This window comes from Anastrepha ludens, chromosome 3 (genome assembly GCF_028408465.1).
Source record: "Anastrepha ludens isolate Willacy chromosome 3, idAnaLude1.1, whole genome shotgun sequence".
NCBI lineage: Eukaryota > Metazoa > Arthropoda > Insecta > Diptera > Tephritidae > Anastrepha > Anastrepha ludens.
In genome coordinates, this window is record NC_071499.1 from 97169241 (window position 1) to 97457598 (window position 288358).

The 288358-nt window shown below is 37.0% G+C and overlaps 11 protein-coding genes and 1 long non-coding RNA gene across 17 annotated transcripts; 6 read left to right on the plus strand and 6 right to left on the minus strand.

The window, feature by feature from the left end:
• Nucleotides 1–23379: 23379 nt before the first annotated feature.
• On the minus strand, nucleotides 23380–109587 carry LOC128858526 (uncharacterized). Its single transcript, XM_054094891.1, has 7 exons — nucleotides 109150–109587; nucleotides 42165–42278; nucleotides 26830–26983; nucleotides 26304–26745; nucleotides 25789–26248; nucleotides 25214–25613; nucleotides 23380–25146 (listed from the first exon to the last, which is right to left on the minus strand). Exons 2-7 carry the CDS (start codon nucleotides 42229–42231, stop codon nucleotides 23799–23801), a joined length of 2871 nt encoding a protein of 956 aa, XP_053950866.1. The 5' UTR covers nucleotides 42232–42278; nucleotides 109150–109587; the 3' UTR covers nucleotides 23380–23798.
• A 10458-nt stretch (nucleotides 109588–120045) lies between these two features.
• On the plus strand, nucleotides 120046–144931 carry LOC128858529 (EP300-interacting inhibitor of differentiation 3). Its single transcript, XM_054094895.1, has 5 exons — nucleotides 120046–120272; nucleotides 143777–144009; nucleotides 144064–144231; nucleotides 144326–144658; nucleotides 144722–144931. Exons 1-5 carry the CDS (start codon nucleotides 120182–120184, stop codon nucleotides 144785–144787), a joined length of 891 nt encoding a protein of 296 aa, XP_053950870.1. The 5' UTR covers nucleotides 120046–120181; the 3' UTR covers nucleotides 144788–144931.
• Nucleotides 126348–128806, minus strand: LOC128858528 (odorant receptor 7a-like). The gene is made up of 3 exons (XM_054094893.1): nucleotides 127681–128806; nucleotides 127243–127600; nucleotides 126348–127174 (listed from the first exon to the last, which is right to left on the minus strand). The coding sequence occupies exons 1-3, from the start codon at nucleotides 128439–128441 to the stop codon at nucleotides 127103–127105; spliced, it is 1191 nt and encodes a 396-aa protein (XP_053950868.1). The 5' UTR covers nucleotides 128442–128806; the 3' UTR covers nucleotides 126348–127102.
• A 205-nt stretch (nucleotides 144932–145136) lies between the features above and the next one.
• Nucleotides 145137–147989, minus strand: LOC128858527 (vacuolar protein sorting-associated protein 4). The gene is made up of 7 exons (XM_054094892.1): nucleotides 147847–147989; nucleotides 147249–147397; nucleotides 147061–147196; nucleotides 146282–147001; nucleotides 145691–145775; nucleotides 145479–145622; nucleotides 145137–145411 (listed from the first exon to the last, which is right to left on the minus strand). The coding sequence occupies exons 2-7, from the start codon at nucleotides 147382–147384 to the stop codon at nucleotides 145310–145312; spliced, it is 1323 nt and encodes a 440-aa protein (XP_053950867.1). The 5' UTR covers nucleotides 147385–147397; nucleotides 147847–147989; the 3' UTR covers nucleotides 145137–145309.
• Nucleotides 147990–151211: 3222 nt separating this feature from the next.
• On the plus strand, nucleotides 151212–154074 carry LOC128858532 (mitochondrial fission process protein 1). Of its 2 annotated transcripts, XM_054094902.1 has the most exons (4): nucleotides 151212–151447; nucleotides 151601–151887; nucleotides 152022–152247; nucleotides 152315–154074. In XM_054094902.1, exons 2-4 carry the CDS (start codon nucleotides 151839–151841, stop codon nucleotides 152481–152483), a joined length of 444 nt encoding a protein of 147 aa, XP_053950877.1. In that variant the 5' UTR covers nucleotides 151212–151447; nucleotides 151601–151838; the 3' UTR covers nucleotides 152484–154074. The 2 variants fall into 2 exon arrangements, with proteins under 2 accessions (XP_053950877.1, XP_053950876.1); XM_054094901.1 differs by lacking the exon at nucleotides 151212–151447 and having other exon boundaries at nucleotides 151501–151887.
• A 160-nt stretch (nucleotides 154075–154234) lies between these two features.
• On the plus strand, nucleotides 154235–157026 carry LOC128858530 (cytosol aminopeptidase-like). Its single transcript, XM_054094896.1, has 8 exons — nucleotides 154235–154433; nucleotides 154528–154643; nucleotides 154722–154857; nucleotides 155225–155730; nucleotides 155894–156113; nucleotides 156179–156428; nucleotides 156495–156568; nucleotides 156649–157026. The coding sequence occupies exons 1-8, from the start codon at nucleotides 154320–154322 to the stop codon at nucleotides 156814–156816; spliced, it is 1584 nt and encodes a 527-aa protein (XP_053950871.1). The 5' UTR covers nucleotides 154235–154319; the 3' UTR covers nucleotides 156817–157026.
• Nucleotides 157027–157043: 17 nt separating this feature from the next.
• Nucleotides 157044–170079, minus strand: LOC128858531 (glutathione synthetase-like). 5 transcript variants are annotated; one of them, XM_054094897.1, is made up of 10 exons: nucleotides 169855–170068; nucleotides 169409–169585; nucleotides 169037–169249; nucleotides 165991–166157; nucleotides 160104–160146; nucleotides 159908–160033; nucleotides 159728–159840; nucleotides 157958–158171; nucleotides 157691–157861; nucleotides 157044–157425 (listed from the first exon to the last, which is right to left on the minus strand). In XM_054094897.1, exons 2-10 carry the CDS (start codon nucleotides 169556–169558, stop codon nucleotides 157147–157149), a joined length of 1476 nt encoding a protein of 491 aa, XP_053950872.1. In that variant the 5' UTR covers nucleotides 169559–169585; nucleotides 169855–170068; the 3' UTR covers nucleotides 157044–157146. The 5 variants fall into 5 exon arrangements, 4 of the variants coding, with proteins under 4 accessions (XP_053950872.1, XP_053950873.1, XP_053950874.1 ...); XM_054094898.1 differs by lacking the exon at nucleotides 165991–166157 and adding an exon at nucleotides 160721–160854 and having other exon boundaries at nucleotides 169855–170067; XM_054094899.1 differs by lacking the exon at nucleotides 169409–169585.
• Nucleotides 170080–194929: 24850 nt separating this feature from the next.
• Nucleotides 194930–215033, minus strand: LOC128858534 (vesicle-associated membrane protein/synaptobrevin-binding protein). The gene is made up of 7 exons (XM_054094903.1): nucleotides 214478–215033; nucleotides 202280–202432; nucleotides 202109–202215; nucleotides 201893–201992; nucleotides 201748–201824; nucleotides 201582–201686; nucleotides 194930–196790 (listed from the first exon to the last, which is right to left on the minus strand). Exons 1-7 carry the CDS (start codon nucleotides 214530–214532, stop codon nucleotides 196638–196640), a joined length of 750 nt encoding a protein of 249 aa, XP_053950878.1. The 5' UTR covers nucleotides 214533–215033; the 3' UTR covers nucleotides 194930–196637.
• Nucleotides 215034–220930: 5897 nt separating this feature from the next.
• Nucleotides 220931–222158, minus strand: LOC128856637 (uncharacterized). Its single transcript, XR_008453848.1, has 5 exons — nucleotides 221802–222158; nucleotides 221699–221742; nucleotides 221603–221649; nucleotides 221202–221542; nucleotides 220931–221146 (listed from the first exon to the last, which is right to left on the minus strand). It is a non-coding gene; the product is annotated as an uncharacterized LOC128856637 (long non-coding RNA).
• A 3949-nt stretch (nucleotides 222159–226107) lies between these two features.
• LOC128858535 (uncharacterized) lies at nucleotides 226108–229305 on the plus strand. The gene is made up of 4 exons (XM_054094904.1): nucleotides 226108–226351; nucleotides 226429–228423; nucleotides 228495–228661; nucleotides 228719–229305. The coding sequence occupies exons 1-4, from the start codon at nucleotides 226210–226212 to the stop codon at nucleotides 229175–229177; spliced, it is 2763 nt and encodes a 920-aa protein (XP_053950879.1). The 5' UTR covers nucleotides 226108–226209; the 3' UTR covers nucleotides 229178–229305.
• Nucleotides 229306–239189: 9884 nt separating this feature from the next.
• On the plus strand, nucleotides 239190–242649 carry LOC128858536 (N-acetylneuraminate 9-O-acetyltransferase). The gene is made up of 4 exons (XM_054094905.1): nucleotides 239190–239549; nucleotides 239607–239703; nucleotides 239844–240602; nucleotides 240664–242649. Exons 1-4 carry the CDS (start codon nucleotides 239378–239380, stop codon nucleotides 242123–242125), a joined length of 2490 nt encoding a protein of 829 aa, XP_053950880.1. The 5' UTR covers nucleotides 239190–239377; the 3' UTR covers nucleotides 242126–242649.
• Nucleotides 242650–269659: 27010 nt separating this feature from the next.
• Nucleotides 269660–270877, plus strand: LOC128856639 (odorant receptor 7a-like). Its single transcript, XM_054091951.1, has 2 exons — nucleotides 269660–270441; nucleotides 270499–270877. The coding sequence occupies exons 1-2, from the start codon at nucleotides 269690–269692 to the stop codon at nucleotides 270875–270877; spliced, it is 1131 nt and encodes a 376-aa protein (XP_053947926.1). The 5' UTR covers nucleotides 269660–269689.
• The last annotated feature ends 17481 nt before the right edge of the window (nucleotides 270878–288358 follow it).

Below are 288358 nucleotides of genomic sequence, written 5' to 3' on the forward strand. Positions count from 1 at the left end.
ATGAAAAAGCTCCTCATAAAAATATCTGCCGTTCGGAGTCGGCTTGAAACTGTAGGTCCCTCCATTTGTGGAACAACATCAAGACGCACACCACAAATAGGAGGAGGAGCTCGGCCAAACACCTAACAGAAGTGTACGCGCCAATTATTTATTTTTTTTTTTTGTGTACAACTTTCACTATTCATCGACAGTAATACGATGCTCAAACGAAGGCCACGTTGCGACTGAAAATACAGAGGATACTTAGGGTACAGGACGTTGCTATGAACGGTTTTCAAGGCATTACTGTAGCCAACCCAAAGACAAAAAAACTCTATCTAGAAACTTTTTTTTTTTCGACTTTTGGCCAGCTTTTTGGGAATCGGCCGCACTGTGCATCGGCGTCAGTGACCTGAAAACAAAAAACCAACATTTTTTTTATTTATTAATGTCATAGTTTCTATATGAATTAAAAAAAATTCGGAATAAAATGCTTAAAAAAATGAGTGAATTTTCCTACTATTTTTACCTCGAAAAAATTTTTTTTTCGAAAAAATTTCTTAAACTTCTAAATTCACATAGAAAGTAATATCATAAAAAAGATGTGTGCAAAATTTCAGGGAGATCGTTTATACCTCTCCCAGCGCTCGAACACAAAGCAGAGAGACGTCACGGTTGACGCTCTATAATATAAGAAATACTTAAATTTACGTTCTCAAATTTTGTTTACATATTCTTAAACCATTATATTAACATTTTATGAAAAAAAGATTTTTTTCGAAATTTTACACGCATCTGTACCCTTAAATATAATTTCTATTACCTTATTTTTCGTTTTACAAATTTTTTAATAAAAATTCCAATTTTTTCAAAGAATTCCTGAAATTTCCAAAAAGTTGCAACTGTTCTAATATTTTTATTAGAAAGTGTAAGTCCGAAAATTTTTTCAAAAGCTTTTAAACTCTTTTAAAATTTGTATAAAAAATGTCTTCTTTTTAAAACTATTTGCAATAACTTAATTTTGCGTCAATGAATTCAAATAATTCAAAATAAATATAAATGGAAAAGCTTTGGAAGGTATACATATTTTCAGCTTACCCTAGAGAGCTTCCATGAAGCTTAATAATTCTAAGTACTTGTGGGAGCACAAAAAAGCTTGAAAAAGCTCGTTTTCATAAAAAATTAGTAACCCATATGTTTGAATGGGTTTTTCACACCCGTGAGATTTCAATCAAGCAGGTGATTCAGTCATCGCTAAATAAAAGGTATTTTTACAGCTTTAAAGAGATGTTCCTCCCAAATACTTGCACTGGAACTTACCTCTTTATTTTGCGGCAGAAAGAAAGCAATCTTTAAGGCTTCATCATTTTCAGTAGAAGTTTTAAAACCATGTTTATAATTCACTAACTTTGAATAAAAGGGTCTGATGGTTGAGAAGCATAGGTATAGCAAAATGATTAAAAAAGCCTTAAAATTTCTTAAAGTAGGGTAACAAATTTGAACCGAATAAGTTTTTCGCCTGAGAGTAGCATTTTCAGCACTTTATTAAATTTTCTTTGTGAAGTGGAAACTCAAAACAAAAATAAAAAAGATTTTGAAGATCGCACATTGAACCAATACATAGAGTAAATTTGTTATAAACCTACCCAAAGACATCTCCACACAAGCATTGAAACAACTGTAAACAAAAAACACAAAAAACATATGGCATAATATACAATTTTCCGTTTAGAATCAAAAGTAATACTAAAAGTTATAATATTGAACTCGAATTTACTAAGGAACGGGAAGCAAATGAATTTTTTTAGAAACTAAAAACTTAAAAGATGTGCAGAAAATACCAAAACACATAAAAAACTTGGGAAGCAGATAGCTAAATGTATAACTTAGAGGTTATAAATAGTTTGAGAAATAAACAAAATATCACAATTTTAAATAATTTGTAAAAAAATAATAAATACAAAGTATTTTAAGAACAAGTAATAGTAAATATAAGAACATTGTAAAATAACAAAGTAATCAAACATACAAAAAAGTGTGAAATATGAGTAGCAAAAATATTAACATTTAAAGAAAACAATTCTAGGAAAAAAGAAAAAATAATTGATTGCGCACGAATGGGTTGAAATTGTAGTGCAAGCAGACAACCACGTGAGACCAAATAAAAATTAACTGGTGGCTACATATTTTACAGGCGCATATCTCTAAAAGCCACTTCAATTTCGATGTATTCGTTACGCAAACAAAAATGTGAAACCACCCACCTGCTGGGCGGTGTGTTGAATTTGTAGCTTCCACACTTCCTTTTCACCACAAATAAGTCTTCGGATATTTTTAAGTTGAGAGGCGATTATGTGCAACTGTATATGTATGTAGATGTAATAAGCAAAGCAAGTACACTAAAAGTAATTTAATATGAGAAACTAAAAGAAGTTTTGAAATATCAGTTATAAATGAAACTTGTTTATTTATGTATAAACCAAGGCATTCTGAACATTAAATATTACTAGGTCAGCTAGTTTGACCTTGTGACCGGATATAAGTCCGGGCCGTTCCGGTATCGTAGATTCGACTATCAAGGGAACGTAGTTTTTCGTTGTTTTGGTCTCTTAATTACCAAATTTTGTTCATACAATTCGTGTTTGCTGGAGAATGGGCTTTCTACATTTAGCTTTCGTGATCGCTTTGCTAACTAAGTCGCTTACATAGCAAACGTTGAGTAACGCTATTGTCAAAGCAAAGTGTGAAGTTGGGAAGTATGCATTGACCATTAGTGGATGTAACCAAACAAAATTATTCTGAAAATTGTGAACAGAAATGAAATTAAAATAATTATATTTTTAGTAATTACAGTTGTAATTGGAACATTTTACTAGTTTCATCTTGCGTAATTTACCCACTTCCCCTAAGTGAAATTAAAAGCCTATTTTCTACTATTGAGATACTGTTACTCGTAGTAGATGCCGTTACGAATTTTTAGGGCAACTGAAAAAAAAGCATATGAGTCATTTGAGATAGTATGCAAATATTTACCTTCAAATTTCTATGGCTTATGACAGTAAAAGAACTATTTTGTGCGTAATTGTTGTTTTTGCTTTTTGGTGCTACTGCCTGTTCGATACGGTGTAAGCCGAAAAAATATAATATAATAGGGGTACTCACACCACTTTCGTTTCTTTGGCGGCTTGTTCATTGGCAGTTCGGCAAATGTGTTTTGCTATGAACAACTTTCTTGCCTTATTTCTGTTATTTTGGTAATGTTCTTTCGCATCAGCAAAATCATTTGCGAAAGAGCTTTGTTTCATCCACTGGAAGAAAATATCGACAAAATATTCAATTTTTCAATGTAAAAATAACTTACTTTTTTCTTCACTTTTTGATATTTTACACTTACCAACTACCGATCAAATTGCCAACCGTGCCATCGCGATGATTCGTTGTTGTTGTTGTAGCAGTATTCTTATCCCTGTCAGTGTTATGTAGATCACCGTTCGTCTTCGTCTAGCTCAACTAACAATAGGCCCAGGAGACTTGCTGTTTCGACAGGTTGGGTCCAGAGAGAAAGGTGGTTAGTGTCTGGCGGAGTGCATTCACGTGCTGGACATATGTTTAGTATGTCGGAGTCGATTCTAGATAAGTAGGAGTTTAATCTGCTACAATATCCAGAACGTAATTGTGTCAAGGTTACGCGGCACTCTCGGGCTAACTGGAGCTCTTCGTCTACTATGGGTGCTTAAGAAGGTGGTAAGTGTCTCCCAATGAATATCGTTTATAGTCCGTGTATACACTGTTCGGTCCAGTAATTGTCGATCTGTTTTGTCCTTAATCTCGTCGGCGTAATTGAAAAGATGCCTCCTGATGTGCCTGGGAGGCAACTCAGGCTCAAGCAGGTGTCTGCATGGATAGGACCTAGTAGCACCCTATCAGAAACATTTTTCTGAGCAGTTTGTTGTGCACCTTCACAGGGAGCATCTGTGCTTCGTCATGTGGGTATTGTAGAGGGACCATGAGGAGGCAACCCGTCGCTGTCCAAATGGCCGAGTTTGGCAAATCTGAAGCTTCGATCACTGCGTATCATTAGTTCCAGGCGACCAGACAGGCGCAGCGTAATTTAGCAATATTTCTTTGTTTTTGCCCCAAGTGCTGCCAGCAAGCGATTTGAGGACCTTGTGTGATTTTGAACTTTAGTGGCAGTAAACTGTCGAAGGTAACTCCCAAAATTTTGGAGTTGTTAATGGTCGGTATTGGTGTGCCGTCGACCTTAAGTTGTAGTTTGACCTCCTTTGTCCAGGTGCTAAAGGGGGTCGCCCTATATTTCGTGAGGAAAGTTGTAGATTCATCGCAGTGAAGAAGCGAGAAAGGCAGGTGAGGTATTTGTTCACTTTGGTCGCACAGGCCATCAATGTCATTGCCCGACGCCATTATCATGCAGTCATCGGTGTAGGGGACCACGTAGACTCCCTCTGGTAGCTTGGGGAGCTTCAAGATATAGAAGTTGAGAAGCAAGGGGGAAAGGACATCACCCTGCGGAACTCCTTGCTTTATCTTCCCTGCGATGATTCATTACTTGACGCTTATACACTTTCGTTGGATTCACAAACAAACAACCTCTCGCAACTTGTAAGCTTCTCATTAAGGACGCATTAATCAAGTCTGCAAATCAAAGATGGATTAGCGTTAACACCTTTGAAATTGCTAGGCAAACATGGCCAAGGCTAAATTTACGTATGTCCAAGAGTATTATAAACTGAATAGACTTCAAATCAGGAGCTTAGTAGGGGCACTCACAGGACATTGTCTCATGGGAAAGCATGCAAAGAGATTAGGCGTTTACACGCTTGATTTCTGTCGTAGCTGCAGAAATGAGGAGGAGATGGAAACAATTTAACACCTTTTTTGCACATGCCCAGCTCTAGCCAGAAGCAGGAACCGATTTTTAAAATCCTACTTCTTAACGAATATAGATAATCTATACATTTTAGGTATCAACAACCTTTTACGCTTTGTCAAAAGCTCAGGATGGTTTAATATGGAGAGGGAAATGTAGTTCAGCCCCCGCGGTTCACAACGGACCCATTTCGTGGTCTAAGTGGCATCGTTGTCTCTATCTGCGATGCGGCTGCCAAACCTAACCTAACCTACAAACAAACAAAAACAAAATAAGAAAAAACTGCCAAGTAGCAAAGTAAAGAGCTCGGTGTGAAGACCCCTAATATAAAAAAGTATGATATAACTGAATTTAGTTGCATACTCAAATACCAGTGTTTTTGCAGAAAGGCATTTTTCTTAATGCTTAATAGACACAAGTAGATGACCAAAATGCGACAAAATGAATTTATTAAGACCAACAACACACATGTGTACATATGTATTATTGGACAGCCAGCTGTGCTTTCAAAAAAATATTTGTACGATATCCGGCAAACCACTGAAGAATGCAGTTAAATCGAAAAACAAAATCTATAATGCTAAGCCAGAGCTGCGAAAAAATGAAGCCTGCGCAAACGACGTAACATTGACGTACTTGAAAGCTCTACGCAAAAGGCTTGTTACAAGCTAATTCGTTATTATTTTTGTCCTTAAAAATTGTATGCGATGATTAGCATAAATAAGCATATTTATTAAATACTTAGCACATCATTTTAATTTAAGGCTTTTAATTTAATTTTTTGTTGACAGGGCAGGATCCCGCTCTTTTCATAGATACCTACATTAATACATGTAGAATATAAATAATATTGTTTACTTGGTCATTATTGTTTTATAGAAGTTGCTTTTTATTAAAAACGATGTTTTAAACATTTAAAATTAATTGCATATAAAGTTAGCAAAAGTTAAAAATAATATAACTCTGTTGTTAATAAATGAGTGCTGTTTACAGCAAAATGCAACAATAATAACAAAAACATAAGAAAAGGGCAAGAAATGTAAAACAAATAAACAACAAAACTGTAAGCACCTTGATGGTCCAAAAATATAATTTAAATAATTAAACACAAACCAATTTAAGAAATACCTTTTAATTTTAGTTAAGAAAGAAGTTGGATGAAAATTTCAAAATTGTGTTATATACACGCAATACATACATATAACGACTAAGCACTAATTAATGAAATTTAATTAATATGAATTGAATAAAAAAATGTAAGACAAAAAATGTGTATATCATTTTTGGCAAAATTAGCAAAAGGGCCTGGATACGCACACATAAATGGTTAATTTTGAAATTTGGGTTTATTAAGAAGGAAAAGGCGATTGACGTAGCTGCTTAACTTTGTGCTAGGCTAACGTTTAGTTGGCCCCGCATTCGATGTCCACTGTAGTCATGAGTCGTCAGTTATTAAAAACATAGGCTGTGTTCGTAAATGCGACAGGACTTGCAGCATAAGCATCAGTGGCAACACTGCAAGTTTGACATTTGATACTTCTTATACAATTTTTGACAATTTGCAAATACGTTTGTTTGCATTTTTGAACGCGTATAATACTAAAATGGAAATTTTGCTGAATCTAACACTAGACGAAATTTGTGAGCAAAGAAAAGATAGATTTTCTTTAAATTTAAGAAAAAGAAGGCTATTGAAGTCAAAGAGAAAAATGTTTATGTACAAATGTTTGTCTTTAAAAAGAAAAATACCTAAAACAAATCGTTTATTAAAACAATAAAGGCGTTTCCCGAGGACATTTTCTATTCCCATTTCCGAATGATTTGGGCCACTTTTAAAGTAAGGTTTTATAAGTTTTATGAAAATAAATAATTTATAGTTTCACTTTAATTAGGCTTTGGAGAAGGCTTTGACTCCACACTGGGTAACTGCAAGGCTTGGCCGTGATGGTTAGATTGAGAACTGTCTGTACATGACATTATGGAAGCTATGCAATAGCAGGGTGACGTTCCGACAGCTTTCGGATCGCTTCAACATTGCAAAAGGAACATCACACCGTGTATTTAACAAAACAATCCAAGCCATTTGTAATCTTAAAAGCGAAATAGAATGGCCGTCTGTTGACCGTCAGCAAGAGGTCATGACAAATTTTGAAAATAGCAGAGAAAGTCCCTTTCCTTTTGTTATAGGATGTTTGGATGGAACGCATTTTAACATACCTACCTCAAGTGTAGATGTGATTAGTTATTATGATCACAACTTTCTTCCACAATACATTTTTTTTTTCCTTCTACCCGATTTAAACTCGTTCTCCATATTCAACCGTACTCTCAGCAATAACTGTGTCTCCGAATTACTGAGATTTTCACTAAAAATTTAAAAATAATAATTTATACAATTATTATTAACATAATTTAACTAAATTTTAATACAAAAATTAAAATAAAACAGTTTTGCACTTACTTTTCAACAGACATCGTAGTTAAATGCAGTAAACAATTTTTTGATAGAAATTATGAGTGACAACTGATAGAATTGTTGTCTTTTTGAACGCTTGATTATTGCAGTGCTGCCATATTGGCATTTCTGAACGTTCTGTTTGTTATGCAATTGTAGTTTGTAGTTTCATGTTGCATTTACGAACACAGCCATATTTTCCCGAATAATTTCTAGGAACTTTCATTTATAGGGCAATATAAAGGCGTATATCGAAATTAGCGAAGTAACTCAGCAAAAAACCGAACAAATGATATAAGGGTAATTAATAATCTACCTTTGCTTTACACTCCCAGGAATGTCATGCATTAATACAATTTTCATGCAGAAATATTCTACTTCATGTGCACACATTCAGAAAAAAGCACCATAGATGCAAACATTTCTTGCCACACACCTAGAAATCGCTAGCAGGCATTAAGCCGCTCCTCTGTTTTTTCACATTTGCCCTCCATCTGTCGAAAAACAAATGACCTAATTGGAAGACGTGGCTTACTTTTCACCGTTCAATCGTGCAAAGCTTAACGTTTATAAGGCCGCACTACAGAATGCTGCACAACAGTTGTTTAAAAAAACGCCGGAAAACGTATTCCAAAAAATTAACTGGAAGAAAATTAGCAATAAAATTAATGCTTTTATGCATACACACACTGCATACAAATATTATTACGGATACGTATCAAAAGTCAGCTATACCTTCTGCTCAAATATGAACGAGACGTTATCAATAAAACGGTCCGCGGATGACATGTGGCAAAAATAAATTTTTTGTTTTTTGGTAGGACTGTTATAAGCTTACATGGCAAATTTCAGCGTGATATGTCACATAGTTTGTTTTCTGTGCTACTGTAAACAAGTCAAGCTCGAGTGTGTTCTTCGAATTTAACGACGGAAGTTCAAGTTGAACAAAGAATTTGTTTGAAATTTTGTTATTCCAACAAAATTGCGACTTCAGACGCCTTAAAAATGTTGCAGACAACCTATGGGGACTCTGCTCTATAGCGAGCACGTGTTTTCCAGTGGTACAAATCGTTCAAAGAGGGCCGTACATCGGTTGAAAACTTGCCTCATGAACGTCGTCAAGCAACATCAGTAAACGACGAAAACATCGGAAAAGTAAAGGAAATTGTGTTTGAAAATCGTACAAATCACAAAATCGGTTAACGCTGAATATTATTTAGACGTTTTAAAGCGTTTGCGCGAGAACATTCGTGTTAAAAGGAAGGAATTGTGGGGCAACAATTCATGGTTCTTGCATCACGATAATGGACCAGCTCACACATCACGTCTTGTTCGCGATTATTTGAACGAAAATAATGTTAATATCGTTCCGCAAGGACCGTATTCGCCTGATATGGCTCCATGTGACTTTTTCCTGTTTCCCAAGCTCAAGTTGCCGCTCCGTGGAAAACATTTTGAGACAATTGAAGTCATAAAAGAGAATTCGAAGAACACACTCGAGCTTGACTTGTTTACAGTAGCACAGAAAACAAACTATGTGACATATCACGCTGAAATTTGCCATGTAAGCTTATAACAGTCCTACCAAAAAACAAAAAAATTATTTTTGCCACATGTCATCAGCGGACCGTTTTATTGATAACGTCTCGTTCATATTTGAGCAGAAGGTACTTAGTACCAGGCGCGCCAAAATTATCACCAAGGGGAAGTGAAAATAGTCGTTCCCACATCCGAGTATTTTACTTTACATCGCCGCATTTTTTATTTTTTCTAGATTTCGTTTTCCTATCCGTTAACCTGTCCACCTGGAAAAATCATAAATTCCGAATATTTAGTGCAAAATTCGAGTGAAATGCGGATTTTTTCCAATACTACATCTAACACAATAGTTTCTTGATATTATAGGTGTGTTCGCCGCACTCAATACTCGTAATTACAGCAATATTGCGACCCCGTTACTTCTTTGATGACCTGTTGCTGATGATCCGCTGATTAGCTGCTGCAATATTGCGGTGTTATTTCACACCGATCGTGTTGTTTGAAAATGTGAAAACTAGTACCGTTAACTTCATGTAATTTTACGCCAAAACCCATAAATGAACAATACTTGAACATAAACTTCAAAGTAGTATTTATTAAATAAGAACTAATTTTTCCTCTCCCACTTCAACTCCGAAGTGAAAACTTTTATATTGAGCTTGATTAGCTAGTGTGAGCATTAGATTACAACATTTTACTGACAGAAATTCATGACAAAGCGTGACGCAATTATTACAGCTCGAACACACCCTATATTTTTCTTCACATACAGTGAGCGTATGTAAGCCAAAGCATACAAGTTGGTATTTAATATTAACTGTAATTTCTGCAAATCTGCACTCAAATAATTAAAACCAAAGAAATTTACAAAAACAAATTAATACATACCTATACATATACATAATATTTAAAAGAACGTCTCTCTACTTATACGAGTATACCTACATGCATATGTAGCATAGTATTACGGGGTAAATCAACTTTATGAATTAATATTAATAAATACATACATTCACATACTTGCATACATACTTATACTACCAAATAAACTTACTGAAATTTCATGTTAGTGACAAATAGACGTATAATTACTGAATAATAGACGCTAATTAACTTAAGTAATGTGAAGGTGGCAAATGTTAAATATTATTAGTAACATAATGACACACAAACGTACTAAAGGTAATATACATATACTCGTATACATATATGGAAGAAACTAACATTTCTAACTATAAAATTATTCAACTATTCGTAAATAATATCGTTGTGTGTGAAAGAACGAAGAGACATTAGCGTTGGTAAGTCATAGGTAGAAGAGTGAAAACTACATATTTCTAGCGGTTAGTCATTTAAATTATAAATAAAATAAAAGGAGAAATTTCAGAACTCATAGGATATATCGAGAATCAGAGCCCATGTTAGTTATTACTTCTTTATTTATTCATAAAGAGATATTTATTTTAAACTGCTTCCAATTTGAAGGGAATAAAGTAAGATATTCACTTTACGTATGTCATTTAGGTAAATATTGTGCATGGGTATGTGTATTTTTCAAATATTTGCTCAAAGCAGTACTGTTGAATAATAATCATCGTTTGGATTAAGTTTCGGTTTAACCACCGTTTAGTTTAATGATTGATTACCATTATTTCTACTTTTTAGTGATTAGCCACCGATTAAAATTAAAAAAAAAATCAAAAAGTGTTCATGATTATTAACCACTGAAAAATAATAATCGGACCTAATCAGAAATAATCAAAAACAATAATGCAATTATTTTTCCAAAAAAATTGATTTTTTTATTATAAAGAGTGGTAAAGTTTCAAGGGCCGGTGTTGATTTTGAATGAAATACAATTTTTTAGGAAATTATTTTCATTTCTCCTTATTATGATAATATTGGTATGGTTCAATTACGTATGGAACAAAATATCGGCCAAATGGCGACACACCTCCATCCGATGGTCCAAATTTTCGATGACGCTGAGGCATAATTGCGGTTCTATGCCGTTAATGTGCCAAATCAGCTCATCCTTTAGCTCTTGAATTGTTGCTGGCTTATCGACGTATACCTTTTCTTTCAAATAACCCCAAAGAAAGAAGTCCAACGGTGTCGTTGACGTTTAGGTGTGGTTCACATTCAACATCGGCCCTTGAAATTTAACCAACTTTATTTAATTTCAGTAAATATAACAAAATAAATAAAATGTAATATATTAATATAATCAAATATTACTTTAGTTTGAGTGAAAATAAGAGTTTTATCACAACTTAATAGACAAACTACATAAAATGACAAAATAATAACAGAAAAAAATTACGTCAAGAATGCAATAACGTCTTCATAAAACCTACATAAATTAAGGGTTTACATGACATCCACACTTATTACGTTAACTTTTTGCAACTCATACCAATTTTATATTCTTAAAAAGTTTCGTAAATCAGGCTAACAAAAAAGTAAAATTTAAATAATCAATCGTAATCGAATGTTATAAAAAAATTACCAAATTACATTTATTGATCATTTTTGTTTATATCTGATTATTTGTGCTAATAATAAAACATTATTATTGTTTTCTGATTATTTCCAATTATAATCGATTACTATTTCCTGCCTCATGAAAATAAATTAATTTGGCCATTGTCATCAAGTCAAAAAAATTATTTAATCGTTTCGAAAATTTAACAGCACTGAGAGAGAGTTCTGGATCCTATTTAGATAGAGTCGAAAAGCTTTTTCAGTGACGAATTCTGAGAGCTCCAGAAATGGCCCATACTCTTCTCTTCTGCCTCCAAGTGGGTTGGCTGTAACTGGTTTAGTAAGCATTCAATAATGAAACCCCGCACCGCACATTATATCTCAGTTTATCCACTTTTTAGTTAATCTGGAGTATTTGATGCTAATCGCCTCGGCATCACTTACATATATTAATTCATTCGCACCTGACTATAGGTGAGGTACTATTCATTTCATATATACATAAAGTTATTGTAAAAAACTCACATAATTGAACCAGTAATGATTACATCCAACATTATGAAAAATCTTAGGAAATACAGATTTACACCGATAGTTTAGGAGCAAAGAAAAATAGGAGCTCCAAAACTGCAACATAGTCGAAAACATGTCCCACGGATGCATTGGGTGTGCTCCTGAACATACCACCGCTTCCAATTCTAATTGAGAGGGAAGCTCGCTCGAGTGCCTTAAGATTAAAAGGTATATCTGAACTTAAAAGTTGGGATATGAAAGCACATTTAAAGATCTTGGAAGACTTCCTACATAGTCCCATTCTTCATAGGGATGATATACTATCACCCAAACCAATACTCTTCAGGAACTTCCAAGTTATAATTAATGAACGAACAGACTGGAGAACTAACTCTATCACTTTCAAACCTGGCTCCCAGCTATGGTTTACTGATGGGTCCAAATTGGAAAATGGTAGAACAGGGGCAGGAATCAATGGGCCCAAATTCAAAAAATCGATTCCGATGGGATTCTACCCAACAATTTCCAGGAGGAAATACATGCCATTGAAATATGTGTGAGAGAATGCCTTCGAAGGAAAATGAGAGGTACTCACATCTTCATACTTTCAGATAGCCAAGCGGCTCTAAGAGCCCTTCTATCAACAACTATCACCTCTAAATTGGTAAATGATTGCCTAAACCTTCTAAACACGTTAGGAAACCTCAACATAGTAACACTACGCTGGATTCCGGGACATGAAGGACATGAGGGAAATGAAATGGCTGATGACCTTGCAAAACAAGGAGCAAATTTGCAACTTACTGGTCCTGAGCCTTTCTGTGGACTGACAAAAGACCACATTAATGAATTCCTTAGGAAATGGGAAGAAAGAAAACTTGCCGCACACTGGCTAAACTGTGCCGGTCAGCGTCAAGCCAAACTATTCCTAAGTCCCAACAAAGGAATATCTGACAAACTTCTCTCACTAAACAGAGTAGATCTGCGTCTTTTAACAGGATACCTTACAGGTCACTGCAGCCTGAGGTACCATCTAAATAATATTGGTCTATCTGAGACCAATGTCTGCCGCTTTTGCGAAACGGACATAGAAAGCTCAGAACATGTGCTTTATGAATGTCCTGCGTTGGGCAGACAGAGACTTCACCACCTTGGTGGTATCGTAGTATCTCCATGCAATCTTTGGAACAACAAACCCAAAACTGTGCTAAAATTTTTAAAAAGCCTAAAACTCTAGGGTTACAAAATAGGCCTTTCCCAATAGATCAGCTCTGGTCGCAGTGCGTAATGGCCTTCTAATAATAATAATAATAATAGTCTTCTTGTATAGTATAGTATTATCAAAGGCCAGTATCTGCCTAAAAAATCCATACCACTGGCGTGATAATCGATCAAGCGGAGCTTGTTGGCATTATCTAATACTTTGTGCTTTCAAAATATGATTATAAATTATCATTCGAGTACAAAATGGATCAATAATAAAGGCAAAATCCTTTACAACATCGTCGCCAACCATACTGTGCTTGTCTTAATACCTCTTAGTAACTGACTTTGCATCAATATTAATGATCCGTTTCATATTATTAAAACTCTCATGTATTCATATTACATATTACTCAACACAAGGAAACATTTTCTGTCCCTTCCTTTGCGCTAACTTGTAAATGGCTCAATTATTTACAACTTGCAAATAAGTGATGAATGAATGGATTTGAAAAAACAATGTTAGAATAATATTCATATTTGTCTCCAATGACGCCTTTCAATTTAAATTTTTTGTTAGTTTGATTTTTTTTTTTTTGTTAATTTGAATTATTTTAATCATCTATTCTTAGTTTCGCAACAACACATGAGACGCGTGATATATGAGTGTAGAACCTTTTCGCAAAGCCAGTAAGCCAGATGTTTCTTCTATACAAAATATTGAATTACTTAGAACAAAAGTTTAAAATCGAATGACCTTGGTATGAAAATGTTGAGCAATTTTGCATGACATTTAATAAATGTTATAACAATTGAAGCAATTTGGGGAGAACAGGGTGCCTGTTGTAGGAAAGGCTCTGCAAAAGTGAATTAATTTGAACTTTACAGTATGCTTGCAGTCAACCGTAAGGTTTATTTGTTGGTAAAATCTTTTTGGATATGCACATACTAATACAAGGTGGCGCAAAAGTAATCTTGCGATGTTGTTTGGCTGTCATTTAAAAAAAAATGAAAAACTTTGATTTTTCTTTTGGATTATTTTTATTTGGTCTTTTAATTTTTTTTTACATCAAGTCGAGAATATGATGTCATGTAAATGGCCGCCGCCACAGTTGATTGCCATTTGAGCCCTTTTTATGGCATTTTCCATCACTTTGGCCAAAACTTCCGGCGATAGGTCCTCACATTCTTGACGGATATTGTCTTTAAGAGCTGCAAGAGTCTGAGGCTTGTTGACATAAACCCGCGACTTCAAAAAGCCCCACAAAAAGAAGTCCGGAGCGGTCGAATCAGGCGATCTTGCTGGCCAGTGCAAATCGCCAAAACGGGAGATTAGGCGCCCGGGAAATGCATCCTTCAGCATATCGGTTGTGGCACGTGCAGTGTGTGCCGTTGCACCGTCCTGTTAGAACCACATGTTTTCCAATCCCAATTCATCAAGTTGCGCCAAAAAAAACTCGTTGATCATTGCTCTGTAGCGCTCCCCCTTCACAGTAACCGTTTGGCCCGCGACGTCTTCGAAGAAAAAAGGTCCGATGACTCCTCCAGCGAAAACAGCACACCATACAGTGACTTTGAGCGGGTATAATGGCTCTTCGTGGGTTACACGCGGATTTTCAGTGCCCCAGAACCGTAAATTTTGCTCATTTACGTACCCGCTAAGATGGATATGGGCCTCATCACTCATGATTATTTTTGATGAAAAATCATCTTCCTCTTGGTGGTGATTAAGGATGGCTTGAGCGTAGGTATGTTAGACGCGATTGGCGGTCAGCAGCTAACAGCTGATGCACCGTCTGGACTTTGTACGGAAACATCTTCAAATCTTGTACCAAAATTCGCTGTAAAGACCGTCGACTGATACCCATTTACGTGGCACGTCGCACAGTGGTGCCACAGCGGCCAAAAATACAAGGAGTCATTCTAGAACTTTGAAAATTTGCAGAAATCACTTTTAAGTCGTTTTAAACTTCTAGTTAAAAAATCAAAAAAATCCGCCCTCTTTTACGCCTACCTCCCACACAACCTTAACAATAAAGTAGCCATAACTTCCATAAAATTAAAAAAAAAATAACAAAATTTTGTATACTTGTATTTTGTGTAATTCCTAATATTGGGTAATAATTTTGTAAAAATCTGCCCCCTCTTACGACCACCTCCCATACAATACTAACTTAAAAAATGCTCTAACTGGCATACAATTTTAGGTCAAACTTTAAAATTTGGTACATTTACGTTTTAAAAAGTTTTCAATATTTGGTGTGAATTTCAAATTATTCCTACTATTTTTACGCCTACTTTTCATAGTACTGCAATAAAATTTTTTTTTTTTTTTCAATCTTTTAATAAATTTTTTACATCATCATGGTATTCCAATTTCTTTAACTGCAATTTTGTTCTAAATGAATTAATATATAGACAGATGATATTTGAAGATGATGCATCACATCTTCATTCGTAGAAATGCAGGAACTTTTACGCGAATGAAATTGCCGACAGTTTCTGTAATTCTTATTCATGGCTTCTTGAGCTTCTTCAGATAACATTCCTGTAAAACAAAATATTAATAGTTGTGATTAAATATAAACATTTATCAAACAATAATATAGCAAGAAAACATACCTATTGGCAATATAGCCTCAGATACAATTTTACTGCCATGAATCAAAACTTTATGTACAGTAATGGGCATATAATACCACGCATAAAGTTCTACATATAATTTTGCAGTGTCCATGCAATAGACGTGGACCTTGTTGGTATTTATAGGTTTCCTACTATTTATGGTATTTAAAATAATTTTAAATCGGTGAATTAAATTTTTATTAACACCAGTTATGTCAGCCGTTGTTTCTGGATTTTCAAAAAATCTTCGAGAAACATTTCCATCATTGGTTGTACCCATACCCTGCTTAACAATATCAACTTTTAATCCCAGTACTGATCTAAAATTTCTTTGAATTTCTTTTTTAGTTTCTTCCTTCTGTTCTTTTGTAAGTTCATTTGTCCTCCATGCTGCAAAATTTTTATTATATGCGATGTGCAAAATACACTCCATAAATTTAATTCTCGCATGAAGCGGAGAAATTCCAAATTTCAAAGATTCAGCTGAATTTTCTCTTAAAATCACAGCATTTAAATCGTTCATTTCAGTGGGCTATGCTCCACATATAAAACAAACTGCCATAGAGGAACTTTTACTAACAGTTGTAGCAACTTTCCCATCTATCATCGTCATCGCTAAAGTATGTGATATTGTAAATTTCCTATTAAACACCTCAATTTCAGAATTTTTCAAATTTTGAATTTCATTATTCATTCTATTTACTTCGCTATTTATAACGTTTGCGGTTTCTTTTACAAATTCAAAATTGATAGGCCTGCAAAGTCTAGTTGAAGATGGATCTGAATTACTCCAACACGTATATAAATCATTTTGACAATCAATTAATGTCAATGGCACAAGAGACGTTAAAAACATATTTTTATCTGATAAATTTTCATCAGAGAATCGTTGATGGTATTCGCTGTGCCCAGATGACCCATCACAGCCCCATTTGCTTAATAAACGCAACTGATGTGGAAACTCTTCAACCTCACATTGCGATTTAGATTTAAAAATTCTTGAAACTGTGTGGTCAAGTAATTGTTGTAATCCAACACTACTACAATTTTCCTCAACCGTAATATTAGCAGGATAACATTGCTTTTTAACTGCCAAAATTTGTTTATAATTTGGAAAAATATCACAACCGATTTCTTTGGCTGAGCTTCTTAAAATTTCATACTGGTGCTTTGATAATGCAGCATCGATTATGAGGCTAAGTGCTTTTTCAGGTGTAAACGATTTAAAATTTTCTTCTTTATTATATCTTTTAGCTGCAGACACTATCAGCTCTTCAGAATAATTTTCACAAATTTGTTTTATTTTAGTCCTCTTAGTTCTATCATGACTTTCTTCAAATGAAATACAAGGTCTTCCACGTTTGGCTGAAAGCGAAGTACTTGGCTGCTCAATATTCAAAACGTTTTTATTTATCGTATAAAGCCGAGAAAACCATTGTTTATTATCAATTAAAAACCTGGATTTAATGCGCGCACTTTTGTTCCACTTTAATTTAAATTTTGGATAGAAATATTAAATATTAAAAATTTGCGAAAATTAATTATATTTGTCTCAGACAAATTATAATTTGCTGTTACCAACAACAACGTCAATATCTTTATCCCTATCGAACAATAGTTCAACAATCGCATTATAACGAATATTAGATTTATCCATAACTTTAATAAATTTCTAAACACTTTATATTAAACTTGTATTAACTGTCACTGTCAGAAAGATAATAATGCAAGCATATTTATATTTTAATCCATAACGGACAATTGACGATTCACAGCCAACTCATTAAGAACTCACTTCTGTGTACTCTCCCAATTTCGCGCATGGTTGTTTGTGGTTTTTGTTGTGTATAAATCGCTGTGCTAAGCTGTGCTATGTCTTGTTTTCTTTAACTTTTAGCTGAATTTTCAAGCTTTAATTTGATATAAGTCTTAATGCGGTGCTCAGCGGTGCAATATATTTTTTAGTCCTTTGAAAATGATAAATGTTTATTTTTTTGGGCTGTATATATGCTACATGCAACTTTTTTCCATTTTTTAGGAATTTATTTTTTTTTTGTCATTTTTAATAAAGAAAAATGGTTCTTACGAATTGCATTTTTAGAAATGTTGTTTGATGTTTCATATGTAAATAACAAGCATTCAAATATAGCACTTTGAACTCCCATATTTCAAGTACGTTGTCATACCTTAACTTTGACATACTGTGTACAGAAAAATAATAAAGATTATGGTCTAACATTTTAAAACAACAATTCTTAATTAGTTGTTAATAAATTTTGAAAATTTCATGCAAATCGAAAGATGTGAAAAAAATTGATTTATGGCCGCAGTCTGCATGAAAAGTTCCCACTGTGCGTCGTCTGGTCGATGTTGACGGCGCTTCCGTGACATCCTCGGCTATAGCAGCAATATTCTCTGCAGAATGGCTACTCCGGGGTCTGCCATGCCTGGCAGCATCTCATGTTGTGCCAGTCTCTTCGAGGCGAGCGGCTAAACGTCGCAGTGTTTCACCAGTAGGCGTTGGACGGCGAGGAAATCTGCGACGAAGTTCACGTTGTGCCAAAGTCACCGACCGATTATTGGTCAAATAAATAGTCAGCAATATTCCGCGTTCTGGAGCAGTGTAGCGTAACATTGTTTATTAACGTGTATTTCGCATGTGTTTACTACACAAATGTCAAAACAGAGCTGACATTAGGGGCCAATCGCAAAATTTATAGCATTTTCTGATAGGAGGATTACTTTAGCGCCACCTGTTATATACTATGTATATATTTTTTTCTTGCTTTTGCACAAGTTCAAGTCCATAACGATTAAATACACAAAATTAAAAAATTCAGCTACAGAAATTGAAAAACTTATTCATCCGAAACCAGAAAAGCATTACAGACGAGAAGAAGAAAATTAATTTTATTTTTTCACCATCCAATTATTGTAAAAGTATTATAATATTGTTCCTATATTGTCTTCACAATTATTTTACTCGCTTTGATTTAGATTTTCTTTTGCTTTTGTTATTTGAAAGAGTTTAAAAATACTACTATTCATACCACCCACAGAAGAGTACCACCTAAATATATTTTTAATTCCAATAAAAGTCAAATTCAAACATTTCACTCAGAGCATAATGACTACATACTTTCCAAAACGCGAGGCCCTTACATCGAAAATTACATCATTGAGTAGTAAGCTATAAAAGTAAGTATGTTTTTGCATTTTACACTCCAAAACCTCATTACAACTTACAAATATCTCGTGCTAAAAAATTTTATTTGATGTGTTAATTGCATAGATATACAAAGATTCGATATTATAATCTCATATTTACGCATGCAAGACTACAGAACATACTCCTTCATGTATACATACAGACATACGCACGCAAAGGCTTACATAATAAACAATAACTAAATAATAGTTAAGCAATTCTTGACAGTTAGTGACGTACACACATGCATACATATTTACATAAATATATATAATTGCTTTAGATAATAAATGATATTAAAGTATCTATGTATGTATAGATATGTATATATACATACATATATTATTATGAACGTACATATATTACATAGTTTGAAAACTGAAACGTCAAAACATAAAACAGCAGACGATATGTATGGCAAATGCCTATAAAAAATCCGTGAAAGAAATTGGCAAATAATTTTTGGTATGCATTTGCAACAATGTATAGGTACATGCATACACAAGTATATACTCTATAAAGTCATTAAATATTAAACCCAATCAAAACGAGATTATTTTTGTAAATCTGTAGAAGTGGCTGCAACAACATGAATGAAGGCAAAAAAAAAACAAAAACCTTGACAGCTAAACATACACACATACATGAATATATAGATAAGCACAAACAACTCTTACCAATATTAAGGAATTTACAATATAAAATAAATTTAAATTGAAACGAAAAATGTATTGTAAAAATTAAATGTTAAATTAAAAATATGACTGTGACGCTGGCGTTACTTATTGAAAGAATCTGACTTTTTTGTTTTGTTAATTATATTCATATCTACGTTGCAATGATTTGAAAAAGGCTTGTGAGCAGAACAATTAATAATACAACAATTTCGAGAATATTTTGTTTTTGCACTTACATCAATGAGTCTGTGAAGCGCATAGGCGCTCGCGAAAAGGAAGCGTATATTAAATTTCACGTATAAAGCACTCGAAAATCATAAATTATATTTTTGAAACCTTTCACCGTCACGGAAAAAAGAACAAGCCATAACTTGAAATAGTAGATACATATAATTATTAGAGTGAAATAAAAGGAAAGATAAATTTTTTAATACAGTTGTAAATTATTTAATAAAATATTTGTTTGTAAAGAAAAGATATATACATACAATATATAAAAAGCGTAACGTAACTTGAAATTTATTAAGTGTATACAGAAATAATTATTGTAAACGTACTAGAAAAGTGAAAGAAGACAGACAAGCTTAACAAACCAAAATGGAAATTTGGTATAAGTCTTAATAAAAGAAGAAATAATTAAAAAAAAGATATTGGTTATGTGTGCGTTTATTTAATTAAAGTGGTTTTTACTTTGTGCTATCAACAACTGCATATATTAACAAAAAAATAAATAAATACTCCTATACCTTCTGCTCAAATATGAACGAGACGTTATCAATAAAACGGTCCGCGGATGACATATGGCAAAAATAAATTTTTTGTTTTTTGGTAGGATTGTTATAAGCTTACATGGCTAATTTCAGCGTGATATGTCACATAGTTTGTTTTCTGTGCTACTGTAAACAAGTCAAGCTCGAGTGTGTTCTTCGAATTTAACGATGGAAATTCAAGTTGAACAAAGAATTTGTTTGAAATTTTGTTATTCCAACAAAATTTCGGCTTCAGACGCCTTAAAAATGTTGCAGACAACCTATAGGAACTCTGCTCTATCGCGTGCACGTTCATATTTGTGCGGAAGGTAAGTAGCACTCAAAGTATTTTACAAAAAAGCATTCATTGGTATCAATCGAAAAAGTTCTAAGACACTTTCACCTGGCTAATACTCGATTTCAAAGCTAAATTTAATTGCTACTTTATACACCTGGCTGGCCCCCATAGCCGAATAAGTTGGTGCGGGGCTACCGGAAGTATAACAACAACAAGCGGAAGTACACATGAAATACCAAATGGTTAAAAATACTATATTTTCTTATAGCGGTCGCCCGTCGGCCTCCGAGTCTATTTCTGCCATGAAAACGCTCCTCATAAAATGGAATCATTAGCTGTTCAGAGTCGGCTGAAAACTACAGATCCTTCCAATTGTGGGACAACATCAGGACGCACACCACAAATAGGAGGAAGAGATCGGCCAAACACCCAATAAATGGTGTAAGCGTCAATTATAGATATATATGTATATATACATAAGTATATATAAATAATTAATATATATACATATATATATAATTGGCGCCTACACCCTTTTTGGGTGTTTGGCCGAGCTTCTTCTCCTATTTGTGGCGTGCGTCTTAATGTTGTTCCACAAATAGAGGAACCTACAGTTTCAAGCCGACTCCGAACGGCAGATATTTTTATGAGGAGGTTTTTCATGGCAGAAATACACTCGGAGGTTTGACATTGCCTGCCGAGGGGCGGCCGCTATTAGAAAAATGTTTTTTTTTTTTCTTAATTTTGGTGTTTCACCGAGATTCGAACCTACGTTCTCTCTGTGAATTCCGAATGGTAGTTATGCACCATCCCATTCGGCTACGACGGCCACCATTAATATATTAAATAATTAATATATATACATATATACTAAATACCTGCAAGGCGTTGGTTTGTATGTTAAAATTTCAATTCATCTGTAAACAAACAAATGAAACAACAACTGAAACGCATATCACTTTGACATTGCGACCATCACATACAACAAAACATGTCAAGCTAGTCTACTGCTATCACCTAGTACGGATGCACCTGGTTTTATCCAGCAGTTTGACGTTAAGCTGGAATTTCCCAAGTATTTTCCAGGAGCTCATTCACAATAGTCTCTTTTTTACTTTACACCATTAATAAGGTCGCGTGTAGTTATGCACTTTCAACTCAATCTGGTTTTATCAACTCAAATAGGGTATTCTGAGTTGTTGCTGTCTATGTAATTCCCTAAATTTTCTAGAGTTCTTTTAAAGGTCGAACGTAAACGGAATAAAACTTTTACTCCATTTAGGATTCGAAATTTAATTTGGGGCGGATATTTAAAGATGCATTTGGTTGTTCTTTTTTATGTACAGATAGTAAAAATTTAACAAACTTACATTTCTAGGATGGGCACAAGCATTGCGGAAAATTTTAATAAAAATGCGTTTGGCGAGAAGGCAAGATTTTAGGAGTGTTTGCGAGAAGAGTTGAACCTGTTAGGACCGTAATCCCAAAGCATTGCAAAATGAAAGAAGGGTTGGAAAAAATTGAAAATTTATGCAAAATATATTTTATAATGTTTGATACGTTCGTTGCCCAAAATAATATTGTGCTTACGTCTCCATTTTCATACAACACTTGGAAATAATAGGAGAAATCGTGGGTTGATTCTGCGTGCCTGCTGTTCACATACTTTATTCGCTAAATTAAATTATTAAATTAAAAATTAATTTGTGCCGATTTCTTTAAACTATCTTACATCACCTTATGACTTAATCCCAAATCACATTCTTTAAATAATTGTAAAGAACGGTCGTCGTACACATTATTGAATAAAACAAATAATTGCTTATTGCCCAAACGTCATTTTCCTCTTCGGCCTTAATCAAGTAAATCAAAAATTATCACTTGTCCAAACAATGTAGCTTGTAATGTTCATCTACCATCGAGAAAGGGGGCCTTTTAGCAATCACTGGAAAATAATTCAATTATTGGCGAAAACAATTTTTTTGACAACTGAAATTTTACACAAAAACTAATAGAATATTTTTGAATTTTAGAACAATTTCTTGAAAATAAGCGACAAGTCGAAATCAAATGTATTTTACTTGTTTATTACTTGTGTATCTACTTATTATTTTCATGCACTATATGCCTTTATTTGCTTCGTTGTGATTTGGATTTATTCGTTTTCATTAACAAATGTTCTTTTTTGGTTTTTGCGCCTTGACGCTTATATACATATCTAATTTCCTCCAATTTTTTTTTATAAATAATTCATTCAATGCGGCCGTCTTAGCCGAATGAGGGACTACCATTCGTAATTCAGAGAGAAAGTAGGTTCGAATCTCGGTGAAACACCAAAATGAAGAAAAAAAGTGTTTCTAATAGCGGCCGCCCCTCGGCAGGCAATGGCAAACCTCCGAGTGTATTTCTGCCATGAAAAAGCTCCTCATAAAAAATATCTTCTGTTCGGAGTCGGCTTGAAACTGTAGGTCCCTCCATTTGTGGAACAACATCAAGACGCACACCACAAATAGGAAAAGGAGCTCGGGCAAACACCCAAAACGGGTGTACGGGCCAATTATATATATAGGTATATATGCTAGCAAACCCGGCGAACTCCGTTTCGCCACCAGCTGGCTTCGCCTTTCATTTTTCTACCTCCCAAAGTGCCCCCGAGGAATTCATTTGTATATTTTCCATTCCTGTAAAAGGCCTAATTAGTTAAAAAAAACCTCGGTCACATTTCGATTCTTTTCTTTAAAATTAAATAATTTATTTCGCCTAAAATATGCATTCCTAATTTAATTTTACTTATACATTACACATTTTTTCAATATTATTATTTCCTTATTTCAATTAATTATTACGTATTACATACAAATTAAAAGGAAAACAGTGAGAGATTTGAAAATATTTACAGAAAATTTCTTAGGTTGAAATTAAATTAAATATTGTCTTACAAATGCGTGGAGGGGAAACGGAGAGCCATGTTTTTCCATCATAGCTTTAGTTGGATGTAAAAACAGATTAAAATGATTGGTGGCTTGATGATAGTATTGACAATAATATTTTTGTTTTTTATACAATTAATATAATCTATTGTTAAATTTTTTAGTTAAACCAACGCCAATGAACTAAGAAATTCCAAAGCTTTGTGATGAAGTCTAAGAGCTTTTATTTGATTTTAAATGACACAAATTTTCAAGGCTTTCGTTCAGCTAACGTTGTTTGGATTCCTCGGCTATTTCGCGCTGCCTTCCCCGGCTTATATGTGGGTAATTCTATAAATACGGGCTCATAGCTGGGATCTTCGGGTCGCAATGCTCGCGACTCAGTGAGCATCACATTCGTGTAATAGGTAACATCGCTGAGTGCGCGCTTTTGACCGAATCGATCCACGCTACTCCTACTGTCACTATTGCTCCCAGCCTTCCCCGTTTTATCCACCCTCATAAGCTTAAAAATGTTACGTTGCGTCTTCGATTCAGCTGTTGTGAGGTCTGTTATCGGTTTGAATGAAGTTCGATTTTGCTCCACGCGTTTATCGCGCAAAAACAAAGTTTCTTCAAAGCGTGGAATATATCGTGGTTTACGTGGTTCTTCCTTCAGAGGTGCTGGTTCCTCGCTATCACCAACCTTACTGCCGCCCACATTGAAGCCGAAGAATTTCGGTGCTTGCACGGATATCAATGGTAATAGTGTTTCTCTAGCATAACGTTCCGCGCGTTGTAGCAGATCGCCAAGACGGAACGGAAGCAATTGGACAGTGATAGCTTCCTCCTGTAAAACGGACTCTGGTCCGTTACGTACGACAGGTGCGGCTATTTTTATGATTTCAGGCGCTTTTGTGACCAACGTTGGATCAGTGAAGACCATTTCTTTCGCTTTCTTTACCCTTGGTGTTGTCGCTTTTAAAACTGGCTCAACAATCTCTTCTGTTGTTGCACCATATTCCTGAAGATTACGTGCATTCTTGAGTCCAAGTCGGGCTTCATTTAAAACTGGTTCAAAAATTTCAGTCGGTTCGATGGAGAGACTACGACTCGACTCGCCAACGTCTTTGTCTAATGAGTTTGACCCTTCTAAAATGGGTTGCCAAGGTAAATCATGGTCAGCATATGAGCTATTCTCGTCCAACCGGAAGGTAGTACCAAAGTTAAAATAAACTTTGCTCTGCTTGGCGGCATCTATGCTATCAGTTTCCGCATTATGCGCGCTCTCTTGTCCGCTAGAGTCCGGTACCGAAGTAGTGGGCACATTATAAGCACCATACTCTTCTTGGTTTTCCAACTCACAATTCCCCGATAGCAGTTTTAGACGCACTGGTGTGCCGGACGACAGTTTTGTTGATGGCTTGCAAAGTGAATGACAGCGACCAAAGCTATCAGTTAATACAACCTTATCAATATCCCAATGCGGCAGGCCCTTGGACAACCAACCGCTATAGGATTTGTAATGCAAACTGAGGGTGGTTGGAAATCCCAAAGCTGGGTGTGGAACTATAATTTTCGAAACAATATCACCAGCGAAGAATTCTGAGTCGTCTTTTCTGTTAAATTAGTTATCGATTAGAAAGAGTTGGTTTTTAGAATAAGAGAGTATATTAAGAAACTCACTCTGATATCTTGAATGTTTCGTTTAACCCACCCTCACCTTCGAGTGTGGCTTCTAAGCGGCCGATCGTCCTTAGAGGCAGGTCATTGAACGAGTTAAATATCTCCAGCTTAAATTGATGCGCACAAAATGGCTCTTCTTCTCGTGTTACTAGATATAGTTGTCCACGACCTGTGGATCGATTAGCATAATAACCCATATTACCGCAACGTGGCACCCCTTCAGCGATGTCTTCATCATTCTGGGCGCATGGGAAACAGTCGCCTTTAATAAAATCATCATAACTGTTACATGGATAAGCGGGAAACATACATCGCGGAGCGACAGAGTCGATGAAGAACTTGTATGCACGCCGATGGTTGCAGAGAGAACGACCCTCCTCCTCGTCGGCCGTTTGGGCAGCTGTAAATAAGAGAGATAACAGTGGAGTATATGTAGGATGCCGAACATTAATCTTACGTAAACTTAAAAAATATACTTATGCTAACTTTCAAACTGGTTGTTGGGGATTTATGTATATCTCAAAATTAAATCATAACTATCGAAAAAGTTTTCATTAATCTCTCTTTCCACTTACACCAAATGAAGTCCGTTACTGCGCCTACGAATAAATTCGAACAACCCGTCTGCACGCGCCCTCCATTCGGATAAAAATCCACATGTCCCATTGGCTGCCATGAACCCAACCCTCCTAGTATTAAGTTCTCCCCATTCGAATGTATAACATCCACAAACTCCGCATCTGTACTATCCAGACGGACCTTAGGATGTTGAGCTTCAAAAAGCGGGCCTGCAGGATCCAAACCAGTGATACGAGCTAAGCCCGGTAATTGAGAGCCAGCAAAACCAGACACATGTGCTCCCAAACTAAAACCAATTAGATGTGTCCTGGAGAAGTTCAGACCTTTATACTCTTTCAAGTTATGTAAAAGCATGGCCAATTGTTTGCCAACTAGACGAGTATTGGAGGCAGCGCGCACGTAATTCGGAAAAGTGGCACCGTTCTCCCAATCCACGCATATAACAATGCAGTCTTCCTACAATGAACAAAAGTACAAATTTGGAATTTAAAATATCTAATTTATAACCTACCACCGCCATCAACGCCGTCTTCATTTCATAAATCCATACATGCGGGCAAGCAGAGCCGAAACCATGCACGATCACACGCACCGATAGCTCATCGAAACCATGTAGCTCATCAAGCGACAGTGGAGTGCTTTTAAAGACGCTTCGCTTTGTTGTTGTCGTTGTAGTTGTCGTAGCTGTGGGTTCATCGAGTGTATCATTTGTCGAACCTGCCCTGCGTCGTATTGAATGCGAAGCCCTTGCGATACTGTCAAAAGCGTTGGTCATGTTAAGAAAAGGCAACTCCATGAGTGGTCTCTCTGAACGATTCTTTGTGGAGTAAAAATAAAATTTCGTGTTGATATCCTCAGGCGACGAGGGTAACATTTCCAGGTACGCAAAAGGACCAGAGTCCTCAAAACAACCGAGTTCTCCATAACAAACGCGCTTCACGGCACGTTTTGATCTTAAATATAGGAATAAACAACTTATAAAGTGAAATCGCATATTTTGTAAGTAGCATCCAACACATATGTATCTATTTTCATACCTGCGATTTTTATTGCGTTGCTGCAACAGTTCATGTTGTCGAATTGATTCTCGTACAGCTCGTACAATATCGTTATTTTTGGTAAATCTTTTAGCTGAAGCATCTTTGAGAATGTCTTTCGTAGGAAGATGATTTTCCTGTGCCTCTGAACAAGCTAAAAATGATGGGATTTGAATTATTCTTATTTACATAGATATTATATTTAGGAAGAGTTTCAAGCAAATATCTATACAATTTAAATAGTCACAAAAAATAAAATCTAATAAAAGCACAGTAAAATACCTAACCTGAGAGAGAGAAGAGAGTCGAAATATATCTACAATACCAAAGGAGTCCCCATTTGGAGTTATGAGAGTACGAGGATCGACTATTGAATAACAAGAATAAAGTCCGAGACGTAAAACAATAAAAACATGATCCAAATTGTGGAGGAATCAGTCGTGGGCTCTCCACGATTGCAATGAACCACTATTATATGTAAATCTTATCAAAATGGTGTTAGATTAGTAGGTTGGATCTTATTAGACTTATATCTCTTTTCTAAGATGAAATCTGCATTAAAAGGATCGAGATTTAAGTCCATTGAAGTTGTTAAAGAGAAAGAGACACATGTCCTGAAGGAGTTGACAGCAGAATGCAGAAGTGTTGTGAGTCTTGTGAGTGCTGGGGAGATAGTGAGCTTTTGGGGCGGGTCGATTTAAAAATCGCTCATTACTCTGTGAAAATCGTATTCTAGGGATCAAAATAAGATACTTTGCCGAAGAAACCATGCCTCTAAAACGAATTCTGATGTCCCCCAATTTGGGTCGAACGAAAAATCCCACTTTGACCCATTTAGAGTGCTCCAATCGAGTCCAAATGTATGACCGACCCCCACTAACTTTGGACGGCCGATCCACCCATGCCAGTGACACTCCCCCTGGAACTCCCCTTGGGGGTTCCCCATACAATCATTTCAAAATATCACCATTTTTTGGCCTTTACATAAGAAAAGAAACTAAAAAGTTCGACCCAAATTGGGGGACATCAGAATTCGTTTTAGAGGTATGGTTCCTTCGGCAAAGTTTCTTATTTTGATCCCTAGAATATGATTTTCACAGAGCAATGGGCGACTTTTTTGCCTCCCCACAAATCGACCCGACCTAGTGAGCTTGTATACCATACCATATATCGAAGGTAAGTAAATAAGCATAAAGTCAAAAATTTGTATGCGCATTCTTACTCTAAGTAATTTCAAACTCAATTTTTACAAATTTCCTATGAAAGCTTAGCCATTAGGAAGCTCTCCAATTTACATTTTTCAGCGCAGTGAATTTGAATTAAAGATTCAACAATTCTAGGGCTGAGGTATGTACTCGTACGTATTCGAAGACTCTTTTTATATTTTGAAAAGTAGAGGGGATACAAATTTTAATATGTTTTTTTTTGTTTTTTTTTTTTGCTTGCTTGGAGACTCATATTCCAAAGTCGTAACTTGTTTTTGGTTTCATTTTGAAGTTAAAAGAATGCATTTTTTAACGTAGCGAGTTTTTAATATAACCGTCGAATTACTTTTAACCATAAACGTATTTATAAGGAACGGAAAAACTATTGTATCAACTGCTACCTATTGTAATTACTAAGTAAAAGAGTTGCTAATTAAGCTTGAAATGTGTCCAGTATGATTATGCCGTATAAAATTTAACATTTTCTATAATATTCAAACTCCCAACATGCTGTCATATGAGTTTTATTTGTGTTGTTTACAGGAACGTGAAATATTCTCTACATTACAACTCGAATTAAACATTTCAATTAGTTATAATAATAAAAATTTGCTTGTATTAAAATTAGTTTTATTTACAAAATGCATTCTCTTAACTTCAGAAAGAAGTTTTCAGCTCCAATGGAACTAGAGGTATGAGTTTTGAAAAATTACAATACTTTTTACACAACGTTGTAATTATGGTTTTCACCTTTATTATTTTCATCTTTCAATTTTTGATAATTTCATTTCAATTTTAATTTTTAAATTTGTTTCGGGATCTCCGGGGCTCTGGTTAAGTTCATCAAAAACATGCTCATGAGCAGATTTGAGATCGCAACCCTAGGGAATTCAAAGATAAGAATCCCCTCCTCTGGGTGCTGGCAATAAACTGTTTGCTAATGAGCCTAGAGTAGTGGGGACAACACGTCATAGCCTATGCGGTTGATGTTACAATGGTAGTAAGACGGAAATTTCCCAACACTTTGTAAAATCATGCAGGATTTACTAAACATTGTTGAAAACTGGCCAAAAGCAAATGGCTTAGCTTCAACGCAAACAAAACTGAACTCATTTTATTTACTAGAAAACATAGGATTCCAGGAATAACTCCTCCGACTCTAGGTGGTACGGCACTGTCATTTAGTAATGAAACGCGCTACTTAAGTCTACAGGAAACTCAGATTTACGTCAAATGTCGAAGATGGAGTAAAAAGAGCGACAATAGCACTCTACTCTTGGAAAAAGTTAAAAGGACTAAGTTGGGATCTTCCCCCTCTATCGTATATTGGCTTTACACAGCGATAGTAAGACCAATCCTAACATGCGGTATACTAGTATGGTGGCCGGCTTTAGATAAGAAATATATCAAAAGACCATGGTAGATGTATAAAGAATGGCCACACTTTGCATCTGCGGGACCTTTAGAACTACATCTACATTATGCTCAACATATTACCAATAGAGCAATTCGGCAAGCAAAAAGCTGCCAAGTCAGCTCTTAGATTAAGCTTATTATTAAAGAAAATGATATAAACATCTATGCAGATGTCTCAAAGCTAGACAACAGAGTAGGTGGAGCGGTTTACTCCGATAAACTTGGAGTTAGCCAATCATTTCGTCTACCTGATCATTGCAGGGTATTTCAGGCGCAAGTCACTGCCATAAAAGAGGGACTTATGGTAATAAAAACGAGAGTATTATGCACAAATGAGGACACTTCACTGTCTTAACACAGGCGAAGAGGAAACAGTCAGACACCTTTTATGTAAGTGTGAGGCTAAGCCAGAAGGAGGCTCCGCACTCTTGGTATGACATGTAGCGGATATAGCGGGCGCATCTAAAACTAACGAAGCTTTACTCGCTTATTAAAGCTACCGGATGGTTTAAAAAGAACGTTCAACTTTAAACTAATTAAAAAAACTACCTAATATTTAAAAAGGTTTTCTGGATTCGCAACTGCATACGCAAATTCAGTTCATAAATTAAATTTATATGGCCTTTTTTTTTATTTAAATATCATTAAATCTCATGAGTAACTAAAACAGATGTACTTGTATTTGGAACTCTATAAGTAGTTGAAGTAAACTGTACGTATTCATAGTCATTAAATATTTTTATTTCTTTAGTCAAATAATTTAAATTATTTTAGAGAAGTTATGAAGTGCAAATATAATAATCATCGTAAAATAGGTATGTGAGTACATAAGTAAGGAACAAAATAACTTTTAACTGTTGTTGTAGTATGACAAAGTGAACTTTGTAAGACATTTAGCAAAACAACCTCAAACCCATTTGAATATTTGTTAGGCAACGACCACAAATAAAGTTACCTTTTTATATCTTTGGGACTTTGAGATACATTTATATTTGTTGATATTTATTTTAAAATTGTTGAGCACAAATACATAGCTTTCAAATGAAAGACGGGAAAGGGAAAAATGCAAACTAAACATTGTATGAGAAAGATCAAGGCCTTATGATAGACTTAAATTTAAATTATGTAGCGAACACTGCTTTATACTTTTTAATGGTAATGGCGAAGGCAAGAGAGCTGAAAAAAAGTTCTGATATGAGTCCATAATACAAGGTAATAACAAGTAAGGAAGTGATAAATATGGTTAGCGGTTAAAGCAATTTGGTTTACAACTTCTTTAAGCCACCTTAAATCACTTGATGACTATTACAAATCGAATTTTTGAAGTAACTGTAAAGAGTGATAATCATACACATTACTCAATAAAAGAAATACAGCCAAATACAAATTTACAGCCAAGGTGTCTTTATATCACATCCTCTGTGACCTTAAGCAAAGTATAATAGCTTTTAATTTTCAACTACAATCGATTATTTAGCAATCACTTTTCTTAGAACATAATTATATTATTGACATAAAAAACTTTTTTTTACGGTTCTGCAAAATAATTGGACACAAATCAAAAGGAAAATATTTGGACTTAATGAGAGAGACGTATTTAAGACGTAAGATATCACAAGGCTGTACATCTTTATATCTGTAGAGGCTCGAACTCCCAGGGTGAAAGGAATTTAAAAAAAAATTGGTGCAGCAATGTTTCGTGCTGCTATTCATAATAATTCATGTGACTAAATGTATTTATTTGTTCCATTGAGATTTGGATACACTAGGGAATGCTTATAAGTTTATTTGGGCCCGCTAGGTGGCCGTAATAATCGTATTATATGAAAATAATTATATATGTACATTCTGTCCAAAAAAATCCCGAGAATTGTTCATTTAAAAAGCGCGTGTTGCACATACAGGGTTGGCCATATTAAACTGACCCATGTGATTATTAAAAAAATATGGAAAAAGAAACATTTTTTTGTGTTTCATTGTGAAAAACTTTTAATTTAGTTCAAGGAGATTCGTTTACATCACTTTTTGAATATGATATCGCGCAAGTGGTCGCCCTTAGCTCGTATAGCGTAATGTGCCCGTTTTTCGGCGTTTTCCATAGTTTTGGCCAGCGTCTCGGCCGATATGGCGGCTATTTCCCGTCGGATATTGGCCTTAAGTGCGCCTAGTGTCTTTGGCTTGTTGACGTAAACCTTAGATTTCAAATAGCCCCAAAGAAAAAAGTCCGGTGGCGTCAAATCCGGTGATCGTGGCGGCCAGTCAAAATCGCCGCTTTTTGATATCAAACGGCCAGGGAACAAAGTCTTCAATAAGTTGACGGTGGCTCGTGCTGAGTGTGGTGGTGCGCCATCTTGCTGAAACCAGAAGTGCTCCATACCATTTTCACGAACAATCGGCATCACAAAATCGGTTATCATGGCCCGATAACGCTCTTGATTGACGGTCAATGGTTGGTGTTGACCATTTTCAAAGAAGAACGGCCCAATGACCATATCAGCGCAAATGCCACACCAGACTGTAACTTTTTGGTCGTGGAGAGGTACCTCTTCAATAATTTGAGGGTTTTCAGTGGCGTAGAAACGGCAATTTTGCTTATTTACGGTTCCGTTCAAGGAGAAATGGGCCTCATCACTCATAATGATTTGATGCCAAAAATCCTCATCAGTTTGGGCCATTCGGACGACAAAATTGGCATATTCCAAGCGACGAGGCTTATCGGCCGGCAACAGTTGTTGATTTAGTTGTATTTTGTACGGGAATATCCCCAAATCCAAACGAATGATACGTCGTAGAGTGGTCCGAGGGATGTCCAACTGAGCAGAACGACGATTACCTGACGTTCGCGGCGATGACTCGATACTGGCTCGTACGGCCGCGATATTTTCGTTAGATCGTCTTGGCCGCTTTTTATTTGGACGTCGGGTATTAGCCACAGTGCCGGAAGACAAAAATCTTTTGTGTATTTGCTTGATTGCGTTCTTTGACGGCGCACTTTTCACTTTATTTTTTTTTCTCCACGCACGTTGCGTTTTTACAATCGAGAAGGAATTTTGAATGTACAGCTGAACAATTTCAGCGCGTTCTATTGGGGTGTACTGTTTCATGGTATAAATCTCCTTCGACTGACGCTTCCAACGCGGTATGTCATTAGCTGATCTGAAATTACAGTAAAAAGTTATAGGGTTACTCAATGGGTCAGTTTAATATGGCCAACCCTGTATAAGCGTGATCTGTCAATTAGCTTGTGCTGGAAAACCATCATTTAAATTTGAGGGAGGTAGCTCGTGACCTTAGCGTGTCTCACGGATCGATTTGCAATATTTTTCAAAATCAATTGGGCATGAGACGCGTGGCTGCTCGACTCGTTCCAAGAGAGTTGAGTTTCTTTCAAAAAATTCATCGGAAGAAGGTGGCTGAAGGGGGGAGCCTGGTTTATAGGGTCAAAAAAATCAATTTTTTTTTTCGTTTTAAGCGATTCCTAATATATTTCAGAATATTCACACAAAGTTACAGAGCCTAATTCTCAATATTTCCGTAGATACAAAGCCAAAGGTAGGCGAGCGTTAGGTAGTTACGCTGTGACCGGACAGCTATAGTATAAACTTTATCTTCTTTTCTCGACTTTTCATTTTTATGATTTCTTTGAATTGGCGTACATGAATGAAAAAAAACTAATAAACCTTTTGAAATGAATCATAGCTTGTTCCCTTCAGTATTAAATTATCTTCTATTTGAACTAACAAAATAGATGAAAAAAAAAATTTTTCGAGATTTTTTTGCCAAGTTGAAGTGAATTTTTTTTTATAGAAAGGCATTTTTTTCTTTAAAACCTCCAAAAAGTTGAAATTTTGGAATTTCTCTCACTTTTCTTAGTTCATCTAAAATCATAAAAAATCATGATAATTAGAAATCCATTTGAATTTTTTGCTTTAGATAATAAATACGAGCTGTATCTTGTACGCCAGTTGGAAACTCCAGCGTTGCAGCGCTCTACTAATTTCTATGTTAAACATTTTTTTCAACTTATTTTAACCAATACAAAAATTGTTTATACTTTTTAAATGTTCATTAAAAGATAGAAAAAACTTCGCAGTGCTAAATTAATTTTTTCCTTAAAAAAAAATCGCAAAGAGATGCAATTTTTTGACCTCATAAACCAGGCTCCCCCCTGAATACATGCTTGAGCAAGTGAATTCGGACTCAACGTTTATCCAGCATATCATAACAGGTGATGAGACGTGGGTATATTTGTTTGACATGCAAACCAGTCAACAGGCGGCGGAATGGCGTTATCCACATGAGCCGAAACCCAACGTGCCGAAACCATGTAAAAGTCAATCAAAAGGGAAAGTCATGCTACTCGTTTTCTTTGATTATCACGGTGTTGTGCACTCCAAATTCGTTCCAAATCGTTCTACGGTAAATAAAGAATATTATTTGGAAGTTATGCGACGTTTGAGAGAGAATGTGCGTAGGAAACAGCGCAATTTGTGGAAAGAAAACTCATGGATCATGCACCATGATAACGCACCGTCTCACAAGGCTCATATTGTGAACACTTTTTTGGCCAAAAACTCTACAAATATCATCGAACCACCACCGTATTCACCGGATTTAGCCCCCTGTGACTTTTTCCTTTTCCCAAAACTTAAATTGCCAAATTCCCAGTCCGCGGACGCCGCTTTGAGTCGATAGAGCTGAAGAAAACCTCTTTAAACTCTTCTAAAAGGTAATTTGATGACTAGACTAATGGTTGGCATATATGTATTGCTTCGAAAGAAGCCTATTTTGAAGGCGACAAAATGAATTTTGATGATTAAACAACTATTTTGCGTTTTGAACAATTCCCGGTACTTCTTTGGCAGACTGTATGTAAAAAAATATACTCGTAGAATCGATAATACAACCTTGTTAAGTGAACGGAAAACGAAGCGTCATGGCAAGAAAAGGTTATAAGAAGAATAGAAAGTAAGAAGTAGCATGTTATACGAGTATGAGAGCCTCAAGCTGACAATAGCATGAAAGATGTGGATGAAATAAATATACAGAATTCCCAAGAAAGAAGTAGCCGTAGTGTTGTTTTCCTACATACATATATATGCTCTTGAGTCGGGAAACCCCCACTGAAGATGGAAAAACGAGGCATTAGAATAAAATGCTTTGACTTAGCGACAATGCAAGAATGTATGATGTTCTCATTGAAAAGCTATGAACCTGTGTAAAAAAATTCTTCTGCTCAAAACTAGAACGCAAAAAGAAAGCCAAACAAAAACAGGTGAGATTTGTGGGAAATTAAATAAGCGGACACACATTTTCTTTTCACTAGAGACAATGGGACTCGCAAATTCTTGGGCTTTAGAATTGCATGCAATGATGCTAACTTTTGAGTTTTAAAAAGCACTAAAACTTAAAAAAAAGCGTTTACACCACTAAAATCATAATTTTTTTTAAATCCGAAAAGTACATTTTTTTCATAACAGCTTAAATTCAACAAAAGTGAACATATATCTTCTGCTCAAATATGCACGAGACGTTATCAATAAAACGGTCCGCGGATGACATATGGCAAAAATAAATTTTTTGTTTTTTGGTAGGACTGTTATAAGCTTACATGGCAAATTTCAGCGTGATATGTCACACAGTTTGTTTTCTGTGCTACTGTAAACAAGTCAAGCTCGAGTGTGTTCTTCGAATTCTCTTTTATGACTTCAATTGTCTCAAAATGTTTTCCGTTTTATTGATAACGTCTCGTTCATATTTCAGCACAAAATCTGTTCATTCATAACGATTCTGTAAACCAATTAATTTCAAAGCCTATTTCCTCTTCATTTTCAGCTTGTGGTCCTAAAATTGACATCAAGGTACGATTAACGTATGTATTTACTATCAATGTTATAATTTAGACTATCTGGTATATTCAGGGCACATTAAACATGTATATAATAAAAATAAAACAGCTCATTTGATTTGCTTATATTTATTTGGTCGGTAAATTGTCAAAATGAATTGTTTAAATTAATCTAAACTGTCTCTAAATAGACTAGAAAAATTTTGACAATATAGTGACCATAAGTAAAAACAAAATAAATTACTAATCTGTTTTTTATGTGGAGCGACGTAGTTGCTGACAGAAAGGACAAACGGTTACGTCTTTTGCTTTTAAAAGTATTCATTGTGCTGAAAACGCGCTCAACTTCTGAATTTGAGTTTAGAAAAAAGACACTTTTTTTCGTTTAGATACATGTATACGAGTATGCTGAAATTACCGCCCGCCTTTGCTTCAAATATGTCTTTGCTTTTACCAGAGGAGCAAAAATAATTCGAAAAATTACAAATTTCAACGTTGGCTTTCTTGGTATTTTGGTTTTCAACATACATTCGATATGTTTGCAGAATAAAATTAAGAGACCCGACTAGAAATTTTGGTAAGGCGGTGATTAGGCGCAAAAGAGGCAGACCGCATTCCAAATTTGCGCCTCATAAGGCAGCCAAACTAGGCCCAAGTCCCGAAAGGGATCGCCACAGATCTGCCTCATTAGGCGCAGGTTCGAAAAACCGAACTTCGGTTATACTCCGGAAGCCCTTCTACAAATCAGTTAGGGATTCCAATTTGTACCTAAGTGAGACACTGCCACAGATTTTCGTGACCACAACCAAATTTGGTATTGTTCTGGCATGCTAATCTTTGCCTTGTCTAACGTGGGCCTGGTAAGGTAATAGTGAGGCGTGCCTCAGTAAAGCCTGCCTAATTCGGGTCTAACCTGTTCTTCGGCATGCCTCACTGTAATTCTAGTCGGGGATGTGCTTTTTAAATGACCATTTACACATATATATGATTTACCCGCCAATCACTCTATGTTTTGGCATTTTTTTATGCATTCATAAAGTTTTCGCATGACACGAGAAATCTTTTATTATTTTTTTATTGTGCCATTGTTTTCCAAAAAACTTAAAAATTTGTTTAACAAAAATCTCATCATAGAAAAAAGTCTGTTTAGCAATATTGATTTTCCACATCTTGAAAATATTTTTTGTTTCCTTGTTCACTCCACTCGGAAGCATAGAGCCTCGACAAGACTCAGTCTTGCATTAGTTTTATTAATCTATTTGCTTAAAGATAACATCGTTTCATAGCTGGAGCGTTTGTATTCATTACGATCCCTGCACTATATGTCTATATCGCTGTAAAGCTCATATAGTTCATTGTTTCATCATCTGTGATATTCGACCTCGCTAATGTGCAAAGATCCAAAAGTCTAGAAGTCCAGAGTCTTTCTCTCAAGCACTTGAATGTCGTCTCATCCATCACCCACCATACTAATTAAGGATATTCAATTAGGTACCTATATGGACCAAAGTAGAACTTGTTAGCAAAAGACATTGTCCATTGGATTCTATTCTATTAGCCTTGGGAAAGCTCAAAAAGAGGATTTTGGGTTGCCCCGCCCAACTTTAAATTTTTTCGTACACTTTATTTAAGTTGAAATTCGCCACATTTAACATAACTTGTCAGAAATTGAGGACATAAGCCATTACACTTCGTCTTCAAATAAAAACAAGTATGAAGAAATTTGCCTCAAAATCTTATGGTATTTGGTTCAATGATATATTTTAATACAGCACATATATTTTAGTTATATATTATATTATTACATACTTCTCATTACTCACATTAAAACGGATTTCGGAAATGTAAGCATTCACATTTCGAAAATAGCATATCTTTCATTTCAGTTGAAATCTACTCCAATTATTGGCATAAATAAATTATATTTACATTCAACATTTTTATACAAGAAAATAAAAATAAACAAACCTATAGAAGTCATGGCCAAACGAATAATCGTAAAAGATGTAATATCATTAAAATATACATCTTGGCAGCGATTCGTATTACGAGAATTTTTTTTTTTATCAAACAATCAATCACTGAACAATCCCTCTCAAACATTCTTTATTATATTGAAATCAAGCGTTTGAGCGGTTGTTTGGTGTATTCTAGACCAGTTGCAGATGACTCACATCTTGGCAACCATGGAGGTGTGCTTCCCTAAGGACAAACTGAGATAGGTCAGTGCCAATACTGGTTGAGGGCACAAAAGATCGTGAAGTGGAAATAGAAAACTCATCTTCGTTCATTCATTCAGTGCCTGGGATCGAAACTCGCTGTACGCAAGAAACACCAAATTGAAAGAAAATCTGGTAAATGGTAAATCTCCAATTGGATTTAGGTACCTCCATTTGTCGAACAACATCAAGTCAACACCATAAATCGGAGGGGGAGCTTATCAAAGATCCAACTAAGGATGTGTGCACTAATTATATATATGTATTATATATGTATGCAGTTAAGACATAAATGTTAATTGAATGTCCAAGAGCTCTCAACTTATCGATTTTCCTAACTCTATCGCTTGGCGCTCTTACTCCGCCCAACTTGCCAATTAGCCCGTTTTCCAAATTTTTTTTTACATGAACAAATATGTACCATCTATTTATTTAATTTGAAGTCACGATTATGTGAATTACTTCGTGGTTTATTTTTATTTTATTTTTTTTCTTATATCGTCCGTCACGCAAATATTTTTTTCTTGTCCAGTAACGTACGTTACGAACAGTGCTACACGACAGCACTCAATTGTAGGCGACAAATGGATAAGTACAAATCGTTATGTAATACTAACTATATGGGGATATGTAGGTACCATTTCTTTCTTTATTTTTAAAATTTTAATTGCTCGCGTGTAGTTATTATAAAAATGTATGTGCTGCTAAATTCAACAGTGCGTATTAATTGCAACACTCGCTGACGGCCAGCATATCCGAATGAATTTGTACGTGACTATCATCCCGTTAGTCCCGGGTTCGATGCCTACTGTGAACTTTAAATATAAAATTTAGGACAAAAGGTTTTTTTTAATATTTACTTATTTGTGCATATCTGAGAAAAAAAACTTCAAAAAGCTGCTTTACTTGTAAAACTGTATCCTAATACACAACCAAAATTGGAGAATAAGCCAGAACTTTTCAAAATTATATATGTAACTCATGGGTTGAAAAGTTCCGGATCTAAGAAAACACATTTTTTTGACGCGATAACGTCTTATAATTCGATGTAGCTGGCTGCACGCACCAAAAAATGGCAATATAAAGCCAAAACGTTCTTTTGTTAACTTTACAAACCTAACTCACGCAACTTCATTCTTCGATCATTCAAAACGATTTTGTGGATTTTTTCGATGCTTTCTGGTGTTACGGCCTCATTTGAACATCCATTTTAAAGTCGGCAAACTATCGTTTTATTGTTGTTTCTGATGGAGCGGAATCCACTTAAAACTTTTCACTGGAATGGTATTCGCTTGAATGGTATTTTTCCCCATCAAGAAGCAGTGTAAAATTAAAACACGTTCCAGCTTTTTTAATTTACGTACATATACATGATACCTCTACTATTGTATAAACCAAGGAAAATTATTCCAATTTGGTACAAATAATCAAACCAGAAAACTAAGTATGCCGCAATTAAAATTTTGAAATATGGGTGAAGGCGCGGCTACTTTTGTGTAAATGTGTGTACATCGGTATCATCTTAATAAAAGTCCCTCAAACTTGGACCACTACTCATTTAGTTACAAAATAAATATTATTGAGATCGGATAAAAGCCACGTAGACTTTTTATATATTAATATCGAATTTCCGTCAATCCGTCTGTGTTACAAGCTATAACTCACGTTATCTATGACTTTATAGATAATAATTCTAAGCATTAACAGCCGACCCAAATTAAATTTTACTAAAATAGAGCGATATCAGCCTTCCTTACATCGTTTAGTTAAAAAAAAAGATCCCGTGAGGTGACCCTGTGTGGAATGGCAATAGTTTGATCCAACATAATGGCCTTGAACCCATTTTGTAGAATTTAATAACTTTCAAATAATTAGGTTCTAGTCCCAAAGTGGAAAATTAATTTATATATACATATCTGATATATCATGTCAAACATTATTGTGGTACATTTAAGACCACTATCATGTCATGATCCTTTTCAGGGCCTCAATCAGCCTGTCTCCTCCTTGTTAAGCATTGCTGGATATATTCCGTGAGGTCCGTTCTCAAAGGAAGACAAGGAAAACCTTATAGATTATTTTGTCACTACATATATATATATATACTATATAATTGGCGCGTACACCCTTTTTGGCTGTTTGGACGAGCTCCTCCTTCTATTTGTGGTGTGCGTCTAGATGCTGGTCCACAAATGGAGGGACCTAAAGCTTTAAGCCGACTCCGAACGGCAGATATTTTTTATGGGAAGTTTTTTCATGGCAGAAATACACTCGGAGGTTTGCCATTGCCTGCCGAGAGGCGACCGCTATTAGAAAAATATTTTTCGAGATTCGAACCACATTCTCTCTGTGAATTCCGAATGGTAATCACGCACCAACCCATCCGGCTACGGCGGCCGCCCCTCTGTCACTATCCGACTAGCAATATACCAGCTGTACCTAGAGGTTCCACCGTTGCTACCGTTATTGTTCATGCCACTCTCTTCTTCAGAGAGAGTTCTACTACCCGGAAAATGAGTTTCGAGTAGAGCATTAAACGTTTCCGATTTGGAAATGGTTTTCGAATCGAATCCAGCCTTACTGAGCGGTCTAGATGATGGACCTTACAAAGTCTCGCTGTTTCGCACTAACCGATTTCCACGGTTTTGCATTCGTTGGAAAGATCTCGGGCTCCGTGAGGTTTAAAGCATGTACTCTGCTCAGTTAATTTCGTGTGGCATTTATTATGCGCACGTTCTTTCAAACGCTAACTTAAAACCGGTATTGTGTTCACTGCGAAATTGTGAAATTGAGGTTAAAATTATTCGTTTCCTAATAGTTCAATTGGAAACCATCAAATCAATCACGCGTATTGTGCAAATTTTTATTCAACTTTAACAGCAGGCATTTGTCCTTAAGGTGGTAAGTTGAACTGTGTAAATTATGTGAATCGTGCATTTGAGGTTAAATTCACCAGTCATCACCACATGTTTCCCTTCACAACCAACTGAGTTATGGAACAAATAAAAAGACGACATATGTGAAGATATCATGCCTCGCTGGACCCGAAGTATCACAAGGCAGCATACTCGGCCCAGTACTGTACCTACTCTATACCGCAGACCTGCCAGTACCGAAAATGTGCAAAGTAGCTACATTCGCTGACGATACATTCATCTTAGCTGTTGGATCAACTGAAAACGAATCCATCCAGAAACTGCAGAAGTCCATTGACGAAGTTGTCACATGGACTGAAAATTGGAACATAAAGCTAAATGAAACCAAATCAGTTCAGTGGATTTTACTAATAAAAAAATTATCTACAAACCAGTTTATATTTTGTCAGCAATAGTGCCAAATGCTAATAGCGCAAAGTATCTAGGCATGACTTTAGATGTAAAGCTCAAGTGGAAAGAGCACGTGAAAATCAAAGCTGCTGAGCTGAATCTAAAGACGCAAAAACTCCAATGGCTAATTGGCAGAAACTCTGAGCTATCAACTCAAAATAAACTCCTCATTTACAACCAAGTGCTAAAGCCGGTGTGGACCTATGGTCTTCAATTATGGAGATGTACTGCAAAGACCAACAGCGACATTATACAGCGCCTCCAAAATAGAGTAATCAGGGGCATCGTTAAAGCTCCCTGGTACGTGCGTAATGAAGATCTGCACAAGGATTAAAATTGAAAAACCGTCTCAGACACAGCCAATCTCTGTGCAGTTAAGCATGCTGAAAAGTTAAAAAAACACATTAACGCAGAAGCTTCCGTACTAAGCGATGAAGCAACTGTAAAAAGAAGATTAAAAAGAAAGAAACCTCAAGACTTAGTTGTCAATATTGTTTAAGTTACTTCAAATTGTGAAATGAAAATTACTTATAAGTTTTATCCTAGGTGTAATCTTTATGGAATGTAAATAAAAAATTTATAACATTTCAATAAAAAAAAAAAAAACATGCATCGCTTGCGCATTCGAACGAATAATCCCGACATGCAAATAACCGATGAAATCTAGAAATCTAGAATTATCATAATTATGCTTGGTTAAGTCAACGAACAATTCTCGCCGCAAAGAATAATGATGTACACGCACTGAATTTCACCATTCAATCAAAAATCGATGGCGATTTGGTGACATACAAATCCCAATGATGTAGTAAATTATTCAACGGAGTTTTTGAAATCTCTGGAGTTACCAGGATTTCCACCACATAACTTGCAACTCAAAATTGGTTCAGCTATTATGATATCGCGTAATTTGAATTTGTTTGTGTTAACGTCAGACCAAAGAACAAAAAATGTGGTTTACCAAAGAGTACTTCAATGAAACGGATAATTTGTGGACACGTATAACGCTCCGATTCAGTATTTACACCGTATTCACATTCATGTTTTACTTAGAGAAGTTCAACTAAATTACACTTCATTTTTGTAATCGAAATGAATTCTTTACTATTGTGAAATGAAATAAAATTTTTCCATTTGAAATATAAAACAAAAAAAATAATTTTTCTCCATCTTTTAATCCCCAAACGAAATGTTACAAAAAACGAAGCCATCTGGTGGCGAAACGGAGTTCGCCGGGTTTGCTAGTTAGTAATAAATATAAATTTTGAATAATCCTTTAAATAATTTATTAGTGCATATTATCATTTATAAATTCACAAACCTGTCACATGCCACGATAGTGTTGCCAGCAGTATGAAAAACTTGAACAGTAGATTCCTCTTCTTCATGTTACGTTGCTCCACTGGCACTTGCAAAATGTTGCACTATACTTTTTCTGGTAACAAAGTAAAAGTATGTTAAACAGGAAATCACTACAAAGTAATAGGGGTAATGTGACAGGGAAAGCAATCTAATACAATGAAAATTATTAAGCGAACAACCGTAATATATCTCCGCCTTATCTGCATACATACATATGTATTTGCATTTAATATTTTGCTCATATTTTGGCTCAAACTAACAGCTGCTAGCTTTATTGCTTCCGAGGTTTTATTTTTGTCTTTTTGCCGCGTAAAATTGTTTAGCAAAATATAAACTTCCACACTTCTCAGTTTAAAAGTGCGCTGTTGCACTTGCGCTTTAGGTTATTTTACTTTTGTTTTATTTCTCTTTTTATTTGTATTTCAGTTGATTTCGCTTTGCAAACAATTTCAGAGTTTTGTATTGTGGTCTTTTTATATGGCTTTAAATTCACTTTCACTTGCTGTGGCGCTGATGTGAATAGAGGAGTGTTGCCACCAGTTGTTAGCGTTTATGATTAGCACAATTATTATTGTTAGGGAAGGAGTACAAAACATGGAAGGAAAACATGGAAATATGTATTCACGTAGGCATACCTTCGTATGTTTCATTACATTAAAGAGTGCACGTTTTCAATTTGGCCATTTAAGTGTATACCTATATAAATTAACGTTAAATGATGTAACTTAATCCATTTCGTTGGCTGCTTTGGAATTGAATCACTTATCGACAATTATGTTATGATTTCAGTGTACTAATTTATTCAATCATTGATTTCGGTTTCGATTTCAATCGAGTTGATAACGTTTATATTTGTTTAAGTTTATGTTTTTTTTAAACGCCAAAACTAATTTCATTCGTGGTATACACATGTAGTTAGTATCATTTAAATTAACGAAATTAATAAACTGTGCACATATTCAGGAGGACAGTAATAAGCAATCATCCTTAATCTGGAGTTGTAGAAGTAACAGATATTAACGATTTTTTTCAATTTGATTACATACGAGTATGTTATAAAATATTAGTGCAAAATTTCAAATTAAATAACTTTGTTCTGTACGGATTTAGTGTGAATATATTTAAAATGTAGAAGAATTTTATTATTTTTTTTTTTGGTTTTTTTTTTACCTTTAGAGTGAATATTTTCGATCTAAACAGTAGAGACCTTATCTTCACAAAAGTAGCACAAATATAAATATAACTTATTTATATACATACATATATATATACATATATATAAATGGCGCTTACACCTCTTTTGAGTGTATGGCAAGGAGGGTATTAGGCATGTACGTCCTCATGTTTTTCCCCAGGTGTGGGGTCTACAGTTTTCTGCTGCGTCCGAACGGCATATAGTTCTTTTGTTTTAGTTTTTTGAAGAGCTTTTTCTTGCCAGAAATTTATTCGAAGATTTGACGTGCCGTTCAGGGACGACCGCTAGTAGAAAAACCCTGTTTTTATCATTTGGTGCTTCATACCCACTTCACTTATGCTAATAGTTATATGTAAAGTATTTTACCTACACATACCTTAGCCCTACTATGCATGTAATACCTGTATGCATATAATACATGCAAGTGGATTTGATAATAAAAGATAGATAAGACAAAGTATCTCCTGTTATCAACGATTCTGCTACCGCACAACCTTCATTGTTGATAGTTTGTCTTTCGAAGTGGAGTAGAACTTGGCTTAGTTGTCAAGTAGTGCTAAAATGATACGTAATATCACTAATAAGCCATAACTGAAGAGCATTGAAAAACTTAGTTAAATCACACTTTACAAATCACTTTATAGATATTCACATGCATAGATATGTACTCAGTTTCATTCCTGAAAATTTTCAGTAGAGTATTTGTTGCTTGCATTCGGCACTTGTAGGAGGGCAGCGAGAGAGCAAAGATGTTCTAATAAAATGTAACGAATTTCCGGTCTCTGGCAAACAAAATTATAGGGTCGTACAGAAGAAGAAGAATATATTTCAGCAATACACGTAAAATGGATTCCTCTGTGTCGAAATAATTTGTCTTTCTTTTGTACACAGCCAGAAAGACGGCAATTTGCCGAACTCAAGATAAAAAGTTTACATGCGACTATGAAAAGAGGTGAACAGAAACAAATCTTAATGACTGGTGATTTTTTAGCTAATATCTTTTTAAACAGTTGGTTTAAACAGCTGACGCACGTTTCGTGTTTTGTTTCACGGTCAAGCATCTTCAGTTTGGTCTATAATTTAACCATGAATCGTCTTACAAACGAAAAACGCTCGCAAATCATTGAATTTTATTATAAAAATGCGTGTTCTGGTAAGAAAGTTTATCGCGCGCTTCTTCCATTTTATGATCAGTTTAATCGACCCACTGAACCGGCCGAAATATTGGAAAGAGTATGCCAAAATTGGGCTAAGCGGATGGACCATTTGAAGCGCAGTCGCGGCCAACATTTGAATGAAATAATCTTCAAACATTAAATTATATGGACTATCGATTTAAATAAAATTTGCATGCATTTTTCTGAATTTTACGTGTGTTTTTTTGAAAAACTTTCCTATAGCTCATAAAAAATCACCCTTTATATCCTATAATATGTATATAATTTGGCCTAACCTAATAACTCAAACAAAATTATTTTACCATGGGCCTCTTTTTCATTTCACTTTTCTTCATTGCGGTGTAATTTCATTGCTCCCAATGTTATTTATTTAATATAATATTAATTTATTCACACTTATCTTTTTATTTTATTTCATTCTTCTTCTTTTCAACTAATTACACCAGTCAACATTATTTTAGCGTCTAAATTTTCAATGTGAAATTTTGTTTTCTTTTACATCATTAATAGACGGAAAAAAACATTTTTTTTTTTATAAATTTTGCTTTTGTTTTGAATTGAATATGGATTTGAATTTGTCGAGTTTTAAGAGTACTGGCTATTTTTTTCATAATCTTATTATAAATTTCAATCACAAAAATGTTTGCTGAACATCGCAGTTTTTTAATTCAAGAGTAATGATTAATAATGGCATAAAATAATAAAAAGTCAAGTTCAAAAATTAATATTCTTAGTAATTTTCTTTTGTTTGTATGGATTTTCTCATATTAACGTAAACATATAAAAGCTAACTTTAAAATCTAAGATTAGATAATTTGACACTTTCCGACTTTTTATTAATTTTAACTTATGCTTTATTTTACGGTCGATAATACTTTTCGGTTTCACGTTTTTGTTTTTTCATTTTTCTGATGTGGTACTATTTTATAAAGCGCATCAAGCAGTAGTTACTTTATTTATTCACTTGAAATTTTTTTCGCTTGCGTCTTCAAGTTTTTTGTTTTTTTTTTTTTAATGCGTGAACATAAAAGTTATTTCCGATTTTCTATTGTACGCGCTCACACTTGGCAATCCAAACATCGAATGAACTGTAAACACAACCGACCCGGTTTTCAGTTACTTTAGCGTTCGATTTTGCGTTGTGGTGAGACATGACTTTCACAAAGCTCAGGCGATCGGTGTTGGCCGCTTCTTTATTAAGTATCTAGTTGATCAAGTGCTCACAAAGCCGCCGCTCACTGAGTTGTCGACGCTCTTGAAACGCGGTTTATCACCAAGTCGCCAAGCTTATACAAAAGTACATATTTTTTTACTTTTTTGTCTGTGCATCTATTCGCACTGCTTTCACTGGCAGCAACAGCACCCACTTACATGCGCGCACACTCATTTCATTCAAAAATTGGACTCACAAACATTTGGTGTTTCGATTGTGGCAGCCACGAAGGCGTAGCTATATTATAAGTGCGGTCAAAAACATAGCACTCCTACCTGCATATTTAAAATAAGCTCCTTTTTCAGAATTATATTTTTAGGACATTTGAGATTTGAAGATTTTGGCATGTTTCGACTGGAATAGCGTGGCATGCACTTTGAATCTGCGCCCAGAAATAGTTAATGTTTTCAAGTTTAACTTACCAAACCTTCAATTCGATTTAGGGCTGTAAGTCCGGCTGAAATTTCCCTGCCTTTTTCCTGACTGACCATAGTAATCTGAAGTCACCCTTTAATGCTTCTTCTCTTCTTGAACTCTTTTCTACATTCAGCTCCTTTTTAATTTTGTGAGAGTCAACAATAGCATGAAAACAAGCCTGGCTACATCGTAGTCATATCACAATGGACAAAATTAGGTGTTTTTGCCCAAGAAGGCAACTGTCTTACGTAACAAATATCGTACTGAACTGGGTTACGGTTTGGGAAGATATAACAGCTTTGTGTCTGAGAGATTATATTTTAACACTTCTAGTATCAGATTGACCAAATGACCGAAACTATTTCCAAAAACTTTGAATGTTTTACGGTTCTCCTCCGTACTGTGATTTCAACTCCTCTCTATTTAAAAATACCTATAAATTTTAATAGTTGCGTTAACTAATTTTTTTCTTTTGATAATATTTCTCCTTACCAGAATTAGTGCTACTATTATTAAACTTTCTAGGTTGCTGAACAGAAAATATTACAAACCGCAATTATGGTTTAAAAAATTGACACGCATTTAATGAGAGTATTCTTTAATTCACTACTATTATTTTGATCGCAGTTGTATATCAAAGTGACCGCCAACCAAATCGAATAATGGCAGATAACAAGTTTCCTGATATTTTCAATTGGATTTAGTTAGGTGTAGTTTAAAATTTTAAAGGCATCCACTTTTTCCAATCACAACTGTCACGGCGATGGTGGTAATAGTTTCATACTAAAAATATGAAGTTGTATATGCATATGGGCAAACGGGAAAACTTAAATAAAAGTTTAGTTGATCCGCTTTTACCAAATGGTTTTCATTTTTGAGATTATGAGCGCTGAAAGGAAAGAGAAAAGGAAGGAAAATAATATAATTAATTTGATAAAAGCAAATATTATTTTATCGACTAACTACTCTTAAAATGTTCTTTTCAATACGTTATATATCTGTTATTTAAGAATTAATTCTATTCGGACACATTTAAAGAAAATCCAAAACCAATAATCAAGTTCGCTCTGTTGTATCGCATAGAATATATCCATTCAGAAAATAAAACAACGCTTCCCAGACTTCCACGAACCGAGGAGATGGACTAAGAGCTGTCGCCCTGGGCTGTCGAAAAGAGCTTCTGGGTAAAAAAAGTATCAAAAAGATCAGACAAAAAAGTTGTACTTCTTTAAGAAGTCTGATAGTTATTTTACAAAAACAAATTCTTTTTAAGCCAAATTTCTTTTTACATTCAGGTGATGGTTATATTTAATAGCATTTGCTTTACACTTAAGTATATGTATATATATAACCGCTTACGCGATTTTGGCCGAGTTTAACAAAGCGCGACAGTCGTTTCTTTCTCGTGCTAACCGGCGCTAGTTGGACACACCAAGTGAAGACAAATCCTTCTCCACCTGATCTTTCCAACGCAGAGGAGGCCTTCCTCTTCCTCTACTACCACCAGCTGGTACCGCATCGAATACTTTCAAAGCCGGAGCGTTTGTATCCATTCGGACGACATGACCCACCCAACGTAGCCGCTGGATTTTTTTCGCTGCGCTATGTCTATGTCGTCCTAAAGCTCATACAGCTCATCGTTCCATTGTCTGCGATATTCGCCGTTGCCAACGTGCAAAGGTCCAAAAATCTTGGGCAGAATCTTTCTCTCAAACATTCCAAGAGTCGCTTCATCGGATGTTGTCATCGTCCAAGCTTCTGCGCCATACGTTAGGACGGGCATGATGAGAGTCTTGTAGAGTGTTAGTTTCGTTCGTTGAGAGAGGACTTTACTACTCAGTTGCCTACTTAGTCCAAAGTAGCACTTGTTGGCAAGAGAGATTCTACGTTGGATTTCAAGGCTGACATTGTTATCGGTGTTCATGCTGGTTCCTAAATAAACGAAGTTTTTTACAACCTCGAAATTATAACTGTCAACAGCACGGCACCCGCGCCGATACGCTAGCACACCGACTGTTTGTTTGATGACAGGAGGTACTTCGTTTTGCCCTCGTTCACCACCAGACCCATTCGCTTTGCCTCCTTAACCAGTTTAGAGAAGGCAGAACTAACAGCGCGGTTGTTAAGGCCGATGATGTCAATATTATCGACATACGCCAGCAATTGTACGATCTTATAAAATATTGTGCCTGAGCGATTAAGTTCTGCGGCTCGTACGATGCTCTCCAACATCAGATTAAAGAAGTCACACGACAGCGAGTCACCCTGTCTGAAACCTCGTTTGGTATCAAACGGCTCGGAGAGGTCCTTCCCAATTCTGACGGCGCTGCTGGTGTTGTGCAACGTCATCTTGCAAAGCCGTATTAGTTTTGTGGGGATACCAAATTCAGACATCGCGGCATACAGATAACTCCTCTTCGTACTGTTGAATGCAGCTTTGAAATCGACGAAAAGATGGCGTGTGTCGATTCTCCTTTCGTGGGTATTTTCCAAGATTTGGCGTATTGTAAATATTTGGTCGATGGTAGACTTTCCAGGTCTAAAGCCCCACTGATAAGGTCCAACCAGTTGGTTGACGGTGGGCTTCAGCCTTTCAAACAATACGCTCGCTAGAACCTTATAGGCGATATTTAGAAGACTAATCCCGAAGTAATTGGCAGATTGACAGATGGTTGGCTCGCCCTTCTTATGGATTGGGCAGAGCACACTTAAATTCCAATCGGCAGGCATGCTTTCATCCGACCATATTTTGCATAGAAGCTGATGCATGCACCTTACCAGCTCCTTGCCGCCATGTTTGAATAGCTCAGCCGGCAGTCCGTCGGCGCCCGCGGCTTTGTTGTTCTTAAGCCGCGTTATCGCTATTCTCACCTCGTCATGGTCGGGTAGCGGAACGTCAACTCCGTCGTCGTCGATTGGAGTGTCAGGATCTTCACATTCTCTGTGACATGCGCAGCTATCTCTGTTTAACAGATTCGAGAAGTGTTCCCTCCATAATTTAAGATTGCTCTGGATGTCAGTCACCAGTTCGCCGTCTTTGTTCTTACAGAAAAACCGCGACCGTTATTAGAAAAAACTTTTTCTTCATTTTGGTGTTTCACCTAGATTCGAACCTACGTTCTTTCTGAATTCCGAATGGTAGTCACGCACTAACCCATTCGGCTACGACGGCCGCCTAAAGTAGGCAATGACAATATGAGAAGCACAGATTCTAGGTACAACTGGTTTGGTGCTCGAACTGGGGTGAATGAAGCCAGTACTTAATCTTTTAATAACCTCAAGACGAACTACGTATATATTTACTGTACTTGAAAATAACAAGTTCAAAAACTGTTCACGGCTTTGCTTACACTTGCAGATACCGCAATTATACAGACTAGTGGCACTGCTTTTATCCCTAAAGTTAGTAGGTTAGGTTACGTTTTTGTGGCAGCCGGCTTAGAGTAAGTAACTCACTTTGACCATGTAAGTCCGTTGCGGTGGCACTGTGTAACACGGGAACCTTACTGTTTATTTAGGTAGGATAGGCTTTGTAACAACACCGGATAGTTGCGTAAGAGAATCTAAATGGTATTTTCCTAATAACCTTGACCAACTCCTAACTAAGGCCGGATAATGCAGAGGAAGTGTTCTACTGTTTCTACCTCTTCCTCGCCTCTACAACTTCTGCACTATTCATAAGAAAATACTCCCATCCTAGAAGAGTACCTTCGACCTTCGAGATGCTCTCTCTTGAGCGGTTAAGCAATTCTCCTGATATTTTCTTATCTATTTGCGGCCAAATTAGCCTTGTTGTAACACAAGTATTTTTTTCTCTCCATACATTATTGGCATCCTGGAGAATATTGTTAGTTACAAGTTGCCAGAGGAATTCCAATATTCCCTCTATTTTCAAGCAGTGGAAAATTAGTACCCTTTCTGGCTAGCTCATCAGCCTTACAATTTCCTTCAAGTCTCTATGTCCCGGAACCCATATAAGACTGACCTTGAAGCTGCCAGGCATTCCGGAGCAACCTTTGATCTTAATATAACTACCTCCATTGCTTTGACAGCCGCCTGGCTGTCCAGGAAAATATATATCGTAGTTTTTGGTACGGCGTGTGTATTAAGGTACACAGTTATCTCCTTTATGACTAAGACTTCTGCCTGGTAGACGCTACAGTAGTCCGGAAGTCGGACAGATAATTCTAATCCTAATTCTTTTGAAAAAACTCTCCTGCTCAGTTACTACGGTTGTTTAGTTGAGCAACCAAGTGTCTCCCACTGTGACGAATCTCATTTATTTCAAACTTTCCGATGCCGTTTCGTTTTTACCACTTTGGTTCCAATATTTTGGTGTTGGCACATTAATTAAGAGTTCTATTGAGACTGAACGATCGGTCGTTGCATGGATACCAAACAAAGGAAGTTTTTTTCTTACCAGTGGCCGTTCTTTGTATGTATTTATAAGTAAACTTTCAAAATATGCAGGAGTTTCATAAATATTATATATGTCTGAGCATGAATCTCACTATTATACGACTGGTGTTCGATTTACTATTAGACAAAAACATAAATGTTGGGGCGGAATAATATTTAATCAAACAAACCTTAATGCGAATGATGAATACATCAGGAGGCATACCGCACAATACTCTTGGACGCTGGAAATGTTACGTTTACAAGTTGTTTGTGAGCAAATGAAATTGTTCTGTCATATTTTTATAGATTCATCTGAATCATTGCTTTTCATTTAAAAAAGATGTACTATACTATTTGCAACAGCAGTTAAAACACATCATTTTATTTATCCTCGCTTACTCCAACCAAAGATGCAGTTCATCAACATGCAATGAGAGTTTATCACCAAATTCAAGCATGGTGCGGACTTTTAATGAACTCGAAATCTTCGGGTTGGAAAGAAACATTTCGGGTATTTATGCCGATACAGTGCACAAAGTCTGCTTCAACTCCAGAGTTTTTAAAATTAATGACGCATTTACTGAAATACAAATGGAAATAAAATCTGCTATTCTATTCAACCAAAAACAAAAATTTTAAATAAAATCTCCTAATTTTGATACCAAAACGACAACACTGGCCACAAATGCTTCCACCCGAACAGCCGAAAAATGGGCTGAAATGCTTAAAAGTTGACAAATAAATAAAAAAAATTCTTTATAAAATTCAATTCCTTGATTTAATTCTACTCTCAGGACCCGTCATTTTTAATCGCATCAGCTTCTTTTCCTTTTTATAGTAAACAAACGAAACGACTATGGTTCATATCTTGCAGACAATTATGTCAGCGCTTTAATTGCAGAAGTCAATGCCTACGGCATGCTGTTTGATGCAAATCAAGTTATTTCTGCATGTATGTAAGCATATTTGTGTTAACAGCATGCAACAGCAACTCTTGTTGACAAAAGTTATGTTTGAAGAAAGGCGTATAGAAATATACAAGCATATGTACGAGCAGGTATACTAAAGGAATGCATAAAAATTCAAGTTTACTGCTTGTAATCGCATGTCCTCCATATTGCAGCATAAGTATATATGAGCTTTTGTGCGTGTGCATTTTTCCCCTGTTAGACAACTGCATCCACATATAATTGCTCAAGTTCATTCGCTTCTACGTGGCAGCCGCTTTATTATTTTAGACTCTCCCTGCTGCCGCTTTTCCTTCACTATCTGCGCGTTAGTTTCGATTGCGAATTCAGTTTCATTCACCAGCCGGAAATATTCGATTACGCTTCATTTGAGACCAGAGCGTGCGGCATTGTTATGCTGGTGCGCGCCAGACAAATTGGCACATCCATACACGTTTTTACCTATATTTATACTTAGGTGTTTATTAACTACAAATATAACGGGTGATTTTTAGCTATTATATTTTTAAACATTTGGTTTGAACAGCTGACGCACGTTTCGTGTTTTGTTACACTGTCTAACACCTTCAGTTTGGTCTATAATTTAAACATGAATCGACTTACAAACGAACAACGCTTGCAAATCATTGAATTTTATTATAAAAATGCGTGTTCTGTTAAGAAAGTTTATCGCGCGCTTCTTCCATTTTATGGTCAGTTTAATCGACCCACTGAAGCGGCTATTCGAGCTATTGTGACTAACTTTAGAACCAAATTTACATTATTGGACATCAAACCACCAACACGCTTACGTAGAGTGCGAACTGAAGAAAATATCGCAGCTGTATCGGCCAGTGTTAATGATGACCATCAATTATCGATTCGTCGCCGTTCGCAACAATTGGGCCTCTGTTACTCAACAACGTGGAAAATTTTGCGAAAGGATTTAGGTGTGAAGCCTTTCAAAATACAGCTGGTGCAAGAATTGAAGCCGAACGCGCTACAGCAACGCAGAATTTTTGGTGAATGGGCTCTTGGAAAGTTGGCCGAAGATCCACTTTTTATGGGTACGTAAATAAGCAGAATTGTCGATTTTGGAGTGAAGATCAGCCAGAAGAATTGCAAGAGCGACCAATGTATCTAGAAAAGGTCACTGTTTGGTGCGGTTTATGGGCTGGAGGTATCATTGGACCGTACTTCTTCAAAGATGCTGCGAATCGTAACGTAACTGTGAATGGTAAGCGCTACCGTGAAATGATATCCAACTTTTTTTTGTGGTTTTAGCAAGACGGTGCCACATGCCACACATCACGCGTGACAATGGATTTGTTGAGAGGCGAGTTCGGTGAACATTTTATTTCACGTTGGGGACCTGCCAATTGACCACCCAGATCGTGCGATATAACGCCTTTAGATTATTTTTTGTGGGGCTATGTTAAAGCTCATGTCTATTCAGACAAGCCTGCTTCAATTAACGCATTGGAAGACAAAGCATTTATATGTGAGATACCGACCGCAGCATTGGAAAAAGTATGCCAAAATTGGACTAAGCGGATGGACCATTTGAAGCACAGTCGCCGTCAACATTTGCATGAAATAATCTTCAAACATTAAACTTTATGGACTGTACTATCGATTTAAATAAAAAATTCTTGAATTTTTCTGAATTTTACGTGTGTTTTTTTGAAAAACTTGTCTATAGCTCTTAAAAAATCACCCTTTATATGTATACATTACATATCGTCCCCTTAGTATAACAATAGCCTATGTGCTCATAGGCTATTATTTTTTTATTGAATTTTTGGATTCTCCATCGTCGATTTTATATGTGGTCAAAATTTTGTCAAATTCTAGTTCCACAAAGTGGGTCAAAACGTCAGTCAAAAAATAATAAATATTTACAGACATAACGAGATTTGAGTGAGAGCTACTTTCGACAAAAAGTTTGAAATTCATTTTCTCAAAACATCAAAAAATTTATAGGCTATTTTAATACTAAGGGGACGATATACGAGTATAGTATCGCTTTAACCTATATTTATTTGTATGTGCGCATACACACTGACCTGCTTCAAATAAAACAGATACTGTGAAATTGTACTATTAGCAGTGTGTGTGGCTGCTAGTACTCTGTCAATCGATAGTATACAATTTTGAAATTTACTCTATGACAACCGCCGTTAATTATTATGTGGTGTATTGACAAATAATTGCTTTGGAATAGATGGAATGATAGAAACCTTACATAGATAATCTATGGCTTCCATAATTGCAAAATAGCAAGAAATCTAAACATCCACAACTAAAATGTGCAAAAGTACGAGAGCATCCCGGCTGCAGAATTGTAGAAATAAACTTGCCTTAACAACTAAAAATTCGCATATATAACACATCGGTCAATAAGTCCTGGGTCTGGATAAAAAATAACATTTTTTTTCAAAAATTCTTCTTTATTCATCAATGTAGTCCCATTTGGCGATGATACACTCATTCCAACGAGTTCGAAGCTTTTCTATGCCTGTTTTGTAGAACATTTATCTTTGGCCTCAAAATACGCTTCAGTTTTAGCGATAACTTCTTTATTTGATTGAAATTTCATTCCCTGGAGTATTTGGAGTCAGGAATCTGAAAACAGGCAGTAGTCGCTGAGGGCTAGATCTGAACTATACAGTGAGTGGGGAAGCAATTCGAAATGTCATTCGTTCAATTTGACCATCGTTTTCATCGATTTGTGACACGGCGCATTGTCTTGGTGAAAGAGGATTTTTTTCTTCTTTATATGGGGCCGTTTGTCTGCGATTTTCTCCACCAATTGTTCCAATAATTCACAGTAATAATCAGAATTAATTGTTTCGCCTTTTTCCAAATAATTAATGAAAATTCGCATGGCATCCCAAAATACCGACGTTATAACCTTTTCAGCTGACTGTTGCGTCTTTGGTCGCTTTGGACGGCTTTCACCGGGTCCAGCCCACTCAGATGACTGCCGCTTTGACTCTGGTATGTAGTGGTAGATCAATGTTTCATCCATTGTCACATATCCACGAAAAAACTGAGACTTATCCTCCTTAATATTGTCCAAACAGCGATTTGAATCATCAATTCGTTGTTGTTTTTGTGAGCAAACGCGGCACCCATTTCGACAACAGCTTTTTCATACCCAAATGTTCCTGCACAACAGTGAACGCACTGCCTAGGCTATCTTTCGGCAGCTTTAGACTCTTGTTTGTAAAAACTTTAAATAAAAAGTTAAGGAAGTGATAATTTGATCTGTATCGAGCTTCATATTTCCGCACCTATTTTAGTAAGACTTAATTTGGGATTATTGTTAATTCATCAAACAAACCCACAGACTTTGAGAACTATAGCTGGTAACAACCGATGGTCGGAGGAAAATGTAGTCGTAAAAAGTTGACACGATTTTCACCGATCTTAATAATTTTTAATTTAGATCCAAAGGAGATGGCGAGCAACAGGTGTGTCAAGTTTGGGTGAGTTTTATTAAGTCATTATCGCGATAAACGCATTTACCCAAAATGCTTTGCTAACTCAACTTCTCTCATCATTGTGATCATTTTAATATAAATATATCCATATATCTTCTTATATATCTTTCAATACTTCTTTATGTCATTACAAACAGACGTTATGTGAAGAAAATTATAGCACCCTTGTGTGCATCCAGCTATCTTCCTACAGATTAATTAAGCAAGTGTCTCGATGTCTTTTCTTCATTTAGTCATTTAACATGAACTGTATCTTATTCAAATAGGAAGCTTAAGGGGGAGAAGGCAGAAACAATGCGAATTTTCCAGAATTTTTTCTAAGAAAACTTTTAAATTTATTAATCTTAAAATTTGTACACATACTACATATGTTGTCTTTTAACTGTATTTTAAGACTTAGTATTATTAAAAATATTTATTTAGAGTGGAGCTACAGCTGATCTCCGGGAGCTCGTCTCAAAAAAGACGTTTTGCGGTGAACACTATATCTCTGAACTGGTTTCTCTGAAATTAAAAAACCAAACAGATTACTTTAAAGTAATGTTAAATCTAGTAATTGATGGAAGGAATAAGCAAAATAAATTCCGTTGACAAAATGGCGTTTTCTCGAAAAAACAATCTATTTTTGGCCAAAATTTCGGCCTTAAATCTATAATATAAAAATAAGCCGGGTTTTCCTTCCTGATGCTATAACTCCAGAAAGCACTAACTGATTTCCACCGTTTTACATTCTGGTGGACGCACCTGGAGGAACAGGGAAAACATTTGTAATTTCATCGATTTTGGCCACTATTCGGTCAAGATGTGACATAGCTTTGGCGTTAGCATCATCAGGAATTGCGGCGACTCTTCTAGATGGCGGTCGAATTGCACATTCTGCGCTTAAGTTGGCACTCAATTTAATCACAATTGATACTCCTGTAATATTTCCCGATCCAGTGCAATGGGAAAATTGTTGATCCAATCCAAGCTCATTGTTTGGGATGAGTGCACAATGGCACATAAGAAATCACTTGAAGCACGTAACATCACACTGAAGGATCTTCGACGAAATAACAACATCTTTGGCGGCTTGATGATATTGTTGGCAGGCGATTTCAGGCAGACGTTGCCAGTAATTCCCCGTAGAACGCCTGCAGATGAATTGAATGCTTGCCTGAAGGCATCACCTTTGTGGAATAACGTAAAAACATTATCGCTAACCACTAATATGAGAGTTCAACTTCAAAATGATCAAAGTGCTGCACAATTTTCCAAACAATTGTTAGCTCTTGGAAATGGAAAAGTCCCAGTTGATGCGACAGCTGGATTAATTAGTACTTCAATGAAACGGATAATTTGTGGACACGTATAACGCTTCGATTCAGTATTTACTTTGGATTCACTTTCATTTTTTACTTAGAGAAGTTCAACTATTTACACTTCATTTTTGTAATGGAAATGAATTCATTACTGTTGTGAAATGAAATAAAATTTTTCCTTTTGAAATATATAACCAAAAAATCATTTTTCTCCATCTTTTAATCCCCAAACGAAATGTTACAAAAACGAAGCCATCTGGTGGCGAAACGGAGTTCGCCGGGTTTGCTCGTTGTTTATAAAAAAATATTATGAGTGAGAAAAAATCTTCAATTAATTACTAAAAAATATATTTAACAAGCTTGTGTTTAAATTTTAGACTAATCGGTTTAGCCGTTTTCGATTAATGTTGGTCACCGACTTTGAAAACATCATTGACAAAAACGCGTTTAAAGTTTGAAAAGCACTTTCAAGCACTTTGAAACGCCTTTTCAAATTTGCGTGTAACTTCGGAAATATTCACCGGAACTATATTAAATGTTCTGTGTGCATTCTTAAATATATGTAGATTAAGAAAATAAATTAACAAAAAATTAATTTTTTGAAAATTCTAACTGTATATGTATAACCCCGTAAAGTGTTAGCAAACATTAATACATTCAGAGGATTCACAAGAAATATTAAGTATCATAATGTCTTGAAGTCTTAACAATTTTCCATATACGCCTTCATACAACTAGAATCGTTTTTCATTCTTATACTCAATTTTTATATAAATTTTTGCCCTTTGATTTATTTATTAGAATCATAATTGAACTATATTTTTAGAAAGTTTCTAAATTTAGAGCCTTTGCCTGATAAAAGTAATAAAAAATAATAAAAATAAAAGACTGAACATGCATATCTTTGAAAGTTTCTTGCATTAAGCTTCTCTCCAGTTCACGGGGCTTCTTGATCTTGTCCCACATGTTCACACATACTGTTTTATTTTGATGATGATTTTTATGAGAAGTTGTTCAAGTCAGAAATCCACTCGCAGATTTTTTATTGCTAACCGATGCACCATCGCAGTTAGAAAAAACTTGTTGTTGTTGTAAGTATGTCCGTAGTGCATTCCAACACGGGACCCACTAAAGCCATATCACGTATAAACATACTCGACTACGATGGCCGCCTACTACATTGGTCTCATCAAATAAAATTACGGAGCAATAGCAGTAGTGACTTCGTCTCTTCAAGGCTAAATAATTTTTGTCAAGTCACTACTCAAAGTTATTGGGTGCCAAATAAAGTCTCAATATAATTTAAGTGGGAATAAACATATGCAGTGCGCATACAGACGGTAGCGCGCGACAAAAGTTACACACGAAGAAAATCAAAAATAAATCAATGAAATATAGTATAACTAAATATTAAATAAGAGTAAAATGTCATCGTATGATATTTCGTAGTATGAAGGTAACGCAATTCAATTCGCTTTTTTTTTTGTTTTAAACATGAAAAAAGTGATAGAAAACTAAAAGATGAGTAAAGCATCAAAACAAAATATCGAAAATAAAAACGAGTAAAATTCATCAAATTGGTGCTGACAGCTTTTGAAGTTCGTTGTTTAAGGCTGTGTGTTTGAATATTCATATATTTCTGTGCGTTTTTTCACTTTGTTATTGCTTGATGGTCCGTGGTGGATTGAAGCACGACAACTTCACATTTCAACCTCAAAGCAATGAGGTCAACACTAGCGTATCAGCATAAGTAGTCTTACAACAACAAGTCTAAAAGTAATCACGTTTGGAACACTAGCGCTGAAACGCCTTGAATGCAGCTAGTGTTGTTGCTATTGTTGCAAGACACGACGGCCGTTGAGCACGAGCACCTAGCCCTATTATACCTATATAATACATACCTTCGTATGCATTCATTTTCTATACATGTACATATGTATATACTGCATTGCGTTGTAAAAATTCAGCACCGAAGGCGTTGTAACCCTTTACACGCGGTTTATACTAGCAATGATCAGCTGTCTTCAACTTTGGTGAGATTTTTGCGCAAATGCTGAATCGGTGCTGCCTATTTGGATGTGCTGCCTTTTCCGTTTGCTTTTGGCAAAGTTTTTTGCTATGAACAGCGCTAGATATTTCCTTTATGCCTTAGTGGAGTAGGTCAGTGAGCGTTATTTTTTGTACCAGCTAAGTAAAGATTATAATATATATCCCACAAAAAAGCAAAGTAATCAAGTCCCTCAAAGGCTGACTTCTCTGCTATAATTTTAATGTAGTCAAAGCGAAAGATAATCGAACTACAATTTATAGTTAAGAGGAAACAATTTTAACTTGACCTAACTGTTCATAGTCAACTATAGTCAACTATATATAATAGTTTATTGATTGACTTTTACAATATTCCTTCATTGGTAAACTATCAAGCATAGTAGCACGTTGATAAATATTTGAGTGTATACATAAATAAGCAAGTGAATGCAATGCAATTGAGTAACAGCAATGAGCAACTTTCTTTTTCTGGGAAGAAAAGTTGATGAGGCCTGCGAAGAAAATGTGACCACAACAAGGTTGCAATGCAATATTAGAAAATGCCAAATAAAAATATGCTAACCAATTCTCTCAAAACTATCAATAATATTTACAGGGACCAGTGTAACCAATTAAAAAGTCCATACATTTAGTTTGGAAAATTATTTTTTTCAATTTAAAGTAAAAAATTCATGAAAATAATATATTACAAAATTAAGAATCAATTTACTTTTGCCCGATGTGACCACCTTTGGCTTAACTATGGCCTTGAGACGGTCCAGAAACGAATCACAAGCTGCTCGAATGTGACTTGCAGGTATTTTGGCCCACTCGTGGACTATGGCTTTTTTCAGCGCCTCGAGACTGGTGAATCTTTGAGTTCGGACCTTGCTCTCCCAAATGGCCCAAATAAAATAATCCATCGGATTCACGTCTGGTGAACTTGAGAGCCATGGTGTGGGCGTTATGAAGTTCGGAACGTTGTTTTTTAGCCATTCTTGGTTCACTCGAGCCTTGTGAGACGATGCCGAGTCCTGTTGAAACTTCTATGGTCTGCCATCGAAATGTTTGTCTGCCCACGACTTCAAAGCAACCTCTAGAATACTTTCTCGATAATATTTCGTATTTCCTTGACGGCCCAAACCATTACCTGTGGCGGGTGCCTCCTCCTGGTGTCCAATCGATTACTCAAGTTCTCGGGTGAACGGTTGGTCAAATAAACCCTATCATTTTGGGAGTTTACGAATTGCCCAATTTCAAAAATTTTCTTGTCAGAAAACATAATTTTCGGAAATTGACTGCTTTCAGCCAAGCGAAGCAACTCCTTCGCTCTCTCAAGTCTGACTTGTTGCTGCTTTGGTGTAAGATAAGCGCCTTTTGGATATTGTAAGGCTTACTCCGATGAGATATTTTCAGTTATTTCGCCATTTGATTGGGATTTCGCCCAAGTCGCTTCTTTACTCTTTTAACCATTTCACTTTTGATGACCACCTTCATGACGTTTCGCGATGCTACCAGTAACATTGTAACAAGTATTGGTGCGATAAATAAAAACCTTATTTACTTTAACGTACTCGAGCTCACGATCAATCGCTGGTTGTGATTTTCCAACCAAATTTAACGCAATCACGCTATTACATTTGAAATTCATTACTGATTTTCTTTTTTCGCATTTGCTCTAGGCAAAATGCTTCCGCGCGCTTGTAAACAATACTCTCGACTGTCATTTAGCCAACTAACAGACAGCTGATGCCCGTACATCAGCTGCGCGAGCGGTCCGAAGTTGGTTACACTTCGAGTGCTGGATCCTGTACAAATTATACAAGACTTTCCACAGATTCTACTTTTCCACTTTTGATTTCAAAATATATATTTTTAGTCAACGGCCACTTATTATAGCTGAAGTAATTATTATAGTCGGAGAAGTATTCCAACTTGGATATATGTATAGTTGCTCATTGGGGAAACGATCAATAGGCAAAAGCTGAAAAAACTCATCGCTGTTACGATGCCCGATGAAATTTTCGTCAACGTTCATAAGTCCAGCCACTTTTATTCATACTAATTAATGATCCGAGGGAAATTTTATTTTGAAATACCCTCAATTTTTGCACCAATGCAACGTATGTATAAAGCTTCACACTTAAGGATATGGTACATGTAATATCATAAAACTTCTTGTTTTTGTGTCGACTCTCTTTGACGTTTTTCGAAAAGATAGGGGTCCGCCGTAGCCGAATGGGTTGGTGCGTGATTACCATTCGGAATTCACAGAGAGGTAGTTGGTTCGAATCTCGGTGACAGCAAAATTAATAAAAACATTTTTCTAATAGCGGTCGCCCCTTGGCAGGCAATGGCAAACCTCCGAGTGTATTTCTGCCATGAAAAAGCACCTCATAAAAATATCTGCCGTTCGGAGTCGGCTTGAAACTGTAGGTCCCTCCATTTGTGGAACAACATCAAGACGCACACCACAAATAGTAGGAGGAGCTCGGCCAAACACCTAACAGAAGTGTACGCGCCAATTATTTTTTTTTTTAGGGGTGGTACAACATTGTACCATCAGTCCTCTATCGACAAGTAGTAAAACTAAGTATAGAATTAAATTTTTATATCATTTAATGGTGAAAAGTTCAAGTTATACAAAAATAGTATTCTTATTCAAACAGATTTGTATTCGAAATCAACGTAAAGTGTCTTAGCTTCATAAAAAATGTACGGAATCTACTGATTTTCAGTATGATAAGTGGCAAAGCAATTCATGCAAAGTAGTATATTACATTGCTGACTAATTTGTTTTGTTCTGGTTTGCTTTTTTTCTAGCGCACATTTGGAGCAACATCTGCGAGTTTGAATTGGCACCGGCAAATGCAAAGATACGTTTCCCAGCTGTCTCTGACGTTTAGATAAACGACCTGATGATTGGGATCTGCGGAAGGCTGCAGTTTTCTTACCTTCTGCTATTAATGACTCAATTAATGTTATTAGAAATTCGATGGAAGGAAGTTTTTCTCTTCTAAGGTCGCAGTAAATTATCCAGGAATTTACTCACATCAATTTTTGCTCGTTTGTATGGCAACTGCTTTTACTGTGATTCCCAAATTCTGTTATTATGTTGAGAAAAATTCATCTGGAATTAAATTTCTTTTGCCGACATCTTAACAAGGTCTTACGTTCAAATAAATACATTATTATTCTCACAATCATTAGCAGCAGCTTAACAACAATCATTTCCAAAGCAATGTCTTTTCAACAGTAGCTGTAAAAGTGAAAACTTCTCTTTAATTCAACGCTTGAAGCACCAATCCGCTTACTATTCATAATTCTAAAACTATAGAAATGGGTGATGGCATGTCATTAGTGATGAGTTCTTTACGTTGAACATCGGACACAAGAACACTCAGCCAAACACATGCGGAGAAAGTATTGTATTAAAATCGGAGGTGCTTGAGGTTTAGAAAGTATGAAGAGCGGAAACAATATAAAGTATATTAAACAAAAAGATATGTAGAAAAAGTAAAACTAAAATATCATTTCTAAATCAAAGTTGTAGTTTGAAGTTAAAGATCGTATGCCTATGGCGAGGTGATTCATGTAGCATTTCTGTAGGCATTTATAATCGCATTTTACCTTTTCTTTCGGTTTACATATTTTTTATTCATGTAACATTCCGCTGTTCTACATTTACCCTTTTTTTCATTTCATATGAACCTGATGAGCGCAATCACTTCACGCTGGCCAATGCTGTGATGGTCATGTTTGGCGCAAATTAACCCAAATAGTTGTTACTGCTTCACTTTTCAGCGCCTAATCGATATACTCGTATAATACATATTATTATTATGTTAGGTATACCAATCCCGGAATTTTTCTTGGGACCAGTTTGTAGGTCCCGGGATAAATAATTATTTTTTCAAATTAAAGTTCATTAAATATTTATTTGGAATGAAATACTATTTCATTCACATTTAGCCAAATTCAAGATTTTCTTTTTTGATTTTTGTATGTACCAAGACGAATCTATTCAAGGTGATAGCAGCAGCACAAAAACAAATTTTACATGTATTTTGTTTTTACTATTGGCTTTCAGATTATCAAAGCAGGCTGATTATTTCCAAAGCAAATGAATTCGCTTCGACTGCAGTAATTTATTTTCATTGATTTGGATTGAAAAACATACATAATAAAAACAAAATGCTGATTCGACTTTATTTACTGGATGCAAAGGTAAAAAGGATGGTCTACCAATCTACATAGTAAGCCCCCGTTCGCAATATGACGATGAATTCGATGAGTTATGGGAATACATTACCAGTTGCATACATATGTATTGTATATGAATAATTTGAATGGCTGAATGGAAAACTATCCACAAAATTACTTACAAATGATTCTTCATTGCGAAAAAATTGCCAATAGCTCATGTTTAAACGATATATATTTTTTATTTAAAATTAATTTTCACGAAAATTTGCCGGCATAATTGTGCGAATTGTGTAGCAAATTTAAATGTAGACAAAGCAAAGTTTAAATAAACGTCTCATTTTGACAATCCCGAAACCAAGTAAAAAATTTAAAAAATAAAATTAGCTGTTCCATTAATATAGCTTTGAATAGATTCGCTTTGGTATTTGGTGGAGTGGAGTAGATAACAGAGCTCCAGATACCAGGGTATAGAGCAATGCGAGCTTTTGAACAATTTGAGCAGCTAAAAAAAAATTGGTAATTTTATTTAGCAGCCTCTCTTTAGGTTTCTAATGAAGTTAAATAAATTTGTGTAAATAACTCTGTAACACCAAATAATAGAACACGTTTTTTCTAGAAGCGGTCGCCCTCGGCAGCTAATGTCAAACCTCCGAGGGCATTTCTGCCATGAAAGAGATCCTCATAAAAAAGACACTAGGCGGAGTCGGCTTAAAACTGTAGGTGCCGAATAGGAAGAGGAAATCGGCCAAACACCCAATAAGTGGTGTAAGAGTCAATTATATCTATATTATATCCATTATTTTTGCGCAAATTGTTTAAAACTGTTTTATGACCGATCTTTAGCTACTGGGATATGCTATGACTACTAATATGCCGGTCAACTTCGATTATGCTTGTGATTTTATCGACATTATCAACTTTTTCTCTAACATCAAAAATGTCTGAACGGAATCAACGAAACCGAAATTGCACATAATTTGCTTTGACAGTATCGGCACCATAAACACCATTCACAATATCAGAGGCCTGGCTTGTATTTTCGTCTTTATCAAAGAAAAACTGTAAAATGTACCAAATTTTCTCTTTGTTGACTTCCTTTGTTAACACCCTGTAACTCACAAAAAAAAACAGCAAAAGAATATTTTTAGTATGAAATGTCACCCTGACAACGAGCATAAATTGTCGGATCGATGCTTTACGAGATATCGATCACTACCACCATCTACCGAGAAAATATTGCTTTTCTTTTTCCCCAAACCAATTTATATATATTATATATAAGGACATTTATGAATACCTTCTACTCAAATATGAACGAGACGGTATCAGTAAAACGGTCCGCGGATGACATATGGTGATATGTCACATAGTTTGTTTTCTGTGCTACTGTAAACAAGTCAAGCTCGAGTGTGTTCTTCGAATTCTCTTTTATGACTTCAATAGTCTCAAAATGTTTTCCACGGAGCGGCAACTTGAGCTTGGGAAACAGGAAAAAGTCACATGGAGCCATATCAGGCGAATACGGTGCTTGCGGAACGATATTAACATTATTTTTGTTCAAATAATCGCGAACAAGACGTGATGTGTGAGCTGGTGCATTATCGTGATGCAAGAACCATGACTTGTTGTCCCACAATTCCTTCCTTTTAAGACGAATGTTCTCGCGCAAACGCTTTAAAACGTCTAAATAATATTCATATAAATATTAACCGATTTTGCGATTTGTGCGATTTTCAAGCACAATTTCCTTTACTTTTCCGATGTTTTCGTCGGTTACTGATGTTGCTGGACGACGTTCATGAGGCAAGTTTCTAACCGATGTACGGCCCTCTTTGAACGATTTGTACCACTGGAAAACACGTGCACGCGATAGAGCAGAGGCCTCATAGGTTATCTGCAACATTTTTAAGGCGTCTGAAGCCGTTAGAATAACAAAATTTCAAACAAATTCTTTGAATTTCCATCGTTAAATTCGAAGAACACACTCGAGCTTGACTTGTTTACAGTAGCACAGAAAACAAACTATGTGACATATCACGCTGAAATTTGCCATGTAAGTTTATAATAATCCTACCAAAAAAAAAAAAATTTATTTTTGCCATATATCATCCGCGGACCGTTTACGAATTACTCGAAGTACTCTCATTTTGTTTTCCCATTTTTTTCTTAATGACTTTACAAATTTTGTAGAATTTTTATCGAACGTAATTTAAATAATTACTTTCAAAAGTATATTCTTATGGCATATACCTACTCTGACCAATATTTCTAATCCTAAAACATTAGGCTTTAATTTATTAATGTTTTTTTATTCCGGGACAACTTCCGTCCTTTCATGGGTCTCTTCAATCTTGGGAACAGGAAAAAGTCGCAGGAGGCCAAATCAGGTAAATACGGTGGCTGAGGCCTGATAACGGTATTGCTTTGGTCAAATAATCTGTCACAAGCAAAGATGAGTAACCAGGTACATAATCATGATGCAAAAGCCATGCATTTTTTTCCACAACTCCGGGCGTAATTTTCCTACTGCTTCACGCAAACGGCGCATAACTTCAATGTAATACTTCTTATTTTCATACGGTACTTCTTATTTTCATTGTGGTAAGAACTCCTAATGCACTACGCAATGGTAATCGAAGAAAACAGTCAGCACAACCTTGACATTTGATCGAACTTGGCGTGCTTCTTTTGGTCTTGGCTCTCCTGGACTCTTCCATTGGGACGATTAAGCTTTGGATTCGATGTTACAACCATATACCCATGATTTCTAGTCATGACCATTTTAAGCAAATCTGGATCATCGTTGACGCCATTCAACAATTCCTAAGCGATGCTTATGCGACGTTGTTTTTGGTAAAAAATCAGCAATAATATTTATTTATTTATTTAATCAGCAAACTTCGCTGCCACACGCTTCATACCCCAAATTTCCGAAAAGATTGCATGACAGGAGCCAACCGATATGTCGACATCCTTAGCAACTTCTCTAATTGTGATTCGACGATTCTCCATAACAATTTTCTTCACTATCTCAACATTTCTCTTGATGCTGGGGCGTGCAGAGCGTGCCACGTCATTCACATCTTCTCAACCTTTTGTGAAAAGCTTTTACCCCTTGTAAAAATTTGTTTGACTCAGAGTACTCTCACCGTAGGCCACTGTAAACATTTGAAGTATTTTTGAGGACTTAATTCCATATTTTACACAAAATTTGATGCAACTGCTTTAATTTACTTTTTTCGATAGCAGAAAATCGGCCAACACGCAAAACACTTGTCTTATTTATGCCTCTCACAAGCAAACTAAACATGCTATATTCCTAAAACCGTGAACATATCCTCAAGACGAGTGTACCAACATAAAAAAATAATAATCGAAAGTCAAATGTACGTAGCCCGCGAGATTTAAAAATTCACCTTAGTTTTTGAACTGACCTCGTATGTATTTTGTGTTTATTGTCTGAGGCAGTTCGTCGATTGAGATGCCACATTTTCATAATGATTTCACCAATACGAAATACATACATCTATGCTTATATATACTATGTATCATAAATACAGATAATCGCATACGAGTGCGTTAAAAGTAAGAAAACAATCCAATTGACTGTAGGCAATTCCAAAGAAAACCAAATAAAAAGTATAGCAATTATTAAGAAGAATGTCATTATTCAGTTGATGCTGAGCAAAATTAACGAAAAAGTTTCGTATGCCTGTCTATGGCACACTGAAATTCATTCCTTGAAACAGAAAATTAAAATTGCTGCACTACTGACATTTCGCCAGTTCTGTCATAGTTTCTGCTCCAGCGGCGGTATTGCGATATCAATCGCGGCAGACAATAACAATTGCAGTTTCGTGTTAAATGCTATGGGCATCAAACTCGGAGATGGCGAATGATCGTAAAAGCAAATGGCATACATACTACACCTATGAGTAACAAACTTTAGATTTTTTTTACGTTCACTGCATCGAATACGTGTTTGGTTTTGTTGTTGGTATTTATTTTTTTATTGTATTAAACGTATTCCCCTGCTTCGGTTTATCATTTGGTATTGCCTGAAGTTTTCATGCCTAGAATATTTAATTGACAGAAGTTTTTGCGAATTATAAAAATGTGCCTGCGTAAACATGGATATGGGCATAGCAGCAAATGCAAGCGAAGGCAGACAATAAAGACGGTCAGTGTATACTTGTTTTGTGTATGAAAACATATAAATTAATAAGTAGTTGTATATAAATAAATTCATTCAGAAATGTATAAAACATTTATAGAAATCAGTTAATTTAGTATAAGAAACATAGCGCAATAATAAAAAAGAATATTATAATAGATTTTTTTTTTTTTAACCTTTTAATTAAAAGTATCTGAAATTCTTGGAAATTGGATTGCCACTTGGCAGCTGATTATATAGAATACTTTCTATCGGTTTCTTATACTTTCGAACGGCGCTAAGTATTAGGGTGAGGACAAACTAGGTTGGCAAACCCTGTTACTACTTCTTCGCTTAAGATTGAGAACGCTAGCTTGAGCGCGCGGCATACCTTTCTCTTGCCCTATGCTTTACATCATTCACCCAATTTGAGAATAAGTAAAGTATTGCGACAATTCAAATGACTTTGCATTATCGCGAATTTGTCTTCTTAAAGCTTTTTGTGCCTGTGTCTGACGCTCCTACTTAGTAATTTCTTCATCTGTTACTATTTGGAAACCAATACATAATATTGTTTACTTTTTTTGTCAACTTTATTTGAAATATCTTAAATTTTCGTACAATTCATACCACTGGGAGCTGACAAAAATGCAGAATTCAGCCGTTTCAAAATTCGAATTTAGTCTTACCAAATTTTGGCGACAAATCTTCTCCCCGGGAGTTTAGAATTGGACAGTTTTTTCTCGAATTAAAATAAATATATATATCCGAGTATATTTGTGTTTGGAGTGGTTATGTATTAATGGGGAACATTGTTCGTAGAAGGCAATACAATAGAACTTATTTATTATTTATTACATTCGACACAACTATCTATACGTATGTACAGTCGGCTGCTGGTTTACCACCCAACGTGTTGCTCTTTCCCATTTAGGTGCTAGATAGATAGATTCTTTCTACACTATATATATTTGCCAAACAAGACAATCCCATCCAAATGAACCTATTCCATTTATAGTATTGAACATTTCATCATGAATAAAACTTTTTCAAATATACATACACATCGGATTCTTTTCGAAATTGGACACCTTCCTAAAAAATTACTTATGTTTTCTAATGCATTCCAGTTACAAAGTGTGATATTAAAATTTCTGTGGCCTCCAAGATTTGTAAGGTGACACCTGGCTTTCAAAATCACATTGTGATCTAATTCTTCATATATACGTAAACTTTAGACTTCTTTGCCATAATGTCTATTTATTTGTCTTATCAAAATTTTCTAAAAGTAAATCAATGTTTTCGTTCCACTTTCCTTTATTTTGAGATTGAAAGCTCGACTAAAAAATCAGCTTTCTCCTTAAGCTTTGAGCTTTGTGTAGCAATCTTGTAGGGTCAATATAACATAACGTTTTAAAATTGTATACAAGGTGAAGTTACAATGTGTATAAAAGACGATTCAAGCTTTTACTTTTTAAGAAAATACAATGAGATGACGTATTTATTTATTTATTTATTTATTTATTTATTATTAAAGTCAAAACATACAACCATAGGTTATTTTTTACAATGATTGACCTTAAGAATAGTTGACATAAAAGGATTAACAGTAAAATCAAAATTAAAATTAAAATTACAGATAGTAGTAAAGAAGTATAAGTTGGAGAAAGTATTAAAAGGAAAGTAAGGTAAAAAATAGTGGTAGCAGGAGTAGGGATTAATGGGAAGAGATTTAAAGTACATTCAGCAATTTTCGGCAAGATAGCGAAGCAATTTATTTTTGAAACACGAGCTTTCTTTTATACGTTTAATTTTGTAAGGTAAGGTATTCCAAAGACGGACAGAGAACACAAAGTATTGACGTTCAGTCATCAAACAACTGTATTTCATCGGGACTATGTTTAACGAGCGGCAGGACTTTGAAGGCATAAGTCGATCTTTGAGGTATCTGGGTTTTTGAGTGTTTATGATCTTGTGGAGTAAAACTAAACATTTAAACCTAAGCAAGTCGTTAAAGGGTACGGAAGCAATTTTTTTCGCAAATACTGAAATATGGTCATAACGTTTTTTACAGTACATGTACCTAGCAATGTTGTTATACAAAACATTAAGCTTACTACGACACACACTATCACAAGGAGTATATAACTCGCAACCATACAGTAACGTTGGTAACAAATACGTTTTAGCTAGTAGCAGTCGAGTGTTTACTGGTGTAAAATATTGAGTTGTCCATAAATTTCGGAGCATACCATAAACTTTGCCTATGACAGTAAAAATGTGGTTGCTCCATGTCAAAGTTATATTAAATGTAACCCCTAGATTTTTAACATTGTCCACATATTTAATCTCAGCGCCATTTAGTTTGACTTGTGTATAGCCATCGAGCTTGATATATTTTTTGTAAATAACGATGCATTGGGACTTATCAGGATTAAGAATTAACCCATTTTCAGAAGCCCACTTGCTTGTGAGGCTCAGGTCAGAATTCATATTGCTTATGCAAATATCAATGCAGCTAATGGGACAACTAACATATAATTGAACGTCATCAGCATACACATGGACATCACTATATTTAATCACACCGAACAAATCGTTCATATGGTTCAAGCAGCTCACAACGGCCGGGATTAGCCCACGTATCCTCTGGGTAGCTCCCGAACACCCGTTCGGGAGTGAGCTAACGTGAGAAGGCGAAGCATTCCAGGATAGCTGGTTGTGCGCTGGGTTTGGGACCCGCCACTTAAAAATCCCCCCCAATGAAAAGAATTACAAAGCCTCGGATGAGAACTGCCTTTACTGATGACGACCCCTGCAAACGAAATAAGGAATATGATTTGAGGGCATGCACCTGGAATGTCCGGTCCCTTAATGGGGAAGGTGCCTCTGCCCGGCTGGTTGATGTCCTCGTGAGAGTAAAGGCTGACATCACTGCCATCCAAGAGATGCGATGGACGGGGCAAGGTAAGAAAACCATAGGACCTTGCGACGTCTACTACAGCTGCCATGTAAAGGAGCGCAAGTTCGGTGTCGGATTTGTTGTGGGAGAGAGACTTCGTCGCCAAGTACTGTCGTTCACTCCGGTGGACGAGCGTCTCGCAATAATCCGCATCAAAGCGCGATTTTTTAACATCTCGCTAATTTGCGCCCACGCCCCGACGGAAGAGAAGGACGATGCGACCAAAGATTCCTTCTATGAGCGCTTGGAACGTTCCTATGAGCGCTGCCCCCGCCACGACATAAAAATCGTGCTTGGCGACTTCAACGCCAGGGTGGGCAAGGAGGGAATTTTTGGTCCCACAGTCGGAAAATTCAGCCTGCACAACGAAACATCCGGTAACGGACAGAGGCTGATCGACTTCGCCGGGGCCCGAAACATGGTAGTCTGCAGCACCAGATTCCAGCATAAAAAGATACACCAAGCTACCTGGCTGTCTCCTGATCGAAAAACGCGAAACCAGATCGATCATGTTGTGATAGATGGAAGACACGCTTCTAGTGTATTAGATGTACGTACGATCCGAGGGCCCAACATCGACTCGGATCATTACCTTGTTGCAGCCAAGCTGCGCACCCGCCTCTGTGCAGCAAAAAACGTACATCTACCTATGCAAAGAATGTTCGACATCGAAAAGCTGCAATCACAACAGACAGCCAGAAGATTCGCCACTCGACTCTCACTCCTGCTCTCGGAGAGCACTGCCCAACAAACCGGCATGCGCGAGCAATGGAGCAACATTTCTCGTTCACTACGTACCGCCGCCGAAGAAGAAATCGGATTCCGGCGAGCCCGAAAAAACAATTGGTACGACGAGGAATGTCATGCTGCCGCAGAAAGAAAGGATGCCGCCTATAGAGCCACGCTGCGATCGGGCGCAACGCGAGCCATGTGGGATCGCTACAGAGAGCTGAAAAAGGAAGAGAGACGTATTATCCGACAGAAGAAACGAGAGGCCGAAATACGTGAGTGCGAGGAGCTTGAGATGCTGGCCAACAGGAACAACGCCCGAAAATTTTACCAGAAAGTTCGGCGGCTTACAGAAGGTTTCAAGACCGGGGCGTTTTCCTGTAAGAACAAAGACGGCGATCTGGTGACTGACGTACAGAGCAATCTTAAATTATGGAGGAAACACTTCTCGAACCTGTTAAACGGTGACAGCTGCGCATGTCATAGAGAATGTGAAGATCCCGATACCCCAATCGTTGACGACGGAATTGTCGTTCCGTTACCCGACCATGACGAGGTGAGAATAGCAATATCACGGCTAAAAAACAACAAAGCCGCGGGCGCCGACGGACTGCCGGCTGAGCTATTCAAACATGGCGGCGAGGAGCTGGTAAGGTGCATGCATCAGCTCCTATGCAAAATATGGTCGGATGAAAGCATGCCTGCCGATTGGAATTTAAGTGTGCTCTGCCCAATCCATAAGAAGGGCGATCCTGCAATTTGTGCCAATTACCGCGGGATTAGTCTTCTAAATATCGCCTATAAGGTTCTAGCGAGCGTATTGTGTGAAAGGCTGAAGCCCACCGTCAACCAACTGATTGGACCTTATCAGTGTGGCTTCAGACCTGGAAAGTCCACCATTGACCAAATATTCTCAATACGCCAAATCTTGGAAAAGACCCATGAAAGGAGAATCGACACACACCACCTTTTCGTCGACTTCAAAGCTGCATTCGACAGTACGGAAAGGAGTTATCTGTATGCCGCGATGTCTGAATTTGGTATCCCCGCAAAACTAATACGGCTATGTAAGATGACGTTGCTCAACACCAGCAGCGCCGTCAGAATTGGGAAGGACCTCTCCGAGCCGTTTGATACCAAACGAGGTTTCAGACAGGGTGACTCGCTGTCGTGTGACTTCTTTAACCTGATGTTGGAGAGCATCGTACGAGCCGCAGAACTTAATCGCTCAGGCACAATTTTTTATAAGAGCGTACAATTGCTGGCGTATGCCGATGATATTGACATCATCGGCCTTAACAACCGCGCTGTTAGTTCTGCCTTCTCCAAACTGGATAAAGAGGCAAAGCGAATGGGTTTGGTGGTGAACGAGGACAAAACGAAGTACCTCCTGTCTTCAAACAAACAGTCGGCGCACTCGGGTATCGGCACCCACGTCACTGTTGACAGTTATAATTCTGAGGTCGTAAAAGACTTCGTGTATTTAGGAACCAGCATTAACACCGATAACAATGTCAGCCTTGAAATCCAACGTAGAATCTCTCTTGCCAACAAGTGCTACTTTGGACTAAGTAGGCAATTGAGCAGTAAAGTCCTCTCTCGACGAACAAAACTAACACTCTACAAGACTCTCATCATGCCCGTCCTAACGTATGGCGCAGAAGCTTGGACGATGACAACATCCGATGAAGCGACGCTTGGAGTGTTCGAGAGAAAGATTCTGCGTAAGATTTTTGGACCTTTGCCCGTTGGCAATGGCGAATATCGTAGAGGATGGAACGATGAGCTGTATGAGCTTTACGACGACATAGACATAGCGCAGCGAATAAAGATCCAGCGGCTTCGTTGGCTGGGTCATGTCGTCCGAATGGATACAAACGCTCCGGCTTTGAAAGTATTCGATGCGGTACCAGCTGGTGGTAGCAGAGGAAGAGGAAGGCCTCCTCTGCGTTGGAAAGATCAGGTGGAGAAGGACTTGGCTTCACTTGGTGTGTCCAATTGGCGCCGGTTAGCACGAGAGAGAAACGACTGGCGCGCTTTGTTAATCTTGGCCAAAATCGCGTAAGCGGTTATCGCGCCAATTAAGAAGAAGAAGAACAAATCGTTAATGTACAAGACAAATAAAAGAGGGCCAAGGATAGAGCCTTGAGGTACACCTCTGGTTACAGGGAGAAAGTTTGACATGGTATTATCACTACATTCGGCTTGTAATCGGTCACTAAGATACGTTTCTATAAGAGTCAAGGCCGACGTTGAAAAGCTAAATAAGTTTTTAAGCTTCAGAATTAAGAGCTTATGGTCTACGGAGTCAAATGCCTTTGAATGGTCAAGTAGAGTTAGAAAGGTCACATGCCTTTTGTCAATGTTGAGCCTTATATCATCAGACACTTTTAGGAGTGTTGGGGTGCAGCTCCTACTACATCTAAACCCCGACTGCAATGTGTTCACCAAGGCGTTGCTATTCAAAAACGTGTTTATTTGGCGATGCATAATACGCTCAAGAACTTTGGATAAGAACGGCAGTATTGCAATCGGGCGGTAGTCTCCATTCGCTTTCTTAATAGGTATGATTTTGGCTTTCTTCCAAGAGTTGGGAAAGATTGACGTGGTTAAGACGGTATTCAGAGCATAGGTAAGATATTTTAAGATCTTTGGTAACAGGCATTTTATAAATTTTGGATGAATTCCATCCAGACCGGCCGCATTCGACTTGACACTAAGTATGGACTGTACTACCTCACAATCATCGACACATTCGAAACAAAAACTGGACATCACAGCGTTAAGATTAGAATTGTAATTTTCGTAACATATATTATTAACAGAGCCGGGCAAGCGCACAAAGTTCTCATTTAGTACATTTACATTAACATCACCTAGATCTAGCATAGGTTGATTTCTGTTCCCAATCCCGATCGCACGTATTTTGTTCCACGTCTGCTTCGAACCCACTGCAGTACTAAACTGCTGCTCATAGTATTTTAGTTTACTCAATCTAATTGCTTTGTTAACATCTCGTCTGCAAGCCTTAAAGATGTTATAAGTTTCCGAGGTTCTGAAGCTCTTCCATTTGCGGTACGCTTTGTTGCGTTTGCAAATCAAGTGTTGAATATGGTTGCTGAACCATGGCCGGTTTTTATCAATTACTGGTTTGTGTACAAGTGGTACGAAGCGGTGAAAGAGCGAGCTAATGTTTTCTTCAATGAAGCTAATTTGCTCATTACTAGATATTAAGTTATGAATACATTCCCAGTCAATTTCCTCCACAGCCCCTTCAAGAAGCTCATAATCTATGCGTGGAAAATCACGGTATGAATAGTATTTAGTGTCATGCGTCAGTTGGAAGTTAAATGTCATGAAAATAAGATCGTGCTTAGAAAAACCTGGCACAGAAAGCTGGTCAAATAGGAGAATTTTAGCGGTATCGTTAACAAAAAATATGTCTAGCAAAGAGCTGCTAGTTTGCGTGAAATGTGTAGGCATAGAGCCGTTAACGGGGAACAAACCCAAGCTCCGCATGGCTAACACGAACTCATTTTCACATAGCAGGTCGCTGTTAAAATCTCCTGCTACAACGATATTATTATAATTAAGAGACAAGTTTTCGATGAAATCAACAAACGATGCGTAGGCGATGTATTTGTTAGGTCTATATACACAGCCAATGAGGAGTTTGTCATACTTAGTTTTAATTTCAAGGAAAATATATTCTATTAGGTTCGTATTTTCCGAGATGCACTTGAGGGAGCAAGACAGACTATTTTTAACAAACACTGCAACACCGCCACCACGCTTGGCTCTATCTAAACGGAAAGTTTTATAGCCATTAACACAAAACGAATCGTCATTATGCCACGTACAGAACCATGTTTCAGATACACACACAACATCTACATCAGATGTCTCAAAGATATATCGAAATTCATCAATTTTAGATGGCAAACTCTGAGCGTTGAGATGACATATTTTCAGTCCAGACTTTAGCCTACTTAGTACGCGAATCATATTAAAAGTGGTATCTCTGCCCGTGTGAAACTGTTTATCCTTACCTATCATTGGTGAGGGAAGTAAAGAAGAGGACATTGCATATAATACCCTTTGAAACCCGAATATTACCGAATATGACAGGAAGTATAGTTAAAACAGGAGTTAAGACAAAGTTTAAGTAGCGGAAATAGAGAATATGAATGGAAGAGATAAATAAAAGGAGAAGGACACAATTTATTTTTATTGAACTAGGTAGTAAGATGTTATTATAAGAACTGCACAGTATTTTTCTTTCAAAAAATTCTGTATAAGTATCAATACTATCATTTTTAGTTACTAATTCTTCGATTTCCACAAAATTATTTAGTAGTCCTTGTATACTCAAGTATTTGCACCGGATGAAGGGGGCTGGTTGCTAACATAATTTCTCTTTTTCAATATTGATCTTTCGTTTGAAGAGTTCACAACTATGGTCAAAAGCGCTATGATTTTCACTTAAATTTAAGCCGTATTTTTGGTTGGCCGAGGAACAGTTGATGCATTTCGGTATATCATTTAATTTCGAACACCCGCTGGATTTATGCTCCTCACCACAATGCGAGCATGCTTGAGTACGCTTACATTCCGTAGACTTATGGTTGAAGCCCAAGCAATTGTAGCATCTTCTTACAAAGAATGATTCTAGTACTTTATATTTTCCCCAATCAACTCTTAATGTACCCAATTCCAAAATTTTTTTATATGCGTTTACTTGCACTTCAAAAATTGCATTGTATTTCACTATCTTATTTTTATCTTTAGTTTCGTATATCACCTTAAAAGAAATTTCCTCATTTTCTAAAAAGCTATTCTTATCTTTTATTTTTTGCATTAAGCTTTCGCCACTGAGTTTTTTTGGTAGACCAAAAAATTTATAGCCAGATAAAAAATTCCCTTTCAAAATTATAACTGAATTTTATCAACTCATTCGAGCATCTCAAATCCCCATTACTTGCGCCCTATAGCACTGTTATCTTTATTTTACTTTTGGTTAGAAAAGTTCTCCAATTTGCTTTTTCACTATTTTTTGCTTGACAATTCCTATTCTCAACGAATTTTTTAAACTAAGCTTTGGTGCCAATTTTACACCAGCTATATTACTTCGTTATTGGAAAATTCTCCCCTCTAAACATACTTTTTTCACTTTCTGCTAACCTGCCACCTTGTCGAAAACCCATTGCAATTGACTTAGCGAGGTTAACTTGCATGCTCCAAACATTACAATAAGCTTCTAAATCATCAATGATTTGTTGTAATTTTTTTAGGTCATCAGATAACACAACTATGTCATACAAAGTAACTACTACTGTCGAACTGTTCTGGAGGCAGGGAGCTAGATGCAGCTCAGAGGTGAAACGGAAAGAAGACCCAATGACACACTCACTACAAACATTCACAGCAGCGATGAAATAAGAGCGTATATGTCGAATACCACCGTTACGTAATGCCCTAGCCATTACCGCTCAATAAAGGATGGTGAAATTACTGATAATTATCATTTTGCATTCACATTCACATTCCCAAGATGTAAAACCAATCAAAAAAATGTTCTAAGTGCGAAAAGTTTATTTGTAAAGCCCATTTTAAAGCACAAATAATCTACACCGGCTGTGGTAAATGAGATAATGTTCTTCTTTATATAATTTTGCTTTATTACTTTTTCAAACTGAATGAGTAATAAATCCTTCTATATAAATATTTTATTTACTTTTATTTTATTCATTGATCACTTAAAATTAATCGTTAACTAAAAGCTTTATACGAGTAAAAAGTAATATAATTAAAAAAAAAATTTCATTAATGGAAAAAAATTCGCTCTGTTTTGCACCATGCTCCAGGTTTTATTTATACATATAAATAAAAAATAAATAATTGGCGCGTACACTTCTGTTAGGTGTTTGGCCGAGCTCCTCCTCTTATTTGTGGTGTGCGTCTTGATGTTGTTCCACAAATGGAGGGACCTACAGTTTCAAGCCGACTCCGAACGGCAGATATTTTTATGAGGAGCTTTTTCATGGCAGAAATACACTCGGAGGTTTGCCATTGCCTGCCGAGGGGCGACCGCTATTAGAAAAATGTTTTTATTAGTTTTGCTTTCACCGAGATTCGAACCAACGACCTCTCAGTGAATTCCGAATGGTGATCACGCACCAACCCATTCGGCTACGGCGGCTGAAACTTTTTTAAAGAAAAAGGCATTTTAGCACACTTTTCAAATGCGACAATTTTTCATTGGGGCAAAAAATTAACCGAAGAGTGTAGTTATGTTAATAAAATTAACGGATGTAGTTCAGGATTAAGGGAAGCCGACTGTTGGCACATAATTAGAATTTAGGAGTTGAGATAGGAGTTCCAGGGTAGCAGTATTCCAAAGTCAAAATAAAAATTTCCTTCTGACAGAAAACCGGTACATATTAAGTGTAAGCTGCAAAGAGTTAAAACCTGCCTAAAAAATTTTCCCAAGCTTTCGAAACTTTTTTTATAAAATTTCTTTACACCATGTATTCTATTCCGGTTACATGCGCCTAACTGAAATATCCAGGACTCCTGGGCAAGACATAGTTGTTACTCATCTGGTCGCTTACTTTAGCTTTATATGGAAGAATTCTTAACAACGCATGAGAAAAAAAATTGTTGAGTGACTTCAAACTTACCCTTCATTATACTGCATACTCAGAAGTTTTCTACAAATTCTGATTAAAAGGTTGAAACTTTTATTGGCAATATTTTAAGGTTGTTAAATTTAAATGAATTTCGTGTAAAGTTTAGGGGTTTGATTTATAAGATTTTTGCATGCAAAGGCAATATTTTTATAAAAAACTACAAACAAAATGTCGGCTGAGAAATAATGCGAATAATGTAAATAGAAAAAGTGGCTTAATTATGTGAGCACAAATGTACATATGCATGTATATACAACCAACGGTTTCAGTAACTTACAAAGTCTAGCGAAATATAAGTTAAAATATAATAAATGCTTTTAAGCGTTACCAATTTGATGCCTCGGAATCTTCATAGTTTCCATTATAGGCTGAACAAAACTGACGTACATTGTTACCACGTCTATTTCTCTTTGTTGCTGATATTCCGTTATACTTGACTGCCAGCCCGTAATTTGTTTCCTTCACAACGGAAAGTGTAGACAAGTTGAATTATATTTTTTTTTGTTTTGTTTTGCGGAAACTTTCCACACCTCCCCCTCTCCAAACAATCATCCACTTTGCGTTGGTGAGGCTACCTCTTCGTGCACCGTGTGTGAAATTCACACGAAACGGAAAGAGCTCAGAAATTTGAGCTACACGGAAACCCACGAATGTACGTTTCGACTGAATTTCATGATCAAGACTAGTTAAAATTTGTATACTATATTTTCCATATAAGCAACTGATATGTTTTCCATGGAGATCCAATGAATGTAACAAATAATATTTAGTTTAACATTAGCAGAAATTCGCTAGATTAGTTTTAAATTATAAAAAGAAAAAAAAAAACTTTTAATTGTACTAAATTATTTCACACAAATATTTTTACGTTACTCTAAATATTTGGAATGTGGTGAAAATTCTATTTATTAATTATTATAATCAATCGAACCTTGTCTGAGTCAAGAAGATGAGTTTAAAAATAATATTATAAACATATTCCTTTAATTTATTTATTCAACAATATCTATTCTATCCACTCCAAAGTTATTTCCCCAAGATATGAAACCCCTGCGCCAGCGCTTTTTCTAATCCACGAAAAACTTCTAATATGCGCTTTTTGGTATAATGTTTATCTCCTCAATAGTGGCAAAATTTTAATTTGTGGGACAGGAAAAGGCAGGTGCTAACGCTTTCGTGGAATTATCAAGGTGTAGCATACATTCTAATGGAAGCGCGACCGTCATAACTTGGAAATTATTTGACCAATTCGATTTTAACAAACTGGATTGTATAGAATTGTAATATTTATTATACGCAATACACCCAATATCATATAGTTATAATGGTTTCACATCTTCGAGTCATACGTTGTGCTAATTTCAGCGCAATTTGTGAGGGAATCGACTCCTAATGCCCAAACACTTTCAATACACTTCACATCAGGCGACTGTGAAGGCCAATCGAATATTTCAATCCCATTTTGCTGTTTCCACACTGCACTCTACACACATCGTTGCCTTCTGGTAAAATCCAATGTTGAGTAGTTCTTCCAAACATCTCGCAGCTGATGATAATAATGCTATAATGGTAAGTCAAAAGTGCATGAAAATTTCCGATAAACCCAACTAAACGGCCAAATCCTTTTTCAGAGAAGCAGCCCCAAATTCGGCAAGTCGTTTTTCAATGTGTGATAATGTGAGTGGAGGGTTTTTTAATGTGCTCCGTAATTCGAGATCTTCTACACGTAAACGTCTTCGAATCATGCCTTTAGATACTTTAGCAACACTTATTCTCAAAACTACTTCAGTTTCACGCAACGATAAGTTCGACTTCGTCACAAAAAAATCCATGATCTTCTGATCTTGTATTGAACAGGTATTTTTTTGTGCCTCCGGGGAAGTTGTCAACGTTTTTAACTTCAGTAAATGGTTGCACCTATTTATTTATTCACGGGACATTTTTGGTCCTTTGGAGTGTGTACTAGTACATAGGAACTTCAAGTCAATAACTCACAAATGTAACATATTGTGAAAAGCATACATCTATTTAACAGCAGTTAATTTTGTTCACGCTCACACCACTTCATGGTCACGCTTCGATTAGACAGACTGTATGTACATAAATTGTGATTGTGTTTAATATTATTCTTTATTTACCGTACGACTTTACTATTGTTTTCACGTCATAATTACATAACGAACTACATTCTAACTACCAAAACTCAATCAATGCTTCTGAGGTATGGTCTAGAGATAGTTCTTTTGAGTCAAAATAAAGCAATCACTATGCACAGCAATAAAGGTTTTGTCAAAAGAAAACTAAACATTAAAAATTACTAATAATTTCTTAGAGAGAGTAATAAAAAGTGAAATTATTTACAGGACGAAGTCACTAATTATTTACTACCAGATTTCCTTATTCTTTCCTCGTTTGAGAATGGGATTCATAACTTTTAATGCTGTACTCTCACAAAGAAAATCTGTATAAACACAGGAGCTACAAATTATATATCTATACATCATGAAGCCATAATTAAAGATAATGTAAGATATCTAATTTCACCCTGTGTCGGCCATCACGAGCTACTTAGTAAATCCGCGATATTCTCTTGGAGAAGCTACTTTTTATCTTAGAGCGAATTCTAAAGAAAAAGTACTCAAAATCATAGAAATGAAAATATTTGCTAACAAAGTTAGCTGGCAAAAGTCAAAATGAAGAGCAGAGGGGGTACAATCGTGCTGCGCTTCATTGAAACCTGGCGAGAAGTTTGCGTGTATAAGTTTTCGGCAACGGATTTCGAGATGGGCCAGATTGGAAGAACGCGAAGTCTGGTGATGGTTTTCTGATGCCTATTGAAATTTTGCATTGCTGGCATTAGCCCGATTCGGTTTATATCATACATATACTGATTGTCGTGTATTTCGCCTGAAAAAAGAATTGGTTCATCTTAAAGAACAGCTTGTGAAATTGGATAAATTCAAGTCCAACGTCAGTAAGACATTTTCTGAGAGGCAGGTTGAAAAGTTGAAAGACCCAACCAAAATAACTCATTGGATTTGAGGCGATATTGTACAGGCAATATCCAAAATTCGTACATGGATTAACATAGGCCTTCTGAAAACGGAGAACATAATTATTTTTGTGAGAAAGTTATAGTTTTTAATATAAGGTTGTCAAAGATTTTGTGGAACGTACCGAAAATTACGGAAATTAAGACTACGTGTTTTGGATTTAGGATACTCATCTTTCTAAAACTTGAAAAAAAATCATAGCAAATTTGTGAAGTATTACTAAATTAATATTTTGTAAACAAAAATACCATGAAATCTTTATATATAAAAATAAATGTTTGTCTGTATGTCCTCGATGAACTCAAAAACTACTGCACCGATTATTATAAGAATTTGTATATATGTATATGTTCTTTCCACGGAGAAGGTTTGTAGAATATGCTCATTGCTGACACTCGCCACCAGGTGGCGCTGCAGAGTAACAACTTCTGCCCCGTTCTACCGATTTTTTCGAAATAAACAAAATCAATAAAATGGTTTAGAATGAATTGAATATTTGTGTACTGATTTTTCTTTAAAGTTATTTTTCTTAAATTTATTTTAGTTGTTGGCGTAGCAACGCGCTAGCTAGTATAGTATATAAAGGACTCGGTAACTAGGAACATACAGTGTCTATACACATTTGACAAATTCACGAGAATGGTTAAGTTAAAAATATAAATAAATAAGTGCAATTCATAAAATAACATTGAATCGATATTTTTTAAATTGTTTACTATCTTTTCAGAGAGGAGATAAACGTACGCCCCCTTTTCCCATACTTGCAAATTCCATCAATGGACACAACCGTGTGTATCATCATGTGTTGTGTGTTTATTCATTCAGTGCCAGTCAATCAGCGCAAACAGTTTAGAGCCACTCTCAAATTATACAAAAATATACAAAGTTGCATTTCGGGGTCACGGTGCTTCAAAAGATGTAGACAAACAAGATATTTCATTGACGGAGCATTTACTTTACATTTCTTGATATTATATATCTGTTTTATGTAGTAACTAGTAGCACTGAAAGGTGTATGTAATTGATTTCATTTACCTAAATTCGCATTAATATAAGATTAGAAACGCTTCTGTGGCATTTAGATTTTCAATTGAATACTTTGATTTTATTCAGTAATATACCAAAGATTTTTAAATTTAAGTTTTGCAATTTTCTCGATAGGTGTCTACATATATACATACATATTCACAATCAAGCAACCGAATTTTTGAAATTAATTGTGCATGTACAAGGCAGTGCAACAGTTGTCAACCGCTTTTATTTGTCTGGAATTTAATGCTGTAATTAAGTACTTAATGAAATAATAAAAGTCTGAAACTGTTAAATCGGACCATGATTCAATTATTAAAGGTTTGCTCACTAGTGACATTCAAGAACAAGAAATTATTTCACATAATCCAAGATTTCATTTTGTGAATTAATTTTTAAATTTAAAACCAATCGAGAAGTTTCGCCAATATGTAACTATTTTGTTAAAAATAAATAAATAATTGACACGTACAATTCTGTTGGGTGTTTCGCCGAGATCCTCCTTCTATTTGTAGCGCGCGTTCCACAATTGGAAGGCCCTACAGTTTTAAGCCGGTTCCGGTAGATGGTTTTTTATGAGAAGCTCTTTCATACTGGTACTGTGCTTTTCTAAGCCTCCTCTGAACACTTCATCCATCCATAGGAAGGTGGGCTCATTGGAAAGAAGTTCTGCCAACTTTTTTATAATGAGGTCTGCAATGTAATCGATTGCGTCGCGACTATTCAATAATTCTCCCTGCTGTATCTCTTAAGCAAACGTTAGTTCTTTGCAAAACATGAGTTCCGTTTAAATCACCACATCATAAGAAATAAAACTTTGTAAATTCTCCATCTCGATCTCGTATGTATTCCATGTCATACTAAAATAGTCCTGAACATACCGATGAAAACTCTTGAGCGAGTTGCAGACCATTTTGAAAATTTTATTTTACTTTTTTTCGTTTTTTTAACACACTTTTATTAGGTCGGGTTGTATGTATGTATGTATGTATGTATGCATGTAACGGAATCTTTAAGCTTAATTTTCACTGGCTTCTAAAAATCTGATCGACTTGAAATTTTGCACACCTATCAAGGACCGATGGCAATGCAATAATTTGATAAAAGTTTTCCATTATCCTTATTAGGGTTGCCAGGATTAATATTTTCTTTTTTTACCTGTGGGCAAAAAGTAAGGTGAATTTGGTTGTAAAATGAAAAATCTTTTTTAACACACTTTTATTAGGTCGGGTTGTACGTATGTATGTATGTATGTATGTATGAATGTATGTATGTATGCATGTAACGGAATCTTTGAGCTTAATTTTCACTGGCTTCTAAAAATCTGATCGACTTGAAATTTTGCACACCTATCAAGGACCGATGACAATGCAATAATTTGATACAAGTTTTCCATTATCCTTATTAGGATTGCCAGGATTAATATTTTCTTTTTTTTACCTGTGGGCAAAAAGTAAGGTGAATTTGGTTGTAAAATGAAAAATCTTTTTTTATTCTTGTAAATCAGTTTCTCAGGCTCCCTCCACGAAATAAGTTCTTCATCCCGATTACTTCTTTATCACGGCCGATAACTGCATAGTTTTAGACTCACAGTCGATAAGAAAGAAATTAAATATAACACGAATATATCGAATCATTTATTCACTGACTGCAATTATAATAATAATTTTCATTCATAATAACAAATAGTTAAAAAAAAACTAAAAAATACGCTTTTTTGCTAATCGAACTAAAAAGTATATTAAAAAATAAAAAATAGTTAAAAAAAATAAAAAACACGCTTTTATTGCTAATCGAACTAAAAAGTAGAAAATAAATTTTAATGACAAAGAGACCTATAATGAAGTAATATAATAGCAAATCGAACGATCAGTCATAGTCAACTACCTCTGAACAGAATTATAACAAAAATTAAGATACAAATAGAGTAATTCAAATTAGAGTTAAAAGCGTGGGATGCATTTTGCTTCACTTTCATAACCCTCTGTACATAGGTAGTTGCCAATAGAATGATTGTAATATTTACTATATCAAGCATCCCACGCTTTTAACTCTAATTTGAATTACTCTATTTGTATCTTAATTTTTGTTATAATTCTGTTCTGAGGTAGTTGACTATGACTGATCGTTCGATTTGCTATTACTTCATTATCGGTCTCTTTGTCATTAAAATTTATTTTCTAATTTTTAGTTCGATTAGCAATAAAAGCGTGTTTTTTAGTTTTTTTAAACTATTTTTTATTTTACTTTTCCTCCACTTTTAAATGGGAATGAGAAACCTGCTTACTGAGCAAACCTTTTATTATTGAATCATGAAATCGGACGATGTTGCAAGTCAATGCAAATTACCAAAACGGGAGATTCGGCAATTAAGCGACTCTGAAATGCAGCCTTGAGAATTGCAATTACAACATGCAGCATGCGGCAATTCTCCAACCTATTAAAACCACATGTTCTCCAGTTCCATTTCATCCAATTGAGAAAGGACAAGTCCTTGAGCATGACTCTTTAATAACAGCTATCCCGAATTTAAAAATTAAAAACCGTGCCCGAATTCTAAAATTTAATGGCAAGGCTTTTTCATAACAGTTATTAAAAGATAAATAGTTTTTTCTTTGTTATAAGAATTATTGCGCAACGTTTATTTTTTACGTTGTCTCATGTATATCTAACGTCTTTCCTTCTTTGTTATAGATATTTCGGTTGCAATTACCTTAAATTAAATTTGGCTTTTAAGCAGGTGGCAGCACTCCCACATGTTGAAATTAAGCCTTTTCAAAATAATTTAGATGGATACCCATATTGTAGCAATTGATTTAACTTATTAGGTATTAGGTATTATTAGGTATGCATTAAATTTTGTAACACCAGGTAATCCTTTTCAAAAAATTGAATCTTTTGGCACATTGAAAAATTATTCCCAGACAATGGAAAAAAATATTTCTCATCTAATAACTTTTTCATTTAATTTCAGAATTGGTATCAACACAAATATTTCTATATCAGAAAACCATTTTCTGATAGGAGTCTATAAAAGAGGCGTGGCAACATGCAAAATGGCGGCAGAATGGCGTTATCCACATGAGCCGAAACCCAAAAAACCACGTCAACGTCGGTCAAAAGCGAAACTCATCCTATTCGTTTTATTGTATTTGATTATCATAATGTTGTGCACTCAGAATTCGTTTAAAATGGTTCTACGATAAATGAAGAATATTATTTGCAAGTTATGCGAAGTTTGAGATGTAATGTGCGTAGGAAACGGACCAATTTGTGGAAAGAAAACTCATGGATCTTGCACCAGAACTTAAATTTCCAATCCGCAGATGCTGCTGTGAGTCGATATAGGCCATTCAGGAGAATTCGTTGAAGGAGCTGAAGAAGATCTCTTCAAACGCGTTTAAAAGATGCTTTGATGACTGTACTAATCGTTGGCATATATGTATTGCTTCAAATGGAGCCTATTTTGAAGGTGACAAAATAAATTTTGTTGATTAAACAATTATTTTGCGTTTTACTGAACAATTCCCGATACTTTTTTTACAGAATATATCTATGCTCGCGGCCTGCCAAATGTGCCGAGCTGCATTCAGCGGGAATAAGTGGCAAAACAATAATGAGAAAATGTGTGCTCGCGTATATGTTTTTTCGTTTTTTGTGTTTGGGAATGCTACGGAATACGGCGATGATTTCGCACTTCTATTTTTTTATTATGTTTTGCTGTTTAGTATTATTAGAGCAACATTTTTTCAAAAAATTGTGTGTACTGATCTATGGTTTGCAAACAAACACATTTTAATACATTAAAAAGCAGTAAAGTTGAATTAAATAAACTTTAAAAAAAATCTTTTTAGAAAAACGAAACGAAACTTGCACACAATACGCTATCCGAAGCAGCTTTACGTTCTTCAACAAGATGATAATTGTACTTATATCTGTGATGGAGCAACCTTTGGAAAATTACAGAAAGAACATAGATTAGGACATAGGCTCAAGACAACTATGATGACGTAATAGTTGAACTAGACAATATTGTTCTATAACAGACTTTGGGATGACTTTAACAAGCAATACGAGTATAAGCTTGAATGAGAACAAAACAACTACTGTAATTAAAGACGTGAAGCGATTGAATTCTGATCAAACAACCGTTTATAATCATCCAATATTATCAGGTTTTCTCTTCGATAGACACAGTAGTAGATGTTAATAATGCGAAAAGGATTTTCAAATTCTCTCAGCCCTCGCAGAATGCCTCCACATAAATTAATTATCAAAGTAGCAGCTTCTGTAATCTAAATCCGCCAACAACATATTATGTAATAAAACTTAGAATGCACTCGATTGAGTATTCGATACAGCCGAGCAACTCAATCGTATGCTTGATTATTTAATGGAAGTCCCGGGTCAAGCAGGATCTAGGTTCCAGAAGCAACATGGGAAAATCGAACGCGAGCTGACCACAGTTTGGGTGGAGCAGTGAAGGCCGTCGATCAATGGCACACGGTATGAAAAGATTGTGTTAATATTTATATAATTCTATTGAGATGTTAATCATTTCCCAAAAAAGGTACGTCGGGGCTTAAAAGCCGCACCAGCATCAAGGCACGGAACTGCAAACAGGCGAAAAAGTCTCTCAACCGGCGTCACTTTTGAAAGGCCCTTTGGAATTCATTTAATTGTGTATTCTGCTCATTCAAAATCTTCCAAAAAAGATTTTTTTTATAATTCATTAATTACAAGTATTTATTAAATTATATTGCTTATTCTACGATAAATCTTTGAGAAACAAGGTGCGAGTCGCTGGTAACATATTGGTATAACATATTTCTATGTACAGGTAAACATTGTTTTCTTCCAATCATATTTGTTAATGGTGTTGCCATCTAAGTTCAAAGGAAAACGGAAACGAATAGCTTCATTTCATTAGAGGTTAGGATATGGCATCAAACAAACAGTTCGGGGACTTTTTACCCCGGGCCCGGAGTTCTCAGAGGGCTCCGGACTCGAGAATAGTTCGAATTATATGAATTAGACATAATTGGAAAGGGCCCGCATTTTCAATTTACCCCGGGGCCCGGATATGCTCTCTACGACCCTGTGTGTAAAAGCTAGGCTACTATGGCCGCAAATAAAGAAGAAAAGGACAAAGGAATTGCTTAGTATCTCAAGAGATAATATCTCGAAGGTCGTGGCTTGTTTAACCGGTCATTGGCTATTTGGCAGGCATTCCTCGAGACTACGAGTTTTCTCCCAAGTTGCAGAGATGAGGAAGGGAAAGAAACATTTGAGCACTTCCCTTGCAATTGTCCAGCCCTAGCTAAAATCAGAGCAGGTTGTCTAGGTAAATATTTTTTTAATTATCTTACAGAGCTGTCTGGCGTGGAGCTGGGATCAATTCTACGTTTCATAAGAGCCACAAAATGGTTCAATGAAGGAAAGTAAATGGGGTTGCCGTGCAGCACAGTTGTATTACAACGGACCTGTAAGGTCTAACTGAGTTGGTCGTGCAGACCGACCACCACCATAACCTAACCTAACCTAAAATCAGAAATCATTTTCCTTTCTATTTCAAAAATTTAATGTTGGTATTTGCTTTACAAGTGTCATACATTAAGTAATTCAAAGCTGGGAGCGAATAAGACACACATTTCAATGTAACCCTATGTAATTGCATAAATTTTTCTTTAATGAAGATGGGCAAGATGTTAATAGACGCTTTTATGTGTACATGGTGGCGCAAAATTAATCCCCCTGTCGGAAGATCTATAATTTTTGCAAATTGCGTCGTACGTCAACCATATTTGGCATTTGTGAACTAGGCAATTCCAGTATACAAACAGACAAGTAGTGGAGGTCAAAACAAAGATTTCACTGAAAATTATTTATTTTTGCTTAGTCGTTTTAGTTTTATGGTTAGGTGCAGCTGATTTTCTATTTATATTTGTACATTTATCGGCGCTATTTATCTTTTTCCCCTTCCTTTTTAATTATTCAGCTGTCCTTTGCTTTGCTATGCATTTTCCTACCTATATCTTCACACTTACAATGATCATTCACATTTCTGTGTGGCGTAATACCAAAACACGTTAGTCATATTTGCTAACATATTTTCGTATCTGCTTACTCATATTCCGATTTCCTAATTTACCTATTATACGCTAACAACGATGTAGGCGCGGAAATATAAATGGAAATAAAACACATATAAATAATTTCCTGCGTCAAGTAGAAATATTTTATGGGGCGTGTGTGTGAATATGAGTATTACTTATGTATATATTATACATATCTAAGTATATTTTACGGTATGTACTTTTCATTGACCACTTGACAAATTTACGCGCCCGTTCTACTGCACGAATTGGTACTCATTTTAATTCTAGCAACTTTTCACTCTTATTAAAAATATCTGCAAGTGCCTGAGAAATGCAATTACTGAAATTCCTCCTGGGTTCACATCATAAGAAGTTGTATACATACATTTCTGGTGAAATTGCCGTTATTCAGCCAAATATTCTGAAACTCTTGTCACACTTTCATTATGCATACGTACAAACAATAGAGTACTGTCAATTGTGCTGCATTTAGATACATTTTTAAAACCTAGGCACGATTTTCCTACTCTACTTTAAGTTAAAAATGAACATACATGGAGATACCTTCTCAGTTGCATATCCAGAAAGTTCTTTGCTCTGCACATATACATATATAGGAATATACTGGTGACATCAAAAAACGTAAACAGATATATTACTTTACTAGCGAACCCGACAGACTTCGTTGACCCAGTAAAAGTAAATTCTGTGTCCCTGGCGAAGAAGGTGCAGGTGCTGATGAATTAATGCAATTAAGGGATTAGGATTGCTCCGATTTTGGATAGCTTCCAAACAAGAGCGACTGTCGCTACATATGACTAGTTTTTCCGTTTTCAATTCTTTCGGAGCCCACTTCAGTGCAGCGTCAATTGCTAGAGCTTCACCCTGGAAGACAGTGCATGTATCATGCAATTTAAATTTACGCCACGTTCAGTCGTCATCTTGTTTATGAACGACAAAAGCTGATCCACAAGCGCCTGTTTCAAACTTGCTTTCTTTTATCTTCAGATGCAGCGGCGTGAACCCTGCAAGCGCCAGAACCGAATTGGCCGAAACTGTGTGAAAGCCTCTGATTGCTCGTATAGCGAAATTTCTTTGGAACGAGCAGAGAAGACGGCGAATATAATTAAACTGTATGGCTTTGCCCCATATACTTGCAGCGTAAGTTATATATAGTTGGCTCCACAACTTGTTTATAAATTGTGATAACGTTCTCCGCATGTACACCCCATGTGGGTCTAACATATCGGACTCGTTGAACTTTTTCGACAACGTACTTAGCATGGTTGGTGAATCTCAGTCGATCGTCTATTACTACACCCAGGTACTTTATTTCTTTGACGAAGATTAGTAAAGTGCCATTTAAAAACAGTTCAGCTTGTTGGTTAGATTAGGTTAGGTTAAGCTGAAGCGGTTGCTCACTATGGGGCACACTCATTGTAATGCCGCATGGGGAACTTGTACTTATCTCTCCTAAAACCAGTGGGTACTAAATTTTATAAGATCCTTGATTCCGACAGAACTGTGATCTTCCAATTCATTAAAGCATTGTCTACTCAAAATAGTGAGTCTACGTGAGACAGTGACACAAAAGTTGCGGGATCTTCTCTTCCTCATATCTAGACAACTTCTGCAGAAGTCATGTGTTTGCACACCAATTCTCTGAGTGTGCCTACTGAGCAAGCAAAGCACCGTCATAACTGAAATCAGTGTGCCAAGACAGTGCTTATCTCGTCTTAGCAGAAGTTCCGTGCGTTTAGCACTGAGAGTCGGCCACAGCTGTCGGACGATTTTGCAAATGGTTTCATTACGCCATCTTTCATTCGCTGCTCTTACAATTTCCTCAAAGATAATCAGTATACATGTTTGCAAGGGTAGGCATACCCTATTGTACTATGTACTCATCGTTCAAATTGGTGCCGATTTTCGCTAGTTAATCGGCACTGCAGTTATCCTCAATGTCACAATAGTCAGGAACTCATGTTAACATTAGGTGAAATCACTCAGCCATCTCGTTAAGAGACGCCTTTCTCAAGGGCATTCCACCATATTGCAATAACGTAGTAGAGAATTGGTCTGAATACTACTGTGTATAACCAGTGTATCATTCTGGGTTTCAACCCCCATTTTTCCCCAATTTGCCTTCCGCAGAAGCACAACGCCGTTGGAGCTTTGCGTATTCTATCTGCGACTGTGAGCTGCCCCATTTACCTTCCTATCCAGTACAAGTCCTAATATTTAGATCTTTCTGTTACTCTAAGGGTTTCCCCCTAGGAATATTTGTTTAAAAGCAGGTGTTTTATGTTTCTTGCTGAACAGTGTCAGTTCCGTTTTTTCTGGATTTACTTCTAGTCCTTGACTTTGTTAAAGTAATGTGACTACCAGGAAACTGAATCTTCCAGCAGTACAACTATGCCAAGCAAACGTTGATGATTTATATACCAAACGCTTGAGACTCGTGATAGTGCAGCGCAATCCCCAGACCTTAATCGTAGCGAGCATTTGTAGAACCAATCTGATAGTAAAATCAGACAGAGAACTATTTCCAATAAGACGAACTTTGCAGTGCAAAGTCTCTCAAGGCATTAGAACTATCTTGCGGATACAATGCCTTGAAGATTCGGTAAAACACCAACGCTAAATGGAATACAATCGAACTGTTTACTTCATGTTAATGGTTTTTGAATGTTATGCATTCCACATACTTTTTTATAACTATTTTTATTTTTTGTTGTTTTTCTTTTTTTGTACTGTGTTTTCATTACGTGTTTCTAAACTTTTGATCAATAACAGACTGAAATAAAAACTTTAATACTACATAATATAAATAACTACTCACTTCTTGTGACGCTCACAGTAGTGACATACATACATATGTATATTCTGTTGCATTTGCAACGCTTGTGAGAGCTGTTTGCAATTTTTTATTATTTATTTATGTCAAGGAGTACAACAAAATTAAGCCTAACTCAAGAATTGTCAAACATAGATACAAAAAGGAAATTAGCAATATTTATAAAAAAACACTAAGAAAATGTCCCTTTCAAATCCCAAAATATAAGCAATAATACGAGAACAAAAATCGCCATTAGAAAATTTGGAAAGAATAATAGTTTAATGCCGAAATCCATGCCTGCTTACTTACTTTAACGTGACCCGAAATGATTTATTCATGAAAGCTGAATCTTTAACTAATTCACCTGAAAACGAAAATTCAAACCAAAACCTTGAGTAACTCAACTAAGCATTGCTTAATAAATCAATTAACGACCTGTTATTAAAGCATGTACATTATAAACGTATGCTTTTAAAAGTGTTTCAAGGTGGTATAGAAGTCTCCAGACAATGATCATTAAAACAACAAGCAAAATAAGTAAACATAATAGGCGGTGGTGTTTGATTCACTCACTTATCTGTTGAAGGTAGCAGGTGTTCAGTAGCAGCGTAGATCACTTGTACGAACACATCCTACCTATCTTAGTTGTATTATTTACACACACATGCTCACATGTGAATAGCAGTATCTCAGGAATTCTTTCGAACTACTTTTGCACTCACGCATTAGCGAATTGAGTGCAGTAAATGAGCGCTAAAATAAATGTAGTACTACAAATAAATGAAACTAAATTTAGTTCGAAGAAGTAAAAATTAACTGCTACGAGTTGTAAAGCAACTGGTGCAAGATATGTATGTGATGCTTCATGGTCAAGTGTGTTGAACAGATGCATGAACGGAACGGATGGTCAACTGGTTTGGCGGATGGATGGCTTACTTGTAAATAGGTATATACTTACGAATTTAATATTTTTTTTTTTTGGAAGTATGTGCTTATGGAGTAAATTAAAAGTCGACTTACGTGTTTAGATATATAAACTATGGATATTTACGAATGGTCCGCTTGCATTTCGAGGTCGAATACTGTTCGTGTGAAATGGAAAATTAAATGGACTAATCAGAAGGAATTTAATGGCATTATCAGATATCACCGGATCACTGCAACAACACAAAATTTTACAATTTGCATTCTGGAATTTATCATAAAATGATTGAAAATTATCGATATATATTGACAGAATATTAATTTCAGTATATTTTTTCGATACTTGATATTCGAGGCTGCTGTACATACATGGCAATGAACCTCACATATTACAAACTCTTTCTTCAATAAATCTACGGTTTCACTTGTGGTAGTCGTACGGCAAGGGAGTCCTGTTGAAATCAGAGACATTCCAAATCCATGCTCATGCACCAGAAAGTGAGAGCTTCGGGACACATCGCTTCGATGTGCTTCAAATATTGCATTCTGTTTGTTCAGGAAGTCACTAATGAGCTCACTAAATGAGCCTCATCACTAAACACGATTTTATTAGACATTGGTTTTGGAAATTCATTTCCAAAAGTTGTATAAAACCGTTACGTTAGGAAATATAAAAGAATGTAAAGGAAAAAGAAGAGAAGCGATTTGTCAATTGGCATTTCTCTATTTAATGATCCAATAATTATGCTCAAAACCTAGACACGTCATAAATTTTTTCAAAAACCTTGTCAGATATTTGTATGTGCAGAGACTGAGAATTTGTTGACTCAGACGAGGTCTGCCACTCAAGTTGCATTCCTCAAAACTTTATTGGGATGCTTTCGGTGGTTTCTATTTACATTTCTGATTGTGGGCACTTCTCTTGTTGTCAAGCGCCATCTACCGTTTTCACTGAAAAATGTAACATATTATATTTTACCATATACGACGCGGAACCAGAGAAAGAGATAGGAAAGAATAGAGACATAGATAGAGATAGTTAGTCCTGTGAGAATTTTCCAGATTCTTTGGCAAATCTGTAAATATCCTCCAGTTTTAGAGAACGAATATTAGTCATTCTCACGAAATCGGAACCTAAAACTCGTAGCCGTGCTCTAGCAAAGGCAGGACACTCACAGAGAGAGTGATCAATGCTATCCGTCTCCTCCAAGCACGACAGGTACATTGGGTCCTCAATTATTCCAATGGTGGTCATATGCTGACCCCGTGGGTTGTGTCATGTAATGATACCGACCATCAACCGAACGTCTTTCCTTCTAAGTTTTAGTAGAAAGTTTCACAGTTTTCTGTTCGGACTTGTCACGAAACACTTTACAGTTCTGCACCGTTCTAGACCGGACCATCGCTCTTTATGTAGATTGCCTTCATAATCGCTGATCCAATTCATGATTCCTGCGGAACTGATTCCGATTATTGGCTCTGGCCTTGTGGGGGAACCGCTGATCCACGGCTAGTCAATTCATCAGCAATTTCGTTTCCTTGAACACCGGAGTGTTCTGGAACCCATATAAGTACAAGCCTGTTTTGTCTTGTGACAGAATTAAGCTTCTTCTTACATTCTTGAACAATCTTTGAGGTTTGCTTCGCGTTCTCCAGGACCTTCAGTGCAGCCTGACTGTCACTGAAAACTTCAATCTGTTTCTCCTCGCGATTATCCATTCGGCTACTTTCAGGGTGACAAAAACATCTGTTTCGAAAACAGTTACCATTTCCCCCATAGCATAATGATACTTATTACTATCGTTTAATTACCATGCGGCTCCAGACCCTATTTCATTCTTGGACCCATCGGTAAAGAAAATATCCGTCAAACCTCCCTGCATGCATTCTGGATTGCTCTATTGCTCACGCAATGGAAATCTGACATCGAATTTCCTTCCAAATGAAACTGTGGGTATCAGGTCACCTTTACTTGCCAAAAACAGTGGATACTGCTCAGATAGCATCTTATTATCTTACTACAGAAGAAATATCAAGAGGCCAGTGAGAGGGGGAAAGGCATCACACACAATAGTTAGCTGTCAAATAACTCTTTACTACCTTTTACGCTGCATGCATATTTCTTTTAAATAATAATTGGAATATTAAATAAAAATTCTCAGATAATTCTACAGCTCCCATTCACTATAACATAAAGTAATAGAAATATAATATTTTCAATAACCAATTACGATCGATATTTAGAAGTACTCGTACATTAATTAGGCTTGCATTCACTTTTTCGTAAGTAAGCTTTCAAGCTTGGCTAATTTAGTTCGCAATACTATTGAAATAAAATGCCAACCTCGTAACCTCATTATTATTCATTCATCCAATTCGTCAAAATATAGATATATGTATGTAGGCTCTGCACGAGTGCTTCAGCATAATCGAAAAAGGGTTGGAAACAAGAGAGTACGCTCTTGGTGTGTTTGTGGATATTGAAGGAGCTTTTGACAATGCTACCTTTGACTCTATGTGCTCTTCTATCAAAATTTATAGAGTAGAAGAAATCATTGTCAGATGGAATCACTCCATGCTATCCAAAAGACTGCTTATCATGGATTGAGAAAGGGTGAAGGAGTCATATTTGATACTTATGATCTAGCGCTATGCTCCGCAAGAGGGTGGAATAATTGTGTGCATTTTTTTAGCCATGAACTCGAGTTCCTAATCTTGTCTTGCCAACTTGGCAAACACTCCGGCGCTTAGCTACTCGATATCGAAGATGCTGAGAGCAAAGAAGCATCAACCAGACGATTGGCTACGCAATTGGTTATCACATGTCCCTAAATAAAGTGCAAACAATGCATCAGTGAATGTCTTCTCAATCTTAACAAAGAAGAGAACCATTTTGTGTGATTTATGTCATCATTACGAACGAGCAGGCGCATTTCCACTTCAGCAGAATTCTAATAAGCAAACTCTTCAGTTTTAGTACACTGAAAATCCGCGTGCAATACACGAAGAGACATTGTATCCACTCAAAGCATACTGATACAGCCTTTTTTTTTTTAAAATGTCATTGGGAATATAGTCACCGCTTTATCACTGGCATTAAAAACGCTTTCTTGCTGCCGGAATTGGATAAGCGGGGATTGATTAATGAATATATGGTTTTAACAAGACGGTGAGATCACCCCCACAGCACAGCCACAATGGATATTGTAAAGGAAGGACATCAGAATTCGTTTTAGAGGTACGGTTCCCTCGGCAAAGTTTCTTATTTTGATCCCTAGAATACCTATGATTTTCACAGAGCAATGGGCGATTTTTTTGCCTCCCCACAAATCGACCCGGCCTAGTATATATGTATAAGTTAACACATCCGGTCAGACAAAGTCAACGACTGCAGTTCTGCACGATCAGCAAAGCTGCAACAATGTTTAATGCCAATTATGCCAAACTCCACAATACGTTGCCGTCAACATTCCATGCGCCGTCGCGACGTTGAAACATAATCCATTCAGCATAATCGCTGACACAGCGATTATAGGTCAGGGCTAGCTTATGTTAAGAATATTTTGTCATTTATATTGCAGTACGGATTTGACCAATAAATAATTTGACCAAGTAATAATTCTATTTCGCTGATTTAACTTCGTGCTAGAGATCACAAGTGAACAGCCCGAGTATACTAATTATTGACTAGCGCCCAACTGGCAGAACCTGCTCATCAAAGAAATCTCAAGCAAGGAGGCAACATCGTTGGATCGACATCGTTGGACTTGCAGACGGGATAAACAGACGAAAAAGGAGAGCTACAATAACATATAAAAACCATAGTTTTAAAGAAATGTGAGTAGAGTGCTTATTTAAAGTAAATAAATACAAAAATTTAAACAAAAAGTGTTTGTAAAGTGTCTTTGCGACGGAAAATTTTTGAATTAAATTGAAAATCTTATGAGTAAAGAAGAGGTATATGACCTAGAACTAGAGGAACTAATAAAAGATATAAAAAACAAACTAGTGCCGGAACAAACAAAAAATAAAATGGCAGTGAGTGAAGAAAATCTGAAAGCGCTGCTCGAGTATGCAGTAAACAGTGCATTAGAAAATCAAGCGCAATTATTTGAAAGAAAAATGGAGGAAATGAGAAACGAGTTTAGAAACGCAACAGTGTCCGTACCCGAGGTTGAAGTGTTTAAAGATGCAGAAATTATTGTAGGTATTAAATGTGACGAAACACTGGACATAATAAAATCAGTACCAGACTTTGAGGGAAAAATCGAGACTTATGTTTCGTGGCGGAAAGCCGCACACACTGCATATAAAATCTTTGAAAATTATGTAGGAAGCTCAAAGCATTATCAGGCGCTGGGTATAATTAGGAATAAAATCAAAGGCCCTGCTGATATGGTATTGTCGTCATACGACACTCCACTAAATTTTAAAGCAATTATCAATAGACTTGACTTTACATACGCCGATAAACGCCCCATCTATATAATCGAGCAAGAGTTGTCCGTTCTACGTCAGGGAACCCTGACAATAACCCAATATTATGAGGAAATTGAAAAGAAATTAACATTACTCATAAACAAAACAATTATGACTTACGATTCTACTTTGGCTGCTTCTCTAAACGAAAAATACAGAGCAGATGCATTGAGAGTCTTCATTTCAGGCTCAAAGAAATCTCTCAGTGACATTCTATTTTCAGCAAGGCCAAAAGACTTGCCATCAGCACTGGCACTTGCACAGGAAGTTGAATCTAATCATGAACGCTTCCAATTCGCTAGTAGTTTTGCTAGGAATAATGAAGAAAGAGCTCAGCGTCAGGAACAGAGACAGCAAAGGCAGCCCACTGTAGAAAGTACCCCAAACCAAGTAAAAACTCCATTTTACAAACAAAAAACCCAAAACAATAGCCCGAATATAAAACAAGAACCACCACAACCTATGGACGTTGACACTTCATCTCGGTTTAGGCAAACAACTCAATACCCAAACCAAGGTGGTTCCTACCAAAATCAGGTGCCAAAAAGAGCAAGTAGTGGAACAGCTAGAACTACTGGTCCCAAACAACAGAGAATTAACCATCTCTCACAAGATGAAAATTCTGAAGATCAATCGGAACAAGAGTACCAAGCAGTAGCGGAGGCTGAGGTATCAGATTTGGAAGATGAGGATCAGATTCAAGAGGTAAATTTTTTAGAAATTGCTCCCTGTTACCGTTTGTAGAGCGAACGATAACAGGTAGACAGATTAAATTACTTATAGACACAGGCGCTTCAAAAAACTATATAAAACCAATCCCGGAACTTAAAAATGTAACTAAAGTTAAAGAAAAATTTTTAGTTAAGTCACTTCATGGCTTTAACGCCGTTCAAGAGAAATGTCTTATGCACCTTTTTAATACAACAACCACATTTTTTTTACTTCCCAGCTTATCAAGCTTTGATGGAATAATAGGACTTGATTTTTTAAAAAAAAATTAACGCAAATCTAGATTTGAAAAATAACGTCTTAAAAACAAAAAATGGATCTGAAATAATTCAATATAAAAAAAGCCCAAATGTTAACTTTACCGAAGTAGAAAATATAAAAGTTCCGCAAGAAATTGAAAAAGAATTTAAGAAAATGTTACAAGAAAAAATAAATGTTTTCGCTGACCCTAACGAATCTCTTCCTTACAACACAAATATTATCGCTACAATTCGAACAGAAGACGAAAAAGCAGTGTTCTCTAGACTTTACCCATACCCATTAGGAGTATCAGAGTTTGTCAATAACGAAACTAATGACATGCTGAGAAACAATATTATCAGACCATCTAATTCACCGTATAATAATCCGGTGTGGGTAGTAGATAAAAAGGGTCTAGACGAACAAGGAAATAGGAAAAAACGCCTTGTAATTGACTTTAGGAAACTTAATTCAAAAACTGTTGATGACAAATACCCTATACCGAACATTGTAGCTATTCTCTCAAACCTTGGTAAAGCCAAATATTTCACGACACTCGATCTGAAATCAGGATTTCATCAAATACTTCTTGCAGAAAAAGATAGAGAAAAAACTGCATTTTCTGTAGGAAATGGGAAGTATGAATTTTGCAGACTTCCCTTTGGTTTGAAGAATGCCCCCGGAATTTTCCAACGAGCAATTGACGACGTACTTAGAGAACAGATTGGGAAGTCATGCTACGTCTACGTGGATGACGTGATCATATTCTCTGAAAATATGCAAAATCATGTTCACCACATCGCCTGGGTACTAGATAAATTGTATAACGCTAACATGAGGGTATCACGGGAAAAATCTCACTTTTTTAAAGAAAAGGTCGAGTATCTTGGATTTGTGGTCTCCCGTGGCGGTATAACAACTAATCCCAGCAAAGTTGAAGCACTTAGCAAATTTCAACAGCCTACCAACCTGTTCCAAGTTAGATCATTCCCTGGTCTAGCGAGCTATTACAGATGCTTTATAAAAAATTTTGCATCTATAGCCAAACCATTGACAGACATGCTAAAGGGTGATAATGGTAAAACAAGTGCAGGACAATCGAAAAAAATTCCTGTTAACCTTGATGAAAAGCAGATAGCCACCTTCGAGAAATTAAAGAATATCTTAAGCTCCGAAGATGTAATGCTCCTATACCCTGATTACCAGAAGCCATTCGATTTGACGACAGATGCTTCGTCCTCTGGCTTAGGCGCCGTTTTGTCACAAAACAAGAAGCCGATAACCATCACTGAATTCAGGAACAATAAGGTCTCTTTTAAAAAACCGGTTTAATGTTGATATTGTAAATTCGCCACCACTACATAGTACTTCAAATGGACAGGTAGAAAGATTTCACAGTACTCTTGCAGAAATTGCCAGATGCTTGAAATTAGAAAAACAATTAAATGACACTACTGATATTATACTTCAGGCAACAATAGAATACAATAAATCAATTCACTCAGTCGTTAATAAAAAACCAATCGACATAATTCATGCATCCCCACCAGAATTCGAAGCAGAAATAAGAGAAAAAATATCTAAAGCGCAAGATCTGCTACTGAAAAGACAAAACGCGGACAGAAGAAATAGAACTTTTCAAATAGGCGACAAGGTACTTATGAAATTAAATAAAAGACTTGGTAACAAGCTAACTCCTTTGTTTGAGGAAGTCATTGTGGAAGCCGATTTGGGGTCAACGGTTCTTATAAAGGGGAGGGAGGTACACAAGGATAACATAAGATAAAAAAAATAATTATCCTTCCAGTACTTATTCTGCTCTGTATCCTATCTTTACTAGGGTTTGGATTCTTCGCCTTCTACTTCTAGTAGCAGCAGCAGCTGGAAAGATTATCAATTACTCGAACTCGGACTATATTCCCATCATGGACGGAAACGTAGTTATTTGGGAAAATTTTAAAATTTTAAGACATTCTTCTAATCTCACAATGTACTCGGAAATTGCCGAGGAAACTAATTCACTTATGAAACATTTCCCACAGTCTCATATGAGACAAATTCTTGAATCAGATTTAGGTCATATTAGGACACTGCTATAAACGGTTAATATTCACCATAGGCAAGCTAGGAGTATAAATATTTTAGGAACAGCTTTAAAGATAGTAGCGGGAACTCCTGACTTTGATGACTTCGAAAATCTGAAATTTCACCAGCAAAAACTAACTGACTCAATTGAACAACAGGCAGTTATAAATACAAAAGTACAAGAAAAAATTAATAACTTAACAGAATCCGTAAATAAAATAATTAGATTTGCAAAAGAGAAACAGATCGATACAGGAAACCTCTATCAAGCATTACTCACAAGAAATAGAATTATAATCTCTGAACTCGAAACATTAATGTTGTCTATTACACTCGCAAAGATTCAAATTATAAACCCAACAATTCTTGACTCTAATGACCTAAGTCAAATTTTAAATGAGCACTCTACAAATTTAACTATAACAGATTTAATTGAAATAGCTTATGTAAAAGTCTTTTTAGATCATAATTTTGTACACTTTCTTATCAAGTACCCAAATCCTAGCGTAATATGTAAGAAAATAACCATATTCCCCGTTCAACATAATGGAACGATACTTGACCTCGAAGAAAATAACAACGTCGCAGATTGTAGTAACAATATCTTAGCAATTGGAAACTGCACCGCTACTCTCACCTCTACATTCTGCAAACAGCTGAAATCAACAACTTGTGCGCAGCAACTACATTCTGGAGGTATAGCACACTGTAAGACTCGTCCCAGCCACCTGCAGCCGCTGATGGTAATTGACGATGGTATCATCATTATCAACGAAGCTACAGCTACAATACAGATGAATAACAACACGGATAGAGTCATCCACGGCACACACTTGCTGACGTTTGATGAGGAAATCTACGTGAATGGGTCTCTCTTTGAAAATACCAAAAACATACTCAGGCATCATCCAGGCCCAGCAATATCGGCAACCCTAAACATAACTGGCCACCGAGAGATTTTAAGCATGCCCTATCTTCAGAGGCTGAACTTTGAGAATCTTCAATATATTGGAAACATCGAAAAAAAACTGTCAATATGGCCTATGATGTTTGCAGCATCTCTTGTCACTCTGATCATCGGTCTCGTCGTCTTCAAGGTTCATCAAAAATGCAAAGAGAATAAACAACAAATCTCGATACGAGCTGTCATCGACACTTTGAGGAAAACCGAGGACGGCCTTCAAACTAGTGAGGGAGGAGTTAACACATCCGGTCAGACAAAGTCAACGACTGCAGTTCTGCACGATCAGCAAAGCTGCAACAATGTTTAATGCCAATTATGCCAAACTCCACAATACGTTGCCGTCAACATTCCATGCGCCGTCGCGACGTTGAAACATAATCCATTCAGCATAATCGCTGACACAGCGATTATAGGTCAGGGCTAGCTTATGTTAAGAATATTTTGTCATTTATATTGCAGTACGGATTTGACCAATAAAGGAACAAGTAATAATTCTATTTCGCTGATTTAACTTCGTGCTAGAGATCACAAGTGAACAGCCCGAGTATATTAATTATTAACTTATATGCCTATTATAGGTGATAGAGTACCTACATAAGTAATAAACCAGTAGCGAATGAATTTGGCCGGGAATGAGGTTAATATGAATTATCTCTTATCCATGGCATGAAACCTTGGATTTCTATTGCCCATAAAAAAACAAATATTTTCATTTATAATTTTGCAAAGCTTAGACGATGACAACACTCGTTGAGACGGGTCTTGTTGTGTTTGGAAGAAAGTTTATTGACAAAATATCGAGTTCAATGAATAAAGACCCATAAAAAACCTGGTGGAGACAGAAAGTTAAAATATGTTCTGTTTAAAATGGACGCATACAGCATTTGTTAGGTGATGGTCGAGCTTCTTTTTCGAATTGCTGTGTGTGACTCGACTTTATCCTACAAAATGATAGTCCAACAATTTTATACCCTATTTAAAAAGCATCCAGGATCAATTAATGGTAGTCTCCCACAAACACACTCAGCATTAACGATGAATTGGAAAAAAGCGGAGCACACTTTACTTAACTCGGCCAATATCGAGCACCTTAGATTTCACCCATTTTTAGCTATTTAGTAGACATTACTAGGGTCCACCCTGAGTAACTCCAAGTGGTCTACGGCCTTGACGGCTTTCAAACATAAACGTTGACGACCCTTGCAATTTTTACTTCGGATCTCTAAGCTGGTGGTTGCAGTAGTCTGTCACCAGAGTATATTTGGGTCAAATTCAGCAGAAATTGCTAGTTACTTAATAACTACACTTTGCGGGTCTTTGCTACGCCTGCTAATAAAGCAGGCTTAGATATTAGCTCCTTTAGCAATCATTTAACCTAACCTACCCTATTGAGTCGCGTGTAAAGTATAAATAAACGACAACGAAGAATCTGTTTCTCTCGCAGTTGTCAGCTGTTTGAATTGTTTATGACCACTTCAAAGCGAATAACAGTAAAGAACTTTCCCCACATGCGTTAACAACTATCCACGGAATAATGATCGGTACTATTTATGTGTGATGGATTTATATATGTACATACATACATACATCTAAGTGATGCAAACTCCACTTGAAATCTTTTCAAGACAAACATTAGAAGTAAAATGGTAGGATTTATCTCTCATTTGCTAAATGTCTATAATGTAAAATCAAACAAATTAAACATAAACTGGCAAAGAAAACAAATAGCAAATACAAATGATGGCAAAATTTGTAATTTAAAAGTAGCTACTAAATAACTAAATAAAGTCCATAATTATTGCAGCAAAGCAAAAATTCCACACACGGCCGAAATGTGTTTTGGTTTAAATAAATATTGCATAATTATGATAAACATACATAGACATACATATATGTGTATGTATTTATATACAATAAAAGCAGGTTTAATAAAAAGAGTCTGGAAATACTTCGAAGGTTTTCCTTTTTAATGCCATTACTTGTATGATAGTTAGTTAGTATATTATATATATTTTTTTTTCATTTTTGAGCTGCATGTCACCTTCAAATGTCAACACGTTTTTATTGTTTACTAATTTAATTTTTTTTTAACATAGCAAAGGTGCGGAAAATCTTTTCAACTGAATACCTCTTGTTTGTATCAAAAATGTTACTTTACTTAGCGGGCGCAGAGTTTCCATAGTCATTATTGTCAATGAGTGTATAAATACTATATAACAATCTCACATTTAAAGCCCAATTAGTGGTTTCATAAATATAAAATTCCAAAATTTGTAAAGCCATCATTACATAATGTAAGGCTGGAAGTAGGAGATAGTGTTAAATATTTTGGTGTAATTATCGACAAGAAATTTCAATTGGAACATGAATGTAGAGGTCAGCGTAAGGAAAACTACTGTAGCAGTAATTTCATGCAAAAGACCATAGGCCGCAAGAGGGTCCGAAAAACACTCACCGTGAAAGGACGACGACTCGCGGCAAGACTACTATTAAAAACAGGTTTTAGACAGTTTAACGTATGTTTGTTCAACGTCTCTTGGTGAGGTTGCCACTAATTCCGTCTTTGCTTGCAAAATCCGGGCATCTCTTAACAAGACGGTGGAATATTTCCGCATCCACATGACATGGTTGCCAGGGCATAGTGGCATGACAAGGAATTGTAAGCAGACAAATCAGGGAGAGGGTTCTCTATGTTAGTTGCTTTGATCACAGATCACTGTGTTGAACATACATTATTGCGACTATTGCAGGAGCTGTAAGAATGAAGAGAGAGAAGGGTATGTCACTATCCTGCGTGGCACGCCACTTGGTTTAGGATCAAACTGCCACTTCTACAGGGTGGGCCAAATAAGACCTACTAATGTTAAACACAAATAACTTTTGCAATAATCATTTATTTTGGTTAATTGTTTTTATACATTGAATATATTTTATGAAAATTATGTATGAAATATTACATCAGACAAATGTCCACCATTTTTCTCGATACAAAGATTGGCTCTTTTTAACGCGTGTTTGTCTAGCAGTATGCGCAGTTGCTCCATCTTGTTGAAACCACAAATTAGGATACTGCTCCGCCACTGGCCGCAAAAAGTTTTCAATCAATGTTCTGTAAGAAGCTCCTGAAATCGATTCCGGCGTTTGATCCTCATTTTCGAAGAAATGTGGACCGATAACTCTAATGGCCATAACACCGCACCAAACAGTACATTTAGATGGGTGCAACTGATGTTGGTGTGTTGCCCTTGGATTTTCAGAGCCCCACAATCCACAGTTTTGTTTTTTGACTTAACCATTTAAATGGAAATGCGCTTCATCCGACATACGCCGATATTTACGCTGCGTTAAAACAATTGATCGTTGACAAGAATAGAAAAACCCGATAATTTTCACGCGTTGTGTTGTACTGTAGGGTTCCATAATAAATTTCCAACAATTCAATTATAACCTACGAAAAATAAATATGTAGATATGTCAAAAAATAAAAAAGTTATTCGTGCTTAACGTTAGTAGGTCTTATTTGGCCCACCCTGTACCTACAAATCACTTTCAAAGCTTCCTTTTTTTTAATATCCGATCGCTAGTGCAACGAACTATAGTAAATAATCGTAAGTATGTTTTATGCTTTATACATTCACGTCGATAGTTTCAGAAACAGCAACAATTTTATTTGTCGTCTGCTTTTCACTTTGGTGGTTGTGACCGAAGATTTTATCAAATATTTTCTTATTTTTAATTTTTGCGAGCGCCGTAGGACTACACTATCAAACAATTTTTGTTGAAGCATAGTTCCACCATTATTAACCATATACTATACGATGGTAAGGTGCATGCATCAGGTTTTATGCAAAATATGGTCGGATGAAAGCATGCCTGCCGATTGGAATTTAAGTGTGCTCTGCCCAATCCATAAGTAGGGTGATCTTGCAATCTGTGCCAATTACCGCGGTCTTCTAAATATCACCTATGAGGTTCTAGCGTATTGTGTGAAAGGCTGAAGCCCACCTTCAACGAACTGATTAGACCTTATCAGTGTGGCTTTAAAGCTGGAAAGTCTGCCATCGACCAAATATTTACAATACGTCAAGTCTTTGAAAAGACCCATGAAAGGAGAATCAACACACACCATCTTTTCGTTGACTTCAAAGCTGCCTTCGACAGTACGAAAAGGAGTTATCTGTATGCCGCGATATCTGAATTTGGTATCCCCATAAATTTAAACTAAAACGGCTTTGCAAGATGACGTTGCTCAACACCAGCAGCGCCGTCAGAATTGGGAAGGACCTGCCTTCTCCAAACTGGATAAAGGGACAAAGCGAATGGCTCTGGTTGTGAACGAGGGCAAAACGAAGTACCTCCTGTCATCAAAAAACAGACGGCATATTCGCATATCGGCACCCACGTCACTGTTGACCGTTATGATTAAAGGTTTTAAAAGACTTCGTTTATTTAGGAACCACCATTAACACCGATAACAATGCCAGCCTTGAAATCCAACATAGAATCTCTCTTACCAATAAGTGCTACTTTGGACTAAGTGGGCAACTGAGCAGCAAAGTCCTCTCTCGACGAACAAAACTAACAGTATACAAGGCTCTCATCATGTCCGTCCTAACGCATGGCGCAGAAGCGTGGACGATGACAACAACCGATGAAGCGACACTTGGAGTGTTTGAGAGGAAGATTTTGCGCAAGATTTTTGGACCTTTGCTCGTTGGCAACGGCGAATATCGCAGGCGATGGAACGATGTATGAGCTGTATGAGCTTTACGACGACATAGCGCAGCGAATAAAGATCCAGCGGCTCAAACTACCAAGTACAGCACTCAGACACAATTAATTCCATTGTACTGCACTCGGGTTACCTTTTTAATTTTCTTTAAATTTACTCAACCTTCGAAGAAATCCGAGATGCCAAGGAGCCAAGGTGGTCGCTTCTTAACACATCAGTAACAAAGACTTCAAGCCTGATTCGAGCGAAGGCCGGACAGATGCACAAAAAGTGGTCCGCCGTCTCATCTTCCTCTGCACTTGCTGGGCAGAGTGCACTGTCTGAGATGCCCACCTTTTCCATGTGCTTTGCTCATAAAAAGTGGCCCGTCATCAGTCCAACCAGCTACCTACAGTTTCTTCTGCTTAGTTACAGAAGGAAATGCGACAGTCGATCGGAAATGACAGGTAACATCAGTTTTGTCCATCTGCAGCCTCTCTCAGCCTGCCAAGCTCTCTTGTGGGTTAGAGTAACCCCTTTGTTAACCGTGGCTTTGATGACTGCAGAAGTGAGTGGAAGAAAGGGGTCCAGGTCAAGGAAGTTGGCCTCAGAGCCAATTCTAGCTAAGGAGTTAGAGATATCGTTACCCGCGATACCCACGTGTCCCGGCACCCATGCTATCATCAACTACCCTTGAAGTGGTTGAAGAGCTGTCTAAGGCCATGAACGCAGCTTTGCAGTCGTTACAGACACATAGAGATCTGCCTCTCCATCTATTTTCCACAACAAAGTTCATCGCTTCTTGAACAGCATACACCTCCGCTTGAAACACAGATGTGTGCATTCCAAAAGCGAAGTGCAGTTTTGTTCCGCTTGATTCCACGTAGACACCAGAGTCGGAACGTGCTCGGTCGTGGAGCCATTGGTGAAAAGGCGAGAACAGTGTTGACCGGTCTCATTTTCTGAGTTTAACCACAGTTGAGACTCTGGCAGCACCACACTGTACCTCTTGACAAGTAGGACTCCGGATGCCATGCTGTCAAGATGTATGGCGAGGATCGTCGGATCGAAGTCCATGCCTGCTCTCGCATGAAAACATCAAGTGATGGTAGACTAACCAGAACATCCAATGTTGGGCCTGAAGTAGTCGGAAAAGCTCCAATGCAACAGATGGCCACAGTGCGTTGTTGTCTCGATAAGGCCAGCAGGCTGTCAGTGCTTTGGATGTCTTTGCTTCAACGTGTGATTTCCAAAGGAGTTTACTATCGAGGATTACTCCAAGATATTTGATTTCTTTGAATAGCTGGAATGTGCCTCCTTTTAGCTTAGGCAGAACGAGCCCATCAAGCATCCTCCTTCTGGTGAAGAATACAATACCAGCCTTGGTAGGGTTTGCCGATAGCCCATTCGCACGGCACCAAGTGACAATCATATCCAGAGTTTTCTCCACTTTCCTACAGATGTTCATAAGCAAAGGGCCTGTTACCAAACAGACTACCTCGTCCGCATATACTTGTGCGTAGATTCGCGCATCGTATAAAGTGAAGCAATGGAGACAGCACACCGCCTTGGGTGCAGCCTCTATTAACTCCCCCTCCTTCGAGGGGGGACAAGAGGTGAGACAAGAGGTGATTCATTTAACACTTACCAATAGGTCAATTTTAAATCAAATCAACCGATGGCGAGTTTTGGAAGAGGACTCTCTTTCTGATCATCATCTTATCGAATTCCGACTGGGAATTGATGCAATATCAATACCTTTCGGTACGAATCCTCGAAATGTGGAATGAGACAGGTATGGTGAGCTTATAACAGAGCCATTTCCAAACGTGAAAAAACTCAAATCAATAGAAATGATTGAAGGTGCTACTGAGAAATTAGAAGGTACTTTAATCAATTGCTTTGAGGAACTGTGCCCACTCAAGCAAAGTAGACAGGAGAAAGCGGTTCCTTGGTGGAACCCTGAACTGTCGAAGCTTCGTGTACATTCCAGAAAACTTCTAAATAACACCATAAAACCCCCAGCAGAAGAGGACTGGACCAATCATCGACTTACACAGAGAAAATATAAGAAAAAAATATGAAAAGCCAAACTTCAATCCTATAGAAATTTCTGCAGTAACGTCGAAGAAATAAGGGAAATAATGAGACTTTGTAAGGTCCTTCATCTAGACCGCTCAGTAAGGCTGGGTTCCATTCGAAAACCTGATGGTTCGTAGACCATTTCCAAATCGGAAACGTTTAATGCTCTACTCGAAACCCATTTTCCGGGTAGTAGAACACTCTCTGAAGTAGAGAGTGGTATGAACAGTAACGGTAGCGATGGTGGAATGAGCCAAGGTGTGACTGGTGCATGAGCCAAAGTCTTTTCCTTAATCCGAACAAAACCACCATAGTCGTGTTTACGAGAAAGGGAGATCGGATGGACTTAGTCTTGCAACACTGAAAGGTGTGACACTTGGTCTTTCCCATGAAGTTAAATATCTAGGTGTAATCTTGGGTAAGAAGCTAACTTGGTAGACACACGTTTCACTGAAGGTGAATCGCGAATTAAGGATTTTTCAGCAATGCCGCACAGCCTTTGGTAAACTCTGGGGTCTGAAACCGGCTGTGGTCCGATGGATATACACAGCACTTATCAGAACAATCATTACTTACGCCTCTGTGGTCTGGTGGGGACGGAAGATGGTTAAGTCCACACTCCGGGAACTATACGGGCTGGATCTTAAGATACAACCGGAAGCAATAAAAGAAGGAAACAGATTGAAGTTTTCAGTAACAGTCAGGCTGCACTGAAGGCCCTGGAGAACGCGAAACAAACCTCAAAGATATTTCAAGAATGTAAGAAGAAGCTTAATTCTGTCGCAAGATAGAAGAGGCTTGCACTTATATGGATTCCAAATTGCCGATGAATTGGCCAACCGTGGATCAGTGATTCTCCCACAAGGGCCAGAGCCAACAATCGGAGTCAGTTTCGCAGAATCATGAATTGGATCAGCAATTATGTATGCAATTTACATAAAGAGCGATGGTCCGGTCTAGAACGGTGCAGAACTGCAAAGTGTTTCATGACAAGTCCGAACAGCAAACTGTGAAACTTTCTACTAAAACTTAGAAGGAAAGACGTTCGATTTATGGTCGGTATTATTACATGACACAACCCATGGGGTAAGCATATGACCACCATTGGAATCATTGAGGCCCCAGTGTGCCTGTCTAGCACTGAGCACTTTCTCTGTGAGTATCCTGCCTTTGCTAGAGCAAGGCTACGAGTTTTGGGTTCCGATGTCGTGAGAATGACTAATATTCGTTCTCTAAAACTAGAGGATATTTACAGATTTGCCAAACAAACTGGAAAACTCTCACAGGACTAACCTTTATCTCTCTCTCTAATCTTTCCTATCTCTTTCTCTGATACTTTTCTCCTACCCTCCTTGACTATCTACCCTCTTTTAAGAGCTCTAAAAACAAAGGACTTTTTAGCCTGAGTGTTTATGAGCCACCAAATCTCTTGGTGATCCTTGGCTCGACCTATTCAAATTTTAATTTCAACCCCGAATGACACCAGCAGATCTTCCTCTGCTCGCACCGTGACGATTCCTTGGGCCAGCTTCGAACGAATCCAAATCATTAGCACCCGGTCTACGCCGTGTCCACTAGCAGAGGCAATACATATAAGTAAATTAAATATTCTTAACTTTTTTCCAAATCTGTATTTATTACTCATTAGACTTAAAGTAATCGGAGAAAGTCTTGTAACTCTAACATTTCTAATCATCTGTTCTGAAATACCCTTACAATTACCCTGCATACTTAATTTTATAAAAAATGTCTATGCTGTCGAGTGTATATTTTGCAATAGCACATTAAACAACAATCGTATGCCCAATTTCTACTCACCTTATAATTGGCGATGTAAGCCACCAGCTGCTGCATCTAGTGCTCATACACTACCTTGAACATGCTCACAATCTTATATATGTAATACATGCACATGCTTTCCCTGCAGGAAAATCCACTGCGACATTTTAGCAAATGTAGCATCAGAACAAGTTTACGTTCCTTCTTGTCCATATAAAACACCATAACCAAATTTTATACGACGACGTCATAGGAGGTATTATTGCCTCCCGTTTTCGATAGTTTAGAAACAGTTTCAAATACATAACTGCAACACAGCTCGCGATTTCCACTATCACAGTAGTCACGGGATTAGAGCTTTGGTTTACTATTCAGAGGTTCCTAGACTCGGTTTTTATTTACTTATATAAACATTCTTAATTTTTCCAAACTGATTTTACTTTAATACACAAATTTAGATATTCATATAAATAGTTTTATAAATGTAATACAACTTTTGAAGTCAAAAAATACAATATTTTTCAAGCCCACTTGAACCAACCACTTCTTGCATCAAAAACTGCGCCCGATGACGAGAAGGCCGTTTGTTTTCGTAGACTTTTCTCCTTTGAAACTGTCGCACTCTCTAAACACATGCCGCTGCTCGAGTATACATAGTAATGGAGTGATTTTATTACCACTTCAAAATTTACCTGCAGGGCTTACACAACTTGCTTGCAAAAAACAAACCATGTAAAATACAACATGTATGGAACAAAACGTGAACATTGTCTCCAGCTTTTTATTTTATTTTTATTTTTTCACCCACATAATTTTACTTCATCAAAATAAATATTCTCTCAGTATCTCCTACTACACGAATTTTGATAAATTTTTGTTTTGATAAATATTTTTTCCTAACTTCTTCTATTCACTTCGAAATTTACTAGCAATCGCAATGAATTTAAAAATTAAAACAAAATAAATATGTGAAAATTTTGCAACACATTTTTATCGCTACCCTTTTTCACCTTTACATTCGTTGTTGAATTTCCGTTGGCTCACCGCTTGCCACTCCGGTTAAACACTCGCGCTTTAGACAACACGTAAAGAAACTCCTGTATATAACATGCAAACCTGAGCATGAAACGTTGAAGTAGACGAACCGAACGCTTTAAATTTGGTTTAGCAACTGTATGTTAGAAGCACATATTATCCAAGAAAAAGTGTTTAGCTTTAGTTGCAGTTTACTGAGACTGCTTTACTGCTCTTTCAAACTCTTATACTGTTCCAACTGCACTTTGCCTCTCTATTTCACTCTTGGCCATCTTTCTGTTATTTGTTTTGTTGTTTGCGGCTTTAGAAGAAATGAAGTTCGTCGCTGAAATCTTCCATATGTTTGAAGTGGTATTAGTGCCTACGTTCCGATTAATGTTGTCCATTCGGTACAAACTTTACATTCGATTTTAAACTAACTTCTCGATCAGCTCTAATAGCGGTCGCCTCCTTGTGCATTTCTGATATGAAAAAAGCTTTTAATAAAAAACAAACCATTAACAGCCATCATTCGAAGGTGACATAAAACTGTTGGCGTGCTCAAATACCCAATTTGTACATAGGTATAACTCAGCAGAGTGTTAGAATCTAGAAAGTGGAAGGTTTTGTAATTCGTATTGAAGAAAACTTGTACATATCGAAATACATGGTATCTTGTTTAACTAGCACAGACTTCACAAGATAAAATAAGCTCCAAAAATATTAACTAAACGTAAATATAATAAATTTTATTTTCTTTACCCTAAACACCCCATCCTGGAATTAAGTATAGTAAAGTATTAGATTAGATTAGATTTGTGGTAGGGTTGGACAAGTCCAAGCACTCATTCAGTAGACCATTGTCCTACACCCGGATAGATATCAGTAGAAAGAATTGATATAGGGAAGATAAAAGGTGGATGATAAAAACGGATAAATTAGTTTGAGGTCACTCTTCCACAAATCTCTTCGATTCATTGATGAGTTTTAAGAGATCCGGAAGAGGAAGAGTATGGACAAAGTGTATCGCAACCCAATATCCTAAGTCTGATTCTGGGAAATGCAGGACAGCTACAGAGAAAATGCTCTGCAGTGTCGTCATTCTCAAGACAGGATAGGCATATCGGCATATCTACGACGCCCATGGTAGCCATATGCTGCATTGTGATTACACCCACCAGTATTCCCAGGTCCTTCCTGCTGAGTTTTAGGAGAAAGGTCGCTGTTTTCCTGTTTGGTTCTTTCACAAAGCACTTGGGTACTCTGCACGAGTTCAACTCAGACCAACAACCTCTGTGGGTAGATCTCATGAAGTCGTCAATCCATAGTTAAATCGATGCGGAATTGACACCTAGAAAGGGTTCAGGTCCTAGTGGCATACTTGCAGAGCCTTCATTTGCCTATTTATCAGCTAACTCATTTATCAGCTTGACTGTCACTGCAAATTCCAATAGGGTTGCCCCGCCACTTTTTCTCAATTAGCCAGTACGCCACATTCAAGATGGCATAGACTTCCGTAAGGAATATCGTGACCATCTGTCCTGTGGCATAGGAGTACTTAGTGTCTTCGTCTAAGTACCATCCAGATCCGCTTCCATCACTGGTTTTGGATCCGTCGGTGTAGAAAGAGTGCTGATATCCCGTTAATAGGTTCTCTGCACTTAACCATTGATCTCTATCTGAGATCAAAACGTCATACTTCCTACCGAAGCTAACGACAGGCACCCGATTGTCCACCGGCATCGAGTTCTCAGAGGGGCCCGGACTCGAGAGTAATTCAAATTATATGAATTAGACATAATTGGAAAGGGCCCGCATGTGCAACTTTCCCCCGGGGCCCGGATATGCTCTCTACGGCCTTGCTTGTCAAAGACTCTCTTACACTGCCAGAAGACTCTTAGTGTTCGAGAGACCTTCTGCTCGACATGCTTCTTCCAGGTAAGTTTACTATCTAGGATTACTCCTAAATATTTAACCTCAGAAGACAGTTGCGGTGCTACCTCTTTCAATGTGGGTAGTAACAGACCTTCCATATTGCGTTTCCTAGTGAAAAGCACTAAGGTACTTTTTGTAGGATTCACCGAAAGACCATGCAATTCGCACCAATACTCAACTTTATTTAGAGCTACCTGCATTTTATTGCATATAACTTCAAGTGATCATCCTGAGATTAATACGCACACATCGTCTGCGTAGGCTTGGATGTGATCAATTTCCTGCAGATCATTAAGAAGAGAGTCCACCACGAAGCACCAAAGTAGAGGAGAGAGTACACCGCCTTCTGGGCAACCCTTCTTAACCTCAACCCTGACTCCTTCATCGCTTTCTCTATCCATGGTAAGCAGTCTTTTGGGTAGCATAGAGTGGATCCATCTGACAATGATTTCTTTTACTTCATGACTTCTGACTACTTTCTTATTTGCAGCCCTTTTTCGATTATGCTACCGCTCTTGTGCAGAGCCGATTCGCAAGATTTCCCACTTTGATAAGCATGTTATCTGACATTGAGAGGGTTTTGACTTAGAACCCTCGTCCTAATGTGCTTCTCCACCATACGTTCCGGACTCTTAAACATAAACGATGTCAGGCTTATAGGTCTGAAACTTTTTGGTAAACCGTAGCTGTCCTTGCCTGGCTTTGGGGCAAATACAACTTTCCCCAAACGCCACAATTTTGGAGCATAAGCGTGCGCAAGACGTGCCGTAAAGATTCTTTTCAAAGCCTTTATTAGTTGTTATTCGCCTCGCTTGAGCATGATTGGGTAAATACCATCGGGTCCTGGAGACTTAAAGTTTTCGAATGACGAGAAGGTGAACCATATCGTTTCCTCGTTAACTATGCTGGATGCAATAAACCAATCACGTCTGCTGGTAATTATATTGACAGGATCAGATTGATCGATAGAGCTTTGACCAACAACATTCCTGGAGCCAGGGAAATGTGTTGAAAAGAGCACACTTCTGATTTTGAGTCCATATAAGTACCATCTGGTTTAAGCAGTGAGTCCAGCCTAGCCGTCCGATCTCTTTGGAGGGCTTTGAATAACCTCGCTGAACTCTTCCGTTCCTCCAGTACACTGCAGAAGGTTCAATAAGAGTCCAATTTAGATGATCTAATTTTCTTTTTATATTCCTTCCTCAGCTTTCGGTAGGCAGTCCAATCTTCTTCCAACTGAGTTTTAAAAGCTCTGTTAAGAAGTTTCCTGGAAGTTTTCCGGAGTTTCGAGAGTTCGGCATTCCTCCAAGGGATTGTCTTACGCTCTCTTCTACGTATTGGGCACACCTTGTTACAACACTCGATCAAAGTTCGCCCCAATGAGTTTGTGGCTTCTTCAATCGCAGTTATTGTCCGAAGTTTGGGAACATCACGGATTCCCTCTTTAGTGAGATCCTCATATCGTATCCAATCCGCTTTTCGAGGATTCCGGTCTGCTGGGGTCGAGGTTGTCTCGGCCGCAAGCCTGAACTCTATATAACTATGGTCCGACAGGGAATCTTTATCGAGTACTTTCCAACCAGTGATATGATCTGATATTTTACCGTTAAATAATGTCCTATCAATCACTTCTTGCCTTCTGCCGAGACGACCATTGTCTCTACTTCTTTCCCCTCTAATCGATACTTTATTTTGACTGCAACTAAGCCTTGACAGCAGAATTGTCTAACAAAGTGCAACCAACCGCTTTCGGCATAATAATACACGTACGCGGACGGACCTCTCCCTCTTTATAAAGGATAACCCCCCACTTTATACGAGTATCTCCCAAGCCCTGTATTTGTCCTTTAGACACCCACGGTTCTTGAATTAATATTAGTATATTAAAGCCCTTAAATTGTTTCGTTGCTAAAAAATTTATTATCGGCATTAATTCAAACATCAAGGAACTAATGCTTGATTATACAAAAAAGACAAACAGAGATTTTGTCATTTGCCACGATATAAACTTTTGCCATAATGTTACTTTTTGGAATGTATGGGTGCGGAAAGTTTATTTTTTTGTGGCTGACGGTGCTACATACCTCTGCCTTTAAACCTTTTGTTTCTGCACATGATTTTACTGACTAGGTGTGAAACATTTTGGCATTCCAAGTAAACATCTATCTTGTTTTTAATTTATGAAACGATAATGTTCTTAAAAATGTACTTTTTAGTGTCAATTTTAAGTAAGGTGTGTCTACTGGATATTACAGGGAGCTCTTAGATGAAATGATATGGCCAATAGGAATCAAAATCCGTTTATTTTCGCACAAAGTTTATCCTTTGTGAAGTCTAACTCCGAAATAAAATTAATTTCTTTAATTCCTTTAAATTAAATGTTTATTATCAAAAAATTTAAGACATGCGTAGTAAAACCAAAGACGTATTTTTAGCCACGTCACGCTGTCATTATGTCTTACGTCTTTGTTGAGTCCTGGTTTAATAGGAATTTTTTGATCCAAATTTATTCGAAACCTATCGCAAAGATCAGGGTTCAAATAAGACGGGCTTGTGCAGTAAGAGCGTTGTTTTGCTAGCTGTAAAACGCACCCAGTTTTCCTCGTTAATATTTTGGTTTATTGCGTCGATATGCAGCATTCTCATGTGACTTTAAATCGTTTTTCGTTGATGGGGTACTAGTTGTTATTGTTGATTAACACATCGTGCATGCTTCGCAAAATATAGTTTCAGTAGTTTCCCGGCGATCCCCTTTCATGCTGAAACAATCCAATGGATTGAGTGGGCTACTCTTCCTACCATCTGTAACATGGCCTAGATAGAATTGCAGCACAGCCCGCACAACTTCTCTTTTGATATCGGGCCGCGTTGATCCACGCAATTTCTTCAACGCTGCGTTGAAGTAGGTGACTGCTTGGACTAAACTGAACGGTCCCTTTAGGGTCTAGGAAGCGTCACGTGCTGGGAGTCGTAGTTTTCTACATTGTCTTATAAAGATTCAGTAAAAATATTTGGTAAAAATATTTTAAATTACACTGTGCGACAATTTTGGGGTCATCAAAATCAAACCACACCGGACCTTTTTTTCTGAAAATATACCTATTCAATAGCAAAACCCTCGCTGGGTTTTTAAAAGTTAGCTCGATTTTTTTTTTTATAGCGTTTTGAAGTTTTCTATTTTCATGAGATTTTGGAGTTTTACCTGTACGCTAAATTTGACTTATAAATCGACCTTTGTTTGATTTAATCGATTTATTTTGTCATAGCTTGATGCAGAAATTTCGTACATGTACAAATAAACTTATTTTGAGAAGAACCTATATCTCAATACGCAATTTTGAATACCAAAATTTCGAAAAATTGTATGTTTTTACCATTTCTCACTATTTCTTCTAGCAAAAATGTTGCAAAATGTACTAAAAAAGTCATTTATAAGATAAAAACATAAAACTAAACTTTAAGTTTGTTATTTTCTAAAAAAAATAAATTTTTAACAAGATTTTTCTTCATAAAAATAATTTTTTTATACTCTGCTTTAAATTTTTTTTAAATATCTAAAAACTCTGTAGGTAAAAATATTAAATAGATTAAGTAAAAAGAATATAGACTTGAATTCTTATAATTTTTTTTTTTTTTTAATAAAATAAAGAATTTTTACGTACTAAAACCTTAGAGACGAGCTCTTTTCGACAATGATTGAATTTCAACATCATCATTATCAGAGTAATCAGATTCATCAGTAAAGAATTCCATGCCTGTCTCTTCTTCTTCTACCTCATATTCTTTTTCCTCCTGGTTACTCCATTTTCCTTCATTTTCTTCCTGGTCGTATTGAAAAATATGTTTACTCCACCAACATATTTCGGCTAGTATGGCACCTGGAGCTCGTTTTCCTCGGTATCTTGACTCAAATGGCATCGCAGTTTGATGGTAGCGCTCTCCTTGCTCATCTGATTCTGTCGACAATTGTTGACTAAAATAGTCCAAATGTTGGTGAAGAAAGTGAATTTTTAGCGACATATGGACCCCAATTTTGGAAAAAGCATCTAGCATTCGTCGCACAGATTCTTTGTAATTTGGAGAACGATGTTTGCCTAAAAGTCCAACTATTATTTCTTTTTACGATTCCCACGCAACGATTTCATTGTTTATTAGGACCCTGTTAAAGTCTTCAGGCTTTACCAATTTGCGAATGTCAGGACCATTTAAAACGCCTGAAAGAAATTTAAAAAAATATGAAAAAATATATATACAAATAAATAATATATATGTGTGCATCTGGAAATAAATGTATCTCAGAATCTCACCATTTTTCAATTTTGCATCACTGATCTTCGGAAAAATGTCACGTAGGCAGGAAAACCCCTCATCCCTTTTAGCAACAACCATCAGGAAATTTTTCACAATTCCTAGCTTGATGTGAAGTGATGGCAAAATTATTTTTTTAGATGATACAAGTTCCTTGTGAATTCTATTGGCGTCTTTCTTTTCACTTTCATCTCTCATTTTCCAATCGTTTTTTTGGTATTGATCCCCTTTGTAACGACTATCCCAATCACACAAAAAACACATGTGTTTAATGTAGCCAACTTGAAGACCGGTAAGCATAGCAAGCACCTTCAAGTCACAACATACACGCCAATTGTAAAATGCGATCCATTTTTTCAAATGTTTCTTTGGTATCGGTTCCGTACGCAATTGGTACCGACGGCTTTGAGTTGGTTTTGTCAAGTAAAACAGCTTTTAAACTAAATTTCGAACTGTCAATAAATAGCCTCCAGTCGTCTGGACTGTATTTAATTCCCATTTCACTCATCAACTTTACAATATTGGTATCGGTTCCGTACGCAATTGGTACCGACGGCTTTGAGTTGGTTTTGTCAAGTAAAACAGCTTTTAAACTAAATTTCGAACTGTCAATAAATAGCCTCCAGTCGTCTGGACTGTATTTAATTCCCATTTCACTCATCAACTTTACAATATTGTGACAATTAGCAAACGTATTTTCCTCATTAACCGTAAAACAATGATTGAATTGTTCTTTCCTATTTCGATACGCCGTAACTTTCGTACCTCTTTCTAACAAGTTATTTGATTTTAACATTGATGCTAATATTTCTGATTTCCGCTGTGTTAGTTCCAATTTAGCAACAATTTCATCTAATTTACTTTGCGTAATTAGAATCGGCTGGTCTGACGTTGATGGTTCGGGAACATACTCGGAAAGTATATCAAATAATGATGGCTGTGTCATAACAGAAAAAGATTCACTTAAAGCATCAAAATTGGGACATTTTGGCACTGGAATATTTTCATTATGATCAAGCGGTAATTGTACACACCGGACTGAAACGTATTTTTTGTTTTTCGCTTTCTTTTTGTTCAATCCGATCACAGTATTTGCACAACTATAACAATTTTTTGGATCATGTTCTTCTGGATTGTGCCATAGCATTGGCATTCCAAAAGGCATTCTGCTTTGTTTTTTGTGCAACCAATTAACTAAACCAACATAACAAGCTCTACACACTATGTTTGGCGCCCAAGGTACATTCAAAATAACTTCACGATCAAAATAATGTCTGTATGCCACAGTAAAATCATCACTGATTGATCCATGCTTTTCACTCGCTGGTGTGAAACGTCCACAACAATAGCAGAAAACGTTAATATTTGCAGGACAATTGTACATTTTTTATTTTCTTAATTCATAAAAAATTCACGTAAATGAAATTAATAAATTCAAATCTGTTAACAAAAACCGTATTGTTCACAAAAAAATATTTCACATCAAATTAATTTAACCCTCGCGTGTATTTTTATAGAAATAAGTGGTATTTTTAAAAGTGTAACTTATAAGTATATTTTTTATTTTCGGTTTTTTATTATTTTTACTGATAGTATAAAATATTTAAAAGAATTTAACTATGGAAAATATTTAGCGCGTCAAATGTGTTTTAGGAGTTGTTATGCACGAACCTGATCTCGCAAGACTGCTGCTATTTCTAAATTTCTAAAACAAACATTTCCTGATAAGACAGACTACAACCTTCTTAATACTTTTTATTTTGGAATGTGTGCTAGCCACTTTTCTATGTACTTAACAGGCTAAAAGTCTTGTGAGACCAATCTTGCTTATCACTACTCACGATCACATTTTGTTACATCCAATATTCATTGGAAAACCGTATCTGGAAAAAATACTAGCAAAAATAGAAAAATCTGAAAATGTGTATAACGGGTGGTTACGTATAAAATTATTTTCATAATTACAGTAAAAAATGGTAAAAACATACAATTTTTCGAAATTTTGGTATTCAAAATTGCGTATTGAGATATAGGTTCCTCTCAAAATAAGTTTATTTGTACATGTACGAAATTTCTGCATCAAGCTATGACAAAATAAATCGATTAAATCAAACAAAGGTCGATTTATAAGTCAAATTTAGCGTACAGGTAAAACTCCAAAATCTCATGAAAATAGAAAACTTCAAAACGCTATAAAAAAAAAAATCGAGCTAACTTTTAAAAACCCAGCGAGGGTTTTGCTACTGAATAGGTATATTTTCAGAAAAAAAAGGTCCGGTGCGGTTTGATTTTTGATGTCGCAGTGTGTTAGTTTTGATTAATTAAAAGTTTAATCCGCAAGGTTTATTAAACGTTCTATTATTTTATTTATTTTTGCGGACGGAAATCTAATTTTCCTTAACTATGTGCTTTTTTCGTTATAGAATTTACTCTATTTAATTAATATTTAATTTTCAATTTGAAAAAGTAAAAAAGGGTTAAGTCAAATAAGCATACAAATAAAAAAAAAATATATGTATATAATATGTGTGTGTGTTTGTTTACTTTTAATCCCAGAAATCACAATATTACCAAGCCATTTACTGAATTTTCACAAACAGGCAATTTCTCCTACCATTGTTTTTTTTTGTATTATAAAGGGAGCTAACGTCAGAGTAAAGTAATTGTGTTTTAATGGAGCCACCTTCAGGACTCAATTCGCCTTGTTGAGAACAGAGAAACCAAGGCGAATTTATTACAGGTGACAGCAAACACATATAAGTAAAACCCTACATGTATTTGTTGTTGCGTTTGGTGCAAGCATCATGTCAAAATCAGCAAGCAAATGTAAACATACGAATGTAGACATACCAATACATACAAACAAAGCATATCATTTTGACATAAGCCATACCTACGGCGAAAAATTCAGCTGGGTGAATGCTGTCACCTTATTAAATCCACCTTGAGAGAAACTTCGCGAACTGACTGGCAACCATGGCGAATTGAGTACTGAAGGTGGCGTTTTCCCAAATCAGTTACTTTTATTTTTCGCGATTTTGACAAGTCAGGTCCCTTACCAATACAAAACAGATGAACAAAACGAACTAAAGAAGGAGAAATTTATGTTTGTGAAAATTAAGTGAATAGCTTGGTAATATTGTGATTTGTGGAGTGTAAACTAAGTGTCGAGTGTTAAATTAAGAAAGCATCAATTAATATAATGCCTCCAAATGCAGGTTTCTTGCGTTTTTATGCGAAAGACGCCATAGCAAAAAAGTGTGTATATGCGTATAATTTCTTGTGTTTAGTTATTTCTATTGCTTTCACCTACTCTTCCTCTTCACAAGCAGCCATGTACTATACCATCCTTGCTGAATACCATTTTCTTGCCATGGTGCCTTCCGCCTGAAAACGCAAAAAGCAGCATTTAAACTTTTATATTAATTTGTACTTTTACAATTTAACTCATGGCACTTTGTTTTTATTATTTAGTACTGGAAAAGAAAAGCTAAGTAAATTGATGATTTAATTTACATTAAAACAAAATAATAGAGAAATTATTGTTTCTTGTAATGTAATTTATTTAGAATTTTTGGTTTTTTTCTGGATGACTGAACCAAATTACCGTTTTATTCGATGATAAATCGAAGAGGTTTATTTGGCTGCAATGATCTGATATTAAGAGTGGCAATCATAGCCTCATACCTATTGTTATTGAAAGTATATCTATTAAGTACTGTATTAAATTAATTAATAATGGAGTGAACACATCATTACATGACTAAAAGCAAGTATATGTCTCTTAATCTAATCTCATAATAAATTAGAACTCAATTTCCTAAATCTGATTCTATTAAAGTATCTTCTACTCAAACCTTAGTTTTCGACCCAACTTTATCATTAAATTGAAATATCATGTCTTTTGAAACTCTATTTTATTAACTTTACACAAAGAATTTAAAACTATTAGTAGACATTTAAACTAATTCGTTTTGATTATAATATGTGTATATATAAAAAACGCTTGTACCCTTTTTGGGTGTTTGGCCGAGCTCCTCCTTCTATTTGTGGCGGGCGTCTTGATGTTGTTTCACAAATTTTATTATGAGACTCGAATATTTCCAATCACACTTTCAACAAATAATAACAAAGCAAGATGTCAAAATAGATACTGTTTAATTTTTTCTACAAATTATTCGCAAAGAGGCAACATGACTTCAAGTTGGGAAGCCGATTTGTCAAGACGAAAGGAAAACTGTTTCCTTGCCTATCCTTCTATAATTTAATCATGTAGCCAACTGATGAAATTTGTTGCTGTCATTCAAAACTTTTGGTTAGCACCAAGGTGGATTTAATAAGGTGACAGCATTCACCCAGCTGAATTTTCCACCGTAGGTATGGCTTACGTCAAAATGATATGCTTTGTTTGTATGTATTGGTATGTTTACATTCGTATGTTTACATTTGCTTGCTGATTTTGACGTGAGGGTTGGACCAAACGCAACAACAAATACATGTAGGGTTTTACTTATATGTGTTTGCTGTCACCTGTAATAAATTCGCCTTGGTTAGCACTCACATACGTGCAATTGGCTAATAATTTGCCCATATTAAGTAGGGACGGAAATACTGGCGACAAATGTCAATGTGTTCGTACCTGGCAACATTGTCATTTGCCAAAATGTTATATTCGCCATAGATGACATATTCGCGTCGATTAGGTTTTGTTTAGTTTTATACAATTTTAATAAATTTTTGATTAAAACGAATAAAGTTTGTATTTGCAAATATTAAAAAACAAGAATGAATAACAGCTCAGATGATTTGAATGCCACACAGGCATTGGACCGCAAACAGCGTCTAAAGGGCCTAATGGAAGCAAACAGAGATATACGTGAGTGAACTACAACCGATTACATTTGCGTATGGCTCTATAGAAGTATTTTTCACTTGATTTATTAGCAGCAACCAATGGCCAGCAGAGATCTAACGGGGTTGGTAAACATTCCCGGCTGGCCGATCTCCTTTCTCACCATGTATATTTCTTTATCCTTGCTCGAGTTCCCTGTCAGCGACTCGAAAATAATATTAAAGATATAGATACATATATATAGCATTAGAGTGAGCAACGCTTCTTTGTAGTTGACACAGTCCATTGAAGACGAGGGCCGAGAACTTTACTGCACTTGACATAATTGTGAACGGGATATGACTATAATAGCATAGTCCCTATGGTCCAACCCCAACTAAATAGTCTGTTTCCTGGGCCTACCGTTACATGAGATAAAGGACGACGAACGATGACTTCGCTGCGTTTGGCATGGCTTTGTAAATTGCTACAAAAACTACAACCGATGACATTACTGCATTTGGCAGGGTTTTGTGAACGGGATATGAGTGACTATATAAGCGTAATCCCTATGGTCCAACCCCATCTAAACAGTATGTTTCCTGGATCTACCTTTAGATGACTTACAACAACAGCAATACTTTCATAGTATGTTCGAAATTGTAACACGAGTACTATTGGCTTGATCATTGCTTTTAAGTATTTAATTAGGTCGCAGCTAATGGAGTGGGAGGCTTAACCTTTCTGTGGCATAAAAGACGCTGGTGAAAAGAACAGTGTTCATCATTGGTCAGAAATAAATAAAGTGAACAAATGACATACATATATGGATGCGCGTTCTTGCCGCAGCAACAATCATTCGATTCGTCAAAAATGCTCGAGGCATTCAGCCCACATTCATAGAAACAGTATGAATCGCGAAGCATCACCAACTTTATTATTTATAAACAGGCCTTTAGTATGAAGTATAAATTATTATTTGATGAATGAATTTATTTTTGTTGTGCTGTACAATATTTTAGACTATTCAGCGCCGTTGCACCTAAAATAATCATATCCGCTGTGACCGCGTATTTTGTTGTTCTATTCTACTTGTACGCATGTAGGGGTACAAAGGGAGTGCAGTTATATGCGTATACGAATAAGCATTCCCTACAAGACAGCTGACTATAATATAAGTACTAATAATATCATCATCACTATTTACAAAAGTACTCATTAAACTACCTATTTTTGTTCTAGCCATGGGAAATAACTGATAATTTCTCCGTTATTCTATCTCTCTTTTACCAATATATATATATATATATATATATAATTGGCGCATACACCCTTTTTGGGTGTTTGGTCGAGCTCCTCCTCCTATTTGTGGCGTGCGTCTTGATGTTGTTCCACAAATGGAGGGACCTACAGTTTCAAGCCGATTTCGAACGGCAGATATTTTTATGAGGAGCTTTTTCATGGCAGAAATACACTCGGAGGTTTGCCATTGCCTGCCGAGGGGCGACCGCTATTAGAAACAACTTTTTGTTCATTTTGTTGTTTCACCGAGACTCGAACCTACGTTCTCTCTGTAAATTCCGAATGGTAGTCACGCACCAATCCATTCGGCTACGGCGGCCGCCGGTTTTTTACCAATAGCATTGAGAAATATATCTACTATGCTCTAAAAGGCAAGGCAACTACATAATTTTTTTTATTCTTATAATGTAATTACTGCTGACAACTAAACTGCTTATTGTCGTCATCACAAACTTCTCACCACTAATAACACTGGATTACAAATTTCAATTTTTTTTCTGCACCAGAGACGCCGTTGTGAAATTCCTATGTAAAATCACCGTCTGATTCCGAAAATACAGTTTATTTTTTTTCTATGGTAACGTTTTTGAGATATTGACGAATTACCGTTATTTCAAAAAAAAAAATTGAGCCCACTTAATCATATATATCTCGAACACGAATTGAGCGATTCCAAAATCGTTTAAAGCTTTTAAACGGTAATAAAATTTGCTATAAACTGTGTGTAAAACACTTTTTGCTAGGCCCTGCAGATTCAAAGATAACGAACTATCATAACGGATTTTTTAAATTTTTTTTGTAAAAATAAAAAAATTTATACTTTGAGAGAAAGGATTTCAAAAACTTTTTACTTTTTCGTGTATTTTTTGTTTTCACTCTAAGCTCTATTTTATTACAAAAAAAAAACTTTGATTCAACAAAGCGATGAACTAATACAAAAGTTACAAACATTAAAGTAAATATATCCATTTAATACTTAAGTACCCTACTGGTAATATGTGTTAGTATTCGCATATCAGTTAGTTACAGGTTGATTTTGGAAGGGTTATTAGATACAAAAGCAAATTTTTAAATTTACATGAGAATATATAGCCCTTAATCTGAATTTATTGACCTGCTCCGAACAAACAAGAACGACCAAAATTTGTTCTGAATTGGAAGATTAATCCAGCCTAAGAAAATTATATGCTAATGTGTCACTTATGTATTTATCTAATTCCCTTTTTAATTTTCTTTCAGGAGTAAATATGTCTTTAAAAATTCATTTTCTGCACTCCCATTTAAATTTTTTCCCGCAAAATCTTGGCGACGAAAGTGACGAGCATGGCGAAAGGTTTCACCAGCAAATGAAAATGATTGAAAGTCGGTATCAAGGCTTCTGGGATGTCGCTATGATGGGTGACTACTGTTGGTTTCTCATAAGAGAAACCGATCCTTATATAAATAAGCGTCAAAACAAGACACATAACTTTTTCAATTATAAAATAAGATCATAGAGTTAAGACAGAATCATATGTACATATGCTATTATTTGTAGGGTACTTAAGTTTTACTATATGGATATATTTACTTGAATGCTTGTAACTTTTGTATTAGTTCATCGATTTTGTTTAATCAAAGTTTATTTTTTTTTTTGTAATAAAACAGAGCTTAGAGTGAAAACAAAAATAATACGAGAAAATAAAAAGTTTTAAAGATCCTTTCTCTCAAGGTACAAATTTTTTTTATATTTTTACAAAAAAAATTAAAAAAATCCGTTATGATAGTTCGTTATCTTTGTTATCACAGTTTATACCAAATTTTATTACCTTTTAAAAGCTTTAAACGGTTTTGGAATCGCTCAATTCGTTTTCGAGGTATATATGATTAAGCGGAACCAATTTTTTTTTTTTTTTTAAATAACGGTAATTCGTAAATATCTCAAAAACGTTACCATAGAATAAAAAATAACCTTGATTTTCGGAATCAGACAGTTATTTTACATAGGAATTCCATAACGGCGTCTCTGGTGCATTTTGGCTGTAAACCAGTGTTATCAAAGTTTAATTAATAACCACTGTGCCCACCATGATTGTCAATGATCTTTTGTATTCGATTTGGCATAGAATTTATAATCCTTCGGCAGGTTTCTGTGGGAGTGGAATACCATATTTCTTTGGTTTTTTGCCATAAATCCTTCTTATTTTTCAATGTTTCCTTCACGAGGCGGTTCTTTAAATCTCCCCAAAGGTTTTCAATCAGGTTTAGGTTGGGTGACTGTTGTTGTGGTTCTAGCAGTAACTTTGCCCTGTCAGTGTAGTGTAATCACCGGTCGTCTTCGTCTAGCTCATCTAACGGTAGGTCCAGGAAACTAGCTGTTTCGACGGGTTGGGTCCAGAGGGAGAGGAGTGTTAGATGAGTGGGTTTGATGGGGCATGTGGAAAGGTGGTTAGTGTCGTGCAGGGTGCCTTCACATACTGGGCATATGTTTAGTATGTCGGGGTCGACTCATTTATACAAAATTTATATTAATTAATTTTATTAATCGATAAGTTAGATGATGAAGATCGTCTACGCTGAACCGCCCTGGCAGAGCCTAATTAACTGCTAAAACAACAACACTTCCCTAATCCTATTGGGAGAGAGAGTTTACCATTAGAGAATCCATAACTTAACTAAATCAGCCGTATGCTTGGGGTCGTTTTCTTGTTGAAAGCAGTATTCATTTGATAACCCCAGCATCTCAACACCTTGCTTTAATTTTTTTTTTTTAAATATGCAAATAATCAAACCTCTCCGTTCTTGAATCAATAAACTGCAATTTTCCAATATCACCAGCTGCCATGCACCCCCGCACCATCAACCCACAACGACCATGTTTCACTGTTGATAATAAATTTTCTTTTTAGCGTTGTACCAGGTTCTCTCTTCACAATTTTTACTTCTTTGATACCAAAATGCGAAACTTGCTTTCATCCGAAAAAATAACCTTTCTCTAAAATTCTGCATGCTTGTTTATATGCTCATTTGGTAAGGCAATGCGCTTTTGCCCATTTATTAGGGCAAACTCCTACCAGCTGTTCCATGATAGACGGCTTTTCTTAAGACTCCTCTTGCAGTTGAAGCAATAATATATTTTTGAAGCATATTTCATCTTTCACTTTGAAGAAATTATCCTTATATCTTTTTTCACAAACCCGATAATACTGAGATTTTCCATTGCTCTTAATTTACACGGAGCCCCTACTACCTTGAAGTTATAATTCTGGTATTTTTGTGGTTTAGAATTTCTGTCGGAACTGATTTCCATGCTCTGCTTGGTGTTCTTCCTATTGTCGATAGTTTTTGCCTTCTTTCCACAATTTTTTTATGTTTTTCCTCTCGCAAATCTCAATTTATTAGATCAAGATTATTTCATGCAAATGTTAGCCGCAAATGGTCCATCCGCTTAGTCCAATTTTGGCATACTCTTTCCAATGTTTCGGCTGGTATCTCACATATAAATGTTTTAATGTTATCTTCCAATTAATTGAAGCAGGATTGTCTGAATAGACATGAGCTTTAACATAGCCCCACAAAAAAATAATCTAAAGGCGTTATATCGCACGATCTGGGTGTCCAATTGACAGGTCCAAAACGTGAAATAAAATGTTCAACGAACTCGTCTCTCAACAAGTCCATTGTTACGCGTGCTGTGTGGCATGTGGCACCGTCTTGCTGAAATCACATGCGCTCACCATTCACAGTTACATTACGATTCGCAGCATCTTTGAAGAAGTACGGTACATGATACCTCCAGCCCATAAACCGCACCAAACTGTGACCTTTTCTGGATACATTGGTAGCTCTTGCAGTTCTTCTGGCTGATCTTCACTCCAAAATCGACAATTCTGCTTATTTACGTACGCATTGATCCAAAAATGAGCTTCGTCGCTGAACACAATTTTTCGATAAAAAAGTGGATCTTCGGCCAACTTTCCACGAGCCCATTCACCAAAAATTCTGCGGCGTGTTGTAGCTCGTTCGGCTGCAATTCTTGCACCAACTGTAATTTGAAAGGCTTCACACCTAAATCCTTTCGCAAAATTTTCCACGTTGTTGAGTAACAGAGGCCCAATTGCTGCGAACGGCGACGAATCGATAATTGATGATCATCATTAACACTGGCCGATACAGCTGCGATATTTTCTTCAGTTCGCGCTCTACGTAAGCGTGTTGGTGGTTGATGTCCAATAATGTAAATTTGGTTCTAAATTTAGTCCCAATAGCTCGAATAGCCGCTTCAGTGGGTCGATTAAACTGACTATGAAATGGAAGAAGCGCGCGATAAACTTTCTTAACAGAACACGCATTTTTATAATAAAATTCAATGATTTGCAAGCGTTGTTCGTTTGTAAGACGATTCATGGTTAAATTATAGACCAAACTGGAGATGTTTGACAGTGAAACAAAACACGAAACGTGCGTCAGCTGTTTAAACCAACCGTTTAAAAAGACAATAGCTAAAAAATCACCCGATAGTTCTCCGCACATGAAAACTCATAAACTAATAGCTTATTAAATAAAAAATAATGATTTTCCTTTCCAAAAAATTGTTCTAAAAACACAAAAAGAAAACCCGGAAATGATGAGCGCTCGTCTTACTACGTATTACCGAAAATAAGTACCGTTACAATCGGATAAAACAATAGGCAATAAAAATAGAGACCAACGAGATGTTGAATTTGAATTTGTGCTGAGCTTCCCCTTAGAATTTCATTGACAAATAGTATTTAAAAATAGTCGGAGCGTAGAATTATGGCACCTAGAGTGCATTTGCTCACAATGAAAATAAAGAACTATAAACAAAGCGACTACAGAAAACTTTATTCAGAATTAAATTTAATTTTGAATTGAAAAAGAATTTTGAATTTTGAACTACTACGATATCTTTTATTGCTCTTTACGAGCTTTAGGGTGCGGCCAGAGTGAACGCTGAAAGCCGAGCCGAGATTGTCAGTGCGATAAAGATTGTCAGTGCGATAAAACTGGTTACATACAAGTCAATACAAATAAGCTTGTGTATAACACAGTGAGCGCCGACAAGAGCAGAGAGCAAAGCCGATGAGTGCGAGAAAACAGTTTCAAAGCGTTTTGCTCGCTTTTTTGGATTGTTGATGTTTACTTTTTAGAGTGCAGTTGTGTTTTTTAATGGTTATTTTCTTAAATCATAATATAAATGATGAAATTCACCAAATTCATTCCTTTTTAGTGTAATTGGATGTTTTCCAAACTCTTTTGTGTTAATAATTGCATTAATCACACTCGGAGAAGCAAAATACTCTTCATCAGATGAATCCAGCAAAAGATGAAGCAAAACACATGGAATAAACAGAATTGCAGCGCTGATTCTCGCATTCACTGTGTTATATACAAATTTTCTTCTCGCATGAAAATAAGCGTCAATAAGCTCGGCTCGGCTCGGCATCAGCGTTCACTCTGGCCGCACCCTTATAAAGCTACTTTAAGGCCAATGCTATATTGATATTTATTGTTGTACTTAGAGATATTTATTCCCATTTGATGCATACAATTTTCTTTCTTTCTTGATGCCTTTATTTTTTTGCATTTTGGCCGATACCCATTTCTTTTACGAAAGTAAATAGTGTAAATGAAAATTTAGCAATCTGAAAGTAGTTAAAAAAAATTATATATTTTCTACAATTTGCCTTTCGAATGTAATCATGAAACTTACCGAAACATTTGTAGCCACGTTGATGGAAAACAACTTCATGGCCGTCAATTGGATTGACAACTGAGAGCGATGCATAAAATAAATTATCATTTTGCGAAAACATCGATCCTGCTCTACCCAATTGCAATGAAAAATGGCATCGGGCAACTTTTCGCTATCAGCCATCAATTCTGAAGCGAAATAACAACATGGAGATATCTGCAGTAACACGCACATAAAGTAAGCCCCTGAAGCGACTTGAGTACTTAGATCATCAGAAATGAACATATTAATCATAGTCACACACAATATTGAAGCGGCGATCAAAAATTGTGTAAACATCGTTTTCGAAATAATCGGTTCGATAACCCCTAGCAATCTAATAAAAATGAAAAAATATGCAATAGGAATACTTACTTAGTACATACATATTTTCAAATGTACATATATTATACTCACTTTAAAATCTGTTGATGTGTGATAATACAGTCCACAAGCTCTTTAATTTTATCATCGCTACTCATCTCGACGTTTCTACCCAATAGCTGAACTCGACGTACCAGCAGTTGCAAATGTGCACGTATAACACAAATATATACGGATCCGTAGGAATCGTTTAAGACTTGGTATAATAAAAAGAAGAACATAAAAAATAAATCGATCGTTGATTGAAAACAAAAATCGAAGTTTGACCGGTTCTCGTCCAAAAAGGGTATCCACAGCGAAAGTGGTGCTTTTCCATTGATTAAACAGGATGTTCCTGTTAACAGCCAGTATGAAAAGTACGCCATACCAAAAGCGAAGACCAATCTATTGCCCATAATTGCTGATTTACGTATCAAGTTCAGATCTTCGGGCTTTGTGTAACGTGCATCCATAAGTGCCAAAGTGGATTCCATGCTACGCAATCGTTTCAAGGATAACGTCATAATTATAATTTTTGGCGGTATGCCAAGCACATTCAGACTGGACTGTATTCCGATGAGAAGCTGCTTAGTTTCTATGGTATGTTGCATATATTTTAAAATGTAACCCACACCACAAAGAAATGGTGAGAATATAACGGCATTCGTATTAAGAAACGCTGACCAAATATAGTAAAGCGGGCCTGCATCCATTGGTGGGTTTGTGCCCACAATAGTATATCCCTTGAAGAGATAAATAAACGCATCACTTGAACGAAGGTTATCAACGCCATGCCCAGTTAGTAGCTCAAACATGTTTTTGCTTAACTAATCACCAGTAACAAAGATTTTTGCTAGACAACTTACTGTGGAATCTTTCTTTCAAAATAGGCTTTTATAGCACGAAAATTCAGTAAAAGAAACCTGAGTAAACCATAGGCGTCGTCAAAAAGATTAACATTCCGTGTCACTTCTTCCACGCTATTGTTAGGAAGTGTACCATTATTTTATTATGATTAATCGAAGTAACCAAACTTATGCCAAACCTAAAATTGCCTAAAAAATAACATAACTAAGATATATATATAAAATAATCATAAATATGTGATGCGATAAAGCAATATGAGGCGGTGTTATTGTCCCAAACAATTTAAAGAGAAGCATGAGCGGTAAGGCCGTTATTAGAGGTACCATAACATAATCATATCATAAAATATTGCACATCTTGGTCGAGAAAGGATGTAGCGGTTTCGACTGGACATTTAGGTACTATTATTGATTGAATCGGAGTCGAACTACTCCTCCACTTTGAGGTATTCGTCCTAATATTTTCCTAGATAGGAAGGGAGGGCGACCGCTATAAAAAAACATTTGCTTTCATCCTAGTGTTTATGCTCAAAGTATGTTATTAGTCTATATCGAAATTTGGGTAGCGGGGGTGTAAATTAAAAAGAAATTCCCACTTCATTTATGAGAAGTAACAAAAATGTAAGCGCCAATTATACTTGTATATGTTTTGTTTTGTTTTGAGGAAAGCATTAATATTATTATAATAATATTACGTGAAGTATCTCCTGTTTTTCAACGGTTTGGTGTAAAGAAGTACTTTGCCTCGGAACTCCATTTTATTTCATCTTCACTGCCCATCAAATCTATTTTTTATTCTCTTTCTTCTTTGGTGTTACTACTTAAACTCAAATTGAAAAATATAGTTTTGTTCGCTCACATAATCACATTCAAAAACTAACCACTTCATGTAATACTAAAATTTGACCCCTTTTTTAACACCTTCCTCCCATAATTACGTACATAAACTGCGATTAGTCATTGAGAAATTGCAATATTGATTTAAAATTTCCCAAGGGAGGTGACTACTTCGATAATTGTAATTAAGAGAGGCGACGGTATTCCAGCTTGTAATTATAATTTTAAAGTATATGTAGTAATGTTTATTATTGAAGGGTTTGTTTAAGTTGTTCTTTCAATTAAGTGGAGGCGAAAATATGTTTGGCATATGATATTACTAATATCAGTGCTGCGCCATATCTGCTTCGATTTGAATAACACAAACAAAAAAAAACCATATATTACTTATCAATTATATGTGAAAAAGTACATCATTTTAAAGTTCACCTGCAGGTAAATCCGCCAAACAGTTGATGGAGCAACACTTGGCACTGCAGCAGCAATATTCTCAACAGAAATTCAGTTTTTGGTCGCCTGTATTTTTTCTATCTTCATCAACTTTTAATTGTCCATTCATTCGGATGATTATTTCCACACAAAAAAGGACGAGTTTTGCAATATGTTGTTCTTAAAGATCGACAATTTTCATAATATTTCAATAATTTTAACGCGTTCTATCGTGTAAATATCCATGGTTAAAATTGTATATACGTCTAATGGAAAAATGTCAAAGATGACATGAAAAAGGTACCGTCTAGAAATTATTCACTACTGATATCTAAGCGTCACTTTTGAAAGACCCTTTGCATGCCGTGATTCGTATATGTATTTAAAACTCTAAACTATGAAAAGAAATTCTACGGGTACGATGGATTTGAAAAAGTTCACGAAACACAGGAGCTAGTGTCCGAACAATACAATGACTAATATAAATAAGGGTCAGGAACAGCAAAATTTTGTTGCCGCTTTGTGTGATGATATTTCAAGGCGTATTACAATGTAAATTTTTAATTTTAAGTTATTTAAAATTTAACAAATATATAGGGTTTTTCAGTAAGAGCGCTTCAACTTTTGAATTTTTTTTGAATAAAACACAAACGGTTTGACTCTTTTAACTAATTTTTTTTTTATTATCGAGTTTGAACATATACATTTAAGTATGAAATTCGATTTCTTTTGCATGACCACCGCGTGCACGTTTTACGAAGTCCAATCGTTGAACCCAATTTTCGACCACTCTTTTGCATACATCGGCCGAAATTCCAGCAATTTCGCGTTCAATATTGGCTCTGAGCTCACAAATCGTCGCCGGCTTGTTACTGTAGACCAATGACTTCACATAACCCCAAAACGGGACGGCTTGTTAAATGGACCGTAAAATGGCCGTAATGCTCTTAAAGTAGCAGCAACAGAACGATTATTTTCATAAAAAATTTGCACGATTTACAATCGTTGCTCAAGTGTGTAGCGTTCCATGATGAAATGTATACTAATGAAGTTTACAAATGACAAGCGAAAAATAAAAAATATTGCGTCGTTCGCCCTCCCTATCGGAAAAAAGTTGAAGCGCACCTATTGAATAACCCTATATAAAAAAAAATATTTTATTTTTACAGCATCGAATTAATAAAAGACATTTATAACTAATATATCGGTCTTTCATATCAGGAGCTCTAAATTCAAATTATAATAATAACAAACAAACTTCAAATAACTAAATAAAAATATTCTACTTATTTACATAGAATATTATTCATTGTCAAAAGACATAATTCAATTATAAGTGGGATTTGTGAATTTTTGTTACTGTCTCTTAAAGGTTGCGTTTCTTCTCGCATAAAGGTAGTAAAAATAAGCAAAATAGGGTAATTTAGTTAATGTGTGTAACAATATTTGGGGTGGGCGCGTAGCCGAATTGATTGGAGCGTGACTCCTCGAATCTCCAGGCATGAAACACCAAATGATAGAAAACGAGTTTTCTAATGGCAGTCGCCCTTCGGTAAGCAATAGCAAACCTCCAAGTGCATTTCTGCCATTAGAAAGCTCCTCATAAAAACCCATCTGACGTTCGGAGTCGACTTACAATTGTAGGACCCTCCATTTTGATAACAACGCCAATACGCACACCACAAATAGGAGGAGGAGCTCGGCTAAACAGCTAATACAGGGCGTAAACCCCAAATTTATACTACACATATAATATGACAATATATGTATGTAAGTTACCGTAAAGCCGTCCGTAGTATGTAAAGTAAATAGTAGTAAAATATGTGAATAATGAGTTTTAACATTGAAAATAAATTCAATTTTTCGATTTCAATAGAAAAAAAATCATTCTTTATTTCTCTTTGACTTATTTTTTGTACTAATAAAAGAACTCGAAATTTTTTGGAAAAACAATAACTAAAGCAACAAAAACAAATAACACACTCTTTCGATACTGTCAATAAACTGTTTTTACACACTTTAATAAAGTTTTTTTTATTAAATTCGTAATGTGAATACGACATTTTTTTATTAATTTAATATTTGGTATGATAACCGTTAGCTTTAATAACATTTGGCAGGCGCTTTTTCATGAATGGACCAATTTGTTTATGGATCGTTATCTTGGTAAAATTTAAAATTTGGTTTATTCCCAAATCAAGTCGGTCCATCGTTGTAATACAGCATTATCTTTGTCTCGTCGCATAGTATAACGTCGTCCCAATAATCTTCTGGTTCGGAAATGTAGTTCAAAGCAAAATATAGGCGTTTTTCTGCATTTTGTGCAGACAGCAATGGTTTCTTGCGTGCTGATCTCGATGAATATTTGTGGTGCAGTATGACTTGGCACACTGCTTCATGAGAGTCAACAATACCACACTCCTCGCTAAGCTCCTTTGAAATTGTTCTGAATTAAATTCTCTGATTTTGATCCAATTTTCGGAATTAGCGTTCTACACGTCCAGTTATTTTAGTTTTAGGCCCACCTGTACGCCTTTGCTCTAATCTACCCTCTTTTTCAGCTCGATTTATAACATTATAAACTGTCTGACGTATTTCAGACAATTTCTGGGCACTTTTACCCAAGTGGTAATTATAATATAAAAATTGCGTAATATCAAAGATAATCTTTTGCCAAGCATTTTAAAAACAAAACTCATTCTCGACTGACTTATAGTTTAAAGTTTGTCTAGTTGGTTAAAAAATTTCGAGCTTTTGAACAATTTAAACAGTTAAATAAAAAATGTAAATTTTATTATTCGGCATTTCTTTAGTTTTCCAACAACCTTAGCACTATGTAAAAATGGTTTGTAAAACTTAAAAAAAATTCTGACAAGTAAAATCAATAAATTAAATCTAAAATCCTTTATTCGTAGATGGTCATTTCCATTGTGACGGGTGTGACCGTGTTACTGACATTTTTCGTTATAATTTTAGAATTTAAAACTGTTACTTAAATTAAAGGACACTAATCCCTGCCATGTGAATATTAAAGTTGTTTGATACCAAGTACATACTGAAAATGCATCATTTCCGACCATAGCTGCCATTTGAAGACTGTGACGGGTGTGACCTTACATATTTAAGTTTTCAACAAAACTTTACTTTCATTGAAGTTTTTGTAAAATTGTTGGAGGAGCACATTGTTTGAAGTCTTTCTGGTTGTATGTCATACTTACTTTTCTAAAAAAATCATATTTTTCTTTAAAAAAAAGCTTACAAAAAGGGACGGGTGTGACCACTCTATGTGACGGGTGTGACCTCGTTCCCATGGCAGCCGGTTCTACGTTACCGGAATGACTCGGGTTTTTATTCCCGACCAAGGGCTGCCGCCCCAGTACACTAGCCCTGTCTAGTGTATCGTATATCACCCCACCCCTTACGTCACAGGAGCAAACTCCCGCAGCTAACCTGCTCCAAATACTTCTCCTCAGGGCTGGTGTCGAATCCAACCCTGGGCCAGAGGTATTCTACTGCTGCGTCTGCCACCAACGGCTCCACCCGAACTCCACCTCGGTTAGGTGCAATAAGTGCAACGGGTGGAGCCACCTTAAGACCTGCTCAGGCCTTAAGTCGCACAGGGAGTGGTCCACACGGTATGTGGCCACGTGTTGCTCCCGCCAACAGGCGTCTGATGCCTCCACGGCTACTACACCCCCTGATAGGCCGGCACTACCAACCGCCACCACAACCCACACCTCCACGGTGAGGAGCCTATCGGAGCAACACAACTCCCCTTTAACCCCTCCTATCCCTTCCTGCTCCAACCCCAGTGCGGGGACAAACCAGCAGCTCCTGGTCCCCCGTACAGTCTGTTCCGTGTGTCAGACCGTAATACCTCGGAATCTGGTATCAGTCCAGTGCAATTCCTGCAATGGCTGGTGCCATTTTCGGAGATGTTCCGGCCTGCGCACCACCCGTGAGTGGACAACTGCCTACGTTACCCCCTGCTGCAGAGCTCTGCACCCACTACCTCCCCCGGAGGAGCGGCCGCCCACCACCATCAGGCCGCAACAACCACAGTGGATTGCACAGCAGGTCCAACGTAGACAACCCCACGCGTCCCTCACCCCCCGGATTACACTGACCTCACCGAGAAGCTTCAAGCTTCTCCAGTTTAACTGCAACGGACTTACGAGTAAGGTCGACGAGATAGTCGACTTTATGAACCGGCACAGTATCAAGATAGCTGCGGTCCAAGAAACAAAGTTGCACGCTAGGTCATCTCTGATCACCAGGGATGGCTATAACGTGCACAGACACGATCGCGAGCGAGACAACGGTGGTGGCCTAGCGTTTATAGTCCACCACACTGTGCAGTATCGTCTTATCGATGAAGGAATCGACCCCAGGGACAGCACCTTAGAATGTCAAGGCATAGCTGTCCGGTCAGGCGATTCCGAGCTCGAAATTTTTAATATATACATACCCCCTGTCACCTGCTGCCCGGCAGGATATCACCCTGATATAGGTGCGCTCATCAGAGGTGAAAACCGATTGGTTGTAGGTGACTTCAATGCGCATCACGATCTCTGGCATTCAAGCCTGCCAAATGATCGTAGGGGACAGCAATTGGCAGAGCAGATAGACGTCTCGACATTCAGCACAGTGAACGACGACGCCCCCACCAGGGTAGTGGGCAATTGTAGCAGCTCGCCTGACCTAACAATAGCTAGCGCGGGTCTGATAAATAGCATAACGTGGCGACCTATGCTATCGCTTGCATCAGACCACTTGCCCATTATCGTCTCGATCGAGAGACCTGCCGATTTCGTTTCCGCGAATCACCGGTCCTATTTTAACTTTATAAAAGCTAATTGGGCCGGCTTCACGGAATTCACCGAGGACACCTTCGCCGCTCTTCCCATCCCCACTGATGTGCGCGTCGGCGAACGCGCATTCCGCAAGGTGCTCACAGCTGCTGCGGCTCGCTTCATCCCAGCTGGATGTTATAAGGACATCCGTCCCCACTTCCCAGCAGAAGCAGCCAGTTTAGCAAACGAGCGTGACCACCTACGCCAGGCCGATCCCGGGGATCCCCGCATAAGGGATCTCAATTTGGAGATCCGGCAACTGGTAAATCAACACAAGCGGACTAAATGGGTTGAGCACCTGAAGACTTGCAACCTCACCTCCGGAGTGAGTAAGCTCTGGTCCACCGTTAGGTCCTTGTCGAACCCGACGAAATACAACGACAAGGTGGCTATCACCTTCAACGGTTGTACTTCGTCGGACCCGAAGAGATGCGCGAGCTATTTTAGCCGGCTGTTTACACTGCATCCTCCGGGCGACAGAACCAAACGTCGTGTTACCAGAAGGCTGCACAAACTGACGAACGACAGTGCGCCACTTACTTTCTCCGGTGATGAGGTTCAGGGGGCCATCAACAAGTCGAAATCTTCGAAAGCCATTGGCCCTGACGGACTTAACGCGCTGATGCTGAAGCATCTGGGACCCCTGGGAGTAGGATACCTCACAAGGGTCTTCAATTTGTCTCTGGCCACTCTCATCATCCCTGACAAGTGGAAAGCAGGGAGAGTGGTCCCACTATTGAAACCTGGGAAACCCGCCAACCAAGGGGAGTCTTATCGGCCGATAACTCTCCTTTCCCCAGTAGTGAAGACACTTGAAGCCCTCCTACTCCCACTCTTCACGACCCACCTGGCCCCAGCCCCACATCAGCACGGATTCCGACGAGTGCACAGCACCACCACGGCACTCACCGCCATAAACGCCCAGATAAATCGCGGGCTTAACCAAAACCGCCCCTGCGAGAGGACTGTCCTAGTAGCGTTGGACCTAAAGAAGGCTTTCGATACAGTCAGCCATTCCACGCTACTAGATGATATTTATCAGTCGACACTCCCGCCAGGGCTGAAGAGGTGGTCCGCGAACTACCTGAGCGGTCGGCACTCGTCAGTGATTTTTCGAGATCAAATGTCAAAGCAGAGGAAGATTAAGCAAGGCGTACCGCAGGGTGGTGTCCTTTCACCCTTGCTTTTTAACTTCTACATCTCGAAGCTCCCCCAACCACCAGCGGGAGTTTCCCTGATCTCATACGCTGACGACTGCATGATAATGGCGTCGGGCAATGACATCGATGGCCTGTGTTCCAAAGTGAACAACTACCTCACCGACCTTTCTCGCTTTTTCACTGCGAGGAATCTCCAACTTTCCCCCACTAAGTCCACGGCGACCCTTTTCACCACCTGGACAAAGGAGGTCAAGCTGTCCCTTAAGGTAAAAGTCGACGACACACCAATTCCGACTGTGAATAACCCCAAAATTTTGGGTGTAACCTTTGACAGCTTGCTCTCCTTCTCTGCGCACACAACCGCAATTGCCACTAAAGTCCAAAATCGCAACAAGGTCCTCAAATCGCTGGCCGGCAGCACTTGGGGCAAGGACAAAGAACTGTTGCTTTCGACATTTAAGGCAATTGGCCGGCCGGTTCTAAACTATGCTGCGCCTGTCTGGTCGCCTGGCACTAGTGATTCGCAGTGGATAAAGCTTCAGACATGTCAGAATACCGCCATTCGGACAGCGACCGGGTGCCTCCTGATGTCACCCATACAACACCTGCACAACGAGGCACAAATGCTCCCAGTCGCGGAGCACAACAAACTGCTCAGCAAGCAGTTCCTGCTGGGGTGTTACCGCAGGTTTCACCCCTGCAGACACCTGCTTGAGCCTGAGCCGCCTCCCAGGCACGTCAGGAGACACCTCCTCGACTACGCTGACGAACTCCAGGACAAAACTGACCGAGACCTACTGGACCGGACAGTATTCAGACAGTCAATAAACGACATTCACCGGGAGTCCGTTACCACCTTCATGAACTCCCGTCCCGTGAATGCCGTAATCGGAGTCCAACCACCACCCATTGCAGAAGAAGAGCTCCAGCTTCCCCGTGAGACTCGTGTAACATTGGCACAATTACGTTCTGGATATTGTAGCAGGTTAAACTCCTACTTATCCAGAATTGACCCTGACATACCAAACACATGTCCGGCATGTGAAGGTACCCCGCACGACACTAACCACCTCTTCACATGCCCCCTTAATCAGACTCATCTAACCCCCCTCTCCCTCTGGACCCAACCCGTCGAAACAGCATGTTTCCTGGGCCTACCCCTAGATGAGCTAGACGAAGACGACAGATGATATACCCACACTGACAGGGCTAACTATGCTGTTAAAACAACAACAACGGGTGTGACCTAGTATGAAAATTCAAAAATTTTGCTGAACTAAAACTTTTTATTGAATCCAATTATGAATAAAAACACATAAAATAACATATCATTTTTTTATTCGCTATCATTGACATCACAATACTCTAGACCTGTATTTTTCAAGGAAATTTGTTTAAATTCAGATAAATATGAATAGGAAGCATATACAGAGACCGCATCTGCTCTCTTAAAGGCATGCATTTTTTGAAGGTTCTTTACCATTTTAACGCTTTCCCATCTTTCGTTTAAGAAAGAACTATTCTGATCGATGTCGTCTTTTGATGCGTAAAAAACATTGATCTTATTCAATTTGTGTTTTGCAACAAGATATTTGAAACAGTCCAGCGGTGTTTTCATAATACATTCTCTAGCTTTAATGGCTGTCCATAATGCTCTTTTTACTGTTGCCCCAATACCATCTACTGCTCCTTTACCATGGCCTGTAGCGAAAAAATTCCATGTCACTTCTAACCCAAAATCCTTAGGAGCATGACATATGTTGAAAATGTACCTATTTTTAAATTGAGATGCACAACCATCTGAAAAAATGTGTACAACTTTCAAATCAACCTTTGTTCTCCCTTTCTGGTTTTCGAATCCATTAAAAAAAACAAGCACTTCGCGTTTATGTGACCAAGTATTTTATATTACTGAATTGCCAAAACGCGAATAAAAAATTAGTAAAATGTCACCAAACTATTTACTACGCATACTTTGTTATCATTGCAAAGTATCAAGTGATTATAATGTACAGTACCGATTTAATTGAACTTTTTCAATTTTTAGTGGGAGGGGTGTGACCGAAAATTTTAAAGATTTAAAAAATCGATAAAAATTTTATTTTACAATGTACCATGTCGAAACTTTGAAAGAATGGAAGCAATAGCATATTATATTCAAATATAACAGGGTTTTGTCAATAGTCATAAAGGAAGAACAAGAAAATGTAAAATAAAGACACGTCGTAAAAAGAATGTAAACTCACTTTTCAGTATAGGCGAAGTTCACAGTGTTGCCAAACTTATTAAACTTAAGGCAAAAATATAGTTTTTGATTTTCCCATATATATTATTCTCTGGCAGACATTATTTTACTGAATTTAACTAAAAACAACTAAATTAATTTTTTTCTGCATAGGGCCGTTTTAGGTGGAATTTACCAGATGTGAAGTGTGTGCTCATGTTCGTATAAGATTTGAAACGCAGCGCTTGTATGTCTACGAACACCTGCAAATAAAAACTTAAAAAAACAATTTTTTTACAAATACCGCGATTGTATTTGCAGAAGCGTTGATCTAAAAAGCTATGAAGGAAAATATAATATTTAATAAGAATTTTTACAAATGCCTGATCGAGACTTACAAGTATGAAAATTCCCAAATGGCTGGTTCGTTTTATTTTATTGATTATCACTAGAAATAACACACGATCGGTCATAATGAAATATTATTATTAATTTGTTTCTTAATTTGCAAATTCGTTTTTATTATAATACCTTCCCGAACGATACTTTGAACGAATAACAAAGCAAAGCGGAAAGTGTTGCTAACCATATAATTTGCATAAAAATCACAAGTTCATCCGCTTTACAGTCCTGATTTAGCATCTAATAATTGCTTTTAGTTCCCGAGCATCAAAAATAAAATGCGAGGTCAACGTTTTTCAACGCCGGAAGAAGCTGTTGAAGCGTTTAAACAGCTTGTTTTGGAGGTTTGGACTTCTGATTGGCAAAAGTGCTTTGAAAATTGATATATAAAGTTCGTTCTGAACCAAATTCAGCACTTACTTATTTTAAAAATCAAATTTTCAGATTTACTGATTGGTAATGTCAAGTTTGTGACCTACATATACTAATCTAGATAGTGCCAGCCTGCCTCTAAGAAATATAACAAAAGCATCAAATCTAAATTCTAAATTTTATTAATGTGCAGCAAATCCCTTTAACGGGGAGTGTTCATAGAAGCCAGGAAAGTAAGAACTATTAATCGAGTATTCAAAAGTGGTAATAATTAAGAATAATTATCGACCAATCTCCAATCATCCATCCACAGTTTCACAATTATTTGAACTTATTGTGAAAGATAGAATTTATTTTGCAGTGAATCGTTTAATCTCTGTATACCTACATGGTTTCAAGAATGGTAGATCAAGTGATCTTGCCGTCTTTTCTGAATATTGTATATCGCTTTTCCAAATAAAGTGCAAGCTAACACTGTCTACACAGACTTCAAAATCATTTGATGAGGTTTTAATTTCCGCATTGAGGGCTATGGGATTTCATTCCACTCTTTTAGAATAGGTTAAATCCTATCTCTGTTCTCGGAAATGTGTTGTTAATATTTATGGTGCGTCATCTATTTCTTTTATTGCGTCCTCTGGTGTACCCCGGGGATAATGACATTTCCAGGTGTATTAATAACGCAAATGTACGAGTATGCTGATGATTTACTTGGTGATTTCAAGTACAGCAGACTCTATAATCATCAATCTGATTCAGATACTATATGGTTGTTCAATAGGTGCTTCAACTTTTTTCCGATAGGGAGGGCGAACGACGCAATATTTTTTATTTTTCGCTTTCATTTGTAAACTTCATTAGTATACATTTCATCGTGGAACGCTACACACTTGAGCAACGATTGCAAATCGTGCAAATTTTTTATGAAAATAATCGTTCTGTTGCTGCTACTTTAAGAGCATTACGGCCATTTTACGGTCCATTTAACAAGCCGTCCCGTTTTGGGGTTATGTGAAGTCATTGGTCTACAGTAACAAGCCGGCGACGATTTGTGAGCTCAGAGCCAATATTGAACGCGAAATTGCTGGAATTTCGGCCGATGTATGCAAAAGAGTCGTCGAAAATTGGGTTCAACGATTGGACTTCGTAAAACGTGCACGCGGTGGTCATGCAAAAGAAATCGAATTTCATACTTAAATGTATATGTTCAAACTCGATAATAAAAAAAAAAATTAGTTAAAAAAGTCAAACCGTTTGTGTTTTATTCAAAAAAGTTCAAAAGTTGAAGCGCTCTTACTGAAAACCCCTATACTTACATAATGTCGTTGCTTGGTGTACAATAAATAAATTAAAATTAAATATAAGCAAGTGTTTTTATGTTTCTTATTATAAATCTTGCTCTCTTATACCTATCGTTCTAGAAGGTGGAAATGCCGTCTTTTTTTGGAGACCATATTATGCTTGCCATATTAGTAGCCAGGAACGTGTCCAGAAATTATTCTTTCGTTCGCTGCTTGCTCATTAATTTAATAACTAGAAAAGAAATATTCTCTCCCTCACTTCATTTTCGATTTGATAATCGATCGTTACTCGAGAAAATTAATTTCAATATTCCACAGCGAAGCTTACGAAATCATGATATTTTCTGGTTAGGGTTAGTTAGAACTAATTATTGCTTCTAATACTCCGATTTCTAGAAGTTAGAGAGAATTTAATTGATTTTTCTCCCACAAAGTCCTACTCCAAAGTGTTACTTAATTAGTTGTTAAACAAGTCTCTAAGTTTTCTCTAAAATTATTTCTTTGTAACCTTTGAAAAATGTTACATTGTCTATATGAAAATTATTCTTCTTAATTGATTTGTTTAGCATCGATCTGTTTTTCATAGTCTGTAAGAAATAATTCATTTTTAGATTATTAAATACATGAATACAAAATTCAAGAAAGGGATCTCTGGTTGGATTCAATAGGCGTTTGAGGTATACTGCTTAAATGTAATAAAGAATGTAATCAGATAATTTAGCAAAAGGGTTGTTCACGCATACTGGCCATGTGTTTGCTATGTCTGAGTCTGAAGATGCCCTTTAACATGTCGTTGTTTTAACAATTGTCGCCGCTGTCATCTAACAGTAGACAGAAGGGTAACAGTAGTAGGAAATTATAATAGAACGCTAAGTTTAACCTGACACAATATCCAGAACGTAATTGCACCAGTATCGAGTCTTACGATATAGCCGGAGCTCTTCGTTTGTATTAACTCATTAATGACAAAGTATGATATATCATACGCAAAAAGAGCTTTTTTCAAAAATTCACCAAAAACCCACTATTATATAAAAGATTTTTATATTTACAGGACGAGTGAGATAATAGAGTAATTTGAATAGAAAAGCTTTTTAGTTGCCATTTAAACCTCTTTTGTTTACAGTTTTCGCACCAATTCATATAATGTTTTTCGGAAAAGTAAATAATGCCACGCAGGTGAGTTTTATATCTTAAAAAAAACCAAGCAACAGTATTATATCGTCCCCTTAGTGTTAAAATAGCCTATAAATTTTTTGATGTTTTGAGAAAATGAATTTCAAACTTTTTGTCGAAAGTAGCTCTCACTCAAATCTCGTTATGTCTGTAAATGTTTATTATTTTTTGACTGACGTTTTGACCCACTTTGTGGAACTAGAATTTGATAAAATTTTGACCACATATAAAATCGACGATGGAGAATCCAAAAATTCAATAAAAAAATAATAGCCTATGAGCACATAGGCTATTGTTATACTAAGGGGACGATATACATAAAAACGTTCATTAACTCAAAGTTGAAACCATGAGGCATCGAATATGTGTTTTAGCTTTTTGTAAATCATTGCGCATGTTTTATCATACGTAAACGCTATCCCAGTTTGGCTTCACGGGCATTCATATATAATACCTTTTTATAGACAAACAACAACTGAGAAGATAATTAGATGGCTTGCAGATCTGAATGAGGACGATAATGCAGACATTATAGACGACATCAGAAATGCCAATTCAATCGATGTGACTTTATTTCCACCTGAAGAACAAGAGTTATCCGATTGCGATAATGCAGATGAGGACGATGAATGTACACTGGGCGACTTGGACCGTGGGGTTCTAAAAAGGCCATGCGAGATAAAAATTGCCAATTCAGAAGTGGATAATGTACAATTTTTTAATGATGGAAAACCTATACAGTATGGGTACAAAATTTGGTGCCTGACCACTTCAAAAGGGTACTTGTCGATTTGTACACCGGAAAACGCGAGGTTCGATCTAATGAGCATTTAGGTTTGTCTGTCACAAAGAATTTATGCTGTGGCATAGTTCCCGAAAACAGCACTATATTTCTAGATAACTATTTTAATAGTTTCAAATTATTGGAAGAGTTTGATTCTAAAAATATAACAGTAGTGGGAACAATGCGCAATCGTATAAAAAATGCTCCTTTGAGCAATATGACAGGAAATGCCGTGGTGCTTGCGAAGCAGTTAAATCAAAAAATATTAGTCTAGTTAGGTGGAATGATAATAATAACGTCACTATTGCAACAAACTGTAAAAACGATAACATAACGAGCACAACGGGACTATGCAAAAGATATGATCGGCAACAAAAACGTAGACAAGACGTAGAGCAACCAGTAATCATCAAGGAGTAGAATTGCGGAATTGGTAGAGTCGATCTTTTCGATCAGCAAAGGGCAGAATACCGAACTCGTATTAGATAAAGGAAATGGTATTGGCCCATTTTCAGATTTTGTCTAAATGGAGCTATTGTAAACTTATGGATGGTATTTCGAAAAGCTTATCCAAAAGTAACTCTTATCGGATTTATCCCACGTCTAACAAGAAGCATTCTTTCAAAACCGATAGAAAATAAAGAGAAAAGGAAACTAGATACGGTGGAGTCGAGCACTACGTAAATTACTCAAGAACTCAACGCCGATGCATATTTTGTGGCAAGTGTACAAAATGTACTATACTCGTATATGCATGAAATGTAATTTCGGATTGCACCCAGATAACATCAAATAACTAAGAAATTTAAAAATGTATAGATATATAATACATATGTCACTTTTTAATTAAAATATTGATTTGAATTCAAAACCTATATAAATATTGTATTTTTATTTTCATAGAAGTAGCTCTCCGAATACGCTTATGTATGATATATCATACGCTTTGCCACGCCCACATCTTTTGAGATATTTTTTTGAAAAATGGAAATGAACCGTTTAACATCAACACAAATATTTGGTGAAAATTTCAATCACCTATCTTAACCCGTTTTATGTGTGAGCATTAATGGGTTAAGACAAATAATGGATATCATTTGTGCGTCTCCAAAGTGTCGATGATCACTCACGTTGGATCTCTGCTAAACTTCGGATAGAAATGCTGGAATTAAATAACCAGCTGTAGCAATAATTACTTTCTAATTGTCATCTGTCAAATTGTGCACCGGGGGGATTTGGAAGCAAAGCAAAGGTATTCTCAGTAAATTTTGCGAAATCGTCCAAGTTGGAAGGCTTATCGATCGAGATGATTATAGGAAGATGGGCTCACGCAGTTGAAACATCGGTTTCCACAACAGGCTGTAATAACTAATAACTAATCGGAATAAACCAAGGATTTTTCCAGCCCAAAGGCTGTTATATCTATCTAGCCTTATTTAGGGCTGTGAACCCCATTCTTCGCACTGTAAGATTTGGTGCTTGGTGTTGATAGGAGTTGAAACCGTTGTTGATAAGCTCAATGGGTATCCCTAAGTGCATAGGTTTCATTCTGACCATCAGGCGCTGTTAATCATATTGTCATGAATAAATTAATCGTTCCTTAATTTACTAGACCTGTTTTATTTGATAACAAAAAAAACATTACCAACTCCGCGCTAACATCGTTAGGAGACTTGTTTATAGTAATTTTCATAACCTTTACACCCTTGTACTGAAATTCGTTTCACTTATGTTTTATTTTCACAGAAAATCGTTTAACGGTACAAAGTGTCGAAGACACACTCAATGAACTTTCCAATGTCGTAAAACAGTCAGATATCATTCATGGCGAGGGCAGCGTTACCGATCGAGCAGAGCACACCAGTGAAGTTACGCGTGATGTCCAACTGCTCAAAATGAATCACGAGCTAATGTCCAAGGTTTTTCAACAGAGCTCGCTAATGGGATCTTTCAGCGAGCAAATTTATCAGAATGCAATCGTAAGACAAGAATATACTCCCATTACAAATTTTTTCCACAATATTCTCTTCTAGCGTCAAACTGTAGCTAGGCAGGGCGATGATGACTGGAAACCATTCACGGATGTCGCATGCGCCATTGCACGCACGGCACGAGCAAAATCCACAATGCTTGGGTCATATAAGGTTGAGCTGAAAGAACGTGTCGCAAAGGAGCGACAGCAACGCAAAAAAGCAGAACAGGTTGGTGTTCAAGAAAGGCGCAAGTTACAGAAAAAATTACAACTCTCAAAATTTCAATGTATTAACAAAGAAACTTAATTTCTTCTTTATACAGGCGGAAGAGAAACGTCCCGAGCGTGTAGATAAGCTGCAGCGCCACAACAAAGGAGCCGAAAAGCTAAATATCGTACATAAACAATTAGTTGAAATGTTTAAAAATAATGGCAATGAGCCAATACCTTATTATCAACTTATTATCGATCCGAAAAAATTTATGAATACCGTGGAAAATGCCTTTCAAATAGCTTTTCTGGTACGTGACAATCGTCTTGCGATTGAAACTGGCCCCGACAATTATCCACATGTACGATTGGTTCATAGTGGCGAGGTTAACGCCGTCAAAGAAACCACACAAGCCATTTGCACGCTCAATCTGGAAAAGTGCCGCGTAAGCATACCTACACCTAATTGTAAAGGAAAAGTTAAAACTTTAAATTTTATAAATTTTCAGGAAATGATCGTTTTTTACGAAATTCATCATCCAATGCTTATAATTGAATCGAACGAAGGCGAGTGAGGAAGTTGATAAGGCGAGTCCCAACGAACCCATCCATGTCAAAATAAAGTACAATTTAAAATAAAAACAGTTCCATCTGTTTTTAATAAGAATATATAAATACTATTTTCGAAATAAAGCGTGAGAACTTCATATTTTTACAAAAATATTTTTGTTTCATTTTTTTTAACCAGCCAATTTTGCACCTAAACATTCTTCCTCGCTTGTGTCCATTTAAAAACAAACCTTAATTTCTTATCTTTTGTACGGCTCGTTTGCTTTCCTACATTTGAGTATAATGCCAAAGATATTTATTTTCATATAGGTATAAAATGCATTGTATACATTTATGACAAACGAAAATGTGTAATTAAATTTTACTATGCAATCGTATGTACATATATTTTCTTTTTTAAATTAAATAGCGAGTGGGTCCGATTGTACAGGTTTTTTTTATGAAATAGGCAAAAATTTATTAATTCGCGTACGGTATTTACTTATTTATATAATAAAATCAAATATTCTTAGAATCTCGTCCTCAATTTATCCCTCTTGCCCGAAGTCTTCGGTGAACTTGCGCAGCTTAACTAGATCATCCTCGTTAACAGTGGGTTTTGTGCGAGACAAAGACTTCAACATGTCGCGCTAAAAATAGAACAAATGAGTTAAAAATTGTTTTGTTTTCTAATTTTATATATATTTTTTTATTAACCATAGTAACTGGAGGTTCGAATAGCTTGTCGCTAGGCACATCCATCCAAGACATTTCAGTGGCGCCTTCGTCGCCCGGAGAGCAGGGCACCAGCAAGTCATCAACTATTATTTCTTTATTTGTAGGTGATGGGCCGGTGACTCGCTAGAAATTCGTACAAAATTGAAATTATTTAATTAAATTCTCAAACAAAGTGCAATGATCGCACTTGCCTTGAAATGTGTAGCGGTTTGCACTTTACGTACAGGCTCCATGAGCGCATCTCGTACAACTATTGATATATCAGCTCCCGAATAACTGCAAATGATATTCAATTCAATTAATTTGTTCCCTTTGCCAAAAATTCTGGGTTGTTTTATGACATTTTTGGCCAGACATTTTGAAGAATGAAATTCAAATATTAAGAAAGTGTATTGTACACAACCAAAAACATTAAAATAAGTTACACCAAAACTCATAATATTATGTATATCGGCAGATATTTTAATATTGTATATATATTTTTTTAAAGGTGATTGAATATTATATGAAGGCACGAAAATGCACCAAAGCATAGGACACAAAAATTTATCGATCCCACAAGTCGGTTCTACGTTACCGGAACGACCCGGGTTTATATCCGGCCAAGGACAGTCACTCCAGCAGCATTTCCCGTACATGTATGGGGAATGTTTATGCTGCTACAACAACAACAAAATCAAAACAAAAATTGATTTTGAATCTGTAAATTTTACCACCAGAAAGCTTGTAAAGTTTTCTATTCAGTTTGATAATAGAATGCAACATTGATTAAGTTTTCTTACCCGTCCGTTTTCGATGCCAACTCTTTTAGATCGGCCTCGGTTAGTACATGAGAGGTATTCCCCAAATGTATTTTAAACATAACCAAACGAGCATGTGCTTCCGGCAGCGGAATATAGATACGCTTTTCGAAACGTCTCCGTATAGCTGAGTCCAACACCCAAGGTATATTGGTGGCCCCAAGCACCAGAATGCCGTCGGTATCGTTGCCCACGCCCTGCATTTGCACCAAAAATTCTGTTTTGATGCGACGTACACTGTCGTTCTCATTGTCGGAACGCGCCGAACACATAGAATCGATTTCATCAATAAAAATGATTGACGGTTTATGTTGGCGCGCCAACTCAAAGAGATTCTTGACCAACTTTTCTGATTCACCCAACCATTTCGACATCAAATCCGAACTGGACACAGAAAAGAAAGTTGAATTGTTTGCCTCTGTAGCAACAGCTTTAGCAAGATACGATTTTCCGGTACCAGGTGGACCGAAAAGGAGAATGCCCTTCCATGGTATGCGTTTGCCAGTGAAAAGATGAGGGAACTTAATTGGTAGGATAACTGCTTCTTTCAGGGCCTCTTTCGCGGCATCTAATCCAGCTACATCGGACCATTTCACATGTGGTTTCTCAATAACTATAGCGCCTTCCAATTTAGCTTGCAACTTTTTCTTTTCCGGATCATCACCATCGGAATCGCTATCGTCCTTCTTATCCTTGTCGTCCCTAGAAATATAAGAAATTTAAGGTAGAAAGTGTGGGTGATTTTAAAAGAACTTTCTTACTTTGACGTTGATTCGCCCTCCTTCACAGGCTTCTTTTTACCTTTCTTAAGATACTCCTTTAGTTTTTCTGCACGATCTAAATACTGTAAGCACTTGGCACGAATTGAATCCTTGGCCTTTTCGCCCTGAGCTTCATCTAAATAAGAAAACAATAGACATACTTGTTTACATATATACAATTTACTTACACTTAATAGCATGTAAAAAATATTCAACGCCGTGTTCATACAGACGTAACGCTTCGGCATAATTTTTATTGCGATCTTCTTCCGTTGCTTTGGTCACCAAGTCGATAGCTTTTTGCAAAGTTGTGCCGGATGCCATGTTCGACAGGTCACTACATTGTAAATAAAATATTAAATACTAAATATGAAACATGCAGGTATTTTCCATTTAACGTCCCGCACTGCCCATGTCCATACAAATGACGTCACTAATGAAATTGTAGTCATCGCGATAATTAGAAGCCTTGTTTTGCTACAAGCCAAAATCGATTTCTTTCGTCCATTTATAATTGCACCTACAACTGTAGGTAACGTGACAAAACAAGAAGTTCTAAATGCCTAATCCGTGTTTCACATATCAACCAAGACGATTAAAAACAGATATAATGGGATGCAGTTAAAGGTTCGATATCACAAGCAAATTGAAGTAGTGACTAATCCAGGCGTAATTTGCCAAAAAAAAATTTCGCATTTTACTACAATTCCTCAATTTATGGGCTGGACTTTGGATACTACCACCGACTCAAGGATTAATTTATTTATATTTGTTTTGCAACCATACCTGCTACTTATTATTTAGAACAAAACTGCAAAATTTTATGTTAAAATAAAACAAGACGAGATATTAAAAAATGTACAATTGGTGATGCCTCCAGCTTTCCTTATTTCACACTTTTCTTTATATTTATACATTCGTGCCCGTTTGACATTCGATGCATTGTTGTTTATTATGCTGAAAACAGTGACCGACGTACGTAGCCCCTTACCGCAGCACCTAACGAGCACAAAACTGAGCAAAACTCATCCCGTGGGGAACAACTACGTTCTTTTAGTTACATATTTACACAATACATCGGTTTGTGTGTGTATGTGTTTGGTTGTTTCTACACAATGCTGCCATTGATATTTTTGCTTACACACTTTTTTACACATCCGCGTTATCAGTTACAATTTTTCATTGTTTAATAAACCAAAGACAAAAACCAACAAATGCAAATAATTAACATTATTCAATAGTGTTTTTAAATTTTTTTAATAAAAATTATAATTTTTTTAAGTTTATTTTGTAAATAATTTCGAAATGTACTGCTTGGCAACACTGTATGGTGAGGGAGCAATCAGCTGAAAGGGGATTACGGGATTTTTCAAAAATCGTGAAATAAAATCTACGATACGGAAGGAAGGAATTTTTCATTTACATGGGATTCTCATTAGTTTGATCGTAACAGCTGAAAGGGGACTGCGTTTACGTCGGTCACTGTTCTCAGCATTAGGCTTGTTCAGCTAGTTTTCCAGCAAATATTCGCTGCATTTCTTTACTCATTTCTACTCAAGGCGAATTCAGTACAGGTGATACAAGAATAATAGAAACAAGATTGCGCCTTCCGCGTTCGCTCGCTTAACTTAAGTCTGATTATTATGTGCGCGTACATCTCATTAAACTAGCCTTGTCTAATGCACCGTACATTACCAAACACAAGAGATTATACAGACACACACACTTTTATGTCATGTAGTTATTCCCATAAAAACATACAAAAATATTTTGAGGCTTTATATTCACTAAAGCTTTCACAATATAACACGGGGCACTTCATTTTCATTTGTTTGTTTAGTCGCCAAATCTGATTTACAATCTGACAACTCGAAAACGATAAATCTTCTACTTTATAAAAGGATGATGGAGCAAAATCAAAGTCTCCGGATGCCGTCAATGAAACCAACTTTCGCCAATAGCAGTAATTTATTACAAGAGACGAAATGAGTAAAGATCGCATTTCCGAAAAGGATGCTGATGCAGTTGCTGAACCAGACAGTGATGATGATGCAGATAGTAGCGGCGAACGATTTGGTGTATAATCGGGACGATCAGACTTAAGCGGAGGGCAGTGATCAATAGCGAACGAATGGTCTGCCAAAGCAAAAACCTGATTTCGTCTTAATGGCGACAGCAGATAGCGAGACGCAACTCATCCGAAGATACAAAGCACTGACTAGAGACCCAAATTAAAAATAGCCCATTCACGAACGGAGTGCTTCGGATACCTAACGACCTCCGGTTCTATTTAGTCTCACCTGTGCACACGGACCTCTGTGCAGGTGGACCTCTTTTGTCCGACACTCGTGGGACAAAAAATTAGAAAAATTGCAACTCCGCCTAGGGTAAGCAGATGCCATTCCCCCCAACACTAGTCAGAGGGCGAAGGATGGCACCTGCTTTAAGATTTAACCGGCAGGTGCTCTACCTTGATACCAGCCTGCGTCATGGCAAAGGGGAGGCGGTCCGGGGTGTTCCTCTACGATCTGGAGGTAAACTTCAGCGATAGCCTCCTAAATCCACCTCCATTTCTCTTAGGTATGTTCCCTTCTCCTCTCCCTTGTCAATGACGGCCAGTATCTCACCGCCGCTTTTTACGACCTCACTGAACGTTGGGTATTTGTGGGCATCAATTTTTTGCTTTTTGGCGACCTTTTCTTCTGATTTCTCTGCAGAACGTTGCCTTTTAGGAGTAGCATTCCAACGATTTAGCCTGTTCTTCTGTTAGCTGTTCTGTTGCTGTTTCTCCTAGTTTAAATAAGACCTTAATGACCGCCTTTTTCCCGTAGTAGCTTTGTTTAGCGGGGCGGACTTGTTTAGCCTGCCCCCCTGCCCTACAATAGTACTTCGCCTAGAGGTACTATGCCCTTCTATGGCAACCTGCCGGTTGAACCTGGAAGCAGGTGCCGACCCCCGCCTCCTGAAAGAGGTTGAGGTGAAATTGGGATTGCCCGCCCTAAGCGGAGTTCATCCCGTAACTCCTGGTGTTGGTCGCTTGGAGACCGGTTTTCCCAAGCCTCCTCGTCCCCCGCTGCCTCCTGCAGTACTCGTACTGGGACCAGCCCTATCGCTTAACCCCCCTCTGTCTCCTATTAATGGCGGTCTGACCCCTACCTTGCTCACAGCTGTGGCAGCAGTCGGGTTTACCTTCGTCGGTGGGTCCCCAGCCAGGCTGAACCTCGGCACTGGTCGTATTACACCTTGTTCCAACCCAAAGTTTTTTTTTCAAGAGGTTTGCTCCTCCGGTTGGCAGAACTTGGTCATCGTATAAAAAGACAGTCCGAACCATAGGAATGGGGTGAACACGTTTATTACTGGAATGTACGTAAACGAACCCACTGCCATCCAATGATAAGGCCTGATTAATGATTCGACTAAGCCCCCGCACCACGGCAAGGTGCCTACCCTCGCGTAGAATACGGCGAGACGACCCATACAAAATTTTTCTCCCGAAATCTGAGATTATAAAATAATCCTCGATTATTACCATACTTTTTTTGTGTTATGGGTTATTATTTTTACGAATGTAAAGATAAATGTCAAAGTAAAAACTAAATAAAATGGACGCAAGCAAAGAAAATAGGATTGTAGACATAATTCTAATAAAATTTTCGTTAGGTATTGTTAATTATACATTCATATAACAGAAAAAGGCGTGTGCCCATCAACGCCTGGTCTTTTTATTACTTATTATAAAATTTAATTACAAATTTCGCATGCGGATTCCTAGCGATTGCGTAATTAAATTAACTATTCTTCTCCTTGTCTTTTCTTCATATCGTTAATAATTAAAGAAATGAAAAACTCTAAAATATTCCACCAAAGCAATTTCTATGAAGAAACTGATAATGTTTCTATGAGAAAGAAATCGGTAGGTTGTTTCCATTGCTTTCACCAACTCTTTTACATCACAAACAAGTAATTCCCCTTCCCTTTGTTTGTTTATTGATGGACTCTTACGGCACGACGAATTCGGAAGGCGCATTCTTCTCTATCATTCTTGGGTAGTATCTGTAAATCAGCTGATATGTTTCCTTTCGTTCTTCAGCACAGAACGAAACAAAGCGATTGATTTGACTTTGCTTGTCTAGTGCATCCACCTTTAATGAATGCGCCTTGGATACATCTTTACTCTGTTTATATTGAAATGCAACGACGCTTTGTTAGGAGACAACTACAAGCCAATTTGATTATCACAGGGGTTTTACACCTTGTTCCTTAAACAACTATTAACTAAACTAAATTTCGTTCTGTCCGTCTGATGTTACAAGCATTGTTGGGTGTAAAAAGTTAAATATTAGTCTCAGGAAAGGGGCTCTATTTCGTCATGTCAGCTGATATGGGCGTATGTTTACTTTGATGAGTGTGAGCACCATTAGCTCCCTACATCTGACGTCAGCTTAAATTGCAATATTTTATATTAAACTGATCTGGCTAGAATGTTTTTTGAAATGTTTTGCTTTATACTTTCGTAATTGTTTTGTTTTGATGCAAATAGAAAGACCATGTGTGAGACGAAGCGCTGCCAACAAATAATGTTGATAATGAATTAGAAACAAAACTTACGGGACGATAAAAAAGAAGTGAATGATTAGTGACACGTTGTAGGAGAGGGGCATCAGTAACAAGAGATTTCAATTTGAATGTTTATGCCAGTGATAATTTGAGTACAAATTTTCAAAGCTTATATAATATATCTCCTTTAAGCTCATAACTTTTTTAAATGATTTAATAAAATGAGTAAAGAATTCGATATTTTTAGAGACAGTCCATTGCGATATTTGGGTGAGTACTACATGTATGTATATACAGAAAGGGTATATGCAACCAACGACATTTAAAAGTGTTACCTCAGTATGAAACAAATCTTCCACCAAACATTCTTACAAAAATTATTCGCACTCTTCTGCTTCGTACAGGTTACTGCAATGAAGTGGGCGAAGCTTTCCGACCTCTTATACATCGTCATTTGGTACACACGTCCTATTTATTGGCTACTGCGTATGTGTGCGCTGATGCCATTGACAAATCCGTCAAAGAATATCAACGGGGAGAGAGCGCTAAACAAATTGCCATTGTTACTGGTGATGTTTTCAGTTGGCAAATCGTCGCCTCAGTCATCATTCCTGGCGCAACAATCAACAGGTATGTAAAAGCAAAATGTATACATATGCATACTGTCTTCGAAATATGAATTACATCTACTTAACAGGATAACGTGGTTGACTGGCTATTTACTTCGCAAAACTTATGCCAGAAAAGTGTTTAAAAAAATTGTGCCCACAGCTATGGGTTTGTGTTCAATCCCAATAATAATTGGGCCAATAGACAAATTTACCGATGGGCTCATGGATGCAACCTACCGAAAATGGTTTTACTAAGATATGTGCTAACTTGTAGTATTTAAGTACTATGTATGGTACTTGTGCATATTATGTGTACGGATACATTGTTAGTTTTTGTATCAAATCTTATATATTATATAATGAGGCAAAGATATTCCATTAACCCGGCTATGTGATGTTGCTGAAGCATGTTGTGTTGAGTATACCCTCGGCATGTTAATTTGAAGTGCAATCATTTGTGGGACAACCTCAAGATGGACACTACAAATTGAACGAGTAGCTTGGGCTACAAATTCTCCAACAATCTACTCATCTTCTTCACATATGCATAAATAAATATCTATAATACATGTAGCATACCAAGTTCAAGCGAGTTATATCCATCTTTAGGTATCTGAAGAATAGTTCATATATAAATGTTGAAAAAATAGTTTTTAGAAGATATTAAATTAAATATTCCAAAAACATCTAATAGAATTATTATTTAGAATAATAAATTTAATTTATGGTTTAGAGTAAGAATTGTTCATTAACAGTTCGATATAAATTAAATATCTCAATCTTCAGATTTAGTCAACGTCAAAACATCTTATTTCGATATTCAACAATAACGTACGTATGTGTGGAGGAGGAGTTCGGCCAAACAACCAAAAAGGCTGTAATCGCCAATTATTTATCTATACTATACAAATTCATTATATTTCGGAAAGTCCGCTTATTTTTAAATATGTTCGAAGAATTACAATTTTCCTAAAAGAGTTAAGTTACATAGTTGTAGTTTATTTTTGATGATAACTCATTAAATTGAATAATTCACATATTAAAATTTTGTAAAATATTTATTCCTTAATAAACGAAATTTCTTTGAAATGCTATATTTAGGGTAATCAATATAAAAATATTCCTGAGTTTTATCTTGAAAAGTTCTGTCCTGGAACCTACCAACGTCAGAGTAACTTTTTCCCCCCTTTTAGTACAGAAATGTTAAACCTCGTTGTCTAATCACCACGCCAGTCTCAATAATATCAACTTTTGGTAGTTCTAAAAATATCTAAATTCTAATATATTTCTTCAAAAATTACCTAGTTCTTTTTCATCAGTCGAAAGTTTAAATGATAAATTCGCCTATAAATATCTTTCACAAGACGCGCCTAGATGTTGGTTTAAAATAAAACATGTAAACATTTACTTTATTTCAGGTTCCACTACTTTTATTCACCATGAGCACGTCTGCAGGTAAAATCTGCCAGTCGATTCATGAATGCCGAATTGTTCAAAGTTGTTCAGCAACATTTTGCGCTACAGCAGCAATATTCTCAACAGAACGTCCCTTTTCTTTGCTCGACAGAACCAGTTTCTTTTTCGTTTTTTCATTCGGATAATTATTTCAACCCAACAAATAACGAATTTTTTGATATGTTATTCTTAAAGATCGACTATTTTCATAATAAGTTTCAATAATTTTAATGCATTCTATCGTGTAAAGTGGTACATCTAACTATTTGACAAAGTCAAAGATGACATAAAATAAGGTACCGTCTATTCACATAAGGCATCACTTTTGAAAGACCCTTTATTATACTTTATATTATGTATGTAATTTCGGAATATATTTGTTATTAATTACAATAAATCGAGAGCATTTTGACACCATAAAAATAAAAATTGCACCTTGTCTCCCAAGTACGCCAAATTTGCACTTTATCTGTAGATACTCCAACGAACTGTAACAAGCTGTGAAAAATATTCCGTCAAATTCAAAATTCATTTTTATTTTTTATTGAAAATTTTAAAGCTTAAAACCTTTTTATATACAAAAATTTGCGTAAAAGGAAATAACTAAAATTAAATCAACAAAACTATTTGCTAACTATGATCTCGCTACGCATAACCAATTGGCTAACGAAATCTCTGCTGAGATCTCGAAATGTGAAAAAATTCCAACAAGTCTATCAAAGGTGTTATGCCGATGATTCGCGTGTGACGGTAAGCGCCAAACATTTAAAACATTCTCAGCTGAATCGGATAGATGCCATTGTACTTGAAAATATTTTTAAAATCTATTTGTGGCATATTCCAGAAAGGTCTTGTGGTGGGATTATATCAGAAGGAGGGCGAGAAGGAACCCAAGCTAACATCGAGTGGAGAGAAATTCGATGATCGTGTACAAGGAAAAGTGTCTGAATTAATCAAAGAGTAAGTAGTATCGATATATGTACTATTTACTTATCACTGCCAAGTTGGCCTCTTATCTATTCATGATTATGATCGTAGGACGAACCTGAGTGGAACATTAGGAAAGGGCAAAGTGTTCAATAATATTGATCAGGAGTTTCGGTCCATAGCAGTGGTTGGCGTTGGGCGTGAAGGCGCTGGCTTCAATGAGCTGGAAATGTTGGACGAGGGCATGGTAAGTCGGGATAGCATGTAAACTGGACCGAAATTTTTCATGGAACATATTTTAGCAATTGTGACACATAAAATTTTACAGATATGTTTTCATTGAAAAAATTTATTTGACAAAAAAATCTTTTCATTCGTAAAAAAATTGGTAATATTGTAGCCATATTTGTAGTGAAGGGGTTTAAAATAAAACTGTTTGATTTTCTAATTTTCTTACGAATTAATTAAAACTTTGATCATTTATTAATTAGGATTATTACAGAATACAGTTCGATAACACATCAATTATATACTAAATTAACTTTTAAAAGATTTCTTTGCTACAACAAATGCTAGACTATTGAGTGATTTATTTTCATGTGTATACAACTTAGGAAAACGTTCGAGTAGCAGCTGGTGTTGGTGCCCGTAGCCTACAGATGCAAGGATGTTCAGAGGTCTTCGTCGATTCGATGGAGTATCCCGAACAGGCTGCTGAAGGTAGTGCTTTAGCGGTATGGCGTTATCAGGATAATAAAAGGAAAAAAGACCGAACAGGAATCCCAAAACTGGAGTTGTACGACTCACCTGACATAGACGCTTGGACGCGTGGTCTCTTTAAGGCTGAAGCGCAAAATCTTGCACGGCGTCTAAGTGACGCTCCCGCTAATCAAATGACACCCACCACCTTCGCACAAGCGACTGTGGATGCGTTGTGCCCTTGTGGTGTAACAGTAGAGATTCGAACAATGGAATGGATAGAACAACAACATCTCAATTCATTTCTAATGATAGCAAAGGGTTCATGTGAGCCGCCTGTGTTGCTAGAGATCAGTTATTGCGGCACAGCTCCAGAGGAAAAACCAATATTGTTATTGGGCAAGGGTATGACCTTTAATAGGTGAGCTATGAATAAAATAAAAGAAAATTAAGTGAAATAAAAAAATATTATAACAAAGAAATAAATTTAAACTATATAAAAACTACAAAAACTAAAACCCTTACTAGGAAAAATGAATATTACATATTATATTATTAATATACTTATAATATTTACATTTCAGTGGCGGTATCTGCTTACGTAAATGCCAAGGTATGGATGAGTATCGTGGGGCCATGGCAGGTGCGGCCGTTGTGGTTGCTTCCATCCGCGCCGCCGCTGCTCTGTCGCTACCTATCAACATTTCTGCTGTCATACCTCTTTGCGAGAATATGCCTTCGGGTATGGCCTGCAAACCAGGTGACGTAGTTACGTTGCTCAATGGCAAATCATTGGCAATAAGAGTAAGCATGGTCTTGACACATAACGAATAACAAGAGTAACCTTTTACTTACCTTCTTATTTAAAGGATACGGATAAAGCTGGTGTTGTCGTGATGGCTGATCCTTTGATCTATGCACAAACCACATATAAGCCACGACTAGTTGTCGATGTAGCTACTCTTGGTAGAGGCGTTAAAAAAGCTTTAGGCGGTGGCGCAACAGGCATTTTTTCAAACTCTCACTACATTTGGAAACAATTTCAAAAGGCTGGCTCTCTTACAGGCGATCGCATGTGGCGTTTACCACTTTGGAACTACTACAAATACTTGGTCACAAGTAAGTATTGACAGAATATTCATGCAGATGTGGACACACTCATCAATTTTCTATTATTTTTCATAGATAATGTTAGTTATGACATCAGTAATAACGGTAAGGGGCCAGCTTCGTCTTGCCTAGCGGCTGCAATTCTGCATGTAAGCACCAGCATTTTTCTCGAAAAGAAAATAAATACAAGTGATTAATTTTTTGAGTTTTACATTTTCGCTCCGTACAGCAATTTGTTCCTTGCGTTGACTGGGCCCATTTAGATATACGAGGCGTTGGTATGCTGACAAAATTTGGTACCGTACCGTATTTGCTGAAAGATCGTATGACGGGACGCCCAACCCGAACGATGATACAATTCTTATATCAAATGGCCTGTCCAGACCAGCAGAAGTAGTAGTAGAAGTAAACGATCGATAGCTTATTATTTCTAGTTGCCCATGCCTGCCTGATACTCCTAAAAGGCCCTCGAAGATGAAGTGTATTTGTATGTTAAGATGTGTAGTACTGTCCTGAGGTCAAAATTTTTGCTGTGTTTTAATTGTTTCCTTAATGATTCTAAATGGCGATGTTTATATATTTTTGATTATTTCTATGACATGTTCTACTCAATGCAAATACATATATATTAAAATATGGTTTGTATTAAAAAATGGCGTTTTCGGTTTTTTTATTTAATAGCATTTTACATGATGGTTAAAATATTAAGTAACTAATGGTTAAAACGCTAATCCAGCAGATAGGGACTGTCTAGGGCGCCGAGCCCGGCTGCAACACCGCCTTCGTTCGCAGTAGAAAGTTTCGTGCGCAGCATATGACCAGCTTGATAATTACAAACTATATTGTCCACATCACCTATTATTACGCCGAAAATGCCCAATTCGGAGACAAGATCTACCACTTCCGGTGGAGATTTACCTTCTGGACGTATCATGTAACCCTTGGAAATTGGTGGTTGGATTAGATCCATAAGAATCCAAGCTGCGCGTTCAACACGACTCATTTTCTATAAAGAAGAATAAGAGGCTAAAAAACAATGAAGAACAAATAAATGTTAAAGCAACCACTGACAATAAAACGACAAACCAAATCTAATTCAAAACCGTACATAAAACTCAAAAATTAAAAGAAGAGCAAGGAACCTTGATGAAAGCAATTATGACAGTATTCCAGCAAACGAAGAGTTTTTGTACAATATATGTATGAGGCCGTTGAGTAGTCAGCTTTTAGAAGTTACAAAGAGATATTCGCTTTCAAGTGTCTTAACTTACCCTAAGGGCATCTGGAATGTCACTGCCATATACATTATTGCCACCACCTTCGCGTTGTGGCTTCAACACGAATCGTTCTGGTTCCTTCAGTGCCATTTCGTATGAGGCATTACCAGCTTCAGAGTCGTCCAGCGAATAGAGGCCCGTAAAAATTTGACCCACTGCTTTTATCTGAAAAAAAAAAAAAAAAAAAAAAAAACGTTTTTATATTTTCACAAATTTATTGGGCACCAAGGTATCTATACGGAATCATTTTAATTGCCCTACCTTCTCGGGATCGCTTATAAACCGCTCCAACATTGCTGGCAGTGCAAGCGCTTGTTGTACTTTTTTGGTACCGGCCAAATGATAGTGTATGGAAGGACATTTAATCGCACGTGAACACTCCATCATATATCGTGCATCCCATTCATCTTGGGAGGGATAGTGGGCAGGTTCGTAGCCAGCACGGAAATAAATAACAGCCACTTCGTGTTCGCCACTGCAAAAGAGTACGCAAATGAAATTAATGAAGAAATTCGATGATAAATAGATATGAAACAACGCGTGACAACTTTTATTTAGGAAATAATTGCATCATTATTATTTGTGTGCATTTCAGAATAGTGACGGTTTTTATGAGCATTCAAGTATTTTTCCTTTTTTCATTTATATAATATATATGTACGAGTATGTAAAGTGTTAAGCATTTTTGGCATGTAAAAGCCTTTCAAATATGGGCTATAAAAGTTTTTGGCTTGAAGTTTTCTAAAGATTCTGATTAAATAGTTAAACATTTTAACGTCATTTTGATGTCATTCAATATTTGTGAATTTTGTACAAAATTTGGCACTTTGAGTTATATAGTTTTTATTGTAGGATGATGTAGGATAGTTACAACGCCCTCCTATTATTTGGTACAAAGGTGTGGTGTAAGCATCAGGATGAATTATAAAATATTCAAAGGGTAAAGAGATTTCTCGCTCTATTCTGACTCACAATGTAAAAAAAAACAATAATTCTCCTTTGCAAATGTAGGCATGAATTACAAAAAGTTACATAGCAGTTAAAAATTTATTATTTTATGCACGAGGAACTCTTCAATCACTTTCAAAATGGGCAAAAGTTATCGAACAAAACGGCGTATTCTAAATCAAATAAATATAACTATACTAATTTCATCGCCGAAATACAGTAGCTCATCCTGTTAACCCAAGACCTTGGTGACGGTTAATGGCTCGATCTCACGAATGACTTGTTCAATGTTCTCCTTAAGGGCAATGGATAGTCCGCACTTTTTTTTTGTTCTAATTAAACATAATGTTAACATTATAATTCGGTAACCGTCTTAAGTCTTGGTATCGTGACACATCAGCTGAAACTCATTTCACTGTTATTTTAAAGATCTCATTAGAGTTTGGGGAGATTTTACAAAAGCAAAATACTTGAAAAGTATAGAAGTAGCTAAAATTGTTTAACTCAAGAGCTACCATGTTGGACTCTAAAAAAGACGTTCACGATCTGCACTTACACATACTGCTCTAGCTCTGATAGACCATTTGCTACTGATCCTGTATCCCCTTAATATATAATATAAGTAAATAAATAACATTTCTTCATATTCATAATAATATTTTACATTCAGGCAACTTTGGGACTTCAAGATCTACAGCTAATATATATATATACAATATAATTGGCGCGTGCACCCTTTTTGGGTGTTTGGCCGAGCTCCTCCTCCTATGTGTGGTGTGCGTCTTGATGTTGTTCCACAAATGGAGGGACCTACAGTTTTAAGCCGACTCCGAACGGCAGATATTTTTATGAGCTTTTTCATAGCAGAAATACACTCGGAGGTTTGCCATTGCCTGCCGAGGGGCGACCGCTATTAGAAAAATGTTTTTTTTCTTAATTTTGGTGTTTCACCGAGATTCGAACCGACGTTCTCTCTGTGAATTACGAATGGTAGTCACGCAAATACCCATTCGGCTACGGCGGCGCCGTATATAGTACAGCTAATAGCATTTAGTATTAATACAGAAGTATAAAATAACTTACAGGAACAATTCTTTGTTCGGTCCCAATTTACCCTCTTTAAATACGTCTGTTAAGGTGCGGCGCAACACTTTGATATGTGGGTATTTTTCACGTATATAGAACTCGTGGAAACGCTATAAAAAATCAAACGAAAATTTCTCTACCTTTAATATAGTTGGTGTTTTAATATTGCACGCATACCTGATCACAAATATTATAGGTAACATCTTCAATGATAAAAAGAATAACTGCTTTTGGTTTTTCATACAATTCCCAGGCCTTAATCATGCCACCACAAATGCCGGACAAGGCATTATTTTCGGGCATCTAAAAAATGTGATGAATATATGTATTAAAATAATTTAACTTAAAAATGGCTTTATTTGTTTGCACTTACATTTTTTAATTTGTCTGCATAGCCCAGTTCCCGCAACACAAAGCTGCATTATACAAATTATATATATATATATTAGATTAACGGAACTGCCAGTAAAGCGAAGAAAATTTCAGTTGTGTATACAACACACATAAGCATATAAATAAGATTATAAGCTATCAACAGTTACGTACAAGCTAACTTACGCTAACTTCAAACATCTACATGATATTTCTATTTCATATATACATATGACTACTAAGAAAAGTAATATATTATATTAAACCGAAAATATTTTACTTAATAAATAAAGAGAGCATAACTAAAATTACAATTTAAATGAAACCGTGCATACGAGGCTAAACAAATTTTGCTAAGTAAATAGAAAAATTAGTCACATAATAGATAAACAATAATTTAAAATATGTAAAAAAGGATGCAAGCGTTTTTTTTTTTTCAAGTTCATATACATACATACATTCACATAAAAAAATTATAAATTGCAGTGCTCTTGCTGTAAAACTAGAGATCTTATGATATTGTTTCATTTATAACACAAAAATTTTATATATACATAGAGTAGAAAGAACGAAATGAAAGAAAAAAAGATAGTTTCATGTTGCAAAAAACCAAAATACCTCTGCAGAGGCATCATTTGTGTGGAGATACCACCGAAACTAGAGGCAATCGTGTTGATTTCAACTTGTTTTATTGAATTGTCTTCTAACATGTGAGCCAAATAGTCGGAACGTAATAAACCGAGCGACAAAGCCTGAAAATTGATACACATACAAACATTTACATCATCAAAAAAAATGTTGTTTATAAAAGAAAATAGGGAACAAATTAGGGTAATGATGGCTCTAACCACTTCCGTACTGAATGTGGTTGCGATGACTGTGTTGATTGACTGATTTGATTAAATGAACGATTTAGCTGCCACTGTAAATGAGTTATTCAACTTCAACTATTGAGATATATTAATAAACTACGAAATAATGTTAAAAGCAACAAAACATACATACATATGTACACATAAAATAGTATTGATTTAAAATAAACGATAAAAAACTGTACATAAACTGAAATAATATCATTGGTTTAATGAATCATCTCTACACTTCTTGCTCTACAACATAGTGACTTGACTATTGTAATTAAGGAGTATAAATAGAGTGAAAAAACGAAGAGATCGCAGCGCGAAGGGTCTTTAAAAATACATTTAGTGCATTTAATTGTAATGCGCTTGAATGTGGAATTGAGTCGAAGCAGATTCAACTGGGTCTCAGTGACTATTTGAGGATCTTGAAAATGTTTAGAAAAAACCCCGGCCAAACTGTGTGCCAAACAAATGCCAACACTAAGAAAAGAAAAGAAAAATAAATAGGAAAGTAAAAAACAGTTGCAAAAGTAAGGAATAGTTAAATATGAATAACAAGAAAAAAAATAATAATAATAATAAGAATCAGAAATGTATGTCTAAATTTTAATAGTTAATTTTTTTTAAATACCTGCAGTAAAACTATATTCAATGAAGCACAATCTTAATCAAACTGAATTCGAGGACTGCCATTCCGCTAGTATTCCAAATGTACGGTCTGCATCGCCCAATGCGATGGATTACATACTTATATGAGTTTTATGGCAGCACCATTCCCCATACCAAGAAAATATCGTCGACAAGTAACCAACGCTTTTCGTAAGATTGTTGTATTAAAAATTTGTAAGATAGCCAAAATTATTTCTAAATCGATTTTATTGCAGTCGAAATTGCATATGTATTAATTTATTAAATTATTTGAAATCGTTCACCAGTAGAAAGACGTTATTGTTTTTTTATACGTCTACATAAATGCGTTTTTGTGGAATACTGGTTGTTCAATAAGTTTTTTGTTCTGTTGGTACCCTCTTCATATGAACGTATGTGACGTTTCATTTCAATCCGCCAATTCATTTTTTGTTTACTGCCATTTAGTATCGACATCTGACATTTAGTATCGACGTCTACAACAGAAAAAATAAAGTATCGTGCAGTGATTGAATTTTTATTTTTGGGAGGTTTGAAGCAAAAGAAAATTATTAACGAATTTTTGAAAGCTACTGTTGGTACAGTAGAAAGATGGGTTGCTGAATTTAAACGTGGTCGTACAAGCGTTGAATACGGTGCACGTCAAGCACGTCCAAAAGCAGCAACAACAGCAGAAATCGTAGGAAAATACAGGATATCGTATTGGACTGAAAGAGATTTAGTAGAAGCAGTAGGCATCTCATTGGGCATTGTGAACAATATTTTGATTGAAGTATTGGGTTTTAGGATGGCGGCAGCCGTAGCAGAATGAGTTGGTGCGTGACTAACATTCGGAATGCGGAGTACGTTGGTTCGAATCACCGTGAAACAGCAAAATTAAGAACTTTTTTTTCCTATGGCGGTCGCCCCTTGCCAGGCAATGCCAAGCCTCCGAGTGTATTTCTGGAGTCTGCTTAAAACCGTAGGTCCCTCCATTTGTGGAACAACATCATGACGCAAGCCACAAATAGAGGGAAGAGCTCGGGCAAATACCCAAAAAGGGTGTAAGCGCCAATTATGTGCGTCGATTCATCACTATGGGTGATTCTTGGATCTAGCACCATGATCCTGAATCAAAACAAGAGGCTAAAGAGTGGTGTGAAATGATTCGTGATCAGAAATCGGCCAAGGAGTTAGAATCAGTTTTTTGGATGGGATAGGCATTTTGTTTGTGGATTACTTGCAATCTGGTAAAGAATAAATTGTGAATATTATTATAATCTTTTAGACCAGTTGAAGGGAAGAAATTGGTAAAAAAACCCCCAGTTTGCAAAAGAAACAAGTTCTTTCTCATCACATAGGAGGATGTCCTCCACTTGCCGATTATCATCTCGATTGAGAGACCTGCCGACTTTGTTTCCGCGGACCACCGGTCATACATTAACTTCAACAAAGCTAATTGGGTCGGCTTCGCGGAATTCACCGAGGACACCTTCGCCACTCTCCCCATCCCCACCCATGTGCGCGTAGGCGAACGCGCACGCCGCAAGGTGCTCACAGCTGCTGCGGTTCGCTTCATACCCGCTGGAAGGATCCGGGTCCACCGTAAGGTCTCTGTCGAATCCGACAAAGCACAACGACAAGGTGGACAATGGACAATGATGATGTTCATGAGGCCATCAACCAAATTAAATCATCTAAAACCATTGGCCCTGACGAACTAAACATGCTGATGTTGAAAAAGCTGGGTCCATTGGGAGTAGAGGGTTTTCAATATGTCCATGGCCACTCTCGTAACTCCTGACAGGTGGAAATCAGGGAGAGTGGTCCCACTACTGAAACCTGGGAAACCCGCCAGCCAAGGGACTCTTCTCGGCCGATAACTCTCCTTTCCCCAGTAGTGAAGACTTTTGAAGCCCTTCTACTACCACTCTCCTCCCACGAAACACCTGACCCCAGCCACATGCACGGCTTCCGACGAGTGTGCACAGTACTACCACAGCACTCACCGCCATAAACACCCAGATAAACCGCGGGCCCAACCAAAACCACCCTGCGAGAAGACTGTCCTAGTAGCGCCGGACCTAAAGAAGGCTTTCGCAACTGTCAACCACGCCACGCTACTAGATGCCATAAGAGGGAGTCTCTTTGTTATCATACGCCGACGACTGCACGATAATGGCGTCGGGCAATTGATGGCCTATGATCCAAGGTAAACGACTACCTCGCCAGCCTTTCTCGCATCTTTACTGCGAGGAACTTACAGCTCTCCCCCACTAAATCCACGGCGACCCTTTTCACCAAGCTACAACTGAAGGTGAAAGTCGATGACACACAAATTCCGACGGGTAACAACCCCAAAATATTGGGAGTTACCTTTGACAGCTTGCTCTCCTTCTCAGCGCATACAACCGCTATTTCAACTAAAGTACTGAATCGCAACAAAGTTCTCTAGTCGCTTGCCGGCAGCACTTGGGGCAAAGACAAGGAAATGTTGCTGCCGACTTTTAAAGCAATAGGCCGATCGGTTCTAAACTATGCAGCGCCTGTCTGGTCGCCTAGAACCAGTGATTCGCAGCGGACGAAGCTTCAAACCTGTAAAAACACTGCATTAAGGACCGCGACAGGATGTCTTATGATGTCACCGATACAACACCTACCCGATGAGGCCCTTATGCTGACTGTTAAGGAGCATAAAAAACTGCTCAGTAAGCAGTTTCTGCTAGAGTGGACGAGATCCTAGACAAAACAGACAGACAGCTACTGGATCGGACAGTGTACAGACAGGCCATAAACGACATTCATCGGGAGACTCTCACCACCTTCTTAAGCTCCCCGAGAGTCCCGCGTATCCTTGGCACAATTACGTTCTGGATACTGTAGCAGATTAAACTTCTACTTATCTAGAATTAACCCCGACATACTAAACATATTTCCAGCACGGGAAGGCACACCGCACGACACTAACCACTTTTTCACATGCCCCATCACACCCACCCATCTAAGACCCCTCTCCCTCTGAACCCAACCTGTCGAAACAGCAAGTTTCCTGGGCCTACCGTTAGCTGCGCTAGATGAAGAGGGCCTGTGATTTCTACTACACTGACAGGGCAAAGTATACTGCTACAACAACAACAGCCCTTCCAAATTCTCAATTCAGGGATGCTGTTCATAAATTTGAGTCTCGTTGGAACCAGTGTATTGATGTTCAGAAGGACTATACTGAATAATAAAGTGTATTTCAAACCATACTCAAACCATACCATACAATTGTGTTTTTCTTATCGAACCGCAAATCTTATTGAACAACCTGGTAGTTACATGTGCATGCATAGCATTTTTCAAGTTAGGTTTCAGAATACTTCATAAAAGTGCAAATAAGGCTCTGGCAAGTCAAGGTTTATTATTATCCGAGCAGATAAAAAGCCGAGGTAATACCTATAAAATTATATTTTTCACCATGAGGTTTCACGGTTTTGAATATGGACTCTAGGTCCAGTTTTTCAGTGCTATTATTTTGGCGAATTTTTACTGAGTTTAACCCTTAAAAATTGAACGCTTAATTTTAGTTTAGCTAGAAAGCAGAGTTAAACTTACACCGAAAAACTGTTAATATACTAAGTTTCCTATGTTTCGCATAGCTTTCAGCAACTACCTACAAACTAATCAGTTGATTCTAAAGTTATACTTGTTTAGTATTTATATTATTAACTCGGCCTCTACAAGACAAGTGTATTTTTAAATTAATTTTAAATTAATTTAGTGTGCTCTGATCGATTTTTTTAATATATATGACTCAGACTGGTATCAAAAAGCTGCCGAGTTAAACTTTAACTTCAACACAAATCTTTTAACAAAATTGAATTTAAATGTTTCTTCATCCGAAGTTAATGAATATTTCGGAATGGTAAATGAGTTGGGGGAAAAATTTAAATAGAACAAGGAGGCCAACTTCAGTCTATAAAAGCAATATGCACTACTTTATTAATATTCCATTTCCATTTTAATAAACCAATATACAGTTATTTCGCTTTTTGTTTTTCTTTTTCACAATAAATTTAAAGGCAGGCAACATGCTTAGCGAGAAAACATTGCAATTAAAAGGCAAAATAACTTACAGAAAAAACACTACTTAAAATAAAAAGTCACTAAAAATGCATATACAAATACATACATATTTATTTTTCTCATTTCAGAGAAAAAAACAAACTCATAAAAACTAAACAATTTGTTCTTTAAATAAAAAAAAACTATGCATGAACTTAAGTTTTTTGTAATCCAATCTCCATCTTATGCTCTAACTATTATTTTGAATTAAAACAATGCAAACTCAACAATTCGTTTGGCTACACACTATATATTGCTAATGTTAAAATATGGCATTAATAATCAAATTTGCACCTTTGTATGGTTTTGCTTGCTGGTCCTAAATGGCCAAAACCGGAAGCTATTGTGTTAATTTCAACTTGTTTCCAGCAACAGTAGGCACAGGGGGTATGTTTCTCTAGCAATTCTGTACATTTCGTCTCCAACATCAAATCACTGCGCATTACGCCCAACGAAATTCGCTTTATATTGATGTAAATTGTATATTTTTGGGTAATTTTGTTTTTATTCATTTTGACAATGATTTTCACCATTTTTTATAGTTTTAATTACGATAGATTCATTTTCGATAGCGAATGCGGGTGCATGTTTTGTGTATTCACATGAACATATAAGGAAATAATAAAAATTAGAAACTATCAGACAAAAAAGTGGAATAAACTAAAATATATATGTATATATGTATTAATTTATGTATGTTATATATACATAGGGCTCCATTACTGAAAATATAATACAGGGTGAACGATATGAAGTGTTACCTATTCAAAACACCATAACTTTTTTGTGTGAAATTAGTTTTCATTGATTTCAAAGACAAAATTGTTTAAAAATGTTTACAATTTTAACATATATTCACTTTAGCTCGATATGACCACTTTTTTTTGCCTTGAATATAGCCTTCAAACGGTCAAAAAATGAGTTGCATGTTGCACGAATGTGATCTTCAGGTATTTTGGCCCATTCTCGTATAATCGCTTTTTTCAGCGCATCCATACTGGCATATTTTTTTGTCTTCACCTTGCTCTCCAAAATAGACCAGATGGAATAGTCCATCGGATTTGCGTCTGGTGAATTCGAAAGCCATTGTTTGGACGAAATGAAGTGTGGAACATAATTTTTTAACCATGGTTCACACGAGCTTTATGAGACGGTGCCGAGCCCTGTTGGAACGTCCATGGTCTACGACCGAAATGTTTGCGTTTATGTTTTTCCCGATAATAAGTCGCATTCACTTTGACACCAGGCTCCATAAAAACGATTAGAGAGCGTCCATCAGCGGTCATTGCGGCCCAAACCATTACTTGCGATGGGAAATTGCTTCGAGTGGCCAAACGTAGGCTCAAATTCTCGTATGAGCGTTCGGTAAAGTAAACACGATCGTTTTGAGTGTTTATGAACTGCTCAATTGGGACATTTTTTTCATCAGAAAACACAATATTAGGAAATTCGCCACGTTCGTGCAAGCGCAACAACTCCTTTGCTCTTTCGAACTGAACTTTTTTTTGCTGGGGTGAAAGATCGTGTGCTTTTTGGAATTTGAAGCCTTGACCTTGAGCTCATTTTTCAATATGCGTGCGAATTGCGATATTTTCAGTTCTTTGGCCATTTTTCTTCCACTTCGACGTGGATTTCGTTCAAGTCAAGCTTTCACTTTCCGAACCATTTCTGGCGTTGTTGCGTTTTTTTTGGTCCACCTCCATAGCGTTTTGCAATGCTACCAGTATCATTGTAACGTTTTATAGTGCGATACACAAACATTTTATTCTCTTTGAGATGACTGAGCTCACGAACAATGGCTGGTTGTGATTTTCCAGCCAAATATAACGCAATCACACTATTACGTTTGAATTCCATCACAGGAAAAAAATCAACAAAACTGAGACGCAAATGCTTTTGATCTCTTATAAACAATATATTGAACTGTCATTAGAAATTTTTGACGTCGACGTCATGGGCTGTTTTACAGATACAAGCAGTGTGAAGTTTGTAACACTTCATATCGTTCACCCTGTATATGTATAAAACCAAATTTGAGATACTATGCAGAAATGACCGACAACTCTTATTTTATGCTGTGTAAAATATTCATATCGATTCCTTTTAACAGTATGTCATTAGAAGACAATGCATCTTTTTTTACTTAAGGAGGAATATAAATTGAAAGTTTTCTCTATGTTTGGATTTTTGGAATATACTTATAATGATCGGTTTTTCTTAACTAACTACTACTATGTGGGAGGCATAGCGAAAAATGTAAAGTAATAGCATAAATTTAATAATAGTAAATGAGAATATGGCATGAGTGAGTATATACTTTATTACAGTGAAAAAATGCATACAAAAACATAAAGGAAAAAACTTTTAAAATATTAGCAACAATTTTACTCAGTCGTGGTTTGTTATATTAGATTAATGAGTTTCTGACTGCCACAAGCTAATTGAGTATCAAGATTTATATATGTCGACAATTTTCAATTTTTAAACATTATAAATTTCTTTAAAATGAGCAGCTGATAAATGTTTTGATTTGAGAAGCATTAGTGTGTCGACAATAGATTATCTTTGTTTAGATTATAGCTCTAGATATATATAGCAAATCTAGTAGTTCCATATTCGCTCGAATTTCGTTCATTGCTTAAATGTTTGTTCGAAATTTTTGAGCTTTTGAACAATTTAAGCAGCTAACCGGCAGCAAAAAACAAGTGCTGACATTGCTCAGATTACGCAATTACTTGATATACTCAAGCTCAGCTGCATATATTATATTAATTTCCTCTTATTTTAATGAACAATGAAATTAAAAGTAATATAACGATCTATTCTTCTGTATATGCAACTTTAGGATAGCCAAAACATTAAAAATGTTGGTATGGATTGTCTGTAGCTAAATAAGGGAAATCTTTTCGTAACATTTATGTTTTTTTTGCATCTGAAGAAAGTGATTTTTTGATATTCACATAGTCATTTTATTGCCATTAAAAAGCATTTTATGTACACAATAAAAGTAATATGCATACAAATCTAACTACAACGAAATGAAATATTTTTAGTGCAATGCAAGACACTTTTTTAATATATAATATATATATATATATATAGGTATATATATATATTTTATTATGAGAATGTTTTTCATAGTAAGAAGTAGTTCAGCCGAGCTATGACGATGTAAAATTTGTTCTTTAACACAGTCAAGAAAAGTTGTAAAGTATATATTTTTGCATGTACATATGTATGTACTTCGTTCAGAGATATAATTTCTTAATCATTAAATTTTGATGAATTTTAGGATTTTTTATAATAAAAACAAATTAAATATGTATTAATTTGGGCATACCTGTCCAAAGCCATTGGCGAGCACTTTTTTGTACACATTAAATAGGTTAGATGTGAATTCATCCACTTTTATAGTTTCTGCAAGAGTTGTAGTGAGAAATTCCTCATCGTGTGCCACATTGTGCATCAATTGATTAATAATGGTTTGCAAATTTCTGGCTTTTTCGAACTCTTTGCGCGGGAAGGACGATGGCATCAAAATAAATGGAGCAAACTGGTAATCAAAAATGATTAAAATATATAATAAAGTGCTATATACATATAAAATGGGTTTAATAAATAGCAAAATTTAGACAGGCTATAAATACTCAAAACAACGAACAAATAATAATAAAATCCATAAGTAGCTAATATTACAATGAATGTACATTACATTTAGTGAATCTGGACTGAAGTTGATTTTGGAGCGCATAGCAGCACCATGCATAATTGCCCAATCTTTCGCCTTCTGTGTTATTTCAACCAGTGTCCGCTCCTCAATTGGCAGCGGTATACAAGGTTCCAGTTCAGTTTTTGGCGACATCTTGAATAATTTAACGCCCCACTAGTTCTACAAGCAGTTATAACAAAGAAATTATTTAGTATAGACGTAGAATTGTTTTAAGCTTTGTGCCCCGTCACGAAGATGATGCATACAAAAACTACTATATGCTCCACTCCACGGAAAACGTCACACGTTGGCTCAAGTGTACATATTCACATATTTGTACGACTAATTAATATAAATAAACAAAAAGTGCTCGCACACAATTTTACGAGTTGATTGTGTGATATCCGGTCTTGTTGCCAATAGATCAAACCAAAAAACTCCATACCAACCTTTTCCTACGTATTTCGGTTCATAGGCACGTGACTCGCGGTATTACTCGAAAATCGTTATAATGCTACCTTCCCACTGGAATTGTGTATTAACTGTGTATATAGCGCTTTGCAATCGTTTTAAAACATTTTTGGTCAGAATTAATTTCACCTGTACTTAGAATTTAAAGCCTTATCAACAAAATTCAGCTGGAAGGGTTGCCATCGTATTTTAAATTTTTCACTTTTGTTTTAATAAAATATCTCAAAATAATACCTCTGAGTTCGATAACTGGATTGTAAAATAAAAATATCACATTAATGGCAACACAACTTGCTTGCTTTATCGAATCATTTTATTACTTTCCGTTTACTCTTTCACACATTTCATTGCAGACTGCAATGGGCATAGATAACGCGTTATCTATGGCAGACTGCATTGGGCATGCACCACTCGTTCTCGGCGAATGCATTGGTACGTGACTAACATTCGGGAGTGCGTAGATGAGGATCTCCATGTATTAAACAGCAAAATGATAGAAAAGGTTGTTTTTAATAGCGGTCGCCCCTCGGCAGGCAATGACAAACCTCCGAGTGTGATTCTGCCATGAAAAAGCTCATCTTAAAAGACATTTATTTATTTTTAAAATCAAACAAATAACAATGGATTATTTTTACAATGATTGATTCTCAATAAAATCAAAAATAAAATGATGGCTAGTGGTAAAGACGTTGAAGTTGGAGAATGTTTTAAAAAAAGCTTTTTTATGTAAAATGAATTCATAATTAAAAATATTTAACACAAATTTTATTAGAATTATGCTTACAGAGTGTTTTCTCTACTGACGTCCATTTCATTTAGTTTTTAATTTGATGATTCACTTTACATTCGTAATAGTAATTATCCATAACACAGGGTTGTATGTCAAAAAGTATGGTTATTATTAGAGATCGGATTTTTATGCAAATTGAATATGAAAATATATGCAAAAGAGGTTTATTGGGTACAAACCAACAAACACATTTCATTTTTAATTATATATATAGACTCTGCATATTTCTTGCATATTTTTTGCATATTATTTGCACCTCTTTTGCATATATTTTGCATATTCAATTTGCATAAAAATCCGATCTCTAGTTATGTAGGATTATTTTATAATTTCAGATTTTGGTAGAGAAGTTTTGTATGGGAAATCTCGCTTTTTATTTGCGGATTGGGAGTTAGGCACGAAAAAGTAAAGCATCTGCTTATATGTGAACGTATTATAAGAAAGAAATAGGAGTAATAATACGTTCACATATGCATTAATCACCTATAAATCCACCAAATTAATCTATCCGCTCACATATGGCAGATTACCAGCAAAATTTACAATCAGCTGTCAAAACCGCTTTGAAAGGCTTTTCTTCATAGAAATTATTTTGGTGGAATATTTCGGTGTTTTTGTTAATAGCTAATTTAATTGCGCAATTAATAGGCTGCTAATAATAAACAGTTGGAAGAAATCCGTATGCGACCTTTACTGAGGTAGTAAAAAATTATGGCAGCAATGCGCATGGGATATTTAATATTACATTTTATAATAAGTAATAAGAGGACAAAACGGTTATGGAGATACGCTTTTTTCTATAAAATGAATCCCTAATTAATAATATTTAACAAACACTTTATTAGAATTATTTTTACAGACCTGCTTTCTTTGCCGGCATCCATTTCATTTAGTTTTTATTTTGATGTTTCTCCTTACATTTGTAATAATAGTTATCGAAAATACAGAAAACAAAGGGTTGTATGTTGAAAAATATCGTTATTATCTAGGATTATTTTATAATCTCAGATTTTGGGAGAGAAATTTTGAATGGGAAATCGCGCTTTTTAATCACGGATTTTGAGTTAAGCGCGAAAAAGTAGATCATCTACTTATATGTGAACGTATTATAAGAGTATAGATTAATTGGAATAGATTGAATTAATGAGAAATATTTTGAATATATTCAGCAATATTCGGTAAGGTAACGAAACAATTTATGTTTGAAGCGCGAGCTCTCTTTTATACGTTTAATTTTTTGGTTTAAGTTATTCCAAAGACGGGCAGAGAACACAAAGTATTGACGTTCAGTCACCAAACAATTGTATTTCATCGGGACTAGGTGTAAAGAACGGCAAGATTTGAAAACATGAGTCGAACTTTGAGGTATCTGGGTTCCTGAGTATTTCCGAAATTCTGAAACTCTTCCATTTGTGATACGCTTTGTTGCGTTTGTAAATCAAGTCTCTTCAAGACAAGTATACCGTGAGGAAGGCAGTGGCAGACAACAAGGCCATGGAGAAGGGGGGAATTAAATTTGTATACAGATGGTTCCAACGATAAAGTTGGCTATGGAGTATTTTCGAAAGCCTATCCCTTCGACTACCAGACTACTGCAGCCAGGGCCGTGGAGAGAGTATTCGGGCCCCGGGGGAAACTTGAGATGCGGGCCCCTTAAACTTTTTTTTATTTATCAAAATGCGTATTATGTTATAGTGATATAACATTTAAACATTAAAAAACTCACTGATAAAATTTTTGATAGAATTAATTATGAAATATTGATTAAAATGAATTTTAGAAAACTCTTCAGCAGATCTGAAATAAAAACCGCAGCTGAAAAAAGTTAAAATTTTTTATTCAACAAATATTTGAAAATGACTGCCACGATGCTTAGAATTTTGCTTTTCTTGCTTTAGCTGAGGCAAAAGTTCTTATAATATCATCGAAGTCGAGTTTCCTTGCTAACTCAGATTCCAAATACAAAGTTGCCAATCCTGTTACTCGACTCTGAGTTGAACAAGAACGATGGTAGTCTTTGATTCTTGATAAAGCGCTGAACGATCTTTCGGCGCCGGCAACCGATACTGGCAGGGTGCAGAATATTCGCAAAGCAATGCAGATGTTCGGGAACAGAGTATCCAAGTTTTTAGCTGTGATGGCATTCAACAAGTCGGGCGGAGGCATACAACATTCCGAAATTCCAGTAAAATTCGCCTTGTACACACTCTTCAAGTGACACATCTCAATTGAGATTCCTTCCGACACATCAGAAGGGTATTTTTTAGCAAAATTAAGAGCTGCTGTCTGAAATTCTGCTTTTTCAATTTTAGGAAATAGCCACAGGAATGAGAAAATGTTGTTTATGTTTTTAATTGCAGTAAACCGATTTTCAATACCAGTGATAACTGAGTCCATGATGACGAGAAATGTGTTTAATCTAATCATCACTATAATTACACTAGTCTACAAGGAAAAGTATCCGAAATAATTTAAACTAATATCTGCTTCTCTGTCCATGCAAAATTCGGATTGATAACTAAAATTAATTTATTAGTTTGAGTTTTTACGATAATCGTATCTTTCGTGTTTAATGGAACTAGGCCGACAAAATTTAACCAACATTCAGGCCCAGAAACCAGACTATATATTTCCGAAGGTTTATGATGCGCTGAATCCAAATCTGGCCTCAGAATTGCTCTATCAGCTCTGGTTTTCGAGATATCCTAACCTAAAAGTGCAAAAACCACAAACCCACACAGCCCTAACCCCTAGAAACCACCCCTATCATACCGCGAGCAGGCTAACCCACATAACCGCAAGCAGGCTTTCCCACAAACTCCAAATTTACATACTATTAATCCATATATTTCAGGCCCTCAAACCCAAGAAAATTAGTAAGCGACTATATCATGTCTATGTTATCTTAATCGATTTTCAGGTGTAGGAAAATTTCGAAACATGAAAATTTCAAAATGCGATATCTCTGCGAAAAAAAATGATATTTGAGCAAACAAAACGCCATTTGAAAAAAGAAGGATTGTATTTAAAGATGCCATCCTTTAATTTTGGTGAAAGAAAACATCTGCAAGGCTACATAACCTCAAATATGGGCAAAAATGGGGTTTTTTGCACTTTTAGGTTAGGATATCTCGAAAACCAGAGCTGATAGAGCAATTCTGAGGCCAGATTTGGATTCAGCGCATCATAAACCTTCGGAAATATATAGTCTGGTTTCTGGGTCTGAATGTTGGTTAAATTTTGTCGGCCTGTGTTATTAATTACCTTATAAATCAGTAGCATAAAATGTTCCATTTTAATAAGAGCTCAATAATATACACTTTTGTATCACCATATTATATTTATTGACACCAAAAAAAGTCTGTAACGGAACTCTGGTAGAAGTAATATATTATTTACTATATTTTTTCAAGCAGGAAATTTCTTGGAATTACCCTCGAGACCGGGCCCCTCTGAAAACTCCGGGCCCGGGGCAAAAAGTACCCAGCGTCTATCAAGCAGAGGTTCTAGCCATAAAAGAAGTGGCTACATACTTAAATATGCATGCCGTAACAAAAACGACTATAAATATATTCTCGGATAGCCAAGCGGCCATTAAATCAATGAATGCGGCTATACTAAGATCAAAGGTTACACAAGAATGCCGAGCAACCCTAAATGATATTAGCGGTCATAAGAGCCTCAAAATGGTTTCATGAAAGTAAATAAACAAGGTTCCCGTATCGCACAGTGGTATCACAACGGATCTGTGAGGTCTAAGTGAGTTGGTCATACGGACCGACTACCACCATAACCTAACCTAACCTACTGTAGCAGGTTAAACTCCTACTTATCCAGAATCGACCCCGACATACTATATAGAAGTCCAGCATGTGAAGGCACCCCGCACGACACTAACCACCTTTTCCCCCCTCTCCCTCTGGACCCAACCTGTCGAAACAGCTAGTTTTCTGGGCCTACCGTTAGATGAGCTAGACGAAGACGACCGGTGATTACACTACACTGACAGGGCAAAGTACAAGTACAACAGTACAGCAGTACAACAACAAATACAACCACAAAAAAACTAAAATTTCGGTTAGGCACTTTTTAGCGGCATGATGGACAGAACCACCACATATTCCAATAAAGTTTTAGTTCTAGCTTTAGCATTTTTGCAAACTTTAGCATCTTAGCAGCAGTAGCAAAAGTTCAGATCCGGTTGCAGATTTAGAGTTAAGATCAAATTAAAGGAGTTGGGGATTTTCTCCTTGTTGGGACTATGTCTCAAGTAATCACACTATTAGTCTTGATAATAATAATAATAATAATAATTTATCCTAGTAGGTGGTCCAATGACCGACACTGCGACCTAAAAGATCTTTTGTGTCAAGCTACCTAATTTAATATGGATGATCCTTCTGATCATCCGCGAAAGTTACCCGACCACTACATCAGGTTCTAGTTTGCCTAGTTGTTCTCTGCCTTTGGAAAGGAGTTGGTTGAAAGCCATGTTCTTCCAACAATTTTTCTGCTATACGTATAAACCTTAGTATATCTGTAATAGGAGCTTTCTTTATTTCTTCCGGATCCAGTTGATCACGGTGGAAAATTTGCATTCTGGTTCTAGCCAGTGCAACGCACTCGCACAATAAGTGCTCCGTTGTTTCATCATCCTCAAAACAGAGTCTACACTCAGTGTCCCTGAGAAGTTGAATTCTGTTAAGATGATAGTTTAGATAGTAGTGGCCCGTAAGAAAGCCTACTATTTTCCTGATATCTACTTTCCGTAAGTTAATCAGTTCCTTTTTGTAGGTAAAAGGTCTGACCAACCTCTTGGCTTGACGAAGTTTCAGATTATCTTCCCAGTAAGCTATTCTGAGAGTATGTTCCCACTGGTCTACCCTAGATTTAGCTTCCGCCCAGTTGATACCACAATATGGTTCTGGTCCTATAAGGTCTGATGTCGATCCAGCCCTTGCCAGTTCATCAGCAATTTCGTTACCCTCGATTCCAGAGTGACCTGGAACCCAGCAAAGTACAACCGTATTTTTTGTACTTAATTCTTGAAGATTGTTTACACATTCTTCCACTAGTCTCGACTCCAAAGAATGAGACATTAGTGCTTTCAGTGCCGCTTGGCTGTCCGAATATATAGTTATGTGGGCCCCTTTGATACCCCTTTTTAGATTTGTCAGTGCACAGATCGAAATCGCTTGGATTTCGGCCTGGAAGACACTGGGCCATTTGCCCATGGGTTCTGAAATTTTTGTGTTGGGTCCAAAGATCCCGGCACCAACTCCAGTATTTGTTTTTGAACCATCAGTGAACCATTTCAGACTTTTTGGGTTAACCCAAGGTCCTCCAATTTCCCATTCATCACGGTCTGAGATAATTATCTCATAATTTCTATTGAAGACCCGTTTCGGAATCATGTAGTCTGTTACTGAACAGCTAATATCCCTATCCGGTATTTTTCTTAGAATACTCATATGACCAAAGTCACTGTATTCCTTATTTGACAAGATTTGCATTTTTAGTGCATTTCTAGCTGCACATTTCCATATGAATATATGCAGTGGGGATAATCCTACTATCGCTTCAATTGCAGTTGTAGGACAACTTCGCATGGCACCTGTTATAGACAAACAGGCCTGCCTTTGAAGACTTGCCAGTAATTACTTGGCTGTTTCTTGTGTGGTTTTGGGCCACCAAACAAGGGACGCATAGGTGATGATTGGTCGAATCATCATTGTATACATCCAATGAATCATTTTGGAGTCAATACCCCATGTTCTCCCCAGGAGACTGCGACATGCCCACATGGCTCTGGTGGCTTTATCTATCACCGATTTAAGGTGAGAGTTCCAATTTAATCTTTTATCCAGAACAACTCCTAAATATTTGACATCATTGGAATAGTTTATATTTGTTCCTTCGACAGTAATTGAACCAAGGTCCAACTTATATCTGTTTGTGAAAGGTACAATAATAGTCTTGCTGGGATTTATAGAAAGTCCTTCTACACGACACCAGTTTAGAATGAAATTTAATGTTTGATTCATAATGCTGGATATTGTTCTGTCGAATTTGCCAGGAATAATCACTGCAATATCGTCAGCATAGCCAATTACCTCCAAGCCTAACTCACTTAGTTTGACTAGGAGGTCGTCAATAACCAAGGACCATAATAAAGGTGACAAAACACCACCTTGGGGGCATCCTTTTAATGCTTTGACTGAGACTGATACATCTCCTAGAGATGAGCTGATTTCTCTGCTTCCCAGCATTGCCTTTACCCACCCTATGGTCGGCTTGTCAATGTTTTTATTTTGTAATGCTCTATCAATCGAGCGATAATCTGTATTATCAAATGCACCCTCGATATCTAAAAATGCGCATAAGGCGATTTCCTTAGAATAATGAGCTTTCTCTATCTTTGATACGAGAAAGTGAAGAGCTCCTTCTGTAGATTTCCCTTTATTATATGCGTATTGCGATTTATGCAAGGGTGTGTTCTTTTCTAGATTTTCTCTAATGTGAAGATCCACCAATCTTTCCATTGTTTTCAGGAGAAACGAAGTTAAACTAATAGGTCTATATGACTTTGGAAGTTCACTGGACCTCTTGCCCGTTTTTGGAATAAATATCACGTTGACCTTACGCCAAACGTTTGGTATGTATTCCATACTAAAGCTATTCCTAAAAATGGCAACAAGTGGTTTTATTAGTATTTCTATCCCTCGTAAGAGGAGGGCTGGAAAAATACCGTCTACCCCTGGTGCTTTAAATGATTGGAAGGACCCAACGGCCCACCGTACTTTGTTTGGGGTAAAGATACGTCCTGACAGACTCCAGGATTTTTTGTTAGCCACGACCCCTTGGTCTGGTGTTAACTGATCATCCCTCACTGTCGATGACGTATCTATAGATCCCGGGAAGTGTACTTGAAGCATATATTCCAAAGTATCTTTCCGATTTTTTGTATACGACCCATCTGGTCTTTTTAAAGTTGTAACACCGTTTGAGTGTTCCTTGCACAAAGCTTTATGGAGCCTGGCGCCCTCTGGCGCCTCGATAATACTTTCACAGTATCTTCTCCATGACTCGCGTTTAGACTTTCTCAATTCTTTGTTGTAATTTGTTAGAGCAACCCTGTAGTCGTCCCATACCTTTGTATGTTTACAACGATTGAAAAGTTGTCTTGTTTCTTTACGCATTTTGGCAAGCTTATCATTCCACCATGGGACCTTTCTAGTCACATTACGTGTTTTGACTACGTTGCTTTCGTGGTATGCTGAAATTATTGTATCACTTAGTTGAAACGCTGCCTCATCTAGTTCACCAACAGAACTTATGTTGATAGGCAGTGAATCGACCTTTGATTCTAGTAATTCCTGATATCGTTTCCAATTTGTTCTTTTAGGATCGAAGACCTCATTTCTGAGATCACTTCTACCTGGTAGATCAAACCTTATGTGTAGATGGTCTGACAAAGAGGCTTCGTCAGACACATGCCAATTTCTCACAAAGTTAGCAATGTATGGGCTTGTTAGAGTAAGGTCTAGTACCTCCTCTCTAATAGCGTTAATAAACGTAGGTTTAGTACCTTTATTACTAATGTTTACGTTTTTGCTTAACAGATAATTTAAGAGAGACTCACCTCTATTGTTGACATCCGAGCTGCCCCAGATACAGTGATGCGCGTTTGCATCGCATCCGATCACGAACTGTATGTTCCGTGAGTGACAGTGCTCAATAAGCGCCTGCACCTCTACAGGAGGTATATCGTTGGAATCGCCCGGGAAGTAGGCAGACGCACAAACAATTTCCTGTGTCCCCTTTTCCGTTGCGATTTCTATTTGGATAGCTGCCAGATCCTGGCTGGCAAACTCTGAAAGTGGAAAGTAGTTAGTGTTATTGTCTACCATTATCGCAGCCCTTGGACGCGGACAGTGATAATAAACCAATTTACATTCCTTGCTAGATAGTCCTTTAACTTGACCACCAAATACCCACGGCTCTTGCAGTAGAGCTATGGATATTTTTTTCTTCGGCGAATCTCTTGCACATGGTGGCTGATGCTCCTGTGGCATGGTGCAAGTTCGCCTGTAGCACCTTCAATGTGCTCATTTTTGGCTATTTTCTGCCACAAGGTGCTGGAGCCTTGCGCTCCGAGGTCCCTTGTTTTTGTGGTCCTTATGACCCCCCACCGGCCGTGGTTTTGCTTGCTTTGGCACCTGTGTGTGCCGAGCTGCAGCGGTAGCCTTTTTCACGACCCTTATCGCGTTTTGTCGCTCTAACGCCGCTTTGCTTGTTGAGGGTTTCTCCACCTCTTTGGGTGCCGTTTCATCAGTATGCCCAACAGCACTACTTATGGATGTTGCGGCAGGTACTTCTTGCGCGCCCAGTGGCTCTGCTGTCCCAACGCTTTCCTCTGCCTTTACCCCCGCTTTGTTGTTTTTGAGGATAAGGCGCACATGGCCGAAGCGATATGCAATTTTGCCTTTCAGCTCTGTTAGCTTACTCAGCGATTCGTCGTCAACCGTCATGACAAGGTGAAGTGAGGCACCTTCGGTCGACCTTTGGATCACTTTCCAGTGTTTGGCTGCCAGATTGTTCTGGACCCCAATGGTCGCAAGAATTTTCTCGTTAGAGAGTTCAATACTCTGTGGGAAGAAACCCCTCACGATGAACGTTTTAGGAAAATCATTTTCCTCCACGAGCATCATTTCTAACCCACATTTCTTCTTAATAACATCGAAATTGCTTCGCATCCATTTGGCCGTGTCATTATTGGAGCAAAGAAACAGCAACCAAACGTTCCTGTGTATTGCACCCTCAAATACTGGCTTGTTATTGTCGTCGACCTCGATCATTACGTCAATAACCGTTTCTTGAATAAGAACCAATTGTTCTTTGTTAAAAGGTGACTTAGCTAGATCAGAAGGGACAATACCCAGCCGAACAATGCTAGCCACTTGGCTAAAAGTTGGCCTTCCCACGTGCGAAGACGTTTTGGGTTTTTTGCCACCTGGCGTTTCTTTGGCTGACTCTTCCGAGCGCACTCTTTTCGCCGTGGAGGCATTTCTTGCTATTTCCAGAGCCTTCTCTCTAGAGTGACCACTTGCCATCGCTTGCTTGAAACGCCTTTTCTCAGCTGACTTCATTTTGACGAAGCCAGATGTTAGGTTCAGTTTACCAAGGTCTGAACCAATGACCGTGCATCCAGATTTTTCTGAGACAACACTATTGTTGTCTCCACACAGGGTGTCGGTATCAGAGGAGTCCATTGACTCATGACCGGATTCTAAATGTTCCGACGTTGGCCTAGGAGCCAGGAAAGGTCGGTCTTCATTAGACTGTGTGGATGTTGATGCGGGGATTTTCTTATCAGCAGCACCTGCCAAAGTAGATGCTGTTGAAGGTTGACTAGGCGCATGTCCAACAACGCTGCGCGCAGCCGAAAGAGGGTTATTCAGCCCGATGGCTGATTCGGTCGAGTTGACCGACGACGATTGCCCAGCAGCAGATTCGTCGTGTTTGGTTTTTGTTTTTTCTTGTTTTGTGTCCATGTGATTCCCACGAGTGTTAGGGAAGGGAGGTCACCCACCGCAGAGCCCTTGTACCGCGGGAAGGCATTTAATTAAAACCGGAGGTCACCAGGTATCCGGAGTTCGCATATTCACGACTAAGCATCCTCTTAGCCACGCATCCCTCGGCATATGCTGTTCCGCCTTGGATTAGGAGTCTGTCTATCTTAGCCTTCTGCGTATTTATCGATTAAAGCATTTGTTAACAAAATAACAAACTACGTCCACCAACAAATACACAGAAGTTTCCAGCCGTTACCGCGTGGAGGTGATAGCCCAGGCTTCCATCAGAGAGTCAATTACGGCACGCTCCAAAAAAGCATGTTATTCCCCTTAACTCACTGATGGCTCAACGGCCATTAGTCTTGATAAGTTGTTTTAAAATTTTAACAATAGACGTTAGACAATTTGTTGGATTTAAAATGAAAAACGCACTGAAACAACATGTTTCGTGGACCTACCGTTAGGTCAGTTGATGGCTTTACTCCAATAAGAGATTTGCAACGGCTACAAAAACAACGAACAGTGATAACTAATGAGATGAAACCTACATACGGTAGTTCCTTAACGAATATTTAAAAGAGCGGTCGACAATAAATTAAAAATTAATATAAAATCAACCAATTCTGTTCAGTATAATTACACAGTGCAACACATAAAATGTGCACTCCATTTTGACTTCAGTTTCTGAAAGTACTTATCGAAACTAGCAAAATCTCATTTGGGGTTTTCTAGATTAGCTCGGATTCTAATTTTATTGCGTCATGAATATTTCCTCTGAAACTTGATTTTGAGCAGTCTTTCTTTTAAAGAAAACGTAATTCTTCTCACATATATATATCGTAAAATGATTGGAAGTTATTTTCTTGTCTTCAGCATAAATGTGCGTAAAAAATGAAAGAAATACTAGTGGATAATTATTTGAGAATCAAATTTTAAATGTCAAAAATAATAAAAAATTGTAGTTTACTCTATCAGTTCTTGGTAAAATATACACTTTATATAAGTCAATCGATTCGTTTCTATTCAAGGAATTTAATTTTTTGACTTACTAATTAAAATTTCTTTTAGAATAAATAAATAATTTATAGAAAACTTATTTTTAAGACAAAAATTATTTTTGAGACAAAAATCTGCTCACAATTTGTTGATTTAGTATTTCTTAAAATTCCTGTTTTCGTTTCTAGATTTTTTTGAGGGCAATAACTCTGACAAAATTTCATTGAAATCGTTTTCTAAATATTTGGTTTAGTAAAAAGTGTCACACACAAACACACACACAAATTTGCTTAAAACTTCGTACACATCATTTTTAGATAAGAAGGATTTGATTCAAACTATTTTTGGAAAATCAAAAATTGACACCATCACATTATTTTCTCTTTGAGGAGGCAAAGTGTCGAACAAGTTGTTTGCTGAAGCTGTATTTAATGCTTTAAAATTGAACAAATATCGAGAAATTAATATAACAATTTTCGAACCTTTTGTCATTAATGTTTCCCGTGCTTTTGTTACCAAGCAGTTGAGTTCGTTATTATAAGTAGTTGCTACATAAAGTACAGTACGTACAGTGTTCATCACGTACGAAAAGAGCTTTTCGGAACGGTTTGTTTACTGCTCTAGTGAAAGGAGAGAAAAAATTTGCAACTCATCGACTAATATATTTTTTTCGTCTTTTTTTTTAACATCTTTTTTCTGTACTTAGTGCACTTGTATTAGTACTTAGTATTCTATTGTGAAAATGGAAAATAACAAGTGCCCGAAAATAAATGAATTCTGTTATGTGTGTGGTCATATAGTGCCTAAAATTGAAGGAAAAGAACGAAAAAATTTGTTTTCTCAAGAATTTAAGTTGGCCTATACGAAATATTTCGATGAATTTGATACAAGTGGTGAAGATTTTACGCCAAATACAGTATGTAATGTTTGCTATAGCAATCGTTTACATTGGTTACATGGACGAAGAGCAAAGTTGCAGTTTTCCAAGCCCGTAATCTGGGTAAAAGACTCAAACGGGCATGAAGAATCCAGATGCTATGCGAGTATCAATTTCTCTGCTGGGAATAATAAAAAAAAGTTAAGAAACAAAAAATATATTGCTGCTCTCACTGCTTCCCTTCCAGTGTCACTGTCTGCTGATTTCGAACCCCCTAAAGCTCCAAGTCTGGATACTTTGTCTGCTTGGATGACAACAAACAGTTTAACAAATGCATCAAATTTTCAAGACCCCGATTGGTTACCAAATTTAGAAGATGATCAACCAAAACCTTTATCGCAAGACGAAATGGATTATATTGTGGCAAAGCTTGATTTATCACAACGGAATTCTGAAATGTTGACCTCATTTTTGAAAAGTAGGAAACTCACAAAGCAGGATGTTAGTGCCACGGCTTATCGGAAACGTCAAGTTGAATTTCAGGATTTGTATACCATTGATGACAAAAATACATTTACTTACTGCAATGATATTGTAGGTCTAGTGAATAAACTGGGAATGCAGTATGTCGCTGGTGACTGGCGATTATTCATAGACGGCTCAGTTTCAAGTTTAAAGGTTGTGTTGTTGCACAAAACTAACAAAAAACCGTCCATTCCATTAGCATTGGGTACAAATATGCACGAAACGTATGAAACGCTAAAAGATATATTAGAGAAAATTAAATATAATGAACACAAATGGAAAATATGCTGTGACTTAAAAGTAGTAAACATTTTGCAAGGTGTTATTTCTAAGGGTGGTTTTCCAAAATATTTTTGCTTCCTTTGTAATTGGGATTCGCGAAGCAAAATCGATCAATATCAATGTAAACACTGGATAAAAAGAACTTCTGAAAACGAAAAACGGCTAAATTTATTCAATAAACCTTTAATAACAAATATTGATGATATACTATTGCCACCACTCCATATAAAATTGGGAGTTGCTAAGAAATTCATCGAAGTGGCCGTCAAACATAGTGATGAAGTCTTTGAATGCCTAAAAAACATCTTTCCGAAACTAAGCAAGGAAAAAATTAAAAACGGTATGATTGCTCTTTTGAATATTTTTCATATATTTCCTTATTTACTCACGTTTAAAAAACTTTTCCCACAAAAAAAACAAAGTTTTATTTTTCAATGCATCACCTGTTAAATTTCAAGGTCCTTTAGGCATGTAATGGTTAAAACTTTAGCTATTTCAATGAAATTTTTTCACTGCCTCTAAAAAATATTCTTTTCTGTGATCTATTCACATTTCAATAATTTCTTTATAAATGAATTTTTATATTTTTATCACGTGTACTCAATGGTCCAGATATCAGAAAACTAATGAAAAGCGAAGAATTTAGTAACGTGCTGACAGACAATTTCCGAAAAGCTTGGAACGCACTGAAAGCTGTAATCGAGGAAGTTTTAGGAAAAAATCGTGTACAGCAAGACAAGGCACAGGAATTGGTGAAAACAATGCTCCATTATTTTCATGAAATCAAAGCATCCATGACATTGAAATTACATTTTCTGCATCATCACCTCAATGAGTTCTTAAAACAGTTGCCTACTGAATCAGACGAACAAGGAGAACGTTTTCATCAAGTTACCATGCCAATGGAAAAACGCTACAAAGGAAAAAGACTGGATGCATTACTTGCTGAAGTGTGTTGGTGGAGTCATAAGGTATCTCAATATGAAGATAAAGGTACCGAAGACACTAGATTTGAAGGACATGATGAAAGAAATATGCCCTTAAATGTTTTATCAACTTTAGATGAAGAAGCAGATTCAGACCATCAATGTGAACGACCAGTGAAAAAATCGAGAAGGTCCACTTCGCTTTCAATGGACGCTGACTAACATTGTGTTTTTCACAAAGTAACATCTTAAATTTTAAATATAAAATAGTAGTAAAATAAATGGAAACTTTTTATTATAAGATGAAATAATAAACTTTAAAATTAAAGAGTAAATATTTGTTGATGATTAAAGAGCGTTGAGTAGTATATTAATAGTAATAGTAATAGTAAAACCGAATGAAAAATTTGATAACATCTATCGTCAAAAATGTTTAATTTGACTAAATTCCTTAAATATTGTTTTTAATTCGAAATTCTTTAAAAGTATTCACACTAAAATAGTAGTCTGGATACACATTAACACTGTTTAAATACACTAATTTTTGTTGATACAAATCATTTTTACAATATTTAAAAGAAAAAAGAAAATTTTGATTGCTTAGACTATTATATAGACATTAACTTCTCTCTACTTTTTCATTTTTAAGGCATTTGATGTAGTTTTTTTAACAGATTTTTTTGTAGTCTCTACCTACATTTATGTTGAAGAAAGGAAAATAAAATTGCAATCGGTTTAAGCGATATAGAAGTGAGAAAAATTACATTTTCATTGAAGAAAGTGCTCAAAATAAAGTTTTAGATAAAATATATTCAAAACACTATAAAATTGGAATCCGAGCTAATACAAAAAACCCAAGTGCAATTTTGTTAGTTGTGACAAGTACTCTCAGAAACTGAAGTCAAAACGGAGTGCACATTCGATGACTTCAAAAATGTTGTACAGTGTTATTTATTGTTCATAATCAAAAATGTATGTCAGCTATTCGATTGCCTATTCTTGTAAGTACTCATTTACATAATGAACATTTATAATATCGTTTTATTTATGGAGTCATATTTCGTTTTCTTTTCAATTACTTTACTTTCTAACAAAAAAAATTAAGTTCGACTTAAACTAATCTTACAAAGATAAATTAGCATAAAAAACAAGTTTCGTACAGAGCATTAAGCTTGGCGCGTGCGTATTTATTAGTATGTGTACATGTGTGTGTCATATTTACTTCGTATATAAACATTAACAATTGTACGCGTTTTGTGCTTAAATCGTTAAATTGGGTCAATACTAGAAACTTTACTCAAAGAATCGTAGGTCATACTTTCTGTATGCGCCACCAGGTTCAATTGTTCTTAGTAGCTTAGTATTGATAGTTATATTTAAAATTAATATTACTTCTAATTATTTTTATTTCTTCCCTTATATTTCAAGTTTGTTTAGTACAACTTTGTGGGAGATGTTCAAAACATGCCATCCATATGTCCCACCGGAATCAAAATAATCAAAAATATCACGAAATTGCGCATGACCAACTTCCAGTCATTGGGCACTGCATATGGCAACAGCGTTTGTGTTATGCGATGCACTTCGTGCGATGTGCATACGAATATGAAGGAAGTGATAATCATGTTGAGCGTCGGAAAGCCAGGTAAGAGCACCAGCACACCATGACGATCAGCCGCCAATCAAATATGGTACTGACAAATGAACAACTCTAATGATATTCGACCAAACCATGGAAAGAAAGTGGAGTAGCGAGTGCGCAGTATCCCAGATATGTTGCGCAGCACAATGGTATGAAGACGATGGATGAATGTATCTCCTCACATTCCAGTTCGTTTCGACAGAGAAAAGAGAATGACGTGTATAAACAAACACTGAGCAATGTAACAGTAATGGAGGTGCGTCGAGCAAAGGTTAGGTTCTCCTCCTAACAGACCGACAGACAATCAGTTCAGCAACAGTTGCACCGACCTCAAAGAAAACTCCACATATGGACTTAATCAAGTCGTACAAAACAAATAGTGACAGCCGGAATGAAAACCAGGCCACTAACTACACCAATAGCAGTACTTTGTACAGGTCCAAGCGAAAGCGGGCTACCAGGATCGCAGAAACGCTGCAAGGCTGAATCAAACACAGCCGAAAGAACATGAACTCACACAGGAGCTGAAGGCAGTGATTGAAAGAGCGAGAGCTGACTTCAACCCCGATTTTGACACAGTGCAGTCTGCTCCAAAAAGACAACGGTTCTTGGAGCAAACTTAGCCAAACGCAAAAAGGTACAAAGCCATAGGCGTGACGCCCAAAAAATTTTTTCCGAAGGTTGTGAAAGACCGCATTATCAAAGGAGTTTTGAATGAAAACCACCCCAAGGCCCAACGGAAATGGTTTGAAGCTGAGGTAACGAAAGTGGCACTGCGAGGTATACCCGAATGCCATGCTCGTGGTCGTTGGTTGGTTTGGTTGGTTTAAGTGGTGATTTTTCCAGAATCCAACAAGCGCTTCCGCACCATTTTGTTGGCACATCCTCGTTACCAACTTGTTTACCAGTTATTTACAGCATGACTATATCCAGTCTGTGCGGTTCAAGAACCTTATCAGGTTGTTGACATCTAAGCCAGACAGCTGTTCCAGACTCTCGAACAGCAGTTTACCAAGGGTTAACATTCTGTCCTTCCATAGGGCAGGGCATTCGCAGAAGAAATGGAAGAGTGTTTCCTTTTTCTCCGGTTGTTTACAACTGTGACAGTATGTGTTGTGAGGGATGCCGATTTTGGCTGCTTGTTCTCCCACAGACCAAAAGCCAGTTATGACTGCAGTTAGTCTCCAGGCGTCCCGTTGTTTTATGTTTATCAATGTTGACAATTGCTTAAGGTTGTAGGTGGGCCATAACGTTCTGCTAATTTTGCATTTCGTCTGGTCTCTCCATCTGCAATCTGCGATTCGGAGGTATTTTAGAGAAATTGCACTCTTGACTGCACCTAGTGGTGTGAATACCGATTCTGCAAGAGCGTTATTCATGGCAGGACCCCTTCTTACCAGTTCAACCGTTTTTTCATTACCTTCGATGCTCCTATATCCCGCGACCCAGATTAAGGTAACTTTATGGTTTTCGCTCAAGGTAGTAAGGCTAGTCCTGCTTTGTTCCACCACTTTAGAGGTTGTTGTAGCTGAATCCAGTGCCTGGATTGCAGCTTGGCTATCCGAAAGAATAGCGATATTGTCCTTAAAAGAGGGATTTGCGATTAGTAGCCTACAAGCTTCCCAAATTGCCAGTACTTCCGCCTGAAAGACACTGCAAGCATTAGGGAGACGCGCAGAGCTTTCAATTTTAAGTCTATGAGAATGTATACCAGCTCCAACACCACAATCCATTTTACTGCCACCTGTATAGACTGTAGTGTCGAACTTGTTTAGTGAAAATCCCTTATTCCATTATTTCCGAGATGGAAAGAGAGTGACAAAATTTCTACTGAATGTTACCGTCGGGACGATGTAGTCAGTCCTCTTCGAGGTATACTGGGTTTGTCGCAGTAATAGACTGGCATGGCCATGAGCTTTTTCCTTCAAGCGACCCGCTTCATTTAACCTGAATGCACTCATTGTTGTCATCTTCTTGATAGGTAGATCTACCGGAATAACGGTTGTCAGAGCGTTCAGGGCCTCCCTAGGACATGGTCTGATTGCACCGACTGTTATTGCATAGGTTGATCTTTGTATTCTGCTAAGTAATTTGATGTTGTATTCTCTCTCTAGAGCTTTCCACCAAACTACCGAGCCATACGTTAAAATTGGTCGCATAACCACCTTATACAACCATAATATATACTTGGGTTGAAGACCCCATCTTCTTCCTAGCATACGTTTACAGGCATATAAAGCAATTTCTGCTTTCTTTACCCGTTCTTCAATGTTTAATTTCCAGCTAAGTTTGGAGTCCAGAATTACCTCTAAGTACTTTGCACTGGGTGAAAGTGAGAGGGTTTGTCCGTTAATGTTTGGTAGAGTAAAAATTGGTACCTTATATCTGGTCGTAAATAGCTTGAGTTCTGATTTATTTAGGCCACAGCCTATAGCCCAAGAGTTAGGCCCGCTTAGCGCCCTTTGAATGATCCCACTGATCGTATTGGGATACAGTCGTGATGCCATTAACACCACATCATCAGCGTACGCGACCACTTTTACCTCACCGCCATTAAGTTTTATTAAGATTTCACTAATAACACATAACCAGAGGAGTGGAGATAACCCCTGTGGAGTGCCCCTATGGACTCTTTTTATTATGTTGATATTACCCATATTAGCTCTAATTATCCTGGTTTCTAGCATAGAGATGATCCAATTGCTGGTAAAATTTTCCAATTTTTTTATTAAATTCGCCTTCTTTGTCACGAAAAGCTTCCTTGGTGTACTGTTTGCTTGCTAGATACCCCTCTATTGTTCAGATTACCTCGTGAAGCGCTGTCTCCGTCGATTTGCCTTTGAGGTAAGCAAGTTGTGCAATTGATATACTAGAGCTCTCCAGCGAGCTTTTAATGTGTATGTCTAAAAGCCTTTCAAATGTTTTAAAAGGAAGGACGACAGACTAATTGGCCTGAAGTCCTTCGCTGATTCCTGCCCCCTTCTGCCTACCCTTGGTATGAAGATGACTCTAACAGGTTTCCAGCGATTTGGAGTATTACCTAGGTTTAGACAAGCTTCGAAAATTTCCACTAGCCATGGCAGAATATTATTAAGAGTTTTCTATAACATCTTGGGAAAAATCCCGTCAGGGCCTGGAGATTTGAAAGGTGAAAACGATTTGATTGCCATGCAACCTTCTCTTTTGTGACTATTACATCCGCAAGATGCTGTGGGTCATAGCGCCTCCGCCGAATTCCCCAACATCGCTATCGTGAGCGCGACATCCCGGAAAATGAGTATTTAGGAGAAGTTGTAGAGACTCTTCTGCCGTAGAAGTCCAAGTGCCAGCCAGATGGCCCAAGAAGCCATTGAATGATCTTTGGACAAGATACGGCTGAGCCTCGCAGAAGCTCTGGTAGGTTCGATCGAAGAACAAAAATCTCTCCAGCTCTCCTTCTTGGCGGCCCTAGTTGCCTTTTTGTACTGCCTCTGATTATCTCTGTACTGTTGCCAATTAAAGATTAAAATTTCATCTGGCTTCATCCCTTAATTTCGAGAGCTCATTGCTCCACCAGAGAGGATATGTTTTTTGCTATATTTAATTGGACACGACGTCTTGTAGGCCCTACTGAATGTCTTCTCCAATGTTGTAACCCTACCCTTAAGGTTTTCCCTGAGAGTGATTTGGCTGATCGGAATTTCTCCCAACCTATTGTTCACTACATTATTGAATTTTTTCCCATTAGTTCTTAATGGGTTTCGATACGGTAAGGGTGTATCCACCCTCAGATCCAGCTCGTAAAGGATCAAGCTGTGATCTGAGAAAGAATTTTTGTTGGGAACCAGCATTTGTTTACCCTTGCCGAACTGTTTTCGGACAATAAAGTAGCATCAATCACTTCCGTCCATCCCCTAAAGTACTCGTACTAGGAAAGGTGAAAAGGGGGGGTGTTACCTCTGCTGCATACCGTCAGGTTAGTATTAAAAATAAAGTCGTAAAAAGAGTCCCCTCGGTCGTTCGTCTTCGAGCTGCCCCATAGAGAGTGCCTTGCGTTGGAATCGCATCCGAGTAGCAGGTTCATATTTCTAGCTTCAGGCACAAGCCGACGAGCCTCCTCGGGTGGTGCTGGCCGATCAAGTGCCATGTAGATGGAAGCCAGTATGATGCCGACACCGTCAGCGGCTTCTACCTCCACAGCCGTCACATCCTGTGAACAATACGATGGGATTAAAAATATGTTCAAATGCTTCTTAGCTACAATACAATATCTGGGGTTACCTTCAGTCCGTTTGTAGAAAAGGTTTTGGTTGTTTCCAGTAAACCCCTTCACCTCGATGCTCCGCAACCAGGGTTCCTGGATTAATGCGATGTCGACATCCTCCTCCGCCAGGAGAACGATTAGGTTGTCCGTTGCAGTCCGCGAGTGCTGTAGGTTTATTTGGACAACCCTGAGACCCATGCTGCTGGTCGTTTCACAATTTTGGTAGCGCCATCGTTTTTGCTAGATGTGGCGTCGTCAAGTTACATGCCCGTGAGCAACTCGTTGGCGTCGTCAACCTCGTCCTGTTCATCCTCCGGATTTGCAGAACGGAATATCTTCAGTTGCGTTTTCCTGACGCCAAACCGAAGTTTGTTGTACACTTTTCCCAGTTGCTCGATGCTCTCCTCCGATATTTGGAGAAGGAAGGACAAACTGTTCTTTTGCGGAGCCTCCGCTTTGATGATGCTCCAGTCATCCATCGGAACAGTACGGTTGTGTGCTTGCATGCATGGAATTAGTTGTTTAGCTTCGAACTCCATGTTCGGATCCAGTCGTTCTGGATCCTGCCCACAACTGTTTGCAGGAGACAGAGAGTTGATCATCGCACTTGACCACCCTGTATCCGCGGACCACCTCCATTGAATCAAATCCTGGCACTTGACCCTCCGGGTTTGCCATGACGTGACCGACGACAATGCGAGACAGCCGTGCCTCAATTTCGGACCACTTCTCCGATGCAGGTTTACCGCGGTTAGGTATTTCATCAACTAATGCTTTTTGCAGGTGATACCGTGCCACCTCATTAATTGTGCGTTTGGCTGGCTTTGGTATTGAAGTGGTGTGAACCGACACTTTGTGGTTCTTCGTAGATTTGTCGCTTTCGTCCTGCGAACGATTGCGTTTTACGGCTTCTGCCTTCTGGGTGGCCTGGAACGCCAGGTACGCATCGACCACCTTTTGGCACCTTGCCTTATCGGCCGCGTCCTTTGGATGAGTTTTCCCTTCGGCCTCATTTTTGCTTATTCTACCGAGAATAGCGAGAGACCTGTGGTAAAGCTTATACCTGAACGCACTCAACTATATTATGGAGTGGTTAACTGTAAAAAGAGGGACTTACGGCATTAACGTTCCACCGACAGTCGGTTCTACGTAACCGGAACGACCCGGATTTATATCCGGCCAAAAACTGTCACTTCGGCAGCATTCCCAGTATATGTATGGGGAATTTTTATGCTGCTACAACAACACGAGCAACAGGGACTTACGGCAATACAAATTGAGTATTATCCACAAATGAGGCTTCAATAACTCAGACAGTCAAGCAGCTATAAAAGCGCTAGAATCTAAAATGCACTCGTCAGTCATAGTATGTTTTAAAATTCTAAATGTCATATCTAAATATTACAAAGTACTACTTATTTGCGTGCAAGGCTACAGGAATATAGCAGGAAACTGCAAAGCAGATGAACTTGCTCGAATCGGTACAACTCTTGATATCCAAGTGGATAAGACGCTAATACCTATGCTAGCCATGATAGCCACTTGTAAACTACTTATAGATAGGGAAACCATCAACAAGATTAATAAAGAGCTATAGGAAAGTTTTTCAAAAAAACACTCGTGAAATTCAGAAAAATGCATGACATTTTTATTTAAATCGATAGTATAGTCCATATAATTTAATGTTTGAAGATTATTTCATGCAAATGTTGACCGCGACTGCGCTTCAAATGGTCCATCCGCTTAGTCCAATTTTGGCATACTCTTTCCAATGTTTCGGCCGGTATCTCATATATAAATGCTTTAACGTTGTCTTCCAATGCGTTAATTGAAGCAGGCTTGTCTGAATAGACATGAGCTTTAACATAGCCCCACAAAAAAAAAATCTAAAGACGTTATATCGCACGATCTGGGTGGGCAATTGACAGGTCCCGAACGTGAAATAAAATGTTCACCGGACTCGCCTCTCAACAAGCCCATTGTTACGCGTACTGTGTGGCATGTGGCACCGTCTTGCTGAAACCACATGTCATGCAAGTCAAGCTCTTGCATTTTGGGCAAAAAAAAGTTGGATATCATTTCACTGTAGCGCGAAGCTACAGGAATCGATTACTGTAATAACAAACGGGACTAGTTTGTGGAATATTAAACTTAACGACACTAAATCGGTACACGTAAACTTTACAAACAAAAAAGTTATGTAGAAACCCATTCAAATATTTTCCGCAAACGTTCCGTATGCCCTTTAGAACATGTCAAAACCAAAGTCGCTGAACTCAATTTAAAATATAGAAACTTGTAGTGAAAAATAAACTGAAAATAAATTGTTAATGTACAAACAAATCCTTAGGCCAGTGTGGACTTATGGAGCTCAACTGTGGGGATGCACCGCAAAAAGTAATGTAGAAATCATTCAACGTTTTCAAAACAAGGTAATCCGGGACATCGTAAAAGCCTCCTGGCATATACGGAATGACGACCTACATAGAGACCTACAATTGCATACAGTCAATGAAATGATAAATCTCTGCGCTGTCAAGCATGCCAATAGGGTTGAGCAACACATCAATGCTGAAACCTCATCTCTTCGCGATGAAGCAATATATACTAGAAGGCTGAAGAGGACGAAACCACTGGACCTAGTAGATTCATAATTTCACAAACTAAAATTGCTTGCTAGTTATATAACTAGGCTCACCATTCACAGTTACGTTACGATTCGCAGCATCTTTGGCATCTTTGAAGAAGTACGGTCCAATGATACCTCCAGCCCATAAACTGCACCAAACTGTGACCTTTTCTGGATACATTGGTAGCTCTTGCAATTCTTCTGGCTGATCTTCACTCCAAAATCGACAATTCTGCTTATTTACGTACCCAATGATCCAAAAATGAGCTTCGTCGCTGAACACAATTTTTCGATAAAAAAGTGGATCTTCGGCCAACTTTCCAAGAGCCCATTCACCAAAAATTCTGCGGCGTGTTGTAGCTCGTACGGCTTCAATTCTTGCACCAGCTGTATTTTGAAAGGCTACACACCTAAATCCTTTGGCAAAGTTTTCCACGTTGGTGAATAACAGAGGCCCAGTTGTTGCGAACGGCGACGAATCGATAATTGATGGTCATCATTAACACTGGCCGATACAGCTGCGATATTTTCTTCAGTTCGCACTCTACGTAAGCGTGTTGGTGGTTTGATGTCCAATAATGTAAATTTGGTTCTACATTTAGTCACAAAGCTCGAATAGCCGCTTCAGTGGGTCGATTAGACTGACCATAAAATGGAAGAAGCGCGCGATAAACTTTCTTAACAGAACACGCATTTTTATAATAAAATTTAATGATTTGCAAGCGTTGTTCGTTTGTAAGACGATTCATGGTTAAATTATAGACCAAACTGAAGATGTTTGACAGTGAAACAAAACACGAAACGTGCGTCAGCTGTTTAAACCAACTGTTTAAAAATATAATAGCTAAAAAATCACCCTTTACAACTGCAAAACCTCACTACATGCGAATTAAGCAAACATACATGGCCGAAATGGAACAGCGGTCGATTAAAAAGCTTGTTAAGATTTAACAGGGAAGTTATAAGAAACATTATAGGGATATGAACTGGTCATTGTTTAATAGGCAACCACGCCAGAAGGTTAGGACTCTCATACTATGTTTCTCTAGAAGCTGTCTTAACTCAGTCAGACACCTTCTATGTGAGTGTGAAGGCTTAGCCAGAAGGGGGCTTCGCACTCTTAGTATTGCATTTTTAACTGATGTAACGGATATAGCGCATCTAAAACTACCACAATGGATCTACGGCAGGTCCAAGTGTGTCATTGCGACAGCCACCCTACCCACCTACCTGATCTACTTTTGGACAAATCATTGCGCACCTTATGGAAGGGCAGTTTGATATTCTGCGAATTTGTGTACTTTTAAAGCTTCCGTGTTAAGGCGTTAACTTTTCGAAGCGTGAGTCTTATTGGCTGCCGTGACCCTCACTCGGATTTATGCCACTGCTAAAAAATGATCTGAGCCAAAGTCTACGCTTCTAGCGTCGGAGACTCCTTCGTCTAATTCCGCAAATCAATTTAGTTCTCGGTATAATTGATAGGAGATTGTCATGTTGTTTTATGACTGTGAAATCGACTAAAAGCTCAACATTTTCATTAATGCGATCGACGAAGATTGCTCAGCGATTTGATTCTGTTTACACTACACCGTTACAAATGGGCAGGGTAAGGCTGCTGAAAGGACAAACACTCCTGGCGGAGTAGAATAACACGCTTATGCTCGGGCAGTTCTTGCTGGAATCATAGACAGCCTAATTGTAAGACCAAACCAGCGAGAAGATGTCAGTCAGCATCTACCTATCATCTAAGAAATACCTGAATGCAGGTTGCTCACTTTCAATTATTGTTGAGGGATAGAATCCACGACGACAAAAAAAGTCCTAAATCAATATCCGGAAAGACAATAGGCTTAAGTACTAGTCTGCGGAAATATGCCTTACCTACCGTAACATCTAATAAGAGAGGTTCTTTGGAAAAAACCGAAGGAGATCGTGTACTTTCTTATATGATGATAAATGAACACTTAGTTTGAGGGATATCTACTTACACAACATAAATAAAAAAACTTTCGCATGATGTAATTTTCCATTTATTATAATATATTTAAGGTAATTTTTGCATTTTTCGTTTTTGAACCGGCTTTTTTCGTTTGTTTCATTGGTTTCAGCTGTATGTGGTACATATGTACGTCTCATCTCAGCTTGATAATATTTTTTGTATTAAACCATAGTTTCTAAATTATAGTGGAAATATTTTTGTTATGTAGATTTTTCAGCTTTTTTAGTTGGGTTTTCGCGTATCTACATATATTTTCACCCGTAGCTATTGTTTTTGCTTCTCTGCTATATTTCTGATGTTTGCTGACATAGCTGGTAATAAAACAAAGCGATTTTGGTTTAGTTTTTTAAGATTCTATAATATTTCCCTTACATTTTAATTAACAATTTAAGGAAAACCATTTGCCATTATATTTTTTAATTATATTTATATACGTCATTTTTTCATTATTTCTTCAGTTACTTTATTAATTCATGTGTTTAAATAATGTAATAATTAAGACTTTTCATTTTAGGTAAAGCATATTTGTATGTTTTATGGTGTATTTAGTTGCATGTTTTTGTTTTACGTTAAATCTTTGTGTTGCTGTAAACTCACAGCAAAATTAAGCGTTCAGCGTTATTGTAGTTCATTCGGATGCTTTTAATTTTTCAGTTTGGTTTTTGTTTTGCGTAGGGTTTTGAGATTGAATTTCTACAATGTCGTAGACGTGAAAGCAAGGGTTGTATATAGTTTTTATTCTATATGCAACTAAATAGAGAATTTCTTTACAGAAAAGAGAGAAATCAAGAACTCTTTAGAACAAAAAAATTTGGTTGACTTGTTGTAGATGTATAGTAAGTTTAAGCCTACTTTGTAGCTAAACTCAGTTTAAAGATCCAATATTGCAGAGTTCCGATCAGTTTGAAAATTCACCACAATTTTTGCATTGAAAAACTGACCAATACTGTTATTAAAATGTTGTATTACTTTGCTTAAATTTGAGAAATTAGTACGAGACAAATATACACATTTCAACAAAAACATACACTTATAGTAACATAAAGTTTGGAACAAAGCTAAAAAGTAATTCGAAGTAAAACGGATTAAAACAAAAGCGTATATTCTACGGAGTAGTATGTGTATGCAAACATAGACTAGAAAAACTGGCAACATGAATTAACTATTAATATATACCTAGTTAGGCAAATGGTACCTATTTCAGTAATCGAACTCAATTTGTATGTGAATGTGTTTATTAGAGAAGTGAGAAAATAGAAAAGTAAACAAAAAGCGCAAATGAAACACAAAGATCACAGGAAATTAGTAAGGGGGTCACACGTACCCCAAATTAACACGTACCTAAGTTATCGATCAGTGAAAGTTTAAATGAATTATGAATTAACTTGGAAAGCGCTCAATTAATCAACATTTATTTAAGAGATTAATATCGCATACATATGCGTATATTTATTTTTGTATGTAAAAGGCAAACGAGTTAGTATTTTATTTATTCTATTCAGTAATAGTCTCGCTATAGAAGACATTGCTACAGCATTTCATTTCTACTATACGGTACGCCCATGATTAAAAAAAAGAGTAAAATAAAATATTAATTGTTAAACCTAATGCTTTATAGTGTATATTTTTCATATTATTCATTAATTTCTTTTGTCTGTTACATGTTTGTTTTTGACGTAGTTCATTGTTTGATTCTTTTCACGTGCTACATTGTAAAGTTATGAATAAATGCCGTGCCAGCGCTCAATCGATGTGTTGTGACCATACCAAAAGTAGATTCTGCAAGTTTTCATACACACACTATACTCCTCCTGCCTACATTCATTAAGTTAGCGTCCTTAGTTTGTCTACCTTACATAGAGCTTTGCAGCATACATTTGCAGGCTTTTTTTATATGCATATGTGTATGTGGTAAATTTTACTGCTTTTTAGCGCGCATGTAAATCATAATATTATTTAGATCAACTGATTTTGCTCGGGTTCCTACACGCCTTTGTCTACTTATGTCCATTTACGTATGTCATTTCAAAATAATCTTTCAACAATATTCTTTAATGCTTTAACGTTGTTTACCTTTAATCATTTGCTCATTTCATTTTTAATATTTGTTGCTTTTATTTTTACTGTTTTCATCAAATTTGATGGTTTTAAATATGTATTTTAAGTTTCGTTTTCATCGTTTATCTGTTGCATATTCTTGCGGTTTTTAATTTGTTTTTTTGTTTTTATTGTTGATAAACATTCCCGCACTTCAAAGTTTGCTTGCGTTGTATGCATTCAAAAATATTTGCCAAACAGAAATCCAAAAATGGCCGCAACAATCGACAACGCTATATAGAACACCGGAATTTGTTTCTCGCCCAGTATCGGTGTATAGGCCTGATCGTACATCGGTTTCGAATATGAATCCCGAATTTTGACGATTTCATCCTGAAAGTAAAAGAATATACGTGTTACTTATGTTTATTTACTCTTTGGTATTACGGGTTACAAAAGAGTTACAAAAGTAGATCTGAGATCTTAAAAATATGTTAGATAACCATTGTCTCTAATTTTTTTTAGTGTAAATAAAGCAAAATAATTGTACTGAGGTAATTAAATGAAAGGATTTGTAATAAAGGGTGTTTATTAAGCAATTTTTTCAATTAGGAAGAAATTCTAAAATTATGACAGTTAATATATGTATTTCCTTCACTTTTATATTGCTGTTGCTGCAACAGAGCAGCTGATTTGATTTTTTTATTTATTAAGTCTTTAAAGTGTCAAATTTTGCTTAAGGTAGTAGGTCTGGTAACTTATTTTGAAAATTTCGAATTTGGGTTTTTTACATATTTTGAAAGTGCAATACATTGGTAATATAATGTACAAATTTTAGACCGAAATTCGAAATATTGACGAAATTATAGCACATACATGAGAGCGGCTCGTACTTGCGCGCGCTAAGCCGCTAAAACTTTAAACGCGTTTTTATCAAAACAACGTTTTTCCGGATGGCCGTCGTGAAAACAAATTTTTTATCTAACGGATTGAGCTGAAATTTAGATATGTTTTTCTACACATCAATAGTTCTGGCGGGTAGTAGATCTGATTTATTTCGTCCCTAACTTTCCATTTTTTAGTCCGATTTCCACTTTAAAAAAAGCAATTTTCTTACGAAGTCCGCCATTTTGTTATTTTTTGTCAAAATCATTTGATCTTACTACCCGCCAGAACGACAAGCACACTGATTAATAAGCAATTTGTTTTTTCTGTTTCAGATGACCACAAGTGACGAAATCATGCCGGCCAGCCACTGTACCTCTTTTTTTTGCCGCTTGCGGCAGTGTACAAAAATAGTATCAAAACATTAAAAAAAAAAAAAAATTTTTTGTACACCATCTGATACCTTTAATAACATGTCAGAAAATCAAACCGATTGAATTTTATTTTCCCTTCCAAAAAATGTCCCAAACATGGCCTCAAAAAACGTGTAAGTTACCAGACTACTACCTTAAATTTCTTTGGACCAGTGATGCCCAGCTTATACTCGCACGCTCGTTTTGTTTTTATACAACTCGTATAAAATTGTATGCCCACAAAAATGTCTATGGAATTGCAAAAAAAAAAACAATGTTTCAATACATACAACCCCGCAGTCGTAACTATGACTATAGCTGCCGTACTTTGTCTATTATCTTGTTCTCCTTCGCAATAGATATAATTGCTATTTCTTGTTTATTGGCTCGCTTATTAAAGCATTATCACTAGCATTTGTATGTTTAATAGCACTTTTAGCATTAATTCTCTCACGAAGCTCCGCCATACACACGTTGCAAACGAAAACCTTGTCTGAATTTTGCAAAAAGTCGAGATCTGCTTGTAGCAAACCAACGTCAACGCCAAGTGAGAGAACTCTTTGCACTTGACGCACCGATCTTTCATTTGCGCCCGTTCAACTTTATGGCCGCAAGCACAAAGCATAGTGACAAGTTATACAAATAATATATTATTTTAATACACATTTATTACAATAAGTAGAGCCACCGTCTAAAGGTTTTTCAGCCACAAAAGTGCAACTTATTAAGTTGAACGTCAGCGGGATGTATATATGTTACGAAAAGTTTGGACGGATAAGAAAACACGTTCGTACAGTGCATAAATATTTTAACATTTTTAACAACAAATTTTTTCCAACTCCTTTCCAATTCAAATACATATATAAAAATAATAATAATAATAAAATAATAAAAAGAAAAAAAATCATTGTTTATTTACCAGCTGCAAAAATATAATATACCCATGCAAGGAAGCAGGTTTTTCATTTTAGAAATACTCATACATTAATTAACATTAATTCATTTAATATGTATATTAAAGTAAATAAAGAAATAAATAAAAATGTTTGTGACAATAACGATGTTGTCTGTCACAGCTCTGAAATTAATTAATAATGGAACTCTGCTATAAGAAAATCTCTATAGTGCCAGGCTGAGTATATGAAGCCAGTTAGTGTTCTCCGATTTTGGCCATTTAGTATATATATTACTTCAGCGTCGTTTAGCTTCTCTGCATTTAAGTATCCTCTTCCTAGTATAGGGTTGTTCAATAGGTGCGCTTCAACTTTTTTCCGACAGGGAGGGCGAACGACGCAATATTTTTTTATTTTTCGCTTGTCATTTGTTAACTTCATTAGTATACATTTCATCATGGAACGCTACACACTTGAGCAACGATTGCAAATCGTGCAAATTTTTTATGAAAATAATCGTTCTGTTGTTGCTACTTTAAGAGCATTTCGGCCATTTTACGGTCCATTTAACAAGCCGTCCCGTTTTGGGGTTATGTGAAGTCATTGGTCTACAGTAACAAGCCGGCGACGATTTGTGAGCTCAGAGCTAATATTGAACGCGAAATTGCTGGAATTTCGGCCGATTTATGCAAAAGAGTGGTCGAAAATTGGGTTCAACGATTGGACTTCGTAAAACGTGCACGCGGTGGTCATGCAAAAGAAATCGAATTTCATACTTAAATGTATATGTTCAAACTCGATAATAAACAAAAAATTAGTTAAAAAAGTCAAACCGTTTGCGTTTTATTCAAAAAAGTTCAAAAGTTGAAGCGCTCTTACTGAAAACCCCTATATCTTCTTCCTAGTTTGAGTTGCATAGAGTGCAATTTTTTACCGCGCTTCCATAAGCTATTGCATTCAGTTTTAACAAACCACATCTTACTTTAATATTGTTGATATGTCAGCTAAGGGGGCGTCCATAAATTACGTGAGATGTTTTAGGGGGGGAGGGGGTCGAGTCAAATCTCATCTAATCTTACGTTGGAGAGTGGGGGGGTCTCGGCAAATATCACGCAATTTTTTTTCTGATTGAAACAAAAAAATTGTACATGCTTAAGATTTAATCTCAAGCGTAATCGTAGTATGATTAAGATCATTCACTAATTCGTTCGAAAGAAAATAATTTCATTCATACTTCGACGTTATACATTACTACTGTCAAACCACCATATTTGTTTTATACCAAATAGCTCAATTTAATCTGAATTTGCGGTACAGTGTAGCCCGTCGGTTGTTTTCGCGCCACTATGAGCCGAACGCCCTATCACTCAGGTTGACGTTTGACAATTCCGGACTTTAAAGAACATGACGGAAAATCATTTGCTCCATTTCTAATACGCGTTCCGATTCAACCGCTGAATGCCTTCATCAGCACGCCTATTGATCTCTATTGCCCAAGTATACGTGATGATTTAGAGAAAATATGCTGCAGTACATGCGGTATTTACTTCGCATCTATCACAAGAGCTGCAGAGCACAGACGAGCAGCTCACATTGCACCAGCTAAGCAAGCGCGTATGTTCCGCAAAGTGCGACCCTCACGGATTGTCACAAGACGAGCTAATGAGTTACTGTGCGCAAGCGTCAACGGCTTAGAGTGGCTAGATTAGAACGAAGTTGAAGGAGCACATGATTTTACTGAAAATCATATGGACATGTTGGTCCCAATAGTCTCTCTTGAAACCGCGCATGATTCTCCATGAACTGAATTAGAGTAGATATTCTTTTTTTAATCGCAGTAGTTACGATTTAAGTCTTCTATTGATTACTAGTCTTAACTAGTCGTAAATAAAAGCACGAAGCAAATTTTTTTTCTTTTTACAATAACAATCCAACGCGTTTACATAAGAAACCCACATTTTGAAAAATCTCACGTGAGATTGGGGGATGGGGGAGGGGGTTGAATAAAATCTCACGACATCTCACCAGGAGGGGAGGGAGGGTCAGAAAATTGAAAAAAACACCTCACGTAATTTATGGACGCCCCCTAACCGCATATCTTCTTTAAAGTATGATTCTCCTTTTGAGTGATCTAAGTTTTTATATATTCGTGTGGTGCTTGATAGTGCTTTTTGTTTTGCCGTGTTTAAATTTTGTAGTTTAATGTTTGATAAAAGCTGGGTACAGCGATCTTGCCAGTCCGTAGCAGTTATATTTTCTTCAAGCTTTAGGCCAAACTCCATCCCTAAGTCATTGAGTTGTTTGAGCCAGAACACGTTTTTTCGTAATATGCACTGTGTAAGTTTGTGCGGGGAGGATGGTTCCATATGTAGAAGTCCACGCAAGTGGGGAAAGTTATTGATCGTCATTCACTTAGGAGTGGACAGGACGATTCTTCTGCATATGGTTGAAGCAGCTCACAACGTCCAGGATTAGCCCACGTATCCTCTGGGTAGCTTCCGAACACCCGCTCGGGAGTGAGCTAACGTGAGAAGGCGAAACATTCCAGGATAGTTGGTTGTGAGCTGGGTTTGGGACCCGCCACTTCGTTTAGGAGAAACGATACATAAGGGCGCTATTGCTCTATTCATAGCTGTACTGGTGACGAGTAATGGGTATATGGTTATGACATCGAAACCCAAGCCTAATCGTCCCAATGGAAGAGTCCAGGAGAGTCAAGAGTCGATAGCAGAAAACCGCCGAAAACGCAAAACAACTACCTTATTTATGCCTCTCACAAACAAACTATATTGCTAAAATCGTGAACATATCTTCGAGACGAGTGTACCAACATAAAAAAAAATAATCGAAAATCGAATGTCCGTAGCCGACGAAATTTGAAAATTCACCTTATTCCACCTCACATATTCCTATTTTTTCTATACACCAAAACCAATTGTTTTACATAAAAAGCCTATGCAGATCGGTCAAGTGTCATGTAGAAAGTGACTTACCGTAAGATGACGCTTCTCTCTTTGCAATTTTTCATTGTCTTCTCGCAGACGTCTAATGTCGGACAATAATTCCTCACGTTGCTCCGATGGCTGCACATTTGAAACCTGTTAGCATTAAAATAAAATTTTTCCTTTAATTTAATCGATTTATTTCAGTAAAACTTACTTTCTCTTCGCGAAATGGAACTGCTTTATTTTCTGAATCAACTTTTGTTGAGGTTTCCTTCACTATTTCGTTAGTACCTATTGAAAATACAACAAGGCGTTAATTAAATTAGTTTTCCCCATTATATTGGAAAATTGAGCGCTACCTGAACCTCCGCTGCTATCTGCGGCTGACGTTACAGTTGGCATCTCGAATACACATCTCAATTTAACATCCATCAACTGTTGAGGTTCCGATTCTTTCCACTGTACAAATTAATTAAATATGTTAATTAAATTTAATCTATGCTTATCTAAGTACTATCTGTAAAGAACTGGTTCGCATGTTTTACTTATTTCCAAAATTTACTATGGATACTCACCAATTTGTTCAAGTCTTCGACAGAACGATCCTGCACCACCAGACTCTGCACCATGAACTTATGCTTATTTTTGTCATTGGGGTCATACACAAACGGTTGTAAGCAAACTAATATATAAGTACATTTTTTAATTAATTATTAAAAATGCAAGTTTAGATCACAGTAACATACTTTCAATTCTGGCTTCCATATGTGGTTCGAGAGAACCGAAATTCGGACGCACACAATAGCGTTTCGGAGCGGTCGTTTTGATCTTGAACAGTATAATATTATCTGTTGGATTGTATATTTTCATAAGAGTAATTACAGGACGCGTAAATGGGCCTAGAAGTAAAAATAATGCAAAATGGTTTATTAAAATATGCCATATAGATTTACTAAATATATAATTTGAAATGTCATTCGGAAGTCCGATTTTCATGAAATTGTATATTGCTTCAAACACCACAGTGTTCGTGCGATAAAAAGTGTATCCGCTTTTAAGGAAAGGAGTTACAGGACTTTAAAATGGACATCTCCCACATACGCATTGAAAACAATTCATCAAACGCTGCACACTAATAGAAAATATCCCTTTATTTGCTGTCATGTCAGTTTTTGTTCTTAATTCGTAAAAATTGTATAAAAAATTTAATAAAAATTAACTTGAATATACATATGCATATATGTAACACATGGACTGAAAAGCCCCGGGTCTGGAAAAGAAAACGCGTTTTTTCTTGTTCAAAATTAGCTTTATTCATCAACGAAATTTTCATCAAGAACAACGTAATCATTCCAGCGCCGCTCTAACATTTCAATGCCACTTTTGTAGACCTCAGTTTCAGCGACAACCTCTTCATTCGAGCGCAATTTCTTACCGGCAAGCATTTTAAGGTCTGCGAACAGCCAGTAGTCGCTGGGAGCCACAATACGAAGTTCAATTTATGTAGTTTTGCCACTGCTCAGAATCATCAACACGTTCTTATTTTTGATCAACAGTGAGCAAACGCCGCACCCACTTTGAACAGAGCTTTGTCACAGTCATGCATACTCATAGTCATAGTATTACTCATGTAATATAAAGCCAACTTGTTCTTTGAGATGTTTAAGATGTCAGCTAACTCTCGCAACTTCACTTTTCAATCATTCAAAATGATTTTGTGGATTTTTGCATCATCGGTGTATCTACGATCACGTTTGAAATCAGCAAACCATCATTCACTCTTAGCACAATAACTCAGGAACTAATGATTGGAGCATCATGGAATTATTATTATTATTATTATTTATTAACAAATTAAACTAAATTAATTACATTAATATTGAAAATGAGCACTAGCTGTCAGGGTTTATCAGCTCTACAAAAATATTTAAAAACAGTAAGACTAGAATGTTTGTGTAGAAATAAAACGAAATATATTATACTTATATATGTATTAAAAACTAAATACTAATTAAAATTGGTGGGTGTAGTTTAGCCACTCCAGTTTGGTTCTGGTGTTGAGAATATCATTTAATTGTTGACAGAATATCTCTCTTTTCGCAAGTGGGATCCATTGTTATCGGTGCTGAGGCGGCTTGTTTGGCCGCACTGTCTGCCATCTCGTTCCTGTGAATTCCTATATGGCTTGGTATCCAAATTAGTCGTAGGGAAGTCTCCTTGCCAATGAGGTGTATGAATTGGATAGAGGATTGAGAACTGCTTTGATAACTGATTTGCTGTCGGCGTATATGAGGGTTTTACAGTCATTTTCCAAGGCCATGTTTATAGCATGACAAACGGCAACTGCGTCTGCAGTAAAAACAGATGCACAGTCCGACAAAGTTTGCACCCGTAGAGCGTCTCCGTTTGTGTCAACCATTGTAAAGCTGGCTGGTACGTTATTAGATTTTGAGCCATCTGTGAACCACAAAGTCCAATTGACAGCTTCATAGATAGTTTGTCTTACGCTCCTGGAATATAGAAAGGAATGCTTCGCGTGATGTATTTTTTTTTTAATTTTGGATAAGCTGAGGTCACAGGATACTTTCGTTATCTCCCATTATGGGTTTTGTGCTTGGTGGTTAACCATCAGATTGGATAACTCTAGCTTGTTGGCGATTCCAAATATTTGATGCATAACAGAAGTAAATTTTTGTGGGCTTTTCAATCGGTTTATATTTAAGATGTATTTGTGGATGATTAAGTTGGATGGGAAAATAAGTTTAGGGATGAGTCTCGCTTGAATCTGATATATCTTTCTTGCTAAAAGGTTTTTTATTGCAGTTGTGCGAAGTGCAAAAATACTCGTTCGCGCCGCTTGGTGACATACCGGTCGGAAGATGTTTAAAGCCGACTTTGGTGAGTTCCTCATGTTTTGTACATTTACAATTTCTATATTCTTTAAAGCTAATCTAAGATTGTGGAGGCACGTATGTTTCCTACATACATGAAAATTTTTTTGATTTTTCTAAGGATATCTTGGCTCCAGAATCACCCCATTCCAAGATGTCCTTTATTTTTTTTTTTAAATCGTTTCTATATTATTGTTCCTTTTGTAGAGTATATAGACGTCATCTGCATAAAGACAGTGATCTACCAGACTATGGGATTTTATAATATTCCTTATTTCATTAAAGGAGTACCCTGAGGTATTCCGTTTTCTAAAGGATAAATGTCGGAAAATTTGTTTTGAATTCTTACACGAAATTTTCGATTTTTTAGAAAAGACTTGACAAAGTAGAGTATTTTGGGTTTCACTCCCCATAAGTGAAGATGATTTAGAATTACATGGGAGCCAACTCGGTGAAATGCGTCAATGAAAAGTCCAGCGAAAGAATGGGGATGTGGTTGCGGGCTGAGAGGGCTTTCGTAACAGTAGTCAATGTGGAGAACATCGGTGCAACCTCTATTGGGTCTAAATACAACTTGCTTAGAGTTAATAAGGTGATGTGTCTCAGTAAACCATGCGATTCGATTTGCTATGATCCGTTATAGTAATTTTGAAAGGCAGGGGAGAAGAGATATAGGGCGGTAGCCATCAGTTGAGAGAGAATTTTGTTTTGATTTAGGAATGGGGATTATGGTAGCAATTTTCCAATTTTCTTTGATGATACCAGTGTCTAGGATAGTGTTGTAAAGCCGGAGCAGTCGGGATTTTCCGATTGTAGACATTCTATTGATCATCTTGTAGGAGATCCTGTCCAGGGGTTTTCCCTTTAGGTTTTCCGATGCAAGATAATAGTTCCACCATGGTGATTGGTTTATCTATGTGTACCGCATTTGGATGTGTCACCCTAGAATGGTATGTCTGGTTGGACGTATGATTTTTGTCTCTCCTATAATGATTGGAGAAATTTGTATTTGATGAATAATTAGACCACACTGTGCCAAATTGGTTAGAAATTATGAATGGGTCAGAAGGGATGTAATTGTTGGTTTTAATTGCAACAACAGGTGCATGAAGATTTGAAGGAGTGGGGTTATGTTTAAACTTGTGTCATGCTTGCATTTTGTCTCTTCTAAGGATGGTGAGTTCTTTATTCCACCAGGGCACATGGTTTTCGGGGTGTGGGATGCTTGAGGAATACAAAAGGTTGCAGCTTTGCGGATAGTTTTGGCAATGCTGGCAACTTCATGGTTCAGGGAGTTGGATTGAATGCGAGCGTCTGGTTGGCGATCAACCTGCCTTGCAAAGTTAGATCAGTCAGCGTGGTCTAATAGGAATTTCGGGGAAGCTTTGGAACGGTAGGAAATATTTGGATTCATTAAGAGATTTAGGGTTATTGGGAAGTGGTCGCTGTTATATAGATCGTCTAGTTTTTGCCATTTTAAAAGAGGGAATAGTGGAGGAGAACAAAGGGATATATCAACATGGGAGAAGGAAGAGTGGATGGAAAAGTTAGTCGGACCACCATCATTCAAAACGCAGAGGTCAGACAGTCGTATAGCATTTTCGATAATGAGGCCTCGGTGGTTATTGGAGCTGGAGCCCCATAAAATGTGCCACCCATTGAAATCGCCAAGTACTATACGTGGTGTGTTAACTGATCGGAAAATATCGGTTAGCTCTCTGGTGGTAAATGTTTTACAGGGTGGAATGTAAGCCGATATCACAGTGAATTTTATGCTCATTTCAATTTCGATCCTAACCACTTGAATGTTAGAGTTAATGTCGATCTTTTTGTGTGGAATGTGGTTCTTTACTAATAAACCAAGACCTTGTTTGGCCCTGGTGTTAGATGAGGTATTTACAAAGTAGGAGGAGTAACTAGTTGGGAGGGCTGGGGTAGCATTGTGGCAGCAATGGGTTTCTTGGATAGAAATAAGGCTTCGGTTGAATTGCTTAATAAGCACTTGCAGTTCGAAGAAATTGTTATAAAAACCTTTTATATTCCATTGTAGAATATTTATTTATTTATTTCTCAGTCTTTTATAAAGTTGCCTTTATAGGAGCGCGAAATGTTGGAAATATTTATAATTCTTCGAAGCAATTATCAGTTGAGAAGTCTTTCCTAGTACTGATGGTGTTTTTTTTTTAAGATAGTAAGTTTAAGATACAATTTGCAGGTATAAATAGTTTTACCCTCGATTTGGCGGGTAAATATGTGGACACCCGTAACATGTTGATCCTTCATTTCTCCGATAATTTCGTCTACCGCAACGTGGTTTAGACAAGGCGAGTAGATTACACCTTCGGTGACCTATCTGTCCACTTGTGTGGAATACGGTGGTTGTGGCATTATTAGTATGTTGTTTTTGGCCAAAAAGTCGCGCACAAGCAACGATGTGTGAGCAGGGGCGTTATCGTGATGCAAGAGCCGCTTTTTGTTCTTCTTCAAATCCGGGCATTTCTGACGAATTGCTTCGCGCAAATTGCACATAACTTGCAGGAAATATTCCTTATTGACCGGTTTACCCTGTGGCAAGAACTCATGATGCACAACGCCCCTATAATCGAGGAAAACAGTAAGCAAAACTTTTACATTCGACCGAACTTGGCGCGCTTTTTTCGGTCTTGGTTCGTGCGGCAGCTTCCATTGAGATGATTGAGCTTTGTTTTCACGTCATTACCATAAACCCACGATTCGTCACGAAAATTCAAAATTCGCGATACTTTTTGAACACACCTCGTATTGAACAAAATCAACTGTCGAATGTTACAATAGTGACTTAAGAAAATATTCCAATTATTGCAAACTAATTCTCGTAATTTTATTCAGATCAGGCACGAACTTGGGCGATCTTCGGTTTAATCAAGATGGCTCGCCATACCACGTAGCCAATGCTACAACCTATTGTATCCCATATTTACTTGTATTTTGTTTTTATAATGTGACTAGTAAACCCGACCACGCTTCGCTGATGCTCAATGACTTATTTGAATTTGAGCTTAATCCCCACCTATCGCGTAAATTTTACAAAAAAATATTTCCCTCATGCATATATGTTAGCTAATAAATCTTTCGAATTTCAGCCAAATTAGAGAATGTCTCGATCACAGTGTTACCTACAGGAAAATCTTGCGTACACGCTGATTTTACAAAAAAATAATCCAATCTTATTGTAAATAAGATCACAGACCGTTTTGGTCCTGTCACAAATATATGAGGTAGATTTTTAACCAAACAAATAAACACCACTTTTCCACATTTTTTTTTCTTTTGCCGTCACTCACCGTCATTGACACCCAGGTAAACCGCGGACTTAACCAAAACCGCCTCCGCGAGATGACTGTCCTAGTAGCGTTGGATCTAAAAAAGGCTTTCGATACAGTCAGCCACACCACGCTGTTAGATGATTCGCAGTGGACGGAGCTTCAAACCTGCCAAAACCCTGCATTTAGGACCGCGACAGGATGTCTTATGATGTCACCGATACAACACCTACCCGATGAGGCCCTTATGCTGCCTGTTAAGGAGCATAAAAAACTGCTCAGTAAGCAGTTTCTGCTAGGGTGGACGAGATCCTAGACAAAACAGACAGACAGCTACTGGATCGGACAGTGTACAGACAAGCCATAAACGACATTCATCGGGAGACTCTCACCACCTTCTTAAGGTCCCGACCCCCGAATGCCGTAATCGGAGTCCAACCACCACCAGTCGCAGACGAAGAGCTCCAACCTCCCCGAGAGTCCCGCGTATCCTTGGCACAATTACGTTCTGGATACTGTAGCAGGTTAAACTCCTACTCATCCAGAATCGACCCCGACATACTAAACATATGTCCAGCATGTGAAGGCACCCCGCACCACACTAACCACTTTTTTACATGCCCCATCAAACTCACTCATCTAACAGCCCTCGCCCTCTGGACCCAACCCGTCGAAACAGCTAGTTTCCTGGGCCTACCGTTAGATGAGCTAGACGAAGACGACCGGTGATTACTCTACACTGACAGGGCAAAGGTACTGCCACAACAACAACAACAACTAATACTATACCATACAACATAATACGAAACTATGATACTATATTATAAAAATCAAGATATGTAGAAATAAACATATACCCTAAACTATGTAGCATTCATTTTGGTAGTTAACACATAGAGAAAAATAAACCAAATACTAAAATGGAGAACAAAGTAAAAAAAAGAGAAGAGAAAGGAACCGGTGATAACATGAAATGAATACATATAAATATGTAAATAAACTTTCTATGCAGTTGCGATCACATACATTTTTGCACATTCCAAAAACAAAATTTTCAATTTTGTACCAGCAAAAGCAGCTAGGTACGTAGATTCATTGGTTCGATGGAATTATAATACTATAGAAGCAATACACTTATGCATATGATGGAGCACTCGAGCTCAAAGTACTAGATACCGCAGCACATATTGAATGGCTCAAAACAAAAGACATTACAGCGAAGAACAAGAAAAAAACAAGGTTTTTTTTTGTTCCATATTCAATTGCCCTCACACGGTCGTCCTCTGCTCGAGTGGCGATATCGTGAATGCGCGTGGGAGGTAGCAATGAAGAATTGTGAAGACTGTGTTGTGGGCGCCAGTTTGATGGTGGCTAGGGGTGAGATACTAATACATGTAGATACATACAAATACATATGTACATACGTTTAAGGGGCTAGAAGAGGAAGTGTTGGAATTGCCGCAGTGAATATACCGTGCCAATTATATATATATATAATATATATATACATATATATATATATATACATGTGATATATACATATATATATATATATACAGTATATACACATATATATATATATATATACCCTTTTTGGGTGTTTGCCCGAGCTCCTCTTCCTATTTGTGGCGTGCGTCTTGATGTTGTTCCCCAAATGGAGGGGCCTACAGTTTCAAGCCGACTCCGAACGGCAGATATATTTTATGAGGAGCTTTTTCATGACAGAAATACACTCGGAAGTTTGCCATTGCCTGCCGAGAGGCGACCGCTATAGAAAATACTTTCTTAATTTTAGTGTTTCACCGAGATTCGAACCTATGATCTCTCTGTGAATTCCGAATAGTAGTCACGCACCAACCCATTCGGCTACGGCGGCCGCACATACACATATGCACATATAAAATTGCAAGCTTTGTTTGCTTTTTTATTTGTTGTTGGAATTCTCGATCAAAGCTAAAATTTTAAATTTTTACTTATTTTTTTTACTATGCAAAGATTTTCTTGACAATTTGTATGTATTTGTATACCGTACTTTTTTGCTGAAACTACAGGGATTTCGGCTACAGTATTTTACCAAGTGATACGTTGTGAAAACTATGACAAATTTGCATAAAAACTCGTACCTAGCGAACTTCGTCTTCGACGACTAAAACTTCGGGGCTGGAACAGGCGTTCCATGTGGCCATCTTCAGTGACTGCGCTTCCTCTTTCTCACGACAGTTGACTATACACTACGGGAATGAGTATTCCTCAAAATTTTATAAGTACCTTCTGCTCAAATATGAACGAGACGTTATCAATAAAACGGTCCGCGGATGACATAGGCAAAAATAAATTTTTTGTTTTTTGGTAGGACTGTTATAAGCTTACATGGCAAATTTCAGCGTGATATGTCACATAGTTTGTTTTCTGTGCTACTGTAAACAAGTCAAGCTTCGGAGGCCCATAGAGCGTCAAAAACTACCCTTCGACAACAGGCACGGTATTGTGCTAGGAATCTTAGTTCATTCCACGATAATCCAAGAGGCTTCATTTCAGCTTCTGTTGAGCGCCGCCAGGTGGTACGTGGTCTGCGCTAATTCCTCTACCATTCTACATTCCATGGTGTGGACAACCCATTTTTTTTTTATTTCTGATGCAACGTCGACTTTGCGCCAACATCCGGAAGTGCGTCCAAAAAATAAAAATCTTCATACGACCACACCACCACACCTTATATTGGCTACTTACTTACTTAGGTGACCATAACAACCCGTTACCGACTTACGGCCGACCTCACTAGCTCTCTCCAGGGGCCTCTACTCCGCGCGCTCCTTCTCCAATTCTGTACACCAAGCGAGCATAGGGTTTCCTCCACCAGATCTTTCCACCGGAGTAATGGTCTTCCTCTGCGTCGGCTCCCTTGGACTTCGCCCTCGAACACCTTCTTTGCTGGAGCTTCTTCATCCATACGCATGACATGCCCTAGCCAACGCAGGCGTTGGATGGTGATGCGTTGAACTACGTCAATGTCGTCGTGATGATTCCTTTTCGATAGCAGAAAACGCAGCGGTGACATCTCGCTTACAGCGGCCGATAATGTCAATGTCATCGGCGTACGCAAGCAGCTGGACACATTTGTAGAAAGTAGTGAACACTTACGATGAACACTTTTCGGAGCACCCCTTCCATCACGAAGTTGAAGAGGTTGCATGACAGTGGATCGCCTTGTCTGAAACCTCGAACGGTATTGAATGGCTCGGAGAGGTTATTTCCTGCCTTGACGAGCTGGTTGTGTTGCTCAACGTCATTCTGCAAAGCCGTATGAGCTTCGCTGGTATACCGAACTCACACATGGTGGCGTACAGACAATCCCTTATCGGGCTATCGAACGCAGCTTTATAGTCGACAAAGAGATGATGGGTGTCGACTTGCTTTTCATGGATCTTTTCCAGGATTTGGCGTAATGTGAAGATCTGGTCAATGGAGGACTTACCACGTCTAAAGCCGCACTGATAAGGCCCGATCAGTGTGTTAGCAAACGGCTTAAGTCTTCCACATAGGACGCTAGACAGGACCATGTAAGCGATGGTTAGAAGACTGATGCCCCGGTAGATGGTGCAGATCGTCGGGTCATCCTTCTTCAGTACAGGACAAAGAACACTTAGATTCCAATCGTCGGGCATGCTTTCTGCTAGCCATATTTTGCAGATGAGCTGATGCATGCTCCCTATCAGCACATCGCCGCCAGTCTTGAACAATTCAGCGGGCAAGCCGTCAGCGCCAGCCGCTTTGTTATTCTTGAGCCGCTGAATGGCAACTCTGACTTCGTCATGACTAGGTGGTGGAATGTCCAAATTATCGTCGATTGGTGGTATCGGGTCATCTTCTACTGGGGCGGAATTGTGTGCGTCATCGCCATCAAGTATATTGCAGAAGTGTTCCCTCCATATGTGTGGACTTTGTATCCATAACCAGATTTCCCTTTTTTTTCTGCAGGCTGATGCTCCGGTCGTGAAACCTTGTGTAAGACGCTTGAATTGTTGATAGAATTTTCGATCATCATTTCTGCCCCTGTACTCCTCTAGCAGCTCACGCTCACGCTTCTCCTGTTCTCGTTTCTTGCGTCTGAAGAGGCGCCTCTCTTCCGATCTCTTTTTCCTGTAGTTATCCCGCACGGTCCACGTTGCAGCTGACAGCAGAGTTCTTTTGCAAGCTGCGTTCTTCGCTGCAGTAGCTTCGCGACGCTCTTCGTCGTACCATTGGTTTCGTTTTGGCGAATAAGTTTATAATTTTCATTTTTATATATGTACAACATATATACATAGATATGTAGGTATGTACATTTGTGAAATATTTAGTTACGAAAACAGCAGTACCAAGAAGATATTAGATTTAAAAAAAAATGTATATATGGTGGGTTACAAAGTGTTCATTATTAATTTGAAATAATATTCTATACTTTAAAGGAACACTTATTTAAATCAGTTCTATAACTAAAAACAAATTTTTTTATGAGAAAACAGAAATTCAGGGTTAAAATTAAAAAAAGAAGTGGTCATATAAGTAACGTAATCTGACCAAGTTTATAAAAGAGTAAAAGGAAAACGTTTGCAGATACAAAATTGTGACTAATATTTAGTTGAATTTTCATTTTTTTATTACGGCAGCACAACGGTGAGACATTGAGTCTACCAATTGTTCACATCGCTGCTTCGAAATCTTCAGTTGCACACAAATTCCCAAATTGTTTATTGTTAATCGGTTTGACATTGTGTGCGTTTCTTTTTAAATTCCCCCATAAATGTTTATAGGATTGAGTCCAGGATACAGGCCTGTCCTTCATTCTGCATTCCATATCTTCAAATCCAATTTCATATCCAAAACCAGCCTGCGCCGTAATATGAGAAACATCTTCATACCATTATTTTTGAGCTCCCATGTTTAATACTTTTTGGAGTATACATACGAGTATTGTGGCTGATTTTCGTTGTAAGGTGAACGTTTAATATATTATTGAGCCCATGACGCTGTACAAAATTATTTCAGACTCGTCAGCCTATAAAATATTACGCCACATGCCAGTTGTCCACCTAGCATATTTACTTCCAAATTTCAAACGTTTTGCCTTATACTTTGATGTCAGGAGTGGCTTTTTTCGTGGGCTGCGAATTGCTAGATAGTCTCTACATATCTGAAATCTGTAAACCTTCGAAGATATTTGATATTGAAATTTCCTTTAGTATGATTTATATGAAAAAAATAAATGAGTTAAAAGAATTTTTAAGGGTACTTCTATTTTCATGTTCACAGCTGTAATTTTTTTCTGGAAATGCCTATTTCTAGTACGAGTTTTTGAACGAAAAAAAGAAAAATCATTTTTGGCTACATTTCAAAATTCGGACAGCGGCCAACAATATATGCTTCATATATGTAAATATGGTTATGAGCTACTTCCATGTTTCGAAAATTTTAGAAAGTAGATACACACATACATACATGTTGAATGTACAAAATAAGCATATGAAGTGTAAATAGAAAATGGGAAAAAATTATGTATAACAAAAAGCATTAACGGAACGCAGGTTAATCAGTCAAATGCTCCATGACAATTGTTATTTATTTGCTGATGCAACACATCATATGAATTGATTGGTGGGTGGTACCGTCGGCGTGCTGGGAAACAAACCAAAATATTACCTCTTTTAGAAGTTTTAAATAAAAACCAATTTCATGGCTATAAATTGCAGAATCTTATTATATGAAAATAGGATATGTCTTTAATTTTACTGAAGGAGCAAGCCGCGACTTTGAAGCCCTTTTTCAACATTTTGGGTTTTGGGTTACGAAACCCTTGTAGCATATGTGCGATATGTGTGCACATACAGTTTTCCATTTATATATATAATCTATATCTTCCCAAACACCACTTTACAACCGCATCTCGCTTCTACTACTTGCTGTAAAATATATTTCTCCAAATGTCTAGTTAGCATTTTTGCAAATATTTTTGAAGATAACTAATGAATCATCCAAACCGGCCAGCATTGACAGAAACGCTAGACGCCTAGATCTCAGCTGTTGAGCGCTTAGAAATTTTAATGATTCATATGAACACTCGCACACAGATTGTTTCATATATGTGATTATGATAGATACATATGTTCTTATTGTATAATACAAAATCAGCTAGGTTTAGTCCAAATTCCATCTGGATGTGGCAATATTAAGGTGACAAAATAAAATCTGTGATAACGAATGTACTCAACGGAACTACAAAAATATGTAGAACCAAGTGCACATGTGGCTAGCAAATGCAAATCAACGCAATCACCTGCACTTTTTTACAAACTAATTGAATATGTGCAGACAATGAAAACCGAGACTGCTGACTTTCGACTTTAATTGCAGTATTTGCATTGGAAATATTTGCTATAAGAAAGCAATATTCTAGACCTAGTGTATAAAAACTAAATTTTGCAGAAAATTTCTTTTATTTTCACCATTATAATTTTTAAAAATAGTAGCAAGCCCTGAGACTGAAAATCTAAAAGAATTCGCCCCTATCGTGGAAAGTAAACGTTCAATATGTTTTTTGAGTCTTCTGCCTTTCGGCCTGTGATTCGTGGCCAGCGTCGGCGTTGACGTCGCTGCCTGTATTACCATCTGTCGGTCGTCTCTGCTTGCAGCGACACCAATGTTGGCTTCCATTCCCCCATACATTTAATGACTATTGTTGTTGTTCGGTGGCCTGTTGGCCTCACACACTCACCTATAAAGCGCAATTCGTTTTTTGGCTGAATGACCAATTCCTTCGGCTTCTCCATTGTCGAAGCTGGTGGTGTAGTTGTTGCTGTAGTCGCTGCCGTTTTGCTGTTTTTATATGAACGATGTGCTAAATTATCCAATGCAAAATGCGTGTATACTTTTATTTATTTATTATTTTATTTCTTTTTCCACTATAAACGTCCGTGTTCGACGATTGATGTGTTTCTTTGATTTTCTTTTGTTTTTTTCTTCACAGGCTACCAACACGCTTCTGCCCCTGCCAATAGTGCTGCTGTAATTTTCTTCTGCCTTTTCCACTTTCCTAATTATAAATTCGGCGTCGCTTTTACGCCCTTCCTTTTCGCGACTTTGCCAAAAATTATCAGTTTACTTTATAGATCACGAAAAACTTGTTAAAAATTTTAGTTAATTCGCAATTTACACACTACTTCACACAATTCTACTAGTTCGCCTTTTTCTCCGTTTGTCTGCACCTTCGATTCGCTCATCAATTTTTTGGCAAGTAAAAATTTAGCAACGCATGCGTCATTTTGAATTATTCGCCGCATTCTCGGCAGCTATTCGCCATATTTATTTGTTTGGTTTGGGTGCGTTCGTATTAAAGACATGCAGGGTCGCACCAAAGATTCGGAAAATGGATCGTCTAGAATTTAAAAGCAAATACTCGGTTTTATAATAGGAAGAATGCAATTACATTAACACCGGCCGATATCCCGCTTAATATACAAATTTTTGCGAAAAAACGCAAAAAACTTGCATTTGGAAGTATAATCGCATAATTCGTGCTTTCACAATTTGAAATGCGGCACTTAATTTTAATAGTTTGTTTCAAAATCACAATATTATTATTTGTTTGGGAATATTCAGTGAATGGCTAGGTAATATTGTGATTTGTGAGATTTAAATAAAACAAACTAATGAAAACGAAGTGAAGCGTGTTATAGTGCTCACACTCACCAATGTAAACATACGTTCTCTGTCAGTTTATAATTCAATTGTAAATAAAAGGTTAGGTAAGACCCGATTTACACGAGGAGACATCTGGAAGGGAGACACTGGAAATTCCCTTTTGAAGTTTCATTCGCGTTCACACGGGCAAAATGTTTCCGCGACATTTTGACATTTAACACTTTAGCATCGTCTGGTTCGGATGTATTCTAGCACGCGCTTACATGTAAAGCAGAGAGCGTTCGACAACAGTTTCTTAAATATATGAATGAAAAATGCAAACTGGTTAAATAATAAATAATTTGTTGTTTTTTTATTGAAATATATTTATAAATTCTTATACTTGAATAAAAAAAAAAAAATTAAAAATATGTACTTCATATGTAAATAATTAACTTAAAATTAACTTGAGTAAATAGAAATGCGAGGAAAATTAGAATTCAACATAAACATGCCCCATAATATATTTTAAATTATACCTACTTTACTAGCAAAAATAATCGTGCATTTCCCAAGCAGTGTTCGGATGTTTGTCATCTTTGTTATCTTCCGTTTGCTTGAAAACCAACACATAACTCAGAACCTTCTCCCACAAAAGAAAAAAACGAATGAAGCAACTGTCAAAAATTGGAAAGATTGGAAATACGAATAAGAAGAGCAAAGCGTGTCGCCGAGTACGGGAGACAAAATCCCTTCTCTCTTCCCTGACCGTCCTTCGCCTCCGAACGAAATGTTTCCCTTCCAGATGTCTCCTCGTGTAAATCGGGTCTAAGTAATAACAAGGGCGCGTTGACACTCCCTTATTTTAGAACTGCAGGATGGAGAAAGACGGAAAGATGTTTTCCCCTTCTTGCCTATAGGTAATAAAAAGTACGTAAAGTAGCTAATTAGTCCTATAATTAGAGAAAAACTACATTAAAACAAAACAACAAAAAAATTATTGTTTTCTTTCAAAGCAAATATAATATTTATTTAGAATATTTTCGATGTTTATCTAACAACACAAGAGCACGCAGAACTATGTTTTGTTACTTAAGAATGTATTTTAAGCTAGTTCATAGTTGTAAAACAAATATTAGTTAGATGTGAAACGAGAAAAAGTAAAAACATGGAGTCTCTAACCGAGTATTTTCATTACATTAATAAGGAAATGCTGCTAGTAAACAAAATAAGCTTTTATGTAGATTTCCGAGTATATTTTTTATTACAAGTTTAGTAGTTTATAGTTTAAAGTTTGTTTACCTTAATATACTTGGTCCTAACACTAGTAAGTGTTGGGAAAATACACTGAAGAGCAAAAGTGGGACAATAAAATTGAGTTTGAGATATACAGATATGTTTTGATTCCATCCGAAAATTTTCGCATAATTTTTTTCAAAATTTCTCTTTTATTTAGTTTAAGTTATCGTATGACCATCAAAAATAATTAAAGTTAATATGGCAGCGCGGTCTAAAGCAGTTGGAAAAAAATAATTGCATTGTTCCAGTTTTGCTCGACCATAGTAACGGATGAATTTTTAATATCATTTGACATTTTCGTTAATGTGCGGGGATTTTTTTTTTGCAAAACGTATTAATTTTCCAAAATGCGTTCTCTTTGTGCAAATTAAAAAAAAAGTGCTAGAACTTTTACGTGATGACCCGTGATATTGCAAAAAATCTGCAACTTAGCCATACCTCGGTTTTACGGCTTGGAAAAGCAAATAATGTCGAAAGGATCGGAGTCAGCAAAGGAGGCAGACCGAAAAAAATTACCATGCGCGATGCTAGACATATTGGTATGCTTCTAAATGCAAACAAATTGTCTTCGCCGAAGGAAGAGTTATCTCTTTTGCACCAAAAAGTAAGCGTGTGGACTTTATGACGGGCCTTAAGGCAAGCAGGATACAACGCAAAAGAGAAACAAAAGAAGCCTGCTTTTTCAGCTAAAAACATTTCTGCTAGAAAAGCCTTTTTAAGACGTCAAGAGCATTGGACAGTTGATGACTGGAATAGAGTACGGACAAATTATTTTAATTTATAGGAGCTTTCTAATTTCTCATCTTTTTTTTAAGGTAATTTGGTCCGATGAGACTAAAATTAACCGTTTCCAGTCTGACGGGAGGTCCTGGTATTGGACAAATTCCAATGGACCACTTCAAGCACACCAAGTTTACCAAACGATTAAATTTGGAGGTGGTTGTTTGATGGTTTGGGGAAGCATTACTCCCTTTGGAGTTGGTCCCATTGTGAAAATCGACGGTAAAATGAATAAGGACCAATACTTAAGAATTTTGCAAACGAATTTGCCGGTTGCTGTCGATATGTTACGTATGCAAGAGAAGCGTGCTATTTTTCAACAGGACAATGATCCAAAACATTCGTCAAAAGTAGTGCAAAATTGGTTGAGATCTCAAGCTTTTCAGACATTGGAGTGGCCGCCGCAAAGTCCAGACATGAATCCAATTGAAAACTTCTGGAGTTTTTTGAAGCGGCACTTGGCAAATTACGCAAACCCACCCAAAGGCATGCAAGAGCTTTGGGCAGTGGCGGCGCTAGGCGTCGGCGGCCTCGCGCCTGAGGGGGCCTCGCAGAAAAACGAGTTACCTATTTATTTTCGTTTCGCCAATCATCCTGGCTTCGCCCTAATGAGCGTTCTCACACACACTGCCCGACACGATATCTGTATTGGGTGAAAATGTTTGTAAGTAATGTTTGTGTCATTTATCATTTATTAATTAATTGAATTCATGGGTGTAGGTAAACCTATGAATGCAATAAATAAATCAGTTTTATGTGCAAAAGATCTTAATTTAGCATATATAGAAACATAATGTGTGTGTGTGCTCTTCATTATGAGCGTCCGATACCAATATCGTATTATCGGGTAGTGCGAAAACGCTCGATTTCGCGCACGGCGCACGAGACTCTGGACGGGGAATCCCCGTGTTGTTTAATTTATTTATCTATATTTCATTTGTCTGTGAGAGTATTTTTTTTCATACGGCAACTTGCAGACTCGCAAACGCAAAGTTTCTTTTTATTGTATTGTAAAGTTATCACCCCGACGTTCTGGTGCACAGTTCTAGTGGATAAAAGTTTTACGTTATTTGTTATTAATTTCATACCTAATGTTCAGGTAAGCCAACTTTTAACTTCAACTTTTTAACGACTTTAAAGTCAAAGGGAGGGGGCGGCGCCGAGGCGTAGCCGTGGTATTTACTGGTCGGGGCACATATCAATAACTCCGAAAAAGAAAATTGTTAATAAAATAACATTATTATTATTTTAAGCAAAATGGTATCATTAATATAAGTAACTTCAATATTACGTAATAGTAACAATATCACATTCTATACTTAGTTAAGTTGTTATCTAAATATGATCCGTCATTACGGGAGCATATGCAAAGTATTAATGAAAAACAACTTAATCAACATTATCTGAGCCACGACATCCAAAACGAATTAATTACTTTAATGTCTAAATTAGTTATTAACGAAATTATACACAGGGTTAAACAAGCAAAATACTACGCCATCTTGCTCGATTCTACCAGGGACGTTAGCCGTGTTGAACAAATCTCAATTATATTAAGATTTTGCAATTTGTCAACTGGAGCTGTAGAAGAACATTTCATTGGGTTTATTGACGTCGCAGAAACAACAGGAGAGTATTTAACAAAATCAATATTACAAGAACTGGAAAGAAATGATCTAGATATCCAAAACTGTCGAGGATAGGGATATGATAATGGCGCCAATATGGTCGGAATTAGCAAAGGTATCAGAACAAGAATACTCAATATAAATCCAAGAACATTCTTTACACCATGCGGATGCCACAGTTGGAATTTACTTTTGATAGATGCAGCAAACTCTTCAACGACAGCCAAAACATTTTTCGGCTTTACTCGTATCAATAAAATCTATGTGCTGTTTTCAAAGTCAAGCAAGCGTTGGGAGATAGTAAAAAACAAATTAAAATTGACTTTACAAACTCTGTCCGAAACGAGATGGGAGAGTAGAATCGGAGCAGTAAAAGCAATATTTTTACAATTTGATGATGTCATCGAATGTGTGAATGAACTGAAAAATAAAACTGATGATTCCAAAACTCTAAGCGACAGTGAAGCAGTCCTAAAGGAAATGTTAACTTTTGAGTTTGTTGTTGCATTACACGTGTGGTATGAGGTTTTGCTACGTGTAAACAATATAAGTAAACTATGGCAATCGGTTCAAGTCAACTTCCAAGTCGCTATTGATACTTTCCGCTCATTTTGTAGCTGGATTCACGAATTCCAAAATACAGGATTTGAAGAAAGCGTAACAGAAGCTAGATTATTTGTGGAGAAAAGTACTTATGAAATTCAGTCTCAATTTAAGGAAAAAAGAATAGCCAGGAAAAAACGAATGCTTAGTAACGAACATACTGATGAACCAGTTGAATCTCCTGAAATGCAGTTCAGAGTTAATTATTTTAACACAATGGTAGATGCTATAATAGTCGATACTGAATGTCGATTTACAGCGCTCAATGAATATTTTGAGCAATTTGGTTTTATTTATGATATCAATTATTTGAAATCTATGCCAAAAGAGGATCTTCTCAAACATTGTACTGATTTAGGTACAAGACTTTGGGAAGGCGAAAACAGTGACATACAGCCTTTCGAACTATATGAAGAACTTTAGCTTTTTAAAACTAATTCACTAGACTCTATCAACGACGCGAAACAACTCATCCAATACATTTTAGAAAATAATTTAGAAGAAATATATCCAAATGTTTATATTACAATTAGAATCATGCTGACAGTTTCGGTCAGCACAGCTTCCGCTGAGAGAAGCTTCTCAAAGTTGAAATTGATAAGAACCCATTTGAGAAGCACAATGAGCCAAGACACACTACCCGCGCTATCAGTTCTGTCAATCGAAGCTGAAATAGCGGCTAGACTTAACTACGACACAATCCTGAAAAAATTAAGTGAGGCTAAAAGACGAAAACTTCGACTATTTTAATTTCTGTGTGTAATAATTTTTTGTCATCATTTTATTAACAATAAAACTCCGTATACTCATAAATTATTTTATAATTTGGTTCACTTAATTTTTCGCTTTCTTTCACTGCGAAGTAAAGAGGCCTCGCGAAGTTGATGTCGCCGACGTACTCATTTGGTCTAGCGCCGCCACTGGCTTTGGGAACAGATACAAGAGGAGTGGTTAGCGATTCCACCAGACTATATACAGAACTTGTATGAAAGCATGCCTCGTCGACTCCAGGACCTAAAAAAATCGAGGCGGTTGTGGACAAAATACTAAAACTTGTGGAGCATCTAGAAGTTTTCATCCAATGCAAAACTGGAACAATCCAGTTAATTCCATATTCAAGCGAGTTTTTTATTTTCATCTGTATACTTTACTCTTTTTATGTGAATTTATGACAAGAAATATTTAAAAAAACCGAAATATAAAATTAAATTTGAAAAAAGCTAGTTAATACTACTTCGAAAAGAATTGTTTAATTTATTGTTCCACTTTTGCTCTTCAGTGTACATTCATATGGTCTTAAACAAATATTTCATATATTGCTAATATATGTAATTCATAAATGTACGTTCATCAAATGCAATGAGAAAAATTGCGGAGTGTCTCGTATGGGTGTTGGAACGCTGTACTGTTTCGAGCAGATGTAGAGACGCTGAACTTGCGCAGAAACCAAAAACCTGTAAACCAGAAATTTTCAAAATTGTTAACTTCAAATATATAACTACGACTTACGTCCCTTGTAGACGGAAAGTGCGAGGACTTGATCGTAGATCTACGGACAGCGTACTGTTCTAGACCCGGTATGGTATCAGCGGAGACAGCCAGTTCAGAAGCCAAGTCGATTTCAGTGGCACCAGCACCAGACACATAACGACCGTCACGTGCCAAACACTTGAAGTTATTTACACCACCACCACAGCACTCTCAATGTCATCCATGAAATTGTCCGACGAACCACATATGATATGACAATGGTAGAAACACACGCATTCTTGGCTTCGTTTCTAAAAAGCACTACAGTTGTACCACTTAGCTCTTCAACACACCTCCCGCAGCACTTACACTATGAACTCCTGCAAATAAAAACTTTTAAATACAATTTATTTACAAATATTCTAACATAATTTACTAACTGTGGTATGAGAAAGGCGACCGCGATTGTATTTGCAGTTCTAACAACCTATGAAGAAAAATATTATAATAAAAATAAATATAGTTTGTAGAAATACCTGATCGAATGACCGACTGTAACTAGAATCAGAACATGATCGATCTAAATAATGAAAAATATTATTAATTTGCAAAATAATCTGTTTTTATTACAATACTTACTCGAATGTTTCCAATTAAATAAACGGTTTTTAACGAATATGAATAAAGCAACGAATCAAAATGGAAACAGTGCTGCCGACCATATAATTTGCACCAAAAGTTTAATTTTTAGTACAATTCAAAAGATTTTTTGTGAAACATGTCCTTTTTTTTATAAAGAAGCAACACGTTTTCAAATAAAGCAACCCTTGTACAAAAGGGAGCGAGAAAGCTGCTTACTTACCTAACCTTCTATAATTGAATTGAATTTGTTGGTTCTTGGTATTGGTTTATTAAACAATGAAAAATTGTAACTGATAACGCGGATATATGTATACAAAAATGTCATATTGTCAGCACTCGTCAGAAGACACAAGTTGCCAGATCTAGAAATTACGATAGTTATTAGTCGTAAGGTGGGCATGTAATTGATAAGTAAAGCAATTTGTCATTACTTCGTCACTTTTATTTAACAATCCAGGTATGGACCTCATAGGAATTGTTGTTAGAGCTTTATTTGGATTTTAGCGTAACGAAATTCGTAAAAATATAAAGGCTCCAAATACAGTTGTTTGCGTTTTTATACGGATGACGCCGTGGCAAGAATTTGAGCGTATAAATTGATGTGTTTGGTAGTTTCTATTGCTTTCGTCAACTTTTCCTCTTCACAAACAAGTAGTTCCCCTTCCTTCTGTTGGTTTTTTCACGGAGCCTGATTCGCGAATTCGAAAGGCGCTATCTTGTATGCTCTCTTCTTTGGTAACTCGTAGTATCATGGAGTGCTTTTTGTTGCCAGTCGTTTCGCGAGGTTTCTAGGTTTGCTACAAAATATGAATTAGCCTTACGTTGTTTGTCTTGTTACATTCCATTCCATTCCATTTTTTTTTTTTTACTTTTTAAAATTAATCAAATTAGCTCATAATTTTTTAACGGAAATTTATCGATATTAGCTGTCAAATCCAAAAGAGAGAGTAAATCAAATATATATATATATATATATATATATACATACATATATAATTGGCGCGTACACCGAGCTCCTCCTCCTATTTGTGGCCTGCGTCGTGATGTTGTTCCACAAATGGAGGGACTTACAGTTTTAAGCCGTCTGCGAACGGCAGATACTTTTTATGAGGGACCTTTTCATGGCAGAAATACACTCGGAGGTTTGTCATTGCCTGCCGAGGGGCGACCTTTATTCTTCATTTTGATGTTTCACCGAGATTCAAACCTATGTTCTCCGAATGGTTTTATAATAACGATGGAAAAAAAAGAACGATGTTTACACTAAATAATAGTAATAAAGACCAAATAAACATGGAAATTGGCGAATTTCTTAGAGAGCAAATTATGGGCGGTGAAAATATAGTTTGGCAAATCATAAATGTTTGCGGAACTACTGGTGAAACCGAGCGAATAATCTACGAAAACAAAAACATGCCAGATGACAAGACGGAAGTTACTAGAAATATGAGTTGTCAGATTTAGAAACTACGATAGTTGTTAAGCACATGTATATAAGCAGGGGTGCATCTACACGAAGTTGTGTTGTGTTTCGTTATTCCATCTGGAACATTTGCTGCCTAAGGTTACTCCCGTAATGCCTTCCTATTACTGTCATTACAGTGTCATAGTTACCCCTATCGGCTTCTGCAGAACTTCGGCGGCAGAACCCTTACGTAAAAGTGCGTTCACATATGCATAAATCCCCAATAAATCCACCAAATTAATCTACCGGTTCACATATGGCAGATTACCTGCAAAATTGCCAATAATTGTGAAAGGATTTTCTACATAGAAATTATTTTGGTGGAATATTTCGGGGTTTTTGGTTTCTTTAATTATTACTACCGATATGAAGAAAATACAAGAAGAGGGAACACCTAATTTAATTGCGCGATTGGCTGCTAGTAAAAAACAGTTGGAGGAAATCCGTATGCGACGTTTACTGAGGTTTCAAATATTATAGCAGTAGTACGCATGGGAAATTCTGTATTACATTTTATAATAAGTAATAAGAGGACATACGTTTATGGACACACGCTTTTTTCTGTAAAGTGAATCCATAATTAATAATATTTAACAAACATTTCATTAGAATTATGTTTACAGACCTGTTTTCTTCGCCGGCGTCCATTTCATTTAGTTTTTATTTTGATATTTCACTTTACATTCGTAATAATAATTATCGATAACACAGAAAACACAGGGTTGTATGTCAAAAAGTATGGTTATTATGTAGGATTATTTTATAATCTCAGATTTTGGGAGAGAAATTTTGTATGGGGAATCTCGCTTTTTAATTACGGATTTTGAGTTATGCACGAAAAAGTAGATAATCTACTTATATGGGTACGTATTATAAGACAACCAATGCAGCAACTTTGTCTACAGTCCCCAGTAATTTGCTGTTGTTATTGTGCCACTAAGTACTCAAACGAGTTCTTGCGCGCGCTATCACATAAAATGAGAGAATTGCGCATCCAGTCATTTATGCCATAAAGTTAAAATTCTATACCCGAAATAACTATGCTGCACAAATAAAGGGCTTAAACCGAATTTTTAAGAGGAAAAAAGACGATTAATCCCAAAATTAAAAAAAAAGAGGTTGTCTGTAAAGTCGGTTTACTGACGATAGTTTAACGTGACAACGTCATAAGAAAATACAAATGTAATGGTTGCAATTTTCAAAACAAAATTTTAATTTTATTTGTCTGATAGATATTTTGTATGGATATAGAGGAGGAGGTAAATGGAATTGCAATGGAATAGGTCAAGTTACATTTACAAAAACGTGAAAAAGACACTTTACACTCGAAACACTCCCTTTCATTTCCTACTTTTTCGATCATCGTCCTATTCTCAACAAAGAAATGGTTCATTACCATGCACACAGCAAGAAGGCATATGCAAATACAAGTATGTGAATTTATATACAAATGCGCATATACATACATATATATGTTCACTCAAGTAGGACAGAGCCAGATGTCGAACGTTGCCGAACGCGGGGGCCGATTGTGCTCTTTGTCGTTCGTTCAGCGCTCTCGCTTGCAGTTTAAGCACATTAGCTTACACTTGCTTGCGTACGGAATACATAGATTCGTATATTTGATATGTCCATATGACTTGTATGCATCTTTACATATAGATTTGTTCTTTTTGAAAATTGCGCGAAATTGTATATGTATATGCATGTTTATATTAGTATACAACATATCTTATAAGGTATATGGTAAATATTACCATACATTTTTTCCTTCATATATAATAATAATAATAACATTAAAACAACAGGTATTATTAACAAACTTGGTTTTATTTTAAATTCTTCAAGTGAATCAAATTAATAATAATCAATAAGAAGGCATATGCAAATACAAATACGTGAATTTATATACGCACATATGCGCATATACATACATATATACGCTCACTTAAGTAGGACAGAGCAAGATGTCGAACGTTGCCGTTCGTTTGCTTTGTCGTTCGTTCCGCGCTTTCGCTTGCAGTTCATTCAATGCAATGAGCAAGGTAAAAACATATGAGCAAGGTAACACTAATGAGCAAGGTAACGACACATTTTTTCGTGCGTGCAGCCTGTTAAATCGAATTATAAGACGTTATCACGTCAAAATGTGAAAGATTAGGCCTCTTCTATTCGCCATTCTCTGCTCGCTATTTCTATGCTTGATTAACTTGACGAAAAATTTGCATGCGAAAGCAAGAACAATGTTGTCGATTAAATTCGCCGGTAGTGAGTATGGCTATAGCCAAGGCGAATTTATTATAGGTGACAGCAACCACATATAAGTAAAACTCTACATGTATTTGTTGTTGCGTTTAGTCAAAATCAGTAATCAAATGTAAACATACAAATGTAAACATACCAATACATACAAACAGAGCATATGATTTTGACGTAAGCCATATCTACGGCGAAAAATGCAGCTGGGTGAATGCTGTCACCTATAATAAATCCACCTTGGCTATAGCTCATTAGGCACATGTAATTTAATAAGGTGCACATGTGGATTTAATAAGGTGACAGCATTCACCCAGCTGAATTTTTCGCCGTAGGTATGGCTTACGTCAAAATGATATGCTTTGTTTGTATGTATTGGTATGTTTACATTCGTATGTTTACATTTGCTTGCTGATTTTGACATGATGCTTGCACCAAACGCAACAACAAATACATGTAGGGTTTTACTTATATGTGTTTGCTGTCACCTGTAATAAATTCGCCTTGGTCTTGGCGAATAAAAGGGGCCTATTATTATATTAGCCAAATAAAAAAACCGGTTTTTAGAAACATCCATCTTTTATGAACATCCCTATCACCTTCAGTCTTGTATATTCAGAGCAATCATTTATTCACTCAAGTAATAAATTATGAGTCTGAAGAATCTGGACAAATTTTGTACAAATGCGTAACTTACATAAAACACTTAAATTGTTTGAGGTAGAATTTCCAATGGACTATTGCGAGGAATTTGATGAGATCAAATCGGTGTTGGTACATTGTAACAAGCATGTAAAGCCGTTCAATAAAGTGCATTTTCGCGGGGGTAAGTAAACAAATACCATAATTTCAAGGTACCAGATGAGGCAAGAAAATTTATTAACTCCATTAAAATGTTCGCAGGTAATGACTTATTCATCAATGAACTAGTTCGTCGGTTGCAGGAAGCATTTATCGAGCATGAGCTAAGCGAACCTGAAGATAAAAAACCATTGCCTAAGGCACATCAAAAGTTACGCAAAGTGATGATGTTCTTGTTTGCCAATACAGATGCAACTTATAAATACAATTTGCGCGAAGATCCCACGTTTGCACATGTTTTGGAACAATGCCCTCTTCTACCCAAATTCTTGTTAGTTACACTCGTTTGGGAGCTGCAGTTGGATCAATTTTTCTATGAAGTACTTTCGTACACACCTTGTTGGTTCGCTTTTCAGTATTTCGAAACCGCAGCCGACTCAATGAAATTCGTCGAAGATCCTTATGAGGTTTTAGAGAAAGTAGAGCAATTAATGCGTGCTCTGCTTCTTAGCGTTACGCGTTCTGAAAATCGTAAGATTGATATGGTAGATAAAAAAACTATCTTTGGTAAATTATATGACTATAGCGTCAATCTTCTGCGTCAATTCTACACACCAGATTGTGAAAAGTTTAAAAAGTTCACTAAACTGCAGTACTTTCGTTATTCGGGTTTCGCTTTGAAGCACTTGCTTCAAATGACATTGTTTGCATTTGATTTGTTTGAGTTGCCGGAAACTGCCAAACCAGGCATTGATTTAGAAATTTATGAAATTTGCCAAGAAATATGTCCACAGGTAAACGCTACAGAAGCAGCTCAGCTATCAGTAGCACTTAAAGAACAACAGTTGAAAATTATAAAAGCACTACTTAACTCTCTACAATACAATGTAATGTTAGTTAAAATTGACGTTTTCATGTATTGGGTAGAAGTAGATGTCACACCTACCACGGCGTTACAATTGGACATTGGTGAAATGACTTATAAAGTTGGCCAACGAATCCAAGCCAATCCACAATTGGAACATGACGTGGTAACACAATTAAAGTTGCTCGCTATCAAACCGAAAACACTCGAAGAAACCATTAAAAGTGCGAAGTTGGGAGAAATTTTACATAACTTAGAGGAAAAGTCGCCGCCCCATGTTAAAAAAGATTGGTTTAATGAACTCTTCAACCGCTCGATAGCTCTAGGCAGTGATGAATGTCTAGAGGCTATAAAAGAAAATATTAAGCTTATGACGCCGGACAATTGTCAACAAGCGTTACAATTCATCCAACAATCATCACAGTTATTGCAATTAGCTCAAGACTGTGATGGCGATGGGGAGAATTCCGAAAACATGCAGTTGGATACCAGCGAATTTGAACAATTGACGTCACTGATACTTTTGAGCTTACAAAACTTTAAAGATGAGGATATATTACAGTTGTTGGAATACCAAGTGAAAACATTCGGCAAATCCGCATGTATTTGTTGTCAGGATGACTATCAAAGGCGTATTACTGAGTATCTCAATAAGTATGCGGTTTCTTTTGACTTTCAACAGTTCCTCATACTCTGCTTTGAAAATCCTGCTCATATGTGGACAAATTTCTTTGAGTGTGCCTGCCACAATTTGGAGCGTGTGCGCACCTTTTGTGCGACCGTAAAAAAATCTCAACCCTTCTCAAATATTTACTTTGATAAATTACTTGAAAATGCAATGCATGATCAGGATAAGCTTAAACAGAAAAATTTTCCAGAGCTACTATGCGAAATTTTTTTTACTTTATATCATCCTACGCGTAAAACGGAATTCTTAAAAAAATTCATGAATAACAATGTCAATCAACAGTTGGATGCTCAATGGTTTGGTCATTTGCTGCCTATTATGAAGGCACTGAATCTCATTGCTATACACGGTGAGACCCAATCAAATAAGCCTTTAGCCTTTGGTGAAGTGACGGCGCCAGTGCTGCTAATGGTTGCGCAAGTTATGGATAAAACGCGTTGGGATCTTATCACTTATACAGATGAGCGTGACGAGGTGGTACGTGAGTGCATACAATTTATACAATACACATCAAAGCGGTTTCTACCTGTGGCAACAGAAAAAGGTGAATACTACTTCCTATTTTTGGTCCATTTTTTTATGGTTTTAATTAATAGCTAAATGTATTTAATGTAGATCGGAAGTGGATTACGAAGGTTATTAAAGATTCATATCGCCCAATCACGCAGTATTATTTCCAAAAATTCTCACAATCGCCTGATCAGCCTCCCGTAGATTTTGATCGCTTTCTTATACGTTTGGAGATTGAAGATAAGTCTGAAGCTGAGATGTTCCTTATTATTGTAATGTAAAACATTTATAGACAATGCTCCCATTTTATTATATTGTTTTCCTCTTAGAATTATGTACGCTGTACGATGAAAGAGACTGAATGGCTGGCCCGTAGTGAACGCCTTTTGCCGCACATATCCGATGTGATGATAATTTTAAGTGGCGTGGTCGTTGAAACTGATAACTCGAATGCAATTAATAATTATCGTCACTGTCTTACAAATTATGCCAATATTGTATTGAAATTCGTGCTTCCGCCATTGAAGAACCATACGAAAAAAATTGAAAAATTAATGCTGAAAGTGCTAAAAATAATTGATTCTGCTCCACCAGAGCTATATGAAGAGGGGTTTTTAAACTTCAGTTCATTACTACTTGATATTATGCAGTATTGTGCACATCCGTTGAAAGACGATGACTCTATTATAAAATCGGTGCGGAAGTTCGTCGGCAGTATGAAGGATTGTCAAGGAAAAGAAGTGTTTTTGGAAAAATTTCAAGCATTGATAACTGAATTACTGATTTAATTTTTATATCTGCGCTATTGCTCCTGGAAGCAAACAATTGTTTTCCACGTTATACTTAGATTTCTTTTTTTACCGACATACATTTTGAACTACGAGCTGAATACAAATTTTGTTAAAAAAAATTGTTTTACTTTTGCGGCAATATTAATTATTAATACTCAGTTAAAGTTAACTGTGTACCTTTTTGAGAAACTAACTGCTCGGCTTAGTATTAGTATTCGATTTTTACATCCTATATTGTTGTTGTGGCACTATACTTATCCCTGTCAGTGTTATGTAGATCACCGGTCATCTTCGTCTAGTTCATCTAACGGTAGGCCCAGGAAACTTGCTGTTTCGACAGGTTGGGTCTAACGGGGAAAGGGGTTTTAGTTGAGTGGGTTTGATGGAGCATGTGAAAAGAGGGTTAGTCTCGTGCGGAGTGCCTTCACATGTTGGACATATGTTTAGTATGTCGGGGTCAATTCTGGGTAAGGAGGAGTTTAACCCGCTACAGTATCGAGGACATAATTGTGCCAAGGTTACGCGGGACTCTCGGGGAAGCAGAAGCTCTTGCTGTTGTTGTTGTTGTAGCAGTAAGAGAAGCCCCATCAGTGAATTGCATATAATCGGTCGTCTTCGTCAGGCTCATCTAAAGGTAGGCTCAGGAAACATGCTGTTTCGACAGGTTGGGCCTAGAGAGAGAGGGGTGATAGATGAGTGGGTTTTAAAGGGCATGGGCAAGGTCGTTAGTGTTGTTGTTGTAGCAGTATCTTCGCCCTGTCAGTGTAGTGTAATTACCGGTCGTCTTGGTCTAGCTCATCTAACGGTAGGCCCAGGAAACTAGCAGTTTCGACGGGTTGGGTCCAGAGGGAGAGAGGTGTTAGATGAGTGGGTTTGATGGGGCATGTGAAGAGGTGGTTAGTGTCGTGCGGGGTACCTTCACATGCTGGACATATGTTTAGTATGTCGGGGTCGATTCTGGATAGGTAGGAGTTTAACCTGCTACAATATCCAGAACGTAATTGTGCCAAGATTACGCGGGACTCTCGGGGAAGCTGGAGCTCTTCGTCTGCGATAGGTGGTGGTTGGACTCCGATAACGGCATTCGGGGGTCGGGAGCTTAGGAAGGTGGTAAGGGTCTCCCGATGAATGTCGTTAATAGCCTGTCTGTACACTGTCTGATCCTGGAGTGGTCTGTCCGTTTTGTCCTGGATCTCGTCCACGTAGTTGAGGAAGTGTCTCCTGATGTGCCTGGGAGGTGGCTCAGGCTCGAGCAGGTGTCTGCATGGGTGAGGCCTACGGTGACACCCAAGCAGAAACTGCTTGCCGAGCATTTTGCTGTGCTCCTTAACGGGGAGCATGTGCGCCTCGTCATGCAGGTGTTGGATAGGGGACATCAGGAGACATCCTGTCGCGGTTCTGATGGCAGTATTCTGGCAGGTCTGGAGCTTCGTCCACTGCGTATCACTGGTTCCAGGCGACCAGACAGGCGCGGCATAGTTCAGAACCGGTCGGCCTATTGCTTTGAAAGTCGACAGCAACATTTCATTGTCTTTGCCCCAAATGCTGCCGGCGAGCGACTTGAGGACCTTGTTGCGCTTCTGTACTCTCGTTGCAATAGCGGTTGTGTGCGCTGAGAAGGAGAGCAAGCTGTCGAAGGTGACTCCCAAAATTCTGGGGTTATTTACCGTCGGTATTGGGGTGTCATCGACGTGCACCTGAAGTGGCAGCTTGACCTCCTTTGTCCAGGTTGTAAAAAGGGTCGCCGTGGATTTAGTGGGAGAAAGTTTTAAGTTCCTCGCAGTAAAGATGCGAGAAAGGCTGGCGAGGTAGTCGTTTACCTTAGAGCATAGGCCATCAATGTCATTGCCCGACGCCATTATCGTGCAGTCGTCGGCGTATGAGACCAGTGAGACTCCCTCTGGTGGCTGGGGGAGTTTCGAAATATAGAAATTAAAAAGCAAGGGTGATAGGACACCAGCCTGCGGTACTCCTTGCTTTATTTTTCTCTGTTTGGAGGTTTGGTCTCGAAATATCACCGACGAGTGACGACCACTCAGGTAGTTCGCGGTCCACCTCTTCAGCCCTGGCGGGAGTGTCGACTGTAAAATGTCATCTAGCAGCGTGGCGTGGCTGACTGTGTCAAAAGCCTTTTGTAAGCCCAACGCTACTAGGACAGTCCTCTCGCAGGGGCGGTTTTGGTTTAATCCGCGGTTTACCTGGGTGTTTATGACGGTGATTGCCGTGGTGGTGCTGTGCACTGTACGGAAACCATGCTGGTGTGGGGCTGGAGTCAGATGTTGTATGAGGAGTGGGAGTAGAAGGGCTTCAAGTGTCTTCACTACTGGGGAAAGGAGAGTTATCGGACGATAAGACTCCCCTTGGTTGGCGGGTTTCCCAGGCTTCAGTAGTGGGACCACTCTCCCTAATTTCCACTTATCAGGAATGATGAGAGTGGCCATGGACAGATTGAAGACCTTAGTGAGATATTCTACTCCCAATGGACCCAGTTTCTTCAGCATCAGCATGTTTAGTCCGTCGGGGCCGATGGCTTTTGATGGTTTCATTCGTTTGATGGCCCCCAGAACCTCGTCGCTGGTGAAAATAAGCGGTGCACTGTTGTAGGGCAGTTTGTGCAACCGTCTGGTGGCACAACGTTTGGATCTGTCGACCGGAGGATGCAGTATAAATTGCCGGCTAAAATAGCTCGCGCATCTCTTCGGGTCCGACGAAGTACGACCGTTGAAGGTGATATCCACCTTGTCATTGTGCTTCGTCGGGTTCGACAGGGACCTTACGGTGGACCAGAGCTTGCTCACACCAGAGGTGAAGTTGCAGGACTTCAGATGCTCTACCCATTTGGTCCGCTTATATTGGGTGACCAGTTGCCGGATCTCCGAATTGAGATCCTTTATTCGAGGATCGCCGGGATCGGCCTGGCGTAGACGGTCACGCTCGTTTGCCATAACGGCTGCTTCGGCTGGGAAATTGGGACGTAATTCCCGGATCCGTCCAGCGGGTATGAAGCGAGCCGCGGCAGCTGTGATCGCCTTGCGGAGTGCGCGTTCGCCTGCGCGCACATCGGTGGGAGTGGGTAGGGCTGCGAAGATGTCCTCAGTAAATTCCGCGAATCTGGTCCAATTAGCTTTGTTAAAGTTGACGTATGACCGGTGATCCGCGGAAACAAAGTCGGCAGGTCTCTCGATCGAGATGATAATGGGCAAGTGGTCTGATGCAAGCGATAGCATAGGTCGCCAGGTTATGCTATTTATCAGACCTGCGCTAGCAATTGTTATGTCAGGCGAGCTGCTGCAATTGCCCACTACCCTGGTGGGGGCGTCGTCGTTTACAGTGCTGAACGTCGAATCGTCTATCTGCTCTGCCAATAGCTGTCCCCTATGATCATTTGGCAGGCTTGAATGCCAGAGATCGTGATGCGTGTTGAAGTCACCTACTACCAATCGGTTTTCTCCCCTGATGAGCGCACCAATATCGGGGAGATATCCTGCCGGGCAGCAGGTGACAGGGGGTATGTAAATATTGTATATTTCGAGCTCGGCATCGCCTGACCGGACAGCTATACCTTGACGTTCTAAGGTGCTGTCCCTGCGGTCGATGCCTTCATCAATAAGACGATACTGCACTGAATGGTGTACTATGAACGCTAGGCCACCACCGTTGTCTCGCTCGCGGTCCTTACGGTGCACATTGTAGCCGTCCCTGGTAATCAGGGGAGAGCGAGCGTGCAGTTTTGTCTCCTGGACCGCAGCTATCTTAATTCCGAACCGACTCATGAAGTCGACTATCTCGCCAATCTTGCTCGTGAGTCCGTTGCAGTTGCAAAAGCTTGAAGCTTCGCGGGGGTGTCGTCGTAATTCGGGGGGTGAGGGATGCGTGATGTTGTCTGCGTTGGTCCTGCTGTGCGTTCCGCAAAATGGGTATTGGCCTGATGTTGTCTGATGGCCGCGCCACTTGGGGCGGTTGCGGGTGCAGAGCTCTGCAGCAGGAGGCAACGTAGTCACGTGTCCACTCACGGGTGGTGTGCAGGCCGGAGTACCTCCGAAAATGGCACCAGCCACTGCAGGAATTGCATTGAACTGTTGTCAAGTTCCGAGGAACTGCGGTCTGACACACGGAGCAGACTGTGCGGGGGACCAAGAGCTGCTGGTTTGTCCCCGCACTGCGGTTGGAGCAGGAGGGAAGGGGATGGATTAAGTCGGGGGAGTTGTGTTGCTCTTGGGGGCTCCTTACCGTAGACGTGTTATTAGTGGCGGCAGTGTGAGGTGCCGGCACTGAGGGCAGTGTAGCCGTAGGGGCGGGGGCCGCCTGTGAGCGGGAGCAACACGTGGCCACATACCTTGTGGACCACTCCCTATGTGTCTTAAGGCCTGAGCAGGTCTTAAGATGGCACCACCCGTTGCACTGGTTACACCTAACCGAGGTGGAGTTCGGGTGGAGCCGTTTGTGGCAGATGCAGCAGTAGAAGAGAAGTATTTGGAGCGAACTGGCTGCAATGAGTTGCTCCTGTGACGAAAGGTTTAGGGTAAAATACGGTACACTAGACAGGGCTAGTATACTGGGGCGGCATCCCTTGGTCGGGAAAGAAAACCCGAGTCATTCCGGTAACGTAGAACCGGCTGCCATGGGAATGAGGTCGTTAGTGTCGTGCGGGGTGCCTTCACATGCCGGACATAAGTTATGTATGTCGGGGTCGATTCTGGATAAGTAGGTGTTTAACCTGCTACAATACCTAGAACGTAATTGTACGTAATACCCAGAGCTCCTGGTCTTCGTATGCAACGGATGGTGGTTGGACACCGATTACAGCATTTGGGGTCCGAAGTTCCGAATGAATGTCGTTTAGTACGCTGTCTGGTCCAGTAATTGTCGGTCTGTTTTGTCCTAGATTTCGTCGGCGTAATCGACCCCCAAACTCCCTCCGTGCGCACGGCCCTGGTAAATTAAAAGATCTAAATCAAATAAACATATAATTATGTAAAAATACTTAGGCAGACATATTTGAAATTAATCAAAATCTTTTTGCACTAAGAAGGGCCTCATTCAATTATGCCACCCTGGGCCTCTGACTAGGTTAGTCCGCCACTAATGAGCATATCAATTTTAGGGTGATATCCTGCCGTGCAACAGGTGATATATAAGTTAACATAGCAGCTAGTATCCCATATGCTGCTACTCTTGAAATATATGCTTGGTTAATTTACCTAACTAGAGCGCTAATGATCATTAAATGATATGTTTTTGATAACAGAGTATCAAAACCGCCTTAGCACTTTATTTTTGTTTACTTGTGCGGGCGGCTTAAAACAATGTGACTTTGCTAAGGAATGTGGAATTACGGTACAGCAATAGCATGATGTGTAATAAATAATAGGTTAGAGTTAGAAGCATTTAATTTTAAGTGATCAATTGTAAAGTTGGAGTTGAAGAAGCGAGTCATATCGCCGTGAATAAAATACCAATATCAACACAAAACTTAACTTATATATAAATATTTCGAGCTCGGTATTGCCTAACCGGACAGCTATACCTTGAAATTCAGAATTCACAGAGAGAACGTTGGTTCGAATCTCGGTGAAACACCAAAATTAAGAAAAACATTTTTCTAATAGCGGTCGCCCCTCGGCAGGCAATGGCAAACCTCCGAGTGTATTTCTGCCTTGAAAAAGCTCCTCATAAAAATATCTGCCGTTCGGAGTCGGCTTGAAACTGTAGGTCCCTCCATTTGTGGAACAACATCAAGACGCACACCACAAATAGGAGGAGGAGCTCGGCCAAACACCCAAAAAGGGTGTACGCACCAATTATATATATATATATATTTAGGAAATTCAACTCAGGAAGTATCTATCTAGTGCCAGTGAAACGTAATCGGGATAAAGTTTGCCTGACTTGAAACTATCTGTAGATTGCATTAGCAAAAAAAAGATATCAATCTTTTGGTAAATGAGTAATAAATAGCAGGTAAAGTGCATGATATTCTATTTTATCTTTTTTGTTTCAACATAACACAGTACATCGTGCAATCTTCGTCGCTACTATTTAAAAAAAAAATGCAAAACTCTTAATGTTAACTTTTGTGAAAAATGTAACACTTGTTTGTTTTGAGAACTTGAGTTCTATTGAATTTCTCGAAAACAAGTGTGTGAAATATCTTGAAACTCATTATTGAAAATCTGTTTCTATGTTAAACTTCGGTGGCATTGGCTGAAGTTGGTTGAAATATCTAAGCGACTTTTTTCTACAGTACATTTTTCATTAACATATTCAAATAAGAAAGTGAACGTACATAAGTATCATTTCGATTTTCTTTTGGGGTTTTTGAAACAATTATCTTTTTCAGCTATTATGAACATAAGGAATTATTTCGGCGGAAAACGTCCCCGTTTAGAAGAGACTTCCGCCGTGCCTTCTACCTCTTCATCCAAAAATACTATAGATGCTCGGGCTAGCTCGCAATCTGAATCTCAAACAACATTAACAATATCAATAAATGAGATACAAGATTTACCTAAAAAGGAAGAACCTATCAAACAAATAGTTTTGAGGCAGTACCCTAAAAGTAATAACCGTTCTTTTCTATCATCATGGTTCCACGAATATAAATGGTTGATCTATTCGGTGACAAAAGACGCTGCTTTTTGTTATGCATGTATGCAGTTTAAACCATCAGATTTGAAAGATGTGGCATTTACTTTGAGTAGCTTTAGAAACTGGAAAAAAATGCGAAAGATGCTAAAAGAGGTTTTCCTCGACATGAAAGGACAGGATCGCATGTTGAAGCTATGATTTTGTGGGAGGAAAAAAATAATCGGCAAAATACAAACATAGAAATTTCAACTCTTGTCAATGACGAAACACTTGGTAAACATAGATATTACATAAAATCTATTATTGAAGTCGTTCAATTCCTGGCGACCAATGAAGTTCCCTTTCGCGGATCTGATGACGTTGATGAAAAAGCTGAACGTGGTTTATTCATACAACTTTTCGAGTTTACGTTAAAAAAGGATAGTTTTTTAGCTAAGTGCAACGAAACTATTCCCAAAACTGCTAAATAAACGTCTCCAGAAATACAAAATGAAGTAATTGAAATCATGGCTAAATCACTTAGAGAATTATTAGTTTCTGATGTGAAAAATGCTGATGTTCCATGGTTTACGCTAATGGTAGACGGAACCAAAGACAAAAACAACCGAGAGAATATAGCTATCGCTCGTGAAGGAAGTAAAAGCTCGAGAATCATTACTCGATATTATTACCACTAAGGGATTGGACGCTAAAACATTCACCGAAAAAAAATTTAAATATTGCGTGAAAATAATATCGATTTGTCGTGTCTTTTGAGCCAATGCTATGATGGACCTAATGTGATGAGTGATAAAAGAGGTGTTTCTGATCTCCTGGAACAACACCTAAATTGTAAAATTCATTACATACACTGCTTCAACCATTGCCTCCATCTCGTTGTTGTAAAAGCGGTGTCTGACAATGATTCGCTGAGGGACTTTTTCGATATGTGTGTGATGTTACATGCATTTTTTCACCGTCCCAATATTTCTTCTTTATATGAAGGAAAAACCATAGTGCGATTGCTACCGCATCGATGGTCCGGTCACTTTGCAATTACACAGGTTGTGTTGTCTAATTACCCTGAAATAAATAGAGTTCTTGATGAAGTAGTTACCTAGTCTAAATGCGTATAAGCTTATACGTATGTACATATAAGCTCAAACGAAAAATGAAAACAACTGAGCATCCAAGCTACATAACTGAGACCAAATTACCTTCATACTCTGCGAATCGCCCAACTGATGGCAACCTACAAGAGTCAAATAAAAAGCAGAAAGGAATTTACAATGAATGCCTTGATCTTATAATAAACGAAATCAAGCGACGCTTCTCAGAGAACCAAGAGCTAGTTACTGCGATTTTCAACATTCGCGAATTCAAAATGGACGATTTGAATAGCTTTAGAGAACTACGTAATTCGAAACATTCACCGTCAACACAAAATTTGTCCCTTCCATTTTACTAGCACTTATAAATTTATATGTTTACAGGTTTGAAAGTTCCCAGCGAAAAAGAATTGACAGTCGTGAAAAACTTTTTCAAGAATCGAAAGGAACAGGCTGACGATGGAACAAAGTTGGAGGTACTTTTCAGATTTCGTGAAGCTTTCAGTGATACGTTCGAGCCGATGACAGCTGTTGAAACATTTGGGTGCAGTACAGCAACTTGCGAATCAAAGTTTTCGGCATTGACCGCTATTAATAGGCCGCAACGCCTGTGCATGACCCATGCCCGCATGGCTCATCTACTTAGCTTTTGAAAGGCATCGCACACGTGCAATTAGTATCGATATGATTCTCTGAAAATTTAATAATAACAAAAATCGTAAACTGTCATTGTATCTATTCTTAACAATATTTTTTGTATGTTTCTTTTAAGCATTAATTGAAAATTTAATTTTCTTATTTATTTTATTTACAACTATCTAATTATATAATAAGATAATTTATAATAAAAAAAAAAAATTGATTACACAAATAATTTTAACCAAATATTCGTTTAATTATTTGTTTTTGCAAACTTTTAATTCTGCCCGTCCTTCGATAGTGTCGCCCGTACAGTTGGTTAGGTCTGGCTACGGGCCTGTCACAAATCCACCTACCATGTAATTCTATCGAGGGGTGGGTGTCAAATACCAATTGTCATATAACTGAATATTATTTTACCGATAAAATTGTCAACCTTGCTCTTGCGGCACTTTGTTATTTGGCAGCTTTGTTGGATTTACAAAAACAAGATATTTACGTCAAACTGCCAACGCAAACAAGCCAACTAGCTATGGTACAAGCACGAGTTGTCAATATGAAGAGGAACTTATTTTATTATATTATGTTCTCCATCGGAGAAGCAATAAAAAGAAAAGGAGACACTGGGTGCATGGGTACATTACAAATGTGCTCATGCTCAAGGAGCAGATTATTCAATGCCATAATTGAGTTACTAAAGGATGATTACAAATTTCAGACGTTTGCTTACGCAAATGATTACAATGATTATATATGTATTTCAGACATTTTATAGAATGTCTAAAAATGCTTTCAAGGAGCTCGTAGAAATTTTGAAATACTAGCACTGAAAATCAAAAACAAACTACAAGCGTACAGGATATTTGACGACCCTGATATACGATAAGCGTCATGATGCATGCTTGCTGTGACGAGTACGAGTAGCTGACGACCCGTGTGCGGTTCGCCATTTAAACACAAATGTGCGACAACGTAGGGTATGCCTCGCATACATTTTGTCGCATACGCTACGATGGCGATGCGATCTGTATGCGGAGGCCTTAACGCATCATAAGTCCGGATACACTACACTTGCCGTTTCCGTTTTTTTTTTTGTTTGTTGTTGCCGAACAGAGAAGCTATTGTTATTGCTCCATCCTTGGTTAATAAATGTAACATGCTGTTAACGAACTCATTATTTTTCTCCAAGCAAAAGTTTCAACAACGCATTTAACTTCAAAATTTACCGAATACCTACTAAACGAAACGGGTATGCATATCCCTGCTATTCTTTGATTACCTATTAAATGGAATGTCCATTAAAAAAAAGGTCTTGAAAATTCTTTTATTTCACCGTTCCCCTTTTGATTTCTAAGGGATAAATGATAAAACTGAGCGAAAATTAATATAGTTAAATGGAATAGAATAGTACAGGAAAGCGTTCGATTAAATAAAATCAAAGATGAGTTACGGTATACATATCTTTTTTATGTTGATTGTTGTTATTTAGCGAAAAATAAAGATTCAGGGAAAGTTTTCAAAAAATGCAATGTGATATTTTTTAGTTTTCAAAAGTTGAAAGGAGTGTATTTGTCAAAACCAAAAATACCTTTTTTAACTCTTTATTTCATATAATGTTTCGTATTAGTTTTTGTTCCCTTCAAATTGCGTAGTTTTGTCAGCACTACCAATCAGCTGTTAACACCCCAGAAGGTGTGTAAACAAATGATACAAAAAAAAAACTATTCCCCGCATTCATTTTCATTTCATTACATTGTTTTGTTATTATAGGAGTTTTCCGGGTGGAAAAGTAGAAATTTTCGTTCTCTCTAAACGAAAATGCATAAAAGTTTTCTTGCATGTTATATTTAGGTAAAAAGTGAATCATTAAAGTGTTTTAGAGATGAGCGAAGTTTTGGAATTGAATTCACTAAACTGTGATTTGATATCAGCACCTCGGGTGTCCAAGGCCGAGCATCTCATTCAGCAACTGAATGCGGCGAATGCCAAAAAGGTGGCTCTTTTACTGGTGCTCGGGTTTGTGGCGTATCATGGCATATTGAATTGGCAATATGGTAAATAGTTGATTGGCAAAATTGTCACATCGATGCAAATGCTAATAATTTTTTCAGGCAGTGATTCCTGTCAGTGGCTGTTATCTAAGGGCCGATTTAAAGGTGTAAATGAATGGCAACCGTACGGCTGTATGATGCATAAATATACTGCAACGTAAGTATCCGTCAGAAATTACGTGGCTCTTCTTAATCGTATATACCTACATGTCTGATTTATATTTTGGACCTTAAGTTGATAGTAATATTTTAACATCGGTATTAATATTCAATATTTTCATACACATGCATATAAAGAGATACACGCCGTTGCCTGCGCTATTTGGCTTTTTGGGGAAATCGCAACTACTTCGTGTTTATTGGCGATGAAAGTGTTAGAGCGGTTTATCAAAGTTTCATAAATCATTTGCGCCCTAGCAGTGTTGATAACATTTCTTCAACGTTGTTGCCAATAACACAAGATGGTGAATTCGAAGAACGCCAGCTGAATATGCGCGTTCGATATATCTACGCCGATCAAGTAGACGAGGCTTTACTAGATACCTTAAGCAAATTTGGGGATGCCCAGGAGCTTCCAGTATTATTCATTTTTGGATTCACTTATCGCAATTTCCTTGCTAGGAATGTGTCACAAGAACTTGTAAAACAGTATGCAAAAAATTTGACGCGTTTGGTTGTGCCATTCGATCAGTTGGTGGAGCACAAAGCAAAGGTATTGTGGAAATTGCAACATCGGATTAACGAGGATAAAGTAACAAAGACATCTTGGAAGGCCGTATTAAATGCGGATATTGATCGTTTGAATCAAGCTGCGCAGTCTGTATTTCGTTACTCGGATGCCATCGTATGGAATGCAGCATGGCAAATAGCTAACGGTCTGGTTGATAGTGCGGTTGACGGATACAAATTGACTGGCTTGGGATTGCGTCACGAGGTGCAAATATTGATAAATATGTACTGCAACGACTATATGAATTACAACGATGGAACGTGCTGTGCTAGCGCAGAACCCTTTACAAATCTGCAAATTGTTTCATACTCGGTATTAGGCGTCTGGTAAGCTCAAATTCAAATTATAATTTCGTTTTGAATTACCTATTGCATCAATATATTTCAGCGTTACCTTGGCCATCGTAATGTTACTTCGCCGATGGTTACTGCATCTGCGTGGACATACTTTCTATACGCCGCTCTCTCAACCACCAAATTTAAAAGACCTACACACTGCCAATACCGCAACGGCCGGTAATTTGTCAAATGGGACATCCTCACTCGCTTTGCCCATAATGGATTTTTTTACACCACTTGCTATGCTTGGCATTATTATGGCTTACTTCTACCTGTGCGATCGCACCAACTTTTTTATGAAGGAAAACAAATATTATTCTGAATTTAGTTTCTGGATACCTGTAGGCTATGTTTTCGCACTAGGTATATTTTTTACCGAAGAATCGCGCTTCACGAAAGTGCTGAACAGCGATCAGACAGATGAATTGAAAGGCTGGATTATGCTTGTTGTGCTGATCTACTATATGACTGGTGCGCATCGTGTGCTTTCCATACATGTTCATATTAAATTGCTCATCAGTAGCTACCTGTTCATAACTGGATATTCCCATTTTAGTTACATGTGGCAGACTGGTGGCAATTCGGCTTTTGTGCGCTTCTTTCAAGTGTTGTTCCACTTGAATTTCGTCACAGTGGTTTTATGCTTTTGCATGAATCGTCCTTATCAATTCTACTATTTTGTGCCGTTACTCTCATTTTGGATGTGCGTCATATACTTCGTGTTATCACTGCCGCCGCGCATAAGTGCTCAATCTGTAGAGTTAAATCCGTTGCATTATTTATATTTAGTTGCAAAATTCGTAGGCTGTTTCAGTGTAATCACGATACTCTTTATGTCGGAGGTTTTCTTTGAACGCATTTTCTTGACACGTCCGTGGAAAGCGCTATTCGTAAGTACTGATGACGACATACATGAATGGTGGTACCAATGGAAATTGGATCGTTACACTGTCACATTCGGTATGATTTTTGCCGCTTGCTTTCACATCGCACAAAAGCATAGTATCTTTGATGACAACAATCATGGTAATCTGTTTGCGCGACGCACCTCCATTACTGTTACATTGCTTGCATTGCTCAGTGTTTGTTTATACACGTCATTCTCTTTTCTTTGTCGGAACGAACAGGAATGTGAGGAGATACATTCATACATCGTCTTCATACCGATTGTGGGCTACATTGTGCTGCGCAACATATCTGGGATACTGCGCACTCGTTACTCCACTTTCTTTGCATGGTTTGGTCGCATATCATTAGAGTTGTTCATTTGTCAGTACCATATTTGGTTGGCGGCTGATCGTCATGGTGTGCTGGTGCTCTTACCTGGCTTTCCGACGCTCAACATGATTATCACTTCCTTCATATTCGTATGCGCATCGCACGAAGTGCATCGCATAACACAAACGCTGTTGCCATATGCAGTGCCCAATGACTGGAAGTTGGTCATGCGCAATTTCGTGATATTTTTGATTATTTTGATTCCGGTGGGACATATGGATGGCATGTTTTGAACATCTCCCACAAAGTTGTACTAAACAAACTTGAAATATAAGGGAAGAAATAAAAATAATTAGAAGTAATATTAATTTTAAATATAACTATCAATACTAAGCTACTAAGAACAATTGAACCTGGTGGCGCATACAGAAAGTATGACCTACGATTCTTTGAGTAAAGTTTCTAGTATTGACCCAATTTAACGATTTAAGCACAAAACGCGTACAATTGTTAATGTTTATATACGAAGTAAATATGACACACACATGTACACATACTAATAAATACGCACGCGCCAAGCTTAATGCTCTGTACGAAACTTGTTTTTTATGCTAATTTATCTTTGTAAGATTAGTTTAAGTCCAACTTAATTTTTTTGTTAGAAAGTAAAGTAATTGAAAAGAAAACGAAATATGACTCCATAAATAAAACGATATTATAAATGTTCATTATGTAAATGAGTACTTACAAGAATAGGCAATCGAATAGCTGACATACATTTTTGATTATGAACAATAAATAATTATACTGAACAGAATTGGTTGATTTTATATTAATTTTTAATTTATTGTCGACCGCTCTTTTAAATATTCGTTAAGGAACTACCGTATGTAGGTTTCATCTCATTAGTTATCACTGTTCGTTGTTTTTGTAGCAGTTTGCAAATCTCTTATTGAAGTAAAGCCATCAACTGACCTAACGGTAGGTCCAGGAAACATGTTGTTTCAGTGCGTTTTTCATTTTAAATCCAACAAATTGTCTAACGCCTATTGTTAAAATTTTAAAACCACTTATCAAGACTAACAGTGTGATTACTCGAGACATAGTCCCAACAAGGAGAAAATCCCCTACTCCTTTAACTTGATTTTAACTCTAAATCTGCAACCGGATTTGAACTTTTGCTACTGGTAAGATGCTAAAGTTTGCTAAATTGCTAAAGCTAGAACTAAAACTTTATTGGAATACTAGCGAAAACCCGCCCGTTCCGCTCGTCGTCTTTAAAAAAATCTAGATTAATTAATTAAATTAAGCCGAAAAATACTGTGTGTTTTTTATAAAAATTCTCGCGCATGAATAGTAATGAAAGAAGTTTTAAATAGTAGTAGCAATTAAAAAACGTTTGATGTGATTTACTTTATTACTTTTTTTATTGTAATGCTCTTTGTTATACAATATTCTTCGTTTTTCCATGCGTTGTTGAATAAATGAACAATACCGACTTACCAACTCTTGAGCATGAAACATAAAGTTGCCCATGAGAAAAACATGGGTATTCTAAATCAATACCACAAATTGATAAAGTTTGGCTTTGTGACTTATTAATAGTAATCGCGAATGCAAGGCGAACAGGAAATTGAAGACGTTTGAATTCAAACGGCATATCCGATGGTATCATTGGTATTCGTGGTATTAAAACGTCTTCACCAGAGTATTTTCCATTCAAAATTGTTGCTTCAATGACGTTATTCATCAATCTCTTAACTGTTAATCGAGTGCCATTACATAGTCGTAGTTGATTTATGTTTCTCAACATAATAATCGGTGCTCCTATTTTCAAGTTTAGCATGTGTGGCGGTAATCCAGGCAAATCAAGGGAATTCAAAAATTCAGTGGGATAATTTACAATATCATCTCGATTTGTAACAGTGTCAACGGATCGATATGTTTGTTCTGGACTTGGTATGTTAGCCAAAATAGCCGCATTCATTTCATTCACATCTTTATTTTTGCCAGCCATGATGGCTCGTTCACTAAGCCAATCATGATTTTTGTAATTTTGAGGCAAATTTGGGAAAATACTTTGAATTAACTGTTCTTTCGTTTGATTTATTTGACAAAAGTTTGGTTGTAAAGTTATTAAGCCAGTTAAATTATCGACAGGAACTTTGCCATTTCCAATATCCAATAATTGCTGTGAAAATTCAGCAGCTGATGGATCATTTTGCACTAGAACGCGTACATTTGTAGTTAGTTTGAGTGTTTGAACATGTCTCCACAAATATGATGATTTCAAATATGCAGCCAATTCATCTGCTACAGTTGCTCGAGGAATAACAGGCAGTGTTTGTCTAAAATCACCTGCCAGCAGCACTAAGGCACGACCAAACATTTCATTTTTACTACGTAAATCTCGTAATGCCCTATCAAGCGCTTCCAGTGAATTTTTATGTGCCATCGTGTACTCATCCCATACAATTACGTGTGCGAAAAAGCGGAGAAGGAGAAGAGAACTGTTCTATTCCCCTCCGCTTTAACCCAACTATGTGTTCAGGTGCAAATGACTTTTTTGCGTGAAGTCTGATATAAAATAAGTTCTATTTACTCTTCTTAAATTTATATAAACTTTTCGAGGCGAAGTAAAAAAACTGACATATATTTGCTTCAACCGTATATTTGTGAGTACACAGGTAATACGTAAATATATGAATGATATAGGTAATATCTCATATTAGCATAACCTTTCTGCAAAAAATTAAGGAAACGATCACCAATCACGCTGGCAATGATACAATGAATTTTTCACTATAACTGACTTCAGATTAACGTTTATATAATAAGCGTATATGTAACATTTTAAAATTTTTTTAGAATTTTTTTTTTTAATTTTTAATAACACTGTGCGACAATTTTGGGGTTATCAAAATCAAACCACACCGGACCTTTTTTTTCTGAAAATATACCTATTCAATAGCAAAACCCTCGCTGTGTTTTTAAAAGTTAGCTCGATTTTTTTTTTATAGCGTTTTGAAGTTTTCTATTTTCATGAGATTTTGGAGTTTTACCTGTACGCTAAATTTGACTTATAAATCGACCTTTGTTTGATTTAATCGATTTATTTTGTCATAGCTTGATGCAGAAATTTCGTACATGTACAAATAAACTTATTTTGAGAAGAACCTATATCTCAATACGCAATTTTGAATACCAAAATTTCGAAAAATTGTATGTTTTTACCATTTTTTACTGTAATTATGAAATAATTAAAATTTCTCACTATTTCTTCTAGCAAAAATGTTGCAAAATGTACTAAAAAAGTCATTTATAAGATAAAAACATAAAACTGAACTTTAAGTTTGTTATTTTCTAAAAAAATAAATTTTTAACAAGATTTTTTTTCATAAAAATAATTTTTTTATACTCTGCTTTAAATTTTTTTTTAAATATCTAAAAACTCTGTAGGTAAAAATATTAAATAGATTATGTAAAAAGAATATAGACTTGAATTATTATAATACAAAACTATAACAATTTTTTGGATCATGTTCTTCTGGATTGTGCCATAGCATTGGCATTCCAAAAGGCATTCTGCTTTGTTTTTTGTGCAACCAATTAACTAAACCAACATAACAAGCTCTACATACTATGTTTGGCGCCCAAGGTACATTCAAAATAACTTCACGATCAAAATAATGTCTGTATGCCACAGTAAAATCATCACTGATTGATCCATGCTTTTCACTCGCTGGTGTGAAACGTCCACAACAATAGCAGAAAACGTTAATATTTGCAGGACAATTGTACATTTTTTATTTTCTTAATTCATAAAAAATTCACGTAAATGAAATTAATAAATTCAAATATGTTAACAAAAACCGTATTGTTCACATAATATTTAGCGCATCAAATGTGTTTTAGGAGTTGTTATGCACGAACCTGATCTCGCAAGACCGCTGCGATCTTAGAACAGGTAAAATCGTTGGGAACAAATTTTGGAATTTCTAAAACAAACATTTCCTGATAAGACAGACTACAACCTTCTTTATACTTTTTATTTTGGAATGTGTGCTAGCCACTTTTCTATGTACTTAACAGGCTAAAAGTCTTGTGAGACCAATCATGCTTTTCACTACTCACGATCACATTTTGTTACATCCATTCATTGGAAAACCGTATCTGGAAAAAATACTAGCAAAAATAGAAAAATCTGAAAATGTGTATAACGGGTGGTTACGTATAAAATTATTTTCATAATTACAGTAAAAAATGGTAAAAACATACAATTTTTCGAAATTTTGGTATTCAAAATTGCGTATTGAGATATAGGTTCTTCTCAAAATAAGTTTATTTGTACATGTACGAAATTTCTGCATCAAGCTATGACAAAATAAATCGATTAAATCAAACAAAGGTCGATTTATAAGTCAAATTTAGCGTACAGGTAAAACTCCAAAATCTCATGAAAATAGAAAACTTCAAAACGCAATAAAAAAAAAATCGAGCTAACTTTTAAAAACCCAGCGAGGGTTTTGCTATTGAATAGGTATATTTTCAGAAAAAAAAGGTCCGGTGCGGTTTGATTTTTGATGTCGCACTGTGTAATAAGTGGCCTTCCTCTTCCTCTTCCTGTAGCTATTCCTTTTCCTCTTCCATCTCCAGCTCCATCTCCTTTCTTTATCCCGGAAGCGGGCAGTAAAAATTACTTCCCTTAAAAGCTTTCATCAACAGCTTCCATCTGATACCCATATTGTATAAACACATCCAAGGGTACCTTGGTCCACCTTTTCGGCTATATCTCGAGACCCTGGTAACTCAGAGATCTAAAAAATACTCTGTATTAAAGCACTCATCAGTAGATTTGATTTGATACCCACAATGTAAAAACACATCCTAGGGTTACCCGGGTCCTCGTTTTGGCCTTCGGCAGCGCCACCTGGTGGCGAGTGGAATCAATAAGCATATTATACTAACCTTCACCGTGGAAAAATATATATATATACCAAATTTCATAATAATCGGCCCAGACACACACGACCTAAATGTATGCAATTCTAATGAATGCTATGTGCGGTACAAAAAATACGTGCGGCAAATAGCAAAAACACACTCACTTAACCGACGCACCGCACACACACGCGTTATCGGATTTCAACCAAACTTCACAGAACCCTTTGCCAAGGCAACACCAACAATGTGTGAAACTTTCATTGCTTTCCTTACACGCGTTGATGAGAGTACCCCGGACAAACGTACACTTTTTTTCGGCTTAATTTTTATATATATAGAAGATGTGGTGATTCTGTCCATCATGCGGCTAAAAAGTGTCTAACCTAAATTTTAGTTTTTTTTTGGTTGTATTTGTTGTTGTAGCAGTAACTTTGCCCTGTCAGAGGTCCGTGTGCACAGGTAAGGCTAGATATAACCGGAAGTCGCTAGGTATCCGGTGCACTCCGTTCACGACTGGGCTATTTTTGATCTGGGTCACCAGCCAGGCTGAAGCTCGGCACGGGTCGTATTACACATTGTTTCAACCCAGAGTTTTTTTCTCAAGAGTTTTGCTCCTCCGGTTGGCGGAAGAGAGTTCGAACCATAAGAATGGAGTGAACTCGTTTATTACTGGAATGTACGTAAACGAACCCACTGCCATCCAATGATAAGGCCTGATTATTGATTCGACTAAGCCTCCACACCACGGTAAGGTGCCTACCCTCGCGGAGGAGAACGTGGCAGTATCGAGAACGTAATTGTGCCAAGGTTACGCGGGACTCTCGGGGAACTTGGAGCTCTTCGTCTGCGATTGGTGCTGGTTGGACTCCGATAACGGCATTCGGGGGTCGGGAGCATAATAAGGTGCTGAGAGTCTCCCGATGAATGTCGTTTATGGCCTGTTTGTACACTGTCCGATCCAGTAGCTGTCTGTCTGTTTTGCCTTGAATCTCGTACGCGTAGTTGAGGAAATGCCTCCTGACGTGCCTGGGAGGTGGCTTAGGCTCAAGCAGGTGTCTGCATGGGTGAGGCCTGCGGTAACACCCTAGCAGAAACTGCTTACTGAGCATTTTGTTATGCTCCTTAACAGGCAGCATAAGGGCCTCATCGGGTAGGTGTTGTATCGGTGACATCATAAGACATCCTGTCGCGGTCCTTAATGCGGTGTTTTGGCAGGTCTGACGCTTCGTCCACTGTGAATCACTGGTTCCAGGCGACCAGACAGGCGCAGTATACTTTAGAACCGGTCGGCCTATTGCCTTGAAAGTCGACAGCAACATTTGCTTGTCTTTACCCCAAGTGTTGCCGGCAAGCGACTTTTTGACCTTGTTGCGATTCTGTACTTTAGTTGCAATAGCGGTTGTATGGGCTGAGAAGGAGAGCAAGCTGTCAAAGGTAACTTCCAATATTTTGGGGTTGTTAACCGTCGGAATTTGTGTGTCATCGACTTTTACCTTGAGTTGTAGCTTGACCTCCTTTGACCAGGTGGTGAAAAGGGTCGCCGTGGATTTAGTGGGGGAGAGTTGTAAGTCCCTCGCAGTGAAAAAGCGAGAAAGGCTGGCGAGGTAGTCGTTTATCTTGGAGCATAGGTCATCAATGTCATTGCCCGACGTCATCATCGTAACTTGAGACTTTTTTCTTAATTTAGTCTCGGAGTCTTAGTTCTTTCTTCATGACATTTTTCTAGCCTGTTCTAATTAAAAGTAATGTTTATAATTTTGTAAAATATACATTTTTTTAAAATTAGTTCAATAAATCACTCAGTTTTATTTAGCATTACTTTTTTTTAAAATCTGCCCGCGATTGCAGTAGTTTTTGGTGTTCTTCTGCTTTCAGCAGTCAAATCTCTCCCTCGCTACTGCAGTTTTGCCTAGCTTTGGATATAAAAACGCACTAAAATCCCATTTAAAGAAAATAAAACACCAAATTTTTATTGAATTACTTAAAGGCAAATATTGAATTACTGCTGGACAAATTGTATTTAAAATGCGCATTTTTAAATAAATGTAACAAGATTTTTTTAAAAATGCCCTTATAGTTTCTTCAGTAGTATTTTGCGGCTTATTTTTACTATTAAGACAGCTCTTGATGCCCTACGTCCCCCCAAGGATTGAGGACCGGAGGATTGAGGACATTCAGTAAATTCAAACGCTTTTTAAATGGGTAAAAAGATTTTCAATGTTAAGAAGAGTTGAGAGCGGGACATTTAATATTCTAGCATAACCTTAAAAGGAGTAAAAAATTAAATTAACACTTTCAAAATATCAAATTTTATTAAAACCAACAAATTTTCATTAACACTAAAATCTTCTCAGAGTGATTTTTTTAATAATACATTTTTTTTTAACTTATACTTTCGGTAGCTTTAAATTAAAAATAAGGACCAAACACCAACTAAAAAAGTTTCGCATTTTGATATACAAAAAGCACTAAGTTTATTGCGAAAAGCAAATGGTTTTCCGCACACATTTCATATCAATTTATTACCCTTCCATTGCACTTAGCTACAATTGGAATATACATAGAAGACAACTTGTTTGGAAGGTATCCTTGCCCAATATATCTTTTTCACAACAACACTCGTGCTCAACGTAGCTCTTGAACCCAGAAACACGCCATGAATAATAGCCAATTAGGAATCTAAAAAAAAAAAAATCACTCAAAAATTTTACAAATATACAAAAGAATTAATTTTCTTTTTAAAAGGTAAGCAAAACAAAGCCGAATATAGGCGGCCGTGGTAGCCGAAATGTTTTGAACGTGATTAGAATTCGTAGGGGCCGGGGTGAAACCCGCTAAACGGACGCAAGGTGCAGTTAATTTCAAGTGTTTCTAGTTTCAAGAGTTTTCTACTATGGAAAACCTTATAATAAAAAATCCACTGTCGTTTGCAGGCGCCATAAAACTGTTGAAGAAATTGGTGAGACATAAAACGATTTTTGTGGCTATAAAAAAATTGTGGAATATCTTTCATGGCGGATCCTAGCATTGTATGGAGTATAGGCCCATTGGTCTGTCGGACGTTGAAAATTTTTACTATGTAGGAAAATCCGATTGCGGTGGAGAAAATAATTTCAATTCCAATATCTATTTTTTATGCTCATACTATACCCGGCATTATTTAACCTCGCGACATTTACTTGTATTGTCTTTAATTATTGTAAAAGAAAATAACTTGTGTTGAAATTGCAGCTTTTGCGAGCAAAACAAGAAATTCAAAAAAATAAACCTACAGAAAATGAATAAAATACTTAATCTGAAGAAATTGGATAGCAGCCAGTGTTTTCTTGCTTTTCTGCAGTTTTTTATTTGAATTTGAATACGACTCATATGTGTAGCTTCAATCTCATCGGCCATACCCTTATTTGAACTTTAAATATCTGAACTTTCAATTGCTAGAACTGCCTAAAACAACGCAGCCTTTCAATTATAGAGCAATGCATAACACCAATATCTTACTGTCATTTTAATACGTAACAATTCAGCTTCACACAATGCAGATGCAGTAATCAAGTCTCAAATCAATTAAGGAGAGAAGGTGGCCCTGATTGAAGTAAAAATGCTCAGTAAAGCAATCTAATCCTTCACATTGCTGTCACTGCTATACTTTCCAATAAATAATAATATCTATTCTATAATCTTTAGAGTTCTCTTTAAATAATGAATAAAATAATGCCTTATGCTGGCCACAGACGGAAAACAAATCCAAACAATCGGTTGAAACTCATTTCGCCACACACGTGCGGATGTGTCGATGATTTAAGTTTCACGCTGTTCGTTGCTGAGTGAACATGGAAGCAGAAAAAAATGATTGTCATGTATGGTATTTATTTGTGCTTGGAAAGAAGGGGTAGAAGAAGATTTTGTTTTACGCTTTCTGTTTAGCGTTTAGTGTCTACTTTTCTTTTTGTCTTTTTTAATAAAATTATCATGGCAAAAATTTTACATTTCTGTCTTTATATTCATAGCTCTTATTTTTCACAATGATGGCTAGCTTTGGAACAAATCTTTGAGTTCCTCAATAAATAATTTATTTATTTATTAGAAATATATATTGTATTATTCATAATTATATAAAGGGTGACCAATTTAGAGGTATCGGATTTTAAATTGAAATAAAACAACGAATATTCAAATTGATCGAAAAATCTTTACTATTTTTGTGTAAAACCATTCAAGATATTTATTTTTCAAAGATAATCCCTTTCAAATGTTGCCCGCCACTGTGCCGTAATTCGGCCATCAATAAACACCGATTTTGAATTACTCGCTGGAGGATTTCGGTCGACATCTCGTGAATAACTTTAGTAATGTTAGCTTTCAATGCCTTAAACGAAGCTGGTTTACCCACAAAGCATTTAGACTTTACATATCCCCACAAATAAAAGTCCAAAGGTGTGACATCATACGATCTTGGCGGGCAATCCACGGGCTGTATGACAAGTAGCGCCGTCTACTACGAACCAAATGTTGTGGAGATCACGGGCTTCAATTTCCGGTATCCGGCATTAAAAAGTCGTTTAACATGGTGCGATAACATTCGCTATTCGCTGTTACATTTGCGCCAACCTCGTCTTTGAAGAAATATGGGCCAATAGGCCGCACCAAACGTTAGTTTCCAATGGATGTAATGTCTGTTCTTGAATGGCTACGGCCTGCCCTTCATTCCACATACAGCAATTTTGCTTATAAGACTTAGCAATTGAGCCAAGAATGAGCCTAATCGCTGAGCCCCATAAGTTGGCCTGCATGCGCGATGAACACTTTTCACAGCGCCTCGATTTTCGTAATAGAATTCATACGATTTGTAAACGTTGTTGAGGCGTAAGTCGTTCCATGATGAAATGTCAATGAATACTCAAAACAAACTATGTATTTAGTTTGACTGTAGTCACGCGTGATCTTTTAAACAAACCCTATTGGAAAAAGTACCTGCAATCTGATCACCCTTTATAAGTATAATTACTTATTGTACATATTATATTACATTATGAATAATTGTATTTATAACAATACCTTTTGAAAGATACTAGTAGATAAAACCATCGGCCTGCCTCAACAAATGTTTTGCTTAATGTTGCCGTTTGTCCGTTCACGTGCAGATTTCAAAATTTCAAAAGAAATGAAAAAAATCGCCAACTTCGTCACATATTTATATGCAGTCGATTGCAAGTTGATAATTTTTTTTGTCAATTTCCAATAAGTTTGCCAACTGCGGCACACACGCATCAATCAACTAATTGTTTGAATTGGTTTTCCGTTTGTGGCCTGCATTATTACACACCCTCAGATGTCTACATATATAGATTTACATAAACAAGACATACATACTTTTGTTTTGAAAATGATACTCGTTGAGCATTTACATAAATAAATTTTATAATGTAAATACGTACAGTGGCTCAATAAAGAACTCGGAACTCTTCACATTCAAAATTTTTGTGAGAAATGCAAGTTAAATATTTTTTTTTTATATTATATTTTTCTATTGGATATTCAAATAGGATTTTAAAAATAGGAATAATAATTTACAAATTCATTTCCTACTTGTTATAAAAAATTTATCATGCAGCCTTCGCAAAATTGTTGTCAAAAAAGAAGTCGGACATCTGGCATTATTGCGATTAGTTGGCACTTTAAAACGGGGAATCTCACAATTAATTTGTTCTCTGTAGAATAGTGCAAAGAATGAAGCAAACGTAATAAATTAAAATAAAATTTAGGTCGTGTTTTGTTGAATAAAAGTCCATATTATAAACAGGGGTAGACGCCGGGACAAAGCTCAATTGAAGTCAGAAATTTAATTATTAGTCACATGAAAAAGGTTAAAACCGTTCGGGAAATCTCAGAAATAGTGGATAGGCCCCATTCGACTGTATACGGCGTGATAAAATGTTTCAAAGAAGCCAAATCCGTGGGAAATGAGAAGAAATCGGGGCGAACAAAACTGTTTTCGGATGGACATGAACGGTGGTTAGTGCAACAAATTATGAAAAATCCAAATTTGAGCGCTCCCAATATCAACTGCGACCCCGAAAGTATACGTATAGTGTTGCGAGAGAATTATTATAATGGAACAGTTGCACGAAAAAAACTTTCATACGCGAGATTAATCGACACAAGAGAATAAAATTCGCAAAGCGTCGGATAAGGATTTCGAGTTCTGGAAGCACGTTTTATTTGCAGTTGAAAGTAAGGTTGACATATTTAGGTCAGATGGACAATTATATGTATCGAGAAGACCTAATAAAGAGTTGCTGGATAAAAACTTACGTCCGACAGTACAGCAAGGTGGGTCGGTACACAGGGTGGGTCGGTAATGGTGTGGTGTGGTATCTCCGCTGGTGGTACTGCGCTTCATTAACGGCAATATGGACCACAAACAATACCTAACAATTATGAAAGAAAATTTGGTCTAAAGGGCTGACAAATTGGGAATTAAGGAAAATTTCCAGTACCATCATGACAACGATCCCAAGCATTAGGCACCTGATGTATGTACGTCTGTAGATTATGTACAACTGCCATAAAGTACTTGAAACACCTCCACAATCTCAAGACGTCAATGTTAATGAACATCTGGGGCTCATTTGGAAAACAAACTGAAAAAGCTTGTTATTAGAAGCAAGAAAGACCTAGAATATGCTATTAAAGAAGAGTGGGGGAAAATAGATCCTTTAACATGCAAGAAGCTGGTCGAATCCATGCCAAGAAGACTGAATGCTGTGAGAAAAAATAAAGGCTTGACGATTAAATATTAATTATATTGTTTTTTCCCAAATATTATTTGCCTAACTCTACATTATATAAATGTCCGAGTATCTTTTTTGTCACGTATTTTGTTAAGTTTTGTGTTTGTATTTTCTATGTGCGAATGAGTTGAAATTTGTTTATGTTTTTTGTATTTTACTATATACTTTTTGATTTAAAACCATATCACTTGGGTGTCCGAGTTCTTTATTGAGCCACTGTATGTCTGTACATTTTTCTTTCGTGTAAAATGTCTCTGCTGTATAAATTGAAACTGGAGGTAAAATAGAAAAGTGATAGGTGATATGAAAACTTTTATATTCAAGTACATACGAGTATATACATATATGTATGTATGTATGTATGTGGCCACACGATACGAATGAATGCATTTCAATTATCACTTGAGTCGCTAAATGGTATAAATCAATTTGCAGTTCAAGTGTAAACAGATTTTAATTCACACGTTTAATTACTAATAGCTTTGTAACATTTTAGAACAGTAACAAGGGATTGTATTATTGAATGAAGACAGTTTTGCCACAACCTCGGGAATGGATTGCGGAATACGGTGAAAGAACGTTAATTATTATTATTGACTTTTATTTACATAGAAAACGCATCAATAACTCTTTTGAATATAATGACCACGAAAAGATGAAAAGAAATTAGAGTAAGGGACGGCATTAATACGGCTGTCAGAATGAGTCCGTTCCGTACGTTGCGGCAACGCATTTAACTGAAATGACGTGCAAAATGTATAATGAAAGTATTGCCGCATGTAACCAAAAAACAAATGTTCATGTTGTCAAAGCAAATATTATATTTCGTAAAAGGTTCTTTGTGCCGGTTGTATTTCATTACAGCTCTAGCGTATGCATTAACGCTTTTAACTAGTCCCATCCCCATATATGTGAATATTGTTTACTTTTCTAATGCATTATTTAATCATTTAGTACATTTTTTTTTCTTGTTCACTTCTCTCGGGAGTATAGGGCCTCGACAAGACTCGTCTTGCGTTGGTTATGTAAACCTATTTGATTTCTGACAAGGTAGGGGATTAGCCTGCCGCTACCTGTCCTAAGTAGTGGAATGTCCACCTGTCGTTGCTTAGGAACAACGCCTTCTTATTGCATGGAGCGCCATCTGTGTTTAACCTTTTTCTGCCAGAAGGATCGCACAGATGGTTGAGGACTTTGCTAAATTTGGTGTGTCTGCGCTATTACCGCGGTTGCCCGCTTCCTCTTGCTGGCGCCATTGATATAATGTATAACTGTGTGTTTTTCTTTGTTTTTTTTGCTTGTTTTAGCAACCACAATAAGGATGGAAAAGATACGTTTTTTAGGTTTGAGGAATGAGATTTTTTTGTTTTTTGTTTTAGAAACAGGGAAAGAAGGTAAATTTGGGAAAATGCCGGGACCGTGCTTTACGTACGATTCGAACCCACAGCCTCTGGGATAGTAGGCTAGTGCACTTACGCTAGGCTACCGAGGCCGCTAAACATTTAGTAGATACCAGATTAAATCGGTGGCAGAAAAGGAATGCGGGTTTTTGTTAAGTCTAGTGAATTTAAAAAAATAAATGTGAAATATAGGTATATGTATAATATTTTTAAAAATAAAAAGCATTAAGTGCAGTAACTATGTATAAAGGGAACTACTGTTAGTCTGCGATGCCAATTACACCTGCACCGCTGTGGACATTGGTTCTTATGGTTCCCAAAGCGATGGTGGAGTTACGTTTCGGACAGCGTTTACACAATGGACAACTAGATCTACCGAGAGAGGAAGTGCTTCCCGGCACAAATAACAGCTTCTCAAACTATATATTTCGTTGGGGACTTTGCCTTCCCATTAAAAAATATTTGACGAAACCATATCCAGGATCGTATGTGACTTCAGGCTACCGTTTTCATATTATGTAACAAAAGTTGTTTCTCACATTTAGGAAATAACTTGCCAGTAGAAAGAGAAATATTTAATAAGCTTCTGTCACGAGCCCGTCAGGTTCCCATAATTGTAACAAAGCTAAATTGAAAATTATAAGACCATGTTTAATCAAATTTGAAAATTGTGATATAAACATATTGAATAAAACTTTTACCAATGTTAAAATAAAATTGTACGATAAAATTATCGTTTTTAATATCTATTTTGTCCCCTTTAGGGTAATCCCCACGAGATATTACGCAATTGCGCCAACGTTTTTTCCAATCTTCGAAGCACGCCAAAAAATCATTTTTTTTATCTTGTTCAGCTCCTCCTTCGATGCCGTCTTTATCTCGTCAATCGTAGCGTAGCGTCGTCCTTTCATGGGCCTCTTTAGTTTCGGGAGCAAGAAAAAGTCACAGGGTCAGATCTGGGGAATACGGTGGCTGTGGCATCATTAGTGTGTTGTTTTTGGCCAAAAAGTCGCGTTATCGTGATGCAAGAGCCAATTTTTGATCTTCTTGAAATACGGGCGTTTCTGACGGATTGCCTCGCGCAAATTGCGCATAAATTTTAGGTAATATTCTTTATTGACCGTTTTACCCTGTGGCAATAACTCATGATGCACAACGCCCCTGCAATCGAAGAAAACGGTAAGCAAAAGTTTTACATTCGACCGAACTTGGCGCGCTGTTTTCGGTCTTGGTTCGTGCGGCAGCTTCCATTGAGATGATTGAGCTTTTGTTTCCACGTCATAACCATAAACCCACGATTCGTCACCAGGTATGATCCTCTGGAGCAAATTGGGTCGTCGCGGGCAGAGTCCAACATTTAATTAGCAATGTTTATGCAATGCTGCTTTTGGTCGAAATTGGGCAGTATTCGTACGAGTTTTGCGGCGACCCGTCTCATACCCAAAGCATTGAAAAAAATTGAATGGCACGAGCCAATCTGTATGTCTAGGTCCTCAGCAACTTCTCTAACGTTGATTCGATGATTGGCCAATACCATTTTCTTCACTTCATCAATTTTTTCATGTGTTGATGAAGTGCTCGGGCGTCCGGCACGATTTTCGTCGTTCTCATATTCTCGACCTTTTGGGAATATTTTGTACCACCGATAAACTTTGCTTTGGTCCAAAGTAGCTTCTCCGTATGACACAGTCAACCATTCGGAATGCATCCGCGCACTTAATTTCGTTTTTCACACAAAATTTGATACAGGTTCTTTGATCAATCTTTTTGAATAGGTAAAAATCGAAGATGAGCCGAAACACGTGCAGGCAAAGCAGCTTTCAACAATTAACTGAATATTCAAAATGATGAGTGAGAGACATGAGTACTAACATATCGCCACAAAAAAATCGAAATTCGAATATACGTAACCTGCGAGAATTCAAAATTCGCGATACTTTTTGAACACAAATCGTACAACACTAGCAGACATAAAAATTGAATCTTTATATCTAAAACAAATAGAGTACGAAAAAACACTGCAACAGGTACTACTAGTACATACAGATATAAGTCAAAAATAATTAGTTATAGCATAGATATCTCAATTATCATATCAATATGAACCTTGGTTACTTTTATATACTTCTTTAAGAACAGACAAACATATAATCCAAACCTACAACAAATAATATAATTTCGTCGGAGCCTCAAACAAACGTTGGGGGTGTTATAGTGTCTCCCACTATTCCCTTAGTTATAGTGTCAGTAGTGTTACAGTACAGTGGGGTCCCTTCAAATTATTTTGGTTATACGCATGTAGGTACACATGCAGTTTTAACTTATTAAGGATTTTATCAATTATTTTCAATACTTCATCCGTTGCAAAGAATATTAATTCCAAAGAATTTTAATATGCATTTATAACTTTATTAATTGTATTTTTTTTCAACATATATTTATTAATTGTATTTTTCCAAAGAATTGTTATACTTTGTTCAGGTGCATTTCCGCTAACAAAATGCACCAGACCAATATCTTAGGAATTATTATGTAAACATCTATTTTAAATCAATTTATATTTGTATAACTAAATTTCCAATAAAAATGTAGCAATAAACAAAATAATAGTACTCAAGAAAGTATAAAATAAAGAAAGATCGATTTTTATTGATTGAACTTCAAACCAGTGGTTTTATTTTTTTTCGTTGCTCCTCATATCGGAGAAATAAGTATTACCCTTAGGCCATGCAATTATAAATTCGCCATTTACAACAAAAATGTGAGTAATACCCAATTGCATTGCTATAAATAAATATTTATATGTATCTCTCGGACAAGGGATCAACCGACAGTTTGTTGTTCATATTTGGTAAATATATGGTGGTATACGCCCTCTTCTCCAGCACTGTGTGCCCGGTGGTTTTTGTTTAAGCGGACTTGGGCTCGTTTTGCTTTGCGGTCGTCATTAGATAGCGCTTTTAATAAACGACATCGACTTGATTGTTTGGATAGTGTTGTGGTTGTGTACATTAATTTAATTTTAATTGCGTATACGCCACCGTAGCTCCATTACTCAATTATGGACTGGGCTAGCGAATATGCATTAAGTGCATTTTCAGAAAGCTTTCTGGTATGAATTAATGCAACTAAAGTTGTATACCATTGCCAATAATTTGATTTTGGTGGTAAGCAAAAGTTTTATGTGGGCCGCGCTTAGAAGAGCAAAATATTTGAGAGGACAAAAAGGGCAGAGTAGGTTAATTGATGTTTGACATGCAGAGAATTTATCCAACGTGTATATCAAGAGAGCCGCTGAAATACATTGTCCTGGTACAATGACTGTTTATAGACATATTTTAATGGTTTGTTCATAAAATTTAATTTTGTCATAGCCAATAAATTTTGAATGAATGAATTCTACCCGCTTTTAAATTTTGTCTACACACAAATTTCGCGTTGCCTTCTGGTTCGTTTAGCTTTGACAGCTGAGATACATATACTCGTATACCTTTATATTAAATTGTTTACAAAAAATTCGAGCGTTAGTGAAATGCAATTAAAATGAGGTAAGACTGAATTTAATGAGGATTTTTTTTCTTTTGTGACATTTGTTTTATTTTGAAACTGAGAATGACTCATAGGTATGTATGACCATTGTATATTCCAGTTTATTGGGTGTTTCAACTCACTGACTAATCGGTCGTCATACGTTTCCCAAAGTCTGTGAAGTATAGCCAGGCTGAGCGTTGCTTTCGTAAAACGAAGAATGTCTGTTAGATGGACTTTCTTCAAGAGACACTTGCACTTATTATACCAAAATCTGAATATTCACATATGTAAGTAATGGAAACGAGTCTAAAAGGAGTCTTCAATGGAACAAATCACGTATTTAAACCAAAGATCCAACGTCGAAAAAAGTTAAGATCTGCCGTTGAGTAAGGAAACTAGAAACATTTTGTACTACCGGCATAGGTTGAGACTGTGCTAGAAGCCATAGTATTTTTGTGATCGATCCGGTTGCGGATGAACGAATTTAACCAAAGAGCCCATTCTAGCAAGTTCTCTTTTCGTTCCTTTTGACTTGTGTATGCTTAAGTATAACGAAGCTGAAGTTTTTATTTAGCCTCACGTAAAATATTCCCAACCGATCGAAACCACAGTTACCATATTAGCGGCTCATCGAAGGGAAATCTACTTTTCTCAAGGCGGACTGAATTCGATAGCAGAGTATTCTCACTAGCTACAACGCAAAGGCATCAGCAAAGCTATTGTCGGAAAACCCCTTCGTGAACTTTCACGAAGAGATAATATATAATAGAAAATAAACGAACAATTTCCAGAGTGGGGGTAACAGACAGGGTTGGTAGATGTGAAGATGTCCAGGTTTCAACCAAGTACCTCGAAACTCAATTAGATACTGACTCTGTACACAGAAAAACAAGTGGAAATAATGCATGAGCCGAGGGTAAATGCCGTCCAGACCGTAGATCAAGGAAAGTATGTCGACTGGTTTTCTTAAGACTCTGGCATTACCATTTTTTATTTCGCTACAGAAATTTGTTACTTTGATCTGTTTTAAGAGATCGGTTTCGTAATGCGACTCACTCACGACTGCAATATGAACCACTCTTTAAATAATCGCACTTCTTCTGAAATTCAATAAACCTTCACTCTGAGATGGATAGAGGTATTTTCCTAGACCTTAACAGTTAGTTTTCGACACAGGTAGTTTCAACACAATAAGCAGGCTCAACCGCTGCACTGTATCTGACGAGTCATTTCTATTTTCATTTTTCTAAGCTGACTTAAATCTTCATTCCACCAGGCGTGATAACTGGTTTTGCCGTTTATGATACAGGACATGAAACTTCAAATCCTTTCGCCAACGAAACTTCGAAAGCTCTTTCTCATCTAAGTCTCTACTTGAAGTTATGGTTTTATTGACGTGTTAAATTTTAGACCTGGCTACTTTACTGAATTTGTACCAGTTTGTTCTTCTTGGATTTCTATAAGGGGTCGATTTCTCAAGTTTTAGATTGATATCGAAGAGAATCCAACTGTGATCCGTAAAGGATTTCTTGTCGAACACCCTCCAATTTTTAACTATATGGGAGCTGTTGTTTGCGCACAGAGTAATATCTAAGACCCTATCCCAACCTCGGAAGTTTTCCGAACTCCCTACGTTACATATGTTAAGGTTGGCGTTTAAAATAAAATCGAACAGTGACTCACCTCTATCATTCGTCTCCGAATTGCCCCAAAGCTCATTCCTGGCGTTTGCGTCGCGGCGCATCAACAGTCTGTCTGTGTTGTTGAGTGATGATAGCAACGTAGCCACTTCGTCTGGCGGCGCCGGTTTGACATTTGGCATGTACAATGGCTTAAGGTATAGTGCCAATTTCTGCAATTCTACCTTAGACATCGGGTTTATTGCTGTCTACAGCTAGGTCGAACTTTTCTAGCTTTTCCGGTTCTATACTATGGTTGATCTCTTCTGGATCATCTTCATTGTTGTCTGTGCTGTTTTGAATAAATTTGTAACAGAGTATGCCTATTCTGAACATGGCTACTTTTGTAACATATTCACTTTTCGTATTGCTTCAACTTTGCTAAAAGCTAGGTGGGAGTCTAAGACTCTACCGATTGTGGGCATCATTGATGTGTAATAGTGTGTGACAAAAACACATTTTTAGAACAAATAATATAAAGAAAAAAAAATGGTGAATAAGAAATTTAATAAGTGAATTCGTAACAAAAAACGGAATACATCTGATTAGGCAATCACCACGCTAAAGCAAACACAGAAGGGATGTGAGAGAAAAATAGTGTGCGCGAAGATCCTGACGCTTTGACGGAGGACAATTCTAATGGAGCTGCTGATGTTGTTTCGATACACATATAAGTACGTAGCTAGTCTGAATCCATTTAAAAATGTGGTAAATTTGCAATTCGGTTCTTGCTATTGCCATATTCTTCACGAAAATACTACCTCATGGAAATAAGTATATGTGCACAAATTTTTTTTTCTGTATCTCTACTAAAATTAACGGTACATTTATTTTTTATTTATTTTTGGTATACACAATTGAGCCTACTGCAAGAATATTACTGTAAAATTCTTCTTCGTCACCATTCGCGGTACCGTTATCATAGTTTTGTGTGTCATCATAGCACACTTCATAGGAAATAAGTATATGTGCAATATGACATTAGTGGGTATTTGGCAGCGATCGCGATCACATTAAAATATTTTGGCAATTCTTTTTAATTTTTTTTTAATTATTAATCACGTAAGTAATTAATTAAAAGCGTGAGCAATTAGAAATTGTCATATTGTTGTTGAATTGAACTGTACAATGCCACGTGGGACCCATTTGACCGCTGAAGAGCGTGGTTTGATCCTGGGAATGAGAGAAAGTGGCAAAACAATTGCAGAAATTTCTTCCCGCGTAGATCGTCACATCAACACCATAGCAAACTTTTGCAAAAATGCATCCAGTTATGGTAAAAGCAAGCGCAGCGGCCGACCAACGTCTCTTAAAGAACGCTCCAAAAGGGAGATTTGGCGTCTTGCTGCCCAAAAAGAGATGTCCTGCAGCGAAATTTGCAGCCATCTGAACCTCAACGTTTCCAGGAGACGAGTCAACCAAATAATTTGCGAAAATAAGAATCTGTCATATGCTTTGCGAGAGCCTGTACCAAAGCTACTACCACGTCACCTTAAGGCCCGCTTGGCATTCGCGGAAAAATACAAATTTTGGAGTTTGTGGTTCCGAAATGTGGTTTTTTCCGACGAGAGAAAATTTAATTTAGACGGTCCAGATGGCTGCCACAAGTATTGGCAAGATAAAAGACTGCCCCGACAAACCCGTCACAAACGCAACTTCGGTGGAGGGTCGTTAATGGTATGGGCTGCCTTTGGATATGCCGGAAAGTCCCGAATATGCTTTATTCCGACAAGAACCAACGCGGAAATGTACATACAGCTTCTTGACCAAGAGCTCATTGATTATTCGGAAACATTTTATCCTGACAAGTGGACTTTTCAGCAGGACAATGCTCCAATACATACTGCAAACTTGTCCAAAATGTTTTTTTCATCACGAAATATTGATGTTTTAGAGTGGCCAGCATTAAGTCCTGACCTTAATCCAATAGAGGACCTTTGGGGCATACTTTCTGCCAAGGTTTACAAAAATGGACGTCAGTTTGAGTCCATTGTGCACCTCAAGGATGCTGTGGTCGCTGAGTGGGCAAAAATTAGCAAATCCACGCTAGAAAAATTGGCCGACTCAATGCCCACTCGCTTAAACAAAGTTATTTCAGCCAAAGGCAACCATATTAATTATTAAATTAAAAAAAATAAGTTGAAATCATTGAACTTCGGCAAGAAATGCGACAAAATTGTGAAATGCACATATAATTATTTCCTATTAAACTTTTTCATTTTATTTTTTATTTTTGTAAGTTAAAAAAAAAATGAAGTTTTTGTTATTGTTTTTTAATTGTTTTGATTAGATTTATAAGTAAAAAATAAGTCAATAAATTTTATTTCATTTAAAATATATTTTTTTCACATAAATTGTCATGCACATATACTTATTTCCATGAGGTACTTATGTTCGAAGTCTCAAGGCACCTATAGACTGTGTGACGGGGTGACATCTCCGCTCCTATGACCCCTTGTAATACCCTATTATAAATATAATATATTTGAGCGAGAAGATGATTACAGCATTAATATACCATAAACTTCTACAAGCAATGCCGCAGTTATTCCACAAAAAACAATATGTACAATGTATGCAATTTTAGAGTAGATACTCGTAATTATAAATACATACGTACAGCTCACGAAAAAATGTTACACCTCAACATTTTGAGAAGTTTGACTATTTATTTATTTTTTAATTAATGGCGCACTCTTTTTTCAATTTGGCGCACTCTATAATAAAACACATATTAATCCACTTTTTTGAGGATCTATAAAAATTTGTCAAATTTTCATCAAAATTTAAAATTTTTAATCACCTAAGTTAATGAGGTTTGCAAACGTTTCGCAAATAGCTTCGACGCCTTCGCTACTCAAGACGCCCTGTAATATGTCATAACGGGGGGCCTGACTTATAGGCCCACCCAGAGAACGTTAATGTATAGAGAAGTCTCACGAGGTACGAATAGTGTGAATTGTCAAAAATGAAGTCTGACCGCGAAGACTTTTTCACCTCGCTCAACTCGACAGCGGGGAACTTCTTAACAGAGCTGATTACAGTGAATTATGTACAAGTACATTGGCTCTGCTCAGTTTTTGGTTTCTGTATGAAATCAAATTGACGAATGCCGACGGCATTTTGCAAGGCATTTGCTTGTGCATTTTTATGTTCCCTTGATAAACGAAAATTTATTCAATTTATATTATCAAACAAATACAATGCAAATAAGATTTGAAATTGTGCGCCAACATTTAAAATCAAAGTAACTTTAATGTTTGTTGATTTAATTTAAAAAGAAGAATTGAAACAAAACACATTATAAAACGACCTCACATTTTGTTGTGTGCGTTTTAGTAAATTTATAATATTATTAACTTCATACAAATTTGATGAAAATTTTTACTAATTTTTCGAGTCGAAATTAATTTTAGACAAAAATTCAAAGAGCATATTGGTATTGATGAATATATATGTATATCAATATATGTATATATACATATGTATGTATATTAAGTTAGTTATATTTGTGCAAAAGTTCAATTACATCTTCAATTCTTATGGTGTCGCATATGCATGCACACACGCACTGCAGCAACAATGACCTATCTCACGACGCACCGCCTTATCATATTTATGTACATTTGAATATGCATTCATTTGTTCCTTTGCAAAACGATTTTTTTTTTCAATTTACATTTATTACAGGGAATAATATACCTACATATACACACACGAGTATACTCGTAGCTAAGATAGTTTGTCGGGATATTGTTGCTGGGGATTGACTGACAAACATGTGCTAAATGCATTCGGCTAAGTCTGCGGTATTGAGACTTTAGCAATACTGGAATTATGCTGAAAGTGAATAGGAATCAAGGATTAATTTCAGTTTCATAGAAAACAAGAGTACATGGATAGGTTGCAGCGTGGTAGTGGGCAATTGAATACTGGCATGGAATGCGTGGGAGAGGTTTTCCAAAAGTGCTTGTGCTCACGTCCATATGTCCTCATTGAATGGTTCATGATGTGTGTATGAGAGTGCAACAGATTTGTTGAGTATGTTAAATCACTCTCGTACTTTCTCTCTGACTTTCTCTCTTATCCCAATTGAAATAATTTAAAAGCTCTTGTTTACATATGTTTTTGCTGTCCTTAAATAAACTTTTGAGATGGTTTCGAATTGCCAGAAATTTCAATCAGTACCTTCAGACTGGGGATGCATGTTGAGCGCCTCTGTTTATTATTAGTAGTTAGTTGAAGGATTATGACATTGACAGACATGCAAAGCCTTTTTGTACTGAACTAGCGGTTATTTGGAAAAAAATAAGGGCTCCCTGTTTCTCGGGCAACTGTTTTCTAAGATTATGTTTCTAAGAATTCTGGAGAAAGCAATGGCAATAAGTTGCTGTATTACATACATATTAGTGTCCGTAGGTTCAATAGCAAATAATATTTACATAAAATTGGTGATAAGGCCCTTATTATGAGCGACGTTCGATCTTCTACTGTGGTCGAAAGAGCTGATCGAAAGAATTGTAATTTGGTATTATGGCACTCATTCGATGAAGAGTTTTGCTCGCTTGGGCTAATCGGGCGAAATAATTTGGGCGAGAAATTTAAATAGAAATAGATTCCATTCAAATAAGTTAGTTGAAAATATTTAAAGATTAAAATAAATAAAAACCGAGTTGAAATGAGTATGACGGAGTTGTGATTCAACGATGATGATGATGAGAGGTTAGTGAAAATCGTTGTTTTTATTATTTTGTTTTGGCTTTGGACTTCATGTTGGCGCACACCAGAAAAGTACGATCCTGGAATTAATTTATAGACAATCAAAAGCCACTATAGTTTGCTGGTGGTTTAGGTGGTCACAAACTATTCCTCCTACGTTCTTGCGATGACTGAATTTTTGAACAAATTCCTTTTCAAGCTTACATTGATTTTCTTGCATCTGATTTCTTGTTTGAAGCTTACAACCTTAGGCGTACACAAAATTAATACAATAGAAATTGTATAAAACTAGGGGTCAGTTGCCAAAAAAGTATAAAGAGACGCAAAATATTATTCTTTTTCTCGAAAAATTCTGTTCGACAGAAGATTCGGTACTCAACGAAATTTCTCTCTCTCAACCCTCTACAACGTTTTTGAAGGCATCGGTCTTGACTATGCCAAATTTTGCAATATTTATTTATACATGCCATTCATTACATGCCATGTTTCGCTTGCAATATTTTCCGAAACTCTGGAAAGTGGCAGAGATTATTGCATTGCCAAAACCGGGTAAAGATCCAACTACCGTATCATCTTATAGACCAATAAGCTTACTACCGACAATATCTAAAATTGCTAAAAAATTACTGCATGATCGACTAACCCAATTTCTGGAGAAAAAACGTATAATACCGGATCATCAATTTGGATTTAGAAAAAAACATTCGACTATCCAACAGATCCACAGAATTACAAATAAAATCCAATCCTACTCCACAAAATAAAAATAATGATTCCTTTTGAGTACTATCTTATCATAAAAAGCTACCTAACTAACCGAAGTTTCTATATTAAATATGACAATCAATGTTCAGATATTCATCAAATAACTACTGGAGTTCCGAAAGGAAGCGTTCTTGGACCTCTACTATATGTTTTATTCACCGCAGACATACCACCTCCTGACGAAACTAATTCTTCAATTGCTACATTCGCAGACGATACAATACTATTGGCATCGGACAAAAGCGTAACTATCGCTACTGAAAAACTGCAGCGATACACAAACGCAGTTAAGGAATGGTTTGATAATTGGTGCCTAAAAATAAATGAAGACAAAACCGTACAGGTTATATTTACTACCAAAATAAAATTTACTGCAGTTCCAATAAAAATAAATGGCAAAGCAATCACAATTAAACCAACTACTAAATAATTGGAAACTAAATTGGAATCACCACGTAAAGCAAAAGGTCAAACAAATAAAAGAAAAACTTCGACAACTTCAATGGTTAGTCAGCACAAAATCCAGACTTACTATACAGAACAAGCTATTATTGTACAAAGCCATGATTAATCCAATCTGGCTATATGGACTACAGGTGTGGGGAACGGCTAAAAAGTCTCACCTAGTAAAAATTCAACGACAACAATCGAAGATTCTTCGAATTTTGACCATGTCTGACAGGTACACAAAAAATGATGACATCCACAGGACTTTTAATATAGCAACAGTAGACGAAGAGACCAAAAAAATAGCAAGAAGCCACTTTGAAAAAATACAAGAACACAATAATGCAGAAATCAACAAACTTCTGGAAAGGGGGAAAAAACACTGAACGACGCTTAAGGTACTTGACCACCTTTTAATTAAATTTTTTTTTTACATTTTTTCAATCCTTATACTTTTAAAAACCATCACCTGAAACTGTTTTTTTAAATTCGAATTCTAACAAAGTGAAATCAGTGAAAATGTGCAGGCGCATCCTGCACTCATTACTTGCTGACTCAGCGGAAAGAAAATAGCAAGTTTTAACTTTAAACGCGTTTTTCCAGAAATTACTTTTTTTCGAATGGCGGACACTTTATCTCCGAAACTGCTTAGCCGATTTTAATGATTTTGGTCTTGTTTTATTTGTTAAGATGTTTTGTATGCCAATTTACCACATTTTGCAAAAAAAAAGTTAATAAAGTATTGCTTTTTAAGCATAACATTGTGAAAAACAGGGGTGTTTTCTTAACTTTTTTTCAAACATCCGCCATTTTTTTATTATTTTTTTTTTTTGTCAGTTTGTGGTAAATTCTCACGCAAGGAACCTTCCTTTTGAAAATTTTGTTTCTCTCTTTTGTTTTAGAATTACCATTTCTAAGATTAACTGTCCGCCGCAAGACATGATTTTCTTCAGGCCTTGACTTTGGCGCCCCCTGGATATATGTTAAAAAAAGAAATTTTAATAAATCAATTTTTTTTTGTATTATATAAGCTCTAAATAAAAATTTAAAAAAAAATTTATTTTAATATATTATACAGAACATGAAAAAAAAATTATTGAATATGTTGTACTTTTTAGCTTTCCAAGGTGGTCAAGTACCTTAAAGAGAACTCGACCAGCGACTTAATGAATGCTAGAAAATAATAAATGTGCAAAGGGGTTAAATTGCTGTTAAATTGTTGTACAATTGTAATTATGTAGAGCAAAACTTGTATTGAATATTATTTAATTGTATATAGTATTATTTCGTTTATTTTAATTTTTATCGCTTTGGCACTGGTCATTAAGCGATGTATGTAAGTCCTGGCCAAATTGTTAAACAACGTACTTAATGTCAATGGACAGATGTATAAAATAAAGGGGGAAAAAACAAAAAAAAAAAAAAAAATACTTTATTAATTATCTGACCTAACTCAGGTGAAGGTTAAGACTTCTTCCTAATTATAAGCCAAGGATTCACTGGATTCGCAATTGAAACTTTAAATATTCCGAAGTACCTGGTGATATTTACAATTAACAAATACATCCCTTTGTGATTCATCAGAGAAAGTTACCAATCAATCTAACTCTAATTTTGATCAGTCAAGAGTTCAAACGACGTGATCTTGATGTCTTCGATGTTCGAGGTTAGAGTGAGAGTTGAGTTGAATTTGAAACTTTTCGATACCGAACTGCACAGTGCGACTGATGGGCAGGTAGGTTTCCTCTAATAGTGGTCGCGCCTCTGCAGGCAATGCAAAAAATCTGAATCTCATATGAAAAAGCTCCTCATAAATAACCGCCTTCAATTCGAAGGCGGGGCTGTTAGTGTCTCAGTTTGTGGAAAAACATGAAGATGCACACCACAAAGTGGAAGAGGAGCTCGGCCACATTTTGAATAAAATACGTACTTGTCAAATATATAATATATATAATATATATATATATATTCGACTTCTGCATCCACCCAACATCCTACGAATCCTTTTTTGAAATTCGAAAAGGGCAACACTGATACAAACGGAACTCAGGTGAAAAATGTTGGAAGGATTTAAGAAAAAATAAATTAATAAAAAATTAGAAAAAGTAACTATTAAGGAAATATTATTTTTATTGCGTATATTATTTTAACATACGTTTCGTCTTTACCCACATTCACGGCCAGTAAAGCTCTATATATTTATGCGTATGTATTTCTTCTCTAGAAATATACCTGTTAAAGTTTTTTTACACCGGTGTAATTTATAGCACGCTCCTTGCTTATAAATTATTCTGGCGGCAAAGGGGCATGCATTGAAAATTCTAATTTCACTTTAGAGAGGGTATTAAGTTCAAAAAGTGACACTAGCAGCTGTTGAAGATTTTTGCAAATCATTGAAAATACAACACACAAATTAGGTTTTTAACTTTTGTGCCAAAGAGAAATATTAGTCAAAATTGAATTTGAAACATGAAAACTTTTGAACTTCTGTTTTTGGGTTTCAGCATTTAAAATTGGTTAGTATATAATACTATTTTGGGGAAAGGGATATTTTTGCGTAAAGTTTTTGCGCAAATGGTTTAAAACTGTTTTATGGTCGATCTTTAGCTCCTGGGTGATGTTACGTCTTCTAACATGCCGGTCAATTTCGATTATTTCTAACATCGAAAATGCCTGAACGGAATCGACGAAAAAATTGATCGTATTTAGCTGTTACAGTATCGGCACTATAAACCATCATTCACAATTTTAGCGGCCTTTATCAAAGCACAACTTTAAAATATACCGAATCTTCTCTTTGTTAACTTCCATTGTTAATACCCCGTAACTCATAACAGAATGAAACAAACAAAAACAGCAAACTGCGTTTTTTCGTTTGAAATTTCACCTTGACAACGAACATAAACTTTAAATTGTGTAATCGTTACCTTCCGAGAAATTGATCACTACCGCCATCTTTTCCTTTTTACCCTAATATTATGCAATTTTTGAAAATGTGTTCGGCTCGCGTATAAATTTATATTAATACTTAGCTGTTTGCCGTTGGCCGTAGGCCGGATATGTCTTTGATCGCTGCTATTTCAATACTAAAGATGAAGCTAACATTCCCGCCAATTATGAGTGCTAGAAACAAAAGGTTCATAAGATTTCGCGAACTGATTTCTTTGGAATACTTTTTGTGGTGGTACGTAAAGGGGCATGTTACTACATTTGGTTCCTATAAATTACTGAATTCAGGATTAAAAACATTTAAGCTTTGAACCCTAAAATAAAGAACAAGTTTAAGTTTATGTATCCTTTGAAAATGAGGCCGGTATTGGCATATAGTCAGTCATGGTGTCGCACAGAAATTTCACTAAATTTTTTGGCGGATCAATTCATATACATACTCGAATGTACATATATTTATGTATGCACTCCTTTTCCAACTGGTGCGAGGTAATAGCAACATATATACATACTTATTAGAATATTGATTAACTGCATATTTGAGCAGTTCTATTCTCTATATAAATTGAAGTACCAAATAACGCAAGCAACATTAGTTTATTTTGAAAGCTCTCGCACCCATTATAAGGCAAATGTTCGACTTGATAAAAAAACACGGTCGCCCAGTATTCGCCAGTCGCGATGCAGTTATTTATCTGTTCAATAGTTTCAGGTACCTGGGTATTAACCCGCCGAATAAGTATCGTATTCCATATTTCTTTTACTCGTTCATTACCTGTTTTATCGTACTCTTCTCGCCGGTTATTAGCAATGTTGGTTGGTTGCGCGATCGAAATAAGCTATCTGTTATGGAAATATTAACTTGCGTACAAGCCTCTTTAAATATAGTTGCTATACCAATTAAAAGCATCGCTTTGGCAATGTCAAAAAATCGTCTTCGTGCCATTGAACCTCTAGTAACGGAACTGGATAAGTATTACACACGATCTGTAGATAGGGGAAAAATACGTAAATGCGGCATAACTGGTAATCGACTAGTTTTTGGATTCGCGGTTGCATACTTCACGTATGAAACATTGACTGTTGTGGCCGCATTAGTGGGTGGACATGCACCGCTATCGCTCTGGATTCCGAATGTTGATTTCCATAGATCTGCATGGGAGTATTGGCTACAAGTTAGCTATGATGCATTTATACTTTTATTACTGTTATATCATCAAGTAGTAAACGACTCATATCCGGCCGTTTATATATATATTATACGTACACATATACAGCTTTTAGCAGCTCGTGTCGAACGTTTGGGTTATGATGAGAAGAAAAGTGTTGATGATAATTATAAAGAGCTATTAGAATGTATTGTTATACATCAGGAAATACTAAAGTAAGTAGTTGCACATAATACTCCAAATCATATTATATTATCTATTTTTTTCAATAGGGTTGCCAGCATTGTTGAGTCCATCATGTCTGTGACTGTATTCACTCAGTTTTTTGTAGCTGCAGCTATACTTGGTGTCACGATGATTAACATTTTCATTTTTGCTGATCTTACGACTAAAATTGCTTCCATCACGTATTTTTTCTGTGTACTCCTTCAGACATCGCCGACATGTTACCACGCGTCATATTTGTTGGCTGATTGCGATGAGTTGCGCCTGGCTATTTTTAAATGCAATTGGGTTGACCAGAATAAACGTTTTAATAATTTGTTAATCTACTTTTTGCATCGTTCTCAGGATTCCATTCCCCTTTTCGCCATGAAATTAGTGCCGATAAATTTGGCCACTAATTTGTCGGTGAGTTACTTTGGCCTATAAGCAAAATAAAAACAGAATATGTGTTTTTTTACGCGCATAAATACTTGCATATGAGTTTGTATTAAGCAATAAACGCACAGTTTTATATGCGCGTATGAAATAGTTGCGTTTTTGCAATCTATTTTATCGACCTTAAATATTAATCCAAACGCCGGCAACACCCTCTCAGAGTTTTTAAAAACAATTAAGAGTTATGTATCAATACACATTTTTCTAACAACTAAAAGCTTTTTGTCCCGCTTGCATTTTTCATATGATAATTTACTTAAAGAAATATTTATTTGATATTTCTTGAACGGTGAAGCCAAATATTTTTACTTTGCTTATTTGTTTTTTGCTGTACGCGCAAACGCGCATGCGAGTAAAGAAACACAGCTGTTTTTATCAAATATATGTACCTATATACATAAATATGTATGTATATTATTTTTTTACAGATTGCAAAATTTTCTTTTACACTTTTTGCTTTCATACAGGAAATGGGCCTTGGTGAGAATCTAAAGGGTTAGAAATAAGCAGCTATAGTAAATTGATCTTGGATTATAAAAAACTTACTTGTAACCATTTTTAGTGTCGACGATTAAAAAATCTGCACCTAGCAGCTTCTGCAATAAAAGTTGTAAGGGGAATACTCTATGTTTTTCAGAATAGGAAGGAATGTAAGAATCCCATTGAGAACGCCCCATTGAAAACGCAACCTGAAAAGAAACAACAATAAGTAGCTGATACAGGTTCGCATTTGACTACTTGCTTGGTTGAAAAACAAAAACAAATACTGGTTTTGTCAATATTTTCTTGTACGTGCAATTCGTGTACCTTACTAATGTTGGAAAACATAGAGAATCCCCTTTTTGTGTTTAAAATAGAAAATTTTTTATTTTTTACTTTCTGAATACCTCAACATTGGTCTAAGAGTAGGAGGGTAACGAAGGTTCGGAGTTTTCTATTTATCAAAAATAAAATTTAAATATCTGCGAAACTGCCTCTGTAACCATTTAATCAATGTCGAAGTCATTGTTGAACTAGCACGCGGTTCGTGATCAAACTTGTCGTGAGCAGGTGTTACGCAGACAAAGTTTGTGATACAATTTGATACAATTCCTTTCACTGAATTCCTTAATTAAGACCTTCATAGCTTGTTAAATTGTGAAGTTTTTATGTTTAAATCAGCGTGAATCTTGTAACTAAATACGAGCAGCGATGAAAATCACTGTATTCTAATAATTTCATCATACGGACATACAAAAAACTATTGCATGGTAGATCTAGTTTGCTAAAAAAAAGCTGGAAAACCTAAGACAAATATCTCGACACTAACACAGATCAATACTAGGCGTTTCTTATGCACTAGCAACATCAACGAAAACATTAACAAATGAATTTAACAACCCTAATAGTACCACATCAAGTAACGATGATATAACTGAACTTAAAACTATAATAAAACAATTGACAACACAAATGGCCACCATGATGAACTTTGTAACCATACTGGTATCGAAGCTAAATGGACTTAATAAGTAAAATAAAAATTGCAATTTGGAGCGCAAACGGATTTACGCGCCAGGAACAGATCTCAAAACTTTTATCATATTATGGATGAATCACCTTGTCATGTCGGTCTGCTTGCCGCGGGGATGAGGGTTAAGTGGTGATTTAACCCCATGTTATGGAGATGAACTTACCACGAACTAAGAGGGCAGCTCCATATAGGTATTGGGTATCCACCCATCCGCGGAACTGCGGAATTGGTGTCCCCCCAAGTACTATGTGGAGAGTACCGTACCGACAACCTGGCAGGAGGTATAAAATGCATTTTTCTACAATGTGGCGGTTAACGATAGATGTTTCTGCACGAGGGAACCCCCTTTCGGGAAATCCTCCCATCGAGCAATCGACGGCTCGGACATCGGATGAGCAGGCCCGAACCCCACACCGCTCCGTGACTGGAACTGACACCCAGGGTTCCGGAGGAAGCGAACTACTAGTGGTGAAACATGGCACATTGGCTATGCCAATGGAGAGCCAAGTGAGTGTGAGTGATACACAGTCGTCGGAACGATCCGAAGCAACTGAACAAGTTGTGGAGGATGTGGAGATGGCGGACAACCTCTCAGTAGACTCAGATGGACCTCTGGTACCGAGTAAGTTTTTGACAATGGTCAAACTTGGTGCGAATCAGGTAAGTACCGGTAAAAAGACTGAAGTTATTGGAGATTCGAAAACAGGTGTAGGTCTATCCGCAAGACAGATCAAACGAAGAAAACAGAAGGCGAAAAAGTCGAAGCATTAGCTAAGGTCAGTTCACAAGCTCCGTTAACTTCGACACCTGCAGTGGCAACGGAAAAAACGTGGCAGAACAGAGGTAAAAGCGTGGTGGACGGCATCGTAAAGGTGCACTGTTCCAGTGCTTTTTCCCGAGAATGGCTGGAAAAAGTGATAGCAAAAATTCCAGCCTGCGAGCAAGTTCATTATTATTGAGAGTAGCAAAGAAAGGCTGGTACGAGCGAGTGTCTCGATTCCGGGTACTTCCTGTAGTTCAGCAGAACTCCTCGCATCCGTGTTCAGAACAAAGGTCTTGAAACGACTCTATGGAGAATATACTCGTGCACCAGGCGGAAATCCGTTACCACTTCGGAGGCGGGTTCCCTCGTAGACTCTCTACTAGCGCAGGTGTAGGAACTCGGTTTTCATGTCCAAGCATGTGCAGACGACGTCTGTGCGCTAACATCGGATAAATCCTTAAGGAGGCTTTGCACGAAAGTGCAGAGGATTCTTGACAAAATCGATGACTGGTGCATGAGACAAGGTCTTTCCGAACTAAACAACCATAGTCTTGTTTACGAGGAAACGGAAATTGGATGGAGTCCATCACTCCAACATTAAAAGGTGTGACACTTGGTTTTTCCGATGAAGTTAAATATCTAGGAGTAATCTTGGATAAGGAGCTGACTTGGGAGACACACGTTTCACTGAAGGTGAATTGCGCGTTGAGGATTTTTCAGAAATGCCGTAGAGCCTTTGGCAACACCTGGGTTCTGAAACCTGCTGTGGTCTTATGGATATACACACCACTTATCAGACCAATCATCACTTACGCTTCTGTGGTCTGGTGTGGCGGCGGAGCATGGTTAAGTCACAATCCGGGAACTATACAGACTACAAAGAAGTGTATGTTTATGCATCACGGGTGCCATGAGTACAACCTCTGGTGATGCCCTAAATGCTATGCTTGATTTGCTCCCCCTGGATCTTAAGATACAACAGGAAGCAATAAAATCAATGTGTAGACTCCATAAATATGGTTTCTGGCACGAAGACGGAACTTCGGGACATAGAGAAATCTTTAAGTTGCTATCTGAGCAGTATCCACTGTTTTTCGCACCTAAAGACGACCTGATACCCACAGTTACATTTGGAAGGAAAATTTGATGCCAGATTTCCATTGCGTAAACAATGGAGGAATCCAGAATGTATACAGGGAGGTTTGACAAATATTTTCTTTACCGATGGGTCCAAGAATGAAATAGGGTCAGGAGCCAGTTGGTACTTAAACGATAGTAATAAGTATCACTATGCTATGGGGGAAATGGCAACTGTTTCCCAAATAGAAGTTTTTGTCATCCTGAAAGTAGCCGAATAGATAATCGAGAGGAGATGGAGCGGGAAACAGATTAGAGTTTTCAGTGACAGTCAGGCTGCACTGCAGGCCCTGGAGAACGCGAAGCAAACCTCAAAGATTGTTCAAGAATGTAAGAAGAAGCTCAATTCTGTCGCAAGACAAAACAGGCTTGTATTTATATGGGTTCCGGGACACTCCGGTGTTTAAGGAAACGGCCAACCGTGGATCAGCGATGCCCCCACAAGGGCCAGAGCCAATAATCAGAATCAGTTCCGCAGGAATCTTGAATTGGATCAGTGATTATGTATGCAATCTACATAAAGAGCGATGGTTCGGTCTAGAATGCTGCAGAACTGCAAAGTGTTTCGTGACAAGAACAGAAAACTGTCAAACTTTCTACTAAAACTTAGAAGGAAAGACGTTCGGTTGATGGTCGGTATCATTACAGGACACAACCCATGGGGTCAGCATATGACCACCATTGGAATCATTGAGGACTCAATGTGCCTGTCATGCTTGGAGGAGGCGGATAGCACTGAGCTGAAGTCGACAAAAAGGTAGTGCGTGTCGATTCTCCTTTCATGGGTCTTTTCCAAGATTTGGCGTGTTGTGAATATTTGGTCGATGGTAGACTTTCCTGGTCAAAAGCCACACTGATAAGGTCCACTCAGTTGGTTGATGGTGGACTTCAGCCTTTCACACAATAGGGTCGCTAGAACCTTATAGGCGATATTTAGAAGACTAATCCCGCTGTATTTGGCACAGATTGCAGGATCACCCTTATGGATTGGGCAGAGCACACTTAAATTGCAATCGGCAGGCATGCTTTCATCCGACCATATTTTGCATAGAAGCTGATGCATGCACCTTACCAGCTCCTTGCCGCCATGTTTGAATAGCTCTGCCGGCAGTCCGTCGGCGCCCGCTGCTTTGTTGTTCTTTATTATTTTTGACAAAATGTGAAAGATCAACTGGCAATAAATATTTCAATAAAAACGGAAAACGAAATTGACTCAGCAAAGGCTTTTTTCAACGATTCCATCATCAAAGTCCTCATCCTCTCGACCCTAACTATAAAAACTCAACAAAAATAATCTATTCCAATACATAGCAAGCAAAAAATACAACGAAAAAGGAAACTCCGTAAAAAGTGACAAACTACTAAACATATCAAAAATAAGGCAAAACTTAGCAAATCAACAACTGAATTAAAAACATTATTAAAGCAACACCAAGATAAAAAGCTTGAGAAATACATACATAATTTGGCGGCGACGGCAGCTAACCAATATTCTCTAAGGAAAGCATGTTTAGTTTCTTTGTGATAAGCATACATAAGACAAGTGTTTTGCGTATTCGGGGAACACTTCGTATACAAACTACCACAATTGGGAAGATTTGCTTTCTGAATTAGATATTGTTGAGTGCTATTCTACCTTTAAAGAGCAGCTCAAAATTTTTATGAAATATGTACCACATTTTAAAAAACATCCTTTTAAACTTCCATGGTACACTTATCAACTTAAAAAACTTAAAAATAAGCGGAATAAGCTTCACAAGCAATTTTTAGAATCTTAGAATGGAACTATCTTTATAAATAACAAACATTGCTTAAAATAATTCATCTGTTTAAATACATTTTTATACAGGAACTTCTTCGGATTGAAGAGAATATTAAGTCTAATCCTAAGGTCTTTTGGCGATTTGTTAAATCTAAAAAGTCAAGCGCTGGAGTCCCTTATGCGGTTCGTTTTAATGACAAATCAGCGTCTACTCCTGTGGACGTAGCCAATTTGTTTGCCGATTTTTTCAAATCTAATTTCACTTGTGATGATACGTACTCGTTTTCTCCTTGTCATGATAGTCCATCTTCATCTTTGAATTTTGGCTATTTAAACCTGGTTTTTCTGGACATTGAGAATGGGATTTTGGGTTTAATACTTCTTCGCGGACTGATAAGGATGGGCTGTCCGTAATTTTTCTTAAAAACTGCCCGGCTATTATCATTCTTCTCAAATTAGTTTTTAATAAATCTCTATCTTCGGGAGTTTTTATCAGCAATTGGAAAATCACAACTATCGCCCCTACTTTCAAGAGTGGCAAAAAGAATGATGTGTGCAACTATACGCCGATTTCGAAGCTTTCTATTATTTCTAAACTTTTCGAAGGAATTGTAAAAGAAAAAATGTACTTTGCAACTAACAGCTTAATCTTGCCCAATCAGCATGGTTTTATCTCGGATAGGTGTACAGTTTCCAACCTGGCTGCTTTTGCTGAATACTGCTTTGGAACTTTTGCTGAAGGTTTTGTCGATTGTGTTTACACGGACTTTTCTAAAGCAATTGATAGAGTTTCCATTCTGTTTTCTTTAAATGGTTGAAATCTTATTTATCCGATAGATGATGTGTGGTAACGATTGAGAGGGAGAATGTTCGGAACCTTTCATTGCATCTTCAGGGGTGCCACAAGAAAGTATTTTAGGGCTTCTTCTCTTCGATCTATTTATTAATGATATTTTTAGCTGTTTTTCATATGCCAACTTTCTTTTGTATGCTGATGATTTGAAAATATTTTCGGCCATTAGAAAAAATGAGGATGTTCCTATGTTGCGAACGGAAATTAATGCGCTCGTTTGCTGGTGCAGTAACTCTGGCATCTCTCTAAATAATATATTAAGAAATGTTTTCATGTCACCTTCCCTAAAACTCAAAAGGTTTTCCAGTAACCTTCCAGCATTTATAATACTTTACTTCAATCTGTTCATGAATTCAAAGATCTAGGGGTGATCTTTGACTCACATTTTTCTTTCAACAGTCACATTATTAAATTTATAATATAAAAACCATACTGCATTCAGTAGTCAATATTGAACCAGTTAGACAACCAACGTTTATACCTCAATGTAAGTCCTGTCAGTCCTTCGGACTTACCCATAACTACTGCGGAAAGCAACCTAGATGTGTTAAGTGCGCATGCAAGCACCAAACTTCTCTCTATACAAAACCGGAGGAACATCAACCGAAATGTTGCAATTGTGGAGAAGCCCATCCGGCTAGTTACAGAGGTTGCGTTGTAGCAAAAGAACTACAAAAGATACGTGACAAGCAAACTAACAAACATAAAGGTATTACCGGAACTTTACACCCAAACAAAGAAGTAGCTGAAGCCGATAATAAAGATGGGCTACCTGAAACAGAAAATAAACAGCAAACTCTGCTATCATCAGATACGGCACCAAAGGTGCTTACATTTGCAGAAACTTTGAAGGCTAACAAAATTGAGGAAGATAACATTTTGAAACTGATCCTAAACGACAAAACAACATGAATTCAATTTGGTACTCGATAAAAGACTGCAAAACGTCGAAAAATATCTGCAAAATAAGTCATTATGCCAAACTTTCTGAAAGTAATGTTCTGGAACGCAAACGGGCTTTTAAAGCATCAGAAAGAGCTGGAATTTGATTGCAGAGACACACTTCACAAAGGAGTCATCAATAAAAATTAAAAATTACAATGTTTATCACACTATCCACCCTAGCAACCGTGCAAGAGGAGGGAGTGCAATTATCATCAAAAGAAACTTGACACATCGCGAAGACCAAAAAACATTCACAGAAGAATTCCAGGTAACAGCTGTTACGATATACGCCAAAACTGAAATATCAATTTCCGCGGTATATAGCCCTCCACGACATACAATCAAATGCGCCCAATATATTGAACTGATAAACAGCCACAAGAATAGATTTATAATGGGTGGCGATTTCAATGCCAATCATACTCACTGGGGATCGCGCTTCACAATAACCAAAGGAAGAGAACTTTACGATGCACTTAAGAAAACGTAATGCATTGCTATATCGACGAGCGGCCCAACGTACTGGCCAACAGATCCACATAAAACACCGGACTTAATTGATTTTTTCATCGCTAAAAAAGTATCCACCGCTTATGTAAACATTGAGAATGGCACGGATATGCCATCAGATCACTCTCCTATTTATCTAACACTGCACGAAAATGTAACGACAATACAACATCCATTTAAACTGACTAACCAGCTTATAGATTGTGATTACTTTAAACACATTTTGGAAGGCCCAGATGACCACCTGCCGATAATCAACACAAAGGATCAACTCGATTACGATGTACTTCGATTGACAAATAACTAAATAACTAAATAAATAACTAAATAAAATTAATATTAATAAATAACTAAATAAAATTAAAGCGTACAAAAACAGTTCATTCTCAAAATACCTGCAAGAGTTAACAAATGAACGGAAGACAAATTATTCACTGTTGAAATGTACCAAAAAATTAAAACAACCGTTATCTCAGAACGCACCCATCAAGATACATGGCAATAAGTGGGCCAAAACAAATAAAAAAAAAGCAGATACATTCGCAAACTACTCCCTCCGGCTTCACAAGACGAAATAATAGAAGAAATTTTATATCTAAAGATAAAAAAATCGCCAGGCTACGACCTCATCACTGCTGAAATATTGAACCAGCTCCCGAACAATATTATTGCTGTATTGACAAATATCGTCAACACCACATTTGAGCTAAAATATTTTCCAATATGTTGGTCGTTATGTTCAATAAGTCAGGTAAAGATACTCACGATGTAACATAATACAGGCATATCTCGCTTCTTCCAATACTATCAAATATGGTGGAAAAATTGTTAACGAAAAGGATCAACATAATAATAGAAAACAAAAATATTATACCGATGCACAATTTTGGATTCCGCACGAAGCATTCGACTATCGATCAAGTACATAGGATAGTGCGAATAATAGAAAATGCTTTTGAAGAAAGAAAAACCTGCTCTGCGGTATTCCTTGATATATTTAAGGCGTTCGACAAAGTATGCCACTATGGGCTACAGAAGAAAATAAATGCGTTGCTACCCAAGCAGTACTCCACCATCCTACATTCGCATTTATCCGACCGTTACTTCAGAGTAAAACGAGAAGATTCATATTTATGACTCAAACCAATCAAAGCAGGGGTTCCCCAGGGAAGCGTACTTGGCCCTTTATTGTATTTGCTCTTTACATGCGATCTGCCATGCAATTCAAACTGCGTAACAGCTACTTTTGCCGACGATACAGCTATTCTTTCGATAGGAAACACGGAAAACGGATCGACATCACAATTACAATTAGCCATAAATGAAATATATGACTGGACCAATAAATGGCATAATAAATTAAATGAAAGCAAGTCTGTGCATATAAATTTCCCCCAAAACAAAATCAAATATATTCCAATATATTTAAATGGTAGACAGGTTCCATACTCAAATACTGCAAAGTATCTGGGCATGACTCTAGACGCTAAGCTAAGATGGAAAGCCCATGTAAAGAAAAAGAAAGAAGAAATGGAATTAAAATACAGAAATATGTATTGGCTTATGGGAAAGGAATCAGCACTATCCACCAATAATAAAATGATTGTATACAAACAAATTCTGAAGCCTGTATGGTCCTACGGCGCACAGTTATGGGGCTGCTCCAGCCAAAGTTACATTCAATCCATACAAAGGTTCCAAAATAAAATTATTAAATGTGCAGTAGGTGCTCCGTGGTATATCCGTAGCTCCGATCTTGAACGCGACCTAAATATTGACTCGGTGGCAGACACAATAAAAGAGATAGCAAAAGCCCATGATGAAAGGTTAAAAAACCACGTTAATACGGAGGCCACTATTCTCGCTAATCCAGCTAATTGGAGAAGAAGACTAAAACGCAGAAAGCCCAAAGACATAATGTACTAACCACACCCTAGCGTTAATTGTTGTATATACCTTATTTTCTAAATTCTAAAGAAATTGCTCGTTAGTTAATAAAATTTTTCTTTGTAACTAGTCGCAATGTAAAATAATAAAAAAAAAGTCACATTAAATTTATTGTGTACTCTTCTTACTCAGTCTTAGGTTTTATACCGCGTAATAGCTCGATGTTCTCGGACCCTTACACTCACAAATTACTTTTTACTTCCTTTGTTCGCTCTAGATTAGAATATGCAACTTTTATCTGGAGGCCTTGCCACCAATTTGCTATAGAGAGAATTGAACGTGTACAAAAGGTGTTCCTTAAATATGCTTTCAGGTCATTAAAATTCTCAAATCCTTTCCCTTCCTATCATTCCCGTTTGACTTTAATTAACTTAAAGTCTCTAGAGAGTGTTTTTAGTGTAATTAAAGGAGAAGTGCACTGTTCATCCCTATTACGTTGCATTTACTTTCACATTCCTACTAGATCGTTACGCAATACTTATCCATTTCATCTTATATTTCTTAACACGAATTATGTGCGTAATGCTCCTATTGCCCGCGCTTTAAGAGATTTAATGAGATCTCGAATTCTATTCCGCTTGACTTTTCGGTTTCAAAGAATTTTACAAATTTCTAAACTCCTTTTTCTAATTTATTTAATAATTATAGTAATATAGTAGTAATTTAGTCTGTAAAAACAATAATTATGTTTTAGACTTATAATAAACGAACATTAAAATATTTCAACCATTAGCACAAGGAATGCTAAAACTGGAAACAAAGCAAACGAAGACCACTCGGCGACGGGCGCGAAGCACTACCCGCAAACAAAACTTATGCAGCAGCGAATCAATGGCAGAACAGATTATGGATTGTATAAGACGCTCAATTTTATACAAGTTAATTTAAACCATTGCTATTTAGTTCTGTCGACACCGCTTTGAAGCCTACTGATGACATTTCTGTTTTTCAATTCGAAGCCCCCGATCAAAGCATGTATTTTAGTAAAGAAATCCGTTGGTGCAGCCCCTGGAGTGCCGCAGCTATCGACGCCAAATCTCAGCGTGGTCAAAGTCGGCGGATTCTATACATAGCGGCATAGCGCCTATGTCGAACCAACCGTGGACCAGTACAACACATTACACGTGTAGAACAACTTTATTTCAAAAACATCTTCTTCGTGGCAAATCGTGGGTGACCTTAACGGATGGCATTCACTTTTGGGTTCAAATACTGAGAAACATCATAGTAGAATAATAGCTAATATTGTATCAACAAAGCCGTTAATATAATAGAATGCAACATAGGAACAATTCCCACCTTCAACGCTATTCGTCATAGGGCATCGGCAAGTTCAATTCCAGACGTCACTTTATCGACTGATAACTTAGCAACTCCTTTTATTGACTGGCAAGTGAACGCCACGGCAGTTCCAAATTCGGATCATTCTGCTATTACTTTTAAAATTCAGATCCACTTAAATATAACTGACTCCAAAAGTGGGTCAACTTATCTATGGAACATTTTTAATAAAATACTACAGCATATACTTTCTGAAACTGGCACCTTGGAAACTGATTTTAGTTTAGCGACTCCAGATAATCTGGACTCAACAGATAAAAATATTAAAGATGCCATATCTCTGGGCTCTGAGGCATCCATGAAGAAGCGAGGTAGCGCTGAACGTTATAATCAATGGTGGGCACAAGATTTACAGACGCTTGGGGAGCAATACATCAAACTTCACCACGACTTAAATAAGTTAATCAAGGTGAACAAACCTACAACCGCAGCTGCGGCAGAACATACCGCTGCCAAAAGTGAATATGCTAATGCACTTAAAGAGGTGTCTACAGCTAAGTTTCGTAAATTCTGTAATAACCAGGGTAGATGTATGGTCACTTACAAACCGTATCATAAAAGACGCTCCATCGTTGTATAGTTCTGGTAATTATACCGAAGCATGAAACTGCCGAAGCTTTGTTACGCCATTTTTTATCGGGATGACAATGAGGACACTGCTATTCACCACCGCTTAATTCACGAGCAAGTTAAAACTAGCTTGGGAACACCAAACGACATTGAATTCACCGAGGGTGAGGTATTGGATGTGTTAGAAACAATGAATAAAAACAGAGCACCTGGAGTAGACCACTTCATATCAGATATATTTTAGCCAAGGCCAAGGCAAGTACAACATTTTTAACCACATTGTATAATGCGTGTTTAAGGGTTGGCCATTTCTCTAAACCATGGAAAGAAGTTTACGTTAAAATACTCTCAAAATCAAACAAGTAAGATTTAAATACCATAGCCTAGCATCCTATCGACCAATTGGTCTGCTGCCAGTGTTCGGTAGTAGACAACAACTTGAAGTTTAGCAGCCATACGCGTCACGTGATAACTAAAGTGCAACGTATCTTTGGCAACACTTGCGTCCAACTTGAGGTGTACATCCGAAAATGTTATAACTATTTACATACAAGTTGTCGAATCTGCAATAACGTATGGTGCTAGTATCCGGGACAAAGCGACTAAGTTTTATTATATACGGCGTATATTGAGGTCGTTTCAAACAGGTTTTGCCTTTCGAACGATTAGAGCGTTCCACACAGTTTCGATTAACTCAGCCTTGGCACCTTCCGGTTTTACTCCATTGCACCTCAAGATAGCCGAGGTCTCGAGAATTGACGACGTCAAAACAACTGGAAAATCTACACCACTTCCAACGGATGTCACCCTGCAAAAACGAGTTCCGCAGCGTCTGCAATTACATCTGGCAAACCGTCACGGTGATTTCACAGCAACAATTGGGAATTCAACTCAAAGCTACCAGATGATAGTAAACAGGAGGCTAGAGGATGCGGCGCTGCTTTTGTAATTTTTGGCCCAAATTATAGCTGGCTCGTCAATAAAAGTTTTCTTCCGATCTCCAGAAGAAGCCAAAATATACCGAGAGTCATTTGGCATCACTTTTGAAATGACTCAATTGCTGACAGGACATGTGTTCCACAAAGAATACCTGCATCCCGATCACTGTCCGTGCGGTTTGCAAGGGCGATATTCAACCACAACTACAATGCAATGAGCATCACGCTCCACCTTTTGATTTACGATCCATTAGCAAAAAACCAGCAGTTAATAAAATCACTTCAAAAATTTGTATGCAATATAATTGATAATTTTAAAAGTTTTAATAACATGTAAATGTAAACCAAAATAATGATTGTTAATAGTATAAAACTCCGGCTTGTATACTATACATTCACAAGTCGTATTATTTCAATTAAATTTAATCCAAAATAATCAAATTAAATTATTGACGTTGTGAACTCTTCTGCAATTTACAAGAACGGTCCTGTTCAATTTTTTCCTCTACGTATAATCCGGATCACTTATTGCATAGTCCTCTATTAACTTTGAGCAGGTTCTCTTCGCCAGCTACATTGAGGGTCTTTATTGTAACAATCGCGACCAGCGGCCTGAAAGAGTTGAGGATATCTATTGGTTTTCTACTAGTTACTGAATGAATGGACTTATTATAATCTACAGTGCCAAAAAAATATGGAAACCGTCGGCTTAGAGTTCCCCCATGTTCTTTTTTTCGTGCTTCTGGTGCTCAGCTATCTCCACCTATCCGTTTGAGGTACTACTGTATATACATAGTATATTTGACTCACTTGCTGAGGTAGTAGTAGTAGTACTACCTTTTAAGTTGAGGAAACTTTTTTGGCGTTATTTTGCTTCTTTACGAAAACGCTCCGATGGCAGCTTCGAAGAAATCAATCACTTACCGCATAGCTAACAACTGGCCCCCCCTGGTGATTGATTTTTGATCTCAAGAACAAACTATAATTTATACTACTGGAAAATATAGAGTAGCTACATCTACCATATTTCAGTGAAAAATCATTTATTTGGTGTAATATGCACAAGGCGCATGCCTTCACGGGAATATTGTAATAAAATGTTCGCGTGGGGCTCTAGAAAAACAAAACAATAGTAATGGAATAATATAAATAAATACTCGTGCCAAGACCAAATCGAATACATAAAAAGTGTAACTACTGTTGTGAACACTCAGGTGTCCATTACACTCGTAGCAAGTCAATTATAAAAGGCTCAAACTGAATAAAATGGGTCCATATTCCCCTTTGAGACAACAGCAGCATCAAAAATTGCAATAAGTTAATAAATATCGTTTAAGAGGTAATATGAGAGATGACAACAAATGTCTCGTTCATTACAAAAACCAAAATTATATTATATTAGTCAACCTACACCTGTACACCTAAGGTATATCTACAATACAAGTACATATGCACACACGAGTATACTCGTAGCTAAGATAGTTTGTCGGGATATTGTTGCTGAGGATTGACTGACAAATATATGCTAAATGCATTCGGCTAAGTCTGCGGTATTGAGACTTTAGAAATACTGGAATTATGCTGAAAGTGAATAGGAGTCAAGGATTAATTTCAGTTTCCTAGAAAACAAGAGTACATGGATAGGTTGCAGCGTGGTAGCGGGCAATTGAATACTGGCATGGAATGCGTGGGAGAGGTTTTCCAAAAGTGCTTGTGCTCACGTCCATATGTCCTCATTAAACGGTTCATGATGTGTGTATGAGAGTGCAACAGATTTGTTGAGTATGTTAAATCACTCTCGTACTTTCTCTCTGACTTCCTCTCTTATCCCAATTGAAATCATTTAAAAGCTCTTGTTTACATATGTTTTTTGCTGTCCTTAAATAAACTTTTGAGATGGTTTCCAATTGCCAGACATTTCAATCGGTACCTTGTGGTTGGCGATGCATGTTGAGCGCCTCTGTTTATTATTAGTAGTTAGTTGAAGGATTATGACAGTGACAGACGTGCAAAACCTTTTTGTAATGCACTAGCGGTTATTTGGAAAAAAATAAGGGCTCCCTGTTTCTCGGGCAACTGTTTTCTAAGATTATGTTTATAAGAATTCTGGAGAAAGCAATGGCAATAAGTTGCTATATTACATGCATATTAGTGTCCGTAGGTTCAATAGCAAATAATATTTACATAAAATTGGCCTTGCCTACAACTAGCACAACGAATTCATCAAAAACAACTAGTTCTGCCGTCTCTTCAAATAATACAACAACTGCATCAACAAAATTACTGCTAGCGACCCATTTGTCTGCGTCTACGCTGCACTAAAAAATCAACCTATGATTAAAAGAGCTCAAAACTCAGCTACAAAGGTCTCAACATCGACTAATAGTAACAAAAAAATAAAAGCAACATCATCCCTCAGTCAAAGAAAGCTATCAAATAACTGGCTGAGTGAAACTTCTTCTGCAAACAAATTTGCAGCTTTAGATGTGGATGATGAAGAAGAACTTGCTCAAACTGCAAACGGTGGGCAAATTAAAGATTCAATGTCACTAAATGTAAACAAAGACGAAAAAGAAAATAATAATAAGCCTCCGGCAATATATGTTCAAGGTGTAGAATGTATAAAAACATTAAAGAGTGCTTTAAATAAAGTGGCAAATAACAGTTTCACTTTAAAAAATTTAGCATATAATGAATGAAAATTTGCAAATATATTACCTACATATTAAAAGAGTGACTGTTTGGTGCGGTTTATGAGCCGGCGGCATCATTGGACCGTATTTTTTCCAAAATGAGGCCGGTCAGGCAGTTACTGTGAATAGTGTTCGCTATCGTGAGATGATAACGAACTTTCTACGGCCCGAATTGGAAGATATGGATGTGGACGATATGTGGTTTCAATAGGATGGTGCCACTTGTCACACAGCTAACGAAACAATGGCTCTTTTGCGCGAAAAATGTGATGGCCGATCACGTCGCGGCGATGTCAATTGGCCGGCAAGATCATGTGATTTGACACCGTTGGACTTCTTTCTTTGGGGTTATTTGACAGAAAAGGTGTACGTCGATAAGCCAGTAACAATTCAAGAGCTAAAGGATGAGATAATTCAGCACATTAACGCATAGAACCTCAATTATGCCTCAGCGGCATCGAAAATTTGGACCATCGGATGGATGTGTGCCGCCGAGGTCGAGGCGGCCATTTGGCCGATATTTTGTTCTATACGTAATTGAGCCATACCAATATTATCATGATAAAGAGAAATGATAATTTCCTAAAAAAGTTGTATTTTATTCAAAATCAACACCGGCCCTTGAAACTTAACCACCCTTTAAAAGAGATCCAGTATGCGTGAAATGCGCTGGTAGACACCTTTCAATGGAATGCAAAAACCAAATGAAGGAAGTTAAATGCGCCTTAAGTGGAGGTAACCATACCGCCAACTACAAAGGATGAGAAATTTATAAGCACTTAAAATCCAAAGATTTACTCCTCTGCGTAATAAAAAACCAACATTAAACACAAATAAAGATAATACACCAACAACAACAGCCATAACAAACATAATTCCCGGAGTAAGTTATGCTGATGTTGCATATTCTTCAAGGGAACATAAAGCAGAGCAGGAACTGACTAACAAATCTGAAAAAAAATCAAATTCTTAGTCAACCAAATGACAAATATGATGAATATAATTCCAATGCTTTTAAATAATATGAATTGACGAAAGTGATAAAATAGAAATTCGAATTTGGAATACAAATGGACTAACATAGCACTATTTAGAGCTAAAACAATTTTTAGTTGATAGTTGATTTTAGATAAATATAAAGAGCCCACGGATGGGCTGCTATAAGTATTAAATCAAGCATAAGGCACATTGATCAACTCCTGTATTCGACGCCTTATCTTAAATACACGACAACAAATCTGTGACAAGAAGGGACCAGTATCTATCTCCTCCATTTATTTCCCACTTATACATATAATAAGCTCGGATCAATATGACAAATACGTAAGAACGCTTAACAATAGATTTGTTGCCAACAAAAAGAGGCCTATTCTGATTAACGCAATTAACAACAACAACAATTGCAGATTTATAAGTACCGGAGATCCTACGTATTGGTCAACTGACGCAAAGAAAATACCAGACTTGATTGATTTCTGCATAACCAAAAACATAAACCATAACTAATCGACAATTCAGTCATGCTATGAACTTTCTTCTGACCACTCCTCGATATTACTTGAATATGTAAATTACATTAAATCTATAGATTCATCTTTTCACATACATAATGACAGAACCATATTGACGATCAACGTATGCCAACTTGGCAATGAACATGCCATTATCCATTTCAACGACGTAGTCCTATAAGATCGGCACCAAAGCAGTCAAATAGAACAAATACAGCAGCAACTGACATTTCTATTAAGAAGCAAATTATGGTAAATCGAAAAAGATGGCAAAATACTAGATCACCTTACGACAAAAGAAAACTAGACTTAGCTACAAAATTCTAAAGGATACCTTAAACAAAAGAAATAACAAAGAAATCGAGAATTATTTTGAAGAACCTGACTCCCTATCAAGATACAAACTACTCTTTATGGAAATGTACTCAAAAATCAAAAGCCCAAATAAAACATCAACCACCATTAAAAAAGAAAAGGTGAAAAATTTGCCAAATTACTTCGAAAAAGTTCTATCAAATGACGAAAAAAAGAAAATCGACAACCAAAACAACTACCATTATGATTTTCCAAAAATAAAACGGGCGAATATACACGAAATAATAGCTTGCATCAAAATAGGAATAAAACAGAAAAAAGTACCCGGATATGGCATGATAACAGGGAATGCATTAGCAGAGCTACCAACCAAGGCATATATATTTTTGCGAAACGTTTTTAATGCAATGTTTCGTTTACAATATTTTCCAAAACTCTGGAAAGTAGCAGAGATTCCTGCATTTCCAAAACCGGGTAAAGATCCGACTATCGTATCATCATAGAGACCAATAAGCTTACTACCGACAATATCTAAAATTGCTAAAAAATTACTGCATGATCTACTAAGCCAATTTCTAGACGAAAAACGTATAATACCGGATCATTAATTTGGATTTAGAAAAAAACATTCGACTACCCAATAGATCCATAGAATTACAAATAAAATCCAATCA

Coding starts and splice junctions, on each gene's coding strand:
- LOC128858526 (XM_054094891.1), bottom strand. CDS start 42,231: ATGAAGAAGAGGAATCTACTGTTCAAGTTTTTCATACTGCTGGCAACA. Junction 26,984..42,164: donor ACTATCGTGGCATGTGACAG/GTTTGTGAATTT, acceptor CATCATTTTTAG/CTTGTTCAGAGGCACAGGAA. Junction 25,147..25,213: donor GAAACATTCAAGATATCAGA/GTGAGTTTCTTA, acceptor CTAATTTAACAG/AAAAGACGACTCAGAATTCT.
- LOC128858529 (XM_054094895.1), top strand. CDS start 120,182: ATGAATAACAGCTCAGATGATTTGAATGCCACACAGGCATTGGACCGC. Junction 144,010..144,063: donor AAATTTATCAGAATGCAATC/GTAAGACAAGAA, acceptor ATTCTCTTCTAG/CGTCAAACTGTAGCTAGGCA. Junction 144,659..144,721: donor TCAATCTGGAAAAGTGCCGC/GTAAGCATACCT, acceptor ATAAATTTTCAG/GAAATGATCGTTTTTTACGA.
- LOC128858528 (XM_054094893.1), bottom strand. CDS start 128,441: ATGTTTGAGCTACTAACTGGGCATGGCGTTGATAACCTTCGTTCAAGT. Junction 127,601..127,680: donor ACACATCAACAGATTTTAAA/GTGAGTATAATA, acceptor CATTTTTATTAG/ATTGCTAGGGGTTATCGAAC. Junction 127,175..127,242: donor ACGTGGCTACAAATGTTTCG/GTAAGTTTCATG, acceptor AACTACTTTCAG/ATTGCTAAATTTTCATTTAC.
- LOC128858527 (XM_054094892.1), bottom strand. CDS start 147,384: ATGGCATCCGGCACAACTTTGCAAAAAGCTATCGACTTGGTGACCAAA. Junction 147,197..147,248: donor TTTTTTACATGCTATTAAGT/GTAAGTAAATTG, acceptor TTTCTTATTTAG/ATGAAGCTCAGGGCGAAAAG. Junction 145,623..145,690: donor AAACCGCTACACATTTCAAG/GCAAGTGCGATC, acceptor ACGAATTTCTAG/CGAGTCACCGGCCCATCACC.
- LOC128858532 (XM_054094902.1), top strand. CDS start 151,839: ATGAGTAAAGAATTCGATATTTTTAGAGACAGTCCATTGCGATATTTG. Junction 151,888..152,021: donor CAGTCCATTGCGATATTTGG/GTGAGTACTACA, acceptor TGCTTCGTACAG/GTTACTGCAATGAAGTGGGC. Junction 152,248..152,314: donor CCTGGCGCAACAATCAACAG/GTATGTAAAAGC, acceptor TCTACTTAACAG/GATAACGTGGTTGACTGGCT.
- LOC128858530 (XM_054094896.1), top strand. CDS start 154,320: ATGATCTCGCTACGCATAACCAATTGGCTAACGAAATCTCTGCTGAGA. Junction 154,644..154,721: donor GTGTCTGAATTAATCAAAGA/GTAAGTAGTATC, acceptor TTATGATCGTAG/GACGAACCTGAGTGGAACAT. Junction 156,569..156,648: donor TAGCGGCTGCAATTCTGCAT/GTAAGCACCAGC, acceptor CGCTCCGTACAG/CAATTTGTTCCTTGCGTTGA.
- LOC128858531 (XM_054094897.1), bottom strand. CDS start 169,558: ATGTCGCCAAAAACTGAACTGGAACCTTGTATACCGCTGCCAATTGAG. Junction 160,147..165,990: donor GCAAGCAAAACCATACAAAG/GTGCAAATTTGA, acceptor TGTATAATGCAG/CTTTGTGTTGCGGGAACTGG. Junction 158,172..159,727: donor CCGAACAAAGAATTGTTCCT/GTAAGTTATTTT, acceptor ACTCTTTTGCAG/TGGCGAACACGAAGTGGCTG.
- LOC128858534 (XM_054094903.1), bottom strand. CDS start 214,532: ATGGAGAAGCCGAAGGAATTGGTCATTCAGCCAAAAAACGAATTGCGC. Junction 202,433..214,477: donor AAACGAATTGCGCTTTATAG/GTGAGTGTGTGA, acceptor TTTTACTTCTAG/GCCCATTTACGCGTCCTGTA. Junction 201,993..202,108: donor TCGAAGACTTGAACAAATTG/GTGAGTATCCAT, acceptor TAATTTGTACAG/TGGAAAGAATCGGAACCTCA.
- LOC128858535 (XM_054094904.1), top strand. CDS start 226,210: ATGCGTAACTTACATAAAACACTTAAATTGTTTGAGGTAGAATTTCCA. Junction 228,424..228,494: donor ACCTGTGGCAACAGAAAAAG/GTGAATACTACT, acceptor TATTTAATGTAG/ATCGGAAGTGGATTACGAAG. Junction 228,662..228,718: donor CTGAGATGTTCCTTATTATT/GTAATGTAAAAC, acceptor TTTTCCTCTTAG/AATTATGTACGCTGTACGAT.
- LOC128858536 (XM_054094905.1), top strand. CDS start 239,378: ATGAGCGAAGTTTTGGAATTGAATTCACTAAACTGTGATTTGATATCA. Junction 239,704..239,843: donor ATGCATAAATATACTGCAAC/GTAAGTATCCGT, acceptor ATGCATATAAAG/AGATACACGCCGTTGCCTGC. Junction 240,603..240,663: donor TACTCGGTATTAGGCGTCTG/GTAAGCTCAAAT, acceptor AATATATTTCAG/CGTTACCTTGGCCATCGTAA.
- LOC128856639 (XM_054091951.1), top strand. CDS start 269,690: ATGTTCGACTTGATAAAAAAACACGGTCGCCCAGTATTCGCCAGTCGC. Junction 270,442..270,498: donor ATACATCAGGAAATACTAAA/GTAAGTAGTTGC, acceptor TTTTTTCAATAG/GGTTGCCAGCATTGTTGAGT.